Source organism: Jaculus jaculus, chromosome 7 (genome assembly GCF_020740685.1).
Source record: "Jaculus jaculus isolate mJacJac1 chromosome 7, mJacJac1.mat.Y.cur, whole genome shotgun sequence".
NCBI classification, from domain to species: Eukaryota; Metazoa; Chordata; class Mammalia; order Rodentia; family Dipodidae; genus Jaculus; species Jaculus jaculus.
Window position 1 is genome coordinate 123,790,441 of NC_059108.1, and position 254,811 is coordinate 124,045,251.

General features: G+C 44.0%; 3 protein-coding genes, 2 non-coding genes and 1 pseudogene across 10 annotated transcripts; 3 read left to right on the top strand and 3 right to left on the bottom strand.

Moving 5' to 3' along the window:
• Positions 1 to 6,720: 6,720 nt before the first annotated feature.
• LOC123462485 lies at positions 6,721 to 6,824 on the top strand. Its single transcript, XR_006638304.1, has one exon. It is a non-coding gene; the product is annotated as a U6 spliceosomal RNA (small nuclear RNA).
• Positions 6,825 to 35,542: 28,718 nt separating this feature from the next.
• On the bottom strand, positions 35,543 to 156,335 carry Dcaf5 (DDB1 and CUL4 associated factor 5). 4 transcript variants are annotated; one of them, XM_045154274.1, is made up of 10 exons: positions 156,276 to 156,335; positions 155,945 to 156,065; positions 125,638 to 125,781; positions 116,476 to 116,512; positions 114,961 to 115,100; positions 111,802 to 111,931; positions 90,601 to 90,814; positions 67,261 to 67,327; positions 49,879 to 50,006; positions 35,543 to 40,055 (listed from the first exon to the last, which is right to left on the bottom strand). In XM_045154274.1, exons 3-10 carry the CDS (start codon positions 125,747 to 125,749, stop codon positions 38,295 to 38,297), a joined length of 2,589 nt encoding a protein of 862 aa, XP_045010209.1. In that variant the 5' UTR covers positions 125,750 to 125,781; positions 155,945 to 156,065; positions 156,276 to 156,335; the 3' UTR covers positions 35,543 to 38,294. The 4 variants fall into 4 exon arrangements, with proteins under 4 accessions (XP_045010209.1, XP_004649338.1, XP_045010211.1 ...); XM_004649281.2 differs by lacking the exon at positions 156,276 to 156,335 and having other exon boundaries at positions 155,945 to 156,196; XM_045154276.1 differs by lacking the exons at positions 155,945 to 156,065; positions 156,276 to 156,335 and adding an exon at positions 156,124 to 156,191.
• Positions 156,336 to 166,506: 10,171 nt separating this feature from the next.
• Positions 166,507 to 166,613, bottom strand: LOC123462528. The gene has a single exon (XR_006638341.1). It is a non-coding gene; the product is annotated as a U6 spliceosomal RNA (small nuclear RNA).
• Positions 166,614 to 182,167: 15,554 nt separating this feature from the next.
• On the bottom strand, positions 182,168 to 182,755 carry LOC101600572 (protein tyrosine phosphatase type IVA 1). 2 transcript variants are annotated; one of them, XM_004649284.2, is made up of 2 exons: positions 182,633 to 182,755; positions 182,168 to 182,539 (listed from the first exon to the last, which is right to left on the bottom strand). In XM_004649284.2, exons 1-2 carry the CDS (start codon positions 182,735 to 182,737, stop codon positions 182,216 to 182,218), a joined length of 429 nt encoding a protein of 142 aa, XP_004649341.2. In that variant the 5' UTR covers positions 182,738 to 182,755; the 3' UTR covers positions 182,168 to 182,215. The 2 variants fall into 2 exon arrangements, with proteins under 2 accessions (XP_004649341.2, XP_004649340.2); XM_004649283.2 differs by having other exon boundaries at positions 182,168 to 182,329; positions 182,402 to 182,755.
• An 11,810-nt stretch (positions 182,756 to 194,565) lies between these two features.
• Exd2 (exonuclease 3'-5' domain containing 2) lies at positions 194,566 to 238,150 on the top strand. 2 transcript variants are annotated; one of them, XM_045155360.1, is made up of 9 exons: positions 194,566 to 194,690; positions 201,694 to 202,088; positions 214,299 to 214,555; positions 222,095 to 222,221; positions 231,326 to 231,657; positions 232,665 to 232,771; positions 233,912 to 234,047; positions 235,394 to 235,750; positions 237,708 to 238,150. In XM_045155360.1, exons 2-9 carry the CDS (start codon positions 201,741 to 201,743, stop codon positions 237,922 to 237,924), a joined length of 1,881 nt encoding a protein of 626 aa, XP_045011295.1. In that variant the 5' UTR covers positions 194,566 to 194,690; positions 201,694 to 201,740; the 3' UTR covers positions 237,925 to 238,150. The 2 variants fall into 2 exon arrangements, with proteins under 2 accessions (XP_045011295.1, XP_045011296.1); XM_045155361.1 differs by lacking the exon at positions 201,694 to 202,088 and having other exon boundaries at positions 194,644 to 194,690.
• Positions 222,710 to 223,074, top strand: LOC105944197 (annotated as a pseudogene).
• Positions 238,151 to 254,811: the final 16,661 nt, after the last annotated feature.

A 254,811-nucleotide genomic window follows, 5' to 3' on the forward strand; every position in this document is an offset into this window, starting at 1 on the left:
ATAAAGTAAATTTTAAAAAAGACTAAGGGGCTGAGGAAATAGCTTAACGATTAAGGCATTTATTTGCCTGAGAAGCCTAAGGACCCTAGTTTGATTCCCCAGGACCCACATACACCAGATGCACAAGGGGGTGCACACGTCTGGAGTTCATTTGCAGCAGCTAAAGGCCCTGGTGCGCCCATCCTCTCTCTCTATATGTCTACCTTTTCCTCTCTCAAATAAATAAATAAATAAAATATTTTAAAAATAGTGGAAGGACGATAAAACAGGACACCTGACATTCTGCTCTGGCCACCACAGGTGAGTGCACCCCATGGCAGGTAAGCACATGATGCATTGCATATATGTTCATACACCACACACACACCGTATTATATACATACACACAAGCAAAAAATATATAAGGGCTGGAAAGATGGCTTAACAGTTAAGGCACTTGCCTCCAAAGCCAAAGGACCCAGACTCAATTCCCTAGGACCCACATAAGCCAGCTACACAAGGTGGTACAGTGCATGTGTCTGGAGTTCATTTGCAGTGTCTGGAGACAATGGCATGTCCATTCTCTCTTTCTCTCTCTCTCTCTCTCTCTTTCTGCCTCTCTCAAATAAATAAATTAATTAATTTAAAAATGTATAAAACATAAATACTAAAAACTTTAGCACATTGTTGAGAGACATTAAAGACCTAAATAAATGGAAAGATTATACACCCTGCTCATGAACTGAAAAACTCAATCTTCTCTTGCTTTGGTGCCTAGCCCCTTCCGCCTACCCCATCTTACAGTGTTAACTTACTTAGGAGTTACAGGTTAGACAACTGGTATTTTTCATCTCTAAAATGGAAGTTGGCAGATGTGTCTTGACTTATGCATTTAAATGGCTAGATGCTAGGCAGGCCTCTGGGGGATGCCTCACAGTTCCGCCCTGTGTTATTGACCAAACTCAGAGCTGGGATCAATGAGGGCAGCAATGTGCTCCGCAGTCTGCATGGGTGAGCCACGGTCCTTGCTTATCTTCTTCCATTTATATAGGCAATACGGCTCATTAATAAAGTGCTTTCACACATTTTATTTTTGTTTATTTTTCAAGGTAGGGTCTCACTCTAACCCAGGCTGACCTAGAACTTACAGTGATCCTCCTGCCAATGGCTCCCAAGTGCTGAGATTAAAGGCCTGCCACCACCATGCCCTGGCATTTTTATCTTTATAACAGCCTTGGATGGAAGGCTGGGCTTATGCTGTTTCTCCCAGTTTACAGAAGAGAAACTTGAAGCTCCAACTGATTTATAGCCAGTATAAGAACTGATGGCTTCTGAGCTGGATGGGAAATGTTTTTTTGAGGTAAGGTCTCGTGCTAGCCCAGGCTGACCTGGAATTCACTATGTAGAATCAGGCTGGCCTCGAACTCACAGCGATCCTCCTACCTCAGCCTCCCTAGTGCTGGGATTAAAGGAGTGTGCCACCATGCCCTACTTAAAATGATTCTTTATATTGAATAGTTTTTTTTTTTGTATTTGATGCATTTGCATGGATTCATTCTTCAAAGAATCACGTTGAATGATTTTTGTAAATGAGAACAAGTAATTGTACCAAGGTCACAGAGCCACAAGCAGTGGAACTGGGATTCTAGTGTTAATCAGTGGATTCCAGAACCCACATCTTAACTGTAATGCTTTCCAGCCTCTGAGAAGATGATGCTTTCTAGCCTTAAAAAGCTATGACACACGTGTGGACACCTTCATTACCAATAATGTCGCTGGATAGAGGGCCTCTGAAGAGGATGAGATTTGGGCCTGTCAGGAGCTGCCTTTGCAAGGTTATGGTGATAAGACAGACAGAAGGAAAGCGACCATACCTCTGAGCCATGCAGAGGACAGCTTTCTTTCAGGTCAGAAAATAAAGCCAGTCCACAGAGCGAGCAGGGAGACATGAATGACAGCTGAAACCTATGAGTGGGCATTTCACTAGCCGACTTGCCAGGTCCTAACTCCTCTGGTCTTTCGAGGTAGGGTCTCACTCTAGCTCAGGCTGACCTAGAATTCACTATGTAGTCTCAGGGTAGCCTCGAACTCACAGCAATCCTCCTACCTCTGCCTCCCAAGTGCTGGGATTAGAGGTGTTTGCCGCCACGCCAGCCTCCTGATGCCTTTCTGTCATATAATTATCGACTGAACCCCACTATTCCAACTTGAGGCTGTGTGACTTCCTTCATGCTTCCTGCTCCTGGGCACAAAGCCAGGCCTGAGTGCAGGCACCAGGGACCCTACATGCTTCCTGTCTGGAACCTTTGCAACTGCCTACTAGCCACTCTCCCCATTTGATTTTTGTTTTATTTATTTATTTATTTGACAGAGAGAGAGAGAGAGAGGGAGGGAGGGAAAGAATGGGCATGCCAGGTCCTCCAGCCACTGCAAACAAACTCCAGATGCTTGTGCCCTCTTGTGCATCTGGCTGACATGGGTCCTGGGGAATCAAATCTGGGTCCTTTGGCTTTGCAGACAAACCCCTTAATTGCTAAGCCATCCCTCCAGCCCCCAATCTCCCCATTTGAGACCCTGCCTCTCTCCTCACTCATTCTTCATAGCTCACGTGATTCTTTAATACAAAATGCTCCAGTGGCTCTATCTCAGTAGAACAAACCCAACTCCAGAACAATCCATGTCCCGAGCCCTCAGATCTCATCCTCCACTACTCTTCTCTCTTAAGCGCGGCCATGCAAGCTTCCTTATTCCTTGAGAAACACCAGTTGCGTGTGCACGCCTCAGGGCCTGGCGTTGGCTGCTCCCCCTTGCCCCGGAGACCTGTGTGCAGCATCCTCCCACCTCTTTATGCCTTTGCTAAAGTGACACCTTCTCACAGAAGCCTTCTGTCACAGCCTTATCTGAGAACGGAATCTGAATCCTGTGCTAGGCCGGTCGGTCTGCTATGCAGCAGAAGCTTATTTCTCATAGTTCTAGACACCAGGAAGTCCAAGATTAAGGTGCTGATAAACTTCCACTTCCTTGTTTGTAAGTGGCAATCTCCTTGCTTCTCCTTAAACGGAAGGGACAGGGGCAGGCTCTTCAGCCTCTTGTGAGGGCACTTGCACAAAGGCTCTACCTCCAATTCCAATGGTGATACTTCCTTTTTTTGTTTTTTTTCGAGGTGAGGTCTCACTCTAGCTCAGGATGACCTGGCACACTCTAGTTCCAGGATGGCCTTGAATTTACAGCGATCCTCCCACCTCTGCCTCCAAAGTGCTGGGATTAAAGATGTGTGTGCCACCATGCCTGGGAATTTTTTTAATTGACCTTTAATACCATGTGACATATGATACATCTTGCTATGTGTTATGTTTATTCTGTTGTGATGGTTAATCCCTGGCTGTCAGCTTGACAGGATTTAGAAGCACTATGGAAACAAAGCTCTGATCATGTCTGTAAGGAAGTTTCTAGATTAGGTTAGTTGAGGTGGTTGGACCTGACCCACTCTAACTATGGGTGGCTCCATGAAAGAGTTGGGGTTCCTAGACACTATAAAAAGGAGAAAGCAGGCTGGAGAGATGGCTTAGAGGCTAAGGCACTTGCCTGCAAAGCCAAAGAACTTAGGTTTGATTCCCCAGGATCCACATAAACCAGTACAAGGTGGCACAATTATCTGGAGTTTGTTTGCAGTGGCTGGCAACCCTGGTGCCCATTCTCTGTCTCTCTCTTTCTCTTTCTTTCTCTCTCTCAAATAAATAAAGAATAATAAAATAAAAATAAACAAAAAATTAAATATATATATAAAGTGATGTGTTTGAGTGTCAAATTTAGAATGTAATGGTTAATACTAGCAGCTTGGCCAGGTGTGGTGGCACATGCCTTTAATCCCAGCACTCGGGGGGTAGAGTTAGGAGGACTGCCATAAATTCGAGTCCACCCCGCAACTACATAGTGAATTCCAGGCTAGCCTGAGCTAGAGTGAAACCCTAACTCGGAAAAATAATAAATAAATAAAACAGGGGCTGGAGAGATGGCTTAGCGGTTAAGGTGCTTACCTGCAAAGCCAAAGGACCTCGGTTCAATTCCCAGGACCCAGGTAAGCCAGATGCACAAGATGGTGCATGCATCTGGTGTTCGTCTGCAGTGGCTGGAAGCTCTGGTGCACCTATTCATTCTCCCCCTCTCTCAAATAAATAAATTTTTTAAAAATTACCAAGACAGGCATGATGGCACACATCTTTAATCCCAGCAATTGGGAGGCAGAGGTAGGAGGATCACCATGAGTTCAAGGCCACCCTGAGACTACATAGTGAATTCCAGACCAGCCTGAGCTAGAGTGAGACTCTACCTCACCTTGAAAAACTAAAACCAAACCAAAACAAAACAAAAAACCAGCTTAATTGGATTTAGAATCACCATAGCCAGGTGTGGTGGCACATGCCTTTAATCCCAGCATTTGGGAAGCAAAAGTAGAAGGATCATCATGAGTTTGAGGCCAGCCTGAGACTACATAGTGCATTCCAGTTCAACCTGGGTTAGAGAAGATCTTCCCTTGGAAAAAAAAAAAAGATACCACCTTGATACTTAAAACCTACAATAAGGGTAGTCATGAGCCCTAGGGGTGTAACATCTGCTGCTATCTGGGCTAAATGCATATACTATGCTCACCAAACTGCCCAGTGAGCACTTCTCTTAATGTTCATACCAATACATTAATGCAACTCTCACTTTTGGTAGAGAACCTTTTCTTTTCAGATGGCAGTGACCTTGGGATGACTCAGAAGTCACCATGGTGCTGAGAAGAAGGGTCAGAGGAGTGCTCAGCACTGAAATATCTCTTATCCCATCTTCCAAGGCTCAGGGTCCATTGTGAAAGAAGTGGTGGAAAGAAAATTTAAGAGCCAAAGGAAGGGTAGGACTCCTTACAACGTGCTCTTCCAGACACAAAATGGCCTGGATATCCATGACCTCACAGTGCCTGACACTACCTACACAAGACCATCATAATAGGAAGAAAAGATGATGACATCAAAATAAAAGAGAGACTGGTTGAGAGGGGGAGGGGATGTGATGGAGAGTGGAGTTTCAAAGGGAACAGTCGGGGGAGGGAGGGAATTACCATGGGATATTGTTTGCAGTTATTGAAGTTGTCAATACAAAGAAAAAGAGAAAAAGAATCACCCTAGCACCATGCAAATACACTTGTGGTTGTGGGTCTAAGGGGGCATTTACAGAACAGCTTACCTGAGGAAGGACAGTGAACCTGAGTGTAGTCAGCACTTTTCCATGGGGTGGGGCCTGGACTGAATGAAAAGGAAAACCCAAGCTGAGGGCTCAGATTCATCTCTCTCTGCTTCCTGACTGTGGATATAATGTGACCAGCTCCCTGGCATTCCTGTCACCATACCTTCCATACCCTTGAACTTTAAGCCAAACCAAACCCTTCCTTCCTTAAGTTTGCTTTTGTCAGGTAATTTGGTCAAAGCAACAAGAAAAGTAATACAGAGGTGGGGGGGGGGGGAATGACTAAAACGTGATGGGAACAAATGACCTTGTAGGACAGTAACAACATGTAACTGGAGAAGTGGGAGAGGCAGAAAAATACTCGAAAAACAATATCAAAACTTAGTTGAGGGCTGGAGAGATGGCTAAGCGGTTAAGGACCATGCCTGTGAAGCCTAAGGACCCCGGTTCGAGGCTCGGTTCTCCAGGTCCCACGTTAGCCAGATGCACAAGGGGGCGCACGCGTCTGGAGTTCGTTTGCAGAGGCTGGAAGCCCTGGCGCACCCATTCTCTCTCTCCCTCTATCTGTCTTTCTCTCTGTCTGTCACTCTCAAATAAATAAATAAATAAATAATTAAAAAAAAAAAAAACTTAGTTGAGGGCTGGAGAGATGGCTAAGCGGTTAAGGACCATGCCTGTGAAGCCTAAGGACCGGGGTTCAATTCCCCAGGTCCTATGTAAACCAGATAGATGCACATGGTGGCGCATGCATCTCGAGTTCCTTTGCAGTGGCTAGGGGCCCTGGCATGCCCATTTTCTCTCTCTCTCTCTCTGTCTCAAATAAATACATAGGGCATGAGGGCGATCTGGCTGTGACATCCGTCACCCCATTGATCGCCAGGGTTGATTCGGCTGATCTGGCTGGCTAGGCGGGTGTTCCCTTCCTCCCTCACAGAACCACGTACATCCCTCCAGAAGCTGCACTGGGTGGAGAGGATGACCTTCCCCGAATGGAGGAGGACCAGTGTTTGGTCAAGGGTATACAAGTAGCTGCGCTCCCCTGCTAGAACCTCCAAATAAGCTCTCAAATAAAATAAATAAATAAATAATTTTTTTGTTTATTTTTATTTATTTATTTGAGAGTAACAGAGAGAGAGAGAGAGAGAGAGAGAGAGAATGGGCACGCCAGGGCCTCCAGCCACTGCAAATGAACTCCACAGGTGTGCGTCCCCTTGTGCATCTGGCTAACGTGGGTCCTGGAGAATCAAGCCTTGAACTTGGGTCTTTAGGCTTCACAGGCAAGCGCTTAACTGCTAAGCCATCTCTCCAGCCCAATAAATATAAATATTTTTAAAAAAATAGTTGAGCCAGGAGTGTTGCACCTGCCTTTAATCCCAGCACTGGGGAGGCAGAGGCAGGACGATCGCCGTGAGTTTAAGGCCACCCTGAGACTACATAGTGAATTCCAGGTCAGCCTGGGCCAGAGTGAGACCCTAATTCAAAAAAAGAAAACAAACAAAGAAAAAAATTAGTTGAGTGCTGGCTTCAGCAGCACATGTACTAAAATTGGAACAGTACAGAGATTAACATGGCCCCTGCACAAGGATGACACACACATTTGTGAAGTGTTTCATATTTTAGAAAAAAAAAGAAAAAGAAAAAACTAGTTGAAGCCAGTTGTGGTGGCACACGTCTTTAATCCCAGCACTCAGGAGGCAGAGGTAGGAGGATTGCTGCGAGTTTGAGGCCAGCCTGGGACTGTATACATAGTGAATTCCAGGTTAGCCTGGACTAGTGTGAGACCCTACCTCAAAAACAAAAAAGAAAAAGAAAAAGAAAAACTAGTTGAAAGTTAGACATGGTAGGACAACATTTAATGCTAGCATTTGGGAGGCAGAGGTGGAAGGATCACTGTGAGTTTGAGGTCAACCTGAGACTACATAGTAAATTCCAGGTCAGCCTAGGCTAGAGTGAGACTTTACCTTGAAAAACCAAAAAAAAAAAAAAAAAACTCATGTTTTGAGTGCTTGGTTCCTAACTGGTGATAATTTGGGAGACAGAGCCTCGCCTAGAGGAGGTGTGTCAGGGTTGGGTCTAGGAGGTAGCCAACAGCTGCCCCTTGCCAGAACTTGGTTTACTCTCTTGCTGCTGTTTTTCACCTACTAGAGCAAAGGTGATGTCCACCCTCTGCTCAGGCCACACTTTCCCCTGCCATCATGGAGCTTCCCCTTGAGTCCATAAGCTAAAATAAACCCTTTCCACCTACAAGCTGCTCTTGCTAGGATGCTTTGTGCCAGCAACTTTAACTGCAGCAGAAAATTGATAGCGAGAAGTGGGGTTATTGCTGCTAGAAACCTGACTGTGTGGCTCTGGTCATTTGGGACTGATTTGTGGGAGGAATGTAGAAGGATTTGAAAATTTTTGGCCCAAGAGATGTCTTGCAGTATTTTAAGCACAGCTTGATGGATTCTGGTCAGAGTTGAGAGACCTCAATGTTGAAATAACTGTGCACTATGCAGACTTGGCTTATGAGGGGGAAGAAAGAGCTTTGTCCAGACTAGGGTAAAAGCAGCTAGTGTGAGAGGTTCAACATAAAACACTGGGGGAAACAAAGGAAAAGAGGACCTGGGGAGATGGCTCAGCAGTTAAAGGTGCTTACTAGAGATGCTTGGCAGCCCCAGTTTAATTTGCCAGTACCCACATAAAACCCAGTGCACAAAGTGGTACATGTATCTGGAGTTCATCCCTCCTTGCAAAGTAAATAAATAAATCAAAACTTATGACTGTGGGCTAGAGGGATGGCTTAGTGGTTAAAGCATTTGCCTGCTAATCCAAAGGACCCAGTTTGATTCCCCAGGACCCACATTAGCCAGATGCACAAGGGGTTGCATGCATCTGGAGTTCATTTGCAGTGGTTGGAAGTCCTGGCATGCCTATTCTCTCTGCCCCCCCTTTCTCTGTCAAATAAATTAAATAAATACAAATAAAATATATTTTAAAAAACTTATAACTGGCTGGGCATGGTGGTAGATGCTCATTTTTTCTTTTATAAAAGAGGGAGAGAAAGAGAGAGAGAGAGAATGAACAGGCCAGACTTAGTGGCACATGCTTTTAATCCCAGCACTCGGGAGGTAGAGGTAGAAGGATTTCTGGGAGTTCAAGGCCATCATGAGACTACATAGTGAATTCCAGATCAGCCTGGGCTAGTGTGAAACCCTAGCTTGAAAAACAAGAAAAAAAAAAAAAAAAAAGTAAAGCAAATTAGCCCAAATAAGTAAAAGGAAGGAAATAATAATGTAAAATTATTAAGAAAGGAGATGGACAAATGCTAGAAAATCAATGAAATCAGAAGTTGGATCTTTGAAAAAAATGATATAATCCATAAATATCTAGAATGACAAATCAAGAAAATACAAAGAAGGGGCTGGGGAAAACTCAAGCGGTAGAGCGCTTGCCTATGAATGAGACTCTGGGTTCAACCCCAGAACTGCATTAAAAAGAAAGATAGAAAGGAAGGAATGGAGGGAGGGAAGAAGAGAAATAAGAAGGAAGGAAGATATGCACATTAGTAATATAAGAAAATTAAAGATATCAATATAGATCCTATAGACTTTAAAAAGAGAATAAGGGAATCTTTCAAACACCAATAGATTTGTCAAGAAAGATGCCAAGCACAAATTCCTTAACCATACAAAACACTAAAGCTTACCTAAGGAACAATAAACAATTTGGAGAGTTCAATATCTATTAAAATAAATTGAATTTATGGTTTAAAAAGCTTTTTATAGAAGTGCAGGCTTATAGTTTCAAAACCACAACACACTATTCAAAGAAATTTTAAAAAGGGGCTGGAGGGGCTGGAGAGATAGCTTAGCAGTTAAGTGCTTGCCTGTGAAGCCAAAGGACCCCAGTTCAAGGCTTCATTTCCCAGGACCCATGTTAGCCAGATACACAAGGGGACGCATGCATCTGGGACTTGTTTGCAATGGCTGGAGGCCCTAGCGCACCCATTCTTTCTCTTTCTCTTTCTCTCTCTCTCTCTCTCTGCCTTTTTCTCTGTCTGTTGCTCTCAAAGAAATAAGTAAAAATAAACAAAAAGGGCTGGAGAGATGGCTTAGCGGTTAAGCGATTGCCTGTGAAGCCTAAGGATCCCGATTTGAGGCTCGACTCCCCAGGACCCACGTTAGCCAGATGCACAAGAGGGTGCACATGTCTGGGGCATTGTGACATATGCCTTTAATCCCAGCACTTGGGAGGCAGAGGTAGGAGGATCACCTTGAGTTGGAGGCCACCCTGAAATTACATAGTAAATTTCAGGTCAGCATGAGTTAGAGTGAAACCCTACCTCAAAAAACAAACAAACAAACAAACAAACAAAAATTTTAAATGAGCCAGGAGTGGTGGCACACACCTTTAACCCCAGCACTCGGGAGGCAGAGGTAAGAGGATCTCCATGAGTTCGAGGCCACCCTGAGACTACCTAGTGAATTCCAGGTCAGCCTGGAGAGATGGCTTAGCGGTTAAGCACTTGTCTGTGAAGCCTAAGGACCCTGGTTCAATGCTCAATTCTCCAGGACCCACGTAAGCCAGATGCAAAAGGTGGCGCATGCATCTGGAGTTCGTTTGCAGTGGCTGGAGGTCCTGGTGCGCCCATTCTCTCTCTTGCTCTCAAATAAATAAATAAAAATAAACAACAAAAAAACAAGAAAAAAAACCTGGAAATATATGTTCATATAAAAATAAGCAGTGCATAGTGGTGCATGCCATTAATCCCAGAATTTGGGAGGCAGAGGTAGGAGGACTGCAGAGAGTTCGAGGCCACCCTGAGACTACATAGTGAATTCCAGGTCAGCCTTAGCTACAGTGAACCTTACCTCAAAATAATAATAATAATAATTTATAGCCAAGTGTAGTGGCAGACACCTTTAATCCCAGCACTCGGTGACAGGAGGATTGCTGTGATTTTAAGGCGAGACTACATGATGAACTCCAGATCAGCCTTGGCTAGAATGAGACCCTAATCTCAACAAACAAACAAAATATATATGTCATCGCAGCATTATTTATAATGGTCAAAAGTAAAAACTGAGCCGGGCGTGGTGGCACACGCCTTTAATCCCAGCACTCGGGAGGCAGAGGTAGGAGGATCGCCATGAGTTCGAGGCCACCCTGAGACTCCATAGTGAATTCCAGGTCAGCCTGGGCTAAAGTGAGACCCTACCTCGAAAAATCAAAAAAAAAAAAAAAAAAAAAGTAAAAACTGCTCTAGTTTTCAACAAGCTGATGAATAAACATGTGGCATATGCATAAAATGAAATATTAGCAGTAAAAAGGATGAGTTATTGATACATGACTCACATGAATAAGCTGTGAAGACATTCTGTTAAGTGAAAGAAACCAGATACAAAAGGCCAAAATACTGTATTACTTCACTTATATGAAATGTCTAGACTAGGCTAACCCATATAGGCAGAAAGTAGGTTGATGGTTAATGGAGAACTGAAGAAATATGAGGTTTCTTTCTGGAATGATGGAAATGTTCTGGAAATAGATAATGGTGATGGTCACACAACACGTGCAGACAGCAAAAACTTTGAGATACAAATTTTAAAAAGGTGAATTTTGTGTTATGTGAAGTGTATCACAATAAGAAAATGTTTAAATTGAATTTTTATAACTCTTCCCACAAAGAAAACTCTAGGTTCAGATGGTTTCAGTGGTCAGTTCTACCCAAATTTAATAAAGAAATAGGAACAAGTCTACAAAAGTTTCTTCCAAAAAGTGAAAGAAAAAGTGGCACGTCTCAGTTCATTTTAAAGGCCAGCTTTACCCAGATGCCCTAATCAGACAAAATATTTGATTATAAGATTACAGGGAAAGAACTGAATTTATAATGAGCATAGACACAGAAATACTTAACAAAACGTTAGCAAATCAAATCTAACAACAGAAACAAAGGGAAATGAGGCTTGACCAAATGAAGTTTATCCCAGTATTCAAGGCTTGTTTATCATTAGGAAATCAATTAACATTTTTTAAAAAAACTATATGATCATCTCATTCGAATAATAAAAATATCTCAAAATTCCAACAAAATTCAAATGCTGTTTAGCAAGCTAATTATGAGAGGGAAAGTTCTCCTTCTCTCTCTCTCTCTCTCTCTTTTTGGTTTGGTTTTTTGAGGTAGAATCTCACTCTAATCCAGGCTAAACTGGAATTCACTATGTAGCCTCAGACTGGCCTGGTCTTGAACTCATGATCATCATCCTACCTCTGCCTCCTGAGTGCTGGGTAAGAACACTCCTGGAAGGATTCCCATGGTTCAAGTTCAGATGACATTGAGCATTTCTGTCCCACTGGTCTTTTATACTCACACCTAGTTTCCTCTCTGTTTCATCACAAAGGTAACTGGAAACAGTCTTTGAAAGTAGCCCAGCACTAGGGTGTGACCAGTGTAATTTAACCGTGCCGAATCCTGTGTGATTGTTCTTCCAGTGAGAATGGCTAGCGGGCATCCATGGACCCTGATGCCACAGGAGGTGAGGATGGAAAGGAACTCGAAGAAATCCTGCTCCATGAAGGAGTCAGGACAGCTGAACCCCAGGAAGAGCTCGTTAGGCTGAGGTTGCAGGTTCTCCACTGGACCTGAAGCCGACCTGCAGTACAGGATGTGGAGTCTTCAGCTAAATCACGAATTGTCACAAAAAGCATGAGGAGAGTATCTATCTCACACACCGGAGATCTTCGCCATGGCTGCAGTCTCAGCCCCGGGACCCACGGAAAGCCCAAATCCAAACTTTCCTGATAGAAAGTATCTGTCCTTTCCTCCAAACACCAAGAGAAGTGCAAAATTACATGACTTCACCACTTTTCTTTTTTTTATTTATTTGAGAGCGACAGACACAGAGAGAAAGACAGATAGAGGGAGAGAGAGAGAATGGGCACGCCAGGGCTTCCAGCCTCTGCAAACGAACTCCAGACGCGTGCGCCCCCTTGTGCATCTGGCTAACGTGGGACCTGGGGAACCGAGCCTCGAACCGGGGTCCTTAGGCTTCACAGGCAAGCACTTAACCACTAAGCCATCTCTCCAGCCCGACTTCACCACTTTTCAAAATTTTACTGGCCATCCTAGACAATGCAAAAGACATATAGAAATGAAAGGCAGGCGTGGTATGGTGGCTCATGCCTTTAATCCCAGCACTTGGGAGGCAGAGGGAGGAGGAGCACTGTGAGTTCAAGGCCACCCTGAGACTACATAGTGAATTCCAGGTCAGGCTGAGATACAGCGATACACTACTTTGAAAAAAAAAAGACTGGAGAAATGGTTTAGAGTCATTAAGGCCTTTGTGCATCTGGCTTTACATGGGTACTGGGGAATCAAACCCGGTCATAAGGCTTTTCAGGCAAGTGCCTAAACCACTGAGCCATCTCTCTAGCCCATAATTATTTTTTTTTTTTTGAAGTAGGGTCTCACTGTAGCTCAGGCTGACCTGAAATTCACTATGTAGTCTCAGGGTGGTCTTGAACTCACAGTGATCCTCCTCCCTCTGCCTCCCCAGTGCTGGGATTAAAGGCGTGTGGCACCATGCCAGGCTTGAAGAAGAATTTATACCCAGGTAATATAATGAATTGACATTCTAAAAGTAAGAAAAATTAAAAAATTAAGACAACTTGATTTCTTTAATAGATAAAGGTCTGAGTAAACACACCACCAAAGGAATACATAGAAAGCAAGCATTAGACAGAAAGAGAGAGAAAGAAAGAAGGAAGGAAGGAAGGAAGAAAAGAAAGAAAGAAGGAATTGAAAAGATCCACAGCACCCACCATTAGTGGTCAGGGAAAAGTAAATTGTAACCAAAGGAAATACCACTACCCACTCACTAGAATGGCTAAAATTAAATATCAACAGCACACATTTTGGCAAAGATGTGAAGCTAGCAGGCGTGTGAAATGGCACAACCACTTTGAGGGGCTGGAAGCATAGCTCAGTGGTAGAAGACATGCAAGGCCCTAAGTCCCCAGCATCAACAAAATAAAATAGGCAGGGCATGGTGGCACACGCCTTTAATCCCAGCACTCAGGAGGCAGAAGTAGGAGGATCACTGTGAGTTCAAGGCCACCCTGAGACTACACATAGTGAGTTTCAGGTCAGTCTGGGTAGGATAGAGTGAGACCCTACTTCAAAAAACCAAGATAAAACAAAATAAAATTGACCTCTCCAAAAGTAATATAGTATTGTTACGGACAATTTAGAAGGCAGAAGAAAGTAAAAAGCGTAACAACTTGAGGTCCCTTCCAAATGCTTTAGGCATTATTGTATCATTCTATAGAAAGTTTAAGATTGTATGTGTGGAGCTGGAGAGATGGCTTAGCAGTTAAGGCGTTTGCCTGCAAAGCCAAAGGACCCACGTAAGCCAGATGCACAAGGTGGCGCATCCATGTGGAGTTCGTTTGCAGTGGCTAGAGGCCCTGGCGTGCCTATTCTCTCTCTCCCTGCCTATTTCTCTCTCTCAAATAAGTAGATAAATAAAATATATTTTAAAAGATTGTATGTGTGGGGCTGGAGGGATGGCTTAGTGGTTAAGACATTTGCCTGCAAAGCCAAAGGACCCAGGTTCGATTCCCCAAGATCCACATAAGCCAGATGCACAAGGAGGTGCATGCATCTGGAATTCATTTGCAGTGGCTGGAGGTCCTGGTGCACCCATTCTCTCTCCCTCTCTCTGTCTCTGTCTCTCTCTCTCTCCCCCTCTTTCTCTATCAAATGAACAAATAAAATAAATTATTTTTTAAAAAGATTGTATGTGTGGATGTATATGGTGTGTTTGTATGTACTGATGCACACGTGTCATGGTGTGTATAATGGAAGTCAGAGAACAACGCTGGGATGTCAGTCTTTGCCACCAATGTTCAAAGTTTAAAAAATTATATACGTGTTTGTAAGGAGAGAGAGAGGGAGAGAGATACTGAATGAGTGTGCCAGAACCTCTTATCACTGCAAACAAACCCTAGGTATATGTGTCACTTTGTGAATCTGGCTTTGGGTGGGTTCTAGGGAATCAGACCTGGGCCAACCCAGGCCACAAGCTTTGCAAGCAAGTGCCTTTAAGTGCTGAGCCATCTCCCCAGCCCTAGAAAGTTTAATTATAACCATTTCCAGAAGGTTAAAATATGTATGCCTGGTAAAGTGCTAAGCATTTTCCACACATTCTGTCATTTACTGTCCCAGCAAATCTCTGCTAATACTGTTATTTATTATGTCAGCAGTACCTTAAAGCCATTGTAGTAAATATCTGTCTCTACAAATTCATCCAATGCACACATGATATCAATGGAAACTAACACTTAGGGACTGTGTATTATAGTATACATCAAACATCTCTCATATAAGATCTTATTATGGTGTGAGGCAAGAAATAGCTCTCTTCCATGATAGAAATCTCTCAGTTGGAGAGACAAGTTAAGAAAGAAGGACTAGAATCGTAGGTGATGGTTCAAATTCCAGGTCTGTTACTTGCTTTGTGGCTTGGGACATTTTACTCAAATACTGGTGTAACAGAACAATAGCGGGACCTTTACAGATTTGCTAAAAGAAGTTTTTCTTTTTTTACTTTATTTAATTTATGTTTTTTCAAGGCAGGGTCTTGTTCTAGCCCAGGCTGACTTGGAATTCACTATGTAGTCTCAGACTGGCCTCAAACTCATGGTGATCCTCCTGCCTCTGCCCACTGAGTGCTGGGACTAAAAGTGTGCACCACCACGCCCGGCTCTAAAATATTTTTTATTTTATTTATTTATTTGAGAAAGAGAGAGAGAGAGAGAGAGAGAGAGAGAGTCAGGACCTCTGGCCACTGCAAACGAACTCCAGACACATACACCACCTGGTACATCTGGCTTATGTGGGTACTAGGGAATTGAACCTGGGTCCTTGGACTTTGCAGGCAAGTGCCATAACCCCAAGCCATCTCTCCAGCTTGAGAAGTTTTGTTATTGTTGCTGTTGTTCTGAGATAGTGTCTCCTGTAGCCCAAGCTGGCCTCAAATTTACTATGTAGCTGAGGCTGATCTTGAACTCCAGATCTTCCTGCCTCCACCTCTCTAGTACTGGGATCACACCCCCACACCTAGCTTTTGCCAAGGGAAGTAAATGTGAGCATGGATATTCATGCCTTAGTGCTTTTGCTGGGTATATACTGAACCCTCAACGAATAAATAGTTGTAATTCAGCTGGAGAAGAGACTATATAAAGCCTTCTAGGGAATCCCAGAGGACTGACTTCAGGTCCCTGACTTGAAGAGAGTCAAAGATGTCATGAGGTTTGTAACCTGCCGAGTTTCACAGTGCCTCTGGGCAGGACGCTGGGATTTACTGTGGTAATGGCAATATGACTCCTTATGCTTTTCAGCACTTGACAGTTTATAAAGTGCTTTCACATACACTATCTTATGAGGAAGCCGGCATTTCAACTTCATCTTACAGGTGAAGAAGCTGGGGCAGTGGAGGGAGGTTTCTCAGCTAGTGAAGGTATTAGACATGTGACCTTGAGCCTTTCCTGGCAGAGGTGACAACGGTCCTACCTGTCATGCGCGCTCACTCCTGAGAGTCTGTGTGAAGTGACAGAAGTTCAGGAGGAAGGCTTGGCGGGCCAGGCTCAAGGCAAGGACAGCACGAACAGGCTCTGGTCTCATCAGGCTGCCTGCACAGTGGCCTTCTGAGATCACCCAACAGAGGGACCAGGAAAGTCAGAGCTGAGTTCCTACCTGTTACAAAGTTAGGGAGCAGCCTGACCAAATCTACGATACTAGGAATCAGAAACATGGTCCTATGCCAGGCTGGGGCAGAGGACTCAGGACCAGAAAGGATACAGGGAGTGCCATGGGGTGGCCAGTATTCCATGTCTTGATTGGGGTATGGTTAGATAGGTATGTGATATAAAAATCATTAGGGAGGGGCTGAAGAGATGGCCCAGTGGTTAAGGTGCTTGCCTGTTAAGCCTAAGGACCCAGGTTCAACTCTCCAGATCCCACATAAGCCAGACACTCAAAGGTGAGGCAAATGCAAGGTCGCACATGCCCACTAGGTGGTGGAAGTGTCTGGAGTTTGATTGCAGTGGCTGAGACACACCAATTCTCTCTGTCTCTCTCTCTCTAAAATAAAACAAATAAAATAATTTTAAAAATCATTAGAGGGGGCACTAAAGAAATGAGTTAGCAGTTAAGACACTTGCCTGTGAAGCCTAAGGACCCAGGTTCAACTTCCCAATACCCACATGAGCCAGGTATTGGAGCCAGGTTCACATTGCTGGTAGAAATCACCCAACCAAGAACAGCTTGTGGGAAAAAGAGGTTCATTTTGGCTTACAGGCTTGAGGGGGAAACTCCAAGATGGCAGGGGAAAACGATGGCATGAGCAGAGGGTGGACATCACCCTGGCCAACATAAGGTGGGCAATAGCAACAGGAGAGTGGCATGGGGAAACTGGCTATAACACCCATAAGCCCACCCCCAACAATACACTCCCTCCAGGAGGCGTTCATTCCCAAATATCCATCAGCTGGGTACCTACCATTCAGAACACCTAAGTTTATGGGGGACACCTGAATCAAACCACCACACCAGGTGCACAAGGTGGTGCATGCATCTGGAGTTCCTTTGTAGTGGCTGGAGGCCCTGGAGCACCTGTTCTTTCTCTCTATCTACGTTCCTGTCTCTCTCAAATAAATAAACAAACATTACAGGGCAGGAGAGATGGTTTAGCAGTTAAGGCACTTGCCTACGAAGCCCAAGGACCCAGATTCAGATTCCCCAGAACCCACATAAGCCAGATGCACAAGGTGGCGCATGCATATGGAGTTCGTTTGCACTGGCTAGAGGCCCTGGTGTGCCTGTTCTCTCTCTCTCTCTCTCTCCATACGTGTGTGTGTGTGTGTGTGTGTGTGTGTGTGTGTGTGTGTGTAAAATCTGCCTCTCTCTCAATATTTTTTTAAAATCATTAGACAAGAGCTGGAGAGATGGTTTTGTGGTTAAGGTGTATGCCTGCAAAGCCAAAGGACCCAGGTTCAATTCCCCAGGACCCACATAAGCCAGATGCACAAGGTGGCACTTGCATCTGGAGTTCATTTGCAGTGGCTGGAGGCCCTCGCGTGCCCATTCTCTCCCTCTCTCTCTCTCTCTCTCTCTTTCAGTCTCAAGTAAATAAATAAAAAATAGGTAATTAAAATGTTCAAAAAAATGTTCTAAATAAATAAATCATTAAAGGGCTGGAGAGATGGCTGAATGGTAAAGGAGCTTGCCTGTGAAGCCTAAGGACCCAGGTTTAATTCCTCAGGACCCACGTAAGCCACATGCACAACGAGGCACATGTGTCTGGAGTTCATTTGCAGTGGCTGGAGGCCTGGCACGCCTGTTCTCTCTCTCTCTCCCTCTCTTTCCCTTTCTCTCTGTCTCAAATAAAAATAAATAAAATTTAAAACATTTTTAAAATTATTAGAATTGGGATATTCCTCTGTGTTTTGCAAGCTTGATTTAAGGGATTTTTAAGGTCTGGAAACTTTAAGAAGCCTTCCTAGATGATATTAGCTTTCTCTAATACATTTTAACTGTCATCATGGGACCTGGATGGAGGGTTATGGCAGTTAGTTGTCTCCAGTGAGAGCTGAAGTCAGCATTTTCCTTCTTCCTCCTCATTGTCACAAGCCGGCAGTTTTCTGAGACTTTTCCCATTTGGGCTGTGCTATTCTCATTCTAGATGTAAATAGGATGCTGACTTTCATCAGCAGGTCTGTGGAGGGAATGGGTCTCTCTCTGGATCTATCTTTAACCTAAGTGCTCAGTAAATACCAGTTACAAAGCAACCATAAGGCAAACAAGTACTTACGAATAATAGATAACAAAACCTATTAAAAATGCAAGGGGGTGGGCTGGAGAGATGGCTTAGCGGTTAAAGCACTTGGCTGCAAAGCCTAAGGACTCATGTTCAGCTCTCCAGACCTCACATAAGCCAGACATACATAGGTGAGGCAAGCACAAGGTTGCACATGCCCACTAGGTGGCACAATGCAAGGAGGAGTTCATAAAAATTAAAGTGGGATGTGTTAGTCTATCTCTTTCATAATCAAGCAGAAGTAATCATTTTTTTTCAAGGTAGGGTCTCACTATAGTCCAGGATGACCTGGAATTCACTGTGGGTGGCCTTGAACTCACAGTGGTCCTCCTACCTCTGCCTCCCAAGTGCTGGGATTAAAGGTATGTGCCCCCATGCCTGGCCTTAAATTTTTTTTTTTTAATTTGAGAGAGAGAGAGAGGGAGAGAGGGAGGGAGAATTTGCACACCAGGGCCCCAGCCACTGAAATTAAACTTCAGATGCTTGTGCCACCTAGTGGGCATATGTGACCTTGTGCTTGCCTCACCTTTATATGTCTGGCTTATGTGGGATCTGGAGAGTGGAACGTGGGTCCTTAGTTTTCACAGGCAGGTGCCTTAATTGCTAAGCCATGTATCTCTCCAGCCCCACATATAATTTTTTATTTGTTGAATAGAAGAGGCTGTGATCATAAGCTATTTTCAAAATATCAATCTTGTTTGAGATTTGCTTAAAAAATAATAGGAGCATTTCTTTTTTATTTTTTGTTTTCATTTTATTTATTTATTTATTTGAGAGTGACAGAGAGAGAGAGAGAGAGGGAGAGAGGGCACACCAGGGCTTCCATCACTGCAAACGAACTCCAGACGTGTGTGCCCCCTTGTGCATCTGGCTAACGTGGGTCCTGGGGAATCGAGCCTTGAACCGGGGTCCTTAGGCTTCACAGGCAAGTGCTTAACCGCTAAGCCATCTCTCCAGCCCGGGATATTTTTTTTATAAACATGGAAGTTGTTAATAAAAAAAAATGAAAAGACAAAAAATATCTTGAAAAGCAAAAAAAGGGAGACTGATTAAGAAGGGGAGGGGACATGATGCTGAACGGAGTTTCAAAGGTGAAAGTGGGTGGAGGGAGGGCATTACCATGGGAGATTTTTTATAATAATGGAAGCTGTTAATAAAAAATTTTGAAAAGAAAAATATAATAATAAATTAAATTTTAAAAAATTAGAAAGCTGGGTGTGATGGTGCACACCTTTAATTCCAGCACTTGGGAGGCAGAGGTAGGAGGAGATCACCATGAGCTGGAGGCCACCCTGAGACTACAGAGTGAATTCCAGGTCAGCCTGGGATACAACAAAACCCTACCTTGAAAAACCAAGAAGTAAAAAAAAAAAAAATTAGATACAAAAAGGTTGCCCAAAATTCTAATTATAGTTCTCCCTAAGTATCCTCAGGGGGGTAGGGTCCATGATCTCCCATCATACCAAAATCTGAAGATGCACAGGTCCCTTATACAAAATGGTATAACATATGCATGTCCTCCTGTGTACTTTAAAGGTTTTAAAAAATATTTTATCTATTTATTTGAGAGAGAGAGAGAGGAAGAGGTAGATAAATATATAGAGAGAATGGGCCTCCTGCCACTGCAAACGAACTCCAGACACATGTGCCGCCTTGTACATTTGGCTTATGTGGGTACTCGGGAATTGAACCTGGGTCCTTAGGTTTCACAGACCAACATGTTAACTGCTAAGCCATCTCTCCAGCCTCTCCTGTGTACTTTAAATCATCTCGACACTACTTATGTGTTAGCCACATTTTGTCAGTGATAAAACAACCTAAGGAAGGAATAAATTACTTGGGCTCATGTTTTTGTAGGCTGTGTTGTTTTGGGGCCTGTGATAACATAGAACTTCATTGCAGAGAGCTGGGGAGATGGCTTAGAGGTTAAGGCGCTTTCCTGCAAAGCCCAGGGACCCACATTCAACTTCCCAGAGCCCACGTAAGCCAGATACACAAGGTGACGCATGTGCACAATGTCACACATGTACACAAGGTGGCGCACGCATCTGCAGTCTGACCGCAGTGATTAAGGCCCTGGTGTACCAATTCTCTCTCTCTCATTAAAAAATAAAAATGAAAAAAAAAAAAGCCGGGTGTGGTGGTGCACGCCTTTAATCCCAGAACTGGGAGGGGGGGTGCAGAGGTCAGAGGATCGCTGCTGTGAGTTCGAGGACACCCTGAAACTACAGGTCAGCCTGGACCAGAATGAGACCCTACCTTGAAAAGCCAAATAAATAAATAAAATAAAATGAAAAGAACTCCATGGCAGAAAGGAGAGATGTGACAACTCTTCACTCATGATAGTCTGGAAGCAGAAAATCATGCTTCATCATTCCATCAAGCCTCCTGCTCAGTCAGTCACCCTGGAAATGTCTTCACAGATGCACCAGAAGTGTGCTTTATTAATTTCCTAGGGCACCTCAAGCCAGGCAAGCTCTTGGAGAGGGACAGTCAGCATCCTTTCCATTCCAGTGGCCAGAGGCTAGGGCTGAGCCCTGACCTTGTTGTTGGAGGCAGCCAGACAGAAGAGGCCTATCTAGATTGGTGCTACTACAGGTTAAAACTGGGCACACCTTAACCGATTCGGTTGCCAGGCTAGCTCCCTGCTGGCATGGCTCAGAGCACTCATTCACATCCCTTGGCTGGATGTCCAGTACCTTTCCCCTCTGCTACTGCGGCAGAGCATGCGCACTACGTCATACTTGCCAGGCGTCCCAGCACGTTTGTGAATGATGTCATGTTGCAATGTCAAAAGGTTGGGCACCCTTGCCTAAATTCGTACATATATTTACTGTTTACTGAGAACATAAGCTCTCTGGGGACAGGGAAGGGAGCAAAGATATTATTGGCATGTGATGAACTGCAGGGAGAGCCCCGCCTCTCCCAACCCTGTGAGCACCTTTGGATTCATTGTTAAGAATATTTTATAGTTTATTTGAGAGATAGAGAGAGAAATAGGCAGGAAGGGAGAGAGAAAGAAAGAGAGAGAGAATGGGCACACCGGAGCCTCCAGCCACTGCAAAGGAACTTCAGATGCATGGGCCCCTTTGTGCATCTGGCTTATGTGGGTCCTGGGGAGTTGAACCTGGGCCCTTTGGCATTGCAGGCATGTGCCTTAACCACTAAGCCATCTTTCCAGCCCCACCTTTGGATTCTTGAAAATGGGGGCAGGCAAAGGCCTGATATGGTGGAAGTTCAGGCTCTGGGAAAACCCTTAAACTGGGGAAGATGCATGAATTTCACGTTAATGGAGACTTGGTTACACATCCTTGATTCTCCTACTGCCCTGAGGGGACATTACACTATCCCCATCTTCCAGAGAGGGAAGCCCCAGCTCAGGGTTTAGGTAACTCACTGGAGGTCACATGACTAGCAGAAGGCAAAGCTTCATCTCTCCAGGACCCTGTGTTCTGTGTTTTTCTTCCTGCTGTGATTACGTACCCTCCCAGATGCCCGGTGGACTTTTAGGACTCAGTGGAGATGGCTTTGCCAGGATGGGGGAAGAGCCTTTCAGGGGGTTGCCAGAGCGGCTCCCTTATACGGTGACAGTCCTTGGGTATGAGAGTCACTAGGGTCAAATAAAATTGCCCAAGAAACAAGGCTACTCTTGAGGACAGCACAAATGCTGGCTGTGAGGCCAGGCGTGGTGGCTCCCGTCACTTGAGAGGCAGAGGCAGGAGGATTGTGTGTTCCCCAGCACCCACGTGAAGCTGAGCGTGGTAGCGCCCATCTGTAATTCCGGCATGCCTTTGGCAGGATGGGATGGGAAGGCAGGAGACTCTCTGGAAGCTCTTGGGCCAGCTAGCCTGGTATATGCATCAGCAAACAAGAGACCCTGCTGCAAACAAGGTGGAAGGCAAGGATTGACAGGGGACATTGTCTTCGACCCTCCTGTGCGGCAGATGCACACTGTACTCATACACATGAAACAGAAGGAGAGAGAGAGAAACATTAAACCAAACACCCCTCTTTCCATCCCCACCCCCAAAACCTGGACTGGTTAGATTTCTACTACACAAGTTTTCACACACTCAAACAGAGGGAGAATTTCTAAGGGGACCTTAACCAAGAGCAACAGACCCAGGCCTACTTAGCCCAGAGCACAGCTATTGAGTCAGCAGCTGCTACGGGATCTTGCACTGCGTCTGACACCTAGTAGGTGCTCAATCACTGGTTGCTATTTTTATAATGAAGACTTAACTTGCTTATCCAGAAATTGAATTGGAAGCAGAATTTCCCTGTGGGCCGAGACCTGGAGGGCTCTTCAGGCCTGGAGGCTGTGGGAAGCAGAGGAAATCTGTCCCTGACGGGGGTTCTGTGGAAGCTCAGCAAGGCGTTCTATCCAATTAACAGGCCCAGTGGACCCGCAGGAGCAGATTTCTTCCTGATTCGAAATACTGCCATCCCTCTGCCTTGGCAATAAGATTATGTGGAGGGCAGGGCCAGGGAGGAAACTGTGCTAATCAAATTATCAACGCTGGCTTGTCCATCTTAGCCTAGGAATAAGGAAGGGAGGAGGTGAGGGCAGAGGGGAAGCCAGAGCCTCTCTCAGAAAATGACAGACCTGACAGTGTGGCCCGAACAAGCCCACCCCAGTCACCTGGGAATTAGTGGACTTGTCTCCATGGTTTTCTTCCCTTCTTTCCTTTCTTTCTTTTCTTTCTTTCTTTCTTTCTTTCTTTCTTTCTTTCTTTCTTTCTTTCTTTCTTTCTTTTTTTTTTTTTTTCTGAGGTAGGGTTTCACTCTGGCTCAGGCTGACCTAGAATTCACTATGTAGTCTCAGGCTGACCTCGAACTCATAGCGATCCTCCTACCTCTGCTTCTGAGTGCTGGGATTAAAGGCGTGCGCCACCACATCTGGCTTCTTTTCTTTTTTTCTTTATTCTTTTTTTTTTTTTTTTTTTTTTTTTTTGCGTGTGTGTATGTACATGCACACGTAAGTGCAGGTCGTGATGTGTGCAGGTGGCAGTTAATGTTTTCCTCTATTTTTTTTTTTTTTTAACTGAGGCTGAACCCCTCGCTTGCTGTTTCAGCTGTCTTGCTGGCTAGAGTGCCCTGAGGATCTACGGCTGCCTCTCTAGGGCTGGAATTTCAGGCAGGTCATCTCACCAACCCGGCTTTTATGTGGGTGCCGGGGATCTGAACCCTGGTCCTCGTGCTTGCCCGGCTTTACCCCTGAGCCATGTCCTGTCCCGCCCTGCCGTGCTGCTCTCCAGCGGCAGCTGCAGAGGCCCCACCACGTGGGCATCCCTTCTCTAGCTACAAAGGTCTCATTCTGGGTCAGTCTCCCCTAGTGAAAGGGTGTTGGTTAGCTGTCAAGGCCTTCTATGACTTTTTTTCTATGACTTTTTTTTTTTTTTGAGGTAGGGTCTCACTGTAGTCCAGGCTGACCTGGAGTTCACTACGTAGCCTCAGGGAGGCCTCGAACTCACAGCAGTCCTCCTACCTCGGTCTCCCAAGTGCTGGGATTAAAGGCGTGCGACACCATGCCTGGCTTGCCACTTTTTCGTTGTTATTGTTTGTCTGGTTTTGGTTTTGTTTTTCCAAGGTAGGATCTCACTCTAGCTTAGGCTAATGTGGAATTCACTGTGTAGTCTCAGGGTGGCCTCGAACTCTCGGTGATCCTTCTACCTCTGCCTCCCAAGTGCTGGAAGGCATGCGCCACTACGCCTGGCTCAGCTTGCCACTTTTGAAATATTTTCTTTATTTATTTGAGAGGCAGAGATTGAATGGGGAGTCCCAGGGCCTTCAGCCACTGCAGACGAACCACTGCTCTCTATGCCACTTCTTACATCCAGCTTATGTGGGTGGCTTGGGAATTGAACCCAGCCTACCAGGCTTTGAAAGCAAGTGCCTTTAACCACTGAGGCTTCTTCCCAGCCCTTGTTTATTTGTTTTGTTTTGAGAAAGTGAAAGCAAGAGCGAGAGCAAGCGAGAGAGAGAGAGAGAGAGAGAGAGAGAGAGAGAGAGGGAATCGTACCAGGGCACTGCAATCCAACTCCAGATGGGTGCGCCACCCAGTGGGCATGTGCGACCTTGCGCCTGCCTCACTTTTGCATGTCTGGCTTACGTGGGATCTGGACAGAGATCAAACATGGGTCCTTAGGTTTCGCAGGCAAGCATTTTAACTGCTAAGCCCTCTCTCCAGCCCTGTTTATTTGTTTTTGAGGCAGAGTCTCATTCTAGCCCAGGCTGTCCTGAAATTCACTTTGTAGCCTAGGCTGGCCAGAACTCATGGCAATTCTCTTACCTCAGCCTCCCAAGTGCTAGGAGTAAAAGCCGTATCTGGCTTTCTCTTGATAATTGTGTGCATTCTTCTGAGAGAAACTGAAGCCCACAGACTATAGTCACACAGCCAATACTGGTAACATCAAGAAGGAAACGTGCCTCCTAATCGCACCATGATAAACTTCTGGTCATGTGGCAGAGCATCAGAGGCCTTGATGTCCCTTCCAAGTTCCACTGTGATGAAAGCCTTGTGGATCTGGCTGTGAGATCTTAGGCAGCAGAGGAAGTAGTTTGATGGCTGCTGGCAGAGATAATCAATCAGTACCTTGCCATTCAACTTTGAGTTTGTGCCTGGAATCCTTGGGCAGTCTGAGTTTCCAAGCCCAAAGGACCAGAGGCAAGAGTGCTCTATTGGACAATGGTCTGCAGGCAGGGTCAAGGTGGGTGAGCCTTACCCAGTTCCTATTTGAAACCAGAAGCATGAAGAGGAAGTACCCAAGGTCAACTCACATAAGTATTACCCCCCTCCATTTTTGTTTTAATTTTTTTTTCAAGGTACGGTCTCACTCTAGTTCAGGCTGACCTGGAATTCACTATGGAGTCTCAGGGTGGCCTTGAACTCATAGTGATCCTCCTAGCTCTGCCTCCCAAGTGCTGGAATTAAAGGCGTGAGCCACCATGCTTTTCTTTCTTTCTTTCTTTCTTCCTTTTTTTTGGTTTGTTTTTCAAGGTAGGGTCTGTAACTCAGGCTGAGTTTGAAGCCACCCTGAAACATCATAGTGAATTCCAGGTCAGCCTGAGCTAGAGGTAAACCCTACCTGAAAAAAACAAAAAGAAAAAAAATAAGGGATCTGGGCATGGTAGCACATGTTAATTCCAGCACTTGGGAGGCAGAGGTAGGAGGATTGCAGTGAGTTCAGGAAGAAAGGAAGGAAGAAAGAAAGAAAAAAAGAAAGAAAAATGGTCTTGAACGCCCAATCTGCCAGCCTTCACCTCCCAAGTGCTGGGATTATAGGCATGTGCTGCCATGCCTGGCTCTATTTAGTGCTAGGGATCAAGCTATGGGCCTTGTACAAGTTTGGTAAGCACTACCAACTGAATTACATCTGCAACCCTAGGCTCGTCTTTTATTTCATATCTCAAATCACTTTGGCTAATCACTAATTTCCTTTAGACATTCTAGTCTTAGGAAGTAAATTTTTTTTTTTTTTTTTTTTTTTGAGGTAGAGTCTCACTTGAACTCAGGCTGACCTGGAATTCACTGTGTAGTCTCAAGGTAGCCTTGAACTCACAGTGCTCCTCTGACTTCTGCCTCCCAAGGGCTGGGATTAAAGGTGTGCATCACCACACCTGGCTATTATTTATTTGTTTGTTTGTTTAATTTTATTGACAACTTCCATGATTATAAACAATATCCCATGGTAATTCCCTCCCTCCCCCCACTTTCCCCTTTGAAACTTTACTCTCTATCATTCTCCCTCTCAATCAGTCTCTCTTTCATTTTGATTTCATGATCTTTCCCTCCTATTATGATGGTCTTGTGTAGGTAGTGTCAGGCACTGTGAGGTCATGGGTATCCAGGCCATTTTGTGTCTGGAGACATTGTAAGGAGTCCTATCCTTCCTTTGGCTCTTAAATTCTTTCCACCACCTCTTCTGCAATGGACCCTGAGCCATGGAAGGTGTGATAGAGATATTTCAGTGCTGAGCACTCCTCTGTCACTTCTTCTCAGCACTATGGTGCCTTCTGAGTCATCCCAAGGTCACTGCCAACTGAAAAGAGAAGGTTCTCTAGCCAAAAGTGAGAGTAGCATTAATATATGGGCATGAACATTAAGAGAAGTTCTTACTGGGCAGTTGAATATACATTTAGCCAGACACCAGCAGACGTTACACTCCTAGGGCTCATGACTACCCCTGTTGTAGGTTTTCAGTATCAGGGATATATTCTCACATGGAGTGGGCCTCCAGTCCAATTAGAGGGCAGTTGGTTTCCACCATGACAGATGTGCCATTATTGCACCCGTTGGCTCATTTGGCCTGGCTGGCCAAATTTAAGGCTTGCAGTGTCCACTGTTGGGTATCCTCACTGGTGATCTCTCTCTCTCTCTCCCATTGAACTGCATGCAGAATGGCTTCTTCCAGCTTTCTGTCAGCTGGTCTACATGGAGGAGGTTTTCAGTTCAGCTCCAGCAGGATTTTTCAGTGACCTTGCAGGTCAAGTATGTGGAGTCTTCAGCAATAGGGTCTTACCATCTATTCCTGGTGGGAAACCAAGGCCCTCGGTAATGGCCTGTAATGTTTTGGAGGCGTGCGCCACCACGCTCAGCAAGGAACCTCCCTGGCTAACAACTCACTGGAAGGTATCCCATCCCTGGCACTGAGAATTTTCTAATAATAATCTATGGCTTCTGAGTGTTCCATTGTCCAAAAAAGTAGGCTTCCATATGACTTATTTATATCCTCTTAGATTTTGATTAGCCCTCCCTCCACCTTTCCTTTACTCAATCTCTTCCCCTGACCTCACTTAGGCCTTTTCACCCCCATTAATCTGTTCTTCTATTTACATATGTACAATACCATCCTGTTAAGTCGCCCCTCTCTCCCTTTCTATTCCTCTCACTATCCCAGGAATTTCCCTGTGATCTTCGGGTACAAGGACCTGTAATGACTTTTTTTTTTTTTTTTTTTTTTTTTGAGACAGGGTCTCACTGTAGCCCACGTTGACCTGAAACACAACTCTATAGCCCCAGGCTGCCTTGAACTTACATAGATCCTCCTACCTTGGCCTCTTGAGTGCTGGGGCTAAAGGCATGTGCCACCACTCCTTGCCTGTAATGATTTTTTTTTTTTTTGGTTGTTGTTGTTGTTAGTTTCTTGTGTTTTTTTTTTTTTTTTTTTTCCAGGTAGGGTCTTGCTCTAGCCCAGGCTGACCTAGAATTCAGTATATAGTCTCAGGGTGGCCTCGAACTCCTGGCAATCCTCCTCCTTCTACCTCCTAAGTACTAGGATTAAAGACATGCACCACCATGCCCAACATAATGATCATTTTTATGCCAGTGGCAGTCGATTTATCAGGGAAGGGGAAGGAAAGAAGTGAAGTGAATCACTGAAATTTTTTTTTTTACCACTGACAGCTGGCAACTTCCCAAAAGCATGCAAATCCTCCTGGATAAAGGACCCCTGGAGGAAATGCTAAAATTCTGGGGTGGTCATCTGAGCAAAGCTGCCCCCCCACACCACGCGGGCTTCCTAAAGATCCCATTCAGAGCTATCCCTTCACTCCATGGTGGGGCCTCTCCAGGAGTCTTTTGCAAAAGATCCATTTGTATGTAATATGAATCCCTTTGTCCTCATTTTGTTTTCATGAGTTTGCTTTTCTCATAACAGGCCTTTCTTTCAAGTGAACGCTGTAGCCCCGCTCAATGGGCCGCAGAGCTCAATGGGCAGCGCGGTGCCATCACTGCCGCCGAGAGTCGGAGTCGGCTGGCTGGGAGGGAAGCGGTGGCTGTGGGGGGCTCCCTCCAGCTACTGCCACTGCATTCTCCTCATGCATGCTGGCTTTCAGTTCTAGCAGCTTCACTCGGAAGTATTCAGGACGAAAAGGGAACCCTGATTTTGTAACGCTGGACTTCATTTCCATGTAATTCTCGCAATAATGCTGAGAATGAATATACTAGGAGAAGGAGATGGCGTTTTTAGGGAAGTCCCTGAACTCTCTATTGCTATTTCTCCCCAACATTTTGCGTCGTCACAGCTCCATGGAGAGTGGAGCCAAAGGTCACAGAGAATACAAGACTTGCAGGGTGTGGTGACGCACGCCTTTAATCCCAGCACTCGGGAGGCAGAGGTAGGAGGATGGCCGTGAGTTCAAGGCCACCCTGAGATTCCATAGTGAATTCCAGGTCAGCCTGGGCTAGAGTGAGACCTTACCTAGAAAAATAAAATTAAAAAGAAGAAGACAAGACTTGAAAGGGGACAATAGCAGCTCTTTCTACCCAACGTCTTTTGCATGCTGGGCATTGTTCGGGGCACTTTACGCATTTTCACGAATGTACACAATCATGTTACAAAGGCAAGCTTCAGCCCAACTTTGTAGGAAGAAGTTCAAATTCAGAGTTAAGCAAGGTGGCTCATGTCACAAAGCAGCCTTTGGTTTCATTTACTTATTTCGGGGCTGTAATTGAAACCTCACCCTGGGCGCAGCACGTGTGAGGAAGGCCTTAGCCTCAGAGGCCACCACTAACTGGTGGCGGCTGGTCCACCTCTAAAAGGGAACAGAAGCTGTGGGTGGAGCCGCCACTCCTGCAGCTTTAGCTCACAAGTGCTTCCCCAGGTCCTGACTTGGCTGCGCCTTCCTGCCCGCCCCCTCGCTCCTCGGGCTGCTCTTGGGACAGATGTGTTTAATTTAAAACCTTTCTCCCTAAATAATTCCACTGCCTCTTTCCACCACCAGTGCAAAACCCTCCTCTCACATTTCTCTGACCTCTCCAAGTGGCACGCGTGTGGCCCTGATCACAACTCAGCTCTGTTCTGAGGTGGGACATGAGCTCTGACCCTTTTCCCTTGGCCTAACAGACTTGTGGGTTTTAATGGTTTACCATCTGCTTGAATTCTGTGTTTCAAAGTACTTCACACGCGCACACACACATGCGCGTGCACACATACACACATTCCAATCCTGCATGAAAAGTTCTGACCAACACTCTTCTTTGGCACACACAGAACTTTTCCATGGCTTGTACCTATCCTGGTTAAAATTCTAGATTAGGGCTGGGAAGATGGCACAGTGGATAAAGATACTTGCTTGCAAAGCCTATTGGCCTGGATTTGATTAACTAATACCCACATAAAGCCAGATGCACAAGGTGGAGCATGTGTTTGCAGTGGTAAGAGGCCCTGGCATGCCTATACTGTTTCTCTCTAAAATAAAATAATAATAAAAATAATAAAGCACTTAGGAGGCTGAGGCAGGACTGTCACAGTGTGAGACTATCTCAAAGAAACAACCCCACCCCACCCCACCATTACCAAATCAGATCCAAACACCACCACCATTATCTTGTCAGGGTAGGGAAGTTCACAACTCATTGAGCCCTGCTTCACCTTGTTATTTCCACCCTGGAACATCACGCAGCCTTACTCAGGAAGTCTGACAAGAGTTTCCATTGACTGGAATGTTTATGTTAAAGCTGGGTGTGCTGGCATTGTCTTCAATCCTAGCACTGGGGAGGCAGAGGTCAGCCTGGGCTACAGGGATACCCTACCTCTAAAAAACAAAACAAAACCAAGCAAAAAGTTTATGTCAATCTCAGCTCCTTCCTCACTTCCAACAGGCTGGAAACTGGTCTTCCTTCTAAAAGCCTGTTCTCCACTCTGATCCACTGGAGACCCAGACAACCTGGCTCCTTTCAAGCTAGCGTCCCCACAAGCCCCCTCCCTCTGGCCAGCCCCTCACATCCAAAAGCACAGACCTAAAGCTCCGATGCCATTTGCCTCTGTCTTCCAGCTTCCTCTGATCGCCCCGGCTTCACCACAGGTGTGCAGGTGTGCATTTCTTCCTCTTATCAGTGCATCTATTTTCTGTTTTCTTTAGCCTCCCACTCTATACTTTCTTCTCTCCTTTCTCCGTCCCCCCCATTCCCTTCTCTGCTTCTCCCTCGACCTGTGGCATGTGTGTCAGCAGAGGCTTCCGCTGGTGCCTTAAACATGAGTGTTGGCCGGGCGTGGTGGCGCACGCCTTTAATCCCAGCACTAGGGAGGCAGAGGTAGGAGGATCGCCGTGAGTTCGAGGCTACCCTGAGACTACATAGTGAATTCCAGGTCAGCCTGAGCCAGAGTGAGACCCTACCTCAAAAAACCAAAAAACAAACAAAAAAAAAAAACACAAAACATGAGTGTTGCTTGCAGCGCTGAGCAGACATTGCACATCTGAGGGTTAGCCGAAGGCAGGATCCCTCTCCCAACCTTCTTGAACACCTGAACTCTCCCTCCCACAACTCCTAAGCCCTGTCAGTAAACTCAGAGCCAATAATAAAGTATTTTTATAATTTTTTATTATTTTACTTTTATTTATTTATTAGAGAGAGAGAGAGAGAGAGAAAATGGGCACATGAGGGCCTCTAGCCTCTGCAAAACAACCAGACCCATGTGCCACCATTTGCATCTGCTTACGTGAGTTCTGGGGAATCAGACCTGGATTCTTAGGCTTTGCAGGCAAGAGCCTTAACTGCTAAGCCATCTCTCCAGCCCTAATAAAGTATTTTTTAAAAAAGTTAATATGGCCAGGCGTGGTGGTACATGCCTTTAATCCCAGCACTCAGGAGGCAGAGGTAGGAGGATTGCCGTGAGTTCAAGGTCCTGAGACTACATAGTTAATTCCAGGTCAGTCTGAGCTAGAGTGAGACCCTACCTCAAAAAACAAAAAACAAAATAAATAAAAAATAAAAATAAATAAATAATAAAATAAAATAATAATAATAATAATAATAAAATAATAATAAAAATAAATAAATAATATGCCGGGTGTGGTGACACACAGGCAATTGGGAGGCAGGGGTAGGAAGACTGCCATGGGTTCAAGATCACCCTGAGACTACAGAGTGAATCCTAGGTCAGCTTGGGCTAGAGCAAGACCCTACCTTGAAAAAACAATATACATATATACATTATGTATGTGTGTGTGTGTATGTATGTATGTGTGTGTGTGTGTGTGTATATATATATATATATATATATATATATATATATATGGTATTTATTTGCAAGGAGAGAGATAATCGGTACTCTAGGGCCTCTAGCCGCTGTAAACGAACTCCAGACATGTGCGTCACTTTGTGCATCGCTTTGCTTGGGTACTGGGAAATCAAACCTAGGCCATCAAGCTTTGCAAGCAAGTGCCTTAACTGCTAAGGCATCACTCCAAGTCATAAACTATTTCTTGATTTTTTTTTTTTTTTTTTTTTTTGAGGTAGGGTTTCCATCAAGCCCAAGCTGACCTGGAATTCACTATGGAGTCTCAGGGTGGCCTTGAACTCACAATCCTACCTCTGCCTCCCGAGTGCTGGGATTAAAGGTGTGTGCCACTATGCATAGCTCATTATTATTTTTTTTTCAAGTCTCCATTTTCTTTTATTTTGAAAGTAATTACCATTCTTTATGATGTGTTGTCCACATACACACATGTGCATACACACATAAACAGAGGACTTGAGAAATGAATAAAGAGGAAGAGCCTCCCAACTTACTTTTTTATAACAAGTTCAAAGTCAATTACATTATGTGCTTCTCAGTCGTTACACGATGTACAGACATGGTTCACTGAATGCTTTATATGCCCCCCATGACTACATGGTCTCCTATGAAATACTAGAGAAGGGCTGGAGAGATGGCTCGGCAGTTAAGGGCACTGCCTATGCAAGCATGAGAGCCTGAGACTGCCCAAGTTCAAATCTCCAGATCCCACATAAAACAGCTGGGCCTGGCCACATGTGCCTCTAACCCTAGTCCTGCAGGGACCCAAGAATCAACAGAGCCCCACAAGCTCCAGGAAACAGTAAGAACAGACTTCTGCTCAAAAACAAGACCAGGCGGAAGAGGAATGGAGCGGGACACCTGACATTCCACTCCAGTCACCACAGGCAAGTGACCCCTGCCCCCAGCTCATTAATTTAAACCACATGCTGGTCTCAAAAGCTTCTGAGCCCCTCTAACTGTTGACAGCAACAGTTTAAGTTAGGGCTGCAGAGGTAGCTTAGCGAGTAAAGTGCTTGTCTTGCAAGCATAAGGACCTTAGTTCAATTGCCAGTACCCATGTAAGGATGAATAATTTTTCTTTTTTTGGCTTTTCAAGGTAGGGTCTTACTCTAGCTCATGCTGACTTGGAATGCATTATGTAGCCTCAGGGTGGCCTTGAACTCATAGCAATCCTCCTACCTCTGCCTCCCAAATGTTGGGATTAAAGGTGTGAGCCACCACACCCAGCCTTTATTTTTAAATTTTTATTTATTTGAGAGAGAGAGAGAATGGGTGCACCAGGGCCTCCAGCCACTGCAAACAAGCTCCAGATGTGTGTGCCTCCTTGTGCATCTGGCTTACTTGGGTCCTGAGGAACCAAACCTGGGTCCTTTGGCTTTGTAGGCAAGCGCCTTGACGACTAAGCCATTTCCCTAGCTCCTCCCTTCTCTTTATAAAGGCACTTGCAATATATAATTTTTGAGGTAGTTTCTCACTGTAGCCCAGGCTGACCTGGAATTCACAATGTAGTCTCATACTGGACTCAACTCACAGTGGTCCTCCTATCTGGCTCCCGAGTGCTGGCATTAAAGGCGTGCGCCACCATGCTCAGCTGCAATGCATATTTGAGGCAATGTGAAGCTCCACTCACTCTTGCTATAATTTTCTACCCACTGTGGCGAGATGCAACATGCAGCCTCTTCTCTGCTGTCCTTTCTGTGCTGTGAAGCTGTCCCTAGAAACTGTCAGGCAGGCTGCAAAATATGCAGATGTTTATGGACACCTGTTTATGGTGGAACCTCCATCCAGCCCCATCAGAAGCTTCTCAACGTTCCAGCGGATGTCACAAACCTTGTCCAGCTCCCAGGAGACATGTTTGAGTGACACCATGATTTCAGAGCGGTGCTAACCCGGGATATGTTCCATACAGACACCCTTGAACTTATGAATGCATCACCCACCCAGGCAGTTGCTGAGATGAAGGGACCTCTGGAGACAGGGAAGGAAAAGGTACAGGCTAGCTCACCCTGAGCAGGGTGCAGATGAATCTGACAGAACCATCAAAGTCAAAGCAACTTTTAAGTTGAGTCTCCTGATGCCGGAACGACGAGTCTAACCAAAGATCCTCAGGAATGAGCGAGAAGATGAGCGTCCACAGCCTTCGTCCATGGCCAGTGTTCCAACTGACTGCTCAGACCTACATGTAGTCTTTTTTTTTGCTAAGGTTTTCTGGACTCCATGCTTTCAGTCCTTCAATTGTGATGCTTTTTATACCCAGCTTTACGTGGGTGGGTGGTTGGGCAACTGAACCTGGGCTAAGTGGCTCTGCAAGCAAGGGCTTTCGACCACAGAACCATCTCCCAAGCCTCCACCCCCCACCTTCAAAAAAAAAACTTGAGAGGCAGGTAGAGAGGGAAAATGGGTACGCTAGGGCCTCTGGCAAACAAACTCCAGTCACCTGCACCCCCTTGTCCATCTGGCTTGCATGGGTCCTGGGGAATACAACCTGGGATATTTGGCTTTACAGGAAAGTGCTTTGACTGCTGAGCCATCTCCCCACCCAACCCCCCTTTGATACGTTGCTTTTGTTTTCACTGGATTCCCTCTCATTCTGTCTTTAGCACGGCAGAAACAGAGAAATTAGGAATTCTGTCTTCCAGCCCTTCAACAACTCTTCCTTAGTTTACTTATCTGTTAAAAGGTAATTGAAAGTCAATTTTTTTTTGGTGGTGGTGGGGGGAGTGGAGACGCAGTCACTCTGTGTATCCCAGGCTGGCCTCCAACTCAGTGACTCTCCTGGTAGAGCCTCCAACACCCTGGGATTCAGGTGCGCATCATGAGGTCAGGCCAGAACTTGCAGCTCAGTTTTGTATCTACTTCATCTGAAGCGGGGTTTTCACTCTGCTGGTTTTTAAAAAAATTTTTTTTTGTTTTTCTATTTATTTATTTAAGAGCAACAGACAGAGAGAAAGAGGAGGAGGAGGAGAGAGAGAATGGGCGCGCCAGGGCTTCTGGACACTGCAAATGAACTCCAGACGCGTGCGCCCCCTTGTGCATCTGGCTAATGTGGGTCCTGGGGAATCGCGCCTTGAACCAGGGTCCTTAGGCTTACAGGTAAGCGCTTAACAGCTAAGCCATCTCTCCAGCCCCTACTCTGCTGGTTTTTGCTGGGCTCATCATGAACTTCTAGGGAATCCTCCTGCCTCCACCTCCTATATCGCTACCAGTATTAGTGATGTAGGGTTATAGAAACCCTCAACATCCAGCTTTTAATTTGGGGTCTGGTGATCCTTTATCCACTGTGCCATCTTTCCAGCCCCCATAATCCATCCAGAGATACAGTTTCTTATTCTAGGGGCAGGGTCTCACTCTAGCTCAGGATAACCTGGAACTCACTCTGCAGTCCTAGTCTGGCCTCAAAAAAGATCTTCCTACCTCTGCCGCCAAAGTGCTGGCATTAAAGAGGTGCACCAGTTCCCCCTAATCTCTATCGTCTAATTTTTGGTTTTTCAAGGTAGGGTCTCATTCTAGCCCAGGCTGACCTGGAATTCACTGTTACCTCCGGGTGGCCTTGAACTCATGGTGATTCTCTTACCTCTGCCTCCCTGGGTGCTGGGATTAAAGGTTTGCACCACCACGCCCACATTCCCCTAACCTATACTTTATAAACAGCAATATATCGGTTATCAGTGAGAAAGGGAAGGAGTGAATTATTTCCTTTGACTGACCTGGAATTCACTATGTAGTCTCAGAGTGGCCTCGAACTCATGGCAATCCTCTTACCTCTGCCTCCTGAGTGCTGGGATTAAAGGCGTGTGCCACCATGCCCGGCTTCCTCAACCCCCCTCCCTCTCTCTCTGTACGCACACACACACACAACACACACACACATTTATTTCTACAAAGCACACCATAAATAAAAACAAGGCTGGGTGTGGTGGTGCAAGACTTTAGTCCTAGCACTTGAGAGGCAGGGGTAGGAGGATCACTGTGAGTTAAGAGGGCAGCCTGAACTAGAGTGGGACCCTACTTTGAAAAGAAAACATCTCCCTCCATAAAAGATCCATACAAGAAGTTCTATTAGTTCAAATAAATAAAACATATCTATCTTGGATATAAAAAAGAATGTGGTATCAACACATCAGAAAACTTTTTTTTGGGGGGGAGAGGGATGATTGCCATTTCATTGTAATTCTAAATTTCAACTAATGCAACTACTGGCTCCAGTACCTGCTGTCCTGAGTCCCCTTAAACCCGGTAAAGGATGCTAAGTAAAACCCACCTCCCTACCCTTCCTGGTCGGATGTGACCCTTGTCCCAACGCCTAGAAGTGATAAACCATTGTCACAGATGTGGGATTTTTCTTCTAATCTTCAAGGTGGACTTAAATCGAGTTTCTAAGTGGGCAGGAATTAAGGGGTGTGTGTGTCCCAGCAACCAAGTCTTCCCTGGAAGAGAAGAGGAGGACAGGGAGAAGTGAGTAACAGGTTTATTTGCATATACACACGAGTAGAGTCGGCGTTGCTGGGTGAGGAGAGGCAGGTGTGAGGAGCTAAGGCTTCAGCAGAGGAAGGCACCTTGACAGACAACACAAGACTCTAGGATTCTAATCGAGCACAAACTTCACTGGCCCAAGCCAACTTACAAAACCAGGCGGGAAATAAGGTGGAAATGGGTATTTGGACCTGCCACTTAAAACTTTATGTATATACAGGATACGGGGGGGAAAAAACCCAAGAGGCACTTCCATATAGTTCTTAATCAGTGCCATCTGCTCCCCTAGGAAAAAAACAAAACAAAACAAAACAAAAAAAACACCTACCATGGAAGAATACAGAGAGTTGGAGGCCTCAATTTCAATTCTACACCCATTTAAGGGACCCTAGGAGGTTCTGGCCAGGCTTCCAGGACCATGACAAGATCTCTGGAAATGAGAGTGGAGTGGCTAAAAGAATACATTTATTTCACAGGGCCTAACTTCTGGTAAGCTGGAGGAAGGATCTCTCCCAAGGATGAGAGGCATCCTTCTAAAAATAAGCATTCTTGGCTTCTAAAGTTATGAACTAAATGAAACCTGACTTTAATGAATTTCTCTTTTGAGTATTCACGTGAAATAAAGGCTTTTAGCAAGAAACATCAAATTATATATTTAGAAATTATAATCACCAACAATTACTTCCTAAGGGAATATTCCTTCTTTTTCTCCAGGCAGGTATGTGGACTGTTTTTAGAAGTCAGACGAAGCTACTTGATTAGATTAAAATAAAACAGAAGGTAAGAACCAGGTATGCTGACTAACAAGGGGAAGAGAAACACACACTGAGTGGTCATTTTTTTTTTTTTTTGTATATAAAGGATTAAAAAATTCCAATTTAATACATTTGGAAAAGCAAATGTAAAATGACTTGGGCTTATAAAACCAGAATTTACAATTATCTGTGAATAATCAAAGATAAATCATAGAACCATTTTGATTACAAATCCAAAGTAATTCTAATGTTGGTTACAGAATCTGTCCCACTCCCCAGTCACAGTCGGGCTCTTGAGTCGGAAGCACCCCCACTCGACTCTCTCTCCTTGCTCTCCTGCTCAGACAGTGCTTTCAGACCTCAGTCACTTCAGATACGAGGCACCTCTTCCCTTCTGCAAAGCTCAGCAAGATGGTACCTCTTCTCAGCTCACACCAAACACTTTTCATAAGGACCCCTCCATTCTTCAGCTGCCGCAGGGGCTCTCTTCTCGGTTCCCTTCCAGGACAGGTCCTCCTCTAAAAAGGCATGCCGGCTCAGTTCGGCCACGCTAGCCCTGCACCGCTAAGCCCTTCCTATGCCACTTCCGGCTGGGTTCCTCGCTGGGCACCTCTGCACTCACAAGGCGTATTGTTCTATTGTTCTGTCTTCCTCATGTCTTGCCAGTGTTCTGGCTCTAATGATATCTACACCAACGAAACGTCTGGTCATCTCTAGGTCTTCATGACTTAATCTTTCATTAATTACTGTAGAACTGTAACCACTATACTGCTGAAAATCTTTTTTCCCCCCTCTCCTCATAATTGTTACCTACCTCAAGAGAATGGTGTCTCTTCTGGAAGCCAGGAAACAAACCACACACCCCCTTCCTCCAAATAAAGCTACATGACAAGGATTTGTCATTCTCAGATGACTACTCTGGGACATTCAGTCAGAACCCCACAGCCTCTGTTAACAGCAAGCCTGACAGATGACAGCAGCCTCACTATTTCTGACCAATGGATTTGTATTGGATTAAAATATAGTACCACTTCTTCATTAACACACTTGTAACATCCACTTTATTTTATTAGCTCGAGCAAAAAGCTCTCCTGAGCTGTCCTTTCTTCTTTCATTATGTCTAGATTTCGTCACATGGGGCCAAGGAAGCACCCCCCGGCCTTGGGTGCCTCTCAGGACCTAGCACCTAGCTGGCTCAAGTGTGTTATCCACGACTGGTCGTTTGTGTGGCCCCACAGAGCACACAGTGCAGCCCTGCTCGGCTTGCAGTGGATCTATATGTAATTATTAGGGATCTATATGCTCTTCAATCTGATCTTAAGTACTAACCTCTCAGCATTAAAAAAAATGCGCCACTTTTAGTAGATCCACATTAAATGCTCAAAGATGTGTTAGAGAAAACATGGAAGATTTCTTCAAAGGAACCATGCTTTCCTCCTTCAGTGCAGCCAATCTTTTCAATCTCCCCTCCATTCTCCTGGCAGAACTCTACCACTGTGGCAACACAAGCTGAATCTAACAGGCTCTCTTCATTAAGACCAGAACACTATGGATGTGAACAGGTGAGACAGCCAAAGCTCTGACCCACAGGTCTCTGCTGATGGACAACTAAAAGAAACGAGATAATGGGCCCATGGCCACGTGTGCCAGTGGACATGGGCACACACGAACAAGTCAGGCATCCCCTCAAGGGTTCACTTTCACAGACCCTTGTACATGGATCCCAAGCTCACATCTCCCTAGAGAGGAGCCATGTGGATCTTCCCCATTTTCACACAGCACAAGGCAGTGGCCAACTAGATATTCCAACCCACTGGGGAGTGGTGAAGAAAAAGGGAGCAGCAGCAGACACAGAATTTCAGGCCCTGGTTTCATGTGCCTTTAATACTTTTTTCCTTTCCTTTGTGTTCACTAAACAAGAAAAAATTACTTTGTAAAGCTACTTTTTGTAGCTTTTTGTTTTCCCTTTGTATTTATCATGTTTTTAATTTCTTCTCTGAAGAGGAATTTTCTGAATCTGTGTCTTCCAATTCAACTCGGTGCCTTTTGAGGCCACTATGGCCATGAACAGCCCTGCTGCTGTCCGTGGCCGAGGGGTCAGTGGGGTCCTCTCTAATCCCAGCATTGGGGGACTCACAGGCCATTTCAGACCCGCAACAATCTTTATGTAGAAGTGTCCCTGTCAGCGACGAGTTATCATGGTCAATGTCTGGATTTACTGGGGAAGAGTAGGTCACTGCCTCCAGCTCCCCAGAGTTCTGCCCATTGTTGTGGGGGTGAGGAGGCCGGGCGTGTAAGCGTCCGTTGTTGTGATTGACGCAGATGGTGTCAAGGCTCCTCTCCTCACTGTCATCAGACTGGGTCCTAGGACAGCTGCCAGACCCACCGCTGAGAGTGGAGCCAGATGCCTTGGGGGCAGGAGAACCTGGCTCCTCAGCCCGGCTGCTCAGGGCCTTGCTCAGGGCCTTTCCATTAAGCTTCCTGGTCTCAAAAGAGTGTTCTACAGAGCCGCCACTGTTCGTGTCCTGAGAGGTGCCTTCTGGCACCTCTGCCCAAGGGTGGTTGCTGTGCTCGTGGCCTGAGCCGCCGCTGGGATTCCTGCTGGAAGTGCCCTCTTTCCAAGCATCCCTGCTGCAGCCTGCAGGGGGCAGGGCCTGGCTCCTCTGGGCTGTGGCTGCCAGGCAGGCTTCCTTACTGGAAGAAGGAGCTGGGCTGTCCTTGTGACTGGTTCCTGCTCTGCCTTCATCCGCCTCCCCTGTCACCAGGGAGGTCTCTCCATCTTTGTTAGTTGAGTAGGAGATATAGGAATAGCGCAGCCATTTGTAAGCTTTGTAAATCTTCCGCTCAACGGATTCCATGTTGGAGTTCTGCGGGGCCCGGCTTGGCTGAGCATCCAGCGTGGACGCGCTCCGCTCAGGGGAGGAGGCGGGGGAGGAAGACAGGTCATCCACTTTGATCTGGGGGTAGTCGTAGTTGTCTTCTCCAACGTACGCGCTGCTGGGCTTGGCTGGGGCGCTGGGCCTCTCCTCTCGGGGCGCCTTCTGCCTCCGCCGCATGGCATTCCGCTGCCGGGTGGAGGCTCGGCGCTCGTTCAGCTCCTCCTCATCCTCCGAGCTGCTCGAGCTGCTGGAGCTGCTCGAGTCGTCGTCCGGGCTAGGCGACCGTGGCCGCGGGAAGAGGTCGGTGTCCAGCTCAACCTCACAGGCGTTCTCCTCCGAGTCGGACTCGTTGGACAGGGCCAGGAGCCGCTTGTCCTGGTAGCGCCGCAGGGCCGAGAGGCGCTGCTGCCGCGCGGCCGCGTCCTCGCACGGGGTCGGCGGGGCCGGCGCCGCCGCGTTGGTGGCGGTGACGCGCAGGGGCCCCAGCTGGAAGGCGCTGTCGGCGGACTCGTCCACCGTGGGCGGCGGGGAGCGGGGCAGCGAGGCGGACGACTCGGAGTCGGTGTAGCCCGAGCGCTCGCTGACGCCGGCGTGCAGCTGCAGGATGGTGCTCTCGCTCAGGTCGCTGTCCGAGTCCGAGCTCCAGCCCTCAATCTCCCGGCGGACCAGGGAGTCGAAGAAGGCCATCATGCGCGGGTCTTCCTGCACCGACTGGTTAGCGTAGTCGTGGGAAAGGCCGCTCCCGCTGTTCAGCACGAGGCTGATGTACTCTTCATGGGTGTAGAGGCAGCGGGAGTCATCCTCAATTCGCCCATCCAGGTCTCCCGTACACCCTGGCTGCTTGTATGGGCTCCAGATCTACACAGAAGATGAAAAACAAAAGCAACCAACATTGACTGGAAAGGGTTCTAGAGTGGTGGAGATAAGAGACTACAGAGGCCAAGCTTCCTAGACCTGTCATTTTAAACTTCATAGCCGACTTCAAAAATACGCTCTTCAGGGCCAGGTATGGTGTGACATGCCTTTAATCCCAGCACCTGGGCAGCAGAGGTATGAGGATCACTGTGACTTAGAGGCCAGCGGTCTAGAGGATGCATGTAGCCTTTTGGGAGAGAAGTTGTCAATGGTGTTAAACAGCAGTGGACCTGCAAGCCTTATGGCTGACCAGCCAGGCTTAATGTGCCAGCTGATGCAATGTCTGTTACAGAGGAGACCAACTGCTCTTTTAAAAAAATTGTTTTCGCATTTAAAAATTTTATTTTTACTTGAGAGAGAAAGAATGGACATGCTGGGCTGGAGAGATGGCTTAGCTGTTAAGTGCTCGCCTGTGAAGCCTAAGGACCCCGGTTGGAGGCTCGGTTCCCCAGGTCCCACGTTAGCCAGATGCACAAGGGGGCGCACACATCTGAAGTTCGTTTGCAGAGGCTGGAAGCCCTGGCGCGCCCATTCTCTCTCCCTCCCTCTATCTGTCTTTCTGTCTCTGTCGCTCTCAAATAAATAAATAAAATATTTTAAAAAAAAAAGGTGTGCGCCACCATGCCTGGCAGAAAGTTTAAAAAAAAAACAAAAAAAAGAATGGACATGCCAGGGCCTATAGCCACTGTAATGTGCATCACCTTGTGCATCTGGTTTACATAGGTCCTGGGGAATTGAACCTGGGCCCTTTGGCTTTGCAGGCAAGCACCTTAACCACTAAGCCATCTCTCCAGCTCCCTACTGCTTTTTGATCGGACTAGACCTCTGTTCCACAGGAGGGAATACATGCTTGGCATTGAAAACCTAGTCAAAAGCCTATAATTAGGGAGGTCATAAGCCCTTGGGGAGGCATGACTGCTGTTGTTCAGCCAAATGCTTATGTCTACCAAAGTGCCCTCTAAGCAATGTTTAAAAGATATTTTTATTTTTCTTTATTTGACAGAGAGTAAGAGGGAGAAAGAGAGAGAAAATGGGGGTTCCAGGGCCTCTGGTCACTGCAAACGAATTCCGAAACGCATATGCCACCTTATGCATCTGGCTAACGTGCGTCCTGGGGAATCAAACCAGGGTCCTTTGGCTTTGCAGGCAAACACCTTAACCACTAAGCCATCCCTCCATAAGCACTTTTTTTTTTTGGGGGGGGGTTCGAGTTAGGGTCTCACTCTACCAGGCTGACCTGGAATTCTCAAGGTGGCTTCAAACTCATAGTGATCCTCTTACCTCTGCATCCTGAGTGCTAGGATTAAAGGTGTGTGCCATCACACCTGGCCCCATAAGCACTTTTAATGTTTATACCCATACATTAATGCTACTCTAACTTCTGAGTAGAGAAGCTTCTCTTTTCACATGGCAGTGACCACTGGGGAGACTCAAAACTCAGCATAGTGCTGAAAAGTCCATGTTCAGCACTACATGAGATATCTCTATCACATCCTCCAAGGCTCAGGGTCCACTGGAGAAGAGGTGGAGGAAGGATAGTACTGCTTACAATAACAGCATTCTTCCAAAACACAAAATGGCCTGGATATCCATGACCTCACAGTGCCTAACACAACCTACACAAGACCATCACCATAGGAGGAAAAGATGATATCAAACTAGAAGAGAGACTGATTGGAAAGAAGGGACTCAATGGAGGGTGGATTTGGAAGGAGGCTCATGGGGGTATGGGTGGGAATTATCACGGTTAACTGTTTATACTTTGGACACTGTCAATACAAAGCTATAGGCAGTAGCAGTGAGCTGCTCGGGGGGGGGGGGGGGTATTTTCTTCAGTGGCATAACCACTGGTAAGTTGCATGAGTACTGGTTAAATGAACTCCTGACCATGTTCACGCAGGCAAACCTTATCAAACTCAGTGAGTCTCCTTCTCACACACACAAGAAAAAAGAAGACACTGGGGCTGGAAAGATGGTTCAGTGGTTAAGGAGCTTGAATGCAAAGCCTAATAACCCAGGTTTGATCCCACACAAAGCCAGAAGCACAAAGTGGCACATGCATCTGGGGTTTGTTTGCAGTGGCTAGAAGCAGCACACCCATTCTCTCTCTGCTTGCAAATAAATAAATAAAAATAAATTTATATAAAAAAGACATTAACTACATAGTGAATTCCAGGTCAGTCTGGGCTACAGTGAGACCCTATCTCAAAAAAAAAAAAAAAAAAGAAAAAGAAAAAAAAGGCACCAAATAAGAGGACTAGGTGGGAAGAAAGGGTTCAGTGGAAGAATGAGAGGGACAGGAGAAAGCAATGTGAGAGGATTATGATGAAAATACACTATATACATATACTAAAATAATCAATTAAGGGCTGGAGGAATGGTTTAGTGGTTAAGGCATTTGCCTGCAAAGCCAAAGGACCCGGGTTTGATTCCCCAGGACCCACATTGGCAAGATGCACAAGGGGACGCACATGTCTGGAGTTTGTTTGCAGTGGCTGGAGGCCTTGGTGTGCCCATTCTCTCTCCCCCTCCCTTTCTCTGTCAAATAAATAAATAAATAAGGATATATTTTTAAAAAAATAGTCAATTGAAAGAGTTAAATAAAATACAGGCTGGAGAGATGGCTGAGTGGTCAAGATACCTGACTACAAAGCCAAAGAAGCCAAGTTCGATTCCCCAGGACCGAGGTAAGACAGATGAACAAGATGGCATATGTGTCTGGAGCTCATTCACAGCAGTCAAAGGCCCTGGTGTGCCCATTCTCTCTCTCTTCTCTTTCTCTCGGCCTCTTTCTGTCTCTCAAATAAATAAATAAATAAATAATTAACACACACACACACACACACACACACACACACACACACACACACAAAACTGAGGTATCTAGAGCCAGGGTGGGGAAAAAGCAGAGTAATATAACTTGGGCACAAAATTAGCCTTGTGTCAAGAGATCTCAACCTTTCTTGGCTCAGAATAACCATGCATTGTCTTTCAGCCATCTCTCCCCTTTCCGTTCTGTTAGTAGCTTGGACATTATAATAACTTAGTAGAGAGGTGGAGGATGACTTGAAGATTGGCCGGTGTGGTAAAAAGCTGTTAATCGAAGCTGTGCACAAAAGCACCACTTTTTTTTTGCTTAAGTATTTTATTTATTTATTTATGAATGAGAAAAAGAGAGAAGCCATGGCATCTAGCCCCACAAAGAAATTACAGATGCACACATGCCATTCTATACATCTGGATTTACATGGATACTGGGGAATCAAATCTAGGGCCTCAGGCACAGCAGGCAAGCGCCTGAACTGCTGAGCCATCTCTTTAGCTCCAAATACTTTTTTTTTTTTTACAGGTGCAAACATCCTTTATTTGTTGCAACAGCAAATGGAGAAAGATGGGAACACATCAGCAATTGTTCCCGGGTTGGCGTCCCCAGACACTGCAGCCAAGCTTGGGCCAAATACCACTTTTCTAAAGTAAAAACAGACCTATCAGTCAGTCCTCTGTGACAGTTAATATACAGCTCATGGTCCTGCTCCTCCCAAATGGCAACATTCTATTTTTAACCAGTGGGAATTGCTCGTTGGAGCTTGATAGTCAGCTGCCTACACTGCAGCTCACTCTTGGACATGCAGACATTAGTTACCCAGGAAACTGGATTCTCTTCACCAGGGAGTTGATAACTTACTTCCAAGTCTTTTGTTAGCTACAGAAACAGGTAGGACACATTATCCCTGAAGAAATGACCTTAGGACTCATTCTACCCCAGGTATAGGAGTTTTATTTACTTATTTTTTTGCAGTAGAGACTCAGGCTGACTTTGAACTCAGTGATCCTCCTACCTCTGCCTCCCAAGTGCTGGTTTTAAAGGTGCGGGCCACCACACCCAGCTGAAGCTAAGATTCTAAACTTAGGTTTGATTCAAACATTCAGCTTTACAGATAAGTAAGTTACACAAAAATCAAGTTCAAGGTAACTAAACTGTCACCACCGAAAAGAACAGTTAGCTCCACCTAACTGCCATGCTGGTCCACAGAGCGGCACAGAAAAGCTCGGGAGCCATGACAACTCTATGAAATTCCAAGCAATTTTCTTGACAGGTTCGTGTCTATCTTTAGTTGGCATCTAACCCAGAGAACAGTAGCCCCTCATTCCCTATTCTCCATCAAGACAAAACATTTGTTTCCTCAAAGCTAACTGAGGACAAATTTTCCTCCTTCTGGGGGAATTCCCCAAGGCTTATTCCTGCCACGTTTTACTTGGCAATTCCTAGAATATACTATCTCTCTCTTTGGAGGACTTCCAGTTCAAAGGAGGCTGGAGAAACTTTTTAGGGTTGCAGCTTCTAAACAATTGCAACTTGGATTCATTCTTTTGTTTACTGTCTACCATTCCTCAGGTGTGCTTCCTTTTCTAGCTTCCTAGTCTCATCCAGGAATTTTTAAGGTAGTGATTCCACTTTGGAGTGCCCAGGAAACACCAAGAGAAGAAATCACACAGTTGACTCTGAGCCCTATGGAGATGCTCACTAGTATTTCTCGACAGGCACCAGGACTATGCACTTTTAACAAGCACTCAAGAAGTGAACAGAGCCGGGTGTGGTGATACATGCCCTAAATCTCCTAGCACTTGGGAGGCTGAGGTAAGAAAATAGCTATGAGTTCAAGGCCAGCCACCCTGAGCCTAACAGAGGTCAGCCTGGGCCACAGCAAGACCCTCCCTCAAAAAAAAAAAAAAAAAAAAAAAAGACAGTAGAGGTCACAGGGGTTTCAAAAATATTAGAATGCATAAAATAAATAGGAGAAAATAAAGGGTTTATCTGAAGAGACTCTCAAATTCTCTGTGAAGCTGGGCGTGGTGGCACATGCCTTTAATCCCAGCTCTCAGGAGGGAGAGGTAGGAGGATTGCCGTGAGTTCAAGTCCACCCTGAGACTACATAGTTAATTCCAGGCCAGCCTGGACCAGAGTGGGACCCTACCTGGAAAAAACAAAATTCTCTGTGAGAGTCTATGCTTGGGAAACATTTTGACATGGTCTCCAGTACAAGACTCAAGCAATAAATGACAATCCCGACAAGGAGTGTCTGAGGAAATGAAAGAGTCTTTGGAGGAAGGAGATGGTATCAGAAGACAAACTCTTTGGGATTTCTTTCTTTTTTTTGGTTTTACAAGGTAGCCCAGGCTGTCCTGGAATTCACTATGGAGTCTCAGGGTGGCCTCAAACTGATGACAATCCTACCTCTGCCTTGCATGCGCCACCATGCCTGGCTATTTTAGGTCTTATTCTTAATTCTGAGCAAGTATCTCATTTCCCCAGTTTAAAAATGGTAAAATGTTGTTGATGATGTTGTCTAATATGAAAATAAATCTATTTGTCCTGTATAGAAACTTACAATCTTCTAGCAGAAGTGCAAAGTAATAATAATGAGATGTTGGCCTAACCATTTTACAAGCCCATTGTAAGATTTCAATGTTCCCCCTGCTGTTTCATGTTCAGGAATGAAGATCGTTGTTTAGGTGCTGGAATGCATTACGTTGAAGCAGACTGTTCATTCCTGAAGCCTGGGCAATGGAACAAAACAGGATCAAGTCAAGTGTGGGCTCCTCCTACTCATCGCCTAGCTGCCTGGTAACCTTGGCTCCTTCACCTAAATATGAAATCAGAGGGACCTCAGCCCTAGCCCCATCCCAGAAAGCCAGTCTTGCCTCAAGGTACAGAGCCATACAAGGCAGTAATTCTAATCCTAGCACTTCACATAGTCCTGAGCAAATGACTTCACCCTAGGAAAGCCTTTATTTCCTACCCAGAGATAAGAGATTGATAAAAATAACATAAGCTATACTCAGGCACCAATAGGCATGTTGCTGTCTTTTATTTGGTGGACGAGTCCCACAGCTTTAGTTCTACTTGGCAGGGGCAGGGTCAGGGAGGGAAGAGTGAGAGTGTGTGTGCCCTCCAAGGCCTCCTTATCTCTGCAAATCAACCCCAGACACATGCAGCAGTTTGTGCATCTGGCTCTGCACGGGCGCTAGACTTACGGCTTTACAATCAAGTGCCTTTAACCACTGACCCCTCTCTCCAACTCCTGAAGCTTTACTTTGAATCTGCAGAGCGACTTCTGAATATCAGAAGTACTGACCAGTATTCTTATTATGCTGGCACATGCCTTTAATCCCAGCACTCGGGAGGCAGAGGTAGGACGATTGCCATGAGTTGGTGGCCAGCCTGAGACTACACAGTGAATTCCAGGTCAGCCTGGGCTAGAGTGAGGCCCTACCTTGAAAAAAAAAAAAAAAGAAAGAAAAGAAAAAGAAACTCCATTTCATCAAGTATGGTGAATATGGTGAAGCCAGGTATGGTGGTGCACACCTTTGCTCCCAGTACTCAGGAGGCAGAGGTAGGAGAATGAGTTCAAGGCTACCCTGAGATTACATAGTGAATTCCAGGTCAGCATGGGCTAGAGTGAGACTCTATCTCAAAATACAAAACAGAACAACAACAACAAAAAAGGAGGTAGGGTTCTTCCCCAGGCTGGAAAGGTGGCAGCAAAGAACGAGGGCAAGAGGGTGGACTGGGAAAACAAAGCTGGCCTCGCGCCGGGCGAGCTTGGAACCCCTGACCCGACACTACCCCAGCCACCAAAAGTAGCAAGCAGGAAAGTGACACTTACTTAAGTAGCAACTGCCTGGCAGAGGTAATTCCTAGCAATCAGGAGATAGACACAAGGGCATTAAGAATCAATGGCCTTTCAGGATGATGGCAGGTAAAGACAAAAACAGTAATCCTGGTAGAGGCAAGGCCAGCACTTTACTCAGAATCGTCCTCTCCTTCCCACCCCCTCCTACATTTCTCTTTTCCTTTTTTTTTTTTTCGGGGGAGGGGGTAGGGGAGGAGTCTGAGGTAGGGTCCCACTCGAGCCCAGGCTGATCTGGAATTCACTATGTGGTCTCAGGGTGGCCTTTGAACTCACGAACCCTCCTACCTCTGCCTCTTAAGCGCTGGAATTAAACGTGTGCACCACCAAGCATGGCCTTTTCTATTTTTTAATTTATTTATTTAGAAGAGAGAAAGAGAGGGAGGGAGAGGGAGAAGGGCACGTGGAGGCCTCTTGCCACTGGGAACAAACTTCGGACACATGTGCCATATTGTACATCTGGCTTTATCTGGATACTGGGGATTCAAATACCCAGGGCTGACAAATGTTCCAAGTATCTAACCATGCAAACCATCTCTCCAGACCATTTTTTTTTCTTTTATTTTCCTTTCCTCTCTCTCTCTCCTGGCTTTTGAACTCACTATCTTTCTGCCTTAGCCCCACCAAATGCTGGTATTACAGGTGTGCGCTGCCACCAACCCCATCCCTACAATGCTTTTGATTCTACCCTATGTTGAACCAGATGGCAAATGGGGACGACATCTGTGAGAGAACAAAGCTAAGAACTCCAGACCTTTGTGCTTTCCCTCTCACTATGCAGACTTAAGGTTTCAAATGGCTAAACGTGCCTCTTGGTTCCTATGGGAACCTGGGGGCAGTGAGCACCACAGTGCAGTCTGGATAACCTCACAGAGAAAATATTTTCTTCTCTTCCTTGAGAACTTGGCACGTTTCCAGCCTATGACCTTTAGGGTAAAGACTTTAGTTGGCTAAACAAGAGACTTAGCACAGAAGCATCCCAGAGTACACGCCAAACAGGAATTTCTCTCCTAAAGGAGATGCCCAAGCCGAAGGCTCTCTGAGCAAGAGAATGACGTCAGCAGGCCTAGAAAGGGCATGCTACTGTGCCAACCCATTAGTCACAGGCCAAAGGAGAGAGAAAGCAATGCAGAGACAGAGCCATTCAACCGCTGTCCAGGAGGACTGCTCCTCCAGACGATCCAGTCAGGCTGTCCGCGCCCTTCCCACCAGCACAGCCAATGTGGTGGGATGAAACACAGGGCTCTATCCTGGCTTGCTGCCAATTAGCTGTGTGATCACAGCTAGAAATTTATAATTTAAACTTCATTATCAGAAGAAAAAAAAGGTTTTGAAATGATCTAGAGGTCCCATTCTAGGCCTATGGAACAAATGTGGCCATTAAAGTAAGGCCTTTCCCTCAGGACCAGCAGAGGATAAAAAGGAAGTCAGACCAAGGACAAATGCATCAGAGTCATCATTTTCCCTAAACCCTCATTTCCTCAGATGTGGAAAAAGGGCACTTAGCAAGTAGAATCTGATGGGCAGTGGAGTACCCTTCTGTGGACACAGACCAGGCTGGTTCCCTGTCGTAGCTATCAAACTATTCTTTGAGCTGGACATGATGGTATTTACATCTTTAATTCCAGCACTCAGGAGGCAGAGGTAGGAGGATCACTGTGTGTTTGAGGCCAGCCGGGGTCTACCTGGGACTACAGAGTGTGCTCCAGGTCAGCCTGAGCTACAGCGAGATCCTACCTCGAGAAATACAATGAAAGTGGTTCTGGGGACAAAGCTCACGCAGTACACAGGCAAGCCAGTGACTGGGCTTTCAACCATAGGAGGTCTGGAGATGGCTCTGAGGTCATCAGTTCTAGGCTGTGATCTGCATGACTTCCTCCACACAAATAGACATATCTGACAAGCAGTTATATGTGTAAGAACATGCGAAAGGATATTTGTGGAATATACATAAAGAAATGTATTTGTGTACACATGCATTCACTAGTCTGGGGCACCTACCTTGAAAAACCAAAAAACAATACATGCCAGGCATGGTGGCACACTCTTTAAATTCTAGCATTCAGGAGGCAGAGGTGGGAGAATTGCTCTAAATTCAAGGCCACTTGAAACTACATAGTGAATTCCAGGTCATCTGAGCTAAAGTGAGACCCTACCTCAAACACACACACACACACACACACACGGGCTCAAATAAATATATGTGACCCCCCCCCCACCAAAAAAAAAAAGGCCTTTGCAACTCCCTTTGTAGTTGACCTGGTCAAACAAATATGTGTGTGTGTTTCCAATAGTCATTGAGAACTCTCTCCATTTCTTTTTTTTCCCCTCCAAGGCAGAGTCTTACTCTGGCCCAAGCTAACCTGGAATTCATTATGTAGTCTCAGGATGGTCTCAAACTCAGGGCAATCCTCCTACTTCTGTCTCCCATGTGTTGGGATTAAAGGTGTGTGCCACCACACCCGGCTTCCTTCTCCTTTTATTTTTTTTCTTTCTGTTTTTTTTTTTTTTTGTTTGTTTGTTTTGTTTTTTCAAGTAGGGTCTCACCCTAGCTCAGGCTGACCCAGAATTCACTATGTAGTCTCAGGGGGCCCTGAACTCATGGAAATCCTCCTACCTCTGCCTTCCAAGTGCTGGGATTAAAGGTGTGCACCACCACGCCCAACTCTTATCTCTCCATTTCTAAAACAGGGTGTCTCATTATGTCATCCAGCTGGCCTTATACTCACAATCCTCCTACCTCAACCTTCTCAGTGCAGAGATTACAGACAGGAATCATCATCCCTGGCATTCACTAAGAATTTTTTTCCCCCCAAGGTAGGATCTTGATCTAGCCCAGGTTGACCTGGAATTCACTATGTTGTCTCAGGTTCGCCTCAAATTTACTGCAATTCACCTACCTCTGCCTCCAAAGTGCTGGGGTTAAAGGTGTGTACCACAATGCCTGGCTTCACTGAGAATTTTGAGAGACAATTAGTGTGGTTACATATGAATCTCTACATATATTGTTTCAGTTTCTTCTAGTTGTGAACTGTAAATTTTTCTGAAAAGAACAGAAGGGAAAAGTGCCTCACCTTGATAATCTTTTCTACACCTGAAGAGCAGATCATGTAGGTATGGGGGTTAAATCGAACTTGGTTAACAATGGATCGATGCCCTTTCAGCACCATGAAGGCTCCATTGACTACCCTGCCAATGCCACCTGGGAAGACAAAAGGAAACAAATCAAATGATGAGATAAAATGTAAATAGTTTCCAGTAATGACAGATAAGCAATCTGAACAGAAGCTGAGTGTTTTTCCCCCACCAAGGTAGGGTCTCCCTTGGTAATCCTACCTCTCCCTCCCAAGTGCTGGGATTAAAGATATGTTTTTTATTTTTCTTTTTTTAAATTAACCATACCACCAGCAGAATGCATAGTCTCACAGATAAAGTTGCTAGGGAAAGAGAAATGAAGTGCCTCTCGGCATACGTGCTCTTACCAAAAGCCTTTACTTAGCTGGTAAGCCTACCAGCCTGTAACAATCCCATTGTCAATGCAATCAAAGCCACTTAAAACTTCAAGTTTTTGGTCTCTAAGTTAACACATGGTGACTTAAATGATGTCCTAGATGAGGGGCTCACAGGGAAAATAACAGAGTACCCTTCTGCCTCTCACAGCAGGGAGAATCAAAGAAAAACAAAATTGGATCACTTTCATTAGTATATAGGGTCCAAGTATTAAGAATTTGAACTAAGCCAGGCTTGGTGCCACTAGCCTTTAATCCCAGCACTCAGGAGGCAGAGGTAGGAGTACTGATGTGAGTTCGAGGTCACCTGGAGACTACATAGTGAATTCCAGGTCAGCCTGGGCTAGAACTAGACCTTATCTCAGAAAACCAAAAATAAAGAATGAAGTAGATGGGTGATGGGGAGACGGTTCAGTAGGTAAAGCTCTTGGCATACAACTCTCAGTACTCAAGTTCAAACCACCAGACCCCATGTAAAAAGCTGGAAGCTGTGACAGAAGCCAGGCGTGTTGGCGCACGCCTTTAATTCCAGCACTCAGGAGGCAGACGCAGGAGGATCATAGTGAGTTCAAGGCCATTTAAAGGAGGTAAAAAGATTCTATCCAGTTACACCTTATGCACAAGCTCTAGGGTATCACCAGAGACATCTCATAGTCTTCAAATATTTGAATTTAGCCGCAACTGTTTATGTACAATGATTTGTTGAGCTGAGTCACGATCTAATCACAAATAATGAGTACAACAAACAAACCAGCACATGCTCAGGGATAGGGCCTGTCTGCCAGAGCATCCTTTGTTTAGACAGTTATGTCATTTCTTGGGGTTACCTGCTCTGGCTGGCTTAGCCAAACACACTGACAACTGTTTGAAAGTTTTACTGAAAAGTCAAAGCTAAGCCAGGCATGGTGGCACACGCCTTTAATCCCAGCACTGGGAGGCAGAGGTAGGAGGGTAGCTGTAAGTTTGAGGCCACCCTGAGACTCCATAGTGAATTCCAGGTCAGCCTGGGCTAGAGTGAGACCCTACCTTTAAAAGAATGGGAGAGGTAGGGATTTCTGTCACTGCAAACAAACTCCAGCATGCACTACTTTGTGTATCTGGCTTTATCTGGATATTAGGGAATTGAACCTGGGGTATCAAGCTTTGCAAGCAAGCACCTCCAACTGCTGAGCCATCTCCTCAGCTCAACTTGAGTTAGTTCTTCCTTGACAATGATATTCATTGGCTTCACAATGTCCAAGAATGATCATTTCTTCGATTTAAAAGCAATACATTTAAGATTTCCTTCTTTCCTTCCTTCCTTCTTTTTTTTTTTAAATTATTTATTTATTTATTTGAGAGCAACAGACACAGAGAGAAAGACAGATAGAGGGAGAGAGAGAGAATGGGCGCGCCAGGGCTTCCAGCCTCTGCAAACGAACTCCAGACACGTGCGCCCCCTTGTGCATCTGGCTAACGTGGGACTTGGGGAACCGAGCCTCGAACCGGGGTCCTTAGGCTTCACAGGCAAGCGCTTAACCGCTAAGCCATCTCTCCAGCCCCCTTCCTTCTTTTTTGAGGTAGGGTCTCCCTCTAGCCCAAGCTGAGCTGGAATTCAGTATGTAATTTCAGGGTGGCCTTGAACTCAGGGACCCTCCTACCTCTGCCTCCCGAGTGCAAAGATTAAAGGCATGTGCCACCACACCTGGCCTACAGTTAAGATTTCTTGATGCCTTTCTTTGTCTAATAACAATCAATCAATCAGGTAGGTAAGTGGTCCTCAGAGGTACTTATGGGTATAGAACAAGACATGTAGGTATTTTGTACAAAAATCAATCTCCAATACAACTTCTATAAAAATCATTATTGATTTTCTTGTCAGTCTTTGGAGTTTTTTCCCTCTACTAGGAACTCAATCAATAGGTAGGACAAATGCCTTTGTGAGAGCTGGAAGGAAAAAATATTGATAACACTGAGACCAGATGTGTGCACCCCCTTGTGCATCTGGCTAACGTGGGTCCTGGAGAATCGAGCCTCGAACTAAGGTCCTTAGGCTTCACAGGCAAGCGCTTAACCGCTAAGCCATCTCTCCAGCCCACAAATAATTTTTTTATAAGCTTTTCTCTCTCTGCTTCCTGTCTGCTGGTGTGACCCAGGCTTCCAGCTACTGCCATGCTTTTCTACCATGGTGGACACTACCCTCTGAAACTAAGTCAAAATCAATTTTCTTTCTCTAAGTTGCTTCTGGTCTGGTATTTTGTCCGCACTAAAAAAGTGACTAACATGAACACTTAAAAAAAAAAAACCATAAGCTATTTAACCCTTGCCTTTTTTTAGAAAGAAATCTTGATAGTTTTGCCTTCTAAATGTAGCCACAATCTGATCTGAGGACCACCATTTAATTTTTAAGTTTTTAAGTTAACACCATTCATACATCTTATGAGACACATTGTATTTCAACGCATTTCTAGCCTTGACAACCCTAAATATTTGAGGAATGAATAAAAAGATGTGAGAGTATTAGTCTATGGAATACAAGCATGAGAATGCAAGGAGGAAAAAAAAAAAACCCAGCTGTGGGCTCTATTACCTTACATGTAGCACTAAGTGTATTTTCCAGTTATCCATTTTGGATATTTCTTTTATAGTATCTTTACTATAGTAAGAGTAGTTGAATTCCTTTCTCAAAGTCCTCTAAAATGTCTATTCCAGGGCTAGAGATAAAGCTCAGCAGTTAAGAGCATTTGCTTGCAAAGCTTGACAGCCCTGGTTCAATTCCTCAGTACCCACAGAAAGCCGGAAGCACTAAGTGGTGTATTCATCTGTAGTTAGTTTGCAGTGGTAGGAAGCCCTGACACACCCATATTATTTCTCTCACTATCTGCCTCTTGCTTTCTCTCAAATAAATAAATCACACACACACACACACACACGTCTATTCCATGAAAATTCTGCCAAACTCTCAAAGCTTTTCAAGGTCTCCTTAATTATCTATTTTATGGACTTCAGAATCCACTTTTTTTTTTTTAGGTAGGGTCTCACTCTATCTAGCTCAGGCTGACCTGGGATTCACTATGTAGTCTCTAGTAGTCTCTAGGTGGTCTCAAACTCTCAGCAATCCTCCTACCTCTGCCTCTCAAGTGGTGGGATTAAAGGCAGACACCACCACACCTGGCTTTTTTGTTTATTTTTTTGAAGTAGGGTCTCACTCTGGCCCAGGCTGACCTGGAATTAACTGTGTAGTCTCAGGGTGGCTTCAAACTCATGGAGATCCTCCTAGCTCTGCCTTTCAAGTGCTGGGATTCAAGGCGTGCGCCATCACGCCTGGCTCAGAACCCACTTTTATATTGTATGTGTGTGCACACATACAAACCCCTTTGCTCATCCTTCTTATAATGAGAATTCTTTGTTTGCTTTGTTTTTCGAGGTAGGGTCTCACTCTAGCCCAGGCTGACTTGGAATTCACTATGTAGTCTTAGGGTGGCCTCAAATTCACAGTGATCCTCCTACTTCTGCCTCCTGAGGACTGGAATTAAAGACACCCCCTTGTGCTACCATTCCTGGCTTCATAGTGAGAATTCTTTGAATCAAGAAAGTAACTATTGGCCAGTGGTGTGGACTAGTGGTAGATCATTTGCCTAGCATGCTCAAGGACTGGGTTTATATACAGTTTATATCCCAGTGCTACTAAAGAAAAAAAAAAAGTGTTTATCTTTTGATGGCCTGTCCAACTTTGCACACTGTCCTACCTAAGGATACTCAGTAAGTGAACAAATTCAAATGGCGCCCCTCACCATTTTCTCTGGAACAAAGCTTGAAGGGCAGGCCAGGACAATCACCTGCTATGGCGATGCTTTTTAAGTAGCTGCCTCATTAAGTAGTCTACCTCATTCTTGACTCCACTGATAGAATTACAAGAGAGACAAAAGAGAGTTCTCTGCCGGGCACACTTACCTAACAAATCTTTAACATCTCCACAAAGGCCCAAGTGAACAGTTGCAGGCTTCAAGTGTCAAACCACAGAGCAACGTAATCAGGGACACTGACAACACAGAGGGAGCAGAGGCCGCCTATGGGGGACCATGTAACCACTTCCGAGACGAGAGAAGCCAGATGGGGAAGGCCAGCACTGTCAGTGAAGCTCAAAGGCCTCCACAGGCAGCAATACTCAATTAAACAAAATTAAGTTCTTTCCTCATATGTACTTCATATGTGTTTGCAACTGTGTGTGACCAATCAAGACCAGTTTTCCAATTACATGGGAGGAAAAAACAGATGCCTAAGCCTAATGCACTAAGAGTGAATGCATGTCTAGGAAAAGGATGACAGTGTCTATGCACTTACTTTACGTAGGTCCACAAATACACACTCACAGCTGTTTCCAACCTACCTCCACAGCTTACTTACTGCCTGCATGTTTCTCTCTCTCATTCCGTGAACATTTTGTCAAATAAGGGGAAGTTTTAAAATTACTGATGAGGGTTGGCTTAGTAGTTAAGGCACTTGCTGCAAAGCCAAAGGACCCAGGTTCAAGTCCCCAAGACCCACAAAAGCCAGATGCAGAAGGTGGCGCATCCATCTAGGATACTTTTGCAATGGCTGGAGGCCCTGATAGGCACATTCTGTCTCTGTCTCTCTCTCTCAAAAAATTGAATAAAAATAAAAAAAATAAAATACTGGTGAATCAAGAGTAGTCTTCACACAGGGGCAAGTGAACCAGTCATTCAGAAGGGTACCAAAGGACAATGTCTCAATCTCTAAGGAGTTTTAAAGAAAATCATTAAAACAGAGAACTTTCTTAATGATGAAAATTTTTATTTATTTGCAAGAGGAGAGAAAGACAAGGAAAGAATAGGTATGCCAGAGACTCTCGTGGCTGCAAACAAACTCCAGATGCATGTGCCACTTCGTGTATCTGGCTTTATGTGGGCACTGCGTAATCAAACCCAGGTCATCAGGCTTTTCAAACAAGAGCCTTAACTGCTGAACTATCTCTCCAGCCCTAAATCCATATATTATGCTCACCAAACTGCCTTCTAAACAGTTATGTTTATGCCCATATATTAATTATATTAACGAATGATTCCCTTTGTTTTTCGAGATAGGGTTTCACTCCAGCCAGGCTGACCTGGAATTCACTGTGTAGTCTCTTAAACTCATGGTGGTCCTTCCACATCTGCCTCCCAAGTGCCCGTAACTTATTTTTGGTTAGAGAAGCTGCTTCTCTTTTCACATGGTGGTTACCACTAGAGTGACTAAAAAACACATCATAGCGCTGAGGAGGAGTGACAGTGGAGTGCTCTGCACTAAGTGAGACATCTCTATCACATCCTCCAAGGACCAGGGAGGAAGAGGTAGTGGAAAGAAACTAAGAGCCAAAGAAAGGGAAGAATGCTTACAATACTATCATCTAGACACAAAGTGGCTCAATATTCAGATCCCACACTACCTACTGATACTACCTACACAAGACTGCATAATAGGAGGGGAAAAATGATGACATGAAATAGAAGAGAGATGAGTTGGAGAGAAGAGATTCAGTGTAAGGAGGGTTGGGGAGGAAGGAGTAAAAAAGGGAGGTTGTGAGAGGGGATTCTGATCATGGTATATTGTCTACATGTATAGAAGTTGTCCCAGCACTCAGGAGGCAGAAATGGGAGGATTGCCACAAGTTTGAGGGCCCCCTGAGATACATAGTGAATTCCAGGTCAGTGTGGGCTGGGCTAGAGCAAAACCCTACCTGGGGGTTGTGAGGGTGGGGGAGATGTCTTCATCCCACTCTTTTTTTTAAAATTTTTTTGCTTATTTTTATTTATTTGACAGCAACAGACAGAGAGAAAGAGGGAGAGAGAGAGAGAGAGAATGGGCTCACTATGGCTTCTAGCCACTGCAAATGAACTCCAGACACATGCGACCCTTGTGCATCTGGCTAACGTGGGTCCTGGGGTATTGAACCTCGAACCAAGGTCCTTAGGCTTCACAGGCAAGCGCTTAACCACTAAGCCATCTCTCCAGCCCACTTCACCCCACTCTTAAGTCTTTTTAGCCAGAACTTGCTTACTTGTTTTGGTGTGTGTTTATGTATGTGTGTGCACTTGCGCACGTGGAGGCCACAGGTCAACATCAGGTATCCTTTCTTCTTTCTCTCTTTTTTTGAGGTAGGGTCTCACTCAAGCCCAGGCTGACCTGGAATTTACTCTGCAGTCCCAGGTTGGCCTCAAGCTCACAGTAATCCTACCTCTGCCTTCTGAGAGCTGGGATCAAAGGCATGTGCCACCATGCCTGGCTTTCATTTTCTTTTGCGATAAGAGTTCATTGCCAAATCTAGAGCTTATCAGTTCATCTAAGACTAGGTAGCCAGCATATTCTAAGGATACTGTCACAGCCAGCTTTTTCTACGGGTGCTGGAGAATCTAAGATTAGGTCATCATTCTTGCATAGCAAGCACTTTACCCACTGAGCCATCTCCCCAGTCCCACCTTATTCTTTTTTTTTTTTTTTAAGTATTTTTATTTTACTTATTAATTAGAGAGAGGGAGAGGGAGAGAATGGATGCACTGAGGCCACTAGCCACTGCAAACAAACTCTAGACCTTGTGCATCTGGCTTTTGTGGGACCGGGATTATCAAACCTGAGTCCTTAGACTTCACAGGCAAGCAACTTAACCACAGACAATTCTTTTAACCAAACTGGCTAGACTAGAGTTAGCAACTGAACTCCACGGACTCCCTGTCTGCACCTCCCCAGCACTGGGATTATAGGAGTCTATCACCATGCGTGCCTAACATTTTAAGTGGGTGCTGAGGATCAAAACTCAAGCCCTTGGGCTGGAGAGATGGCTTAGCGGTTAAGCGCTTGCCTGTGAAGGATCCCGGTTCGAGGCTCAGTTCCCCAGGACCCATGTTAGCCAGATGCACGCATCTGGAGTTCATTTGCAGTGGCTGGAGGCCCTGGTGCGCCCATTCTCTCTCTTTCTCCCCATCCTTCTCTTTCTCTGACGCTCTCAAATAAATAAGTTAAAAAATAAAATAAAATAAAATAGAAAGATAAAATTGTCTAGGCTGTTCTTAAACTCTTAAAAAAAAAACCCAAAAAACTCAAGCCCTCAAGCTTGCACACCCAGCACTTTATGCACTGAGCCATCTCCTTAGCCCCGGAACTATTTATAAGGCAAATCTAGGGCTGGAGAAGTGGTTCAGTGATTCAAGGTGCTTGCTTGCAAAGCTTGATGGCCTGGGTTCAATTCCCCAGTACCCACGTAAAGCCACATGCACAATATGATTGATGCATGTGTCTTACGAAGGCCCTGGCATGCCCATTCTTTCTCTGTCTCTCTCTTTTGGCTTATTTCTCTCTTTCTCTCTCAAATAAATAAGTAAAACATTAAAAAAAATACAACCAGGTGAGGTAGTGCATGTCTTTAATTCTAGCCCTCTGGGAGGCAGAGGTAAAAGAATCACTGTGAGTTCAAGGCCAGTCTGGGATTACAGTGTGAGTTCGAAGACAGCCTGGACTGGAGTGAGACCCTACCTTAAGAAAAATAAATAAAGAAATAAAATAAAATAAAATATAGGGATGAAGAGATGGCTCAGTGATTAAGGTGTTTGCCTACAAAACCTAATGACCTGAGTTCAGTTCGCCAGTACCCACATAAAGCCAGAAACACAAAGTGGCACGTGCATCTAGAGCCTGTCTGTAGTGGCTAGAGGCCTTGGCATGCTTATTTGCTCTCTGCTTGCAAATAAATAAATTTTTAAAAAATAATGGCTGGGTGTGGTTGCACATGCCTTTAATCCCAGCACTTGAGAGGCAGAGGTAAGAGAATCACTGTTAGTTCAAGGCTACCCTGACACTACATAGTGAATTCCAGGTCAGCTTGGGTTAGAATAAGACCTTACCTTGAAAAACAAAACAAAAGCCAGGCTTGGTGGTGCACACCTTTAATCCCAGCACTAGGGAGGCAGAGATAGGAGGATCACCATGAGTTCAAAGCCATCCTGAGACTACATAGTGAATTCCAGGTCAGCCTGGGCCAGAGTGAGACCCCACCTCAAAAAAAACAAAAAAATGAAACAAAACAAAAAAAATTTAAACTGTAAAACTGTATGATGTAAATAAATAACTGGCTTTATGTGGGCATTGGAGAACTGAACTGGGGTCCTTAGGCTTTTCAGACTGCTCCTTAACCACTAAACCATTTCTAATAAATCTAATGTGTAGCATTTAAAAAATAAAGTCCCCCCAACCTGCAATAAAACAAACCATAAAAGGAAGAAAGAAAATTGATTGATGATCTTTCTGAAAGGAGATGTGGGGGAAGAGAAGATGCCCTTTTTTGCCTTTGCTCCCACTCAAGGTTCCCTCAGCACCTAGTATTTACTGCGCAACACACAGCAGGTACCCAGTAAGTGCGGACTGCTTGCTTGTCATCTAGAATCGAGTACTGAGTATGTTATTAAGGTACACAGCAGGAAGCCAGCTTTCTTTATTAGCCTGCCTCAGTATCATATATACTCAAACAGGTATGAACAGAGAGGAAAAAAAGTACTTATCTTCAGTCTGCAATTAAACATTTCAGTCAAGAAGGCAGTAGGTTAGATTTGAAGTTTTCTTATAGGGTTTTTCTTCATGGAAGCATTCAAAGCAAGAAGTCAAGGACTACGGGTAGACCTTAGATGTGTTCTTTAGCTTGCTGAAAGTTGTGGAGTGTTTTTAGGGCTGGAGAGATGGCTTAGCAGTTAAGGCACTTGCCTGTGAAGCCTAAGGACCCAGGTTTGATTCCCCAAATCCCTATGAGCCAGATGCACATGATGGCACATGTGTCTGGAGTTCATTTGCAGTGGCTGGAGACCCTGGCATGTCCATTCTCTCTGTCTGTCTTCTACCCCTCTCTATAAATAAATTAAAAACAACTATTTGTTTTTTAAAAAAGAGGTAGGTATAGTGGCACACTGTGAGTTCGAGGCCATCCTGAGACTACATAGTGAATTCCAGGTCAGCCTGGGCTAGAGAGACCCTACCTCAAAAAATAAAATAAAATAAAATAAAATAAAAATAACCAACCTTGGGCTGGGGAGATGATTCAGGGATTAAAGGTGCCTGCTCACAAAGCCTGCTGGCCTGGATTTAATTCCCAGTACACAAGTAAAGTCAGACACATAAGGTGACAGATAAGTCTGGAATTAGTTTGCAGTGGCAAAAGGCCCTGATGCATCCATCTTCATCTCAGAATGCATCATCTTTCTCTCAGAAAAAAAAAAAAAATTAAAAAAAATATATATATAAAAGCTTAAGACTTTGAAAAAAAAACACTTTTCCCCAGTACCCATGCAATTAAAAAATTAATTAATTACAAAATTAAAAGTTAAAAAATTAAAAATAAAAGAATTACACACCTGGGGCTGGAGAGATGGCTTAGCAGTTAAGGCACTTGCCCACAAAGCCTAAGAACCCAGGTTCAATTATCCAGCACCTATATGTAAGACAGATGCACAAGGCAGCACATGCATCTGGAGTTCATTTGCAGTGGCTGGAGGCCCTGGTGTGCCCACTCCCTCTCTCTCAAATAAATTAAATAAAAAACATTGAGCTGGAGAGATGGCTTAGCGGCTAAGGCACTTGCCTGCAAAGCCAAAGGACCCAGGTTTGATTCCCCAAGACCCACGTAATCCAGAAGCACAAGGTGTGTGGAGTTCGTTTACAGTGCCTAGAGGCCGTGGTATGCCTATTCTCTCTCTCTCTCTCTCTCTCCCTCCTTCCCTCTCTCTCTCTCTCAATTAAAAAAAGAAAAGAAAAAAAAATATTTTAGGGCTGGAGAGATGGCTTAGTGGTTAAGGCATTTGCCTGCAAAGCCAAGGGATCCTGGTTCAATTCTCTAGGATCCATGTAAGACATATGCACAAGTGCATCTGGAGTTCCTCTACAGTAGTTGGAGGCCCTAGTGTGTCCATTTTCTCTCTTTCTCTCTCTAGTAATTAAATGAATAAAACATATTTAAAAAAGAATCTGTTAAAAATATTTTACAATTAATTAAAAAATTATACACCTGTATTTCAGGGCTGGGGAGATTGCTCAGCAGTTGAAGTAGTTGCTTGCCAAGCTTAATGGCCTGGGTTCAGTTCCCCAATACCTAAGTAAAGCTGGCACACACATCTGGCATTCATTTTCAATAGCAAGAGACCTTGGTCCCCCACCCATGGGCTCAAGTAAATAATAATAAAAAAAATACACAACTATAATACTGTAACAGAAAGTGCTAAATTCCAATTTTATTTCATCATCAGTACAAACTTTGAAACAAGGCCAGAAGAGTTAGGATTACTAAACTTTCATCAAGATGTCTCCCACTAAAGAAGTGGAAACCAGGCTGGAGGGATGGCTTAACGGCTAAGACATTTGCCTGCAAAGCCAAAGGACCCAGGCTCGATTCCCCTGAACCCACATTAGCCAGAGACACAAGGGGGGCGCATGCATCTGGAGTTCATTTGCAGGAGGCCCTGGCGCACCCATTCTCTCCCTCTCCCTCTTTCTCTGTCAAATAAATAAATATAAAGTGTTTTTTAAAAATATTTTTTAATTTATTTGTTTGAGAGTGACACAGAGAGAAAGAGGCAGGGGAGGGGGGCGCCAGGGCTTCCAGCCACTGCAAAGGAACTCCAGACACATGAGACCCCTTGTGCATCTGGCTAACCTGGGTCCTGGGGAATCGAGCCTTGAACTGGGGTCCTTAGGCTTCACAGGCAAGTGCTTAACCGCTAAGCCATCTCTCCAGCCCAAAGTGTTGTTTTTTTTTTTTTAAAAGAAGTGGAAATGATGAACTTTAGTATCATAAATTTTGTCATAAACAGTATTTTTATTAAAGTTTTATGAGCATATGAAGACTTTTTGGAAAGCACTTAATTATAATAGTAGAAGTAAAGAAAAAGAGTACGGAAGCATAGCAAGAAAATGGAAAGCCAGGTATGGTGGCACACACCTTTAATCCCAGTACTTGGGAGGCAGAGGTAGGAGGATCACCTTTGAGTTCAAGGCCACTCTGAGACTACATAGTGAATTCCAGGTCAGCCTGGACTAGAGTGAGACCCTACCTCTAAAAAAGGAAAAGAAAGGAAAAAGGAAAAGGGAAAAGGGAAAAGGGAAAAGGGAAAAAGGAAAGGAAAGGAAAGGGAAAGGAAAAGGGAAAGGGAAAGGAAAAGGAAAAGGAAAAGGAAAAGGAAAAGGAAAAGGAAAAGGAAAAGGAAAAGGAAAAGGAAAAGGAAAAGGAAAAGGAAAGGAAAGGAAAGGAAAGGAAAGGAAAGGAAAGGAAAGGAAAGGAAAGGAAAGGAAAGGAAAGGAAAGGAAGGATTGATTCACGAGTAAGAGAAAAGAAGGTAGGTAGGTTTATGCTGTCAGAATAGTGGCAAGAAGGCAGAATTCCAAAATGACTCAAGGCTTGCTAAAAATAATTGGAAAAGGTGCTTTCGTTACATGAAGAGCAAGATGCTGATTAAAGGAACAGACTTTCTGTGCCTGACGATGCAATGGTAGAGGGAGATATAGAGAGAGCAATGCCCTCAACTACCAGCTACTGAAAGCAGCAAGGGGGATAATCGTAAGGTCCTGGTCTTAGAAACAGAGAAACCCAAGCATTCAGGATCAGCTATAGCCTGGGTGGAAACAACTAGATACTGCCAACTCAAGTATGACTTCAGCAGATGTGAGGTCTATGGCACCCAGAACTTATGTGATACTGGGTGCACTTCTGAAATACCATGTGGCACAGTTTAGAATCAATGAGCCGCTGAGTTTTCTCCAGACCTGGCTGACCACATCTGTAGAATTCTTTCAGTGGTTAAGCAGATGTAGGGCAAATCCAGAGGGCAGAAGTCAGCCCAACAGAAAGCCCAACATTTCTTTGAGGACGTACAACATAACCAAGCACAGTATCTTTGAAGAACACCTAGACAGAGAAGATGGTCCTCTGCCAGCCAAGAGCTTCAGGAGAAACACAGCTTGCTGGCACCTGGACCATGAACTTCCAGTTTCCAGAACCATAAGAGAATAATTTTTTCCTTTTTAAATGATTTACTTATTCATTTAGAGAGGGAGAGACAGAAAAGAAGAGGAAGATAGAGAGAATGGACATGCCAGGGCTTCTTGTCACTGCAAACAAACTCCAGACACATGAGCCACTAGTGCATTTGGCTTTATGAGGATACTGAGGCATCAAACCTAGGTCCTTAGGCTTTGCCAGCAAGTGCCTTAATCACTAAGCTATCTTTCCAGCTCAAATATTTGCTTTTTAAGCTGCCTAGCTGTGGCTTTGTATTACTGTTGTCCTGACCGACTAGGGGGCTCATTCCCTAAGGCAGTACAGAAATAACCTGGGGAATAACCCAAAACATCTCATCTAAATGCTCTTGCTATTTCCTATTCCTTTTGTCTACAAACGCGGCAGAGTGACGAGCACAGTGTCATAAAGGAGTAGGGAGGGACGCCTTTCATTTCCTCTCTAAGGATTCATACTGATTTAATAAATAAAAGCTTTTCAAGTTCAGGTAAAAGACATAATTAAAAACAAGTATTATTCCTCAAATAATCAATCTAGAGCCTGCATAGGTAGGAGACTCGATCCATAATGACCTCCAGTCTAGAGCATGATTTTGTCCAGGCAGACTGCTGCTGTCCAGTCTGGATGTGCTTCAAAGGAAAGTCCTTCTATAACTTGTTTAACAACTTGACCACAGCTAACTGGAGCAAAAGTGCCATACACATCACACACACTTTTTTTTGAGTCCAAAATATTTGACTTAACATTTTGAACTTAGGAAAACAGCAGCTTCCACCTGGGAGGAGGTTTCTTGACTCACAAGTGGCTGGGAGTGAACAGAACCTATGCAGGGCTGGTCTGGGGGCAAAAGGCTTGGGTCCCACTAAAGGACACCAGTATACAACAGTTCTAAAAGGAAGAAGTTTGTTCATAATATTGCCTATTCAGCAATAGGCAAGGCCAAGAACATCCCTCCACTCTGAACACTAGACAGACACACCTTGTGTTAGGCACTTGGCATGGTCCTCTAATGGCCACATTCCAGCCTGGTGTCATGTAACACCTGGAGCAGATGACTGTATTGAGCTATTCTCAGTTAAAAAAAAAAAAGTAGACATTTTGCTAGCAGTAACATTCCCGAAGCAGTTAAGGACAGACACTATTATGAAAAAATGAAGTTTGAAAGCTCAAAGGCTTAAGTTCAAATTGATGGAAAGCTTAAGGCTTTCCTTATATCTGGAGAAAGTACAGAAGTAGTTCTTTTATGTATGGAGTCACCCAAAGCCCAGTAAACACATCTACATCTACCCATCCACAGAGAAGGGTTCGCTTTAGTTAACAATGCAAAGGAGATCAACAAAAGGGAAAGCCCTAATGATTGTATGTAAAACAATTAGCAGGATGTGGAGAAGGATGAGGGAAGCATGTAAAATCAAGACTTAAAAAGAAAACAGGAAAGCCAGGTGTGGTGGCGCATGCCTTTAATCCCAGCACTCGGGAGGCACAGGTAGGAGGATCACTGTGAGTTCAAGACTACCCTGAGAATACATAGTGAATTCCAGGTCAGCCTAAGCTAGAGACCCTACCTCACAGGGCAGGGGAAGGGAGAGGAGGGAAGGGAAGAGGGGACTGGAGAGATGGTTTAGTGGCTAAGGCACTCATCTGCAAAGCTGAAGAAACCAGGTTCAATTTCCAGTACCCATGTAAGCCAGATACACAAGGTGGCACAAGTGTCTGGAGTTCATAACCAGTGGCTAGAGGCCCTAGTGCATCCATTCTCTCCCTATCTGCCTTTCTCTCTCGCTCTCTCTCTCTCAAATAAATATTTTTAAAAAATGGTGGGCTGAAGAGATGGCTTAGTGGTTAAGGCACATGGTGGCGCATGCATTTGAGGTTCGTTTGCAGTGACTGGAGGCCCTGGTGCCCCCACTCTCTATGTGCTCCATTCTCTCTCCCCAAAAGATAAATAAATGGGGGGCATGGTGGAGCATGTCTTTAATCACAGCACTTAGGAGGCAGAGGTAGGAGGATTGCTGTGAATTTGAAGCCTACACAGTGAATTGTGGGTCAGCTTGGGCTCAATCAAGACCCTACTTCAACAATTAAAAACAGCTGGAGAGATAGCTTAGTGGTTAGAGGTGTTTGTTTATAAAGTCTGAAGGCCTGGTTTCAATTCCCCAGCATCCACTTAAAACCAGATGCACGAGGTGGCATGTGTCTGGAGGTCGTGGTACACCGATATTCTCTCACTGTCCTTGCAAATAAATAAAATTATTTTTAAAAAGCAAAAACAACGGAGCTGGGCATGGTGGCACACACCTTTAACCTCAGCACTCGGGAGGCAGAGGTAGGAGGATCGATCACTGGGAGTTTGAGGCCACCCTGAGACTACACAGTGAATTCCAGGTCAGCCTGGGCCAGAGTGAGACCCTACCTCCAAACAACAACAACAACAAAAACAAAAAGTACACAAAATGGCCTGGATATCCACGACCTCACAGTGCTGACACCACCTACACAGACCATCGTAATAGGAGGAAAAGATGCTGACATCAGAATAAAAGCGAGACTGATGGAGAGAGTGAGGGGATATGACCAAGAATGGAGTTTCAAAGGGGAAAGTGGGCAGGGGGTTGGCAGAGCATTATCATGGCATATTGTTTACAATTATGGAAGTTGTCAATAAAAAAAAAAAAAGCAAAAACAAGCCACGTGTGGTGGCACATGTCTTTAATCCCAACACTCAAAGCAGAAGTAGAATTGCTGTGAGTTTGAGGCCACCCTGAGACTACAGAGTGAATTTCAGGTCAGCCTGGACCAGAGGAAAGGAAACCCTACCTCGAAAGAAAAAAAAAAAAAAAAGGGCAAGAGCAATAATAACAAAAAAGCAAAAACAAAGCTAGCTGAGCACCAGGGTTAGAAGTTACTGCAGAGCAGCTGCACGGGAGCAGACAGACGAGACCCATGAGCAAGACAAAAGGATAGCCCAAGTGCCCACCACACGTGTGTCACTCTACACAGCTGCAGGGGCATGGGAGAGATTCCAGAGCAAGTAGGTAGGGTGGCCTCGAACTCATGGCGATCCTCCTACCTCTGCCTCCCGAGTGCTGGGATTGAAGGCGTACGCCACCGTGCCCAGGCATGAATGAAACTCTCACAGCTAGCCCGACAACCAGCCCAAAGGTGATGGTAACAAACAACAGTGATCAATCAAAAGCCATCAAAGCAAAAATCCAGGTTACAGGGAACTTAACACTAAATCAGACTGCCAACAGGCCTGCCACATGGTCAGGGAACATGCATAAGAGGGGGAGGAAAGACCGCAAGAGCCCCAGTGGGTAGGAATACCCTGAGGCATGGTGCCTCCCCCACCCCTCACTCCATAGCCTGACTGAGGCCTTCAGGACTACACAGTGAGTACCATAACCCTACTCAGGAGAGCCCCCAGGGTAACCGAGGCTGGGGATGGGGGACAAAAAAAAGTAACCTGTTAAGCTAGGTTGCGGGACGGCTCGGCGGCTAAGGGCTTATGAAGCTCGTTGGCCCAGGTCTGAAAGTTAGGACACAAAGTAGCACAATGCGCTTGAAGTTCGTATGCAGCAGCAAGAGGCTCAAAAATAAGATTTTCTCTGACCAAAGGAGATTTTATTTTATTTATTTATTTTTTTCTTCCCTCAAGACAGAGTCTCACTCTAGTCCAGGCTTATGTGAAACTCACTCTGTAGTCCAAGCTGGCCTTCACTCACAGTGGTCAACCTACCTCTGCCTCCTGTGTGCTGGGATTAAAGGCGTGTGTCACCATGCCTGGTAAAAATAATTTTTAGGGGCTGGAGAGATGGCTTAACTGTTAAGGTATTTGCCTGGAAAGCCAAAGGACTCAGGTTCAACTCCCCAGGACCCACGTAAGCCAGATGCACAAGGGGGCGCATGCATCTGGAGTTCATTTGTAGTGGCTGGAGGCCCTGAGTGCCCATTCTCTATCTGCCTCTTTCTCTCTCTCAAATAAATAAATGAAAACATTAAAAAAAAACCTAATCGCTCTTTCAAAAAAAAAATCTTCCAAGTTCGAGGCCACTCTGAGACTACATAGTGAATTACAGGTCAGCCTGAGGTAGACTGAAATCCTACTCAAAAAAAAAAAAAACAAAACAAAAACAAAAACAAAAAAACCTTAAAAAACATCTTCCAGATGTAGAATAGGAGAGTTGGGAAATAAAGGAGATCTATGGAGTCCAAAGAAAGATTCTTAGGAGGATGGGCGTGGTGGCGCACACCTTTCACCCCCCTACTGGGGAGGCAGAAGTAGGAGGACTGCCATGAGTTTGAGGCTAGCCTGAGATGACATAATAAATTCCAGGTCAGCCTAGGCTAGAATGAGACCATACCTAGAAAAACCGAGGGGCGGGGCGGGGGGGGGGAGATTCTTGGAACTAGATATGCTAGAGCATAATATACCCTAAGTATAAGCTCAGTGCTGAGGAGGCTGAGGCAGAAGGAATATAAGCTCTAGGCTAGTTTGCGCTATACAGAGAAGCCTTATTGGAGTGACCACCCACCCCAACACAGCAACGAAAACTGTTGCAGGAGGAAACTATCTCAGCATCATTTGTACCAGATATAAGTTAAACATGGATTGTAATTTTTATCTTAAAATCCCCTTTGGCCAGGTGTGGTAGCACACGCCTTTAATTCTAGAACTCAGGAGGCAGAGGTAGGAAGATCACAGTGAATTTGAGGCCAGGCTGAGACTACAAAGCAAATTCGAGGTCAGCCTGGGATAGAGAGAGACCCTACCTCAAAAAAACAAAAACAAAAAAAATCTCCTTTGGTCATTTTTCTGTTACATTGGTTACTAGTTAAAAGAGAAAATACACCTGTGTTATGACAGATGCGTCCTCTCAGCAGAGTGGGGTGAGGGTTCACAGCAGGCACAAACTCACCTGCTTCTGGATCTGCAGGGATTCGCCACATGTACAGGTTGAAGTCATCAGAGCCTGAAAGGATATACTGTTGGGACAAAAAAAATACATTTTATATATTATTTTATAGTTGGAGATAATTACCTAAAACAATGGGTATAACAGAATAATAAACAGATTTATGATGTATCATTCTGTACAGAAAAAAAACTTTAATAGCATATGTTTAAGCTGTCAAGCAGCAAGTATCTTTGTAAAAATCCTTGCAGATCAAAAAATTCAGTGGCTAACAATGAGCAACAACAAAAAACCCAACTAAATTAAAAATAAGGAAAGGATATGAATAAACATTTCTTCAAAGATGCTATGCAAATAGTCAGTAAATTCAGGAAGTTATGCTCAGGATCACTCATAATTATGGGCATGCAACTTAAAACCACAATGAGAAATACCATAGTATACCCTGTTACCAGGAAAAAAAGGCAGTACTGACAAGGATGTGGAAAAAGTAGAGCCCCTGTTTCTTAGCACTACAAGTGGAACTATAAAATGAGACAGGCTCTGAGGAAAATTATACATTAATTCCTCAAAAAGTTACCATATTAGCCAGGCATGGTGGTACACACCTTTAATCCTAGCACTCAGAAGGCAGAGGTAGGTAGATTGCTGTGCATTAGGGGCCACCTTGGGACTACACAGTGAATTCCAGGTCAGCCTGAGCTAGAGTGAGATGCTACCTTGGGGAAAAATGAAAGTTCCCATGTAAGCCAGTAATTCTTACCCTAAGTATCTATCTGAACACTGAAAACAAGAGGATCTGTGTACACGGAACTATTCACAGTAGCCAGAAGGTGAAAGCTACCCAAGCATCTACTGAAAAATGAATGGGTAAGCAAAATGTGGCAGTATGTACAATGAAATATCAACCTTTAAAAGGGAGGAAATTCTGAGGCTGGGAAATAGTTCTGTGGTTAAACGCTTGCTTGCAAATCCTGCAAGTCCAGGTTCAATTCCCAGCCACTCACATAAGGAAGATGCAAAAAGTATTCATTTGGTATTCATTTGGAGTGGTAAGAGGCCTTAATGAGCACATGTGTTGTGTGGGGACACACACATGAATGCACAGTTAAATAAATGAAATTTTACAGCCAGATGTGGTGGCGCATGCCTTTGATCCCAGCACTCAGGAGGCAGAGGTAGGAAGACTGCCATAAGTTCAAGGCCACCTTGAAACTATGTAGTGAACTCCAGGTCAGCCTGGGCTAGAGAGACACCCCACCTCAAAACACCAATAAATAAATGAATATTTGAAACAAATAAAAAGGGAGGGGATATGGAGATAGGGCTCAGTGGCTAAAGGGCTTACTTATGAAGTCTGAAGGTCTGGGCTTGATTTCCCAGTATCCAAATAAAGCCAGATGCACAAAGTGGCACATGAATCTAAAGTTCATGTGCAGGGGCAGGAGGCCTGAAGTGCCCATATTCTCTCCCTCAAATAAATAAAAAAGCTGGTGTGGTGGTGTACCCCTTTAATCCTAGCAAGGGATCATCCTGTCTCTGCTCCACTCAAAAGTTCAGGTTTACAGGATGTGGACCCATACTCAACTTTGTACAAACCCAGGCCCTCATGCTTGTGCACTGAGCGGGCTTACCCTCTGAGCCCATCTCCCCAGCTCGTCTCTTGTTAAGGTTTTGGGATTCGGGGACTGAATCCACGGCTTTACACACGTTAAAACCATACTATACCTCTGAAATGCACTTTTTTTTAGAGGGAGACTAAATCTTTTATTTTTATATTTTAATTTTTCTTTGGGGGGGTTCAAGGTAGGGTCTTACTGTAGCCCAAGCGGACTTGGAATCCACTATGTATTCTCAAGGTGGTCTCGAACTCATGGTGATCTTGCTATCTCTGCCTCCCAAGTGCTGGGATTAAAGGCATGTGCCACCATGCATGGCCTGGAGACTGAATCTTGATAGTACTTGTGATCCTCCCGTCTCACCTTCCTGAATGCTGAGATTACGGGCATGCAACACCACAGAGATTAACACAAGGCCAAACACCCTCCCTGACCTGAGAAGGAAGCCACTGCCAACCCAATCACAAGCCAGCGCCAGCAGCACAGGCAACAGCGTCAAAGCGCATGCTCTGACAAGGCACACCACTGCCAGATCTGCTAACTGAGACTCTCAAAAGCATCGTCTACCAGCCCTCATTGATTTGGGAAGTCATATACCTCCAAATACCGACACAACTACTTTACTCTAACTTGAGGTCAAGATTACTTCCTGCATTTTGGCTCTATCTGCTTATTTTTCCCTAGAAAAACAAAGACGGACAGTTTTGCAAAGAAAACTCACTTGAAAAAGACTTTGTGGTCACGTCTGGTAGCACATGCCTGTAACCCCAGCACTTAGGAGGTAGAGGTAAAAGGAATGTTATAAGTTTGAGGCCAGCCTAGTCTACCAGGCAAATTTCAAACTAGCTAGAGCTATGTAGCAAGACGTTCTCAAAAAAACAAAAGATTTGGTCAGATTCTAAAAACTGCTTTAAGTCCAGCATACACATAACCCTCATGCCTACCATAAATGTGACTAAATGCGCTGAGGATGAAGCTCAGTGGTAGTGTTTGTTCAGAATGTGAAAAAAAAGGCCTATACTTGATGTTTAGCAACATAAAAATGTTTACAAATTTAAAAAAGAAAGAAAGATCCACGCGTGGTAGCACACATCTTTAATCCTAGCACTTGGGAGGCAGCAGTAGGAGGATCACCTTGAGTTTTAGGTCCCCCTGATGCTACATAGTGAATTCAGCCTGGGCTAGAATGTGACCCTATCTCAAAAAACCACAAATCAAAAATAACAAAAAGAATAAAAAATTAAATAGAAAAGACATTATTAAATACTTTGTATGTAATCAATTAAAAAGCAATTTGGGGGCTGGAGAGATGGCTTAGCGGTTAAGCGCTTGCCTGTGAAGCCTAAGGACCCCGGTTCGAGGCTCGGTTCCCCAGGTCCCACGTTAGCCAGATGCACAAGGGGGCGCACGCGTCTGGAGTTCGTTTGCAGAGGCTGGAAGCCCTGGTGCGCCCATTCTCTCTCTCTCCCTCTACCTGTCTTTCTCTCTGTGTCTGTCGCTCTCAAATAAATAAATAAATAAATAATTTAAAAATGTATTTAAAAAAAAGCAATTTGGGTTGAAGATATGGCTAGGCTGTTAAAAGCAATTTACTGACTGGACTCAGTTTCCTCATATGCAAAATGACAGAATACAGTGAGCAGCTCTTTCTTAAGACTCTGAGAAGACCACTCTGAGAAGAAATGATAGGAGCCAGATAAGACCTGAAATTCCCTAAGCTACCAGCCCAAATAATTTTGACAAATACATATTATAGTTGGAGATAATTACCTAACACAATGGGTACTAGAGATGGAGAAATAAGGACATTTTACAACAAAAACAGGCTAAAAGAATATGTGAAGACAAAACCAGCTCTACAGAAAATACTTGGAAGAATCCTCCATGCTGAAGAAAAAGAAAAGCATACATATAAGGAACCTGGAAAAAAACAAACAATACTCAAAAACTAGTTAACCTAAGGGAGCAAAGGTAAAACCGGAAGAACTATAAAAAACGGCAAAAATAAATACACACCTTTCAATAATATCTCAATAGCAACAACCTCAATGCCCCAACCAAAAGACATAGGTTTGCAGACTGGGTTAAAAGCAGGATCCTAGCTGGGTGTGGTGGCACACGCCTTTAATCCCAGTACTCAGGAGGCAGAGGTCAGAGGATTGCCATGAGTTCAAGGCCACCCTGAGACTCCACAGTGAATTCCAGGTAAGCCTGGGCTAGAGTGAGACCCTACCTCGAAAAACCAAAAAAACAAAAAAAACCAAAAAAACAAAAAAAAAAGCAGGATCCTTCAACTTGTTACCTCCAAGAAACTCGCCTTTCTACAAAGGATGGACACTGTCTTAAGGTGAAAGGTTGAAAAACAGTGTTTCAAGCAAATGAGCCTAGAAAACAAGCAGGGGTTGCTATCCTAATATCTGACAAGGTAGACTTCAGTCCAACGTTAGTCAAGAAAGATAAGGAAGTTCACTTTATATTGATTAAGGGCACACTCCAACAGGAGGACATTACAATCCTAAACATACATGCACCTAACAAGGTGGCTGCAAACTTCATCAAACAAACGCTATTAGAAATAAGGTCACAGATAACACCAAACACAATTATAGTGGGTGTCACCAACACCCCTCTCTCATCAACTGACCGACAGGTCATCCCAGCAGAGACATCTGTATTAAATGAGGTCATAGAAGAAATGGACCTAACAGACATAAAGAGGACATTTTATCCAAATGCTGCAGAATATACAGTCTTTTCAGCAGCACATGGAACATTCTCTAACATAGACCATATATTAGGACACAAAGCAAATCTTAACAAATTCAGGAAAATTGAAATAATTCCTTGCATTCTATCTGGCAACAATGGAATCAAACTACAAATCAATAGTAACAAAAGATATAGAGCATACACAAAATCATGGAAACTAAAAGATACACTACTAGATGATGAATGAGTCAATGAAGAAATCAAGAAGTAAATCAAAAAATTCAGAGTCAAATGATAATGAGAACACAACATACCAAAACCTTTGGTACACAATGAAGGCAGTTCTAAGAGGTAAATTTATAGCTTTAAGTGCCTATATTAAGAAATTAGAAAGGTCTTAAGTAAATGACCTAATGCTTCACCTTAAAGCCTTGGAAAAAGAACAAGGCAAACTGAAAATCAGTAGCCGGGAAGAAATAATAGAGATTAGGGCAGGAATTAATGAAATAGAAACAAACAAACAAACAAAAATCCAAAGAATCAATGAAACAAAGAGGTGGTTCTTTGAAAGGAAAAACAAGATTGATAAACCCTTAGAAAATCTGACCAAAAGAAAGAGAGAAGATACAGAAATTAATAAAATTAGAGATGAAAAAGGCACCATCACAATAGATACCAGAGAAATTCAAAAAATCATAGGGACATATTATAAAAACATATACTCCACTAAGTATGAAAATGTGAAAGAAATGGATGATTTCCTCGATTTATATGACTTACCTAAATTAAATCAAGATGAGATTGACCACTTAAATAGACCTATAACGAGTATGGAGATCCAAGCAGTTATCAAAAATCTCCCAACTAAGTCCAGGCCCAGATAGACTCACTGGTGAATTTTACCAGACCTTCAGGGAAGAACTAACACCATTGCTTCTTTTTTTTTTAAATTTTTATTTATTTATTTGAGAGCGACAGACACAGAGAGAAAGACAGATAGAGGGAGAGAGAGAGAATGGGCGCGCCAGGGCTTCCAGCCTCTGCAAACGAACTCCAGACGCGTGCGCCCTCTTGTGCATCTGGCTAACGTGGGTCCTGGGGAACCGAGCCTCGAACCGGGGTCCTTAGCCTTCACAGGCAAGCGCTTAACCGCTAAGCCATCTCTCCAGCCCATGCTTCTTAAGCTTTAACATAAAATAAAAAAAGAAGGAATCCTACCAAACTCCTTCTACAAAGCTAGCATCACCCTGATACCAAAACCAGGCAAAGATAGAACAAAAACAGAAAATTACAGACCAATCCCCCTCATGAACATAGATGCAAAAATTCTCAACAAAATGTTGGCAAACAGAATACAAGAATATATCAGAAAGATCACTCACCCGGACCAAGTAGGCTTTATCCCAGAGATGCAGGGATGGTTGAACATACACAAATCGATAAATGTAACACATTATATAAATGGACTGAAGGACAAAAATCACATGATCATCTCATCAGATGCAGAAAAAACATTTGACAAAATCCAACTTCCCTTCATGATAGAAGTCCTACAGAGACTGGGAATACATATCTCAATATAATAAATGTAATAAAGGCTATTTATGACAAGCCTACAGCCAACATATTACTAAATAGGGAAAAACCAGAAGCTTTTCCACTAAAATCAGGAACAAGACAAGGGTGTCCACTGTCCCCACTTTTATCTACTACAGTACTCAAAGTCTTAGCCATAGCAATAAGGAAAGGGATGCACATAAAAGGGATACAAATTGGAAAGGAAGAGATCAAGTTATCATTATTTGCAGATGACATGATTCTGTACATAAAGGACCTTAAAGACTCTACCACCAAACTGTTAGAGCTGATAAACACCTATAACCATGTAGCAGGATACAAAATAAATACACAGAAATCAGTACCATTCCTATATGCTAACAACAAACACACAGAGGATGAAATCAAAGAATCACTCCCATTCACAATTGCATCAAAAAAACAAAAAGTACCTTGGAATAAAACTTTAAAACACTCAAGCGAGAAATTGCAGAAGACACTAGGAAATGGAAAAACAACCCTTGTTCTTGGATCGGAAGAAACAGTATTATGAAAATGGAAATCTTACCAAAAGCAATCTACACATTTAATGCAATCCCCATCAACATTCCAATGGCAATCTTCACGGAAGTAGAAAAACAATCCAAAAATTCATTTGGAATCACAAAAATTCTTGAATATCTAAAACAATACTAAGCAACAAAAATAAGACTGGTGCTATCACCATACCTGATTTTAACCTATACTACAGAGCCATAGTAACAAAAACAGCATGGTACTGGCACAAAAGCAGAGATTTAGGTCAATGGAACAGAATAGAGGACCCAGATGTAACTCCAGTTAGCTATAGCCACCTGATATTCGATAAAAATGCCAAAAATACTCACTGGAGAAAAGACAGCCTCTTCAGCAAATGGTGATGGCAAAACTGGATATGTAGAGGGATGAAAATAGATTCTTCTCTCTTTCTATGCACAAGAATTAAGTCCAAATGGGTTAAAGACCTTAACATCAGACCTGAAACTCTGAAACTGCTAGAGGAAAAAGCGGGGGAAACCCTTCAACATATTGGTCTTGGCAAAGACTTTCTGAATATAACTCCAACTGCTCAGGCAATAAAACCACAGATGAACCGCTGGGACCTCATGAAATTATAAAGATTTTGTACTGCAAAGGACACGGTGAATAAAGCAAAGAAGCAACCTACAGAATGAGAAAAAAAATCTTTGCCAGCTATACATCCAATAGAGGACTAATATCTAGGATACACAAAGAACTCAAACAAATAATAAGAAATCAAACAAGCCAATTGAAAAATGGGCTGTTGAACTAAATAGAGTTCTCAAAAGAAGAAATATGGATGGCGAGTAAGCATCTAAAAAAATGTTCAACATCCCTAGTCATCAGGAAAATGCAGATTAAAACTACATTGAGATTCCACCTCACTCCTGTCAGATTGGCTATCATCATGAAAACAAATGACCATAAATGCTTGTGAGGATGTAGAAAAAGAGGAACCCTTCTATACCGTTAGTGGGAATGCAATCTGGTCCAGCCATTGTGTAAATCAGTGTGGAGGTTCATAAGACAGCTAAAAATAGATCTACCACATGACCCAGCTATACCACTCCTAGGCATATATCCTAAGCATTCATCTCACTGCCTTAGAGATACTTGCTCAACCATGTTTATTGCTGCTCTATTCACAATAGCTGGGAAATGGAACCAGCCTAGAGGTCTCTCAACTGATGAGTGGATAATGAAGATGTGGCACATTTAGACAATGAAGTTCTACTTAGCGGTAAAGAAAAATGAAGTTATGAAATTTGCAGGAAAATGGATGGGTATGGAAAGGATTATTATACTAACTGTGGTAACCCAGATCCAGAAAGCAAAACGTCACATGTTCTCTCTCATATGTGGATCCTAGCTACAGATGATTGGGCTTCGGTGTGAGAAGGAAAAAACTCAGTAGCAGATGCCAGTAAGCTAAAAAAGAGATATAAAGGAAGAAAAAGGAAGGGGGGGGGGGTTACTTAATAGGATGGTATTGTATATATGTAAGTAGAAGAACAGATTAATGGGGGTGAAATGACCCAAATTGAGGTCAGGGGAAGAAATTGAGGAAAGGAAAGGTGGAGGGTGGGCTAATCAAAATCTAAGAGGATATAAATAAATCATATGGAAAACTTCTCTTTTGGACAATGGAATACTCAGGAGCCATAGATTGTTGCTAGAAAATTTTCAGTGCCAGGGATGGGATAACTTCCCATGAGTTGTTGGCCAGGGAGGTCCCTGATGCCTCTAAAACATTATAGGCCATTGCTGAAGCCCTTGGTTTCCCACCAGGAATAGATGGTAAGACCCTATTGCTGAAGACTCCACGTACTTGGGCTGCAAAGGCCACTGAGAAATCCTGCTGGAACTGAGCTGATAACCTCCTCCATGTAGACCAGCTGACAGAAAGCTGGAAGAAGCCATTCTACATACATTTCAATGGAAGAAAGAGAAAACACCAGTGAAGATACTCAACAGTGGACACTGCAAGCCTTATAATTGGCCAGCCAGGCCAAATGAGCCAACGGGTGCAATAGCGGCACGTGTGTCATGGTGGAAACCAACTGCCCTCTAACTGGACTGGAGGCCTGCTCCATGGGAAAGAATACATCCCTGGTTCTGAAAACTTAAAACAGGGGTAGTCATGAGCCCTAGAGGTGTAACATCTGCTGCTGTCTTGCTAAATGTATATACTATGCTTATCAAACTGCCCAGTAAGCACTTCGCTTAATGTTCATACCCTTATATTAATGCTACTCTCACTCTTGGTAGAGAATCTTCTCTTTTCAGATGGCAGTGACCTTGGTACAACTAAGTAGGTATCATGGTACTGGAAAGAAGTGACAGGAGTGCTCAGCACTGCAATCTCTCTATCACACCTCCAAGGCTCAGGGTCTATTGCGTAAGAGGTGGCTGAAAGAATGTAAGAGCCAAAGGAAGGGTAGGTCTCCTTATAACATGCTCCCCCCAGACACAAAATGGCCTGCATTTCCATGACCTCACCGTGCCTGACACTACCTATACAAGACCATCATAATAGCAGGAAAAGATCATGACATCAAAATAAAAGAGAAACTGATTGAGAGGGGAAAGGGATATGATGGAGAATGGATTTTCAAAGGGCAAAGTGGGGGGAGGCAGGGCATTACCATGGAATATATTTTATATATTATGGAAGTTGTTAATAAAAAAAAAAAAATTGAGGACTGGAATGATGGCTTAGAGTTTAGAGCATTTGCCTGTAAAGCCAAAGGACCCAGGTTCAATTTCCCAGGACCCACGTTAGCCAGAAACACAAGGGGGGTGCATGCATCTGGATTTGTCAGCAGCAACTGAAGGTCCTGGTGCACATTCTCTCTCTCTTTCCCTGTCGAATAAATAAATAAAAATAAAATATTTTTTAGAAATTTGAAAAAAAACACTATGATGGATACTAATATTAAATTTGAATGAGATACAAAATGCAGAAAATGTTAGGAATTTTATTTATGTTAAAATATTACCCCCAAATGTATTAAAAATAAGTATTCAAGACTAAGAATGCAATTATTATCCACATGCATAATTATATCTGAAAAAGCCATTAAATAATTCTAGCTATTTTTATGCAATATACTAATGGTTATCTCCAAAAATCCCTCCTCAGAAAAAAAATGTTTATTGTTTTCCTATTACTTCATTTATGAGGTTTGTAGGACTTCCTTATTCTTTATCTGTCAAATAAATAAATAAATAATAAAAAATATGTAGGTGAGGCAGGTGCTCTCGCACACCTCTTTAGTCTCAGCACTTAGGAGGCTGAGGTAGATGATTACTGTGCATTCAAAGCCAGTCTGGGCTACATAGTACATTCTAGGTCACCCTGTTCTACAGTGAGACCTTACCTCAAAATCTCTAGGCATGGGCTGGAGAGGTGGCTTAGCGGTTAAGCGCTTGCCTGTGAAGCCTAAGGACCCCGGTTCGAGGCTCGGTTCCCCAGGTCCCACGTTAGCCAGATGCACAAGGGGGCGCACTCGTCTGGAGTTCGTTTGCAGAGGCTGGAAGCCCTGGCGCGCCCATTCTCTCTCTCTCCCTCTATCTGTCTTTCTCTCTGTGTCTGTCGCTCTCAAAATAAATAAATAAATAAAATTAAAAAAAAATCTCTAGGCACCTCTATGAGAAATAAGAGGCTAAGTATTCACAGAAAAGTGAAGACATACAAACCATCTGAATATGGTAAAGGCTGGGAAAAGCAAGGGTCCTCTGGTAGTCATGGTTTCAATGGGAACAGCAGCCATGGCTCACTCACTCTTCGATACAGTACTCAGATCCCTTAGGCTTACTTCTTTGTATACTGTGCCTGAACTCCAATCGCCAGTAAGCATGTTTTTCTTTTGCCTGAGGGCTTTCTTTTTAAGAATATTTTTGTTTATTTGAGAGAAAGAGGGAGAGAGAGAGAATGAGAATATGGGCCAAAATCTCCAGCTGCTGCAAACTCCAGACACATGCGCCATCTTTTGTGTATCTGGCTTATATAGATCCTGGGGAATTGAACCAAGGTCCTTTGGCTTTGCAGGCAAGGCAAGCATCTTAACTGCTAGCTAAGCCATCCCTCCAGACCTGCCTGAGGGCTTTCTCCAAAGCCTGTGTGTCCACAGAGACTGCTCCGGTGAATAAACAGTACTCAGGAGCAGTTCTCATTCACTACTGATGAGAATGAGGACCAGCAGCTCTGCTTCCTGGACCTGAGACAGAAGTGTGTGTGTTTTATGCTCTTTTGCCTTCAAGGTTAAACTTGAACTTACCAACTCTCCCCTTCTCTATCCCCTACTTCTGCACCCCTCTGCATATTCCCAAAGAAATTAGTTGCACTAGGAAACTGAATTCATATTAGGAGAAACCAGCAGAGAGTGTGGATGTGTGGCAGGGGTAAGGAAGAAAGAACTGCCCACTAATTATATGTATATGTATGCTGTATAACTTATGATTCAACATCTCATCATTTCACTCTCTGTTTAGGAGGCTGTAAGCTTGACATGATTCCTGCTATCCTGCCTCCCCCTCCCCAAACGTTCACAAACTAAATGAACAAAAACTACCTATTAAAAGAGTGAGTTGTGGTGGTGCACACCTTGAATCCCAGCCCTCAGAGGCAAAGGTAGGAGGATCGCCATGAGTTCAAGGATACCATGAGACTACATAGTGAATTCCAGGTCAGCCTGGGCTAGAGCAAGAAACAAGAGTGAGCCAAGGCCAGGCTTACCAGAGGTCTTACTATTTTACAGTGAAGGATCAGGGCTTTCCTACTTGTTTAGTACTCACTTGGGCAGAGCCCTGGAAATGTAACAGGGGCTGCCCAGACAGAATGCTGACTCAGAAGACTGACTGCCTTAGAAGGAAGAAAATGCTCCCAGAGTTAAGGCCCATGAGATTCAATGACAGTTTCTCAAGCATGTAGAAAATGCTTAGAATGTACTTCCTGTCAGGGATGAGGCAAGTTCTGATATAGTGCTTCTCTTAAAACTTCTCTTATACCTACCAGAAGAGAACTGCTTGGGACAATTTCCAAGGAGGGGAGACTTGGCCCAATGACATCCAGTCAGACTGTTTAAGTATTCACACACTGGAATCATAAAATGCCCTAAGGAATTCATTTATAGCATTTAGTGGTTGTCTGCTGGACCCCGGCCAGCACTGAAAGTTGGCTGCCTGGTATACTGCTGACTGTGACAGACTCAAGTAAAAATGAGTTCATTCTTTTTCTTCATTAAGCAAATATTTACTGGATGTCTACTCTGCAATGGAAACTGTTCTAGGGACGGGAATATATAGAATTGCCTCTGCCCTCATGAAGTTAACATTGTATTGAGAGGGAGAAACAAAGAAAAAGAAAAAAAGGAATCATCAGGTATCAGGATGATAGTTTCTGTTTTATACAGAGTGGTCACAGAAGGCCTCGCTGATAAAATGCATTTTGAGGAGAACTCTGAAGGAAATGAAGAAGCAAATTACGTGATTATCTAAGAGAAGAGCATTCTAGAAGGGGAAGCAGAATTCTGGGTTATAAAACTATACAGTAACAAGCTGCGCATGGTTGTGTAAGCCTATAATCCAAGCCCTCAAAAGGCTTTGAGGAAGGAGGCTGAGGCGGAAGGATCTCTATGAGATCAAAGCTGGGCCTGGGCTAGAGTTAAGACCGCCTCCAAAACCCAAGAGCTCTTTTTCTTTTCTTTTTTAGTACTGGGGATTGAACCAAGAACTTTATGTATGCTGGGAAGACATTCTACCCCAGTCGTTATTTATTTATTTATTTTTTTAGTTTTAGTTTTGACACAAGGACTTGCTAAATTGTCCAGGCTGGCCTGGAACTCACTGTGCTCAGGCAGGCGCTGAATTTTCCATACTCCTGATTGCTTATGTAGTTGAAATTATAGGCCTATGTCATCAAGCCTAGGTGTTCTTTGGTTTCTTTCTTTGTTGTTGTCTTGATGCTATACAGAAACAAAGATTATTTCAAGTGGGCATGATGGAGAGATATTTAATATCATTAGTACAGGTAGAAGTTCCTTTCTTTTTTGGGAAGGGGGTTTTCAAGGTAGGTTTTGCTCTAGCTCAGGCTGACCTGGAATTCACTCTGTAGTCTCAGGGTGGCCTTGAACTCATGGCAATCCTTCTACCTCTGCCTCCCAAGTGCTGGGATTAAAGGCATGCGCCAGCACACCCAGCTTCCTTTCTTTTTTAAAAATATTTTTATTTTTCATTTGAGAGAGAGAGAGAGAGAGAGAGAGAGAGAGAGAGAGAGAGAGTGAGTGTGAGTTGGGCATGCCAGGGCCTCTAGCCACTGCAAACAAACTCCAGACACATGTGTCATCTTGTATATCTGGCTTATGTGGGTACTGGGGAAATTGAACCTGGATCCTTGGGCTTCACAGGCAAGTGCCTTAACCACTAAGCCCGAGGATCCTTTCTTAAAGCTGTGCTGCAATGGTCTTTGGCTTAGACTGAATGAAGCCTCAGACTGAAACCTGCATATAGTTAGTGCTCCAGTGGACCATGGCCATGAAGCTCTGGTGGGGCATCTTACTAGCAAAAGTTTTCTATAGGGAGAAAGGAAAAATAAACAAGAAAACACACTGGAGAGATGGCTTAGTGGTTAAGGTACTTGCCTGAAAAGCCTAAGGACCCAAGTTTGATTCCCCAGTACTCACATAAGCCAGATACACAAGGTGCACATGCATTTGAAGTTTGTTTGCAGTGACTAGGAGCCCTGGTTTGCCCATTCTCTTTATCTGCCTCCTTCTCTATCTCTCAAATAAATAGATAAAAATTTTAAAAAAAAGAAAAGAAAAGAAATCACACACACACACACACACACAAAGAAAGAATTCCAGGCTGGAGGAACAGCTTAGCAATTAAGGCATTTGACTGCAAAGTCAAAGGACCCAAGTTCGAATCTCCAGGACCCACGTAAGCCAGGTCCACAAGAGGCACATGCATCTGGAGTTCGTTTGCAGTAGCTAGAGGCCCTGGCACACCCATTCTTTCTCTGCCTGCTTCTCTTCTCTCTCTCTCTGCTTGCAAATAAGCTAAAAATAATTTTAAGCCAGGTGTGGTGGTATATGCCTTTAATCCCAGCACTTGGGAGGCAGAAGTAGAAGGATAACCATGGGTTTGAGAAACAAAAACAAAAACCAAAGAAAGAATAGCCATGCATGGTGGCACGTGTCTCTTTCTTTCTTTCTTTTGTTGTTGTTGTTCAAGGTAGGGTCTCACTCTAGCCCAGGCTGACCTGGAATTCATTATGTAGTCTCAGGGTGGCCTCGAACTCACAACGATCCTCCTACTTCTGCCTCCTGAGTGCTGGGATTAAAGGTGTGCACCACCACACCCGGCAAGTGGCACATGTCTTTAATTCATGCATGCTGTGGCCCAAGAGAACAACCTGTTTACTGACCTGAATGCTGTCTAGACATTTTTTTTAAATTTTATTTTTATTTATTTATTTGAGAGTGACAGACAAAGAGAGAAAGAGGTAGATAGAGAGCGAATGGGCACGCCAGGGCCTCCAGCCACTGCAAATGAAATCCAGACACATGCACCCCCTTGTGCATCTGACTTAAGTGGGTCCTGGGAAATAGAGCTTCGAAACACGGTCTTGATTCTTCACAGGCAAGTGCTTAACTGCTAAGCCATCTCTCCAGCTCCAGATATTTTAAAAAATCATTTTATTATTTATTTGCAAGTATAGAGACAGAAGGAGAGAATATGCATGAATGCCAGGACCTCTAGGCACTGCAAAGGAACTCCAGACACATGCGCCAATTTGTGCATCTGGCTTTATATAGGTAGTGGGGAATCAAGCCCGGGTCAATGGGCTTTACAGGCAAGTGCCTTAACTGCTAAGTAATCCCTCCAGTCTTGTCTAGACATTTTCAATAGAGGCAACCTAAGGCCAGAGCATGGCGAGAGTCTATCCACTATCAGAGAGATTAGCAATCACTCCTCCTTAACAGATTTCAAGGAGGAACTTACCCATAAGCAACCCTAAAAACAGCACTGGAAAAAAAATTACCACATTGTTACAGGTTCCTTGCTCTACTGATAATCTCTATCAACCTATTAACCTTTATAGTTGTAATATTCAACATTCCCTCCAAGAACTTCTGCCTGCTTCTTTATCTCTTAAGTAACATATTCTCTAGAAAGTCATCTTTCTATTTGCAGGGGTTTGCTAGCTAAATATGCAGAGACCTCATAGAGTCACTCAGGATACACAGACAAAAACTTAGGGACTTGAAGGTTCACACAAGGATCTAAAAGTAGCCTCCCACAGAAAACAGATTAAATAAACCTTTCTGGAAAAAAAATAATACATTAGCAACATCAAGCCAAACAACTATTTTGTCCCCCTCTAACTTCTTTATTTAAACCTTACTGTTAAACAAATGAATAAAGAACTATTTGGGATACAGATAGATTTCTGCCATCTATATTGTAAGTTTTATAGATTTTAGAAACAGATACCAACAAAATAGCCCCTATTTGAACTAAGAAGAAAAACATTCAAAAGGGATATTCCATCCACATGAAATGTTCCAAAAATGACATGGAATATGCCTCAACAGGCCTTTTGATAAGAGAAGAATTTCTTGATGTTCTCCTGACAGCTAAGTATATGTATGGATGGACAGCAAGATATGTACACACATGAATATGAGTGTAATAAACATGTTTGCCCAGCATTTGGAAATCCCAAACATCTGCTGAAGAAGGAAACATATCAATCAGTTACTATTCCTTGAACACTGATCAACTTATCATTCCCTCCAAAGGATCCTTCCACAGTAATTGATTAATTATTCTCCAGTAAATGGCATGTCTGTCTAATTAACTGTATTGACTAGGATAGAAAAACCAGATGGCTCTGCAGCCTGGATCAGTAATAGAAACTGCTATTTACATTTAAACTAAACATAGCTCTTTAGTTCCTCCTGACCTTTTGTCAGACGGGTTTGGAAAATATAATGGTCCAACTTTGTGACAGACTCTCTAGAAGACTATTTCTAGAAAATAGGTTTGTTAGTTCATATAAAATACACCGTTGATTCTGTCATTTATATTCAATGTCTGCCACAAATATTAGTCAAAGCAATCAGACCAAATTTTCTTTGGAAATGGGCTAAGCCATAGATTTATTTCATTTGTGGCAAGAGAAATAGAATTTCATTTGCTCCCAATGAAAGCACACATATCCCCATACCCAAAAGATTAACACTATTTTTGCATGTGAAGTTACATTATTCTCGCTTCTTTGGATCACTTGCCATTTCGGCTCCACTAAGCTTCTGGAATCTTTCAGTTTATTAAAATAAGCAACCTTTATGGGCTCAGAGTAGGAAAATTCTATTAATAAAGAAATATTCCAAAACAGCAGCCAGTAATATTTAAATAATCCATAGGGAAGAAATTAAAACTGTTCTAAATCAGCACCAGCTGCTATAACAAAGTAGCCTGCATTACCGAAAGATGACTATTTGGCAACATTCATTTTGGAAACCGGGGTTTAAGTTCAGGAGCCATCCATCAAAAACGGCTTCGGTGCCCAGTCTCTCCGCCAGGGGCCTCAGTTTGGGTATGTGGGGAGATGGCATCACTCCATTCACTTCAATCCATCTGTGAGCACTTACACTCTTTACTTAAGCAAAGGTTCTAGCATTCTTAGAAAGGAACATATTTTCTTTTTGCTCCAAAGCTTCAAGATACCAGAAAAAGAGGCAAAGCTAATGACTAGAGGGAGGGGGCATGAAGAGGAGAGATACAACCTGTCCCCTTCACCGATGTCTTTGGGGGTTTCCCAGTGGAGTCACTCTCTACGCTAGGAGCTATGCATGAAAGAACTATTATGTCATATAGTTCACACCAGATCATACCAATTCCACTTATTCCTAAGCCAGGACATCTTGTATTCCAGAGCATCTCTAGCAGACCTTTCATGCTTTCTACTTTCTAAGACCAAGTCAGTAAATGGGCTAAAGAATGACCTTAACCAAAGAAAAATTCTGTGTTTAGGATTAATACCTGAGTCTCCAGGTCCCAGGAGTCCCACAAATTCATATAATTCTATGCAACACTATGTGTATATGTGCACTTCTCTGACGACGTCCTTGTGGATTTTATATTTTCAAGAGGTCTGGGGCTCAGAAAGTTTTTTTTTTTTTTTATTTTTTTTTTTAATTTATTTGAGAGCAACAGACACAGAGAGAAAGACAGGTAGAGGGAGAGAGAGAGAATGGACGCGCCAGGGCTTCCAGCCTCTGCAAATGAACTCCAGACGCGTGCGCCCCCTTGTGCATCTGGCTAACGTGGGACCTGGGGAACCGAGCCTCGAACCGGGGTCCTTAGGCTTCACAGGCAAGCGCTTAACCGCTAAGCCATCTCTCCAGCCCTCAGAAAGTTTTAAACTGGCTGATGTTAATGATTTATCTTCAATCTACCCCCTCCCCCCCCCCGGCCAATCTCACAGTACTGGGGACTGAACCCAAGGTCTCACACAGGCAGGGCAAGCGTCTCCAGGCTGAGTTATAGCCATCTCCAGCCCTCTTTTTATTTCTTGTTTTGAAACATGGTCTCACTAAGTTACCCAGGCTGGGTTTGAACTTCAATACTTCTTCTCAGTCTCTCTAGTGGCTACAACTTTACCAGCCTGCATCACAAGGCCCGGCTATTCTTTTTTTTTTTTTTTTTTTTTTTTTATAAAACAAAGTCTTACTAGGTTTGATGGTGCACACCTTTAATCCCAGCACTCCAGATGCTGAGGTAGGAAGTCAGCTGAGTGAAAGGCCAGTATGAGATACAGAGTAAGTTCCAGATCAGCCTGGGCTAGAGGGAGTCCCTGCCTCAGAACAAGCAGCAACAATAATGACAACAAAAGTCTCCTAAAACATTCGTGACGGAATTCCCCTAGTACAACATCCTGTATTCAGCTCTTCCTCATCTCTCCAGGAAGACCTGTCACTACTTGGTCTCAAGAATACAAGTGGCAGTGTGCTTGTAAGACTCTGCAGAGGCACAATCACAGGGAAGAGACTGAGTTTAGCTCTGATTGTGCCCTGCTACTGATTAGATCAGCCATGTTAAATCACTGCAGGCCTCACTTCCACGTGGGCATGAGATCTGCACAACGATCCCCAAAAGCAGCTATGTGGGTTCAATCCTAACAGAAGAGGAAGACGAGACAAGGAGATGAAAAGAAATTAGCCAGCAGTCATAAATCAAAAGACAGAAAGCAAAAGTTGAGCTTTCCTGAGTACAAGAATGTACGGCATGCCAGGCCCCAAGAAGGTGTCATCAGGGCTGAATGTCGTTTACGCAGTTACAACTTCACAGGGCAGTTCTCCTGCCTGGAGAGTGCTTCCTGGTGCATTCCTGTCCCTCTGCTCTATACACAGAATCAACACAGAGAGGGAAAGTGGTGATGTAATGTCTCAGGCCTGGCCACATATCCAAGGCCTTTTTGTTGGATTCATGGGATATTAAGTCAGCTCTTTGGGGGATGGGGTCATATGCTTTCATTACCATGATTTTAGGGGCCTTGCCAGCTGTCAAGTTCAAAAGAAAGGACTATATAAGACAACTCAATAGTCAGCCACTCTGGTGCTCAACCCGTTCAAGAACACTAGGTTATAACTTCTCTTTCTCTACCCCTCTTTTGGCAAGAGCAAAAAATTACCGTAAGAGAAGATGTTTAAATCACCAGTATGTCCCTTTCCAGGCGCACAGGCCTCTCGCCTCAAAGACCAAATTCCCAAGAAGCCTCAGTTCTCTGCTGGACTTGCCATCTAGGACCAGAGCTATTTAAGGAATTGTGAAAGAAAGGAACAAAACCCAAGTGCTGTCTTACAAGTGTGTGCCAGAAAAGCTGGCAGGTGAATATTCTTTTAACACTGCTAAGAGATTTGTTTGCTGAGGGTAGACATGGGACTGTGAAGATTAAAAGACAGAATGTACCCAGTCAAGCTTCAGGAAGAAAATAAATCCAAGCCAAAATCTAAGGATGGTGTAAAAGGAAAGAGGAGAATCCTGCATTCAAGCAGCCTCCAGAAGAAGAAATCTTAGTTTACTTACAAGATTGTTCACTATAGTGCCAGACTAGAAGGTATGCTAGCTTTAAAAAAAAAAAAAAGAGTTCAGGCTTGGGAAGATGGTTCAGTGGTTAATGGCACTTGCACTTGCTTGCATAGGCTGCAGGGCCTGGTTTACTTTCCCAGTTTCCACGTAAAGAAAGCCAGATGCATGTGCCTGGAGTTTATAGTTTATCTACAGTGGCAAGAGGCCCTGGCATGCCTATGTTCCCCCATCACTCCCCCCCACACATGCAAAGAAAACTGTTAACAACACAAAGAGTTCAAGGAACGGCATGGTGGCCTGGGTCTATCTCTGTGGTCCCTGCTGCTCAGGACCTGAGGCTAGAGGAACACCTTAGACTATGAGTTCAGGGCCAGCCTGGGCAACATAGTGATTATCTTTAAAAAAAAAAATGTCCAATTTATTGTTAATTTATTTGGTTTTGTTTTTTTTCAAGGTAGGGTCTCACTAATCTAGCCCAGGCTGACCTGGAATTCTAGAATTCACTATGTAGTCTCAGGTGGCCTCGAATTCTAGGCAATCCTCCCACCTCTGCCTTCCGAGTGCTGGGAATAAAGATGTGCACCACTCCACCCAGCACATTCATGTCTTTAGTGGAGGTTGTTTCTATTGATAGCCAGCCAACAAAATGCCAATTCTGTCACCTAATTTGATGGTGAGCATCACCCATGGCTTAGAAGATCACAGATGCTAGTAGGGAAACTGCTACTGTTTGAATTCAGGCTGCAATCGCAGGGTAGCCTTGAATGCTCATAGCAGTCCTCCTTCCTCTGCCTCCAAAAAGCTAGATTAAAGGTGTGTACCCCCACACCAAGCTGCTCTCAATATTTTCCCCCCTTTTTAATATTTTATTTATGTGAGAGAGAAAGGAAGACGCAGACAAAGAGAGAATGGGCACACACCAGGGCCTCCAGCCACTGCAAAGAACTTTAGATGCATGTGCCACCTTGTGCATCTGGCTTTACATGGGTCCTAGGGAACTGAACCTGGGTCCTCTGACTTCACTGGCAAGCACCTTAACCACTAAGCCATCTCTCTAAACCTGCTATCATTTTTGACCAGACTTCACAAAGAAGAGGTAACTACTGGAGAGACTCAAAACTCATCAAAGTGCTGAGAAGAAGGGTCAGCTAAGCACTCAGTGCTGAATGGGACATCTCTATCATACCCTCCAAGGCTCAGGGGCCACTGTATAAAAGGTGACCGAAAGACTACAAGAGCCAGGTGGGGCAGTGTGCTTTGGAGTGTTGTATTCTGGACAAGTGATGACCATTGCATTCATGACCTCACAGTGGCTGCTGCTATCTGCATAATATTGGGCCTATCAAAATGTCAAAAATGTCATAGGACTGGGGAGATGGCTTATGTGGGTCATGGGGAATTGAATCTGGGTCCTTTAGCTTTGCAGGCAAGCACCTAGACAGCTAAGCCATCTCTCCAGCCCCTATATATTTTTTAAGGTTATGGATACAAACCAGGTGTGGTGGTGCATGCCTTTGATCCTAGCATGTGGGAAGCAGAGGTAGGAGGATATCCATGAGTTCAAAGCCACCCTAAGACTACATGGTGAATTCAGGTCAGCCTTGTCTAGAGCAAAGACCCTACCTCAAAACCAATCAAAAAATGTTATAGGGCCGGAGAGATGGCTTAGCGGTTAAGCGCTTGCCTGTGAAGCCTAAGGACCCCGGTTCGAGGCTCGGTTCCCCAGGTCCCACGTTAGCCAGATGCACAAGGGGGCGCACGCGTCTGGAGTTCGTTTGCAGAGGCTGGAAGCCCTGGCGCGCCCATTCTCTCTCTCTCCCTCTATCTGTCTTTCTTTCTGTGTCTATCGCTCTCAAATAAATTAATAAAAAATTTAAAAAAAATGTTATAGATGAAGGCAAAGATAGATAGATGACAGAGAGAAAGAAGACATTAAGATAGTGTAGAGGGCTGGTTGAAGGGGAAAAGGGGCTCAATGGAAGAGGTTTGGAGGAAGAAGGGATTAGAGAGTAATGGGAGGGAACTATGAACAAATGCATTATACATAAATGTAAACCCTATTAACAGTCATTAAAAATATACTGTACTTTCAGAGTCCTTTAGATAAAACCACTGAAGAGAACTCAATCTGCCACATGTGATGACCCGATTCAGCTTGAAGAAGCCAGATCAGTCATTGCCCCAATTCCCTAAGGGCAATTGGGTTTACTGCTTCAGAGGGGGATTGATGCAGTTTATAGGTAACAGTCCCCTAAAGTAAAACCGAGGAATGTCCTTGAGCCTACCCTTGCAGTTAGGTCAGAGAAGGATCTGGCTTCTCCTTCACTCTTGATGCAAAGAGGTCCCCTAGATCTGTTTTTTTCCTTAAACTCAAGAGGAACCTAGGTGTTTTTCTTTCTGAGAATTAAGACTCTAGAAGTATTAAGGCTGAACCTGGCATTGTGGCTCATTAGCTCAGCCCACATTCATAATCTGGAAAAGGTTCGCATCTGGCTCTCTAGGTGGGCTTTACCCTGCTCTTGCCTTCTCATGAGCAGGAGAGTTCTCTATACTCCTCTTTCCTTATCTAAGTGCTTAAATTCTATCTATGAAATATCCAATAAAATCTCTCTCAATCTTAAAAAGATACTATACAAGAGATAAAGTGTGTTTGTAGCTTAAGTAGGGAAGACTGTATGTAGTGCTTTGGATGAAAATTTCCAACAGGCAAAGTCACATGAATTGGTCTGGCACACAGTAACTGCTTAATAAGCATCTGCTTGTTTATTTTAAAAGGTGTAGATCAGGGCAAGAGAGATGGCTTAGCAGTGAAGGCACTTGCCTGTGAAGCCAAAGGACCTAGGGTCTACTCCCCAGTACTCACGCAAGCCAGATGCACATGGTGGCACATGTATCTGGAGTTCATTTGTACCCATTCTCTCTCTCTTTCATAAATTAAAAAAATTTAAAAGCTGGTGATTAGAAAGGGTTCCAGAAGGGCTAGGGAGATGGCTTAGTGGTTAAGGCCCGTGTTTGACTCTTCAAGTCCCATCTACATAAACCAGATATGCAAGGTGACGAGAGCGCAAGGCGAGGGCGCTCACATACGGAGTTTGATCGCAGGGGCTACAGGCCCTGGCACGACAACTCACTCTCTCTTGCTCTCTCTCTCATAAAAAAAAATACCAAGAGAAAGAAAGAGGGAGGGAGGGAGGGAAGGAGGAAGGAAGGAAGAAAAGAAGGGTCCCAGGAAGAGGCAAGAAAATGAACCCATTTCCCATCAGATATGCCAGGGAACTGAAAATAAGATAAAACCCCCTCCTGAATGAAGCCCACAGGTGGCAAATTGGTGACCATACATGAGGATAGACAAATATGATTTTTATCCATACAAGGTGGTATAAATTTATTATAATTAAAAATAAGATTTCACAAAAAAATCTGCCTTGCTTTGGGAAAAAAGCAGATCCCTGCAACACAGAGACTCCATGGCAACAACAGACTGAAGCTAAAAAGAGGTTACCCCACTTTGACAAAACGTGGGCTTTCCAGTTATCTAATTTCTACCCCTCAAAGTTGCGTACTCCCAGCCCAATTCACTCATTTTTGCAACCTGTCTTGCTTCTGATAACACTAAGGTATGACCGCTTATACTGTGAAAAACTTGTCTCCACTGAGAGCCAAAAACATCAGCATGCTACTACTGACTCAAGTACAAACTTACAGATATGGTCGCTTGTACACCTGACCTCTGAATCTTGATTTTCCTTTTCTTTTTTCTTTTTTTTTTTTTAACTTTTGTTTGTTTTTTAAGGTAGCATCTCACTCTAGCCCAGGTTGACATGGAATTCACTATGTAGTCTAAGGGTGGCCTTGAACTCACAGCAATCCTCCTACCTCGGCCTCCCAAGTGCTGGGATTAAAGGCATGCACCACCACACCCAGCCTCAATTTTCTCATCTGTGAAAGGAAGAGTCTGTTTAAAAAGATCTCCAGTAGCTCTAAGACTCGAATTCATCGACTGTGGGGAAAAGGAACATGGAGAAGACACAAAGTATGCTTAGTATATATCATATTTCCTGAATTTAATTTCTTTTTAAAAAACATTTTAATTTTGGGCTGCAGAGATGGCTAAATGATTAAGGCACTTATGTGGGTACTAGGGAATCGAACCTGGGTCCTTAGGTTTTGGAGTCAAGCACCTTAACCACTAAGCCATTTCTCCAACTCAATTTTTATGTTCTTAAGTTGCCTTCTTTAATCACCATCAGTATCTCCAATCCAGTAACATTGAGAAAAAGCTGGAAACTGACAACTAGGTCTCTACATTCCCAGTTAAGCCCAGTTACCACTCACAGTAAAAGCAAAAGAGTTAGCATCTGACTCTTTCTCTTTCTCTCTCTCTCTTCTTTGAAAACAGCTCTGAGATCTAAAAATCCATTCAAAATTGCAGCAGAGCTAGGCTGCTTAGAACTATACTGTAACCAGCCTTGGCTTATGGGGCATGTACCCAATGGCAGCTTGAATGAAGAAACTCTATGAAACCAAAATGTCTGATAATAAAATAAATTCCCAAACAATAAAATAAAGTAAGTAATTTAGGTCAGCACTCAGGAGGCACAAGTAGGAGGATCACTGTGAGTTACAGGCCACCCTAAGACTACATAGTGAATTCCTAGACTAGAACAAGACCCTACCTCAAAAAACAAAACAAGAATTTATTTCCTCTCAATACTCTTCTATTTGATGTGGTACTAAAGAGAAACAGAGACCAGCACAGAAGTATGTGAGGGTGTAGGAGGCAGAAGGCACTGACCTGGTCACGATCCCCTGCAAAACAGCAGCTTTTCATAGTGCATGAGTTGAAGTAACCCTGATTGTCAAACTGGAAAACTGGCAGGCGGGAATGGATGTCATAGAGCACAGGGGGCAGGCGCCGCCGCAGGGCCAGGAGCTGGGTCCCGTTGCTGTTGAATCGGACGCTCATGGCACTCTGCAGTGATAGGTTGCCGCCATAGCGCAGGAGAGAACTGGAAGGCAAAAAGCACCAGGATCAGGCAGGCTGGACAAGAGTCTCCAAATCAGACTGAATTATTTCTTCCCACATGTCCAGGCCATCCTGTGAGGCTGAACATATCAGAATGTCCACAAAAGGTTATTTCTATTTTGGTTTTTCAAAGTAGAGTTTCACTCTGGTCTGGAATTCATTATGTAGTCTCAGGGTGACCTTGAACTCACGGCAATCCTCCTACCTCTGCCTCCCGGGTGCTGGAATTAAATGTGTGCGTCACCACGCCCGGCCACAGAAGGGTATGCAGTAATCAGTAATCAGAGAAAGAAAACTAGGGCTGGAGAGATGGCTTAGCAGCTAAAGGCACTTGCCTGCAATGCCTGTGGACACGTGTTTGATTCCCCAGTACCCATGTAAAGCTGAATGCATGACGTGGTGCCAAGTGTCTGGACTTCATTTGCAGGAGGCCCTGGCACGTCTATACTTGCTCTTACTCTCTCTGCCTTTCTCTCAAGTAGTGCAAGAACACTAGATATTTTACTGTTTATTCTACATTATTTTTGACCTGTTGAAACAGAATTTTTATTTTTTTTTAATTATTTATTTATTTAAGAGCGACAGACAGCGAGAGAAAGAGGGAGGGAGGGAGGGAGAGAAGGAGAAAGGGAGAGAGAGAGGGAGAGAGAGAGAATGAATATGGGCGCTCCAGGGCCTCCAGCCACTGCAAACAAACTCCAGATGCGTGCGCCCCCTTGTGCATCTGGCTAACGTGGGTCCTGGGGAATCAAGCCTCGAACTGGGGTCTTTAGGCTTCACAGGCAAGTGCTTAATTGCTAAGTACTCGCCTTTAATCCCAGCACTCAGGAGGCAGAGGTAGGAGGACTGCCATGATTTCAAGGCCACTCTGAGACTACATAGTGAATTCCAGGTCAGCCTGAGTTAGAGTGAGGCCTACCTGGGGGAGAGGAGGAGTGATCCAGTTTTTTTGTTTGTTTGTTTTGTTTTAAAGTAGGGTCTCACTCTCACCCAAACTGACATGGAATTCATCATGTAATTTCAAGCAGGCCTTAACACTCATGGCGATCTACCTCTGCCTCTCAAGCATTGGGATTAAAGGCATGTGCTACTTTGCCAAGCTTGATCCTGTTTTTTTTTCTTCCCCCATGGTAGGGTCTTGCTATGGCCCAGGCTGATCTGGAATTAACTATGTATTCTCAGGCTGGCGTTGAACTCACAGTGACCCTCCTACCTCTGCCTCCCAAGTGCTGGGATTAAATGTGTTTGCCACCATGGCCAGCTTTTTGTTTGTTTGTTTGTTTGTTTTAGGAGCTCAGGGTGACCTGAAATTAACTGTGTTTCATTTTAATAGCTTGTCACCAAGTGAAAACTTTGGGGCGGGAGAGGGAGTGTGACAGGGGAGAAGAGGGAGACTATGATGGGGCAAAGTAAGAGGTCAATATAGAGATATTCTATGGGAAGAACATCTTTGGAAAACTTCAGTCCAGGGACAGCTGCCAATCTAGCATGGTCATAATAACAACCTGCACCAATACCAGTCCTCTCTGACCTTCACCCTCCCAAAACAGTTTTCTCACTAAGAAGAGGAGTGCTCTGCGGCTGAGCCCGTGTGCACATAAGGCTTGGGTCAAACAGCTTATAATTTTCTTATGAGTGGAATGAAATAGAGAGAGAGACACACGGAGGGAAGGGGAAAGAAGTCATCTCTAGAACTCTGCATCAAGGAGAAGCTGGTATTAGTACGGTCCCCAGGTAATAATCCCTGCAGAGAAAGGCTCCCACAATGGTCCTGAACCCCACACATGCACACACAGGGAGTGAATGGCAGGGCTGTTAGAGCCCAGGCATTTCCTTTACAGTCTGCCCTAGCCACCACAGGCATGTGGTGTTACCTAAACACTGAGCTCAGAAACAATGAGACCTTCAATCCAATACCAGTATGGAGCATTCAAATAAACCAGCATCTGGAGGACTGAGGTTGGATGAGGGGTAGAAATAAGCAAGACTCAACAAAAGAAACTTGGCCAGCCCTGCCAGCCATAGCAACAGGGTTTGCATCAGCCCAAGACCCTGACAGGAAACTGTAGCTTCTGGTGAACATCCTTTCCATCTGTTAACAAGAAACTTCTCTGCCCATTCTAGTCAGGCTGGGACGTCTGCCTAGTACTGTCTGTGGGCATGAAGCTCCTTGGCCCACCACTGCTGGTTCAGCCACGCTCTAGGGTGTACTTTTCTCTTGCCTGCATTTCTGGGCAGGAACTCTCTAAACACATGAACGGGGAGTGCACAGTAATCTTGCCTTGAGAATGTTTACTTAGGGCATTTAGTAGACAGCAGCCCATAGAGACTGGCCTTTTTGTTTTATTGGGGATGGGGGTGAGAGAGAGAACTGGAGTGTCAGGACCTCCAGACAAGCGCGCCCCTTGTGCACATGCGCGACACTGCAAGATAAACTCAGTTGACCGGCAGCTTCCTAGTTTAGATTTTATGAACCTTACTTAGACAATGGCTTATGATAATGTAGGTTTATACAAAAGAGATACCTCAGGCTGGAGAGATGGTTTAGCAGTTAAGGCACTCGACAGTGAGGCCAAAGACCCAGGTTTGAATCTCCAGGTCCCACAAAGCCAGAAGCAAAGTGATGCGAGCACGCAATGTCTCACACGCAACGTCTCACACGCAACGTCTCACACGCAACGTCTCACATGCACAAAAGGAGGAACACGTGGCTGGAGTTTGTTTGCAATGGCTGAGTTTGTTTGCAATGGATGAAGGCCCTGGCGTGCTTATTCTCTCTCTCTGTCAAATAAATTTTTACATTAAAAAAAATTTTTTTTGTTTATTTTTATTTATTTATTTGGGAGCAACAGAGAGAGAGAGAAAGAGGCAGTGTCTGTAGTTTGATTACAATGGCTGGAGGCCCTGGCAAACCAATTCTCTCTCTCGCATTTAAAAAAAAAAAAAGGAGCCGGGCGTGGTGGTGCACGCCTTTAATCCCAGCACTAGGGAGGCAGAGGTAGGAGGATCACCATGAGTTCAAGGCCACCCTGAGACTCCTTAGTGAATTCCAGGTCAGCCTGGGCTACACTGAGACCCTATCTAGAAAAAACAAAAAAAAAGGGGAGGGGGGAGAGCAGTATTTCGAGTTTGCCTCAAAAACAAAAAAGAAAAAGAAAGAAAGAAAAGAAAAGGCATGTACCATCATGCCATAGTGGACTAAAACTCATAGTGATCTTCCTACCTCAGTCTCCTGAGTGCTGAGATTACAGGCATGCACCATCATGGTCAGCCTTTTCCCTTGGCATCACAAATGTTTAAACAATGCCAGGTACATATTAGGCATTTAACACATAACTGTTGAATGAATGATCTAATAGATCATGAGCAAACTCTGAATTCTATGAACTCTGAATTAGATCATTACAAAACTAAATCCCAGGCTAAAAACATGGCTTAACAGTTAAAGCACTTACCAATAAAACCACAGGATCCAGGTTTAATTCCCCAGTACCATACTAGGTGGTACACATGTCTGGAGTTCGTTTGCAGTGGCTAGAGGCCATGGCACATCCTTTTACTCTATCTGTAGCTTTTACTTTCAAATAAATAAATTAATTAACAAATAAGTAAGTATTTTTTAAAATCCAGATTGGAAAGATAACTCTCAAATAAAAAATAAAAATATTTTTAAAATACAAACAAGAGCCTAGGGTAGTGGTGCATGCCTTTAAACCCAGCACTCAGGAGGCAAGAGGTTCGCTGTGAGTTCATGTCTTCAGGCCAGATTGAGACTACATAGTAAAGTTCCAGTTCAGTCTGGGCTACAGTGAGCCCCTACCTTAAAAAACAGAAACAAGCTGGCAGGGCTGGAGAGATGGCTTAGCACTTAAGTGCTTGCCTGTGAAGCCTAAGGACCTCTGTTCGAGGCTTGATTCCCCAGGTCCCACGTTAGCCAGATGCACAAGGGGGCACACGCGTCTGGAGCTCCTTTGCAGTGGCTGGAGGCCCTGGCATGCCCATTCTATTCTCTCTCTCTCTCTCCCTCTTTCTGTCTGTCGCTCTTAAAAAAAAAAAAAAAAAAAAAAAAACAAGCTGACAGAAAGCTGGAAGAAGCCATTCTACATGCAGTTCATTGGGAAAAAAAGATAACACCAGTGAAGATACTCAACAGTGGACACTGCAAGCCTTGTAATTGGCCAGCCAGACAAATGAGCCAATGGGTGCAATAGTGGCGTGTGTGTCATGGTGGAAACCAACTGCCCTCCAATTGGACTGGAGGCCTGCTCCATGGGAGGGAATACAAACCTGATACTGAAAACTTAAAACAGGGGTAGTCATGAGACCTAGGGGTGTAACATCTGCTGATGTCTGGATAAATGTATATACTATGCTTATCAAACTGCCCAGTAAGCACTTCTCTTAATGTTCATACCCTTATATTAATGCTACTCTCACTTTGGGTAGAGAATCTTCTCTTTTCATATGGGAGTGATCTTGGTACAACTCAGTAGGTATCATGGTACTAGAAAGAAGTGACAGGAGTGCTCAGCACTGCAATCTCTCTATCACACCTCCAAGGCTCAGGGTCTATTGCGTAAGAGGTGGCTGAAAGAATGTAAGAGCCAAAGGAAGGGTAGGACTCCTTACAACGTGCTCCCCCCAGACACAAAATGACTTGGATATCCATGACCTCACAGGGCCTGACACTACCTACACAAGACTATTATAAGAGGAGGAAAAGATCATGACATCAAAATAAAAGAGTCCGATTGAGATAGGGAGGGGATATGATGGAGAATGGAATTTCAAAGGGTAAAGTGGGGGGAGGGACAGTATTACTATGGGATATTTTAATCACGGAAGATGTTAATAAAAACTGAGAAAAGGAGCTTCCGGTGTCATGGCGGCGCGGTGGAGCTTAAGTGTCTTCAGGTCGCCGTGTGTTTCATCGAGCGTCTGTGGTTCTTATCTGTGAAAGGATTGGGTGTACTAGGAGCTGCATAGCCTAGCCACTTCTGAAGTGGAAGTCCAGGTGATGTTTGGAGACGGAAATAGTAAGCATCCAGGGAATTCAGATCATTGAGTTGCTTGGACCACCTTGAGGACTCTGATTCATTGAGTCAGCTGATACCAGAACATGAAAAGTAGTGTGGCACACATAAAAATGTCACGGAGAAGTGTTAAAAATCATTAGCACATGGGCTGGAGAGATGGCTTAGTGGTTAAGCGCTTGCCTGTGAAGCCTAAGGACCCCGGTTCGAGGCTCGGTTCCCCAGGTCCCACGTTAGCCAGATGCACAAGGGGGCGCACGCGTCTGGAGTTCGTTTGCAGAGGCTGGAAGCCCTGGCGCGCCCATTCTCTCTCTCTCCCTCTATCTTTCTTTCTCTATATGTCTGTTGCTCTCAAATAAATAAATAAAAAATGAACAAAAAAAAAAATCATTAGCACAGGGCTGGAGAGATGGCTTAGTGGTTAAGTGCTTGCCTGTGAAGCCTAAGGACCCTGGTTCAAGGCTCGATTCCCCAGGACCCACCTTAGCCAGATGCACAAGGGGGTTCATGTGTCTGGAGTTTGTTGCAGTGGCTGGAGGCCCTGGCTCGCCAATTCTCTCTCTCTCTCTCTCTCTCTCTCTCTCTCTCTCTCCCTCCCTCCCTCCCTCCCTCCCTCCCTCCCTCCCTCCCTCCCTCTTTCTCTGCCTCTTTCTCTGTCACTTTCAAATAAATAAATAAAAAATATTTTTAAAAATCAAAAAAAAAAAAAAAAAACTGAGAAAAAAAATCATATAGATTCCTGCCCTCCCTCAGTTCCAGTTCTGTAAAAACCAGCACTAAAAATCATATAGACTCACTCATTCCATCTCTGTCACTCAGATAAATAAAACATGAGTCCTCATTATTCATAGAAAAAAAAAGAAAAAAACAAAAACATAAACAAGGAGAGATGGCTTAGCTGTTAAGCGCTTGCCTGTGAAGCCTAAGGACCCTGGTTCAAGGCTTGATTCCCCAAGACACACATAAGCCAGATGCATAACGTGGCTCATACATCTGGAGTTCATTTGCAGCGGCTGGAGGCCCTGGCGTGCCCATTCTCTCTCTCTCTCTCTCTCTCTCTCTCTCTCTCTCTCTCTCTCTCTCTATATATATATATATATATATATATATATATATATATATATATGTATGTATCTGCTTCTTTCTGTCTGTCTCTCTCTCCCTGTGTGTTACTTGGAAATAAAGAAATCAAAGTGAACAAAAAATTTATTTAAAAAAAAAGAGAAGAAAAACAAAAACAACCACAACAAAAAGCCAGATGTGGTGGTAAGGCCTGTAACCCTAGCATTTAGGAGGCTGAGTGAGGCAAGAGGATGAAAGTTTGAGGCCAGCCTACGCTACACAGGGAGCTCAAGGCTACTAGGACTACATAGAGAGATTCTGGAGGCAGAGAGGAAGGGAGGGGGAGGGGAAGAACACAAAGGAAAGTGTGGTACATACTTCCAGGTCTCCTCCTAGACATTCCCTTAATGCCGTGGCCTGAAGTTATGGCTCTTTCTTTGTTTTCTGAGTTAGGGACTCAGTCTAGCCCAGGCTGACGTGGAACTCACTGTGTACCCCAAGCTGGCCTTGAACTCATGATGATTCTCCTGCCTCTGCTTCCAGAGTGCTGGCATTAAAGACATGCACCACCACTCCCCGAAGTTAAGGTTCTTAAGGAACATTAGTATTTGGTGTGAAGGAAGGAGGAGGAAAGCTCTGGCCTGAAGCCCAGGGATGAAATGTGCAAGTGAAATTGGTAGCAGATTCAAAACGGACCTCTCTGAATAAACAACAGGTAGTTTCCATTGTGCAAGGTAAGCAGAGCTGATACGTCACCCGAGGCAGGTTTAAAACAGGTAACTCACAGGTCCCACTTTAGACAACTCAATCTTGGGCTATGGACTTCATTAGGGAGTATGTTACACAGCTTCACAACTTCCCAGGTGACTCTGGGATACTTCATGTCTCATAAACACGAAGTCAAGATATGGGAGGCTTAGCATCCACTAGTAGACAAAATTAATTCTATAGCACCACCTTGTGGCCCAAAGAGCAGAAAGCAACCTTACCAGAGTAGCTAGCTGGTTTTCTGCCTGACAGAGGCTTTCAAAACCCAGCAAGAGCCCTTACACCACAAAAAAGAAAAATACAACAGCAATTGTCCTCTGTGTGCTTGTCTGTTTATGGGAGGACAGTGCAAGATGAGAAGGAGACTACAGAGACAAAGACTAAACTTGTAAACAGTTTTTGTTTAATTTGTTGAATTACTGACTTCTGTAATTATAGAAACAATAATAACCCTTCCTCGCAAGCAGTTTTTATTTTACCCAGTGAAATAGGTCATACATTCATTATCAAGTTAATCTACATAGCATCCCACATTATAGGTTCTGGGACTATGGATATGAACAAAGATAACCCAAACTAAAGCTCCTGGTAGGACAGTAGCAAAAATGATGTTTTAACAACATACGCTATGAGCCACGCACGGGCAAGTGAAAGTCAGTACAGACAGCACCCTATGGAAGGAATGAAATGGGTGTGAAATGGAGCAGGACTTTGTCTCTGCGCAAGAGGCACCAAGTGCTAATACAGAACAAGCTTGTATGTCAGAGGCAGGGAAAGGAAATACACAGGTCTCTGGAATTGTACCCAGGATAATTAGAAGAGTGATTGGGAGTGATTGGGAGGTAGAGGTAGGAGGATCGCTGTGAGTTTGAGGCCAGCCTGAGACTACATAGTCCAGCTCACCCTGGACTAGAGCTAGACCCTACATCACACACACATAAATAAATATAAAAACAAAGATGTTAAGAATACAGTGCTAGGAAGAAAACAAGGTGTTTAGTAAGTAAGGGTTCGAGTGACTGGAACTTATGAGTTTTAAGTATGACAAAAATGAGTGGGAGTAAAGAAAAGACGAGCTACTAAGGCAGCGTGGTGGCTCATGTCTGGAACCCAGCACTTAAGATGACTTAGGCAGAACCTCCAGGAGTGTGAGGCTGGCCTGGACTACACATTAAGTTCCAGGCCAACTGTCAAAACTGAAAACCAACCAATTAGCCATCCCCCAGGCTCACCTGTGCCCAAAGGTGAAGCCCATCACATGAGAGACTCTCTCTTGGCTGGCTCCTGAACTCCCAGTTCTGGTAAGCTTCAGGAGAGCCCCCTCTTCCTCCCACAAGGGCTCTCTGCCTCACTTCTGCCCTCCACCTGGCAGAAGCACTCTGCACTTTCTTCTTTTCCCTTTTCAACCTAAGAAAGTCTCTAAGCCTTAAAATATACAGTTTATGAACAAGATGTGGTGGTATATGTCTATAGTCCAGCACTTCGGAGGCTGAGGCTAGAAGATCACAATTTTGAGAATAGCCTGGGCTGCAAAAACAAGAACATATGAACAAAAAAACAGAAGCCCCCAAGTTCAATCATCAGTACCACAAAAGGTAATGATACACAGTGAAGTACACTGATTCTGTGTGTTATTTATAGCATAATAAATTACTGCACATATTAAGCATCCACTCCTGAAATCATTACTCAGATCAAGCTATGACTCCAAGCTCAGCCAATACCTTCCCAGGAATAACCACTATTCTGGCACCTATAATCTTCCCGTTCTTGGCTATTATGAAATCATATATATGCAAATATACAAATGCAGCTGCTCAGTCCAGACTCTTTTGTATCTGTCTTCTCTCATTCAACATTGTGACTGTCAGGCTCATCCATATCAACGTATGTATCTATCATCAGTTCTTTTCTTGTTTGTATATTTTGTTGCGTAGCTATTTTACACTTTACCTGCCATCCTTCATAGATATTTAGGTTTTGTCTGACTGTTGTTCACTGTCAATAAAGCAGGCGGGACTATTTTTCAGTAGGATTATGTACTTACCTGTGTTAGGTATAATTAAGAATGAGGTTGCAGTCGTATGTTTAGCCTTGGCAGGTAATGACAAATAGTTTTCCCTGACATGTAGTTGTGTAGACTTAGACTAGCACCTCTGAAGTATTAGGACTACAGGATGCACCACCGTGCTCAACAACTGATTACTATCTATTTATATATCTTGTTTGGTAAGGCATTTCTGCTGATTTTTAAAAATAGAATGTTGTCATCTACTTTCCTTATAGTTCTTGATAAACATAAACTTTTATTCAATATATAATGTGAATTATATTGCATGTCCTTGGTTTATCTTTTCACTGATGCAATATTGTCTTTGATGACAAAAGTTCTTCATTTTTCTAAGTGTATGTGTATGTAAAGACCAGAAGGTTATGTTAGACTAGCTGTCCAGTGAGCCCCAAAACTGGAATTACAGTACACACCACCACATCAGCCTCTTTTACGTGGGTATTGGGGATCAAACTCAGGACGCTCATGCTTGCAAGGCAAGCATTTTACTGACTTAGCTATTTTGTTATCTCCAAAATTCTTTTTTTTTTTTTTTTTTTTTTTTTGGTTTTTTCAAGGTAGGGTCTCACTCTAGCCCAGGCTGACCTGGAATTCACTATGTAGTCTCAGGGTGGCCTTGAACTCTCGGCGATCCTCCTACCTCTGCCTCCCGAGTGCTGGGATTAAAGGTGTGCGCCACCACGCCCGGCTCCAAAATTCTTAATTGTAGAGAAACCCAATTTATCAATACTTTTCTTTCATGTATAGAGCTCTTAGGACTCTTATTAAGAAATTTTGTGGCCGGGAGTGGTGGAGCACATCTTTAATCCCAGCACTAGGGAGCCAGAGGTAGAAAGATTGCCGAGAGTTCAAGGCCACCCTGAGACTACATAGTGAATTCCAGGTCAGCCTGGGCTAGAGTGAGACCCTACCTCAAAAAAAATAAAAATAAAAATAAATTATGTGGCCGAAGGGATGGCACATTTGTTAAAGGCACTTGCTTGCAAAGCTTGACAGCCTGGGTTTGATACCTCAGCACCCACATAAAGCCAGGTGCAATGTGGCGCATGCGCCTGGAGTTCTTTTGCAGTGGTGTGATGCCCTAGCACACCCATTCTCTCTCCTTTCGCCTCCCCCGCTCTGCCTTCAAATAAGTAATAATTTTTTGAAAACTAAACAAGAGGTGGAGGGAGGGCTAATCAAAATTAAGAGGATATAAATAAATCATATGGAATCCTTCTTTTTTGGACAATGGAACACTCAGGACCTGTAGATTGTGTCTAGAAAATTTTCAGTGCCAGGGATGGGATACCTTCCAGTGAGTTGTTGGCCAGGGAGGTACCTGATGCCCCAAAACATCACAGGCCATTGCCGAGGCCCTTGGTTTCCCACCAGGAATAGATGGTAAGAGCCTATTGCTGAAGACTCCACATACTTGGGCTGCAAGGTCACTGAGAAATCCTGCTGGATCTGAGCTGATAACCTACTCCATGTAGACCAGCTGACAGAAAGCTGGAAGAAGCCATTCTACATGAAGTTCAATGGGAGAAAGATACACCACCAGTGAAGATACTCAACAGTGGACACTGCAAACCTTATAATTGGCCAGCCAGCCCAAATGAGCCAATGGGTGCAATAGTGGCACATCTGTCATGATGGAAACCAACTGCCCTCCAATTAGACTGGAGGCCCACTCCAAGGGAGGGAATACATCCCTGATACTGAAAACTTAAAACAGGGGAAGTCATGAGCCCTAGGGGTGTAACATCTGCTGATGTCTGGATAAGTGTATATACTATGCTTATCAAACTGCCCAGTAAGCACTTCTCTTAATGTTCATACCCTTATATTAATGCTACTCTCACTTTGGGTAGAGAATCTTCTCTTTTCAGATGGCAGTGACCTTGGGATGACTCAGAGGGTATCATGGTGCTGGAAAGAAGTGACTAGAGTACCAAGTAACATCTTGATCACATCTTCCAAGGCTCAGGCTCTAATGCGGAAAAGGTGGTGGAAAGAATGTAAGAGCCAAAGGAAGGGTAGGACTCCTTACAACGTGCTCCCCCCAGACACAAAATGGCCTGGATATCCATGACCTCACAGTGCCTGACACTACCTACGCAAGCCCATCATAAGAGGAGGAAAAGATCACGACATCAAACTAAAAAAGACTGATTGAGATGGGGAGGGTATATAATAGAAAATGGAGTTTCAAAGGGGAAAGTGGGGGGGTATTACTTACCATGGGATATTTTTTATAATCATGGAACTTGTTAATAAAAATTTGAAAAAATAAAAATATATATTTAAAAAAAAACCTAAACAAAAGCCAGGTGTGGTGACACACAACTTAATCCTAGAACTTGGGAGGTAGAGGTAGGAGGATCTCTCTGAGTTTAAAGCCACTCTGAGACTACATAGTGAATTCCAGGTCAGCTTGGACCAAAATGAAACTACCTCAAAAAACTTTTTTAATTTCTAAGTCACCCAAAATATGCTTCCTGTCAAAAGCAGCTAATGAGGGCTGGAGAGATAGGTCAGCAGTTAGTTAAAGACACTTTGCTTGTAATGCCTGATGGCCCAGTTCAATTCCCCAGTACACACACATAAAGCCAGATGCACAAAGTGACAAATGCATCTGGAGTTTGCATGCAGTGGCAAGAGACTCTGGCATACCCATTCTCTCTCTTTCCACACCATCTTTCTCTCTTAAATAAGTAAATAAGGTGGTATAAGTGTGTGATGACATACATATAAATAAATAAATATGAAGTTCAAAATAAACTATGTCTACTTTGACGTCCTGTATACTGAAAGGTACGGGGCCAATGTCCCGAGAGCATCATTCTTTTAGGTTTAAACAAACATTAAAGACTTTGATACTGAACACTAGGCTAACTTTCCATGATAACATAAGCATTCACCAAATGTACCATGGCAGAAACTGCCTGGCTTGTTCTAAAGGCAAGGAGATTGTGGTGGTTTGATTCAGGTGTCCCCCATAAACTTAGGTGTTCTGAATGCTAGGTTCCCAGCTGATGGAGATTTGGGAATTAATGCCTCCTGGAGGGAGTGTATTGTTGGGGGCGGGCTTATGGGCTTTATAGCCAGTTTCCCCATGCCAGTGTTTGGCACACCCTCCTGTTGCTGTGGTCCATCTTCTGTTGGCCAGGGGGTGATGTCCACCCTCTGCTCATGCCATCGTTTTCCCCTGCCATCGTGGAGCTTCCCCTCGAGCCTGTAAGCCAAATAAACCTCTTTTTCCCAGAAGCTGCTCTTGGTTGGGTGATTTCTACCAGCAATGCGAACCGGACTGCAACCTAGATACATTCACTTTGTTGTCTACAGAAGCAGAGTTGGTATGGGCATCACAGGGCAGACCTTTAACCTCAAAATCCTCAGGGCCAGACCAGGTCCTAAGACTACTATCCTCTGGTAGCAGAAATTGCACTCACTCACTGCCCATTTTCTGTTAAGGCATTTACTCAATACCTAAAAGTACCACCTTATACATAGATACGTCTATAGGCTTGTCCTTGTATTATTAGGTGGGAAAGAACCTTTCTCTCTATTATCCCTGTCAAAGCAAGGCACTGTTACCTGTCACAAAATTAACAGTTACTCACAAAATCTAAAACAATTAAAGAGAAAAGGTGGTAGGTGAGAGACAGCTAAAACAGGGAATGAAAAGAGTGAGACAAGCAGTCCAACAGCAGGAGAAACTGCCTTTCTGCCTCACGAGACAGTGGAGGACCTTAGTTCAGAAAACTGCCCAGAGGACACAGCAGAAGTCCAAACAGTGCAATGTTGACGGTGACAAAGGATGGTTGTGAGAAGACATCAGAAATAGTCTAACTGAAATAAAGATCACTGTTTTCAAACATGCAAAGTATTCTTTTATTCTATTTGAGAGACAGAGAGAGAAAGAGAAAGAGACAGAGAATAGACATGCCGGGGCCTCCAGCCACTGCAAATTAACTCCAGGTGCTTGCACCCCTTGTACATCTGGCTTACGTGGGTACTGGGGACTAGAACCTGGGTTCTTAGGCTTTGCAGGCAAGCATTGCTAAGCCATCTCTCCAGCCCATGCAAATAATTCTTGTGTATGTGAAGTTCTCAGTCAACTACACTCAAGTTTCCCCTGCCCTGTATCCTACTCATCAGCACTAAAACCCCCAAAACTAACCTTTCTAATCCAGGTAAGTAATCTAAATGAGGGGTTACAACTATATGAAGCTGTCAAGAAGTAGGTGTACCCAAAAAACATCAATGAGGTTTAAAGGAAAATTTACAACTTAGCTTTGGCTGACCATTACCAAGAGAAAAAGGTGGCTTAGCAGTTAAAGCACTTGCCTGCAAAGCCCAAGGACCCAGGTTCTATTCCCCAGTACCGATGTCCAGATGCATAGGGTGGTGCATGTGTATGAAGTTTGTTTGCAGTGGTTAGAGACCTTGGAACACCCATTCTCTCTCTCTCTCATAAATAAATAAATTACTCACCAGGTATGGTGGTACACTCCTTTAATCCCAGCACTGGAGAGGCAGAGGTAGAAGGATCACCATGAGTTCAAGGCCAGCCTGAGAATACAAAGTGAAGTACAGGTCAGCCTAGGCTAGAACAAAACTCTAAATGAAAGAAAAATAGAAAGTCATATAATTATCATTACCATGGTAATGAAAAGTTATTTCAGGACTGCACGGCTCCTAAGGTGTGCTCCTGCTGCTTAGGTGTGCATCCAGGCTTATAGTTTCTGACCAACACAGGAAGCGGTCAAGTCCTTGGCTACCCCTTACCATATTGGGGCAAGGAGAATGTCAGATTCGCTGGAATCTGAAGTCCTTGCTATTGCTGACAGTTTATTCAGTCAGCTAGCCCTCTCAACAGTTTATTTCAGGACAGCAGTAGAACAAAAGTGGTGGTGTGTACACCTAAAGCGACCAATAAGGTACAGCAGTACAGCTTAGGGACAGAGTAAGTAGTCAAGAGAAGATATTCAAGGACCTAATAAGTCAATGTTATGCCAAGAAAGGAAAGTATCCAGTGGGAAGCCCCCCTCATTGCTCTAGGAGATATGAGCTCACCCACATGCCCATGTTATTAAAGGCTCTAAGTCACTTACAGCCTGGTAAAGAGCCACAACAGTCTCTAAATCTAGACTTCTCAGGCACCAACGACCCTTACACTTTTGGGATTAAAAGTATCTGTGAGAACCTTCTTTCTTGAGGCAAGAGATATAGCTGGATGGTTAAAGTCGCTTGCTTGCAAAGCCTACGGTCCCAAGTTCAAGTCCCCAGACATCACGTAAATCCAAAGGCAAAATGTGACAGAAGCATCTGGTGATTGTTTGCAAGGGCAGACCCTGATGCCCCCTTCACACATACGTAAATTAATTTAAAAAACTTTTTAGGTTTTTTCTTAAGAAGAAAAAGCCACATATGCTCTCTCAGACACGTGATATCGCACAATATGAGAGGTTTACAAGTTCCTTAAAATCTATTCTTATGGGCTGTAGAGATGGCTTAGCTGTTAAGCGCTTGCCTGTGAAGCCTAAGGAACCTGGTTTGAGGCTCAGTTCCCCAGGACCCACATTAGCCAGATGCACAAGGGGGCACATGCATCTAGAGTGGCTGGAGGCCCTGGCGTGCCCATTCTCTCTCTCTCTGCCTTTTTCTCTTCTGTCGCTCTCAAATAAATAAGTAAATAAAAGTAAAAAATATTTTCCAAAAAAAAAAAAAAATCTCTTCTTATACTTTAGGATTCCTGAAACAGATCTATCCTACTCCGTGCTTATCCCACCCAAAGACTCAAAACTATTCTATGATCTGGTTTGGGGCTTCTAGGCAGCTGTGCCCAGGAGACAAATTACCGTCTGCCATTCTACATAATTAATCCCATGCGGAAAAGACAAAGAACCCTCTCTCCCTCAGACCAACTTGTACTGAGGGAATTTAAACAGAAAAGATGCGTAATTTACCCCCAAGTCCTGTGTGTGTGAAACTAGGAAGGGTTCGAAGACTATCTCATACCCTTTCACTACCTAACACCACAGAAGCTTATAGAACATTGAAATAAATAGACAAAAACATCCTGACTTTCATGGAACTGTGCTCCTCCATTTCTTCCAGAACAGAATTAATCAAGATCGTTAATTAGTCTTTTTAGATGACTTTTCTCCCACACGATCTTCAAAGCTATAGGTTACCAAAGAAACCACAAAACCTCAGCCATAATTGAAGAGATCAAAACAAGAAAATATTTCCCCTGAGATTAGCAACAGCTAAGTGTTGGTGAAGGTCCAGAAAAACAGCCTCAAATGCAGTTGGTAGATTATATACATACATACATACAGATATATATATATATATATATATATATATATATATATATATATATATATACACATACATATACATATACATACATACATACACACACACACATACATATATATGTATTATTTTTATTAGACAGGAGAGATGGCTTAGCAGTTAAGGCATTGTCTACCAAACCAAAAGACCCAGGTTCAATTCCCTAGGACCCTTGTAAGCCACCTTCTCTTTCTGCCTCTATCTCCCACAGTATATCTCATATAAATAAAATATATGTATTTGCAAGGAGATGAGAGAGAAAGAATGGGAGCATCAGGGCCTCTAGCCACTGAAAACAAACTCGAGATGCATGTGCCACTTTCTGCAACTGGCTTTATGTGGGTACTGGAGAAATGAACTAGGGTCCTTAGGCTTTGTAGGCAAATGCCTTAACCTCTAAGCCATCTCTCATCCCCACTTTTTTTTCCCTTCCTCCCTTCCTTTCTTTTGTTTTTATTTTTCAAGGTAGGGTCTCACTCTAGCCCAGGCTGACCTGGAATTCACTATGTAGATGCAGGGTGGCCTGGAATCCATGGCAATCCTTCCTCTGCCTCCCAAATGCTGGGATTAAAGGTATGTATCACCCCGCCTTATTTAAATAAATAAAAAAGTAGGACACTGCAAGCCTTAAGTTTGGCCAGCAAGACCAAAGGAGCCAACAGGTGCAATAGTGGCATGTCCGTTATGGGAGAAACCAACCACTCTGTAATTGGATTGGAGGCCCGCTCCATGGGAGGGACTACCTGCCTGATACTGAAAAACTAGGGTGGACTAAGTCATGAGGCTTAGGGGTGTGATGCCTGCTGGTGTCTGGCTCAACACATATATTAAGCTCACCAAACAGTCCAGTAAACACTCTTCTTAAAGTTCATACAAATATATTAATGCTACTCTCACTTTTGGTTAGAGAAACTTCACTTTCCAGATGCCTTTGGGAGGACTTAAAGGCACCACAGTGCTGAGAAGACGTGACAGAGGAGCGCTCAGCACTGAAGCACCGCTGTCACACCTCCCAAGGCTCAGGGTCCACTGGAGAGGAGGGGGTGGGAGGAATGTAAGAAGGACAGAACCTTATATTGTACTCTTCCAAGTACAAAATGGCCTGGATGTCCATGATCTTGCAGTGTCTGGCACGACCACCTACCCAAGACCAGTATGATAGGAGGAAAAGTTAATGACATCAAAATAAAAGAGAGAATGATTGAGAGGGAGAGGGGATATGATGAAGAGTTGTGAAGGGGAAGTTGTGAAGAAGAGGGGTGAGAAATTATCATGGCTTACTGTCTATAATTTTAGAAGTTACCAATAATAAAAAAAAAAAATTAGGGCTGGAGAGATGGCTTAGTGACTAAGACACTTGTTTGTGAAGCCTAAGGACCCAGGTTCAATTCCCCAGTACCCATGTAAGCCAGATACACAAGGTGATGCATGTGTCTGGAGTTTGTTTACAGCAAGAGGCTCTGACGCACCCATATTCTTCCCCCCAACCACACACTTAAATAAATAAACTTTTTAAAAAAAATTCTGGCTGGGTGTGGTGGCACATGCCTTTAATCCCAGGACTTGGGAGGCAGAGGTAGGAGGATCACTGTGAGCTTGAGGCCACCCTGAGACAACATAGTGAAATCCAGGTCAGCCTGAGCTAGAGTGAAACCCTATCTCAAAACAAAACAAAACAACAACAAAAATTTTAAGTTTAAAAAGACAGACACATCTAGTATTTGCTGTAGTTACTTTGTGAGAGAATAACTAAAAACCAGCAAGAAAAAACTGATGTATACACATTCAAAACAAGTAACAGATAATGTGGAGACAAAAAAAAAAAATCTTATTTTTTCTCCCTATACTTTTCTACATAAAAGCTCTTAAAAATAAAATGGTAAGGATGGCGATGGTGACACACACCTTTAATCCCAGCACTTGGGAGGCAGAGGAAGGGGAATCATCTTGAGACCAAAGCCAGCCTGAGACTACACAGTGAAATCCAGATCAGCCTGGGCTAGAGTAAAAATCTAACTTAAAAAAACAAAAAATAGAGCTGGAGAGATGGCTTGGCAGTTAAGTGCTTGCCTATGAAGCCTAAGGATGCCAGTTTGAGGCTTGATTCCCCAGGACCCAAGTTAGCCAGATGCACAAGGGAGCACACATGTCTGGAGTTCATCTGCAATGGCTGGAGGCCCTGACGTACCCCTTCTCTCTATATATATGCCTCTTTCTGTCTGTCGCTCTCAAATAAATAAAAATGAACAAAAAAATTGTTTTTAATAATAATAAGGCCGGCCATGGTGGTGCACACCTTATTCCGGCACCAGGAAGCAAAGGTAGGAGGACTTGGGAGGACTGCCATGAGCTCGAGGCTGCTCTGAGACTAATTCCCGGTCATCCTGGACTAGAGCAAGACCCTACCTAGAAAATGAAAAAGTAAAAAAATATAAATAAAATAAGCAAATGAATATAAAACGATAATCATCACTTAGGAGTCTGGACGTCCCACCTGTCCCCATTACTGCCTGCCACCCCTTCCTTATAGGGATTGCTGCTAAAGCCCTTCCCATCCCTCCCTTGCTATTTAGCAACATGAAGATGCGTATCTTAGAAACGTCAAAAGAAAGAATCCATGCTGAGTGAGGAGCCACGTGCAAGGGAGAGAGGAACCATACTCCAAGCAGGAGACTCGTGGGGGAGCCTAGGGAATACTGGGAGAACGCAAACACTAACATGCCTTTCTTCACTTAAGACTGCTGAGATCATGACTTACTCATGCTTTCCACCAGAGATAAATAGCTCAGTGCCCCAACTCCAGTTGGCAGCTAGTCTTTGCAATTATAAGTAGAGGAGATAGCAGATTGAGAGAAGGCTGACATAGTGAGTCCAAATTCTGCCTTATTATATAATATGGATGAGACAGAACTGTTGTTCCCGAAAGGCCAGAAATTGTAGAGAACAGTATGCTGAACCTAGGAGACTGTCTTCCGTGCAGACAGTACAGGGGCACAACAGGGGGCTTTGCCACTAAATGCACTGGGTAAAGAAAAAAGGCGTTGTGTGCCCAACAGCAGGCAGAAGAAACCTCCAGTGCCTGTGGAGCGGCAGGGAGCCCTCCTCAACACGAGAGCCCCTGTGGGCTATGCTATCCACTATGATAGTTCCAATTCCCTCTGACTGCCTCGTGGAGATAATCAGCTCAGAAAAAAACCAAGGAAGACAATACTCTGTACTTAACTGCCTCTTTCATCTGAGGAACAAGAAATAAATTATAACTTTGCCCACTTTCCATGACATTCTCCTGCACTAGTGCTTTATAACGCGGGGCATTGCCTCCACAAAGGAGTGCAAAAGCTAGCTGCCAGCTTTAGACAGGTGCCAGAAAAGACATCCTGCCATCATAGGATGTAAGGAACATGAACGAGTCTCTTTCTTGTCCCCATCCCCACCTTTACTATCCCTAAAATCCCCTCATTAGTGTTTCATACAACAGGTTAGTTGTCCTGGTGTACTTGTTTAATAATGAAACCAGGAAGAAAACACAGTAGGCCCCCAATACCATCGTGACTGGCTACTATCTTCCTTTAAAATATTTTATTTATTGATTTATTAGAGAGACAGAGGGCGGAAGGGAAAGAGGGAGAGAATGGGCACACCAGGCCCTCCAGTACTGTAAACAAATGCCACTCTGTGCATCTGACTTATGTAGGTATTGAGGAATCAAACCTGGGTCCTTTGGCTTCACAGGCAAGCACCCTAATTGCTAGGCCATCTTTCCAGCCCGCTATTAACTTTTTGTTGTTGTAGTCAATGGTCCTTTGGAGGAACTAAAAGCAAACAAACTTCCTTTTCAAAAAGTACACTTGAGAGCCAGGCATGGTGGTGGACACCTTTAATTCCAGCACTCGAGGCAGAGGTAGGAGATTGACATGAGTTCAAGGCCACCTTGAGACTACATAGTGAATTCCAGGTCAGCCTGGGCTAGGGTTCAAAAAACAGGTACACTTGAGGGCTGGAGAGATGACTTAGTGGTTAAGGTACTTGCCTGTGAAGCCTAAGGACCCTGGTTTGATTTCCTAGTACCCATGCAAGCAGATGCACAAGGTGGCACATGCACATAGTCTGTTTGCAGTAGCTAAAGGCCCTGGCTCGTCCATTCTCTCTCTCTCTCTCAAATAAATAAAATTTTTTTTTAAAAAAAGCACGCTTGAACCAGTCATGGGGGAACACTCCTTTAATCATAGCACGCAGTAGGCAGAGGTAGGAGGATCACTGTGAGTTCATGGCCACCCTGAGACTACATAGTGAATTCCAAGTCAGCCTGGGCTACAGTGATATCCAGCCTTGAAAAACCAAAGAAGGAAAAAAAAAGTACACTTGAGACACCCTTCAACTTGATGTTAAGAAACCCCAGCTCAGAAGCTGGAGAACAGGCTCAGCTGTTGAAGACCATTGCTACAAAGCCTGAAAGCCCAGGTTTGATTCCCTAGTACCCAGGACCCAGTAAACCAGGTGCACAAAGGGCTCCATGAATACGAAATGAGTTTGCAATAGTGGGAGGCCCTGCTGCACCATTCTCTCTTCCCCCATTTCTCTCTTTCAAGAAATGAAAAAACATCAAGACGCTCAAGCTCAACAGCAGAGTTTGACACACACACACACAGCCAAGAGCTCCTGTGCATATAGGGAACCCTGGGCCTCCACATAAGACTTAAGTGAGGCTCTATTTCATGCAACTGTCTACAACTGACCCTGTCCTAGAAACCAGATGACACCTCAGCCATCTGTGGATTTCTCACTCTGTCGGCTGTTTGGAAATAGGTTCTCTTGGCTTCAGAGGAGTAGCGCACATCAACAGATGACCAATTGAGATCAGCTGCCAAGTAGGTTCTCAAAACACTTGAGAAAAGAGGGAAGGGAAAGCTGGAGAGATGGCTTGGCACTTAAGGCAGTTGCCTACAAAGCCTAAAGACCCAGGTTCAATTCCCTTGTACCCATGTAAGCCAGATATACAAGGTGGCATATGTGTCTGGAGTTTGTTTGCAGGGGCCTTCTCTCTCAAATAAATACTTTAAAAAAATTTTTTTCTATCACACCTTCCAAGGCTCAGGGTCCATCAGAGCCCACCAAGAAAGAGGTAGCAGAAAGAATGTAAGAGCCAAAAGAGTGCTGGAGAGATGGCTGAGCAGTTGGGGGCTTGTCAGTAAAACCTAAGAACCCAGGTTTGATTCTCCAGGTCCCATGTAAGCCAGATGCATAAGGTGGCACATATATCTGCAGTTCGTGTGCAGTGGCTAGAGGCCCTAGTGCACCCATTCTCTTTCTCTCTCCCTCCCTCCCTGTCTCAAATAAAAATAATTTTTAAAAAAAGAGCCAAAGGAAGGCAGGACTGCTTATAATCCAATCTTCTAAACACAAATTGGCCTCAATATCCATGACCTTGTAGTGCCTAGTACTACTTACATGAGCCTCATAATAGGTAGAAACCAATTTAGAGAGAGAGGGGATATGATGGAGAGTGGATTTGTGAAGGGGAAAGGAGGGAAGGGAAGGAGAAAGGGAAGGGAGGGGAGAGAAGGAGAAAGGGAGAAGAAGGAATGATCATGGTTTATTGTCTGTAATTATGGAAGTTGTCAATAAAAGTAAGTTAAAAAGAAATGAGGGAAGAGAATGTTTGAAGACCTTACTCGTCAAGAGGCTCACCTCTGAGGTTTTCGAATGTCCCAGAGTCCCACTCCTTCCTTTGAGTTGGCTGTGGCCAATAACCTGGGCTCCACAGGATTAAACATGACACTGTGGAAGGCAGATGGATAGTTTGCCAGGCAGAAGGGCTCTGTGAGAAGAGAAATTACAGGCAAGTCATTTCAGGGTCACACAGCTGAGGAGGAGAATGAGTACAAGGAGTAACTCTTAATAACCCCCTCCCCCACAAAGGGCCCACCCTCCAATGCAGTACATACTCCATGAGGTCATCCTACCTTCCTATCCCTTTAAGCCCTCCTTACTTTCCCACATGACAACAAAAATAAATGTAACCAAACATTAATCATGAAACGCAGAAATTTAGGGCTGGAGGGATGGCTTATCCATTAAGGTGTTTGACTGCACAGCCAGAGGACCCAGATTCGATTCTCCAGGACCCACATTAGCCAGGGGTACACTTGTCTGGAGTTTGTTTGCAGTGGCTAAAGGCCCTGGCATGCCCATTCTCTCCCTCTTTCTCTGTCAAATAAATAAAAATAAAATGTTTTTAAAAACCAAAAGTAAGTAAATAAATAAATAATTTTTTAAAAAACAAAGCAAGCCGGGCATGGTGGCGCATGTCTTTAATCCCAGCACTCGGGAAGCTGAGGTAGAAGGATCAGCATGAGTTTGAGGCCACCCTGAGGCTACATAGTGAATTCCAGGCCAGCTTGAGCAAGAGTGAGACCCTACCTCAGGGGGGGGAAAAAAAAAAAAAAAAAAAGGCAAAACACTGAAAAGAAATTAGAAAATGCAAAACAATAGTGCAGTTTTCACTTTCAGATTCACAATGCTCCCAAATGGCTCAGTGTAGAATGTTATGATTTAGCTTCAGGTGACAAAATTTAAAAAAAAAAAAATGATGGTGCACCTCTATGATCCCAGTACCTAAGAGATTGAATAACAAGGATCCTGAGTTTAAGGCTAGCCTAAGTTATACAGCAAGACCTGATTGTTTTTATTAAATTCTAATACTTGAACATCCCTTGCATCTAGCTAGTTTCTACTTCACTTAGAACTCCTTTATCACTTTACATTAAGGAAAGGAAAACATCATGTTATCTGGAAAGACATTCTCCTCTGGGACCTGCTGCAGTCAAAGACAGAAAGCACCTCTCTCCCCATCTATGACTTCTACATACAGTCCTGCACAGGCCTCTGGGCAGGTGATGTTCTTTCTCAGTCAGTTCAGCCATCAAGCAGTGCACATAGAAAAATATCACCTGCAAACATCAGAAACTTGGCCACAGCTGCTGTTCGTTATGACCTGCCTTGCCTGACTCTAAGGACCAACTTCTCTGATAGTCTGACCTTGAAGAGCCCAACCTGGTCAATGCTTGAAGTACAGGGAGATAACAATCCAGATACAGCTAGACAAAGTACATGGGAGAGTAACTGTGTTCACAGGTATGAGCATTACCAAACCAGCCAAGGGTGCAGGTGGGCACGGCAGTAGCACTGGAAGAAGGGGCTTTACAAGGCAGTAACAGGGCTGAAGGGATGGCTTGGAGGTTAAAGTGCTTGCCTGCAAAGTCGAAGGACCCAGGTTCAATTCCCCAGGACCCAAGTAAGCCAGCTGTACAAGGTGGCACATGCATCTGGAGTTCATTTACAGTGGCTAGAAGCCCTGACTCTCTCTCAAATAAATAAAAATGTTTAAAAGTACAATTATTTAATAAAAAAAAAAAAAGTAAGCTAGGCGTGGTGGCACACACCTTTAATCCCAGCACTCAAGAGGCAGAGGTAGGTGGATTGCTGTGAGTTCAAGGCCAACCTGAGACTACACAGTGAATCTCAGGTCAGCCTGGACGAGAAAGCACACCCTACCTCAAAAAAACAAAAGATATTAACAGGGAAAAATCCTTCTGCAGGAAAAGAGTTGAGAAGATGCATTTCCCAAAGAACTTCAGAAAAAAGTCCATAAAACATTTAACCCAAACCAGGTGCAGTGGCACATGCCTTCAATCCCAGCACTTGGGAGACAGAAGTAGGAGGATCATCATGAGTTTGAGGCCACCTTGAGACTACAAACTGAATTCCAGGTCAGCCTAGACCAGAGTGAGGCCCTACCTCAAAAGACCAAAAACATTTGACCCAGATTATATGAACACTTTTGAAAAAACTATGTTTTTTTGGGAGAGAAAAAGGCAGAGAGAGAGAGAAAGAGAGACAGACAGACAGACAATATGGGCCTGCCAGGGGCCCCATAATGAACATAATGAACTCCAGACGCATGGACCACCTTGTGCATCTGGCTTATGTGGGTTCTGCGGAATCAAACCTGGGTCCTTAGGCTTCCTTGGCAAGTGCCTTAACTGCTAAGCCATCTCTCCAGCTCTATTTTTCTTTATATGTTTTATTTCTTTATTTTAGATAACAGAGAAAAAGAGACAGAGAGGAGAGAGAGAGAGAAAGAGAGGATAAGAACACTCTTGAAGGAGGCATTTTCTGAAAAATTTTTTTTCTAAAAAAAGTAAACTAAAGGGCTGGAGAGACAGCGGTTAAGTGCTTGCCTGTGAAGCCTAAGGACCCCGGTTCGAGGCTTGGTTCCCCAGGTCCCACGTTAGCCAGATGCACAAGGGGGCACATGCGTCTGGAGTTCGTTTGCAGTGGCTGGAGGCCCTGGCGCACCCATTCTCTCTCTCTCTCTCTCTCTATGTGCCTATTTCTCTCTCTCTCTGTCGCTCTCAAATAAATAAAAATAAAAATTAAAAAAAAAAAAAAGGAAAGTAAAAACTAGCCTGGAACTGTGGCGGTAAGGCAGTTCACCATGCTCCATTCTTGGTGCAACCCAGAATTCATGTCAGCACCATGCAGAGGGGCTCTCGGTGGCTACCTTTCTTCAGTGAGGTATCACTTTTGCTCCCAGAGGTCACCACGTGCAAAGTGCACAGGATTGTAGAGTGTCACAGGGGGCTGTTGTATGCTTGGTAAAAGTGTTCCACTTCCAACTGTTAGGGCAGGATGGGACCTCCAAAGACGTACATCTAAACTTCATGTGAAAGTCTTACATTTTCTTTCTCTGGACATCGTTCACACCCATGTTACTTCAGTTAATATGCAATGAACTTGACATAAAACTTCAACACAATCCAGTAGGTTTTTATACAATGACCTTACCTCCATGAGGAGACTCTCGGATGTCCCAAATGAGAACTCGACCATCATCTGATGAGCTAGCAAAAATGTTGTCATTCACTGGGCTCACTGACAAGCCATACACTGCGTCTTCATGAGCAAACACATCCAAGGTCTCACTGCTAAGAAACAGAGCAAGAGAGACAAACATGGTACAGAGTCCTAGATCTCGTATACCTTAGGTAGGGTTCAATTTCTTTAATTCTCAGGAGAAAGCTGGCCTAACTAAGTCAATAAGATATTAAATTCTCTAAAAGATCAGGATTCAACTTGCAAAATGCAGAAAGGTATATTTTATGTATATATTATGGATATAATATATATTATTGAAGGTACTTTTAAAAATTCCATAGCAATTTTCATACTGCACACATTTAAAGGTAACTCAGTAGCTGAGTTTATTATTTCATTTATTACAAGTGTATTTGACTGTACCAAGATTTCAGGATGGTACTTGATTTCCAAAAAGAAAAACAAGGAAACCTTTACACAGCCAGGCCTGCTGGTGGTGAGTGGGAGAGCATCTCCCAGCAGACTGGCATGTGCTGAAAAAGCACAGCCCGCAGCCAAACAGAATGAAACACCAGAACCGCAAACGCTTGACTTTAGGTTACCTAGTGTCTCTGTGCTTCCATCCCCTCATCTGGTAAGGGGATCACAATAGTGTCACTCACAAAATAAATGTGACAGTTAAAGGAATCAATATATTTAAAGTCCTTTAGTATCTAGCACATGGCAGTAACAAATCATTTATCATCAAAATTTATCCCTCCTGGCATGGTGGCACATGCCTTTAATCCCAGCACAAGAGAGACAGGAGCAGAAGGACTGCTGTGAGTTCAAGGCCAGCCTGAGACTACCTAGTGAATTCCAGGTCAGCCTGGGCTAGAGCGAGACCCTACCTCAAAAAACTAAACAAAACAAACAAAAAAAGGGCGGGGGGAGTAGCTTAGCATTGAAGGCACTTGTTTGCAAATCCATCTGGCCTAGACTCAGTTTTCTAGCCAGCCATGTAAAGCTGGACACAGAACATGGAGGAAGTGTTCAGCGTTCTTTGCAGGGCCAACATGCCCTGATTACTTGCTTGCACATGCACAATTAAATTAATTAAAAACATTTTTTTTTTTTTTTTTTGGTTTTTTGAGGCAGGGTGTCACTCTAGCTCAGGCTGACCTGGAATTCAATATGTAATCTTAGGGTGGCCTCGAATTCACGGCGACCCTCCTATCTCTGCCTCCTGAGTACTGGAATTAAAGGCATGTACCACCATGCCTGGCTTAAATTAATTTTTTTAAACCTGTAATTGTATGTATGTCAACTTTGCAAATATTTTCTTTTTTTTTAATTAAAATTTATTTCAAAATTATTCTGGGAATCTTCCCCCCCCCCCGAAAGGGGTCATTGTTCCATGTTATTTTCTTCAAAAAACAAATAATCACTTTAGTCTAAAGAGATATTTGACTCTTCATATGAAAATTCACATACCATTCTACTTACCTTTCAACATCATGGAGGATAACTTGCTCATCATTTCCTGCCAAAAAAACAAAAAGGCAGATGGTTGATAATTTCTGAAAGATTGTCCTTGATCACATTATAATGTAAACTTTGCAAGGTTAGAGAGATTGCTCAATAGTTAAAGGCGTCTGCTTACAAAACCTGACAATCTGGGTTCAAGTCCCCAATACACACATAAAACCAGATGCAAAAAATGGTATATATGTCTGGAGTGACAAAAGGCCCTGGTATGCCAGTTTTCCCTCTCTCAAATAAATAATTAAAAATATAAGCACTCAAGAGGCAGATCACAGTGAGTTTAAAGCCAACCTGAGATTACATAGGAATTCCAGGTCAGCCTGGAGTAAGACCCTACCTCAACATCTGCATCCCGAAAAAACTTATACATAGTTTTCAAGGGCTGGAGAGATGGCTCAGTGGTTAAAGTGCTTGCCTTCAAAGCCTAACAACCTGGGTTTGATTCCCCAGCACTCATGTAAAGCCAGATGCATAAAATGACTCGTGCATTTGGAGTTCATATTGGGCAGCTGGAGGCCTTGGAAAACCTATTCTCTGTCTCTCTCCTCCCTCTGTCTGCTTGCAAATAAATAAATAAAAACATATTTTAAAAATATATAAAGTTTTCAGAAAGAAAAATAGTCAAAGTTAATACAAATTAGGAATATTAACTAAACAAAAAAATTTAAGGGATGGAGAAATGGCTAAGTGGTTAAGGCGCTTGTCTGCAAAGCCTAAGGACCTGGGTTCAATTCCCTAGTACCCACATAGATCTAGATTTTTAGTGGGAGTTCATTTGCAGTGGCTAGCAGCCCTGACATGCCCATATTCTCATTCTCTCTACCTGACTCTATCTCTCAAATAAATAAATAAAATATTTTTAAGAATTAAAAAAAAAGGGGGGGGCTGGAGAGATAGCTTAGCAGTTAATGATTTGCCTGCAAAGCCAAAGGATCTCCGTTCGATTATCCAGGACCCACATAATCCAGATGCACAAGGAGGCACATGCATCTGGAGTTTGTTAGCAGTGCTGAAGGCCCTGACATGCCCATTCTCTCTCTCTCTCTATCAAAATAAAAACAGCTAGCTAGGCATGGTAGCTCACACCTTTGATCCCAGCACATGGAAGGCAGAGGTAGGAGGATTGCCATGAGTTCAAGACTACCTTGAGACTACATACAGTTCCAGGTCAGCGTGGACTAGCGTAAGACCCTACCTCAAAAAAAAAAAAAGAAGGGGGGCTGGAGAGATGGTTTAGCAGTTAAGGTACATGCCAGCAAAGCCTAAGGACCCAGGTTCGATTTTCCAGATCCCACGTAAGCCAAATGCTCATGGTAGCACATGCATCTAGAGTTCATTTTCAGTGGCTAGAGGCCCCGGCACGCCCCTTCTCACTCTATCTCTTCCCAACCCCTCTAAGACTGTCTCTAATATATAAATTAAATCTTTTTAAAAACTGCCAACAATAAAAATAAAAAAACTTGGGCTGGAGAGATGGCTTAGCGGTTAAGTGCTTGCCTGTGAAGGACCCTGGTTCAAGGCTTGGTTCCCCAGGACCCACGTTAGCCAGATGCACAAGGGGGCGCACGTGTCTGGAGTTCGTTTGCAGTGGCTGGAAGCCCTGGCGCGCCATTTCTCAATCATTCTGTCTCTTTCTCTCTCTCTGTCACTCTCAAATAAATTAATAAAAAAAAAATGAACAAAAAAAATTAAAAAAAAAATAAAGACAGGACAGCCTTGTGGAGAGATTTTAAAAAAATAGTAAGATCATGGGCTAGAGAGATGGCTTAGCGGTTAAGATCTTGCCTGTGAAGCCTAAGTACCCCAGTTCAAGGCTAGATTCCCCAGGACCCACATTAGCCAGATGCACAAGGGAGCAGACGTGTCTGGAGTTCATTTGCAGTGGATAGAGGCCCTGGTGCACCCATTCTCTCTCCCTCTCTGCCTCTTTCTCTCTGTTGGTCGCTCTCAAAGAAATAAATAAAAATAATAAGATCAGGCTAGAGAAATGGCTTAGCAGTTCAGGCACTTGCTAGAGAAACCTAAGGACTTAAATTCAATTCTCCAGGTACCACATAAGCCAGATGCACATGATTGTACATGCATTTGGAGTTCATTTGCAGTGGCTAAAAGGCCCTAGTACAACCATCCTCTCTCTCTTACTCTTTTTTTCTCTCTCCCATAATAATAATAAAGCCAGGTGTGGTGGTGCACGCCTTTAATCCCAGCACTTGGGAAGCAGAAGTAGGAGGATTGCTGTGAGTTTCAGGGCCAGACTGAGACGACACAGTAAATTCCAAGTCTATCTGGGCTAGAGCAAGACCCTACCTTGAAAAATCAAAAACTAAAATAAAATAATAGTAATAACAAAAAAGTATAACCAGGATTGAAGAGTAGGCTAAGCACTTAAAGGTGCTTGACTGCAAAGCCTGACAGCCTGGATTCAGTTCCCTAGTACCCACATGAGGTCACAGGCACAGAGTCTCACACACATGAGGAGTTTGTCTACAGCGGTAAGAGGCCCTGGCTTGCCCCATTTCAGTTCCCTAGTACCCACATGAGGTCACAGGCACAGAGTGTCACACACATAAGGAGTTTGTCTACAGCGGTAAGAGGCCCTGGCTTGCCCCATTTCAATTCCCTAGTACCCACATGAGGTCACAGGCACAGAGTGTCACACACATGAGGAGTTTGTCTACAGTGGTAAGAGGCCCTGGCTTGCCCATTTTCTTTCTTTATCTCTCTGCTTGCTAATAAATAAATAGGTAGAAGAAATATATATATATACATGCACACTGTTTGTTTTGTTTTTTGAATTTTCCAGGTCATCCTCCTATCTCTGCCTCCCACGTGCTGGGATTAAAGGTGTGCACCATCACGCACGGCTATGAAAAGTATTTTTTAAAAGGCACAGCCAAGTAATAGTTCTTAAAATGTATTATCTGGAGGGTTACACAAAGAAAAAAATCCACCAACTTTTCGGCCATTAAAGAAAGAATAAATAACCAAGTAATTCATTCATTCAAGCTAACCTCTAAGCAAAACATTCATTAACTATATGACCCAGAATAAAATCTCTAACAATTGTAGGCTTCAGCTGTTTACCGTAAAATAGGAATAATAACTGCATTACTTCAGAAGGCCATCATGAAAGTATGTTGAACCTATGAATGTATTCAGAATAAAGCTGCATACCTGACAGGCCCCCAAGAAATGTTGCTATTCCTATATTCATCACTTTTTATAGCATTAAAAACTTGATGACTGTGTGGCTCTAAGTAGCAGGAAAGCTTTTCTCCACATGTTTTTCTTTTGCATCTTACTCCAAAGTATCTAAAAATATGTGATATGCCTCCAAGTGGCTTTAAAAGCCAAAAAATAAAAACCTGCACATAAAAGGACAGAAATTAAGAAATAAAAATATCTCACTCTTTCCTTAAATGCCTAACCAACAGTCACTTAAACAGAAAGCAAAAATAGCAGTTAAGACACATGCTCCAAGCCATCTTACATTTCAAAGTCCTAGCTATAAATTCTTCTGATGCTTCATACTAATGACATGAATAAACTATTACCTTCTTGGTGTTAGAAAGTAAGGTACTGGAGATGTGGGAAGAAAAAGATTTCTGTATATACCAAAAGCAATCTACACATTTAATGCAATCCCCATCAAAATTCCAATGGGGTCGGGCGTGGTGGCACACGCCTTTAATCCCAGCACTCAGGAGGCAGAGGTAGGAGGATCACTGTGAGTTTGAGGCCACCCTGAGACTACATAGTGAATTTCGGGTCAGCCTGGACCAGAGTGAAACACTACCTCGAAAAACAAAACAAAACAAAACAAAATTCCAATTGGATTCTTCACGGAAATAGAAAAAAAAAAATCCAAAAATTAATTTGGAAGCACAAAAAAACCTCATATATCTAAAACAATTTTGAGCAACAAAAATAAGCCTGAGGATATCACCGTACCTGATTATAACTATACTACAGAGCCGTAGTAACAAAAATAGCATGCTACTGACACAAAAACAGACATGTAGATCAATGGAACAGAATAGAGGACCCAGATGTAAGTCCGGGTAGCTATAGCCACCTATCTTCGACAAAAATGCCAAAAATACTTATTGGAGAAAAGACAGCCTCTTTAGCAAATGGTGCTGGGAAAACTGGATATGTATCTGTGGAAGGATAAAAATAGATTCTTCTCTCTCTCCATGCACAAGAATTAAGTCCAAATGGGTCAAGGACCTTAATATCAGACCTGAAATTCTGAAACTGCTACAGGGAAAAGCCTTCAGTCTTGGCAAAAACTTTCTGAATATAACCCCAACTGCTCAGGCAATAAAACCAAAGATTAACCTCTGGGACCTCATGAAATTACAAAGCTTTTGTACAGCAAAGGACACTGTGAATAGAGCAAAGAGGCAACCTACAAAATGGGAGAAAATCATTGCTTGTTATACATATGATAGAGGATTAATATCTAGGATATACAAAGAACTCAAAAAATTACATAAGAAATCAAACAACCCAATTAAAAATGGGCTATGGAACTAAATAGAGAGTTCTCAAAAAAAGAAACACAGATGGCATATAAACATCTAAAAAATGTTCGAAGCCAGGCATGGTGGCACACGCCATTATCCCAGCACTTGGGAGGCAAAGGTAGGAGGATCGCCGTGAGTTCGAGGCCACCCTGAGACTACATAGTGAATTCCAGGTTAGCCTGAGTTAGAGTGAGACCCTACCTCGAAAAACCAAAAAAAAGTTTGACATCCCTAGTGATGAGGGAAATGCAGATTAAAACTACTTTGAGATTCCATCTCCCTCCTGTCAGATTGGCTACCATCATGAAAACAAATGACTGGCGAAGATGTGGAAAAAGAAGAACACTTCTACACTGTTGGTGGGAATGCAACCTGGTCAAGCCATTGTGGAAATCAATGTGGTGGTTCCTGAGAAAGCAAAAAATAGATCTACCATATGACCCAGCCATATATCCATATATCCATATATCCTAGGCATATATCCTAAGAACTCATGTCACTACCTTAGAGATACTTGCTCAACCATGTTTATTGCCACTCTATTCACAATAGCTAGGAAATGGAACCAGCCTAGATGTCCCTCAACTGATGAGTGGATAATGAAGATGTGGCACATTTACGCAATGGAGTTCTACTCAGTGGTAAAGAAAAACAATGTGACTCAGAAGGTATCATAGTGCTGGAAAGAAGTAACTGGAGTACCGAGTAACATCTCGATCACACCTTCCAAGGCTCAGGGTCTAATACGGAAGAGGTGGCAGAAAGAATGTAAGAGCCAAAGGAAGGGTAGGACTCCTTACAACATGCTCCCTCCAGACATAAATTGGCCTGGATATCCATGACCTCATAGTGCCTGACACTACCTACACAAGACCATCATAAGGAGGAAAAAGACCATGACATCAAAATAAAAGAGACTGATTGAGATGGGGAGGGGATATGATGGAGAATGGAATTTCAAAGGGGAAAGTGTGGGGAGGGAGGGAGGGTATTACCATGGAATACTTTTTATAATCATGGAAAATGTTAATAAAAATTGAGGAAAAAAAAAAAAAAGAAATGAATTGCAAAGGTGAGACGCCTTAACATTCAAGGCATTGGACTATAAGGCACGGGATCCAGGATAGATTCGCAACAAACGAAATAACCAGAGGAGAAGGCGGCGGGCGTATTCGTCTAGAGTTAATTTGCAGTAGTTTGAAACCCTGGCAAGCCCAACTAAGTTCTTTCTCTGGATTTCTCTCTCTCTCCCTCCCTCCAACTCTCCACGTTCCTCTTCCTCTTTCTAACATAAAGAAAATAGATATTTAAAATAAAAAAAAGAAAAACAATGTTATAAAGTTTTCAGGAAAATGGATGGATCTGGAAAGGATTATACTAAGTGAGGTAACCCAGGCCCAGAAAGCCAAATGTCACATGTTCTCTCTCATATGTGCATCCTAGCTACAAATGACTAGACTTCTGCTTGAGTAGGAAGAAAATTCAGTAGTAGCACAGGCCAGTAAGCTAGAAAGGAGATATAAAGGGAATAGAAATGGAGGAAGGGGGACTTAATAGGATGGTATTATATATGTAAGTAGAAGAACAGATTAATGGGGGTGAAAAGGCATAAGTGAGGTCAGGGGAAGAGACTGAGTAAAGGCAAGGTGGAGGGAGGGCTAATCAAGATCTAAGAGGATATAAATAAGTCATATGGAAACTTAATTTTCTGGACAATGAACACTTAAGAGCTACAGATTGTTACTAGAAAATTTTCAGTGCCAGGAATGGGATACCTTCCAGTGAGTTGTTGGCCAGGGAGGTCCCTGATGCCCCCAAAACATTACAGGCCATTGCCAAGGCCCTTTGTTTGCCACCAGGAATAGATGGTAAGACCCTATTGCTGAAGACTCCACATACTTGGGCTGTAAGGCCACTGAGAAATCCTGCTGGAGCTGAGCTGAAAACCTCCTCCAGCTAGACCAGCTGTCAGGATGCTGGAAAAAGCCATGCTGCATGCAGTTCAATGGGAGGAAGAGAAATCACCAGTGAAGATACCCAACAGTGGACACTGCAAGCCTTATGTTTGGCCAACCAGGCCAAATGAGCAAATGGGTGCAATTGTGGCACATCTATTATGGGGAATACCTACCACCCTCTACTTTGACTGGAGGCCTGCTCCATAGGAGGGAATACATCCCTGATACTGAAAACCTACAACAGGGATAGTCATGAATCACTACATAGTGAATTCCAGGTTATCCTGGGCTAGAGTGAGACCCTACCTTGAAAGACTAAATAAAGAAAAGGAAAAACTCTGTGAGTTCAAGTCCAGCCTGGGACTATAAAGTGAGTTCCATGTCAGCCTGGGCTAGAGTGAGACCCTACCTAATGGAGGGAAGAAAGAGAGAGAGGGGGGGACAGGAAAGACAGGAAGGGAAGGAGAGAGGGAGGGAGGGAGAGAAGGAGAGAAGGAAGGAAGGAAGGAGGGAGAAAGGGAAGAAAGAAGGAGGGAGGGAGGGAGGGAGGGAAGGAAGGAAGGAAGGAAGGAAGGAAGGAAGGAAGGAAGGAAGGAAGGAAGGAAGGAAGGAAGGAAAGATAGTAGGGAAGGAGGGAGAAAAATGTCTTCAGTTTCTCTCACTTTTTTTTTCCATTCACTCCTGGGGACTGACCCCATAGCAGGTTGCATGATAGGGCAGTGCTTTACTACTGACCTACGTTCCCAGCCCAATCTGTTATATTTCTATTGCTTTTGGATCATGGGTAAATATCTAGTGGGAATTTTGAGAGGTCAGGGCTGGAAATCTGGTAGTCAGAAATCAAGCTGTTGATGGAAGCCATCTCCAAGAGGTTTGCTTGCATACCAGCCATCCAACTGTATTCTCACACAGCCTTTTCAAACAAAAATTTGGGATATGACATCAAATAGTCACAACATGCATCTTTAAAAATGAAATGGGGGGGGGCCGGAGAGATGGCTTAGTGATTAGGTACTTTTCTGCAAAGTCTAAGGACCCAGGTTCAATTCCCCAGGACCCACGTAAGACAGATGCACAAGATGGTGCATGTGTCTGGAGTTCTTTTGCAGTGGTGGAAGACCCTGGTGCACCCATTCTCTTTCTCTCTATCTGCCTCTTTCTCTGTCTCAACTAAGTAAATAATTTCTTTAATTTAATGGGGGGGGGGCTAGAAAGATGGCTCAATAGTTAAGAGCACGTGCTTGCAAAGCTTGTAAGTCCAGGTTCAATTCCCTAGTACCCATGTAAGGGCAGACATACAAAGTGGTGCATGAATCTGAGTTTTTATAGTGGCAAGAGGCTCTGGTGTGCCAATATTCTAATAAATAAAAATATCTTTAAAAATAAAAAATGTGGATGTGGCACATTTATACAATGGAGTTCTACTCAGCAGTAAAGAAAAATGAAGTTATGAAATTTGCAGAAAAATGGATGGACCTGGAAAGGATTATACTAAGTGAGGTAACCCAGGCCCAGAAAGCCAAGTGCCACATGTTGTCTCTCATATGTGGATCCTAGCTACAGATGATTGGGCTTCTGTGTGAGAATGAAAATGCTTAGTAGCAGAGGCCAGTAAGGTAAAAAGGAGACATAAAGGGTAGAGAAAGGAAGGGAGGAGGGTACTTAATAGGTTGATATTGTATATATGTAAGTACAATGATTGAGATGGGGAGGTAATATGATGGAGAATGGAATTTCAAATGGGAAAGTGTGGGGGTGGGGAGGGAGGGAATTACCATGGGATGTTTTTTTATAATCATGGAAAATGTTAATAAAAATTTAAGAATTAAAAAAAAAATGTGAGGAGGATCGCCGTGAGTTCAAGGCCACCCTGAGACTACAGAGTTAATTCCAGGTCAGCCTGGACTATTGTGAGACCCTACCTCGAAAAACCAAAATAAAATAAAATAAAATAAAATAAATAAAAAAATATGGGCCTGGAGAGATGGCTTAGCAGTTAAGGCACTTGCCTGCAAAGCCAAAGGACCTCAGTTCGATTCCCCAGAATCCACATAAAGCCAGATGCACATGATGGTGCATGCATCTGGAGTCTGGTTGCAGTAGCTAGAGGCCCTGGCATGCCCATTCCTCTCTTTCTCTGTCTCTCTCTTCTCTCTCTCTCTGTCTCTCTCTCTCTGCCTCTTTCTCCTCTCAAATAAAAAAAGAAATAAAATATGTCTAAAATGAAAAATAATTTAAAAAATTAAAAATGTGGGCCAGGCATGGTGGTACACACCTTTGATCCCAACACTCGGGAGGCAGTAGCGCACGCCTTTAATCCCAGCACTTGGGAGGCAAAGGTAGGAGTTTGAGGCCACCCTGAGAATACAGAGTGAATTCCAGGTCAGCCTAGGCTAGAGTGAAACTCTACCTTGAAAAACCAACAACAACAACAAAAAAAAGTTTTCTATGAGGCAGGGCCAGAAAGGAATGGAAGAGAGGGGATAAAGAAAATAAACCCTATTTTATATGTAGAAACTGCTATAATACATAAAAGACAAGCTACCGGAAGGCAGCACCCCACAGATGAAAAAGATAGCGGAAGAAAATCAAGGAGTTATTTTATATTTTAGCACTCTTTTTTCTTCCCTTCTTACCTCCAGAGAACACTTTGGTATTCCCACTGTTGAAAGCCAGGCAAAAAATGTTGGAATGGTGCTCTCCCTTCAGCTGTATGGGCTTCACCCTGGAGTGGATGGCCTGTTCCATGTGCCACAGCAGAACCCGGCGGTCGTCTCCTCCTTCAGAGGGGGGCAAGGAGCACAGGTTAAGGGTTGACACTTGGTCTCACTAGCCTCAAATTCCATGCTTTCCCAACTCCCTACGACTGTGATGGTGCACACAAACTCAGGGCTTTCCCCCTCTAACAGGGGGTCAACACATGAACTCTTTATATCACTCTCCCATGACTTTGTTTCTTGGGGGGAGGGTGCTTTGTTTTGGCAGTGTCTTGAGAGGTGGAACTCAGGGCCTAGACGATGCTATGCAAGTGCTCTATAGTCCACTGGCACTATGCACATTTGAACCATTGTCCAACTGTTACCTCTATCCTTCTCCAGAGCTTTTTCCACATGCCAAACCAAAACTAACAAATAGTAACTTCTTCCAGCCCTTAATAACGATTATTCTGGTTTCTGCCTCTATGACCACTTGATCTGCCACAGATTACTGGACACATTCCGTATTTGTCCTTTGGGGTCTGGCTTATTTACCAGCATAATGCTCACTGCATCATTGCACAAAAGAGAAAATCAACGGCAAACATAAACATCTAATTCAGGCATGGATGAATTCCACTGAAATGCTAATAAAATCTTAGCACGATAAAAGAAAACAATCTAGCTGGGCAGGTATAGTGGCACACGACTTTAGTCCCAGCCCTTGGGAGGCAGAAGTAGGAGGATTACTGTGAGTTGGAGGCCAGCCTGGAATTACAGGTGCAGGTTAGCCTGGGCTGTGAGAGACCCTACCTCAAAAAACAAAACAAAGCAAAAAAAGTAGTGAATGTTTTTTTTTAAATTTGTTTATTTTGCATTTTTAAAAATATTTTATTTATTTATTTGAGAGAGAGAAAGGGAGAAGGGAGAGAGAGGTAATGGGCGCACCAGGGCCTCCATCCACTGCAAACGAACTCCAGATGCATACGCCCCCTTGTGCATCTGGCTTACCTGGGTCCTAGAGAATCGAACTGGGATCCTTTGGCTTTGTAGGCAAATGCCTTAACTGCCAAGCCATCTCTCCAGCCCCCCCTTTTTGAGATAAGGTCCAGCCCCCCCCCCTTTTTTTTGAAATAAGGTCTAACTCTAGCCCATGCTCACCTGGAATTCACTCAAGCCTCAGGGTGGCCTTGAGCTCAAGGCAATCCTTCTACCTCTGTCTCCTCATTGCTGGGATTAAAGACATGCACCACCACACATAGCTTTATTTCGTATTTGAGATAGAGTGGGAAAGATCAATTGACAGAAAGCTGGAAAAAGCTTCTCTCCTATAGGGGATGAAGCCCTATAGGACAGAAGTCATCAGTGGTAGTAAACAACAGTGGACAAGGTAAGCCTTATCATTGGCCAGCCAGGTGCTGCAGGGATGCCTTAGTGGTTAAGGTGTTTGTCTGCAAAGCCAAAGGAACCAGGTTCTATTCCCAAAATTAGCTAGATGCACAAGGGGGTGCATGCATCTGGAGTTCGTATGCAGTAGCTGGAAGGGCTGGAGTGCCCATTCTCTCTCCCCCCCTCTCTCTTTCTTTCTGTCAAATAAATAAATAAAAACTAAATATTTTTTTAAAAAGATTGGCCAGTCAGGCCAAATGTGCCAACTGATACAATAATGGCATGTCTATTATATATTGGTATTTCTATTATTTTCTTTTTAAAAATTTTATTTACTTATTTATTTATGAGTGTGTACCAAGCCAGGTGTGGTGGCACACACCTTTAATCACAGCACTTGAGAGGCAGGAAGAGGATCACTGTGAGTTCCACAACAGCCTGAGAATACACAGTGAATTCCAGGTCAGCCTGGGCTACAGTGAAACCCTACTTCAAAAAAATAAATAAATAAACAAACACAGGCACCACCGGGTTAGAGAGATGGCACAGCAGTTAAGGCACTTGCCTGCAAAGCCTAAGGACACATGTTTGACTCCCCAGACGCAGTGACACAAGCATGCAACATCGCATATGCACACAAGGTGGCGCAGACATCTAGAGTTCGGTTCTAGTGGCTGGAGGTACTGGCATGCCAATTCTCTTTGTCTGTCTGTCTCTCTCTCTCTCTCATATAAAGAAAATTAGAGCCAGGCATGCGTGGCATACTCCTTTAATCCCTACACTTGGAAGGCAGACGTAGGAGGATTGCTGGGAGTTCAAGGCCACCCTGTGACTACATAGTGAATTCCAGGTCAGCCTGGGCTAGAGCAAAACCCTACCTCAAAATAAATAAATAAAAATAATAAGCCAGGTATAATGGTGCATGCCTTTAATGCCAGGCATAGGGAGGCAGAGGCAGAAGGATCACTGTGAGTTCAAGGCCACCCTGAGACTACATAGTGAATTCCAGGTCAGCCTGGGCTAGAACAAAACCCTACCTCAAAATAAATAAATAAAAATAATAAGCCAGGTATAATGGTGCATACCTTTAATGCCAGCCATAGGGAGGCAGAGGCAGAAGGATCACTGTGAGTTCAAGGCCACCCTGAGACTCCATAGTGAATTCCAGGTCAGCCTGGGTTAGAGTGAGACCCTACCTAGAGTGAGTTATTCTTCTTTATGTGTTACTCACATTCTTATTTACCTAGCCTGGGATCCAATATGATTTTATGCCCATTCACTTCGCCCAAACAAAAAGTTACCTTGAGTTTGTGCCCAGTGGTTGGTATTTCATTGCCTGAAGGAAATTAGCTTAACATATTAAGTTTGAGAACTTATTATTATTATTATTATTATTATTATTATTATTATTATTATTTTGGTTGTGGTTTTTTGAGGTAGGGTTTCAGTCTAGCTCAGGCTCACCTGGAATTTACTATGTACTCTAAGGCTGCCCTCAAACTCATCTACCTCTGCCTCCTGACTGCTGGCATCATGCCCGGCTAAATTTGGGAACTCTTACATGCACTTTCTCCTCAGAAACATTAAGGGCACTCACCTCTATTTACCAAAGCCTGTCCCGTTTGGGTTTCAACCTGTCTCAGAAAAAGGCATGACATGTACTCAAAGTCCCAGACTTTGGAGACGGCTCAACTTCGCATGATAGTACAGCTCACCAGCTGTGTGCCTGTAGGCAGATTACTTAACCTCTCTAAACTGTGCTCCTCCCACCTGAGAAATAGAAAATTATGGGGCTGGAGAGATGGCTTAGTGGTGAAGGCACTTGCCTGTCAAGCCTATGGTCCCTGGTTTGATTCCCCAGGACCCACGTAAAGCCAGATGCCACAACGTGGCGCATGCATGAGTTCGTTTGCAGTGGATGCAGGCCCTGGAATGCCATTTTTCCCTCTCTCTCTCTCTCTGCTTGTTTCCCTCTCTCTCAAATAAATATTTCTTTTAAAAAAAAAAAAGAAAAGAACTGTATCTTGTATCTCACAGCATTATTGTTTGGACTAATGAGCTAGAACTGTGTAGTTGACTTGGTCCATTGCCTGTACATGTTAAAAGCAAGATAATGCTAGCTAATTATTATGAAAATTATTGTGCTGTTTGAACCCAAATAACAGTAACTAACACCAGCTAAAGTTATTCTGGGCTGGGGAGAGTATCCTTGGGGTTTTTTATGTGGTTGTTTTTTATTTGTTTGTTTTTGGCTGTTTTTGTTTCTTGAGACAGGGTCTTATACTATAGAACAGGTTGGCCTAGAACTCACTAGGAACCAGCTCATGAGGAGCCTCTTGCCTCAACAATGCTGGGATTACGGGCATAAAAGCTTGGTGTAGTGGGTCGTCTTCTCCTAACAGCTTCATTAAGTAGGTACTACTGTCTCCCTTACTGTGGAGATTCTATGAAACCTGAAGACGCACAGTCATGGAATTGGAGCTAGAGTCTGACTGAATCCAGGCAAACTGGCTCCAGAGACTGTTCCTTACTACTACCCGGCCAGGAAATGACTTATTGAAGCCAGCCAGATTAAATGGCAGACTCAGAATATTTTGCTGCTGTTGTTTGAGACAGGATCTTATGTAGCCCAGGCTAACCTTGAACTTGCTATGTAGCCAAGGATGAACACCTGATCCTTCAGTGTTTCCCAGAGTATGGTTTACAGGTGTGTGGGGCAAGGAGAACTTTTTTTTTTTTTTCTTTCTTTTGCAAGGTCGAGTCTCACTGTACTGCTCAGGCTGACCGGGAATTCACTATGTAGCCTCAGGGTGGCCTCAAACTCTCAGCAATCCTCCTACCTCTGCCTCCTAAGTGCTGGGATTAAAAATGTACACCACCAATCCAAGCTATAAATTTTTTATTAAATATTTGTATTTATTTATTCCAAGGAGAAACCGCAAGAAAGAGAATGGGTGGGTGTGCCAGGGCCTCTTGCTGCTGCCAGCAAACTACAGACACATGCACCACATGTACATCTGGATTTACATAGGTACTAGGGGAGTGAACCCAGGCCATCAGGTTTTGCAATCAAGTACCTCAACTGCTGAGGCACCTCTCCAGCCCCCACAATAACTTTTTAAATGACATGCTGCTGCTACTCATCTCCAGCCAGATGTTGTCATGGGATAATGCTGCTCAAGATATCTCCCAATTCTTCCAGAGAAACAACATCCTAATTTTTGTGGGATGAATGGAGGCTCAGTGGAGGTCCACTTGACCCATAAGTATGTTAGGTGGTGTGGTGGTTTGATTCAGGTGTCCCCATAAACGTAGGTGTTCTGAACGCTAGCTCCCCAGCTGATGGATATTTGGGAATTAATGCCTCCTGGAGGGAGTGTATTGTTGGGGGTGGGCTTATGGGCTTTATAGCCAGTTTCCCCATGCCAGTGTTTGGCACACACTCCTGTTGCTGTGGTCCATCTTATGTTGGCCAGAGGGTGATGTCCACCTTCTGCTCATGCCATCGTTTTTCCCTACCATAGTGGAGCTTCCCCTCGAGCCTGTAAGCCAAAATAAACCTCTTTTTCCCAGAAGCTGCTCTTGGTTGAGTGATTTCTACCAGCAATGCGAACCGGACTGCAACATGTGGGTTGATTTACTAAAGGGACAAAATTGGTGTTCAACGGCACTTCCTAAATCAGATAACAAGTACAAACAGAACTAGACAGAAGAGAGGTGACCAGAAGCAGAACCAGGCCTGGTGGCACACTCCTGTAATCCTACTTACTCAAGAGGCTGAGGAAGGAAGATCCCAAAGTCAAGTCCTGCCTGGACTACAGGTGAAGCCAGAGCAGAGTAACATTCACATTCTGCTAGCCCTGTCTTTACCCAGCACCTTTCTTTTGAAAGATGGATGGATCCATTTATCTACCGATTGTCTCAATTGTTCCATATCTCCAACTAGGTAAGAGGCCAGAAAAATAGGGTCATTCTAAAATAGGAGGCTGGACTTAGTAGATAAAGCACTTTCTAAGTACCTGAGTTGAGATTCCCAGAACAGATCCCACTTAAAAGCTGGGAGCTGGGGGAAATTTCTATGTAATCCCAGTATGCCCAAAGCAAGAAAGGAGACAGAGGCAGGAAAAGTCTCCTAGAAGCTCCCAGACAGTGGTGAAAAATAAGGAGAGAGATCATGCCTCATAGGAGATAGAAAGCAAGGGCCCACAGACCCAAAGTTCTCTTCTGACCGTCCTACACGCTGTGGTATATGCATGCCAACACTCATACCCACAACACACACATACCCATCCACCTACCCACAAAAAATAGTAAGATAAAATCAACAGGAAGCCTAGTTTTATCAGACAAGGTGCCACATAGCTTTAATCCCAGCACTCCAGAGGATCATTGGGACTTTGAGGCCAGACTGAGCTAAAGTGAACTCCAGGTCAGCCTGGAATAGAGTAAAACCTTGCTTCAAAATAAATAAAGTTGGGCGTGGTGGCTTTCACTCCAGAGGAAGAGGTAGGAGGATCACCATGAGCTGGAGGCCATCCAGAGACTACACAGTGAATTACAGGTAAATAATATAGGTAAATAAAATAAATAAATAAATAAGGGATGGCAGGATGACTTAGGGGTTAAGGCATTTGCCTGCAAAGTCAAAGGACCCAGGTTTGATTCCCCAGGACCCACATAAGCTAGATGCACAAAGTTATGTATGCATCTGGAGTTTGTTTCAGTGGCTGAAGGCCCTGACACACCCATTCTCTCTATCTGCCTCCTTCTCTCCCTCTTCTCTCTCAAATAAAATAAATTTTAAATAAGAGCTGGACATGGTGGTGCACACCTTTAATCCCAGCACTCGGGAAGCAGAGGTAGGAGGATTGCTGTGAGTTCAAGGCCACCCTGAGACTCCACAGTGAATTCCAGGTTGGCCTGGCCTAGAGTGAAACCCTACCTCAAAAGACCAAAAAAAAAAAAGGAAAATAAAAAAGGTGGAGTGCCGGGCATGGTGGCGCGTGCCCTTAATCCCAACACTCGGTAGGCAGATGTAAGAGGATTGCCATGAGTTCGAGGCCACCCTGGGACTGCATAGTGATGCCCAGGTCAGCCTGAGCTACAGTGAGACCCTACCTCAAAAAAGTAAAAAAAAAAAAAAAAAAAGGGTGGAGTTCAACATCTGAAGTTCTGAAGTTTAGAAAATACTTTACTAGATAGTTTACTACCTCCTTAAGAGAGAACCCCTAATCCAAGGCTGAGATACACTCCCAAATGTAATCAGGATAACAAAGGAAGACTCTCAAAGGTACTGGGAGAATGCAGCTATTGTAACAAGGACTGTGGCAGTGTAACCAGCTGCACAGTAATCAGACCAAAGGAAGATATAAAATGGCCAAGAGTTAAGATTAAAATGTTCAGTAATCAAGGCCAGTTATATGAGAACTTAAGTAACAAATTCATCAAATAACATCATTTTTCACATACTGTTTTGGTAAATATAATGCCCAGCTATAATCATGATGGAGTCACAAAATAAGTTAGGTCACCTTTTTTTTTTTTTTTTTTTGAGTAAGGCAAGGAGGTTGAGAAAAAGGTGAGAAAGTCTCAAAAGTGTCAGGGCTAGCATGCTTAGGATTTCAGCTGGTGTTCAAAAACAGAGAATGAAAGTGAGGGGTGGGGCACCCCAAGTGAAGAAGGTTATCTGAGGCAGGATCTCTCGCTCAAGCCCAGAGCACACTGATTTGTCTAGTCTCTAGGCAGATTGGCCCAGGAATTCCCTGCACTGGGAATACAGGCAGCCACCAGGCCCCATACACACCTGGTCTCACACTGGCCAAGCAAGTGTTTTATCCACTGAGCCATCTCCCCAGCCTGGGAATATTATTTTTACTTGAAACAGACAAGCCATGTTTATTAAGTCTTGGAAATTTGTCAATATTTACTCAAAATGAACAAGATAAGTCTATCACCTCAATAAAAAGAACTAGCAGCATCTATAGTAATATAATATCCAACTTTCAGATTTTGGAGTTGCTAAGATTTCAGATTTTTGCGTTAGGGACAGTCAATGTGTGTACAAAATGAAAAGCTTTGCTGATTTGAGTAATGCTTTCAATAGGGAGATGCTGTGATTCCAAAACACAGGATATCAAACATATACAACCACAAGCAAGAATGGTAAAATCAGGACTCTAACAGGATCACCTTCAATTTTTCTAATCAAAACATTTCACAACAGGGCTGGAGAGATGGCTTGGCGGTTAAGCGCTTGCCTGTGAAGCCTAAGGACCCCGGTTCGAGGCTCGGTTCCCCAGGTCCCACGTTAGCCAGATGCACAAGGGGGCGCACGCGTCTGGAGTTCATTTGCAGAGGCTGGAAGCCCTGGCGTGCCCATTCCCTCTCTCTCTCCCTCTATCTGTCTTTTTCTGTGTCTGTTGCTCTCAAATAAATAAATAAAAACTTAAAAAAATATTAAAAAAAAAACATTTCACAACATAAAAATACTCTAAGCCGGGTGCTGTGGCACATGCCTTTAATCCCAGCACTGGGGAGGCAGAGGTAGGAGGATCACCATGAGTTCAAGGCCACCCTGAGAGTACATAGTCAGCCTCGGCTAGAGTGAGACCCTACCTCCAAAATCCAAAAAACTCTCTAGAGCCAATTGGCCACCTGCCTGAGAAAGTACAATTCCTGAAAACCCTGCTCAAGACGAATCTGAATGTCTGCAAGGGTTAGCGTTTACTCCATACACACTCTGGCGCTGGACTCCAATGAAGAATGCCTACTTTTTGTGCAGAGCTCCAGGCAGGATGGCACATACCCACAACCCCAGCCCCTCAGGAGGCCCATGCAGGAGAATCACTTGAGCCTGGGAGATCCAGGCCAGCCTGGACACTACTGAGACCTCCCTTCAAGTCAAAGAAAAAACAAAACACCTCTGTGTCAAACCATTCTATAAAATGCTTTTCTTAAAATCAACTTCAATGGCAACAAGACTTAAAGAAAAGAAATCCCTATAAATTCACAGTAGAACACGAACAAGAAGCTGTATATAAATAGAAAGAGAGAACTTTTTAGCCTCGGAATGTAGCGTTTTCTTAATGGTTTTAGCTTCTTGCTCTGTAGTAGTCCTAGCTGGGCAGGAACCTGTGTTATCCCTCTTGCCTGTGCCTCCCTGGACTCTAATTTCTAACAAAAACACAGGACAACCAATGGCTAACCAACTACTCTGCCTCCGAAGACGGGTGAATTGCTAGGGCTCTGACGAAACAAAATGAGGCTCCAAGTTGAGGGAGAGACCTGGCCAAGGAAGTGAATGAACAAGAGAAGGGTACTCTCACCTAAGCCCAGGACTCACTGATGTGACTAATCTACCTAGCCAGCACAGGAAGTTCTATGATCTCCACATGCACACACCCTGCATGGGCATTTGTGCACATACCACAGAATACTCCCCCTCTCTCCCTCCTCCCCTCCCTCCCTTCCCTCACTCCGTCTCCCCCTCCCCCGGAAAAATGATCACTTTTGCCACCAGGGGCATTGAAAGGCAAATATAGAGTTAAAGAGAATCAGGTTTGGGCCTGGAGAGATGGCTTAGCAGTTAAGGCCTTTGCCTACAAAGCCAAAGGAGCCCAGTTCGACTCTCCAGGACCCATGTAAGCCAGATGCACAAGGGGGTGTGCACATCTGGAGTTCTGGAGTTAATTTGCAATGCCTGGAGGCCCTGGCATACCCATTATCTCCTCTCCCTCCTCTCAAATAAATAAATAAAATTAGAAAATATAAAAAGGAGACTCAGGTTTTGATTTTACTTTAATATGAAATAACTCAGATTATAAACAAAGTGACCATAAAAATGTAATCAGGGCCGGGGGTGGTAGTGCACGCCTTTAATCCCAGCACTGGGGAGGCAGAGGCAGGAGGATCACCAAGAGTTCAAGGCCACCCTGAGACTACATAGTTAATTCCAGGCCAGCCTGGACCACAGTGAGACCCTACCTCGAAAAACCAAAAAAAAAAAAAAAAGTAATCAGGGAGGCCGTGCGAAGTGGCACACACATTTAATCCCAGCACTGGGAGGCAGAGGTAGGAGGATCACCACAAATTCAAGGCCACCCAGAGACTACATAGTGAATTCCAATCTCAAACCCCCCCCCAAAAAAAAAATGTAATCAGAAGACTGGAGAGATGACTCAGCCATTAAGGTGCATGCCTATAAAACCTAACATTTAGTTCAATTCACCAGGACCCAAATAAAGCCAGATGCACAGGATGGCACATGCATCCAGAATTCGTCTGCATCAGCTAGAGGCCCTGATGTGCCCATTCTCACTCTCTCTCTGTGCTTGAAAACAACTAAAAATATATTTTTTATTACTTTTTATTGTTTTTGGTTTTTCGAGGCAGGGTCTCACTCTAGCCAAGACTTACCTGGAATTCACTATGTAGTCTCAGGGTGGCCTTGAACTCACTGTGATCCTACCTCTGACTCCTGAGTGCTGGGATTAAAGGGCAAGCGTCACCACTCCCAGCTCAGATATGTGATTTTTTTGCTGGGTTCAATTCCCCAGGACCCACATAAGCCAGATGCAAATAAGTAAATAAATAAAAAATTTAAAAATACACATAAAAATGTAATCAGACTAAGATCTTTTAAGGATGAAAAGCCAGAACTGGGATTATATTCATTCAGTGATTAAGGGCACTTACTTGCAAAGCCTGCCAGCCCAAGTTCAACTGCCCAGCATGCATGTAAAGCCAGATTAAAAAGTAGTAAAGCCATTTGCCTTTCTTTGGCAGTAGCAAAATACCCTGGAACACCCCACACACACACACACACACACATACACACGTACAAATAAATAATTTTGTTTGTTTGCTTCTTTTCAAGGTAGGGTTTCACTCTGCGGTCCCAAGGCTGGCCTTCAAACTCTTGCTACCGCCTCCCTGGAACTGAATTAAAGGGTGCGCCACAGTGCCCAGCATAGGGCCTTCAGCTATCTTATCACCTGACACAGGAATGTCACCTCATCTTATGAAGGAGGAGCCCAGGAAGGGCAGAGGAAAAGGTTGAAATCAGCCTTTCTTTCTTTCTTTTTCTTTTTCTTTTTTGGTTTTTCAAGGTAGGGTCTCACACTAGCTCAGCTCAGGCTGTCCTAGAATTCACTAATTTAGTCTCAGGGTGGCCTTGAACCATGCCAGGTGGAATCAGCTTTTCTGCCGCACCATCTGTGCTACTTAGATCCTCAGATACCGTTCCCTTACTGCCTCCTACATACGACACTCGTCATCTTACTTTCATTTTTATTTTGTTTACTCTTAAATATTTTGTGGCAATGAGGAACAAAAACTCAGGGCCTCTGTTGGGCACACACCTTTAATCCTACCACTTGGGAGGCAGAGGTAAGAAGACCGACGTGAGTTTGAGGCCACCCTGAGTCTAAATTCCAGGTCAGGCTGAGCTACAGTGAGATCATACCTCAAAAGAAAGGGGGGGGGGAGGCCTGGAGAGAGATGGCTTAGCAGTTAAGGCACTTGCCTGCAAAGCCAAAGAACCCAGGTTTAACTCCCCAGGATCCACATAAACTGGATGTACAAGGAGACACACACATCTGGAGTTCGTTTGCAATGACTGGAGGCCCTGCCGCACCCATTCTCTCTACCTATTTCTAAATCTCTCTCTCTCTCAAATAAATAAATAAAAATAAAATCTTAAAAAAAACAAAACAAAACAAAACAGGGATCAGAGTGTGGTAGTGCACACCTTTAATCCCAGCACTTGGGAGGCAGAGGTAGGAGGATCACCTTGAGATCAAGGCCATCATGAGACTACATTAAGTGAATGCCAGGTCAGCTTGGACTAGAGTGAAACCCTACCTTGAAAAAACAAAATACAAAACAAACAAAAGAAAAAAAAAAAAAAAACAGGGCCTCAATACAGGCTAGGCAAGTATGCTACCACTAAGCTACAATTTCCACTGTTAAGTTTCATTAATAAGAAAAAAATTATTGGGCTGGAGGACAGCCTATCGGTTAAGGCGTCTGCCTGCAAAGCCAAAGGATCCAGGTTCAATTCCCCAGGACCCATGTAAGGCAGATGCAAAAGGTGGTGCATGCGTCTGGAGTTCATTTGCAGTGGCTAGAGACCCTGGCGTGCCCATTCTCTCTTCTCTCTCTCTCCTTCCCTCCCTCCATCTTTCTGTCAAATAAATAAAATATTAAACATATATTTATTTACTTATTTATTTAAGAGAGGAGGCAAAGACAGAAAAGAGAATGGGAGCTCCAAGTCCTCCTAGCCACTTCAAACAAACTCCAGACACATGCACCTCCTTGTATATCTGGCTTTACATGGGTCCTTTGGCTTTGCAGGCAAGTGTCAACCACTAAGCCATCTCTCCAGCACCAACTTCATTTTTAAATTGGCCCTAGTAGAAAAACAGTACTAGGGCACAAAGACCTGAATTCCAACACTCTGTACCTGAGAGAGGCTTGGCAAAATGTCCAGCACTACCAGGACTAGTGAAAATGTGTACATGAAGGCATGGGAAATTTGGATAATCAATTAAGCTGCCAAGTCTTTCCCTTTAGAGGGATGAGTCCCAAATCAGAGTCCACAGGGCAACCTCCTTGCCCACCTAATCAATGACTGACCCTAGAAATCCACTCTTTCACAAGAGTAGATACCAGTTACAGAAACAAATTCTACCGCAAGAACAGTATGCTTGAAGTTCATTCCAACTAATCTTCTGAAGCCATTACTATGCTGCCTATGAAAATGCTTCCAAAGGGCTTGACACCAGGCTCCGAAGAGACAAGCCCATTCTGAAGCACAGCACTCATCTAAACTCTAGACAGACATAGATAGTTTGTCCCATTACACAATAATATGAGGAAATATATCTATTTCTAGTGGCTGAAATTAAGCCAAATGTTTTCAACCAACCAGCATATTTTTAGCAGATATCAAATTCAAACTGCATGCTCAGAAATGCTTATTCTCGCCAGACGTGGAGGCACACGCCTTTAATCCCAGCATTCAAGATGCAGAGGTAGAAGGCTCGCCAAGAGCTCAACCCGGAGACTACTTAGTGAACTCCAGGTTAGCCGGGGCTAGAGCAAGACCCTACCTCAAAAAGAAAGATAAGAAAAGGAGAAACACTTATTCTCAGTACCTTTAGTGACTAAATGGATAAGGGGAACAAATTTGATAACCAGAGTTCATTATTTGTAATTACAGTGAGTTTAACCCACTAACAGTTAGTGGCACAGTTTGTGTAAGCAAGTGTGGAACACACAAAGTGTAAGGAAGGAGAATGCAGATAAATGCACAGATTAAAATTCAATTAAGGGCTGGTAAAATGGCTTAGTGGTTAAGGCATTTGCCTACAAAGCCTAAGGACCCTGATTTGATTCCCCAGGACCCACATAAGCCAGATACACAAGGCAGTGCATGCATCTGGAGTTCATTTGCAGTGGCTAAAGGCCCTGGCACACCCATTCTATCTCCACCCCCCTCCAAATAAATAAATAAAATATTGAGGAAAAAAAAAGGAAAAGAAAATTCAATTAAAACACGGCATGTGGTGACTCATGCCTTTAATCTTTTTTAAGGTAGGATGATCCCATGAATTCAAAGCCAGACTGGCCTGAACTCCAGGTTAGCCTATGCGAGAGTGAGGCACTGCCTCAAACAAAGAAAAATTTTAAGTGAGAAACTTTAAAAAAAAAAATTATTCTTTGGGAAAGAGGGAGGGAGAAAATGGACATGCCATGGCCTCTGCCCACTATAAAGGAACTCCAGATGCATGTGCCACCTTGTGTATCTGGCTTACTTGAGTACTGGGAAATCAAACTTGGGTCTTTAGGCTTTGCAAGCGAGCACGTTAACAGTTAGCAATTTCTCCAGCCCAGGAGCTGTCTTGAATAAAAACAGCTCTATATGAGTGGAGAGAACTGAAGAACTCTCTGAGCTGAAGAACATCAGCACTGGGTCAATGAGGGAGAAACCCTGTTTCAAGGAAATACAAGGTTCAGAAATAAAACAGACAGATGACATCTCCTCTAGGCTCTGCATGCACATGTATGGGATGTGTGCATCCATAAACACATGCATGCACCACAAACACAACACACCTCCCCAAACATATACACAAAAATGTGTATGGCACTATAAAAACTTCAAAGCAGTCAGCAATGTGTCTCAGATCATATGTACACCCAGCCTGGAAATCCAGCTTCATCTCAATTTATGAGAGTTTTCCTAAGTTACTTAACTTTCTCTAAATTTTCATTTTGATCTTTGTACTATAAGGATAGCAAGGCTGGAGAGATGGCTCAGCACTTAAAGCACTTGCCTGCAAAGCCTAATGACCTGGGTTCAATTCCCCAGTACCCATGTAAAGCCAGATACACAAATGGGTATATGCATCTAGAGTTTGTTTGCAGGGGACTAGGAACCTGTATACCCATTCTCTCTCTCTCTCTCTCTCTCTCCTCTCTCTGCTTGCAAATAAATAAAAATTTAGGGCCAGGTGTGCTGGCACACGCCTGTAATCCCAGCACTTGGGAAGCAGAGGTAGGAAGATTGCAGAGAGCTCAAGGCCACCCTGAAACTACATAGGTCAGCCTAGACCAGAGCAAGACATTACTTTAGGGGAAAAAAAAATTAATTAAGGATAGCAGTATTATCACTGTCTTAAAAAATATTTGAACTTTAAAACACTCAAGTGAGAAATTGCAGAAGACACTAGGAAATGGAAAGACATCCCTTGTTCTTAGATTTGAAGAATTAATATTGTGAAATGGCTATCTTACCAAAAGCAATCTACACATTTAATGTAATCCCCATCAAAATTCCAATGGAAATAGAAAAAAAATCCAAAAATTCATTTGGAAGCACAAGAAAACTCAAATATCTAAAACAATTTTGAGCAACAAAAATAAGGCTGGTGGTATCACCATACCTGATTTTAACCTGTATTACAGAACCATAGTAACAAAAACAGCATGGTACTGGCACAGAAACAGACATGTAGATCAATGGAACAGAACAAAGGACCCATATATAAGTCTGGGTAGCAATAGCCACCTGATCTTCAACAAAAATACTCATTGGAGAAAAGACAGCCTCTTCAGCTAGGAAAACTGGGTATGTTTCTGTAGAAGGATGAAAATACATCCTTATCTCTCTCCATGCACAAGAATTAAATCCAAATGGATCAAAGACCTTAACATCAGACCTGAAATACTGAAACTGCTGGAGGAAAAAGTAGGGAAAAGCCTCCAACATATTGGTTTTGGCAAAGACTTTCTGAATATAACCCTGATTGCTCAGGAAATAAAACCACAGGGGGCTGGAAAGATGGCTTAGTAGATAAGGCGTTTGCCTGCAAAGCCCAAGTACCCAGGATCCACGTAAGCCAGATGCACAAGGGGATGCATGTATCTGGAGTCCCTGGTGTGCCCATTCTCTCTCTCTGTTTCCCTCTCTCCCTCTTACTCTTTCTCAAATAAATAAATTAATTAAATTTAAAAAAAGAGAACAGATAAACCACTGGGACCTCATGAAATTACAAAGATTTTGTAAGGCAAAGGACACTGTGAATACAGCAAAGAGGCAACCTACATAATGGGAGAAAATCTTTGCCAAGTATACATTTCACAGAGGATTAATATCTAGAATAAACACAAAAAACCTAAATAATAAGAAATCAAAAGCTGGGCGTTGGCACACGCTTTTAATCCCAGCACTTGGGAGGCAGAAGTAGGAGGATCACGGTGAGTTTGAGGCCACCCTGACACTACATAGTGAATTCCAGGTCAGCCTGGGCCAGAGTAAGACCCTACCTAAAAAAAAAAAAAGAAAAAGAAAAAGAAAAAGAAAAAGAAAAAGAAAAGAAAGGAAGGAAGGAAGGAAGGAAGAAAAAGAAATAAAACAACCCAATTTAAAAATAAGCTATGGGGGCTGGAGAGATGGCTTAGCGGTTAAGCGCTTGCCTGTGAAGCCTAAGGACCTGGGTTCGAGGCTCAACTACCCAGGACCCACGTTAGCCAGATGCACAATGGGACGCAACGCATCTGGAGTTCATTTACAGTGGCTGGAGGCCCTGGCACACCCATTCTCTCTCTCTGTCTGTTTGCCTCTTTCTCTCTCTGTCTGTTGCTCTCAAACAAATAAACAAACAATAAAATTTTTTTTAAAACAATGAGCTATGGGGCCAGGCATGGTGGTACACACCTTTAATCCCAGTACTCAGGAGGCAGAGGTAGGAGAATCGTCGTGAGGTGGGGGCCACCCTGCGACTACATAGTGAATTCCATGTCAGCCTGGGCTAGAGCAAAACCCTACCTTGAAAAGCCAAAAAAAAAAGGGGGGGGGGAGTTATGGAACTAACTAGAGAGTTCTCAAAAGAAGAAATGCAGATGGCATATAAACATCTAAAAAAAATGTTCTACATCCCTAGCAATCAGGAAAATTAAAACTACATTGAGATTCCATCTCACTCCTGTCAGATTGACTATCATCATGAAAAGAAATGACCATAAATGCTGGCAAGGATGTGGAAAAGAGGAACCTTTCTACACTGTTGGTGGGATTTCAATCTAGCCCAGCTATTGTGGAAATCAGTGCAGAGGTTCCTGAGATAGCAAAACATAGATAGATCTACCATATAGTAAGACCTGATTGCTGAAGTCTCCACATACTTGGGCTGCAAGGTCACTGAGAAATCCTGCTAGAGCTGAGCTGTAAACCTCCTCCATGCAGAAAGCTGAAAAAAGCTATGTTGCATGCAGTTCAATGGGAGAGAGAAAGAAATCACCGGTGGAGATCCTCAACAGTGGACACTGCAAGCCTTAAATTTGGTCAGCTGGGCCAAATGAGACAACGGGTACAATAGTGGCACGTCTGTTATGGGGGAAATCAACCGCTTTCTAATTGGACTGGAAGCTTGCCTTGGGAGGGAATACATCCCTGAGACTGAAAACCTACAACAGGGGTAGTCATGAATCCTAGGGGTGTAACATCTGCTGCTGTCTGGCTACATGGATATATTATGCTCACCAAACTGCACAGTGAGCACTTCTCTTAGTGTTCATACTCATATATAAAATGCTACTCTCACTTTTGGTTTCTTTTCAGATGGCAGTGACCTTGGGATGACTCAGAAGGCACCATGATGCTCAGAAGTGACAGAGTGCTCAGCACTGAAATATTTCAATCACACCTTCCAAGGCTCAGGGTCCATTGAGGAAGAGGTGGCAGAAAGAATGTAAGAGCCAAGGGAAGGGTAGGACTCCTTACAATGTGCTCCTCCACACACAAAATGGCCAGGGCATCCATGACCTCACAGTGTCTGATACTACCATCAAAATAGGAAGATAAGATCATGACATAAAAGAGAGTCTGATTGAGAGGGGAAGGGGATAAGATGGAGAGTAGAATTTCAAAAGGGAAAGTGGGCGGAGGGAGGGAGTTAAGGGTTTTATGAAGTTGTCAATAAAAAATACAAATTTAAAAAAAGAGCTGGGTCACACCTTTAATCCCAGCAATTGGGAGCAGAGGTAAGTGGATTCCAGTGAATTTGAGGCCACCCTGAGTCTACCAAGTGAATTCCAGGTCAACCTGGGCTAGAGTGAGCCCCTACCTCGAGAAACCCCCAATAAAAAAGATCTGAGTAGGAAGTGTGATTCCCAGTAGAAGCTGCCTCTATGTGAGCAAGGGAATAGGATATCATACCTATGAGCCTTGCATTTATAAATTGAAGGCTAGGTGGGCGTGGTAGCACACACCTTTAATCCCAGCACTAGGAAGGAAGAGGTAGGAGGACTGCCATGAGTTCAAGGCCATCCTGAGACTACATAGTGAATTACAGGCCAGCCTGGACTATAGTGAGACCCTACCTCGAAAAAAAAAAAAAATAAGTTGAAGGCCAGAAGATCACTGAGTCCAAGGTTACCTTCAGCTATAAAGTGAGTTTGAGCACAGTCCTATCTACCAGAGAACCTGTTGGTGGAGACAGACTGAGATGAGGATGTGATCATGAATGTAAAATGTAAGTATGTCTGGCACATGAAATTCTCTCAACTAATATTTTAAGATACAGAGTTTCATATAGTACTTTAAATTGAAAAGAGGAATCCTTATTAAGCTACACAATCTTCATCTAAACTAGTATTTTGTTTTTAAAAAATATTTTTACTTATTTGAGAGAGTATGGGCATGCCAGAGCTTCCTACAACTGCAAACAAACTCCAGACACATATGCCACTTAGTGTATCTGGTTTTAAGCAAGTACTGGGGAACTGAACCCAGGCCGTTAAGACTTTCAAGCAAGTGCCTTAACCAGTAAGAAGCCATCTCTTCTCCAGCCCCAGTAATTTTTTTTTTTCAAGGTAGCATCTTATCTCTAGCCCAGGCTGACCTAGAATTCACTATGTACTCTCTGGATGGCCTTGAAATCACAGTGATCCACCCACCTCTGCCTGGGATTAAAGGCATGAGCCACCACACCCAACTAGTATTTTCTTTTAACATCTTTGGGGGGGGGTTAAGGAGACTGAACTCATAGCCTCATGCATGATATATAAACAGTATATCACTGAACTATACCTCCTTTAATTATAACAGTGCTTAATTCTACCCTTGAGAATGTAATCAAGACTATAGTAAATAAGTATAGTCAGACTACAAGAAAAACAATTACTTTCATCTTTATCCAAACTACAAAAAAAAAAGAAAAGAAAAAGAGAAAGACTACCAGGTACATATGCTTGTAGTCCCACCTACTCAGAAGGCTGAGGCAAGATGATTACTTGAATCAGGAGTTTGAGATCAGCCTGAGTTGTGTCCTGTGTGGTGGCACATGGGAAGTGCAGGTTGGAGGCCCAACAGTTTAACCATTATCTTTTTGGAGAGATGGCTAGCAGTTAAGGCGCTTGCCTGCAAAGCCTAAAGACCCATGTTCTACTCTCCAGGTCCCACATTACCCAGATGCACAAAGTTGAGGCAAGCGCAAGGTCACAATGCCCAGTAGGTGGCACATGAGTCTGCAATTGGATATCAGTGGTTGAGGCCCTGGCACACCAATTCGCTCTCTCATAAAAAATAAATAATAATAAGGGCTGGAGGAATGGCTTAGCAGTTAAAGAAGGCATTTGCCTGCAAAGCCTAAGGACCCAGGTTCAATTCCCCAGGACCCACGTTAGCCAGATGCACAAGGGAGCACAGGCATCTGGAGTTTGTTTGCAGTGGCTGGAGGCCCTGGCACACCAATTCTTTCTCTCTCTTTTCCTCTTTCTCTGTCAAATAAATAAATAAATATAGAATATTTAAAAATAATAATAACAACAACAAAGTCAGGTGTGGTGGTGCACGCCTTTAATCCCAGCATTTGGGAGTCGGAAGTAGGAGGATCACTGGGAGTTCAAGGCCACCCTGAGACTACATTGCGAATTCCAGGTCAGCCTGAGCTAGAGTGAAACCCTACCTCAAATCCCCCCACACCCAAAATTATATTTATATATATATATAAAAAATACACACATGTGCGCGCGCCTAAGGACCCAAGTTCGATTCCCCAGTACCCATGTAAAGCCAGATGCATAAGGTGGCACATATGTCTGGAGGTCATTTGCAGTGGCTAGAGGCCCTAGCATGCCAATTCTGTGTGTGTGTGTGTGTGTGTGTGTGTGTGTGTCTGCCTCTTTCTCAAATGAATTATTTTTTTTTTTTTAAAGAGGGTTGGAAGCCAAGCTGGGCTTCATAATACCCTGTCTGAAGAAAGACAACCACTTTTTGGAATTCAGAAAGCAACATCTATGTATGTCGAATTTTATGAGTTAATAGTTTTCCCAATCTACAATGATTCCAAACTGTACTTAACAGCCAAATCCATTAACAATAATAAACTAGGTCAAAGACTTAGTTCAGTGATAAAGTGCATACTTGGCCTGTAAAAGGCCTTAGGTTCAATCTCCAACATCAGAAATAATGATGATGATTAGGAAATTAGCTGGACCTGTGCTGATACTTCATTTAATGTGCCCAGGATTCATAACTGAGGACTACTGCTCACTTCAGGAATTCTTTTTCACTTTAGTTCAGACTGATACTCCTACCTCTGCCTCCGAAATGCTGGGATTAAAGGCATGTGCCACCACACCTGGATCTCTTCAGGAACTCTTTATCAATCAAAAAATAGATTAGGGGAGCTGGGCATGGCATAAACCTTTAATCCCAGCACTTGGGAGGCAGAGTTAGCAGGAGCACTGAGAGTTCGAGGCCGCCCTGAGACTACATAGTGAATTCCAGGTCAGCCTGGGTTAGAGGGAGACCCTATCTCAAAAAGCCAAAAATAAATAAATAAAAATAAAACCCAAAGCTATCACAGCAGGCTTCTGTAATCCCAGCATGCTGACGCTGATGGCAAAATGGGAGGTAGAGACAGCAGAATTTCTGGGAAGCTTGTGCAGAGGCCAGCAAAAAAAAATAAAAAATAAAACAAGCCGGGCCTGGTGGCGCATGCCTTTAATCCCAGCACTCGGGAGGCAGAGGTAGGAGGATTGCCATGAGTTCAAGGCCACCCTGAGATGACAGAAGTTAATTCCAGGTCGGCCTGGACCAGAGTGAGACCCTACCTTGAAAAACAAAAACAAAACAAACAAAAATAAAACAAGAGCACAGTGAGAAACAGAAAAACTCAGAAAGAAACCAGGTATATTACTGCATTCCCTTGAACTTGGAGGATGAGGCAGGAGAATCCTGAATTTACTTTTATTTATTTTTTTCCGAGACAGTCTTACTCTAGTCCTGGCTGATCTGGAACTCACTCCGTAGTCCCAGGCTGGCCTCCAACTCGTGATTCTCCTATCTCAGCCACTGGGATTAATGCACCACCACACCCAGAAGGAAGGATCCTTCAAGTTATACTGTGCAAGACTCTGTCTCAAAAAGAGAGATAGTAGGGCCTGGTGCTACATGTTTTTTTTTTTTGTTGTTGTTGTTTTTTTTTAATTTTTATTAACATTTTCCATGATTATAAAATATATTCCATGGTAATTCCCTACTTCCCCACCCCCACACTTTCCCGTTTGAAATTCCATTCTCCATCATATTACCTCCCCATTACAATCATTGTAATTACATATATACAATATCAACCTATTAAGTATCCTCCTCCCTTCCTTTCTCCACCCTTTATGTCTCCTTTTCAATTTACTGGCCTCTGCTACTAAGTATTTTCATTCTCACGCAGAAGCCCAGTCATCTGTAGCTAGGATCCACATATGAGAGAGAACATGCGGCGCTTGGCTTTCTGGGCCTGGGTTACCTCACTTAGTATAATACTTTCCAGGTCCATCCATTTTTCTGCAAATTTCATAACTTCATTTTTCTTTACCGCTGAGTAGAACTCCATTGTATAAATGTACCACATCTTCATTATCCACTCATCTGTTGAGGGACATCTAGGCTGGTTCCATTTCCCAGCTATTATAAATTGAGCATGGTGCTACATGTTTTTAATCCCAACACTCAAGAGGCTGAGGTAGGAAGATCACTGTGAGTTCGAGGCCAGCCTGAGACTACATAGTCAATTCCAGGCCAGCCTGGGCTAGAACAAGACCCTACCTTGAAATAATTTTTAAAAAGGTAAATTAACAAAATAAATAAATAAATAAATAAACAAAATAAATAAATCCCAGCACTTGGGAAGCAGAGGCAGAAGGGTCATCTTCCCCTTTATAGGGAAGTCAAGGCCAACCTGGATTCCATGACACTGTTTCAAACACTCAAAGCACATATTCGCATGCACGCGCGTGCACGCACACACAAAAATAAACCTAGAAGAAAATTCAATAGCCCAGTCACTTTAACAAAATGTCTTATGCTATGACATAACTTTTCAAAGGCAGAAATCTGCCCATCACTGGTCATATTTCTCCTAAACAATCACTGAACCAAGAAATCCATTCTAAGTAAACACAGAAGCAATTTTACTCAAACTTTAGCTAAAGCCAAACAATTTAAGAATACATAATGAGCCTTTAAATTAATTTACGTACAAAACTTAAAGATTCCATAAAACATGATGAATTGAGGGGCTGGACAATAGGAAATGACCATTAATTAACAGATCAAATTAGGCAAATAGTTGTAATCATTAATATTACTTGGTCCTTAAAAATACTTTGATAAACCGGGCATGGTGGTGCACGCCTTTAATCCCAGCACTCGGTAGGCAGAGGTAGGAGGATTGCTGAGAGTTCAAGGCCACCCTGAGATGACAGAGTGAATTCCAGGTCAGCCTGCACTAGTGTGAGACCCTACCTCGAAAAATAAAAAATAAAATAAAATAAAACTTTAATGACAATACTATGGCTTATTTATATATAAAGCACTGTTCACCTCGTGGAAATCTTTCTTAATTTGTCACACTTTGTATCAATCTCCTAAAGGCTTTTTGTGAGACTCAAATGAAGTAATAGCTGTTGCAAGAGTGGGAACTAAACCCAGCATGGTGGTGCACGCCTTTAATCCTAGCACTCGGGAGGCAGACGTAGGAGCGAGTTCAAGACCACCCTGAGTATACACAGTGAATTCCAGGTCAGCGTGGGATAAAGTGAGACCCTACCTCAAAAAAAAAAGAGTAGGACCTAGAACGACAGCAGGGGCTAAGCCTGTGCTGTCCCATTCACTCTTCACCACAATCTTATAATGTCGTCCTTGCTACATGAAGAAACACAGATCATCAGTGTCATGTCAAAGCTAACCAAGTTGGCAAGCAATTAAGCTGGTATTCAATTGGTTAGTACTCTGGCTCTAGTTTATATATTTTTGTTCTTTTTTGGTTTTTCAAGGTAGGGTCTCATTCTAGCCCAGACTGACCTGGAACTCACTATGTAGTCTCAGGGTGGCCTTGAACTCATGGTGATCCTACCTCTGCCTTCCAAGTGCTGGGATTAAAGGTATGTGCCATCATGCTCAACTAGTTTATGTATTTTTAAATATTTTTATTTATGTATTTGAAAGAGAGAAGGAGAAAGAGCACACCGGGGCCTGGGCCTCCTGCCCCTGTGAATGAACTCCAGATGCATGGGCCACTTTATGCATCTGGCTTTGCATGGGTACTGAAGGATCAAACCTGGGGCCATCTGGCTTTGTAGGCAAGTACATTTAACCTATCAGCCATTTCTCCAGCCCTAGTTTGTTTGTTTATTATTTTTGCTATTTTTTATTTGTTACTTTTGCTATTTTTGAGGTAGGATCTCATTCCAGGCCAGGCTGATTTGGAACTCACTCTAGTTTCAGCCTGCCTCAAACTCACAGCGATCTTCCTACCTCTGCCTCAAGAGCTGGGATTAAAGAAGTGTGACACCATGCGTGACTCCTAGTTTATACTTCTAATCTCTGCATATAACTATGGATTCTCATCATGATCAGTAAGGTCAGAGGCTCATATGAAGTAGAAATAGACTAAATAGTATCTCCCTATGTAAGTACATTATGACCAAGCAACCAAATGCCTCTCCCCATTCACAAATCCTACTTAATTACACTGAAATACTATAGCTGCTGAAACAGCACAGCTTTTAAAGGCATCTCAAAGCACTTTTCTTACATTTAGTCATGAGCATCAAAACGAGATCATAATCTCTCAGGTGTTTCAAAACATCACACTCCTGGGCTATTAATCTACCAGCCCCACAGGTTCCAATACCACAGCAACACTCATTCCCAAAGAACTGAATCTTGCCAAGCACGGTGGCACACACCTTTAATTTGAGCACTCGGGAGGCAGAGGTAGAAGGATCGCCTTGAGTTATAAACCACTCTGAGACTACATAGTTAATTCCAGGTCAGCCACAGTGAGACCCTATCTCAAAAAAAAAAAAAAAAAAAAAAAAACTAAAAAAGAACTAATTTTTTTTAAAATTTACTCCTAAGATTGTTAGCAGAAACTCTTTACATAATATAAGCAGGCAGTCTTATAACCCAAGTCAAATATACTGACTAGCCTTCCAGACAATTCCTAAAAAGATGTTCATCTTCCAAAAGTAATACATACATATATGTATACTTCACAGTAAGTCAGACATGGTGTCACACAAATTTAATCTCAGCACTCAGGGGGCTGGGGTAGGAGGATTTCTGTGAGTTTGAGGGCAAGCCTGGACTGAGTAAGTTCCAGGTCAGCCTGGGCTAGCATGAGACCCTATCTCAAAAAACCAAAACTAGGCTGGAGAGATGGTTTAGCAGTTAAGTGCTTGCCTTTGAACCCTAAGGATCCTGGTTCGAGGCTTGATTCCCCACGACCCATATAAGCCAGATGCACAAGGTGATGCATGCATTTGGAGTTTGTTTGCAGTGGCTGGAGGCCCTGGTGTGCCCATTCTCTCTCTCTGCCTCTTTCTCTATCTCTCTCAAATAACAAATAAAAACAAAACATTTTTAAAATCTAAAAACAAAACAAACAAATAAAAAGAACTCTAAAAACAAACCAAAATGAAAAACTCAAAGCATGAACAAGGGAAACCTACAGAGGTAGTGACAGCAAGGTAAGATACATGAGTGGTGATGTCACCCACTACTGAAGCACTTGGTTAGTAGGCATGAGGCCCAGGCTGCAATCCTTACCACCCAACAGATCAAGTACATACAAGATGAGACCAGAGCTAAAAGGAAAAGCCAGGTTATCCTCTACATGCCCAGTTCCCTAATCCCCTTAAAACAGTTAAACTGAGCTGGGCGTGGTGGCGCACGCCTTTAATCCCAGCACTTGGGAGGCAGAGGTAGGAGGATCACTGTGAGTTTGAGGCTACCCTAAGACTGCATAGTGAATTCCAGGTCAGCCTGAGCTACAGTGAGATCCTACCTCGAAAACAAAAAAAAAAAAACTACAAAAAAAAAAAAAAAGTTAAATTGCTGGGTATGGTGGCCCATGACATTAATCCCAGCACTCCAGAGGCAGAGGTAGAAGGATCACAGTGGGTTGGAGGCCACTGTGAGACTACGGACTGAATTCTAGGTCAGCCTGACGTACAGTGAGACCCTACCTAGAAAAACCGAAAAAGAAAATAAAATCATAAAATTGCTCACCCGTCAATTGAAAAATTAATGTTCAAAAATAGAAAAATTAACGTTCAAAAAGAAAAATTAATGTTCATATATATTTTCAGAAGAGATTAACCATCAGGCATAAATTGGATTCCCCTAAAGCCAAGTAGTTTATAAAGTTCTCTCTCCCTCCCTCTTTTTTTTTCATGTTTCACCCTGGCCCAGGCTGACCTAGAATTGACTGTAGTCTGAGTGGCCTCAAACTCGCTGTAATCCTCCTACCTCTACCTCCAGAGTGCTGGGATTAAAGGTGCGCCCCACCACGGCCCGCTCATCCCTCTCTTTCTGATAGGGTCTTCATGTAGCCTAAAGTGGCCTTGAACTTTCTTATGTAACCTCCTGCTTTCCCCTCCCAAATGCTGGGATTACAGACTTACACTGCCACACCTGGTGTATGTGGCACAGGGGATCGAGCCAAGGCTTCGTGTACACTAAGCTGGCACTCTACCAAGTGAGCCCAAACATTTTCATTATCACTGACCATTCTTCACTATCCTCTGTGAGGTAATTAAGGCAATCTACTAGACTCATTTTATGAATGAAGAATGAAGTAATTTCCTTACATTCACACAATTTGTACCTGTTAGAGCTTCCTACTAAAATCATGTGACATTACCCCAGGTACCACATCACACTGCCTCTTCATTTCATAGCAAAGTCAAAAAACTATCCAGGCATAGTAGTGCATGCCTCTAATTCCAGCACTCTGGAGGCTGAAGAAGGAGGATCTAGTTTAAGGCTACCTAGTGAAACTCTGTCTTAAAAAAACGTTAAGAGCTGGGAATATAATTCAGTGGTAGAACGCTTGTTTAGTATGCACATGTTCAATATCCAGGCCCCTCCAAAAAAAAAAAAAGTCACAAAACTATTCTGCCTGCTCAAAGTGCACAGGACTATTACCAATACAATGCCGTGACAGCAAAGAGCCAGCTGTGAGTGACACCACAGAAGCACAAAAGGCTAGGAGAGGTTGAGAGGCCGGGCAGTACAGTCAGCACACAGCACACACTTCGCCTGATACAGCTCCCACATCCCTTCAAGGAAGCACTGGTATTCTCTTCTCGGCCTTCTGGCGAAGCTGAAGTGAATAAAACACTGGTACTGCTCTTGCACACATCCAGAAAATAGCTCAGAGGGGCCTAGCGTGATTTAGGCTAGCAATTTAAGTTACCTACACCAAGGACTCCAGCTACGTATTTACCACACCACACACCACACTGCCTTGCACAGCATCAGAGTGGTGTTGTTTTCTTGTGAACAAGAACAACAGAAGCAAGAAAAGCACTTTTTAGATTTAAATACCTTACTGTTTCTGTTTGTTTGTTGTTTTTCCAGGTATGGTCTCAATCTAGCCCAGGCTAACCTGGAATTCACTATGCACTCTCAGGGTGGCCTCAAACTCATGGCAATCACCCAACGCCTCACAAGTGCTGGGATTAAAGGCCTGCACCGCCACACTTGGTTTACTTTACTTTTTTGATGGTACCAAAAAAGCCTTGCATATTAGGCCAAGTGCTCTACAATGAGGTACAACCCCTAGCCACAATTTTGTTTGTTTGAGGGTGGGGGGATGGAGAAAGTCTTACTAAATGGCCTACACTAGTCTTGAGCTTTCAGTTTCCTTGCCTTAGCCCCCCAAGTGGGATTAGAAGTGTAAGCAGTGTGCCACCATCCACCAAGTGTCAAACAACTATCTTCCACTTGTTGCTGGCTGTTATAGCAGAGCACCTTTCTTCTGTTTTTGTTGTTTGTTTGTTTTGTTTTTTGTTTTTCAAGGTAGGGTCTCACTCTAGCTTAGGCTAGAGAGACAGGGTCTCAATTCTAGCCCAGATTGACCTGGAATTCACTATGTAGTCTAAGGGTAGCCTCGAACTCATGGTGATCCACCTACCTCTGCCTCCCAAATATGCGCCACCAAATCCAACTCTCTTTACTTTTTACTCTTATTATCTGCAAGCCTCATTGTGCCCTAGAAAAGACACTAACAGGACACAGAAGTGATGTATCCTTAACTGGTATACTTTATATGACTACTAAAATCATAAAAGTGCTTTTGCTCTGGGTTTAAATTAATTTTATCAAACCTTAAGTGTTAGTTACATGAAATGTGAATCCTCCCAAACAAGTAGTAAGCTTAATGAACTAGAACAATCTACCACCTTAATCACCACTCTCTAAGGGCTTTCACCAATGCAGACAAGACACAAGAACAAAATACACAAATGATAGCTAATTACCGTCAGGAGTCTGGTAACTCCCAATATTGTTAAGTGAATATTTTTCTGAGTTACTGAGGATAGATGTCTTAGCCTCAAAATATTATATGCTCTCCCTCAGGTGATATTTGTTAATAATAATAATAGATAAGAAAAGAGTAAAGTCAGGGGTAGTGGCACATGTCACTACACCCAGGACTCAGGAGGATAAGGAATTCAAGAACAAACTGGGCTACTAAAAAAAATAAGATCTAAAATGACATTTCAAATAGCTTTGGGTTTGTGGTTTTTTTTTTTTTTTCGAGGTAGGGTCTCACTGTAGCTCAGGCTGACCTGGAATTCACTATGTAGTCCCAGGGTGGCCTCGAACTCAGGGTGATTCTCCTACCTCTGCCTCCCCAGTGTTGGGATTAAAGGCGTGCACCACCACGCCCAGCTTACAAGGTGTACTATGATTTTCCCAAAGGTGCTTCCTTATCAGAAACAAGCAAAAGGAACTTTCTGTTAATACAAGCTGTACTCAGAAAGGAAGGTGAATAGCTAAAAGGGCTCTATGTTCAGGGAACAAATAAGAAGCTAGATCTGAATCAAACTAGAGACCCAGTGGAAATGCCTGCTGGAAGGAACAAGAACAGGCCAGGAGTAGATAAAGAAAACAGGAAGAACTAGGAGCTGGGGGAGGGAGGGAGAAGAGCAAGGGACTAGGAAGCTGGAACCCAGGAAGTCCTTACTGATAGAGATGGGTAACACAAGCTTAAAAACAAAAACAACCAGAACCTGTCCCTTGTCAAAAACCCTTCTCTTCTACAGGATGAAAGCCTGACATGGTGGCTCACACCTAGAAGAGCGCTCAAGAGATTGAGGCAGACTGACTGCCAAGAGCTGGAGGCCACTAGAATAGCCAGGGCAACAGTTGGGCAGCTGTATATCAAGTTCTAGGCCAGCATTGGCTGAGACACCGTCTCAATCAAAGCTGAATAAAATGGGTCTGCTAAGAGTATAAAAAAGAGTTCATTTAAAAAATAAAGGAGAAAAGATCAAGACATCAAAAGTAAAAGAGACTGATTGAGATGGGGAGGGTGTGATGGAAAGTGGAATTTCAAAGGGGTAAGTGGGGGGAGGGAGGATATTACCATGGGGTATTTTTAATAACCATGGAAGTTGTTAATAAAAAAATTTAAAAATTTAAAATATGTGTGTGTGTGTGTGTGTGTGTGTGTGTGTGTGTAAAGGAAAGCCACCGGGCGTGGTAGTGGTCGACTTAATCCCAGCAGTTGGGAGGCAGACGCAGGAGGATCAAGTTGTTCTGAGACCACCAACAAGCTACATAGTGAATTCCAGGTCACCCTGAGCTAAGAGTGAGACCGTATATATGAACAGCAGACACTGTCTCATATCCTGCTCAAGGATCAAAAAAATAAGACAGAAGGTATTAACTTTAAATGGTTTAACTTTGTATGATGTATACAATATTAACTCGTCTACTTTTTCTTACGTGCATTAAATGGGCAATGGCAGTTATGATTTAATTAATTTGATTAGTTCAGCTGTAAGAGGAATGTCATATTCCCTTATTCATTAGATGAAGTTGACTTGGGTCTGGGAACATTTCTGTTGTAATACATCAGTGTCAGAAGACAGGAAGGAGTGTTAGGAACACAAGCAGCAGTAGGAGAAAAACGGCTTCTTCCTTAAAGCGGTCTTTCTCCATTACTGCTCTTAAAATGTATTATATCAAATTAGGTTCCGTGGTGTGGAGGGTCTGCAATCTGGTGGAACATCAGGTTTCTTCTTTGGGATGGTATAGAGAAAAAAAAAAAAAAAACTATCTTGTCCTAGAGACCATGATCTAGGGTGGGCAGGTGGGTCACTTCTGGGGAAATCCAAGATTTACAGTGATATCACACCAATCTTTTATCCCGGTTACCCTAACACTAGCCGGTGTCACTTCCGCCTGTTACTAGGGAAGACAGATGCTTTTTGCCCTGATCCCAGAAGTTTCTGGCGAGCTGCCCACCGACGCAAAGAAAACCATTCGGGGCACCCACCTGGGTGAAGTTAAGCGCCGCCGCCGCATCAGCTGGGCTCCCTTCCCCATCCCCATGCCCGTGCAGGAGCAGGGACCGAGGAAGGCAAGAGGCGAGCGGGAAACGCCCGACCCCCCCGTCCGCGGAGCGGGTTTGGGGGAGCCGCCCCGTCCCCCCTCCCCACCGCCACCGCCGCCCCGCGTCGTCGCCCGTGCCCACCGTAGCCCGCGCCCGAGGCCGCGACCCCGGGCGGCGGCGGCTGCGAGCACCTGTAAGCGCGGCGGCCGCGCCTCCCGGGAGGTGGTGGTGGTGGGGGGGTAGGCAACAGCAGCTGCCTTCGCCCGTTCAAACCGGGCCTTCCCGGGAGCAATAGGCTATCGATTCAGCTGCCTGTCGCTAGGAGCCCCGGGAGAGCAAGGCCTAGACTGCCGGGCCGGAGCCCCGGCCTCGATTTCGCCGCTCGGCTTAGACCGGAAGGGGACCCTGGAGGCCAGCGAGGCCCAGCGGGACCGTTGCTCACCTGCAACGGGAGCCGCGGATCAGGAAAGGGCGGGGGAGGGAGGTGGGGGGGTCCGGGCGCCCGGCTCCAGTCAACAAGTCTCCCGGGAGAGGGGAGGGGAAGGGAGGGGGAGGCCACCCAACGACCCCCACCCCCCACCCCGCTCCACCTTGGCCTCTCGAGCTGCACCTTCAAGTTCAGGCTGGCACCCCCTCGGGCCCCCGAGCCCTCCCCGCTCTCGGAACCGGGAGGAGAACGAGACGCGGAAGAGGCCAGCACCGCACGCCCGGGGGAGGTGGCGGCGGCGCCCTCCAGGGAGCCCCGGCCGAGGAGGCGACGGCCAACGGCGGCCCGTGCCCCGCTCGCTGCAGCGCCGAGCCCGCCGGCCCGAAGCTCCGGTCGCGACCCCTGGCCCCGGGGCGTCCGGCCCTGTCACCCGGCAGCCTCCGGCCCCCAAGGCCCTTTCTCCACGACACCCGGAGCGGGGATGGGGGGGGGTGCTGGGGTGGGGGGCTCAAGCGTCCCTCGGCCTGGGGCGGGCCTCGGCCTCCTCTCTTTCCAAATCCGTCCCCCAAGCCCCCCCAAACCCACACACACACACCACCCCAGCACCTTTAAACTGCGCCAAGGAAGAGTTTGCCATCAAACTTTGTCAAGCGGTAGCCTCAACCCTCTCCCCTCCCCATACTTTCCCGGCAGTCATCTGGGGAAAGAGATCACTTTGCACTTGGGATAAAGCGAATTAAGGACCTGTCAACCATTTTAGGTCTTTTTTTTTTTTTTTTCCCCCATAGAAGACATCCTCTCCTTTCCCTTCCTCCCTCCTCCCTCCTTCCAATTGCAATGGTTTTAATTTGACACCAAATCTTCCCACCGCTGGAGAGGGGTGGCGGGGGGTGGGGACGGAGGGCAGGAGGATGAGGAGGAGGAGGAGGAGGGTGGCGAGGAAGAGCTCAGGGGGAAAGAGCTGGAAGGCGACCGGGGCTTGGGGAAGGAAACGGGGGGTTTGATTTACCTGAGACCAGCCACTGGCCTCCATTGTTGGAGAATTCAATGGCATTGACACAGCCGAAGTGGCCGAGGAGGTCCTTCTTGTAGAGGTTTCTGCAGCCCCGCAGGCGTTTCCTCTGAAAGTCCTGAGTGAGCAGGGGGTCCCCATGCAAGCCCCGCTGGGACAAGAAGCCCACCACTGACCTCATGCTGCCCCCCAGGCCAGCTCTCCTCTCCATGCTGGAACCGCCGCCGCCGCTCGCGCCGCCGCCCCTCCCTTAGCCTCACGCCCGGCCGCCGCTCCCCCGCCCCTCCCGACCCTCCCCCAAGCGCCGCGATCCCGATGGTTCTTTAACCAGCCATGGCAGACAGAGCGAGGTGTGCAGACGGTCGCTGGCGTTCGCGGCTTCCTGACGGCGCCCCCTCCCTCCCTCCCCCCTCCCCGCGCCTCCCCCTCCCCCTCCCCCCGCGGCTCCTCCCCTCCGCCGGCTCCGCCTCCTCCAGCAGCTGATCCTCAGCTGCGGGCTCGGCTTCCGCGATGCGGGGGCCCTTCCGCCGGCCGCCGGGGCTCCGAGAAGTCGGGCGGCGGCCGCTTCTCCCCCCCCACCCCCCGCCAGCCCACCGCCGTCGGGAGAACGCGGGCGGCGGCGGCGGCGGCGGCGCTGGCCCGGCCCGAAGCACCTTCCCGCGCCGAGGTGCGCGCCGGCGCGCAGCGCTGCGAAGTTGAAGCCGCGTAACAATCCGCCCGGCCGCTGGGCCCCCGGGCGCACTCCCTGCAGGGGGCCCAGCGCCTGGCAGAGTAGAGGGGGAGGGGGGAAGGGAAGGTGGACAGAGGTGGCATGGGCTTGGGGGTGGGGGAATGCCTGTGAGCTTGGCTCCTGGCTCCTTTCGCGGAGGGGGGGCGCCGCGGGGGAGGAGGGGATAAAGTAATTAAGGAAGAAAGAAAGTAAATCTTGACTCGGTAGTTGGAGACTCTTGCTTGCAAAGCGTGACGACCCAGGTTCGATTCCCCAGGGCCCACGTAAAGCCAGATGCACAAAGTGGCACATGCATCTGCAGTTCTCGTTTGCAGTAGCAAGGAGCCCTGGGGCGCCCGCGCGCCCACACACACACCCACACACACTCACACACTCAATCTTCCCTCTCTCTCAACTTGCAAATAATTTTTTTTTTTTTTTGAAAGAATGGCTCAGCAAGGCCAGCAGCCCTGGTTCAATCCCTGGTCACCCACATAAAGTTGGGCAAGCATTCCGTAACAGTAGCTAGATCCTGGTGCACGTACGCACACTCTAAATTGTTCAGTCATAAACAACCGTGGTATATGAGGAAAAAGGGATTCAGAAGAGGCTCTGGATGTAGCTCTGTGGTTTAGCAGGCTCTTAACATGCCCAAAGGCTCAAAGACCTGGGTTCAATCTAGAGTATGAATCCAGTGCTAGGCTAATACGGACATCCATACCCCCAGCACTGCCAAAAGTCAAGAAAATTGCCAGTCCTGCATCTATCACCCACAAGAAGCAAAATAGCAGGTAGCAGCATCTTCTAAAGGTGTTTGTATTTTCAGTCTTTTTCTTTTTCAAGGTAGGGTCTCCCTCTAGGCCAGGCTGACCTGGAACATATTCTCTAGTCCCGGACAACTCTGGAACTCACTGTGATCCTCCTACCTTTCCCTCCCAAATACTGGGATTAAAGGCAAAGGCTTGTACCACCACACCTGGTCTGTTTTCAAATTTATTTATTTGCTCTGTGTGTGTGTGTGCGCGCACGGGCACATGCACACACCAGGATCTACCAACTGTGCAACTGTTACCAAATGCCTGTCCAACTTTATATGGATGGCCAAGGAATTGACCTGGGGCTACAGGCCTTGAAGCAAATGCTTTTAACTGCTGGGCCGTCTCCAGCCCCTCTAAAGGTCTTGAGCTTGGAGCTCTGTGGTTGCACAGCTGTTGACCAGAAACCCCAGTACAGAACATAAGCAGTATTCAGTATAATTCAGTGGAATGGGAGTCACCAAATTGACCCCACTAAGGAAATCGGGTAAGTACATTTGGAATTTTACCAGATACAGTTTCTAAAATCCCATTTTCAGTGTAGTACTTTTCCTAGAAGCTCTCCTCTGTCAATGGTAGTTACTTCCTGTAATAGGCAGGTGTTAGTTTTGGCAGGAATTACAATCCTCTACACCAGAGATGGCCCAGAAACAGTTGAATACAACCATCACTGAAAGAAGAGGCAAAGAAATACTTGAAGAAAAATGGGCTGGACATAGAAGAGGTTCACCTGGCAAGAAAACTTGTATCTACTACTTTTGTTGTTTGGTTTTACAAGGCAGGGTCTCGCTGTAGCCCAGGCTGCCCTGGAATTTACTAGGTAGTCTCAGGATGGCCTCAAACTATGGCGATCCTCCCACCTCAGCCTCCCAAGTGCTGGGATTAAAAGCGTGTGCCACCACTCATGGTTTACTTTTTGCAAGTATTTAATTTGAAAGCCCATAGTATGACAAACATTATTAAAGTTATTAGTCATAAAATCCAGAAGTGACCTTTTTTAAATACTTTTGTTTGTTTATTTTTCATGGTAGGTTCTCACTCTAGCCCAGGCTGATCTTTGTAGTCTCAGGGTGGCCTCAAATTTACAGTGATCTTCCTACCTAGGCCTCACTAGTGCTGAGATTAAAGGTATTCACCATGCCTGGCCCTAAATTTTTTTTTTTTTTTTTTTTTTTTTGGTTTTTCGAGGTAGGGTCTCACTCTGGTCCAGGCTGACCTGGAATTCACTATGTAGTCTCAGGTGGCCTCGAACTATAGCAATCTCCCAACCTCTGCCTCCCAAATGCTGGGATTAAAGGCGTGCGCCACCACGCCCAGCCCTAAATATTTTATTTATCTATTTGTGTGTGTATGAGAGAGAATGAGTGTGTCAGGGCCTTCAGCCACTGCAAATAAACTCCAGATACATGCACCACCTTGGGTACCTGACTTAACGTGGTACTGGGAAAACAAACCTGGGTCTTTAATGGCTAAGCTATCCTTCTAACCTTTGAAAAGATTTTTTTTTTTTTTTTAACTTTTCAAGGTAGGGTCTCATGGTGATCCTCCTACCTCAGCTTCCTGAGTAGGGTTGTTTGTTTGGTTTGTTGGTTTTCCGAGGTAGGGTCTCACTCTGACCCAAACTGACCTGTGTTAGCCTCACAGTAGCCTTGAACTCACAGCAATCTGACCTCTGCCTCCCGAATGTTGGGATTAAAGGTGTTGCATCACCACTTCTAGCTGGCAAAAAGGTTTTAATAGCTTTTTTTTTTAATTTTTTGTTTATTTTTATTTATTTATTTATTTATTTATTTATTTATTTGAGGGTGACAGACAGAAAGAGGCAGAGAGAGAGAATGGGCGCACCAGTGCTTCCAGCCACTGCAAACAAACTCCAGACGCGTGCGCCCCCTTGTGCATCTGGCTAACGTGGGTCCTGGGGAATCGAGCCTCTAACCGGGGTCCTTAGGATTCACAGGCACATGCTTAACTGCTAAACCATCTCTCCAGCCCTTAATAGCTCTTTAGTTTCATGATTTTTATTTTATTTATGTTTATGTGTGTGTGCCCACATGCATGTCAAAGTATCTTATTGCTACAAGCCAATGACTAGCTGGCGTTTCCTAGGTGACTGGGGAATTTAACTGGGGTTGGCAGGCTTTGCCAGCATAGGCCTTTAACCACTGAATCATCTCCCAAAACCCTCTGTTGAAAGTTTTGTCCCCTTGGTGTGGTGGCACATCCAAGGATTTAGGAGATGGAGGCAGGAGGATCAAAAGTCCAAGGTCACAGGGCATGGTGGCACATGCCTTTATTACCAACACTTGGGAAACAGAGGTAGGAGGAATGCTGTGAGTTCAAGGCCACCCTGAGACTACATAGTGAATTCCAGGTTAGCCTGAGCTAGAGAGTGGGACCCTAACTCGGGGGGAAAAAAATGTTCAAGGTCATCCTCAATTACACAGCAATTAGAAGTCAATCTGGGCACATGCAATCTTGTCTCAAAAAAAGCACACCCTGACCTTTTATTCATTCGTTCATTGCACATTAATTATTTTCCATTTCATTGTTCCTTTGTTTGACATACTCAACACATTCGAAAACAGGGAGCCCTCTACTTCCTTTGAATTAATAGGCCATCATTGATTCCTGCCTTACTGGCCTGTAACGGGAGAGGGACACAGGAATGATGTGTTCAGAGTGGCCTTTACTGTGGCAATCTGTAAAACACACCCTCCTATCCCTTCCCCTTAAGTACATACCTCTTCTCCACAACTTTAAATATGACTCTCTCTTCCCCAAACCCTGGAAAAACTGTCCCATTTACCTCAGCCTAAAAATAGCCCCAGATTTGGTCACATGCTATCCAATTCTAGGGCTTTGCTGGAAACTTCCTTAACTGTTCAGTGACCAACCAAAGGAAAAATATAGGACCACCCAGTCCGTTCATAAGCCACTATTATTCTCTTTTTGGCAATGCTAAGGATTGAATTTAGGGCCTTGTACATGCAAGTATTCCACCACCAAACTATATAACCAGCCTTTCTGAACTATTACTGTTTCTTAAATATTTTAATTTTTATTTATTTAAGAGGTAGTGAGGGAGAGAGAGAATGGGTGCACCAGAGCCTTTAGCTACTGCAAAGGAACTCGAGACGCATGTGCCATCTTGTGCATCTGGCTTTATGTGAGTACTGGGTAAATGAACCTGGGTCCTTGAACTTTGCAGGCGAGCGTCTTAACTGCTGAGCCATGTCTCCAGCCTCACTCTATTTCCATAATTAGGATTACTAGATAAAAAAAAAAAAGAAGGGAATAGAGAGACGGCTTAACGTTTAAGGCACTTGCCTACAAAGCCTAAGGACCCAGGTTCAATTCCCTGGTATCCATGTAGAGCCAGATGCACAAATTGGCACATGCGGCTGGTGTTCCTTTGCAGCAGCTGAAGGCCCTGGCACATCCATTCTCTCTGTGTCTGTCTCTCTTCTCTCTATCTCTGTCTATTTGAAAATAAATAAAGATATTTTAAATAACAGCTGGGCATGGTGGCGCACGCCTTTAATCCCAGCACTTGGGAGGCAGAGGTTGGAGGATCACCATGAGTTCGAGGCCACCCTCCTGAGACTACATAGTAAATTCCAGGACAGCCTGAGCTAGAGTGAAATCCTACCTTGAAAAAAAAAATGGGAGGGGGCTGGAGAGATAGCAGTTAAGGTGCTTGCCTACAAAGCCTAAGGACCCAGGTTTGATTCCCGAGTACCCATATACGCTAGATGCACAAGGTGGCACATGTTTCTGGAGTTCATTTGCATTGGCTAGAGGCCCTGGCATACCCATTCTCTGTCATTCTGCCTCTTTGTTTCCCTCTCTCTCTAATAAATAAATTCACAATTGCATCAAAAAAAAATAAAATACCTTGGAATAAACCTAACCAAGGAAGTAAAGAATCTATACAATGAGAACTTTAAAACACTCAAGCGAGAAATTGCAGAAGACACTAGAAAGTGGAGAAACATCCCTTGTTCCTGGCTTGGAAGAATCAATATCGTGAAAATGGCAATCTTACCAAAAGCAATCTACACATTTAATGCAATCCCTATCAAAATTCCAAAGGCTTTCTTCATGGAAATAGAAAAAACAATCCAAAAATTCATTTGGAATCACAAAAAACCTCGAATATCTAAAATAATACTGAGCAACAAAAAAGAGGCTGGTGGTATCACCATACCTGATTTTAACCTATACTACAGAGCCATAGTAACAAAAACAGCATGGTACTGGCACAAAAACAGACATGTAGATCAGTGGAACAGAATAGAGGACCCAGATGTAAGCCCAAGTAGCTATAGCCACCTGATATTCAATAAAAATGCCAAAAATACTCATTGGAGAAGAGACAGCCTCTTCAGCAAATGGTGTTTTGAAAACTGGATATATATCTGCAGAAGGATGAAAATAGATTCTTCTCTCTCGCCATGCACAAGAATTAAGTCCAAATGGATTAAAGACCTTAACATCAGACCGGAAACTTTGAAACTGCTAGAGGAAAATGTAGGGGAAACCCTTCAACATATTGGTCTTGGCAAAGACTTTCTGAATACAACCCCAGTTGCTCAGGCAATAAAACCACAGATTAACCACTGGGACCTAATGAAATTACAAAGATTTTGCACCGCAAAGGACACAGTGAAAAAAGCAAAGAGGCAACCTGCAGAATGGGAAAAAATCTTCGCCAGCTATATATCTGATAGAGGATTAATATCTAGGATATACAAAGAACTCAAAAAGTTAAATAATAAGGAATCAAACAAGCCGATCAAAAAATGGGCTATGGAGCTAAATAGAGAGTTCTCAAAGGAAGAAATACGAATGGCATATAAGCATCTAAAAAAATGTTCTACGTCACTAGTCACCAGGGAAATGCAGATTAAAACTACACTGAGATTCCATCTCACTCCTGTCAGATTGGCCACCATCATGAAAACAAATGATCATAAATGTTGGCGGGGATGTGGAAAAAAAGGAACCCTTCTACACTGCTGGTGGGAATGCAATCTGGTCCAGCCATTGTGGAAAACAGTGTGGAGGTTCCTAAAACAGCTAGAGATTGATCTACCATATGACCCAGCTATAGCACTCCTAGGCATATATCCAAAGGACTCATCTCATTTCCTTAGAAGTACATGCTCAACCATGTTTATTGCTGCTCAATTTATAATAGCTGGGAAATGGAACCAGCCTAGATGTCCCTCAACAGATGAGTGGATAATGAAGATGTGGCACATTTATACAATGGAGTTCTACCCAGCGGTAAAGAAAAATGAAGTTATGAAATTTGCAGAAAAATGGATGGACCTGGAAAGTATTATACTAAGTCAGGTAACCCAGGCCCAGAAAGCCAAGCGCCACATGTTCTCTCTCATATGTGGATCCTAGCTACAGATGACTGGCCTTCTGCGTGAGAATGAAAATACTTAGTAGCAGAGGCCAGTAAGTTGAAAAGGAGACATAAAGGGTGGAGAAAGGAAGGGAGGAGGATACTTAATAGGTTGATATTGTATATATGTAATTACAATGATTGTAATGGGGAGGTAATATGATGGAGAATGGAATTTCAAATGGGAAAGTGTGGGGTTGGGGAGGGAGGGAATTACCATGGGATATATTTTATAATCATGGAAAATCTTAATAAAAATTTTAAAAAAAAGGGCTGGAGAAATTAAAAATTGGGTAGCAGTCGGGCATGGTGGTGCACGCCTTTAGTTCCAGCACTCTGGAGGCAGAGGTATGAGGATCACTGTTAGTTCGAAGCCACTCTGAGACAACATACTGAATTCCAAACCAGGCTACTAATCTTTTTTTTTTTTTTTTTGTAAGATAGGGTCTTGCTCTAGCCCAGGCTGATCTGAAATTCACTGTGTAGTCTTAGGCTGGCCTCAAACTCAAGGTGATCCTCCTACCTCTGTCTCCCAAATGCTGGGATTAAAGGTGAGTGCTACCACGCCCAGCCAAATCTGATTTATTTAAATGCAAATCCTACATCAAGATTGGTGTCTCCTGCTTTATAATACTTAGACTTGGGAGGTGAAGGCTGGAGAATCAGGAGCTCAGGTCATCCTGAGCAAAAAGTGAGCTGAAGGTCAGTCAGCCTGGAATACTCAAAGACTTTATATCCAAAGAAAGAAGGCCGGCCAGGCATAGTGGCGTAGGCCTTTAATCCCAGCACTCAGGAGGCAGAGGTAGGAGGATCACTGTGAGTTCGAGGCCAGCCTGAGACTCCATAGTGAATTACAGGTCAGCCTGGGCTAGAGTGAGACCCTACCTCGAAAAAACAAAAAAATAAAAAATAAAAGAAGGCCAGCCATGGTGGTGCGCAGCTTTAATCCCAGCACTCAGCGAGGCAGAGGTAGGAGGATCTCCTGGCACTACATAGTAAATTCCAGGTTAGCCTGAGCTAGAGTGAGACCCTACCTTGGGAGAAAGAAAAAAAATGAAATGAAGGAGGAAGGGAGAAAAGAAGAAAGGAAAGAAAAAGAGGCCTGGTGTGGTGGCACACAGCTTTAATCTCCCAGAGGTAGAAGGATTGCCATGAGTTCGAGGCCACTCTGAGACTATATAGTGATTCTATCAGACTGGGCTAGAGCAAGACCCTGCCTTGAAAAAATAAAAAAGAAAAAGAAAGAAAAAAAAAGAAGAACGCACAACATTTTGTTTATTCATCCATGAGTTGATACAGATTTGGGATATTTAAACTTTTGGCCTACTATGAAAAAAGTTGCTGAGGGCTGGAGAGATGGCTTAGCAGTTAAGCACTTGCCTGTGAAGCCTAAGGACCCTGGTTCAAGGCTCGATTCCCCAGGGCCCACGTTAGCCAGATGCACAAGTGGGTGCACGCGTCTGGAGTTCTTTGCACTGGCTGGAGACCCTGGCGCGCCCATTCTCTCTCTCTCTCTCTCTCTCACTGTTGCTGTCAAATAAATAAATAAAAGTAAACAAAAAAAAAAGTTGCTGAGCTGGGCATGATGGCGCACCCGTTTAATCGCAGCACCTGAGGCAGAGGTAAGAGGTTCACAGTGAGTTTGAGGCCACCCTGAAACTACATAATGAACTCCAGGTCAGCCTTTGACTACAGTGAAACCCTGCCTCAAAAAAACAAAATAACAACAAAAAATGCTGGGCTGGTGAGATGGCTTAGCAGTTAAGTGCTTGCCTGTGAAGTTTAAGTACCCCGGTGTGAGGTTTGATTCCCCAGGACCAACTTTAGCCAGATGAACAAGGGGGTATAGACATCTGCAGCTTGTTTGCAGTGGCTGGAAGCCCTGGCGCCCCATTCTCTCTCTCTAGCTCCCTTTTTCTCTGTCTGTTGCTCTCAAATAAATAAAAATAAACAAAAATAAAATTTTTTTAATGTTGCTGGGCATGGTGGCACATGTCTTCAATCCCAGCACTGGGGAGGCAGAGGTAGGAGAATCACTATGAGTTTGAGGCCACCCTGAGACTACATAGTGAATTCCAGGTCAGCCTGGACTAGAGTGAGACCCTACCTCAAAAACAAAAACAAAAATAGTGTGTGCCAAAACGCCTGGCTCTGTTCTAATTTAATATCTTTTTCCTTTCCTGAGCAGATCTTGTGTAGCTAACACCAGCCACTGTCAGTCTATGAATACAATATCCACCTTGTATCTGGAAGACAGTATTGTAAAGTAGTCCTCCTCTACTTTGGCTTTTACTTGTTTTGTTTTGAGACAGGTCTCATGTAGCCCAGGGTGGCCTGGAACTATCTATGTAGTAGAGGATGGTCTTGAACTCCTGATTCTCCTGCTTCCATTCTGGAGTGTTAGAATTACAGGAATGAGTCACCACACCCTGCTTTGTCAAATATATTAATTCATTATGAATTAAAAGATCTGCTTGAAGATAATCATGATGAGGGCTGGAGAGATGGCTTAGCATTTAAATGCTTGCCTGTGATGCCTAAGGATCCTGGTTCAAGGCTCAATTCCCCAGGACCCAAGTAAGCCAGATCACAAGGGGGCACATGCATCTGGAGTTCGTTTGCAGTGGCCGGAGGCCCTGGTGCGCCCATTCTCTGTCTGTCTTTCTCTCTCTCTCTCTCTCTCTGTCACTCTCAAATAAATAAATAAAAATTAATATTTTTTTAAATTTTTAATAATCATGATGAAATGAAAGTAGGAAGAAGTTCTCAATGGCCAGGATTATTTATTTGACATTTATTCAGCGATATTTACCTATACTTTTACATGCCAACCTTCTGGGTTTTGTATATTTGAAGTTTCCTTGACAAAACTCATCATAAGCCAGGTGTTTTTATTTATTTTGAATTTTGGGATTACACATGCGTAACCCCTAGGGAATGGCACAAGTTACTGTTCCAAAGAATGTGTTTATTGCCAGGCGTGGTGGTGCATGCCTTTAATCCCAGCACTTGGGAGGCAGACTACAGAGTGAAATTCCAGGTCAGCCTGGGCTACAGCGAAACACCTCAAAAAAAACCAAAAACAAATCAAAAAACAAAAGAGCCTTCAAATTGGGGGTGGAGAGATGGCTTAGCAGTAGAGGCACTTGCCTGTGAAGCCTAAGGACCCATGTTCAGTTCCCAGGTAAGCCAGATGCACAAGGTGGTACATGCATCTGCAGTTCATTTGCAGCGGCTGGAGGCCCTGGCATTATTCATTGTCTCTCTCAAATAAATAATTTTAAATTTACTTTTGAATATTTATTTTATTTATGAGAGAAAAAGAGAGAGAATTGGCACACCAGGGCCCCTAGCCACTGCAATGAAACTCCACACGTGTGCCATCTTTTTTTAGGTTTTCTTTTTTTTTCTAAATAGATCTCACTCTATCCCAGGCTGACGTGACATTCACTATGTAGTCTCAGGGTGGTCTCAAGCTCTCAGTGATCCTGCTACCTCTGCCTCCCAAGTGCTGGGATTAAAGGTGTGCACCACCACACATCACTCAGAAAACTTACTTTTTCTTCTGTATTCAGTGATCTTATGTCAGAGAGATGGATCATTATTACCTATCCACCCACCAAATATGGAATGCTTCATGAATTTACATGTAATCCTTACACAGGGGTCATACTAATCTTCTCTGTGTCATTGTAGTTTTTGTGTACGTGCTACCGAAGCAAGGACTCTTTTTGTAGTTTTTAAAAAATATTTTTCTTTTTTAGTTATTAATTTGAGAGAGCGAGAGTGGGCACACCAGGGTCAGTAGTCACTGCAAATGAACTCTACTCATGCACCGCCATGTGCACCTGGCTGTATGTGGGTACTGGGGAATCAAACCTGGGTCCTTAGGATACGCAGACAAACTCCTTAACTGATAAACCTTCTCTCCAGCCCTAGTTTTTGGTTTTTTGAGAGTCTCATGTAGCCAGGCTGGCCTTCAATTCACTACGTAGCTACAGATGAACTTGGTGATGAATTAAAGAGTCGGGGGCAACACTGCAAGCCTTAAATTTGACCAGCCAGGCAAATGAGCCAACAGGTGCAATAGTGGCATGTCTGTTATGGGGGAAACCAACTGACATCTATTGGCCTAGAGGCCTGCTCCAAGGGATGGAATATATCCCTGATACTGAAAACTTACAACAGGGGTAGTCATGAGCCCTAGGGGTATAACGTCTGCTGGTGTCTAGCTAAATGTATATACTGTGCTCACCAAACTTCCCAGAAAGCACTACTCTTAATGTTAATACCCATATATTTATGATACTCTCACTTTTAGTTAGAGAAGCTTCTCTTTTCAGATGGCAGTGACCTGGGGATGACTCTGAAGGCACCATGATGCTGAGAAGTGACAGAAGAGTGCTCAGCACTGAAATATTTCTTATCGCATCTTCCAAGGCTCAGGGTCTATTGTGGAAGAGGTGGCAGAAAGAATGTAAGAGCCAAAGGAAGGGTAAGACTCCTTACAACATGCTCCTCCAGACACAAAATGTCCTTGATAGCCATGTCCTCACAGTGCCTGATACTACCTACAGAAGACCATCATAAGAGGAAGAAAAGATCATGACATCAAAATAAAAGAGAGACTGAATGAGAGGGGGAGGAGATATTACGGAGAGTGGAGTTTCAAAGGGGAAAGTGGGAGAGGGAGGGAATTACCATGGGATATTGTTTACAATTATGGAAATTGTCAATAAAAAAATTTTAAAAAGATTCAAAAAAGAGAATGGGGGTAAGGAATCATGTTCTGTGGTCTCTGGGTGTTTCCAATTCTTGTCTCATTCAAAGAATTGGAAAGTAAAGGAGTAAGAAAGGTTTAGAGAGTAAATCAAATATATGGAAGGGAAATGGCAGAAATATATTGCAAGAGAGCAGAGGGTTCCTTGAGCTAGAGTGGGCAAGAGCAACAGGTTACTGGTTGGGGCTTCTTTTTATGGGGTCTCAAGAAGAAAGAGCTGGTTATTAAGGGATGTGGTTAGGATACTTCTCTTTTTTTGTTTTATTTTTCCAGGGAGAGTTTCACTCTAGCCCAGGCTGACCTGGAATTTGGCCTTGAACTCACAGCAATCCTACCACTGCCTCCTAAGTGCTGGGATTAAAGGTGTGCACCACCATGCCCAGCTTTAGTTCTCTATTTTGATTGACAGACTTGTATATCTGTGCGTACTCCTTTCCATGACACATCTGATGTTATTATTGTTATTATTATTATTTAGTTTTTTTAGGTAGGGTCTCACTCTAGCCCACGCTAACCTGGAACTCACGGTAATCCTCCTACCTCTGCCTCCTAAATGCTGGGATTAAAGGTGTGTGCCACATCACTTGCTGATACTTTTATACCTATTAGGTTTCAGTTTCCCTGTGAGATTAAAATTCTAAGAGAAATGTCTACTGGCTCTCAGGATACTTACCCTAATTAAAAATACACAATTTAACATTAAGTCTACTTCTGTAATAATTAAAGAAAGTTAAATATTTGGGTCTTCCCCACTTCTCTGACAAAAGACTCATATGCTTCATTTTTCTACTTTACATTAGACCTGACAAAAACATAAGAAGGAAATTTGGGCAGCAACCTGTGGTCTATTTTATGCTTAATGTAACCTCCATTGATAAGAAAATGTTTATATTGTAGAGTTCTATTAGCAATTTTAACACAGATTGAAACAGAACTTGTACAGGCTCTCATTCAAGAAGCAAGTCTGGAAGAGTTGAATTGTGCTTCATCTCAACTCCCTTACCTCTCTACTAGTTTTTGGTTTATATTAGGTAAGTTTGCGTAATTTTGCAGGGCCCTGTGACTTAATAATCTACATGAAGTATATTATTAGAGGGAAACTAATCTTACTGCTAAGCAGTGGGTTGTATTACATATAGTTAATATTTGTGTTTTGGAACTTAAAGATTATTTAAAGTAATAGTGTCATTGAATGGTTTAATAATGTTTGGTGACTTGCTTATTTTAAGTGATCACCGTTAAGTCAGAAAAATTTATTTTTAAATGTTTTTTAAAGTGCCTTTTGACAATTTTTAAATAATGGATTTAAACAGCTGCTGTGCCACCACACCCGGCTTTTTTGTTTTTTGTTTTGTTTTGTTTTTTTGAAATAGGGTCTCACTCTGGCCCAGGCTGACCTGACATTCACTATGTAGTCTCAGGGTGGCCTTGAACTCAGAGATCCTCCTACCTCTGCCTCCTGCTTGCTGGGATTAAATGTATGTGCCACCACACCCAGCTATGATTTTATTTACTTATTTATTTATCTTATTTATTATTATTTTGTTTTGTTTTGTTTTTTCAAGGTAGTCTCACTCTAGCCCAGGCCAGCCCGGAATTCACTGTGGAGTCTCAGGGTGGCCTTGAACTCATCTTCCTACCTCAGCCTCCTGCAGGCTGGGGTTAAAGGTATGCGCCACTATGCCTGACAACACATCTAATTTTAATCACATGCAAGCTCAATCATGCATAGACATAAGATGATAAATAAGGGAGTCTCCCTAAAAGTTCACTCAGAGGATACAGTTTGTCTTAGTGCATACACTCAAACCAGCCCAGACCAGATAACCTAGCACCCTGACTCCTGATTTCCAATATATCTTGGAAGTATTTGAATAAAAACTAACCAGAGGAGGGGTGTTACTAAGGGTTACTAGGGGAGGACAGGCTTCGTACATTGGTTGAAATGGGGGGTATGCACAGCTCAAGGCAAGTGTGGGTCTCAGGTTGCTGACACGTTACTAGGTGCGTTGTTAGGAAGGGAGTATTTACTGTCCAAAGCCAAGTGGTGTCCTGGGTTGCTAATTTTTCCCTATTTCCCTGTCTCAACTAAATTTCAGACTTACAATCATTCCCTGAGATAGGTCTCCTGGAAAAGACCAAGTTTTGAGGGGGAAAATCATGAATTCAGTTATATGTACGTTGAGTTTAATGTCTCTGGGAGCTCCAGTAATAGTTGACAGGTGGTTCAGTTTAGATTCATGGTTGAGGCTAGTATTACTGATATGATATGGATAAAAATTCTGTGATGGGGCTGGTGCAATGGCTTAGCGGTTAAGGTGTTTGCCTACGAAGCCTAAGGATCCTGGTTTGATTTCCCAGGACCCACGTAGCCAGATATACAAGGAGGCACATGCATCTGGAATTCATTTGCAGTGGCTGGCATACCCATTCTCTCTTTCTCTCTATCTGCCTCTCTTTCTCTCTCTCAAATAAATAAATAATTTTTTAAAAAAATTCTGATCAAAATCTAAGAGGATATAAATAAATCATATGGAAACCTACTTTTTTAGACAATGGAACACTCAGGAGCCATAGATTGTTGCTAGAAATTTTTCAGTGCCAGGGATGGGATAATTTCCAGTAAGTTGTTGGCCAGGGAGGTTCCCTGATGCCCCCAAAACATAATAGGCCATTGCCGAAGCCCTTGGCTTCCCATCCACAGTGATCCTCCTACCTCTGCCTCCCCCTCCTGAGTGCTAGGATTAAAGGCATATGCTACCATGCCTGGCTTTAATTTTTTTTAAATACTTTTTTCTTTTTTTGGTATCTGGCTATAGAATGAGACAATATCTAACTAAGTGGCCCAGATTGACCTTAAACATTCTCGTTCATATTATTCTCTTTCCCTCCTCTCTGAGGTAGGTCTTACTCTAGCCCAGGCTGACCTGGAACTCACCTTGTAGTCCAAGTTGGCCTAGAATTTATGTTGATCCTCCTACTACCTCAGCCTCCTGACTGCTGGTATTACAAATGTAAGCCATCAAAACTGGCAGGGCTACAAACTTTTTTGTGTGTTCTTGTTTTTGGAGGTAGGGTCTCACTCTAGGCCAGGCTGACCTGCGATTCACTATGGAGTTTCAGGGTGGCCACAAACTCACATTAATCCTTCTACCTCTGCCTCAAAAACCAAAATATATATATATATATATATATATATATATATATATATGTACATATTTGGTTTATATATATATAATATACAATATATATATTTGGTATATATATATATATATATATATATATATATATATATATGTACATATTTGGTTTTATATGTCATACACACAGTTTGTTTGAGTTGCAGTTTTTTTTTTTTTTGAGACAAAGTCTCATGCTACAGCTCAGGCTGGCCTGGAACTTACTATGTGATAAATAAGAGGGAGAATGAGTGAGGTGGTTTGATGAGAGGTGCTGAAACAAATAACCCTTTTATTTATTTTTATTTTATTTATATTTTTTTTGAGGTATGGTATTGCGCTAGCCCAGGCTAACTGGAAATCACTATGTAGTCTCAGGGTGGCCTTGAACTCACATCAATCCTCCTACCTCTGCCTCCCGAGTGCTGGGATTAAACAGTGCTATGATTAAACGTGTGTGCCACCACACCCAGCTAAATAACCCTTTTAGAATTAAAAAAATTTATGGGCTGGAGCTGGGCGTGGTGACACATACCTTTAATCCCAGCACTTGGGAGGCAGAGCTAGGCAGATCACCATAAGTTCAAGGCCACCCTAAGACTACATAGTGAATTCCAGGTCAGCCTGAGCTAGAGTGAGATCCTACCTTAAAAAACAAACAAACAAACAAACAAACAAAAAAAAAAAATATATATATATATATATATATATATGGGCTGGAGAGATGGCTCAGTGGTTCAGGCACTTGCCTGCAAAGCCTTATGACCGGATTTAACTCCCCAGTACCCACATAAAGCCAGACGTACAAAATGGCACATGTATTTGGAGTTCATTTGCAGTGGTTGGAGGCCCTGGCACGCCCATTCTTTCTGCCTGTTATCTCTTCTCTCTCTATCTCTGTCTGCTTCCAAATAATCAAATAAAAACATTTATTTATTATTATTTTATTTATTTATTTTTATTTATTTATTTGAGAGCGACAGACACAGAGAGAAAGACAGGTAGAGAAAGAGAGAGAGAATGGGCGCGCCAGGGCTTCCAGCCTCTGCAAACGAACTCCAGATGCGTGCGCCCCCTTGTGCATCTGGCTAACGTGGGACCTGGGGAACCAAGCCTCGAACTGGGGTCCTTGGGCTTCACAGGCAAGCGCTTAACCGCTAAACCATCTCTCCAGCCCTATTATTATTATTATTTTGTTTGTTTGTTTTTCGAGGTAGGGTTTCACTTTAGTCCAGGCTGACCTGGAATTCGCTATGTAGTCTCAGTATGGCCTTGAACTCACAGTAATCCTCCTATCTCTGCCTCCCGAGTGCTAGGATTAAAGGTGTGCACCACCACGCACAGCAATAAAAATACTTAGGAAAAAAAACCGCTGGACAATTGTAGTACCATATCACAGGCGGCATGGTGAGGTCTGAAGACAGGGAGAGAGCAGCTCTGGAAATCCAAAGAACAAAGTGAGGTGCTCTTTTTAGTGAGTTTCCAGAGGAAAGAGGTGTGTCTGGGTATAGACTATGTGAGAGGAGTCACCAGGCAATGGAGGAGAGTACTGGGGATAAACAACTGCCTCTGGTCCTTCAAGGTCTCTAAGGGGGATAGTATGTTCTGCTCGCTGCAGTGTTGGGGTTGGAGGGAGGCAGGAAAGCATGGATGAGAGACTAATGTTATAATTCAAGGTTGCCTCAGCTCAGGCAGCAGGGCCTCTTAAAATGTCCCTCATGTGTATTCTAACACTGAAATCTAGGCTGGCTTCAAAGTCAAACCATCCTCGACATCCTAAGTTGATTACAGATGTGAGCCACAATACCTTGCATATATATATATATAGGATATAAACTTTCAACAGGGGCTGGAAAGGTGGCTCAGTGGTTAAGGCACTTGCCTATGAAGCCTGAGGACCCAGGTTTGATTCCCCAGGACCAGCGTAAAGCCAGATGCACAAAGTGGCGCATGCATCTGGAATTCATATGCAGTGGCTGGAGGACCTGGAGTGCCAATTCTCTCTCTCTCTCTCTCTCTCTCTCTCTCTCTCTCTCTCTCTCACACACACACACACACATACACAAATAAATAACAATTTAAAAAATGATAAACTCAACAGAAAAAGGCCTACATCCCTATAGAATCATTTCTTCTTGAACATATTCATGGCAGCCAGTTGTCTAGAAGGGCCCAGAAGAGGCTCAGCCCTCTATGGGATCTAATCTTCGGTCACTCTAGGTTTTCACTGAGTTTTGTCCAAACCATTGGCTAGAACCTGGCTCTATTTTTCACCCCCCTCCCTTCTCTCTGTCTATTCAAGAACCAGACTAGAGACGGACTTGGCGGCCCACACCTTTAATCCCAACACTTGGGAGGCAGAGGTAGAGGGATTGTTGTGAGTACAAGGCCAGCCTGAGACTTGCAAAATAGTGAATTCCAGTTCAGCCTGAGCTAGAGTGAGATCCTACCTCGAAAACCCAAAGGCGGGGGGGGGGGGTGAGAAAGAAAGAAAGAAACTAGGATTTTCTAGTACTGGTATGGATTCTGTATAATGGCCTTCATTCCTTTTCCCTCATCCTTGGTGAGTTCTCCAGCCCTCTTAGGTCAATCTCAGCTTTCCTGAAAACCACATGGGCATATCTTCATCTTACACCTTTTTTTTTGTTTGTTGTTTTTCAAAATAGGGTCTTGCTCTATCCCAGGGTGACCTGGAATTCACTATGTAGTCTTAGGCTGGCCTTGAACTCACAGCATTCCTCTTACCTCTGCCTCCCAAGTGCTGGGACTAAAGGCTTGCACCACCCTGCTTCATTCATCTCGTAATGGCAGTGATGGTAAAAGTTATTTCCCACTCCCTGCCGATGTCAGTGTTGAGTACTTGCAAAACCTGCTGAGGGCCTAGGAAGATGGCCCAGTGGATACAACTGTTTCTTTGCAAGCCTGCTGGGCTGAGTTCAATTCCCCAGCACCCACATCTATCTGGACGCAAAGTGGGGCTCACATCTGTCATCCCAATGCACCTACATCAATGGGAGGCAGAGCTGGGAGAATCTGGAAGCTCATAGACCAGCTAGACTGGCACAGGTGCAATAGAAAAACACCAAAGAAGACTGTCACAAGGTAGGAGGAAAGGACAAACACCCTGAGCTTGTCCTCAGGTATACACACAAGCAGTATGGCATGTCCATGCTCATACACCTATACACACTGCTTATATATTGTTTGAAAGGGTCTTACTATGTAACCTTGGCTGGCTACATAGTGACTATATATATATATATATATATATATATATATATATATATATATATATAAAATTTTTTTTCAAAAACATCTGAACAGGCTGGAGAGGTGGCTTAGTGATTAAGGCTCTTGCCTGCAAAGCCAAAGGACCCAGGTTCAAATTCCCAAGACCCACATAAGCCACATGCACAAGGTGGCGCACGTGTCCGGAGTTCGTTTGCAGTGGCTGGATGCCCTGGTGCACCCATTATCTCTTTCTCCATACCTCTTTCCCCCTCTCTCAAAAAATAAAAAAATTAAAAAAATCATACCATAGCTGGATATGGTAGCTCATGTGTGTAATTTCATTACTCCAGAGGCACAGGCAGGAGGATTGTTGAAAGTCCTAGGCCATTGTGGTTTATATTGTTCCAAGCCAGCCAGAACCACATACTCTGTCTAAAAAAAAAAAAAAAAAAAAAAAAAAAAATCAGACCATAATGGAAACACTTCTTAAGATCATTTTCAAAATGTTCTTTTGGAATAGCTTTCAACAAGCAGTTGTTTTCTCACTTGTCAAAATTTCAACCCTACATTGGAACAAGATTTAAAAATATTGTTTCTTCTTAGTATCTGTAAAGTAGCATTCAACTGACAGCTACCTTATTATCATTGGAAAACTCAACAGACTTCTAATGCTTGACTTTTTTTTTTTTTTTGTAAAAGTGCAGGTTATTTATAGATTCTGACAACTGCTTTAATACTTTGACAAGAAACATCTAGCAAATCTCAGAGTGAAGCCACCTATCAAGTCAACATTTCCTCATAGCTGACTGCATGGTAAAAAAAACCTGTTGTGTAAGAGGGCCTGTTTCTACAAAAATTGACCATTAATAGCACCCCTTCAGCCCAAAGAGTATAATATGGGACACACCATCACCATCCCGCCTGTAGTGTGGAACTACTATGTATTTCTCTCTCTCTCTGTTTTTTTAATTTTAGTATGTATTTCTCAATAAATCAGAATGACTCATATTCGGTTGGCATCCAGGCAAAATAAGGATGCTAGCATCTATCTGTACATTAAATATTGGCAAAGCTAAATCACATTCTCTTCTTTTAGATTTAAAAAAGTATAGTCCTGGGGCTGAGGAGATGGCTCAGTTGGTAAAGTGCTTGCCACGCATGAGGCAAGCATGAGGACCTGAGTTTGGTTCCCAGAAACCATGCCAAATTCTGGGCACAGTGGTAAGAGTTTGTAATCCCAGTGCTGAGAAGACAGACACGGGGGAATCTCCTAACAGTTTAGCAAAATCAGTCTATAAATTCAGCAAGACACCTTGTCTCAAAGAATTAGGTGGGAGGGCTGGGGCATGACTCAGTGACAGAGTGCTTACCCGGCGTTTACACAGCCCGGCGTTTAACGTCCAGCATTGCCTGACACAAACAAACAAAAACAAGGCCTGGAGAGATGGCTTACCAGTTAAAGGCACCCCAGTACCCACATAAGGTTAGATGCAGAGTGGCGCTTATATCTGGAATCCGGTAACACTGGCAGGAAGTCCTGGTGTATGCATTTCTCTCTCCTCTCTTTCTCTCTCCCTCACTCTCTTTCTGTCTTAATCTCAGCACTCTGGAGGCAGATGTAGGAGGATCACTGTGAATTTGAGGCCAGCCTGAACTACAGCGAGACATCAAAACAAAGGGGGGGGGGCTCGAGAGATGGTTTAGCCGTTAAAGCACTTGCCTGCAAAGCCAAAGGACCCAGGTTCTACTCCCTATGACCCACGTAAGCCAGATGCACAAGGAGGCCCATACATATGGAGTTCATTTGCAGCAGCTGGAGGCCCTGACATGCCCATTCTCTCTCCCTTCCTCCCTCTCTTTCTCAAATAAATAAATAAAATATTTTTTAAAAAATTATAGGGCTGGAGAGAAGGCTTAGCAGAGCTAGGAATATGGTTTAGCATTTAAAGCACTTGCTCACAAAGCCTGTGATCCAGGTTCAGTTCTAAAGTAACCCACGTAAACCAGAAACAAAAAGTGGCATATGTGTTTAGTGTTCGTTTGCAACAGCAGGAGAGCATGTGCACACATGCATGCACACATGTGCATGTGCATGCATATAAAACTGGAGGAGAGCCGGGCGTGGTGGCACACGCTTTTAATCCCAGCATTTGAGAGCAAGAGGCAGGAGGATCGCTGTGAGTTTGAGGCCACCCTGAGACCACATAGTGAATTCCAGGTCAGCCTGGGCTAGAGTGAGACCCTACCTCAAAAAAATTTTGTTAGTTGTAATTAATGTCCTACTTTTTCTAACCCTTCATAAACTGAGCACACGCCTCACGCTCTCGCAGCTAGCCTTGGCCTTCTGCTCATTTCAGCACAAGGGTCATGTAGCCCACCAGTTGAGAACTCCCCAACATCAGGCCTCCTCACTGCAAAACTCTTGGCAAACATCACCTTTTCCAAGGAGCATCCTATTTTACCTTTTCATGAGCCATTAGTCACTCCCACTTTCTCCCGTGTAATAAAACACTCCAATGGTATTGGCCTTTCTCCTAAAATAGGTATGCACATTTAACTGCTGAACCAACTCCCCAGTCCAATCGATATGTTCAAATACTTCCAATATAAAAAAAAAAAGTTTGGGGCTGGAGAGATGGCTTAGCAGTTAAGCGCTTGCCTGTGAAGCCTAAGGACCCCAGTTGGAGACTCGGTTCCCCAGGACCATGTTAGCCAGTTGCACAGGGGGGCGCACACATCTGGAGTTCGTTTGCAGTGGCTGGAGGCCCCGGCGCGCCCATTTTCTCTCTCTATCTGCCTCTCTCTCTCTGTCTGTCACTCTCAAATTAATTAATTAATTAAAAAAAAAACAGTTTGTAGGGCTGAGGAGATGGCTCAGAAGTTAAAAGCACTTGCTTGCAAAGCCCGCCAGTCCAGGGTTCAATTCCTCAGTACCCACATAAAGCCAGTTGCAGAGTGGTCCATATATCTTGAATCTGTTTGCAAGGGTTTGCCTTAGGCACACACACGCACACACACACACACTCCCCTTTCTTTCTCTCTCAAATATACATACATATATATATATATATATATATATATATATATATATATAGTTTTTAAAAGAAAAAAGTCTATAATAAGTCAAAAAAAAATTTTTTGGTTTTTCAAGGTAGGGTCTCACTCTAGCTCAGGCTGTCCTGGAATTCATTATGTATTCTCAGGGTGGCCTCCTACCCCTGCCTCCCAAATGCTTGGATGAAAGGCGTGTGCCACCACACCCAGCTCAAATTTCAAATTTACTTTAAAAATATTTTATTTACCTTATTTTGGACTGGAGAGATGGCTTAGCGGTTAAGCACTTGCCTGTGAAGCCTAAGGACCCAGTTCAAGGCTCGATTCCCCAGGACCCACGTTAGCCAGATGCACAAGGGGGTGCACGCATCTGGAGTTTACTTGCAGTGGCTAGAAGCCTCTCTCTCTCTCTCTCTCTCTCTCTCTCTCTCTCTCTCTCTCTCTCTGCCTCTTTCTGTCTCTGTCGCTCTCAAACAAATAAAAATGAACAAAAAAATTTTTTTAAATATTTTATTTACCTTATTTCATTTATTTATTTATTTGTGTGTGTGTTTTTTCAAAGTAGGGTCTTGCTCTAGTCCAGGCTGACCTGGAATTCACTATGTAGTCTCAGGGTGTCCTCAAATTCACCATGATCCTCCTACCTCTGCCTCCTGAGTGCTGGGATTAAAGGCATGCGCCACCAAGCCTGGTTTACCTAATTTTATTTCATTTATTTTGTTATGACTTGTTTTTCAATGTAGGATTTCTAGCTTAGGCTGACCTGGAATTTACTACGTAGTCTCAGGGTGGTCTCTAACTCATGGCAATCCTCCTGCCTCTGCTTCCAGGGTACTGGGATTGAAGATGTGCACTACCATACCTGGCTTTTTATTTTATTTATTTTAGAGAGAGAAGGAGGCAGATAGTGCGAGGAAAGTGTGAGAGAAAGCTAGAGAGGACACCAGACTTCATCTCTACAGATGATTTATTGAGAGGAACAGCGAGGGGCAGCCGCCTTCCCCTGGGACGAAGGCTGAAGCACTGAGCCAGGATAGGGTGCAAGTTTATAAGCAGGATCCTAAGAAAAACAGACTGTACCAGGTGCAGTAGGTAAGGAACTTGTAGCTGTTTGTGTCCTTGTTCAGAATAGGTTTCTTCAGCCAGGATTGTCTTAAGGGAGGGTACCCCTGATGGCTTCTGTGCCTTCAAGGCCATCTGAGCTAAAGGGGGTACATTAATCAGGGAAGATGTCTGGCATGTCTGGGGCTGAATGCCTCTGTGGTTTCTTTTGGCCTTCTAGTCTTAGGGATAGTTATTAACTCTTTAGTTCCCTCTGGTTTTCAGGGAAAGCTATCAACTCTTCAGATAGATAAAGAGAATGGGTGCACCAGGGCCTCTAGCCACTGCAAACAAACTCTGGACACATGCACCACCTTGTGCACCTAGCTTGAGTACTGGGTTATCAAACCTAGGTTCTTAGGCTTCGAAGGCAAGTGCCTTAACTGCTAAGCCATCTCTCCAGCCTTTACTTTTTATTTTATTTATTTATTTTTATTTTTTAGTTGTTGTTTTTCAAGTCAGTGTCTAGCTCAAGCCCAAGCTGACCTGCAGTAAACTATTTAGTCTCAGGGTGGCCTTTACTTTTTTACTTAATCCCTCTTGCTAAGATAAAGCTATGAGTAGTAGTGTGATTAGCAATTTTTTTTAGTAATTTGTCATTTTAAGTTTCTGCAGAGCACGGTGTTCCATAGTCAATATTTATCTCTCAAGTGTCTATACTGCTATGTATGCAGAAAATACAGTGGTGAGCAAGATGGAGAATAACCCCCCCAGCCATTTATTTATTTATTTATTTATTTATTTATTTATTTATTTATTGTTTTTTCCAATTTTCGAGGTAGGATCTCGCTCTAGTCCAGGCCGACCTAGAATTCACTATGTTATCTCAGGGTGGCCTCAAATTCACAGCTATCCACCTACCTCTGCCTCTCTAGTGCTGGGATTAAAGGCTTGCGCTACTACACCCAGCTGGCAAATATTATAGGGAATAAATTACTTCTTCCTAGTTAAACTGTGGAACATAATGAGATCTTGAAATCTACCCAGTTCTGGAGATGATTTTGTTTCCTATGGTACCTGTTGTATAGCAATTTGCTCCAAACTGAAACTTTCTCCCTCCAGAGGGAGGTTTAGGAAGTAAACAAGTCAAGGGAAAGCTGAAATTTTTCAAGGTCACAAGACTCCCCCCCTAAGGGTATAGAAGCAATAAACAGCTGCTGGGTACACACTTTCCAACCAGCAGCCTGTGTGCGCTACAGATTGATCATCTGTTACTGTCCCCTATGCTGGGTGGGCGCTTTGGCGACACAGCTGCCTTTGGTTTTGGCCAGGTGTTCTTTGTTTTGTCGACTGTACCCTGTTTGTGATGAATAGATGTGTGTTTGTCTCCTGGGGAAAAGTTACACGTGATAGTACATTTGTCAATGTTTTTATGTATTTATTTATTTTGGTTTTTGGAGGTAGAGTCTCACTGTAGCCCAGGCTGACCTGGCATTCACTATATAGTCTCAGGGTGCCCTTGAACTCACAACAATCCTCCTACTTCAGCCTCTGAGTACTGGGATTAAAGGTGTGCGCCACCACACCCAGCTTTGGAAACTTTGTTTTTCCATTTTCTTCTTCTTCTTCTTACTATTATTATTTTTAGAAATCAACTCATAATTCTTTTTTTTTTTTTTTTTTTTGGTTTTCTGAGGTAGGGTCTCACTGTATCCCAGGCTGACCTGGAATTCACTATATAGTCTCAGGGTGGCCTCGAACTCACAGCAATCCTCCTACCTCTGCCTCCCAAGTGCTGGGATTAAAGGCCAACTCTTTAAAGTGTTATCAGACATGAGGAATCTTAAGGGGGTGGGGAGTGTCACAGGTATTCCTGTAATTACCATATTTACAAGATACAAAATATTTGGATAAAAAGCAATCTAGTATATTTTACAGACAAAAGTGTATAATGTGTTCAGCACCATATATACAATCAACACAGCAAGTACAAGTCAATTTTTTCAAACATTCTATTTTTGTTAGCCACAGATGCTGGTTTTTTTTTTTTTTATGATCTGTGTGGTAATAGTACATGACTAAGTAATGACCTCCTCAAGACCAGGCTGAAATTTGTTAAAGCAGAAAAAAGGCTCAAGTCAAATAACTTGCCCCAATCATAAACAAGGCCTTCAGGTCTGTACTTCTTGTCCTGGCTATACAGGATAGAATATAGACAGTGCTAAGGGATGTGGAGGAAAGTGAATTCTTTAGACACAGGGTAAAATATTACCTAAACAAGGATGTCTGTCCCTCTAAAATAAACAAAAACAATGTGCCAAATACTCATGTTCAAATTAATTGCAAGCCAGGGGTGGTGGTGCGCACCTTTAGTCCCAGCATTCCAGAGGCTAAGGTAGGAAGATGGTTGTGAGTCTGAGGCCAGCAAGGAGCTACACAGTTCTAGGTCAGTGTGGGCTAGAGACCCTGCCTCATTAAAAACTCAAGCAAAACAACCAAAAAGCTTTTTATTTCAAAATATATAAAGGTATATAATTAAAACTGTGAAATTGCACAAGAGTACTAATTAGGGGAATTAAGCTTTAAAAATCAAGGCCTTCCTCTGTTATAAAGTGTTTTTCCTCAGCACACATTAAATTGGTTCCAAGTCATCTCTAGATGTAAGTCCACAATGAGATCCCACCACACCTCTCCTCAATGCCTGCTAAGCAGGAGCGCTGCCTTTGCTACTTGCTACACACTACATCAAATTATCTCTAAAATGACACTTTACACATATCAAATGGCATTAACTGAAGTACAATCTCAGTAATGACAAATGCATTTCATTATTTATTTAGGTGTTTAAGCTCTTGCACTAAGTTTTTACAAGCTGGTGAACACTGACAAATTATTTCTCCCACAGAACTAGAACCACACATTCCTAGACAGTATAAATATATGGTTGAACTCACATTAAAACACGTCACCATTTTATCAATTACATAATAAAACAAATTATCAAGTATCCAATTATTAAGTTACATAGCTCAAAAGGCATATGAAATATTAGATGTCTGCTCAGTTCGTTAGCAGACCCCACTTTTTTGCAAGTTTGGAAAGAGGAAATCATAATTCAAACAAAAAAATAAGCTGGTAAAGAACTTTTGTTAAGTATGGAAAAAACTAAGTATTTCAGAAATTTTGATTAAGAATTGTTTACAACAAAGCATCTCTACCTTTATAAACATTTACTAAATTAAAGAGCACACTCTCTGCTATACAAGACAAAGGCAACATCTGACTGAGATATTGAACAGCCTCTCTCCCATTCTTTCTTCAGGCCTTCCCTGTTCATGTGCACCTGAGTGCAAACATTAAATTAACTATAAGGCTTTTTGTTTGTCTGGAGACACTAAAGACATGTGCTTCTTCAACAATGCAGATTTTCAAAATGGAGGTTTTTCCATAACAGCATAAAAGAGAGAATGACATTAAATAATCACCAAAAGAATTGGTTAAAAAAAATCAACACTTGAGCAAATCTGATGTGTCCTGGTATGAATGTGGGAAATGTAAACATAAAGTGAGCAGAAAACTACATAGATAGACCCTGCATTTGAAATGATTGAAGGAATGAACCACCCCGGGTCTAGTGTCCTTAGCTCCTGAGCATTGGTTCTGTGTGATACTAAAAATGTACAATGTTGTGCTAAACGCTTTGGCAACTAATTGTCCTACACGCCTTATGTACTGACAAGATTCTGCCGCAGGGAACATTTAAAGACAACCATGGCCACATGATTTTACGAAAGGTCAGTTGGTACAAATAATAATCACATTTTAAATGCTGACCAGCCAGAATCTTTTGCTAAGTGTCCAAATAAGTTGATCATAACCCAAACTCAGAGGTTGCAATTCTGTCAAGCTTATAGCCTGGGAAAACACTCCTATGGACTTCATTAGCATTATTCACCAAGCCAAAATGTTGGCTAATTACGTATGACAAAGCAGGTCTTGTCTGAAGTTCCACATCCAAGGCAATAGCATCAGGCACCCCAGTTTTATTGGATACAACAGTTGTTTCTATGACCATTGGAGTCTTTGAAGCACAGCTGCATTTTAGGACGATACTTCTCCAAATACAAAAGGTGCTTGCTGTTGAACGTAGCATGCCACTTTTGTCTTATGAATTGTACTGCATCTTCATATTTCATACCACCTTCAATTAATGCTAGGGCAACAAGCACTGGAGCTCTCCCAAGTCCTGCAACGCAATGCACAGCAATACAACAACCAGGTTCTTCACGAAACTTGATTTTTACAAGACTTAACCAGTCATCAACAATCTGGTTGGAAGGTGGTGCACCATCATCAAAAGGCCAATCAAGAACACGAATGCCTTCTTTCTCCACAAGAGCAGTGTCGTAAGTTGCTTCACATACCCTTACTATTGTGGTCACTCCATATTTCTTAAGTTCCTCTATAAATTTATTTAAGGTTGCATTGGTTGGATTATGAGTAATAAGGAATCTCATGTTCTTGTACGTGACTTCCACAGGAGCAGGGCGGTTCATTCGAGCCATGTTAATTTAGTTTAAAAAACAAAAACAAAAACAAAAAAACACTCACTAGGGTTATGAAAGAATTAAAAAAACTGAATACAGAAATGGAGCAAAAAAAAACCCTAAAGTCTACTTCAATATACTCCACTTGAACTTCTCAGTGCTTTTGAGTATGGAGCTAAGAGAAATGGGAAATGAAAGGAACCTCCTAACAAGAAGCAGCAACTCTTCAATCCAGGAATACTGAGGCGATACAAAGAAGTGCACTGAGGTTGACTCCATCCAGGACTGAGCTCTTGCTAAAGCTGTGGATCTCACGTCAACACTGCTGTGTCCAGGCTAACCACTCTTATGGGGGCTTCTCGGTGGAGTAGTAATGGGTCTCTACAGTTTACTTGTCTGCATAGAGGTCGTGCTGTGCCTGGCAGTAATCTCCACTGCCCTGCAGAAACTCCATAAATGTGTGACCAAGAACACCACAGAACGGAGCAATATGTCTACTCATTGAAGATTGTGGCTTAATCATACAGCCGGTCCCGAGGCGGCGGGGGCGGCAGGGCAGGTGGCGGACGGTGGTCCTGGCAAGGCAGTAGCGGTGCAGGCGGCGGGGGCACCAGACTACCCCTTTGTTTTTTAAGTTATTGACAACTTCCATATTTATAGAAAATAAACCATGATAATTCCCCCACCCTTTCCCCTTCACAACTCCACTCTCCACCATATCCCTTCCCCCACTCAGTCTCTCTTCTATTTTGATGTCATCATCTTTTCCTCCTTTTATACTGGTATTGTGTGGGTAGTGCCAGGCACTGTGAGGTCGTGGACATCAGGCCATTTTCTGTCTGGGAGAGAGCACTGTAAGGAGTCCTACCCTTCCTTTGGCTCTAATGTTCTTTCTGCTACCTCTTCCGCAATGGAACCTGAGACTTGGAAAGTGTGATAGAGATGTTTCAGTGCCGAGCACTCCTCTGTCACTTCTCAGCACTATATTGTCTTTATTTTTATTTTCTTAGAGACAGAGAGAGGGAGTGAGGGAGGAAGGAAGAGAGAATGGGCATGCCAGGGACTCTAGCCGTTGCAAATAAACTCCAGATGCATGCACCACCATGTGCATCTGGCTTACGTAGGACCTGGAGAATCAAACCTGGCTCCTTAGGCTTTGCAGGCAAGCGCCTTAACCACTAAGCCATCTTTCCAGCCCTATGGTGTCTTTTGAATCATCTCAGAGGTCACTGCCATCTGAAAAGCAAAGCTTCTCTAGCCAGACATGGTGGTGCATGCCTTTAATCCTAGCACTCGGGAGACAGAGGCAGGAGGATCACCAAAAGTGAGAGTAGCATTAATATATTGGTATGAGCATTAAGAAAAGTACTTACCGGGAAATTTGGTGAGCATAATATATGCATTTAGCCAGACACCAGCAGGCGTTATACTGATAGGACTCATGACTTCCCCCATCATAGGTTTTCAGTATCAGGCATGTATTCCCTCTTCCAGTCCAATAAAAGAGTGGTTGGTTTCTCCTATAACAGACTTGCCACTATTGCCACCTGTTGGCTTATTTGGCCTGGCTGGCCCAACTTAAAGCTTGCAGTTTCCCTTGTTGTTTATCTTCACTGATGGCTTCTCTCTCTACCATGGAGCTGCATGCAGCATAGCTTTTTCCAGCTTTCTGTCAGCTGGACTGTATGGAGGAGGTTTTTAGCTCAGCTCCATCAAGATTTCTCAGTGACCTTAAGCCCAAGCATGTGGAGTCTTCAATTTAGAAACTGTTTCCCCCCTCCCCCTCAGGTAGGGTCTCACTGTAGCCCAGGCTGACCTGAAATTCACGACATAATCTTAAAATGGCCTCAAACACACAGCTATCTTCCTACCTCTGCCTCCCAGGTGCTGGAATTAAAGATGTGTACTGCCACATCCGGCTCTAGAAACATTTTTGGTTGTCACAACTTGAGTGGAAAGGTGCTGCTGGATCTAGGGGTAGAAGTAAGGAGTACTACCAAAGATCCTACAGTTCACAGAACATCCTTCACAACCAAGAGCTATGCGGTTAAACACACTGAATGATGGTGACATGGTAAGAGAGAGAAAGAAGAGCTGCTTCCATGTGCATTGGAAGTTTATGGAGAGATTTGGGCACTGTAAACTATTATTTTATTATTATCTAAAATTTTTTTTCCAGCACTTGGGAGGCAGAGGTAGGTGGTTTGCAGTGAGTTCGAGGCCATCCTGAGACTACAAAGTGAATTCCAGGTCAGCCTGGAGTAGAGTGAGACCCTACCTCAAAAACCAAAATAAATAAATAAATAATAATAATTTTTTTTTGTTTATTTGTTTGAGAGAGAGACAGACAAACAGAGACAGAGAAAATGGCCATGCCAAGACCTCCAGACGCTGCAAATGAACTCTAGATGCATATGCCACCTTGTGTATCTGGCTTACATGGGGAATTAAACTTGGGTCCTTTGACTTTGCAGGCAAGTGCCTTAACCTCAAAGCCATCCCTCCATCCCTATTTTTTATTATTTTTATTTACAAGGGGCGGGGGGAAGAGAAGGTGGGAGGGAGGGAGAAAGACAGAAAGAGGGAAAGAGAGAAAAACAAAGAAAGAAAAAGAGAGAATGGGTGCACCAGTGCCTTTTGCTACTATAAAGCCACTCCAGATACATGCACCACTTTGTGCATCTGGCTTTATGTGGGTACTGAGGAGTCGAACCTGGGTAGTCAGGCTTGCAAGCAAGTGCCTTAACCATTAGGACATCTTTGCAGCCCATTGTTTTTCATTTTCATTTATTTATTTTAGAGGGAGAGGGCATCCAGCCACTATAAATGAACTCCGGACATATGCGCCCCTCCTGTGCATCTGGCTTACATGGGTCCTGGGGAATCGAGGCTGACCTGGAATTCACTATGTTGTCGCAGGGTGGCCTCAAATTGACAGCAATCCTCCTACCTCTGCCTCCTAAGTGCTGGGATTAAAGGCGTGTGCCACCATGCCTGACCCTTCTGTAAATTCTCAACTGTCAACCCAGTATCCTTATCACAAGCTTCCATATGCTCTCCTGTCCATCAATGCCCTTTCACTAGAGAGATCTGACAAAGCTATGACATCAAGTTACACTGTAACTATGAGACCTTGGCGATTAAATTTTGTTTGATTTTCAAAAAGATTAGTCTTCAGGGATTAGAAAGGAGGCTTTTTTTTTTTTTTTTTTTTTTAGGGCTGCCATGGAAGTTTTTGTTTTCTGTGGCTAGAAGTGAATGTTTAATGACCTGATCTTCAAGTTCTTCAGGATGTTTTCAGTGAAGTCACCTCCAACCTACAGTTGTTATTAATTGCTACTAAACAATCAAATGTTGCTCCAAAGTACCTGCTTTTTAATTCAATGCTATTAACTAAAGGTCGGAAGTTATTTGTCATACCAGTGAATCTCATTTCACATTGATATGTTGTTAGACATCGTATTTGAGTTTAAGGATATGAGTAAATCAACTCAAAATCCCAACTTGAAATGTGGGGTTGGAGTATAGCTCAGTAGTAGACTGCAAGGATCGGGGTTCAATCCCAGCACGCATACGTTTGTTGAAGATATTATAGGAAATAGCAAACTACAAAGAGAAAGCAGAAAAAAGTGGTAGTAAAAAATAAAAGGGGGCTGGAGAGACGGTTCAGTGGTTAAAGTGCTGACTGCAAAGCCAAAGGACCCAGGTTCGATTCCCCAGGACTCACATAAGCCAGGTGCACAAGGGGGAGCATGCATGTGGAGTTTGATGGCCCTGGTACGCCCATTCTGTCTCTCTCTCTCTGTTTCTCTTTACCTACCTACTTCTCTCTCTTTCAAATAAATAAATAAATAAAACTGAAAACAAAAAAACTTAAATAAAAAAGGTTCAAAAGTCAGGCGTGATGGCGCTCGCCTTTAATCCCAGCACTCGGGAGGCAGAGGTAGGAGGACTGCTATGAGTTTGAGGCCAGCCGGGAGTTACAATGCGAGTTCCACATCAGCCTGGGCTAAGATGAGACCATACGTGGGGGTATGTTTGCTGGACATAGTGATGCACACCTTTATTCCCAGCACTACCTGGGAGGCCAAGGTAGGAGGATCACTGTGAGTTCACTTATGGTGGTGCCCCATAGCTTAGAGTGGGATCTGACAGGTGCAAGTATCTCAGAGGAATGTGATGAGGCTTATTCGAATGTGCAGAGAAGTCCAGAGCCTGGAACCAACTGCTGCTGCTGGCCTGAAGAGCTGTTGCCTGGGTGACACCGATAGAAACAGGAAGCAACAGGAAGGAGCAAGTCCCTTCTTCCTTCATTCTGCCTTCAGATCTTCCACTGTTGGCAGACTCTTACAGAGAACCCAGCCGCCAAAGGAAAACTGCGCCCTGCAGAGATCCAGTTCCAGCCCCACGGAGCAGACCGCAGGAGAATGCCTGTGAAGTAGAGCAGTAGTTCCTTCATAGCCAATACAGCTGGGCCATCATTGCTTAGACCGCCTACAACAGTTGAGGAAGAGCTGGGCGTGGTGGTGCATGACAATAATCTCAGTGTTTGCAAGGCCCAGACAGAGAATTGCAAATTCAGAGCCTTCCTGGGTTACAGATAGTGAGACTCTGTAAAGAAAAGTAAACAAAAGGACCATGAAGAAATATAGTGGGTTAGAGCATTTCACAGAGTTCTACTTTTTTAAAAAATTTAAATTTTATTTATTTATGTGACAGAGGCAGAGAGAGAGAAAGAGAGAGAAAGAGTGGGCACGGACTGGAGAGATGGTTAGTGGTTAAGGCGAGTGCCCGTGAAGCCTAAGGACCCAGGCTCAATTCTCCAGGTCCCATGTAAGCCAGATGCACATGATGGCACATGCATCTGGAGTTTGTTTGCAGTGGCTAGAGGCCCTCGCCTGCCCATTCTCTCTCCCTCTGTGTCTCTAATAAATAAATAAAATAAAATAAAAAGAAAGAGTGGGTGCACCAGGGTATCAAGCCACTGCAAATGAACTCCAGATGCATGTGCCACCTTGTGCATCTGGCTTATGTGAGTCCTGAGGAATCAAACCTGGGACCTTTGGCTTTGCAGGCAAGCACCTTGGTTACATTAAGCCATCTCTCCAGCCCATAATTTAAAATTTAAAAAACAACAACAACTTTATTTCATTTTTAGCCATTTATTGAGAGAGAGAAAGGGCAGGCCAGGAGATCCAGCCACTGCAAACAAACTTCAGACACACGTGCCACCATGTACATTTGGCTAGGGTGTTGAACTTGGGTACTTAGGCTTCACAGGCAAGCATCTTTACCACTAAGCCATCTGTCTCTCCAGCCCTAATTTTTTTTTTTTTTTTTTTTTCGAGGTAGGGTCTCACTCTAGCTCAGGCTGACCTGGAATTCACTATGTAGTCTCAGGGTGGCCTCAAATTCATGGTGATCCTTTTACCTCTGCCTCCCGAGTGCTGGAATTAAAGGCATGCACCACCATTTAGGCTCAGCCCTAAATTTTTAATTTAAAATTTTGTTTTTAAATTTATCTATTTGAGAGAGACAGACACAGAGAGAAAGGCACAGAGACAGAGAGAGAGAGAGAGAGAGAGAGAGAGAGAGAGAGAGAGAGAGAGAATGGGTGCACCGGGGCCTCCAGTCACCGCGAACGAACTCCAGACGTGTGTGCCCCTTGCGCATCTGGCTAACGTGGGTCCTGGGGAACTGAGCCTCGAACCGGGGTCTTTAGGCTTCACAGGCAAGCACTTAACCGCTAAGCCATCTCTCCAGCCCTTTTTTTTTTTTTTTTTTTTGAATAGGGTCTTGCTGTAGCTCAGGCTGGCCTCAAACTCATAGCGATCCTCATACCTCTGCCTCCCAAGTGCTGGAATTAAGACTGCCTTGTTTTATTTTCTTATATTTCCCTTTTCTTATCTTAATAAAGAAACCAAATGAGAAGCTGGGCATGGTGGTGCTGTGTGTTCCAGGCTACCCTGAGGTTACAAAGTGAATTCCAGGTCAGCCTGAGCTAGAATGAGACCCTACCTCGAAAAACAAGCAAACAAAAACAAAAAACAAAAACCCAAAAGATGTAACATCTATTTCCTTTGAAACCAGAGATAAACTGGAAAATGCCAAACATAGTTACTAACAAATGTCTGTAACCATTAAGGCAATTGACCAGAAAGATATGAGAACTGTGGTCTTTGCGGAGTCAGGCTAAGGAATTCTAAGCTTCCTGCCTGTGCCTCTTCAGCAATTTCCCACCAGCATGTGCCACCACAGCCAGCAAGCTGTAGTATGCTATCCAGTACTGTGGTCTTGTGGGACTTCGGTGCCACATAAAGCCTTCACCCGCTGTGCCTTTGTTGCACACAGCTGGAAATGTGCTTGGCATTCCAGTCCCTCCCCAGCAGGAAACTGAATAATATACAATTATTCAACCTTCTTTTAATATCTCAGTGGAACCTTCAACTGTAGTGGCACTTACTTTTGGGAGTTCAAATGCAAACCCCAAACCCAACGTTGTGTCTACTTTACTTAAAGAATTGAAATAAGGGCTGGGGAAATGGCTTAGCAGTTAAGGCACTTGCCTACAAAGCCTAAGGACCCAGGTTCGATGCCCCAGCACCCACACAAAGCCAGATGCACAGAGTGGCACCTGCACCTGGAGTTCATTAGCAGTGTCTAGAGGCCCTGGCGCGCCCATTCTCTATCTGCCTCTTTCTCTCGCACAAATAAATAAAAAATTAAAAAAATATATTTGAAATAAAACAAGACTGATGATTATTTTTGTGAATTATTATATTTATTCGGAAGTTAGGAGGGGTGAGGGAGATTCCGCGGACCAAAGAAGGGAGAATAGCTAGGCAGGTCAGTCCAAGAACCAAAAGGTGGGCAGTGGATACATCCACGTGGTCTAAGAGCAGCAGTGGGTGGGAAAGCCAAAACCTTACTGGCGGCGGAAACCTCGGATGCTGACAGACGAACAGCCCAGGAGCCGAAGAGAGGAAAAAGCCCACCAAAAAGCCTTGTGAGTAGCCAGGCTTTTTGTTTTGGGTCCCCAGCTAAATCCAGAAGAAGTCTGTACACCTGGGCTCAGCATGAGGCAGGGAAGGGGCTGGGCCCAAACTATAAGCGCCTGAGCAATTCCAGCTCAGCAGGAGTGGCTGCAGATAGCAGTGTGAACATGTGCAGTAATTTCCTTCTCATTTCTACATTTTTTTTTATTTTTTTTTTTTACTTACTGAATTTTTCAGTTCCAGTATTTCAGATTGGTATTTCTTCAGTATTTCTATTTCCTTACATCTTGTATCAATCTTATTTCATTAAATTGATATATATATATATATATTTTTTTTTTTTTTTTCCCAAGGTAGGGTTTCACGCTAGCCCAGGCTGGCCTGGAATTCACTACAGAGTCTCAGGGTGACCTTGAACTCACAGCAATCCTCCTACCTCTACTTCCTCTTCCGAATGCTGGGATTACAGGCATGTGCCACCACGCCTGGCTAAATTGATTTTCTATTTCATCTTGGGATTCCTTCAGGAGTTTGTTTTCTTCTTTCTTTTCTTTTAATTTTTTTTTTTTTATTGACATCTTCCACACCTACAGACAATAAACCAAGATAATTTCCTCCCCTCTCTCACTTTCCCTTTCACAATCCACTCTCCATCATATCCCCTCCCTCTCTCCATTTATTTTGATGTCATCATTTTTTCCTCCTATTATGAGGGTCTTGTGAAGGTCGTGCTAGACTTTGTGAAGCCATGTATGTATATATCAAGGCCAATTTTTGTCTGAATGATTGCACTGTAAGCACTCCTATCATTCCTTTGGCTCTCACATTCTTTCTGCCACCTCTTCGGCAAAGGACTCTGAGCCCTTGAAGGTGTGATAGAGATGTTTTAGTGCTGAACAATCTTCCATCACATCTTCTCAGCACTAGGATGTCATCCAAGTGGTCACCGACATCTGAAAAGAGAAGCTTCTCTAGCCAAAAGTGAGAGTAGCATTCATATATATGGGTATGAACATTAAGTAAAGTGTTTATAGGGCAGTTTGTTTGGCATAATATATGCATTTAGCCAGACGAGAGCAGGCGTTACACTTCCAAGGTTTTCCCACCATAGGCTTATGGTTAGGATTTCAGTACTAAAGCCACACAGGCAGGATTCTCGCAGCAATGACACCACTTCTCAGTACCAACTTTACTGTTGCAGTCTGGTTCACATTTCTGGCAGAAAATACCTGACCAAGAGCAGCTTGTGGGAAAAGGTTTATTTTGGCTTACAGACTCAAGGGGAAGCTCTATGATGGCAGGGGAAGACAATGATATGAGCAGAGGGTAGACATCACCTCCTCACCAACATTAGGTGGCCAACAGCTACAGGAGAGTGCGCCAAATGCTGGCAAGAGAAAGCTGGTTATAACACCCATAAATCCACCCCCAACAATACACTGCCTCCAGGAGGTGTTAATTTCAAAATCACCATCTGCTGAGGACCTAGCGAGCAGAACACCTAAGTTTATGGGGGACACATTCTGCCCTTGGCCCCTATAAACTGATAACTATACATGATATAAAATTGCTCAGGCAATAAAACCACAGATTAACCACTGGAACTTCATGATATTACAAAGATTTTGTACAGCAAAGGACACTGTGAATAAAGCAAAGAGGCAACCTACAGAATGGGAAAAACTCTTTGTCAGCTATACATCTGATAGAGGATTAATATCTAGGATATACAAAGGACTAAAAGAATTAAATAATAAGAAATCAAACAAGCCAATTAAAAAATGGGCTGTGGAACTAAATAGAGAGTTCTTAAAAGAAGAAATATGGACTGCATATAAGCATCTTAAAAATGTTCTACATTCCTAGTCATCAGGGAAATGCAGATTAAAACTACATTGAAATTCCATCTCACTCCTGTCAGATTGGCCACCATCATGAAAACAAATGACCATAAATGCTGGCGAAAATGTGGAAAAAGAGTAATCCTTCTACACTGTTGGTGGGAATGCAATCTGGTCTAGCCATTGTGGAAATCTGTGTGGAGGTTCCTAAGACAGTTAAAAATAGATCTATCATATGACCCAGCAATAGCACTCCTAGGTATATATCCTAAGGACTCATCTCATTACCTTAGAGATACTTGCTCAACCATGTTTATTGCTGCTCAATTCACAATAGCTGGGAAATGGAAACAGCCTAGAAGTCTCTCAACTGATGAGTGGATAATGAAGATATGGTGCATTTATACAATGGAGTTCTACTCAGCGGTAAAGAAAAATGAAGTTATGAAATTTTCAGGAAAATGGATAGATCTGGAAAGGATTATACTAAGTGAGGTAACCCAGGCCCAGAAAGCCAAGCGTCGCATGTTCTCTCTCATATGTGGATCCCAGCTACAGACGATCGGACTTCAGTGCGAGTAGGAAGAAAACTCATTAGCAAAAGTAAGTAAGCTAGAAAAGAGATATAAAGGGAAGAGAAAGGAAGGGAGGGGGGTACTTAATAGGATGCTATTGTATATATGTAAGTAGAAGAATAGATTAATGGGGGTGAAAAGGCCCAAGTGAGGTCAGGGGAAGAGATTGAGTAGAGGAAAGGTGGAGGGAGGGCTAATCAAAATCTAAGAGGATGCAAATAAATCATATGGAATCCTACTTTTTTGGACAATGGAACATTCAGGAGCCATAGATTGTTGCTAGAAAATTTTCAGTGCCAGAGATGGGATACCTCCCAAAAACATGATAGGCCATTGCTGAGGCCCTTGGTTTCTCACCAGGAATTTATGGTAAGACCCTATTGCTAAAGACTCCACATACTTGGGCTGCAAGTCCACTGAGAAATCCTGCTGGATCTGAGCTGATAACCTCCTCCATGTAGACCAGCCGACAGAAAGTTGGAAGAAGCCATTCTGCATGCAGTTCAATGGGAGAAAGAGAAATCAACAGTGAAGATACTCAACAGTGGACAATGCAAGTCTTATATTTGGCCAGCCAGGCCAAATGAGCCAATGGGTGCAAAGTGACACATCTATCATGGTGGAAACCAACTGCCCTCTAATTGGACTGGAGGCCTGCTCCATGGGAGGGAATACATCCCTGATACTGAAAACCTACAGCAGGGGTAGTCATGAGCCCTGGGGGTGTAATGTCTGCTGTTGTCGGGATAAATGTATATTCTATGCTTATCATACTGCCCAGTAAGCATTTCTCTTAATGTTCATACCCTTGTGTTAATGCTACTCTCACTTTTGGTAGAGAATCTCCTCTTTTTAGATGCCAGTGACCTTGGGACGACTCAGAAGGTATCATGGTGCTGAAAAGAAGTGACCGCAGTGCTTAGTATTGCAATATCTCTATCACACCTTCCAAGGCTTAGGGTCTAATGTGGAAGAGGTGGAATTTAAGAATTTAAGAGCCAAAGGAAGGGTAGGACTCCTTACAACGTGCTCCCTCTAGACACAAAATGGCCTGGTTATCCATGACCTCACAGTGCCTGACACTACCTACTCAAGACCATCATAATAGGAGGAAAAGATCATGGCATCAAAATAAAAGAGAGACTGATTTGAGATGGGGAGGGGATATGATGCAGAATGGAGTTTCAAAGGGGAAAGTGGCAGGGCATTATCGTGGGATTTTTTTTATAATCATGGAAGTTGTTAATAAAAAATTTTGAAAAGAAAAAAATGGAGTGAATTAATCCTTTATAGTTGCTGAAAGTTTCCACCTTATAGCTACTATCTAATAAATCTTATTTCTCTGTATTGGAGGCAATATAATACATAATCCATTATATATCTAGATTATGTAATAGGTCATACACAATATTTGTAATATATTGCATGCAGATATACAGAGAGAGAAGGCAAGGTTAACAAGCTTTGTATTTACATGTGAGGCTGCCAACACGTGTTATAATGTCCACTGATTTGTAGCTGCAGTGCATACAGTCAAATGGCAGCTATTAATTATACTATATATATGCATATACATATATATGCAAATATGTATATTTTTTCAGTGCACATCTTGTTTTTCCTGATTTGAACATCCCATGATAAGGGACAGCTTGTAGTACACATTAGCTGCCTCACGTGTGGTAGTTGCTCATAAAGACTAAATGATGGACTGGGCATGTCGCCAGCTGGTTGAGCGCTTGCTACGCACAAAGCCCTTGGTTCAGTCCCCAGCAGCACATAAGCCAGGTGTGGTAGCGTAAAGCTGTGATCCCAGCACAATGGAGGTGTGTGCAGAAGGCCCAGAGGTTAGCAAGAGTTAAGAGACTAGCATGGGCTGCGTATGAGTCTTTCTGAAAAAACAAACAAAAGTCTAAGTTATTCATGGTCATAGGATGTGTAATTCTAATGAAGAATATATTAAGCACAGTCTCATTTACTGTTAGCACTGAGCAGTTAAGAAAATTAATGTATAGAGAAACACTACCCCGGGGTAATAAAGAATAAAAATTAGATGTTTCACATTGCATATGTGAGGGCTCTGTGGACTTCTTTCAAAACCAAAAACCGGAAACACCATTCCAGAAACAAAAGTACCACTTGTCCACAGAAACATTCCGTCTTTCCTTCCTTCTTTTTTTTTTTTTTTTTAAATCCAAGGTAGGATGTAGTTCTAGCCCAGGCTGACCTGGAATTCACTGTGTAGTCTTAGGGTGGCCTTGAACTCCCAGCTCTCCTTCTACCTTTTTGCTGGGATTAAAGGCGTGCATCACCACGCCCGGTTTACATCCTCCCCCCCCCCTTTTTTTTTTAATCGGGGCCTTTTTTCAACCGAGGAGAAAGTGGGGTTTAACAGCTGCCGCAGGCATTTCCGTACAAGATGGCGCTGCCCATCGGCACACTTTGCGCTGGGGTTACGCTGCCTGGCCGGCCGCTGGGCCGGAAGTGGTTGCGGCGTTTACGCCTCCGTACGCGCGGGCGGCCCGGGAGGCTCCAGCTTGACGGCCGAGAGGCTCCGCAGGTAGGTGCCGATCGCGTCGGCGAGGTCTTCCCTTGGGGCTGGGCGCGGGCGGGGCGGGGCGGAGGGGAGGTCAGGTGAGCGCCGGGGAGGGTCGTGATGCCGTGGAGGGGGGTGGGGGTGGGGGGTCCCACCGTGCATGGGCGGCTGTTCGGGGCCACTCGTCCCCCGGCGAGCGGGTCCTGCCCCTCTGCCGCCCGCCGGCCCCTGGCAGCCCGCGGGACTCCCGAGCTAACCTAGCGATTGGCCCCACGCCTTCCCCCGGCCGCCCCTTTCCGTGCCCGAGCCGTGTCTCTCTGAGCATCCGTCAAAGCCTCCGAGGCTCCTGGACCCAATCAGCTCAGGAGCAGGCCCCGCCCCGGCCGCACCCGGCAACGGCCGCCGCTCCCGCGCCGCCGCCGCGCGCTCCCCGGGCCCCGTTGCTGGCTTTACCTGCGCCGACCCGATCCCCTTCGCTGCGGCGGCGGGGGGGACCCTGCCGGGAGCCCCTGCTAACTCTCGCTTTCCACATCCTCGGGGTAGACCAGAGCAAGAGCCGTAGATACTGTTTATTACAACATTGACATCTCAGAGTGTAAACAAACCCAAACATCTATAAGCGTTTGTTACACTGTTGCACCCCGATTCCCTGATATACACCTTCTCTCGTTATTCTTTTGGGTTTTCGAGGTAGGGTCTCCCTGTAACCCAGGCTGACCTGGAATTCGCTCTGTAGTCTCCCGGTGGCCCTGAACTCACGGGTGACCCTCCTTCCTCTGCCTCCCAAGTGCTGGGATTAAAGGTGTGTGCCACCACACCTGGCTTTTCCTGGTTTTATTCTTTTTAAAATGCAGTTTTAGGAGCCTGTGTAGTAACCCACGCCTTAAATCCCAGCACTCTGGGCTAGAGTGAGACTCAATGTACAGAAGAAACCGAAAGAAAAAAAAGTTTTGAAACATTTAATTTTTTTGATTTATTTTGGCTTGTGTGTGGTGTGTTTGCGTAGTGCAGGCACAAGTGTGTGCAGATGCACATGCCCTGTGCGCACACACGGGGGACCAAAGGAGAATGACTGCCCAGTGTCCCCTTTTCACTGCTCCTATTGCCTGTTTTCTTGGATGGAGTCTCTCGCTTAACCCAGAGCTACTGTTCTTTTGGTTTTTTTTTTTTTTTTTTTTTTTTTTTTTTTTTGCTGCCCACCCCGTCAACCAGTGAGTAATGTGGTGATTCTGTGACCTCTCCTCCTCAGGGGTTATAGTTGTACATGCCCACGCCCAGCTGTCATGTGGGTGCTGGGGGATTGAACTTGGGTAGCCGTCAGAACTTCATGATTGCACTGAAAGCTCTCTTACCTCTGAGTCATCTCCTCAGCCATGTATATATATGTGCATATATATGTGCATAGATGTGTGTGTGTGTGTGTGTGTGTGTGTGTGTGTATAGTATTCTATGTATAGTATTTAGATTTCCTGAAAGCTGGGCAGTTTCTGTAAGGATGACCAATTTCGCTTTGCCCTGTCTGATCATCTTCAGAGTCAGCTTGGACCCCAGCGCCTACTTTACACTTTGCATAATGAGTTGGAGCCAGGAGCTGATGGGCTCCAGGGTTTTTTTTTTTTTTTTGTCTTCTTTGCAGCCACCATCTTCTTCCCTTAGGTGCAGGATGAGCCCTGACCAAGAGCAGCCACCAAGATGGCCAGGGCGTGAGAAAGGAAGGCACTCCCACTCTCCAGTCCCCACATAAAGCCAGATGTACAAAGTGGCACATGAATCTGGAATTCGTTTGCAGTGGAAGAGGCTCTGGTCTGTCCATACTCATTCTCTTTCTGTCTGCCTCTTTCTCAAATAAATTAAAAAAAATTTTTTTAAATGAGTTTTAAGCCAGGCGTGGTGGTGCACACCTTTAATCTCAGCACTTGGGAGACAGAGGTAGGAGGATCGTTGAATCTGAAGCCACCCTGAGACGACATAGTGAATTCCAATTCCAGGTCAGCCTGGGCTAGAGTGAGACCTTACCTCCACCCCCTCTCCCCCAAAAAAGATAAATAAATAAGTGAGTTTTGAAATTATTTGTTGACATATAGAGGCCTGCTCTTCCTATAGTTTTATAAGTTCTATAGTATGTTAATATTCTGTTGTAGTGGAATTCCATAGGTTGTTTCCCATTGTTGGGTACACAATGCAAAGAAAAAAATATATATATTGTTTTTTTGAGGTAGGGTTTTGCTCTAGCCCAGGCTGACGTGGAATGCACTATGTAGTCTCAGGGTAGCCTTGAACTCACAGCGATCCTCCTACCTCTGCCTCCAGAGTTCTGGGATTAAAGGCATGTGCCACTATGCTGGGCTACTCTCTCTCTCTCTTTTGATAGGTCTCACTGTTGCACAGGCTGACATGGAATTCACTTTGTAGCCCAGGCTGGCAGCCAACTCATGGTGGTCCTCCTGCCTCAGCCAAGTGAGTGCTGGGAGTAAATGTGTGCACCACCACATCTGGCTTACTTATTTATTTACTTTTTGTTTTAGCCCAGGCTGGCCTAGAACTCCTGGTCCTTCTACCTCTGCCTCTTCAGCAATATCCTATTGGCATGTGCCACCACAGCCAGCTATATATTTTGAGACAGGTTCTTGTTGTATGCTCAGGCTTCCTTCAAATTCATCCTCCTGTTCCTACCTCCCCACAGGTAGGACTACAGATGTGTGCCAACACAGCAGGAATATGTGTTTGTTTTGTTTTTGAGATAGGGTTTCATGTAGCCCAGGATAGCCTCAAACTTGCTATGCTATGTACCTAAGGAGAACCTTGAACCTAAAAAATTTTTATTTTTTATTTTAAGGATTAGAGAGACTTTATTAGATGAAGAAAGTGCAGAAAGCTCCAGTTGGGCTGTGACCAGGGAAGGCTTAGCAGAACCGGGAAGTTCAGGAGCAGCCAAGAGATTGTTTGGATTTTTTATTGTTTATTATTTTTATTATTTGGGAAAGAGTGTGTGATGCAAATGAACTGCAGATGCACATGCCACCTTGTGCATCTGACTTACATGGGACCTGGGGAATTGAACCTCGATCCTTTGGCTTTGCAGTTAAGTACCTTAACTGCTAAGCCATCCCTACAGCCCTGAACTTTAAAATATACATATATTTGAAAGAGAGGGAGGGAGAATGGGGGCACCAGGGCCTTCAACCACTGCAAATGAACTCCAGACACATGTGTCACCTTAGGCATACATGGGTTAGAAAGATATACATGGTATACCTTAGGTATATATGGGTACTGGGGAATCAAACCTGGGTCCTTGGGCTTCACAGGTAAGCGCCTTAACATCTGGAAAGACTCTTTGCTTAGTAAGGCCATGCTCACTGGTTCTGGGTTAGGACCTCAACCTACCTTTTTGGAGAACACTATTAAACCCATACTTGTAGATTGGCTGTATCTTGTATGTGGCCGTTCATCAGTGAATGGCCTTCTGGGTTGTTTCCATTTGGGGATTATTATAAATAGTGTTGCTATGGACTTCATGTAGGCTTGTTTTCATTTCCTTCAGCTCTGGAGCTGGGAGTGGAATTAACTGGGCATATGGAGACTTTATGTTTAACTGTTTGAGGATCTGCCAGACTGTTTCCCAAAGCAGCTGAATCATTTGGCATTCTGACAGTGTATGAAGGTTTTTGATTTCTCCACATTATTGCCAATACTTACTATATTTTTGAGAGCTGTGCTAATAATGGTTTTGAAGTGTTATGTCACTGTGGTTTTAATTTGTATTTTCCTTGATAGTTAATGATGTTTCATATACTGTTTGGCCATTTTTTCAGTCTTCTTCCAAATGTCTATTCATATTCTTAATCTGGTTTTAAATTGGTTTGTCTTTTTCAGTATTTAGTTGTAAGAGTTTATTTTAATTTAATTCTTTATTTTTGTTTTTTTGAGGTAGGGTCTTGCTGTAGCCCAGGCTGATCTGGAATTCACTGTGGAGTCTCAGGGTGGCCTTGCACTCACGGCAATCTTCCTACCTCTGCCTCCTGAGTGCTGGGATTAAAGGTGTGTGCCACCACGCCTGGATTTATGTTGTATTTTTTACATGTGTATGTGGTGTGCGTATGCATGTTCATGTGTGTGTGTACACGTGTGCTGGTGTGCATGTTCATCTGTGCCAACCTTGGGTGTTACCATCAGGAGCATTGTCCACCTTCTTTGAGTCAGGGTCTCTCATTAACCTGGATCTCACTAATAAGACTCTCATGAGACCCAGGCTGGCCTGGAACTCCTCCACCTGTGCCTCCTGAGTGCTGAGATTACAGGCATTGACCACTTTGCCAGCTTGTGCCTTCATTTGGAAGCAGAGAGTCTCACCACATTACTCGGGCAGGCCTTGATCTACCTGCCTCAGCTTCCTGAGAGAAAGTTTCTTTCTTTCTTTCTTTTCTTTTTCCCTTTCTTTCTTTCTTTTTTTTTGAGATAGGGTTTCTTTCTAACCCAGGTTGACCTGAAATTCACTATGTAGTCTCAGGTGGCCTCACACTCACGGTGATCCTCCTACTTTTGCCTTCCGAGTGCTGGGAGTAAAGGCATGTGCTACCATGCCCGGCTTCAGAATTTCATCTTTCTTAAAAAAATATTTTATTTTTATTTATTTATTTGAGAGAGAGAGAGAGAGAATGAGAATGAGGGCCTCCAGCCATTACTTTACTTAATTATTTATTTGAGGGGGGTGGCAAAGTGTCAGATAGTGAGAGAATGGGTGTATCAGGGCTTCCTAGCCCCTGCAAACAAACTCCAGATGCATGTGCCGCCTTGTGCTTCTGGCTTATGTGGCTTCTGGGGAATCAAACATAAGTCCTTTGGCTTTACAGGCAAGCACCTTAACTATTAAGCCATCTCTCCACCCCAATTTTCATCTTTTTCATGTTATTTTCACTTCACCATTTGGGTTGTTCAGAGTGGGGAAAAGAAATATTTCTTACCCTTTTGCTAATCAGCTGTAGAGTGGGAAAGGAAAGTTATATCTTTTCAGATTTTTTATTTTTTTGGTGTTTTGAGGTAGGGTCTTGATCTAGCCAAGGCTGACCTGGAATTTACTATGTAGTTTCAAGGTGACCTTGAGTTTACAGGGATCCTCCTACCTCTGCCTCCCAAGTTCTGGGATTAAAAGCATGCGCCACCACGCCTGGCTCAGCCCTATTAAAAATAAATATTTTATTTATTTTGAGAGAGGGAGGGAGAGAGAGAGAATGGCATGCCAGGGCTCTAGCCACTGCCTGTATACCTCCTTGTGCTTACCTGGTTACTGGGGAATTGAACCAGGGTCCTTAGGCTTCACAGGCAATTGCCTTGGCTGCTAAGCCATTTCTCCAGCTCCAATTATTATTATTATTATTATTATTATTATTATTTTATTTTATTTTTTTTTTTGAGGTAGAGTCTCACTCTAACCCGTGCTGACCTGTATGTAATTCACTGTGTAGTCTCAGGCTGACCTCGAACTCATGCCAATCCTACCTCTGCCTCCCAAGTGCTGGGCTTAAAGGTATGCACTACCACACCCAGCCTTTGATTATTATTATTTTTTTAATTATTTGTTTATTTGAGAAAGAGAGAGAAAGTGAGGCAGGCAGATAGAAAATGGGTACACCAGGGCCTTTAGCCACTGCAAATAAACTCCATGTACATTTGACACCTTGTGCATCTGGCTTATGTGGGTGCTAGGAAATCAAACTTGGATCCTTAGGCTTCACAGGTTAGTGCTTTAGCCACGAAGCAATCTCTCCAGTTCCTTTTCAGATTATTTAACCAACAGTCTTATGCAGTTATTTAGTCTCATCAAACTTTATTCCTCTTTAATTAAAGTCCTGGAGAAAGCACATACAAAGTACCCAGCACAGTGCCTAGAGTAAAATTGATTTTTTTTAAAAATGTATTTTTCAATATTTTATTTATTTGTTTATTTATTGACTTTCAAGTTAGGGTCTCCCCCTATCTCAGGCTGACCTGGCATTCACTATGTAGTCTCAGGGTGGCCTCGAATTCACAGTGATCCACCTACTTCGGCCTCCCGAGTGCTGGGATTAAAGGCATGCACCACCGTGCCTGGCCTGTTTTATTTTTATTTGAGAGAGATTGAGAGAGACAGATAGAGAGATACTTAGATAGGCAGTCCGATAGATAGAATGAGCATGCCAGAATCTTCAGCCCAAAGTTGACATTTTTAAAAAACAGTATACCTGGACATGGTGCTGGGTGCCTTTAATCCCAGCACTCGGGAGGCCGAGGTAGGCAGATCACTGTGAGTTTAAGGCCAGCCTGGGACTACACAGTGAATGCCAGGTTAGCCTCGGCTAGAGGCTCCACCTTGAAAACAAACAAATGAAAGAAAGAAAGAAAGAAAAAAAGGAAGGAAGAAAGAAAGAAAGAAAAAATAGACATAAATAGAGATGTTGGGCTAGAGAGATGGCTCAGTTGTTAAAGGTGCTTGCTTGCAAAGCTTAATGGTCCGGATAGTCACAGAAAGACAGATGCAAAAGTAGCACATGTATCTGGAGTTCATTTGCTAGAGGCCTTGTCATGTTTATTCTCATTCTCATTCTCTCTCTCTCTCTCACACACGCTCTCTCTCTTATTCTTTCTCTCTACTTGCAAATAAATAAAAAAAAATACATATATTTTAAAAAGAAGATTAGAGAGATGGCTTAGCGGTTAAGGTGCTTTCCTGCAAAGCCAAAAGGACCCAGGTTTGAGTCCCCAGTACACACATAAGCCAGATGTAATATGTGGCACATGTATCTAGAGTTCATTAAAAGTGGCTAGAGGCTTTGGTGCATCCATTTTCTCTATTTACCACTCTTCCTATCTCTGTCAAAGAAAGAAAGAAGGAAATTAAGAGTCTTAATATTACTGCTTTCTGTTGAAATTTGTACCAGTGGATTTAGTTCTGGGCATACAGATTGTAATTGGAAGTTTTTAGGGGAAAACTTGTTTACATGTAAGTTTATATTCTATGTATAAATACATTTTTGCCATTTGTTTACAGATTGTGGGATTGATGAATTGCTTTCCTAAGCAGAAAAAAATTGGAATATGTCTAGACAGAGCATTGTGGCTTTGACAGTGACCACCCTTCTCAGTGTGGCTGTCGGGGGTGTTGTCCTGTGGAAGGGCATCCAGCACCGATGGAGTAAGACCAGTCGTGGAACGCAGGAGCAGCGGCAGCCACAGCCGCGGGGGTCAGGCAGAAGCAAGGGCCCCCCACCAGAAGAAGACCAGCTGCCCTCCAGTGCTCCGAGAGCCCCCACAGCTTCATGGGAGGAGAGGATACTCCAGGCAAAGGTGGTGACAGTGTCTCAGGAGGCAGAGTGGGAGCAAATTGAGCCCTTGCTTAGGAGTGAGTTAGAAGATTTTCCAGTTCTTGGAATCGACTGTGAGTGGGTAAGTTAAAAAAGAACAGTTGAAAAACGCAGGATGCTGTGGAGGCGGGTCAGCTGGTAAGGCGCCTGCTGTGCTAGCGTGAGGACCTGAGTTTTCCCCGAGCCTAGTGAAGTCCAGTGTGCCGACATGTGCCTGTGATCCCGGTGCTGGGGACGTGGAGCCGGCAAAGTCTTTTGAGTCCTGCTTTCCAGCTAGTCTTGCCGAATTGGTGAGTTCAGATTCAGTGAGAGACCCTGTCTTAAAAAACAAAGGGAGAAGTCAGACCTGATGGCGCAAGCCTTTGATCCCAGCACATGGGAGTCAGAAGTAGGATTGCTATGAATTCGAGGCCAGCCTGATTGTACTTACATAGTGAATTCCAGGTCAGCCTGGGCTACAGCAAGATACTACCTTGCAAAAAATAAAGAAAGAAAGAAAGAAAGAAAGAAAGAAGGGAGGGAGGGAGGGAGGGAGGGAGGGAGGGAGGGAGGGAGGGAGGGAGGGAGGGAGGGAAGGGAGGCAGGGAGGGAGGGAAGGAAGGAAGGAAGGAAGGAAGGAAGGAAGGAAGGAAGGAAGGAAGGAAGGAAGGAAGGAAGGGCGGGCTAGAGAAGTGGCTTAGCAGTCAGGTCATTTGCCAGCAAAGCCAAAGGACCCAGGTGCAATTCCCCAGGACCCATGTAAAGCCAGATGCACAAAGTGATGCATGCATCTGGAGTTCATTTGCATTGGCTGGAGGTCCTGGTATGCTCTTTCTCTATCTTCCTGTTTCTTTTGTTTTTTCTTTTTTTGAGGTAAGGTCTTGCTCTATTCCAGGCTGACCTGGAATTTACTATGTAGTCTCAGGGTGGCCTTGAACTCAGAGTGATCCTCTTACCTCTGCCTCTCAAGTGCTGGGATAAAAAGCATGCACCAGCACACCTGGCCTGTCCCCCACAGCATTTCTTTCTCAAGTAAATAAGCAAATAAATATTTAAAAAATAAATAAAGTGAGCTGGGCATGGTGGCACATGCCTTTAATCCCAACATACAGGAGGCAGAGGTAGGAAGAGTGCCATGAATATGAGACTACCCTGAGACACATAGTGAATTCCAGGTCTCTCTGGCATAGAGTGAGTCTCTACCTTGAGAAACTAAAGAAAATAAAATAAAGTGGAGGGGCTGGAGAGTTTGGTCAGTGGTTAAAGGTGCTCACATGCAGGGTCTTAACAGTCTGGGTTTGATTGCAACCAGTACCCATGTAAAGCCAGATACACAAAGTGGCATATGCATCTAGAGTTCATTTGCAAAGGCAGGAGACCCTGGCATGCCCATATACTCTTACGTTCATTCACTCTCTCTCTCTCTCCCCCTATCTTTCTCAAATAAATAAGATATTAAAAAAACACAAATGGTGGCTGGGCATGGTGCCCATGCCTTTAATCCTAGCACTTGGGAGGCAGAGGTCTGAGACTATGTAGTGAATTCCAGGTCAGCCTGGACTAGTGAGATCCTACCTCAAAAAATCAAAATAAATAAGGGCTGGAGAAATGGCTTAGTCATTAAGGTGTCTGCCTGCAAGATCGAAGGACCCATGTTTGATTCCCCAGTACCCACATAAAGCCAGGTGCACTAAGTGGTGCATGCATCTGGAGTTCGTCTGTAGCAGGGCTGGAGGCCCTGTTGTGCCCATTCTCTTTCTTGCTATATTTACTTGCAAGTAAATAAATTTAAAAACTAAAATAAAGGTGGCCGTGGTGTCGCACACCTTTAATCCCCGCACTTGGGAGGCAGAGGTAGGAGGATTGCTGTGAGTTCGAGGCCACCCTGAGACTACATAGTGAATTCCAAGTTAGTTGGGCTAGAGTGAGACCCTACCTTGAAAAACAAAAAACAACAGCAACTACAAAAAAACTTTTAGTGTCAACCTCTGGCCTCCATATACATGTGTATACATGTGCACCCATATACCTATATATGTATACTCACAACAAAAGAAAAAGGAAAAAAGCAACAATTATAAAAGAATGTGCTCAGTTTTCCTTCTTTGGTAATTTAATACACACACACATTTATTTAATAGAGGGAAAGAGGCAGAGAAAGAGGGAGAGAATGGGTACACCAAGGCCTCCAGCCACTGCAAATGAACTTCAGATGAGAGAGAGAGAGAAAATGGGCACACCAGGGCCTGTAGCCATTGCAGACGAACTCCAGATACATGCACCATGTGCATTTGGGTTACATGAGTTCTGGGGAGTTGAACCTGGGTCCTTAGGCTTCATAGGCAAGTGCTCAACTGCTTAGTCTTCTCTCCAGCCCTTAATATTTTTATCTTTTTTTAAGCCGAGAGAGAAAGAGAGAATGGGCACACTAGGGTCTCTAGCTGCTGTAAATGAATTCCAAATGCAAGTGCCACTGTATACATGTGGCTTTATGTAGGTACTGGGGAATTGAACCTTTGCAGGCAAGTGCCTTAACTGCTGAGCCACTTTCCCAGAAGGGCATGATTTGACATACTATAAGTGCTCATTTTAAATTTTTTTTTGGTTTCTATGTGTAGTGAATGCAGTGTGAGTGTGGGTGAATGTAGGTGTGTGAAGATGTGAGTGTCCCTGTGCACATGAATGTTGAAGCCAAAGGAAGATACTGGATGTCCTTATCTATCACTCTTCCAACTTGTTTCCCTGAGATAGTCTCACGTGGAACCAGGAGCTCCCTGTTTTCTAAGACTGGCTGGCCAAGGAGCCTGAGCAGTGCTCCTGCTCTGCCTGACTCAGCACTGGAGTTACAGGCATGTGCTTATGCCCAGCTTCTCACATGGTGCTGGTGATGGAACTTAGGTCCTCATGCTTATACAGCAAGCAGTCTTAACTGCTGAGCTCTTTCTCTCGCCTTGCAAATGCTCACTAAATACTAGGAACTTGCCTAGCCAGGTATGGTGGCATATGCCTGTCATCTCTGCATTCTGGGAGGTTGGGGCAGGAGGATTGCTATATGTTCTGTGCTGTTCTGAGCTACCTGAGTTCTAGGCTATCCTGGGTTAGAATGAGACCCTGTCTCAAAAAACAAATAAAAATATTACCTATGTTAATATTTAGTTTTTTGTGTTGTTTTTTTTTTACTTGTGCGTGTGGTGTATGCACATGTATGTGTCTATATGATGCTGATACAGGATTTTGGGGATCAGGGGGTTCCCCCCAGTTATGCGAATCCCAACCTTTGAGTTCTTGTCTGTTTTAACACAGACTTGGAAAGACTCTGAGAAAGGTAAATTATGAATTGTTGAGGTTACTTAGGACAAATTATGAATTATGAGATTTATCTAGGTAAAATTGGTATCCAGAGGAAAGCTAGAAAGACTCAGACTAGCTCTTTCCACCATCATGGAGCCTATGGAGGGCTGCTGGGAACAGAACTTCTAAAAGGCAAATATCTGGAAGACTCTGGTTCAAGGCTGTTTTTACTGGCTGTAAGTGGTATCTTCTGAATCAAAGGGAGCACATGGCTGTTCTTGAAACTGAAGATGTTTATGCCTGAGATGAAACTGGGCAAGAGATGTGCTTATGTGGACAAAGCAAAAAAAATAAATAAATAAAATAAAATCCACAGTGACTCCTGGTGGCAAATCTAATAAAAGCAGAGTAGCTGGGTGTGGTGGCACACGCCTTTCATCCCAGCATTTGGGAGGCAGAGGTAGTGAATTCCAGGTCAGCCCGGGCCAGAGTAAGACCTTACCTCACAAAAACAAAACAAAATAAAACAAACAAACAACAACAACAACAAAAAACCCAGAGGAGCCTAGGGAAAGGTAACTTGGGCCCACAGAAGCCGTGGCATGATGCATTCAAGCCAAATTCCAAAGCAAGCTTCCTGCCAAGGTCATTCATTGCACACAGAATCCGTGTGATGCTGTACCCGTCAAGGATTTAAACGTAAGAAAAGTAAATAAAGGTAGGGTGTGCTCTTGTTAAAAACAAACAAACAAAAAAGCTCAGGTCAGAAGGGAATTCCCCTCCTTGTCCTGCTGGAAGGGGAGATGAGGGAATGAAAAGTTAGGGAAATCTCTATCACAGAGAAATCTGGGTGTGTGTGCGGGGGGAGCCCATAGAAAGGGCGCACACACGTAAAAGGCAAAACATAAGAACTCAGGTCAAAGGATTTAGTGAAAACATGTGCGTGCGCAGAGTACTGGAATGAAAAGTGTGTGTCACCACACCCAGCTTTTTATTCATTTATTTATTTACCTGACACAGAAGAAAGCCAACAGTGAGAGAGAGCAAGTGTGAGTATGGTTGTATGTGTATGAGTGTGCAGGGTCTCCTTCCACTCTGGCTCCATGTGGGTACTGAGGAATCACACTCAGGCTGTCAGGTGTTGTAAGGAAGTGCGTTTAACCACTGAGCCATCTCTTCAGCCACCTCTTACATATTTTTTTTTTTTTTTTTTTTTGGTTTTTCGAGGTAGGGTCTCACTCTGGTCCAGGCTGACCTGGAATTAACTCTGTAGTCTCAGGGTGGCCTTGAACTCACAGCGATCTTCCTACCTCTGCCTCCCAAGTGCTGGGATTAAAGGCGTGCGCCACCACGCCCGGCTTTTACGTATTTTTTTTTTTTTGTGGCAAGCCCAACACACTGGCCTTTTATTTATTTATTTATTTATTTATTTATTTATTTATTTATTTACTTATTTTGAGAGAGAGAGAGAAAGAGAGAGAATTGGCACATGAGGTCCTCCAGCCATTGAGATCGAACTCCAGACCTGTGCGCCACCTTGTGTGCACGTGTGACCTTGTACACTTGTGTCACCTTTTGCATGTAGCTTACATGGGATCTGGAAAGTCAAACATGGGTCCTTAGGCTTCACAAGCAAGCAACTTAACCACTAAGCCATCTCTCCACCCCCCCTCTTATATTTAGATGTCATTTTTTTGCCCTCATATTATGAAGGTCTGGTGCAGGTAATAGTAGTTGCTGTGAAGTCATAAATGCAACCACCACTCTGTATCTCTTAACAAAGTTCCTGAACATTTCTCCCCATCCTTTGACTCTTACATTCTTTTTTAAAAAATTATTTTATTTATGAGAGAGAGAAAGAGAGAATGGGTGTGACAGGGCCTCCAGCAACTGCAAACAAAGTCTCTTATGTGGGTCCTGGGGAATCAAACCTGGGTCCTTTGGCTTTCCAGTAAAGTGCGTTAACCAGTAAGCCATCCCTCTAGCCCTGGCTTTTAAATTCTTTCTGCCACCTCGTCTATCATGGTTCCTTAGTTTTGGAGGGTATGATAGAGATGTCTCATTTAGTACTGAACACTTTTTTTTTTGTTTCATTTTTTGAGATAGGGTCTCACTCTAGCCCAGGCTGACTGGGAATTCACTATGTAGTCTCAGGGTGGCCTCGAACTTACGGGGATCCTCCTACCTCTGCCTCCCAAGTGCTGGATTAAAGGCGTGCGCCACTGTGCCCTACTTCAACTGTCACTTCTTTTTAGGCATTGATGAGGTTTGAGTCTCCCTAGTAGTCACTGTCATCTAAAAGAAAAGCTCTTCTAATCAAACACGAGACAGCATTAATATATGGGCAGAAATACAAATATTTAGGGGGTAATTAGGTGAGCATACCTAAATATACCTACTTAGCAAGTAGCAGTAGTTCCTTCCCAGCCATAGGCTTTTACTAGGTTTTCAGTATAGGGCATGAAGTTCCTCCCCCAGAGCAGGTCTCAGATCTAATCAGAGAGGAGTTGGTTTTCCCTGTAACAGATATACTACTATTGCACCAGCAGGATGCAAGGTTCACTGCTGGTTAAGGCAGTTCTACATGGCATTCTCCAACATGATGACAGTCATCAGGGAAAAGGCTTCCAGCTTAGTTCTAACTTGATTTCTCAGTGTCCTAAAACCAAAATATGTGCTATCTTTAGCACTAGGTTCTTACTATCTACTTCTGGTGGGTAACTAAGAGCCTTGGTAATAGCCAACAGCTCACTGGGAGGTATCCCACCCCTGGCACTGGGATTTTTCTGTAATCATCTATGGCATTTGGGCACAGCATTCTCTAACCTTGCAGGGTACTTCTGCCCAAATACATTATCATTCTCCCTCTCTCTCACTCTAGCCCAGGCTGACCTGGAATTTTGTAGTCCTATAATCCAAGCTGGCACTGATCTCACAGTAATTCTCTTACCTTAGCCTTTAGCCCCCTGAGCACTAAACTCTCTCTTTTTCTTTTCTTTCTTTTTTGTTTTTTTGAGGTAGGGTCTCGCTCTAGCCCAGGCTGACCTGAATTTACTATGTAGCCTTGAACTCATGGCAAACCTCCTACCTCTGCCTCCCAAGTGCTGGGATTAAAGGTGTGCACCACCATGCCTGGCTGTAAACTCTCTTTTAACAAATTATATTTTGGGTTGGCGAGATGGCTTTGTGGTCAAGGTGCTTACTTGCAAAGTCAAGGGACCCAGGTTCAGTTCCCCATTATCCGTGTAAAGGCAGATGCACAAGGTAGTGCATGCAAATGGAGTTTGTTTGCAGTGACTAGAGGTTCTGGTGTGCCTGTTCTTTCTCTATCCAACTCTCTTTCTCTCTCTCAAATAAATAAAATCTTTTAAAAATTACATTTAAAATTATTATTGTATTTTAAAATTATCAAAAAAGTAGGTTTCCATATGTCTTATTCATAACATTTTTAGTTGTTATTAACATTCCTCCCACTCCCTCCTCTCCTTCACCTCCCTCTTCTGACCTTATTTTTTTCTATTTTAAAGTCTCATGTAGCCCATGCTGGCTTGAAAGAGCTATATCACTGAGGATGATCTTAAACTTATGATCCTCTGGCCTCCATTTCCTAAGTGCTGGGATAATAGGCATGTGCCACCATGCTCAGCTTGGATTTCTCTCTTTCTTCTTTCTCCCTCCCTTCCTTCCTAGCTCAGGCTGACCTAAAATTCACTATGTAGTCTCAGGCTGGCCTCAAACTCACAGTAATCTTCTTACCTGTGCCTCTGAAATGATGGGCTTAAAGATGTGCACCACCATGCCCAGTTTTCTTTGTCTTTTTAAATATTTTTATTTATTTGCAGTCCAGGGGGAATAAAGCTGACTTTGAAGAGCAGTACATTCCTTCAGCGTTCAGGCCCCCTTCTTCCAAAAGTCAGCATTCTTCCTGCTGTCCCAGTGCAGATCAGCTGGTCTAATCTCAGTGGTTGTCATCTCTCAAACATTGGCAGCTGAATGGGTAACAGTTTTGGCTTGACCTTTGATTCCTTCTTGTGCCACATCCTTCTGCTCATACCAGTCCATTTCTATGCATTGCAGTCCTACACAAGCTGTTAGGACACAGGCAGAATGTAACAAGCCTCTTATACAAACTGCTTCCATCCCAGTCTTTCCTCCCCTCATAAGCCAAAGCTAACAGTCCACAGTTCTTACTGAACTTAGTTCTTTCAACTCTAACAAGAATGGTCCGTGAAACTACTTATAGCACTGCAAGGCATCTCATAGGTTAAGGTTTCCAATTCTTCCACGTTGCTCCTGCAAAAGCCAAACAGCTGGGTTTCTAGCAACAACGACTCCACTTGATAGTACCAAATATCTGTAGCAGCCTCTTTCTTGTTGCTGAGATAAAACACCTGACCAGAAGCAGCTAATGGGAGGAAGGGATTTATTTTGGCTTACAGTCTAGGGGGGAAGCTTCATGATGGCAGGCGAAGGATGGCATGAACAAAGGCTGGCCATCACCTTTGCCATAGCAGATGGAATACCACAGCATGAGAGAGAGTCCATATATGATGATGATGATGATGAAGATGATGATGATGATGATGATGATTTTGGTTTTTCGAGGTAGGGTTTCACTCTAGCTCAGGCTGACCTGGAATTCACTGTGTAGTCTCAGGGTGGCCTCGAACTCATGGTGATCCTCTTACCTCTGCCTCTGGAGTGCTGGGATTAAAGGTGTGCGCCACCATATCCGGCTTCATATATGATTATTTTTATCTCTTAAAATATAAAGATCACTGGGTGTGGTAGCACAGGCCTTTAATTCTAGCATTCAGGAGGCTGAGTTAAGAGGATCATTATGAGTTTGAGGTCAGCCTGGGCTAGAGCAATAGCCTGCCTCAACAAAAAACAAAGCAAAACAAAAAAATATAAAGATCTTGGGGCTGAGGAGATGGGTCAACTGTTAAAGGTACTTGCTTGCAACCAATTGCTCTGTAACTGGATTTGAGGCCTATGGCTTGAGAGGTCATAAGCCCTGGGGAAACTATAGCTGTTGTTTGGTAAATGGATATATTGTGCCCACCAAATTATCTTCTATTTATGTTTAGGCCCATATGTTAATGCTACTCTTAAGTTTGGTTAAAGGAGTTTTTGTTTTCAGATGGCACTAACATCTGAAGAAACGTAAAAGTCATCAGTGTGGAGTGCTCAGCACAAAGTGAGACATCTCCGTTATACCCTCCAAAGCTCAGGGAACATTGTGGAAGAGGTGTGTGGTGGTTTGATTCAGGTGTCCTCCATAAACTTAGGTGTTCTGAATGCTAGATGGAGATTTGGGAATTAACGCTTCCTGGAGGCAGTGTATTGTTGGGGGTGAGCTTATGGGTGTGATAGCCAGTTTCCCATGCCAGTGTTTGGCACACTCTTCTGTTGCTATTATCCACTTTATGTTGGCCAGGGGGTGATGTCCATCTCATGTCATCATTTCCCCTGCCATTGTAGAACTTCCTTTCAAGCCTGTAAGCCAAAATAAACCTCTTTTTCCCAGAAGCTGCTCTTGGTTGGGTGATTTCTTCCAGCAATGTGAAGCTGACTGCAACAAGGTGGCAGAAAGAATGTAAGAGCCAGGGCTGGAGAGATGGTTTAATGGTTAAGGCCCTTGCCTGCGAAGCCTAAGGACCCAGGTTTGATTCTCCAGATCCCACATAAGCCAGATGCAAGGTGCCACATGCATCTGAAGTTTGTTTGCACTGGCTAGAGGCCCTGGTGCACCCATTCTCTTTCTTTCTCCTGTTTCAAGTAAAAATAAATAAACAAACAAATAAATAATTTAAAAAAAAAAAAGAATGTGAGAACCAAAGGAAGAGGAGAGTATTTTGCAGTGCTGTCTTTCAGATACAAAATGGCCTTGATATTCATGATCTCACATGGCTGATGCTACCTACACAAAACCTGCATAATAGTAGCACACAAAAAAGAGGAAATCAAAATAAAAGAGTTACTAGGGGAAGAAGAAAGGGTCCAGTAGAGGGGGGATACAGAAGGTGGACAAAGGAGGGTGATGAGAGGGGATTATGATCAGATCAGGGCATATTTTATGTATGCATGGAGGTTGTCAATAAAAGTGTATTTTTTTATGGCCTCCTTCCCCCCACTTCCCCTTTGAAACTCCATGCTACATCATATCCCCTCCCCTTCTCAATCAGTCTCTTTTATTTTGATGTCGTGATCTTTTCCTCCTCTTATGATGGTCTTGTGTAGGTAGTGTCAGGCACTGTGAGGTTATGGATATCCAGGCCATTTTGTGTCTAGAGGGAGCACATTGTAAGGAGTCCTACCCTTCCTTTGGCTCTTACATTCTTTCTGCTACCTCTTCCGCAATAGACCCTGAGCCTTGGAAGGTGTGATAGAGCTATTGCAGTGCTGAGTACTCCTGTCAATTCTTTCCAGCACCATGATGCCTTCTGAGTCATCCCAAGGTCACTGCCATCTGAAAAAAAGAAGATTCTCTACTGAAAGTGAGAGTAGCATTAATATAAGGGTATGAACATTAAGAGAAGTGCTTACTTGGTAGTTTGGTGAGCACAGTATATACATTTAGGTAGACAACAGCAGATATTACATCTCTAGGGCTCATGACTACCTGTTTTAACTTTTCAGAATCAGGGATGTATTCCCTCCCATGGAGCAGGCCTCCAGTCCAATTAGAGGGCACTTGGTTTCCACCATGATAGACGTGCCACTAATGCACCCATTGGCTCATTTGGCCTGGCTGACCAAATTTAAGGCTTGCAGTGTCCACTGTTGAGTATCTTCATTGGTGATTTCTCTTTCTCCCATTGAACTGCATGTAGAATGGCTTCTTCCAGCTTTCTGTCAAGTGGTCTACATGGAGGAGGTTATCAGCTCAGATCCAGCAGGATTTCTCAGTGGCCTTGCAGCCCAAGTATGTGGCGTCTTCAGCAATAGGGTCTTACCATCTTTTCCTAGTGGGAAACCAAGGGCCTCGGCAATGGCCTATAATGTTTTGGGAGCATCAGGGACCTCCCTGGCCAACAACTCACTGGAAGGAATCCCATCCCTGGCACTGAAAATTTTCTAGACACAATCTATAGCTCCTGAGTGTTCCATTGCCCAAAAGGTAGGTTTCCATATGATTTATTTGTAGCCTCTTAGATTTTGACTAGCCCTCCCTCCACCTTTCCTTTACTCAGTCTCTTCCCCTGACCTCACTTGGGCCTTTTCACCCCCATTAATCTATTCTTCTACTTACATATATACAGTACCATCCTGTTAAGTACCGCCCTTTCTTCCTTTCTCTTCTCTTTATATCTCTTTTCTAGCTTTCTGGCCTTTGCTACTGAGTTTTCTTCCTACTCATGCAGATTTTTATTTATTTATTTATTTTTAATGGTGCTTGCTTGCAAGTCTGTAAGTTCATTTTTCCAGGACAGACATAAGGGCTGGAGAGATTGTTCAGCAGTTAAGGCACTTGCCTGCAAAGCCTAACAACCTTGGTTCAGTTCCTCTGAACCCACATGAAACCAGATTCACAGAGTGGCACGTGCATCTGGAATTTGTTTGCAGCAGCTGGAGGCCCTGGTGTGCCCATTTTCTGTCTTGTCTCTCTTCTCTCTCTACTTGCAAATAAATAAAATATATTTTTTTACCATGACCTCGCAGTGCCTGACACTACCTACACAAGACCATCATAATAGGAGGAAAAGATCATGACATCAAAAGCAAAGAGAGACTGTTTGAGAGGGGGAGGGGATGTGATGGAGAATGGAGTTGCAAAGGGGAAAGTGGCGGGGAGGGAGGGCATTACCATGGGATATTGTTACAATCACGGAAGTTGTTAATAAAAAAATTCAATTAAAAGATATATTATATTTTAAAAAGGCTGACACAAAGTGGCGTGTGGGTCAATGATTCCCAAGGCCTCTATGGCTGTAGGAGGCAGAGCCAGGAGAATCCTGAAGTTTGTGAGCCAGCTGGACAGGTACACATGTAGCAGCAAAACAATGAGAGAGTCTGTCTAACAGAGAAGGTGGGGGCTGGAGAGATGGCTTGGCAGTTAAGGCACTTACCAGCAAAGCCAAAAGACCTAGGTTCAATTCCCAGTACCCACATAAGCCAGATACACAAGGTAGCACATGCATCTGGAATTTGTTTGTAGTGACTAGAGGCCCTGTCATGCCCATTCTCTCCTTTTGTCTCTTTCTGCCTCTTTTTCTGTCTCTGATAAATAAGTTTAAAACACACATACACAGTTGAAAAAGATATAAATGTGCTAACTGAGGCTCAGCACCCATGTTTTATTTTTCTTCTGTGAATGCCATTTATGTCTAGAAAACGCCAAGGGAGAGCTTTACCCCACCAGGATCTGTCATTGGCAGGCTTCGTCTGTTTACAGACCTGCATTTCCTACCTCTTTTGTGGGGGTTTTTTTTTGGATTTTTTTTTTTTTTTTAGGTAGACTCTTATTCTAGTCCAGGCTGACCTGGAATTTTACAATATATTCTCAGGCTGTCCTTGAACTCACAGAGATCCTCTTACCTCTTGACCTTCCAAGTGCTGGGATTACAGATGCCTAGCCATACCTGCTTTTTAAAACCTCTGCTGTTAGGCAGTGCTGATAAGGAAATGAGTGGAGCTGCCAGTGTGTGTGGTGGAGTGTGGACACAGTGTTACTTAGCATTCTACACCTTAGCTACTTTTTCACATCCAGCTTGTTTCCTGTGACTGCCGCTGGGGTCCAAGAGCTCCTCTGTGTCAGCGTAGATTTCAGCCCTGGATTTGGGAGCTCAGGAGGCTCTGTCAGGCTGCTTCATGGAAGTGCTGTATGTCTGTTAGCACAGGTCCTCTTCAGATTTAACCCCGAATCTGCTCTGCTGCTCCCAGAGGGAGCCAAGGATGTGCCTTTTACACCTTTTCTTTCTTTCTTTTTTTTTTTTTTTATTTCTTTTGCCAGTTTTTTCTTGTGCTTGTTGGTGTGCAGAGAAAACCCTGAACTGTGCTCTGTTTTGCTTAATTGCAGGTAAATTTGGAAGGCAAGGCCAGTCCTCTGTCACTTCTACAAATGGCCTCCCAGAGTGGCCTCTGTGCCCTGATTCGCTTGCCCAAGCTGATCTGTGGAGGCAACACCCTACCAAGAACATTGCTGGACATTTTGGCAGATGGCACCATTTTAAAAGTAGGTGTGGGATGCTCAGAAGATGCCAGGAAGCTTCTGCAAGATTACGGCCTCATTGTTAGGGGGTGTCTGGACCTTCGGTACCTCGCCATGCAGCAGGGGTATGGTTTGTATGCATGTTGGAATTCCTGGAGAGGTGGGGCCAAACACTTGAGCAAGATCTGTAGATTACTGGGAGTCAGTCAGGAAGCATTTACAGTTTGTTAGAAACCGAGACTTTGTAAATGGATCTTGAATTTGTGAGGAGACCTTCCAATTTATAAGAAAAGTTTAGTTACTTAGAATTTGTCTTTTTAAAAATTATTATTTTAAAGTATTTTAATTTTCTTTCTTTATTTGAGGTGGGGGAGTGAATATGGGTGTGCCAGGGCCTCCAGCTGCTGCAAATGAACCACAGATGCATGTGCCCCCTTGTTCATCTGGCTTACATGGGTCCTAGGGAATTGAACCTGCATCCTTTGGCTTTGCAGGCAAGCGCCTTAACCACTAAGCCATTTCTCCAGCCCCTATTATTATTATATATAGGGTCTCTCTCTAGCCCAGGCTGATGTGGAATTTACTATGTATTTTCAGGGTGGCCTCAAACTCACAGCGATCCTCCTACCTCTGCCTCCCGAGTACTGGGATTAAAGGCATGTGTCACCACACCCAGCTCCTATTATTATTATTTTTAAAATATTTTATTTTCATGTTTATTTGAGATAGAGAAAGAGAGAGAGAGAAAATGGGGAGAGAATGGGCACACCTGTAGCCACTGCAAACAAACTCCAGAAGCATGTGCTACCTTGTGTATCTGGCTTTACGTGGTGTTGCAGTCAGGTTCACGTTGCTGGCAGAAAACACTATGAGCAGCTTGTGGGAAACAAAGGTTTATCTTGGCTTACAGACTTGAGGGGAAGCTCCCTAATGGCAGGGGAAAACGATGACATGAGCAGAGGGTGGACATCACCTTCTGGCCAACATGAAGTAGACAACAGAAACAGGAGAGTGTGCCAAACACTGGCAAGAGGAAGTTGGCTATAACACCTATAAGCCTGTCCCCAGCAATACATCGCCTCCAGGAGGCCTTAATACCCAACTTGTCATCACCTGGGAACCTATCATTCCCAATACCTAAGTTTATGGGGGACACCTGAATCAAACCACCGCACATAGGTACTGGGGAATCAAACCTAGGTCCTTTGACTTTGCTGGCAAATGCCTTAACTGCTAAGCCATCTCTCCAGCCCTGTTTTTTTTTTTTTTTTTTTTTTTTTGCATGTGTATGTGTGCATGTTTATATATGTGTGAGCACATGCATGGGTATACATGCATGTGTGAGTCTGCATATAGAGGCCAGAGGTCCATGTTCAGGTGATTCCCTCAATCTCTCTCCATTTTATTTACTTACTTATTTTTTAAATTTTATTTTATTTTATTTTTTCTCAATTTTTTAAACATTTTTCATGACTATAAAAAATATCCCACGGTAATACCCTCCCTCCCCCCTTTTCCCCTTTGAAATTCCTTTTTTTTTTTTTTAAATTTTTATTAACATTTTCGATGATTATAAAATATATCCCATGGTAATTCCCTCCCTCCCCACCCCCACACTTTCCCCTTTGAAATTCCATTCTTCATCATATCCCCTCCCCATCTCAATAAGTCTCTCTTTTATTTTGATGTCATGATCTTTCCCTCTTACGATAATCTTGTGGAGGTAGTGTCAGGCACTATGAGGTCATGGATATTGAGGCCATTTTTTGTCTGGAGGGAGCATGTTGTAAGGAGTCCTACCCTTCCTTTGGCTCTTACATTCTTTCTGCCACTTTTTCCGCAATAGACCCTGAGCCTTGGAAGGTGTGATCAAGATGTTACTTGGTACTCTAGTCACTTCTTTCCAGCACCATAATACCTTCTGAGTCATCCCAAGGTCACTGCCATCTGAAAAGAGAAGATTCTCTACCCAGAATGAGAGTAGCATTAATATAAGGGTATGACTATTAAGAGAAGTACTTACTGGGCAATTTGATAAGCATAGTATATACACTTATCCAGACATCAGCAGATGTTACACCCCTAGGGCTCATGACTTCCTGTTTTAAGTTCTTAGTATCAGGGATGTATTCTCTCCCTTGGAGTGGGCCTCCAGTCCAATTGGAGGGCAGTTGGTTTCCACCATGGCAGACGTGCCACAATTGCACCCGTTGGCTCATTTGGGCTGGCTGGCCAATTAAAAGGTTTGCAATGTCCACTGTTGAGGATCTTCACTGGTGGTGTATCTTTCTCCCATTGAACTGCATGTAGAATGGCTTCTTCCAGCTGTCAGCTGGACTACATAGAGGAGGTTATCAGCTCAGATCCAGCAGGATTTCTCAGTGGCCTTTGCAGCCCAAGTATGTGGAGTCTTCAGCAATAGGGTCTTACCATCTATTCCTGGTGGGAAACCAAGGGCCTCAGCAATGGCCTATAATGTTTTGGGTGCATCAGCGACCTCCCTGGCCAACAACTCACTGGAAGGTATCCCATCCCTGGCACTGAAAATTTTCTAGCAATGATCTACGGCTCCTGAGTGTTCCATTGTCCAAAACCGAAGGATTCCATTTGATTTATTTATATCCTCTTAATTTTGATTAGCCCTCCCTCCACCTTTTCTTTACTCAGTCTCCTCCCCTGACCTCACTTTGGGCCTTTTCACCCCCATTAATCTATTCTTCTACTTACATATATACAATACCAACCTATTAAGTACCCTCTTCCCTTCCTTTCTCTTCCCTTTGTATCTCTTTTTTAGCTTACTGGTCTCTGCTACTGATTTTTTTCCTTCTCACATAGAAGCCCAATCATCTGTAGCTAGGATCCCCATATGAGAGAGAACATGCGGCACTTGGTTATTTATTTTTAATTAATTTAGTTTTGGTTTTTTTGAAGTAGGGTGTCACTGTAGCCCAGGCTGACTTGGAATTCACTTGGTAAGTCTTAGTATGGCCTTGAACTCATGGCCATCCTCCTACCTCTGCCTCCCAAGTGCTGGGATTCAAAGTGTGTGTCTCCACACCTGGCTGTTTTTTGGAGGTAGGGTCTAGCTCTAGCCCCAGCTGACCTGGAAATCACTATGTAATATCTCAGAGTGGCCTCGAATTCACAGCAATCCTCCTACCTCTACCTCTTGAGTGCTGAGATTAAAGGTGTATGCTACCATGCCGGGCTTGAATTTGTCTTTTTTGATGAAACAGTATTAATAAGACATCATTTATAAGATAGATGCTATAAACTAATGGCCCCATTAGCTAAGTCAGATACTTTCTGGTTGTGTTTTATTTTATTTATTTGAGAGAGAAAGAGGTAGGAGAGAGAGAAGGAGGGAGGAAGGGAGAGAATGAGTTCACCAGGGCCTCCAGCTACTGCAAACAAACTCCAAGCACATGTACCACTTTGCACATCTGGCTTTTTGTGGGTATTGGGGAATTGAACATGGGTCCTTAAGCTTTACAAGCAAACATCTTAACTGCTGAGCCATCTGTCAAGCTTGAATTTTTTTTTTTGACCTGAATTTTTTTGAAAATTCTGTTTTAAATCCAGAAAAATTGAATGTTGGAATCTATTTCTGGATTCTCTTGAGAAATTAGATTATCTAACTACACTGAGTCCAGCATTGCAGGTGGCAACAGTGGCCCCGGTTTAGGCTGTCCCTTCAGATGAGCATGTTCTAATTTTCCCAGTCTTCACCATTCCCATGGTAACCCTGACTTCTAATAGCCATTTGAGTGTGCAAACCCTGCCTGGTGCAGAAATGGTGAAAGACCTCACCCTTATCTGGGAGGAAGAAAAGCCCCTTCCCTTTAGAATTCTCTTCTGTGGAAATGGTTGTACCTTGTCCTTTTAGGGGTCATATACCTCTTCCTGTCCACACACAAGCCTTATTTACACTGACATGGGCTGAAACAGCCTCTTGCCCTGCCTCAAGTGACACTGATGCTAAAAGGTGGGCGGACTTGATAAGCTTAGAGGCCTGATCAAAATCTGTGCTTGCCAGGATTTTTTTTTTTTTTTAGCATAAAGGTGAAATTTTATTTTAGTTTGTTACTTTGGTTTATATACATAAAGTTCCGAGTGAAGTATAAATTTTTTCCTAGCAATACATTAAAATATTGCAGTAAAAATGAAAACTTGGCAACGAGTATTTTAAGTATAAGAGCAAAGCTGCATTTCATCAGGCCCTCCTGCACTCTGCTGTTCATCGAGACCACCAGTTGAGTGGGGACAGGCTGCATGGTAAGAGTCAGTGCTGTGAGTTACCGGCTGTGGCAGTTCTTGCCTCACAGGACTGGTGTAAAATTAAGTGATTAGCTGGGCGTGTGGCACATGCCTTTAATCCCAGCACTCAGGAGGTAGAGTTAGGAGGATCACTATGAGTTTGAGACCAGTCTGAGACTACATAGTGAATTCCAGGTCAGCCTTGGCTAAAGTGAGACCCTACCTCGAAAACACAACAACAACAAAAAGATTAAACTAAGTAATTTATAGCTGGCTGGAGAGATGGCTTAGCGGATAAGGTGCTTGCCTGAAAAGCCTAAGGACCTGAGTTTGATCCCCAGTACCCCCATGCACAGGGTGGCACAAGCATCTGTACCGACTGGAGGCTCTGGTGTGCCCATTCTCTCTCTCTCTCTCTTTCTCTCTCAAACAAATAAATGAATTAATAAATAAAATAAACTATGTGCTTTAATAACTAAAGTTAAAATTTGGGGCTGGAGAGATGAAACAGTGCCTCCGCCTTTATGTGGATTCAGGGGAATTTCCATGCAGGCACCCTAACTGCCCCCTCCACTTTTTTTCTTTTCTTCTTTGAGACAGGGTATCATTCTGTAGCCTAGACTGAGCTAGAACTCACTACATAGCCTCAAACTTTCAGCATTCTCCTTAATCAGCCTCTCACAACCCTGAAGTGCTGGGATTACAGGTGTGAACCACTACATCCAACTTCACTGCTTTGTTCTTAATTTTTCATTTATCTCTTTAATCTTTGGAAAAAACTTTATTATATTTTTTTTGCTACACTGCTGCAGTTTTAATTAGAATATTTTGAAAAGCAGGAATATATTAATATTGCTTTTTATACTCTAACCTTCCTAATGAAAGTAGCCTTATCTTTTTTCAGATTGAAGAAATAAAGCACAAGCATTATTGGAGGACGTTTAGGGTGATTACATTTCTCTCCTACTATAAATAGCGCTGTAGTTAATATCTTTTTATATATCTCCTAACAGTGGAATTGCTAGATCAGAGAATTTTTCTATTCAAGTTTTTAATAGATATTCATTATTAAAGAATGTAAGATCTAGAGAAAGGGGAGAGAAGTATTGTGGGTCTCTGTCTTTTGGAAACATGCAGCTGGTGCACTTGTGAACTCACAGTAGTTGTGATTGCCTAGGAAAAACCTGCTCAAATTCATCTTTTTATTTATTTATTTGAGAAAGAGAGGGAGAGAGAGAGAGAGAGAGTGCGCGCGCGCGCGCGCCAGCATACCAGGGCCCCCAGCCACTGCTAACAAACTCCAGACACATGCACCACCTTGTATATCTGGCTTACATGGGTCCTGAGGAGTTGAACCTGGGTCTTTTGGCTTTGCAGGCAAACGCCTTAACTGCTAAACCATCTCTCCAGCCCTCAGTCCATCTTTTTAATTGACACTTAATATATGTATTAAAATGTTCATTTTTGGAGCTAGAGAGATAGCTCAGCAGTTAAGGCACTTGCCTACAAAGCCTCAGGACTCTAGTTTGATTCCCTAGTACGTGTAAAGCCAGATGCACAAGATGGTACTTGCATTTAGAGTTCATTTGTAGTGGCTAAAGACCTCAGCATGTCCATTCTTTCTCTCTCTCTCTCTTTCATGAAACAAATAAATAAGGTAGTTTTTTGTTTTTTTTTAACTTTTATTTATTTGAGAGCGTCAGACACAGAGAGAAAGACAGATAGAGGGAGAGAGAGAGAATGGGCACGCCAGGGCTTCCAGCCTCTGCAAACGAACTCCAGATGCGTGTGCCCCCTTGTGCATCTGGCTAACGTGGGACCTGGGGAACTGAGCCTCGAACCGGGGTCCTTAAGCTTCACAGGCAAGCGCTTAACCGCTAAGCCATCTCTCCAGCCCCTTGTTTTGTTTTTTGAGGTAGGGTTTCACTTTAGCCCAGGCTGACCTGGAATTCACAATATAGTCTCAGGGTGTCCTTAAACTCTGGGCAATCCACCTACCTCTGCCTCCCGAGTGCTGAGATTAAAGGCGTGCACCGCCATGCCTGCCTTAAAATAGTTTAAAGTTTTTTCATTTCGCAGGGCTGGAGAGATGGCTCAGTTGGTGAAGAGCTTGTCTCACAAGCATGAGGACCTGAGTCTGGCCCTCCAGCACGCATGTAAACACCACGTGTGGTGGTGTGTGCCTCTCATCTCAGTACTGGGCAGGCAGAGATGGGAGGATGACAAAGGCTCGCTCAGTAGGTGACTTCCAGGTTCAGTGAGGGACCCTGCCTTAGGAAATAAGGTAGATAGGGATTAAGGAAGACACCTGTCATTGACCTCCGGCCTCCACATACATGTGTGTACATATTCATATGCGCCCGCATGCTATGAACATGCATACAGCTAGCCCCATATACACTCCCACCAAAAATAGTACATTTCATGAAATAGAAAAGTAGAAGAGGGACTAGTTGGGATGAGAAAGGGGTTCAGCAGAAGTGGGAGGGGACAGGAGAGTACCGTGAGTGGTGAATACCGTCAAGGTACGTTTATATTGCAGGCCAGCCTGGGCCCAGTGAGACTCCTTCCTCAGAAATAAAAAACATTTACAGGGCTGGAGGGATGGCTTAGTGGTCAAGGCATTTGCCTGCAAAGCCAAAGGATGCAGGTTTGATTCCCCAGGACCCATGTTAACCAGCTGCACAAGGTGGTATATGCATCTAGAGTTCATTTGCTGTGGCTGGAGGCCCTGGCATGCCCATTCTTTCTGTCTGTTCCCCCCCTCTCTGAGTCTCTCAACAAATAATAATAAAAATATTAAAAACAACATTTATATACATTTGTGAAATTATCAACAAATGAAATTTTGGCCAGGCATGATAGTGCACATCTTTAATCCCAGCACTTAGGAGGCAGAGGTAGGAGGATTGCTGTGAGTTTGAGGCCATCCTGAGACTATATAATGAATTCCAGGTCAGCCTAGGCTAGAGCCAGACCCTACCTCAAACCCCCTTTCAAAAAAATAACTTTAAAAAATTATCATTTTCTTTGCAGTGTAATTATTTGCTATCCTGTTTATGGGCCATTTATACATATTTTTTTAAAATATTTTTTGGTTCATTTTTATTTATTTGAGAGACAGGGAGAGAGAGAGAGAGAGAGAGAGAGAGAAAGAGAAAGAAAGAATGGGCGCGCCAGGGCTTCCAGCCACTGCAAATGAACTCCAGACACGTGCGCCCCCTTGTGCACCTGGCTAACGTGGGTTCTGGGGAATCAAGCCTCGAACCGGGGTCCTTAGGCTTCACAGGCAAGCGCTTAACCGCTAAGCCATCTCTCCAGCCCTATACATATTTTTTAAAATACATTTTCCTACTCATGTCCTTTGCCCATTTTTGATACATGGTTTTATTTATTTCTTGTAGAAACAATTTGCTCTGCAATGGGCTTAGCCTGAAATCACTTGCTGAGACTGTTTTGAACTTTCCACTTAACAAGTCCCTTCTACTTCGCTGCAGCAACTGGGAGGCTGAGAATCTTACAGAAGACCAGGTACTTATTATCACATAAAGGTTCTGATCTGCAAATAAGATACAAATAGTGGGTAGAGATGCCTTAAAATAGACCTGCTGTCTGGCTATGCTCAAGCTAATATATATATGCCACCTCAATAAAAAATTAAAAGTCTTTTATATTTTATATTTTGAGTTTTTCCTATATGCCAAGAATTTCAGAAAATGTACTTTTTCCTGATTTATATATTAGAGACAGAAAGAGGGACAAAGAGAGAGAGACAGAGAGTGAGAATGGGTATGCCAGGGCCTCTAGCCACTGCAAATGAACTCCAGATGCATGCATTACTGGTTTATGTGGGACCTGGAGAATCGAACCTGGGTTCTTAGGCATCGCAGGCAAGCGCCTTAACCGCTAAGCCATCTCTCCAGACTGAAAATGTGTTTTCTCATGAACACAAATTTTAAAAAGTGTTATAAAAACTCGCTATAAGCCTCTTCTGGGGCCAGTGTTTAGAGGCACTCAGAATGGTCCAGCGTTTGATATACCATCGTAGGCTTTCCTACAACACAGCTTCTAACAAAACCAGGCTGTCCCGAACCCCTGGTAATAGAATTGTTTACCCGTACACCAAGAAGGTTGGGAAAGCACCAGAGTCAGCATGTGGCGTGTGCCCAGGCCGACTTTGCGGGGTTTGTGATGTGTGAGACCTAAAGTCCTTATGAGATTGTCCAAATCAAAAAAAAAAAAAAAAAAAAAAGTCAGCCTGGCCTATGGTGGTTCCTTGTGTGCTAAATGTGTCCGTGACAGGATCGAGCGAGCTGTTATGAGGAGCAGAAAATCGTCGTGGAAGGTGTTGAAGGCCCAAGCACAGAGTCAGAAACCTAAATAAATAGGAAGCTTTTTTAAAAATAATAAAAACTAAGGCTTGTTCTGTGGCTTTATGCTAAAAAAAAACCTCATTATAAGAAACAGTAAGTAAAAAAACAAAAAGAAACAGTCAGTAGTTCTCTGCTTTATCTGCTCTATTCCTAATTCCATAGTATGTTTTGACTTTTTTGCTTTGTTTTTCCAAGGTAGGGTTTCACTGTAGCCCAGGCTGACCTGGAATTCACTGTATAATCTCAGGGTGTCCTCAAACTCATGGTGATCCTTCTACCTCTGCCTTCCAAGTGTGTACCACCACACCTGGCTTTAAAAAAAAAAATTATTTATCTGATATATATATATAGAGAGAGAATGGGCACGCCAGGGCCTCCAGCTGTTGCAAATGAACTCCAGATGCATGTGCCACCTTGTGCATCTGGTTAACACGGGACCTGGGGAATCGAACCGGGATCCTTAGGCTTTGCAGGCAAATGCCTTAACCACTAAGCCATTTCCCCAGCCCTTTGCTTTTTTTGAGGTAGGGTCTCACTTTAGCCCAGGCTGACTTGGAATTCACTATGTAGTCTCAGGTTGGCCTTGAACTCAAGACCATCCTCCTACCTCGGCCTCCCAGGTGCTAGGATTAAAGTAGTGTGCCACCATGCCCGGTCTGTTTTGACTTCTTTTTTTTTTTTTTTTTATAAGTATATTTATTTATTTATTTATTTGAGAGCGACAGACAGAGAGAAAGACAGACAGAGGGAGAGAGAGAGAATGGGCGCGCCAGGGCTTCCAGTCTCTGCAAACGAACTCCAGATGCGTGTGCCCCCTTGTGCATCTGGCTAACGTGGGACCTGGGGAACTAAGCCTCGAACCGGGGTCCTTAGGCTTCACAGGCAAGCGCTTAACCGCTAAGCCATCTCTCCAGCCCTGTTTGGACTTCTTAACGTGGAAGATATGACTTTAGTGCTCTTCTGATGCCTCTGTCCTATCTTCTCAATAGAACTAAATCTTTTCTTTAACTTAAGTTTTTTTTTTATTTTTTTTGGTTTTCGAGGTACAGTCTCACTCTAGCCCAGGCTAACCTGGAATTCACTATGGAGTCTCAGGGTGGCCTCGAACTCACAGCAGTCTTCTTACCTCTGCCTCCTCGGTGCTGGGATTAAAGGCGTGCACCACCACGCCAGGCTCCTTTGTTTGTTTTTTTGAGGTAGGGTTTCACTCTAGTCTAGGCTGACCTGGAATTCACTGTGTAGACTCAGGGTAGCCTCAAACTCACAGTGATCCTCATACTTCTGCCTCCCAATTGCTGGGATTAAAAGTATGTCCAATTTAAATTTTCCTTTTTAAAAAATGTTTATTTACTTGAGAGAGAGGGAGGAAGAAAGAGAGAGAGAGAGAGAGAGAGAGAGAGAGAGAGCGCGCGAATGGGCATGCCAGGGCCTCCAGTTACTGCAAATAAATTCCAGATGCATGTGCCACCTTGTGCATCTGGCTTACATGGGTACTAGGGAATCAAACCTTAGTACTTAGGCCTTGCAGGTAAGCACCTTAACCACTAAGCCATCTCTCCAGTCCTAAATCTTCCATTTTTATCAGTAATAAGAATTTGTTTCCCTAGAACATTTATATGTTTGCTTAGTGTTTGGTATACTGTTGATTGTTTGAACCATGGTCCTTGAACTGTGGCTTTTTGGCTATCTCAGACGCATAGGGCATGAAATCTCATTTTCTTGTGGAGCCCTCTGTCATCCTGCTCCTCCTCCTGAGGACTGATTGCTCTCCTGGCCAGGTACCCAACATCAATTCCTAGAATTTGCTTTTCAGATCAGTGGGGATTTTTTTTTTTACCTCTCTATAATAGATTCTTTGGTGTCCAAAATTTTATGTCTTCCCCTTTCTTATCTTATAGGTATACATCCTTAACAACTTACTGAAAAGGGGATAGAGGAAGTATTTTATGACACCCTGCATCTCTGAAAAGGCACAAGCACTTTCCCTTTCTCCTAACCAAAGCTTTGGCTGTGTGTTAGCATTTTAGGGTGGAAATCATTTTCCTTCAGAACTCTGAAGACAATGCTCCTTGTCTTCCGGTGTCCAGTGTTGGCTTTAAGTATATGATTTTTTAAATTTAAATTTAATTTTAATTTTATTAATTTATTTTTAAATGTTTTTATTTATTTGCTTATTTGGCAGAGAAAAAGGGAGAGGGAGAGAGAGAGAGACAAAGAGAGAGAGAAAGAGAGAGAGAATGGGAGCGCCAGGGCCTCCAGCCACTGCAAATGAACTTCAGACTCATGTGCCCCCTTGTGTATCTGGCTAATGTGGGTCCTGGGGAATCGAACCTGGGTCCTTGGGCCTTGCAGGCAAACGCCTTAACTGCTAAGCCATCCCTCCACCCCTAAATTTTATTTTTATTAATTTATTTATTAGAGAGAAGGAGAGAGAGACACACACAGAGGGACAGAGAATGAGAGTGGGCATGCCAGGGCCTCTAGCCACTGCAAATGAATTCCAGATGCATGCACCACCATGTGCATGTGGCTTATGTGGGACCTGGAGAATGGAACCTTGGTCCTTAGGCTTCATAGGCATGTGCCTTAACTGCTGAGCCATCTCTGCAGCCCTTGTTTTTTTTTGGTTGTTGTTGTTTGTTTTTGTTTTTTGAGGTAGAGTCTCACTCTAGCCCAGGCTGACCTGGAATTCACTATGTAGTCTCAGGGTGGCCTTGAACTCACAGCGATCCTTCTGCCTCTGCCTCCCAAGTGCTGTGATTAAAGGTGTGCACCACCACGTCTGGCTAAATTTTATTTTTTATTCTTTTGGTTTTTCAAGGTAGGGTCTCACTCTAGCCCAGGCTGACCTGGAATTCACTATGTAGTCTCAGGGTCGCCTTGAATTCATAGTAATCCACATACTACTGCCTCTTGAGTGCTACAGTTAAGGGTATGTGCTACCATGCCCAACTGTAACTTTTTATTTCAGGGTGATCTTCTGTCTCTCCTTGTGAAAAATTTGTGATGATAAACATGACTGTGGGAGGTTTTCTCTTCACTGTGTTAGAATTCAGTGTACCCTTTCTGTCTGAAGTAGCCTCCAGTTGAGGGAATTATCCTCAGGTCATTTTAAAATTTTCCTTCCTCCTTTTGCTTTTACTTTTTAGATATTGGACTCCCAGAATTGCTCCTCTAATTTTATGTATTTATTTATTTTCACATTTTATTTGTTTATTTATTCCTATAGAAAAAATTCAAATCTGATTTCTTGTTACAGGTGTGTCACCATCACACTCAAAAGTGTCCTAGGGCAGTAGTCAAAGGTAATCAATCCTTGCAGTGACAGGACTTTGAGCAGCGCTTTTGTTGTTCATTCTGCCTCCTATTATGATGGTCGTGTGTAGGTAGTGTCAGGCACTGTGAGGTCATGGATATCCAGGCCATTTTGTGTCTGGAGGAGCACGTTGTAAGGAGTCCTACCCTTCCTTTGGTACTTACCTTCTTTTTAAAAAAATTTTTTTGTTTTGTTTTTATTTTTATTTATTTGAGAGCGACAGAGAGAGAAAGAGTGAGAGAGAGAGAGAGAGAGAGAGGGCATGCCAGGGCTTCCAGCCACTGCAAACGAACTCCAGATGTGTGCGCCCCCTTGTGCATCTGGCTAACGTGGGTCCTGAGGAAATCGAGCCTTGAACCGGGGTCCTTAGGCTTCACAGGCAAGCGCTTAACCGCTAAGCCATCTCTCCAGCCCAGCACCTACATTCTTTCTGCCAACTCTTCTGCAATGGACCCTGAGCCTTGGAAGGTGTGATAGAGATATTTCAGTGCTGAGCACTCCTTTGTCACTTGTTCCCAGCACCATGATGCTTTCTGAGTCATCCCAAGGTCACTGCCATCTGAAAAGAGAAGCTTCTCTAACAAAAGATGAGAGTAGCATTAATATATAGGTATGAACATTAAGAGAAGTGCTTACTGGGCAGTTTGATAAGCATAGTGTATACATTTAGCCAGACACCAGCAGACGTTACACCTCTAGTGCTCATGACTACCCCTGTTTTAAGTTTTCAGTATCAGGGATGTGTTCCCTCCCATGGAGCCTCCAGTCCAATTAGAGGGCAGTTGGTTTCCACCATGACACACGTGCCACTATTGCATGCGTTGGCTCATTTGGCCTGGCTGGCCAAATATAAGACTTGCATTGTCCACTGTTGAGTATCTTCACTGGTGATTTATCTTTCTCCCATTGAACTGCATGTAGAATGGCTTCTTCCAACTTTCTGTCAGCTGGTCTACATGGAGGACATTATTAGCTCAGTTCCAGCCAGGATTTCTCAGTGGCCTTGCAGCCCAAGTATGTGGAGTCTTCAGCATAGGGTCTTACCAACTATTCCTGGTGGGAAACCAAGACCCTCGGCAATGGCTTGTAATGTTTTGGGGGCATCAGGGACCTCCATGGCCAACAGCTCACTGGAAGGTATCCCATCCCTGGCACTAAAAAATTTCTAGTAACAACCTACGCCTAATTTTCTTTTTTTAATATTTATTTTTATTTATTTATTTGAGAGAGAGAGAGAGAGCAAAAGGTAGAGAGAGAGAGAATGGGAATCCAGGGCCTTTAGTTGATGCAGATTAACTCCAGATGCATGTGCCACCTTGTGCATCTAGCTTATGTGGGTCCTGGAGAATCAAACCTGGGTCCTTTGGGTTTTCAGGCAAGTGCCTTAACAACTAAGCCATCTCTCCAGCCCCATTTTAAATACTTTTCATGATTTATTTATTGAGGTAGGGTTTCACTCCAGCTCAGGCTGACGTGATATTCACTATGTAGACTCAGGCTGGCATTGAACTCTTGTTGATCCTCTTACCTTTGCCTCGTGAGTGCCGGGATTAAAGGCATGTGCCACCACACCCGGCTGTTTATTTTATTTTGAGACAGAGAGAAAGAGGCAGACTCACAGAGACAATGGGTGTGCCAGGGCCTCTAGCCACTGTAAATGAACTCCAGATGCTTGTGCCACATTGTGCATCTGGCTTACGTGGGTACTGGGGAATTGAATCTGGGTTCCTAGGCTTCACAGATGAACACCTTAACTGCTAAGCCATCTCTCCAGCTCAGATCCTCTAAATTTCTTAGGGAAATACGGTCTCAAATATTTTTCGTCATCCTTTCTTTCTCTCCTTTTGAGACAGGATCTCACTCTAGCTCAGGCTGTTCTGGAACTCACTGTGTAGCCTGTGTTCAGCCTCAAATTGATGGCATTTTCTTACCTCAGCCTCCCAAGTGCTAGGACTAAAGATGTGTGTTGCTCTGCCTGGCTTTCGCCCCTTTTTGTTCAGCTTTATGTGAGTGGCTAGGGAATTGAATCTGGACCAGCAGACCCTACCTTGAAAAACAACAACAACAAAAAAAATCCTAAAATTGCTGTTGGAGATGTAACACAGTTGGTAGAATGCTTGCCTAGGTTGCCTATTGTGCATGAGGCCCTGGTTTCATCCCTCTTATTAATGTATAAAAACGGATGAGGTGGCACACACCTGTGATCCTCACACGGGGTAGGCAGAGGCACGAGGGTCAGACGTTCAAAATTATCTTCAGCTGCATGGAAATTTCAGTATCACAGTTAACTGGGCTGCAGCAGATAATGTTGAGAGAGGGAGGGAGCTAAAATTGATTCTGGTGGGAGCTGCTCAGCTGTTAGGATACTAAAAATCATTGAACTAGACACTTGAGTGATTTGTATGGCATGTGAATTATATCTCCATAAAGATGTTGCATAAAAGGTAGTTGACTGGAGGCAACATCGAACATTACGTGTGATTCTTACCGGGATTTTTGTTTGGAGGCTCTAGGAATTGAATCCTGCACCTTGGGCACTCTACCACTGGCCTGTCTCTTCAGCTCTGTGTGGGATTGTTGATTGGGTACTTTATCAGGAATCCTCATCTGTAAAAGACATTAGGGCAAATGGAGACATTAGAACACAACTGTGTGTTCCTGAATGTTCCTGTGTTGTGTCCGTGTTAGCATTCTTGAGTAATATGACTATGCAGGAGTGTATCCCTCTTCTTAGGGAGAATAGATGCATCACAGATGAACTTAACTTTGTCGTGCGTACAGCTAAAATAAAGTATGATGTGTATATTATAGAGAGCACTTACTGACAGTTGTGAATTTTTTTTAAAGAATAGGGGGCATTTCAGTAGAGTCCAGGATATCAGCTTTGGACAGCAGCTGAGGTCAGCTTCACACAACTAACTCTTCATGGGGGCAGGGTCATGCCACCTTGTGGTGCCACAGCCCCACTGCTAGGCCTCTTCCCCAGCCAGTGGTTGGGTCCTGCTTTGCTGAAGGCTTTGGATTCTTGGCGTACTTACTGTTGCTATGCGTGTGTCCAGCACCTGCATCTGCCTCTTAGAGGGCAGCCGCCTAATGGCTTTGCCATTCACCTTCCACAGCAGCACACCACATGTACTCGGACCCCTCGGCCAGGCTCATTTTCCATGTTGTTGATGAGGGTCCCTACAGGCAGAGTGCCAAGAGAGCGTGCATCTCTCCCTGTGCAGCTACGGCCTCTCTGCCTGTATGGTTAAAGTTAAGGATTATATTTCCTGCCTTTATATTTTCTGAGGTAGTGCCTGGAGCAACCAGAGCTATGTCTGCTGACCTACAAGGATGGTAGTAGACTACAGCAACCTTCTTTGTTTTGTTCTTTGTTTTTTTTGAGGTAGGGTCTCACTCTAGCCCAGGCCAACCTGGAATTCACTATGTAGTTTCAGGGTGGCCTTGAACTTATGGCAATCCTCCTACCTCTGCCTCCCAAGTGCTGGGATTAAAGGCATGCACCATCACACCCAGCATACCTTTACCCATTTTTAAAATAGTTGTTTTTATTGTTTATTTTATTTTTATATTTTTGGGTTTTTTGAGGTAGGGCCTTGCTCTAGCCTGGCCTCAGGGTAACCTTGAATTTACAATGATACTCCTACTTCTGCCTCCTGAGTGCTGAGATTAAAGGTGTATACTACCACAACTGCCTTATTATATTTGTTTAATAATTTTTTGGTTTCCTGACATAGGGTCTCCCTCTAGCTCAGTCTGAGTTGGAATTCACTATGTAGTCTCAGGGCGACCTCAAACTCATAACAATCCTACTTCTGCCTTCCAAGTGCTGGGATTAAAGGTGTGTGCCACCATGCTGGGCTAGTTTTTTTTTTTTTTTAATGTATTTGAGAGAGAAGGGGGAGATAGAGAAACCGTGTTTGTGTGTGTGTGTGTGTGTGTGTGTGTGTGTGTGCACGCGCATGTGCGTGCGCGCATGCGCACTCTCCCAGGTCTCCTTTGTGCATTAAGCTTTATGTGGTTCCTGGTGAGTCTGACCTGGGCTGGTCAGGTATTGCAAGCAAGTGCCTGTAAATACTGAGCCATCTCTTCAGCCCTGGTTGTGAATTTTTTTTAATTGATTTTTATTTATTTATATATAGAGAGACAGACAGAGAAAGAATCAGAGAGAGAGAATAGGTGCACCAGGGCTTCTCGCCACTGAAAATGAACCCTAGATACATGCGCTTCCTTGTGCATCTGGCTTACGTGGGTCCTGGGGAATCAGACCTCAAACTGGGGTCCTTAGGCTTTATAGGCAAGTACTTAACTGCTAAGCCATCTCTCCAACCTGTGAATTTCAATTGCTAGATCATTTTAACTTCTTTGTTCTTGAAAACTTTCAAAATAAAGTTAGGGCAAAAGTTAGTTGTTAATGCAATTACATTTGATCTTAGCCAAAATGTTTTAAATTAGGATTCTAAAAGTTGTGTGCATTGTGATTAACCTTTTTTGTTTGGTTTGGGCAAATAAACTCCAGACACATGTGCCACTTTGTGCATCTAGTTTTACATGGGCCCTGGGGAAATCAAATTTGGGCCTTCAGGCTTTTGTAAGCAAGCACCTTAACCACTGAGAAATCTCTCCATTGCCCAAGTTTTGTTTTTTGGGTTTTTTTTTTTTTTTTGAGGTAGGGTTTCACACTGTAGCCCAGGCTAGCCTTACACTTAAAGCAATTATCCTACCTCTGCCTTCTGATGGCTGGGAATATTGGCATCAGCCGTTAATCTGGCAAAATACTTTTGTGTAGGGAAGAGGGAAATGGTGCTGGGTTTTGAATCCAGAGTTGTACCTACTAAGCACATGCCACTCAACTACGTTCTCAGCCTCTGTGGTTCACTTTGAGGTTGATCTCTCTGGTCTGCCTTCCAGATCCTGCTGATTTCTTCCTCTTTTCTCTTCAGGTAACTTACGCTGCCAGGGATGCCCAGATTTCAGTGGCTCTCTTTCTCCACCTTCTTGGCTACCCTTTCTCTAGAAGTCCCCCTGAGGAAAAAGATGGTGACTGTGTCAGCTGGAGAAAAACCCTGGAGAAATGTCAGAATATGGTCGACATCCCATTCCGAAGCAAAGGAATTAGCAGATTGAGTGACGAGCTCAGTGGGGAAGCGATAGAACCTCAGCAGAAGTCAAGAAATAAGAAGTCCAAGACTGATGGGATGATGCCAGGCAGCAACCAAGGGAGAGACCCCAGGAAAAATAAAAGGAAGCCCCTGGGGGTGGGCTATTCTGCCAGGTAACCCAGATGTTCCCCAGCTAGTGAAGAGTCGGGCCCAGAGGCTCTCCAGGGGTTAATGGCACCTTTTCTTGCCTTTAGGGTCATTGGGACTCTACTGCTCTTTCTCTGATTGTCTTCTTTTTTCCCCTTTCTTTTACTTTTCTACTTGTCAGTTGGCATAGAAATGAGGAGAGCTGCCAGCATGGTGGTGCATGCTTTAATCCCAGCACAAGAGAGGCAGAGACAGGGGATCCCCAGGGCAAGCTGGCTAGCTGAACAACTGGATCCCCGAGCTGTGGGTTCACATGAGGGACCCTGCCTTGGTAGAAGAAAGTGGCGGGGGGCGGGGGGGAGATATCCAATGTCAGTCTCTGCCCCCCCCCCAAGCACACACACATGCATGTGAACGTCCCTCATACTCATTCCACAAAGAATGTTCTCTTAGAGATATACAGCTCCAGGCCAACGCCAGTCAACGAGATTTTCCTGTGTGTCTTAGACATCTGGTGAGGAGGGTGACTAATAAGAACTTTGGAGCAGAGTACCATGAGGAATAAGATGATTAAATTGAAGGAAAGATTGCATGTATGCTAGAAATCAATCACATGGCCCTTATTACTTTAATTTAAACTTTACACTTTTAATTTACTCTGTTTAATCTGGTGATTTGGCAGTTTATTGGTATTCTGTTTGCATTCACAGCATAGCTCTGTAAACACCACCCACCTCATTCCCTAATGTCCCAGTGTGTAAGTAGAGGTATTAATGAGTTCATTTCATTTTTTAAAATAAATCTAGAAAAACTCAGAGAGTTTATTTTTAATTCTGCTTCCTAGCTCAATGCAGATCAAGAATTGAACATGTTTCTCTTTTTCTTTTTCTTTTTCTTTTTTTCCATATGTGGTCTATTTGACTGTAGTGTTGAGAAACATTTGGATCACTCAGGATGAGATCATGAGAAGGCCTTGGGTAGCCTGACCAACAGTTAGCTTCCGGAGTGAGATTTCTTTCTCTCTTCCTTGCAGAAAATCACCTCTCTACGATAACTGCTTTCTCCAAGCGCCTGATGGACAGCCCCTCTGCACTTGTGACCGGAGGAAAGCTCAGTGGTACCTGGACAAAGGCATTGGAGGTATGAGCCTCATCTGCTGTAGTTTATCTGGAATTAGGTGAGGTTAGGTCCTGGTGGGAATGAGGTAGGGAAGAGGATGGATTAAGGAAGGCAGAAAGATCTTGAGATGTATGTGATCAAGTAGTTAATATCCCAATATTCTCTGCCAGCACACAGCAGAGAATAGTTAAGAGAGTGCTTCTTAGAAGGGCAAGAACAGCCCAACACTGATGTATTTTATTTTTAACTTAAACTTTAAAAATTTTATTTATTTATTTATTTATTGGAGAGAAAGAGGCAGATATATATTGGGAGAATAGATGTGCCAGGGCCTCCAGTCACTGCAGGCAAATTCTAGATACCTGAGCCACCTTGTGTATCTGGCTTACCTGAGTATTGGGGAATCAAACCTTAGAGTCCTTAGGCTTTGCTTTTTTTATTGTTGTTGTTTGTTTGTTTTGTTTTTGTTTTTTGAGGTAGGGTCTCATTCTAGCTCAGGCTGACCTGGAATCCACTGTGTAGTCTCAGGATGGCCTTGAACTCTCAGTGATCCTCCTACCTCTGCCTCCTGAGTGCTGGGATTAAAGGCGTGTGCCACCACGTCCAGCTTTAGGCTTTGCTTTTTTATTGACAGCTTCCATTATTATAGACAATAAACCATAATAATTTCCTCCCCACCCCCACTTTCCCTCTAACAAATCCACCCTCCATATATCCCCTCTCAATTAGTCTCTCTTTTATTTTTTTTTAATTAACTTATTGTTTTGATTTTTTGAGGTAGGGTCTTATTCTGGTCCAGGCTGACCTGGAATCCACTATATAGTCTCAGGGTGGCCTTGAACTGAGGTGATGCTCCTACCTCTGCCTCCCAAGTGCTGGAATTAAAGGCATGCACCACCATGCCCGGCTCCTCTCTTTTATTTTGATGTCATTATCTTTTCCTCCTATTATGAGGGTCTTGTATAGATAGTGCCAGGCACTGCGAGGTCATGGATATTCAGGCCATTTTGTGTCTGGAAGAGTGCATTGTAAGCAGTCCTACCCTTTCTTTGGCTTACATTCTTTCTGCTACCTCTTTCACAATGGACCTTGAGCCTTGGAAGGTGCGATAGAGATGTCTCAGTGCTGAACACTCCACTGACATATTTTCTTTTTTCTCAGAGCTGGTGAGTGAAGACCCTTTTGTGGTCAGGCTACAGTTTGAACCTGCAGGAAGACCCGAATCCCCAGGAGACTATTATTTAATGGTCAAGGAGAATATGTGTGTGGTATGTGGCAAGACAGATTCCTACATTCGGTGAGTTATGGTATTGGGCTGTCCTGGTTGTCTGCCTCATGTGGAAATTGTTTAGTTACATGCAGAGCCCTCAGAGGCCTTTGGTGAATTTGCTAACTCTGCCTACCCATCTCTAGCAGCCTCTATCCCTCCTGAGTGAACCTCACTTTCTGGAATGCAACGCTGTTCTCAGAAACAGTCTTTCTTCATGAAAGTGACTTTTGTTTTTGGGGTGTGTGTGTGTGTTTCTGTGTGCATATATGTGCATCCTGTACTTGTGTGCAGAGGCTCGAGGAGGCTGTTAGGTGTCCTCTGTCACACTTCTGTATCATTTCCTTTAGATAGTCTCTCATTGAACCCAGAGCTGCTGGTTTTCAGTCAAACTGGCTGACCAGTCAGCTTGAATGATTCTCCATTTCCTCCCCAGGACCAGGGGAGTCATGTGTGACCACACCCAGCTTTTGACATCCATGCCTTTCCCTTTCCCAGCTTGTGTTAAAGTAGGGTATTTCTTTATTTTATTCTTTTTTTTTTTTTCATTTTTTTTCCTGAGGTAGGGTCTTGCTCTAGTGCAGGCTAACCTGGAATTCACTCACTAGGTAGTCTTAGAATGGCCTCAGACTCATGGCAATCCTTCTACCTCTGCCTCCTGAGTGCTTGCATCACAGGCGTGCTCCACCATGCCTCACCTTACCAAGTGACTTTCCTCCCTGCTTCCTCTGCAAAGTGGAACACATAGTTGTTGCTGCCATGAGTTTTTCCTGATGGCTCAATTTTTTTTTTTTTTTTTTTTTTTTTTTTTTAGTTTTTCGAGGTAGAGTCTCAGTGTAGTCCAGGCTGACCTGGAATGCACTATGGAGTCTCAGGGTGGCCTCGAACTCATGGCGATCCTCCTACCTCTGCCTCCTGAGTGCTGGGATTAAAGGCATGTGCCACTATGATGATATATACCTTGGTGCACCAGGAAGTAATATCTGAGTAAGGGGTTGCTTAGAGGAAGGAAATTGGCTTGCTCAGGTCACCCAGTTTCTTTCTGAGAGAGTTGCCCAAGTGTCAGAAATCATTAGAATATAATTGTATTTCTGCAGTTTTTCTTCCTGAGAAGGCAGCTTTCTCAAAGGTTATTATCAGCCTCTCCTACTGAAGTCTAACAGCAGGGAGTCTATACTTAACTTCCTAGAGAGAAACACAGGCAGGTGGGTAGGAGCCTAAGGTCCGAAATTGAAACAGGCAGCACAGCCTTGTTACGGTGCCCAAAGTGTCTCAGTGTGCTCAGGACAGGTTGGACTTCAGCAGCTTATCCGCTGGATGCCTGGGTGCTCTGGAACAGATGCTAATGAGCGCCGCGCTTGGTGGGTGCGTTCCAGGAAGAATGTGATTCCACATGAGTACCGGAAGCACTTCCCCATTGAGATGAAGGACCACAACTCCCATGATGTGCTGCTGCTGTGCACCTCCTGCCACGCCATCTCCAACTACTACGACAACCATTTGAAGCAGCAGCTGGCTGAGGAGTTCCAGGCCCCCATTGGCTCAGAGGAGGGCTTACGCCTGCTGGAAGATTCAGGTCGTAGGCAGGTGCGTTCCGGGGCCAGAGCCTTGCTTAACATGGAGAGCTTGCCTGCCCATCGGAAAGAGGAGCTGCTGCAAGCACTCCGAAAATTTTATGGCACAGATACTGTCACAAATGAGATGCTTCAAGCAGCTGCCAGTCTGGAAACCAGGTACTTTTGTGATTTTTTTGCTTGTTTTGTTTTGTTTTTTTTTTTGAGGTAGTATATCACTGTAGCCCAGGATGACCCGGAATTCACTATGTAGTCTCAGGGTAGCCTTGAACCCACAGCGATCCTCCTACCTCTGCCTCCCAAGTGCTGGATTGAAGGCGTGCGCCACCACGCCCAGCTGAGACCAGGTGCTTACTGCTCTGATTAGAAAAGGGACGGGGGAGTAGAATAACCCCATTAGAGGAACCCCCACTACTTTGTGCAAATGCTTACTAGGGAACAGGCATTAGCTGCTTTCACATAATGCCTCATGCTTTCAAGCCCAGTAAACATCCTGTTTATTTAAGATTCCACAGGATGAAAGCACAGTCTCACAATTTCCTTTGCATAGGAGATTATTTGCCTTTTGCAAGATGTGTGTAGCCATATACGTTAAGTCTAGTCATTTCATGATATATTGAGAGTTCAAATGCTATGGAGTAGGGTCTTAGCACTTTTCTTATTTTATTGACAGCTTCTATAAGTGTAGGAAATAAACCATGATAATTCACCCCCTCCCAAATCTACCCTCTACTGAATCTCTTCTTTTCAATTATTCTCTCTTCTTATTTTGATATCATCATCTTTTCCTCCTATTATAAGGGTCATGTGTAGGTATTGTCAGGCACTGTGAGGTCATAGATATTCAAATCATTTTGTGTCTGGAAGAGTGCATTGTAAGCAGTCCTACCCTTCCTTTGGCTCTTACATTCATTTTGCCACCTCTTCCACAATGGACCCTGAGACTTGGAGCATGTTAGCACTTTTGGGTTTTTTGTTTTGTTTGTTTGTTTTGAGGTAGGGTCTCACTCCAGCCCAGGCTGACCAGGAATTCACTATGTCATCTCAGGTTGGCCTTGAACTCATGGCGATCCTCCTACCTGTGCCTTCCAAGTGCTGGGATTAAAGGCTTGTGCCACCACGCCCGGCTACATTTTTTGTTTTTGTTTTGCGAGATAGGGTCTTTCTCTAGACCTGGAATTCACTGTGTAGTCTCAGGCGGCCTCAAACTTACAACAGTCCTCTTACCTGTGCCTCCTGTGTGCTGGGATTAAAGATGTGCGCCACTGTGCCCAGCCAATATGTTCTAAAATTTTTTAAAAATTTTATTTGAGTGAGAGAGAGACAGATAAAGGCAGAGAAAGAGAGAGAGAAAGGAAGAAAGGGTGTACCAGGGCCTCCTGCCACTGCAAATGGACTCCAGACGTGTGCACCAACTTTGTCCTCTGGCTTTATGTAGGTACTGAGGAATCAAACCCAGGCTATCAGGCTTTGCAAGCAGATTCCTGTGTCATCTCCTCAGCTCACTGATAATGTTTTTGTTATCAATTAAAATAACACAAATAGGGTTGGAGAGATGGCTTAGAGGTGAAGGCAAAGCCAAAGGACCCAGGTTTGATTCATCAGTACCCATGTAAAGCCAGATGCATAAGGTGGTGTGTGCATTTGGAGTTTGTTTACAGTGGCTAGAGGCCCTGGCATGCCCATTCCTTCTCTCTGCCTCTCTATCTCAAATAAATAAATACAAACTTTAAAAAAAAATTTTTATTTATTTATTTGAGAGAGAGAGGCAGAGAGAGAGGAGGGAGGTGGGGAGGAAGGATAGGCATGCCAGGGCCTCTAGCCATTGCGAATGAATTCCAGACACGTGCCACCTTGTGCATATGGCTGGCGTGGATACTGGGAAATTGAACCTGGGTCCTAGACTTTGCAGGCAAGTGCCTTAACCACTAAGCCATCTCTCCAGCCCAATAAAAACTTCTTAAAAACACAAATACTTATAGCAGTAAATAGTCCTTTATTCAGAAAGAGGTTAGTTTGAAAACATTAAGGCCCCTTAGGCCTCTAACCACTCTGATACACATTTGAAGTTATCTGCGAGGTTGCTGGGCTTGCTTCCCTCTTCTTGTCTTGACAGGATTTACAACGAAAACTACGTTCCTCATGGGCTGAAGGTGGTGCAGCGTCACACCGAGGGCGGGCTGCGAGCCCTCATGCAGCTGGAGAGCCGCTGGCGCCAGCACTTCCTGGACTCCATGCAGCCCAGGCACCTGCCCCAGCAGTGGTCAGTGGACCACAACCATCAGAAGCTGCTCCAAAAGTATGGGGATGACCTTCCCATTAAGCTGACGTGATCACTGCCTTTGTGCCCAGGTCTGGACTGGTTGGAAGCTGGAGCCAAGGTCAAAAAGTTACCTCCTCTTGTTTTAATACGTCATTAATGAACAAAGCCCATGACACAGAATGCTAATCTATGCTAATCCCAGGGTGCTTCTGATGGAGCAAGTTTGTTGTTTTAAGGGGAACTTGTGGTTTTGAAATTTTAATTGAGCAAAATCAGTATTTTTTCTCCTCCTCTATGTTTTTTTTTAAAATATATATATATATTTTATTTGAGAGAGAGAAAGAAAGGAGAGAGAATGGGCACACCAGGGACTCTAGCCACTGCCAACAAATTCCAGACACATGTGCCACCTTGTACATCTGGCTTAGTTGGGACCTGGAGAATCAAACCTGGGTCCTTAGGCTTCACAGACATGCACCTTAACTGCTAAGCCATCTCTCTAGCCCCTCTGTAGTTTTTGTGGCTGAAAGAAGCCTTGGCTTTCCCTGCTAAGAGGGAAACTGAAGACTTCTCTTTGAGGTGACTTATCAAGGCTCTGAGATGTTTATAATACCCCCCCTTTTTCATTTTTTATTTTTGGGGGGAGAGAGAGAATGGGTGCACCAGTGCTTTCAGCTGCTGTGAACAAACTCCAGACGTGTGTACCCCTTATGCACAATTGTGTACTTGTGTCACTCTGAGTTTGGCTTATGTGGAACCTGGAGATTAGAACATGAGTTCTTAGGCTTCGCAGGTAAGCTCCGTAACCACTGAGCCATCCCTCCAGCCCTGTAATATTTGTTCTCTGTCCACTGTGTTGGCTTATCTCTCTCAGTGGCTGACCAGAATGCCAGTCCCATCAGTTTAGGAGAAAGAAAACATTCTTTTAGAGATTGAAGAAGTAACCAGGAGTTCAGATTCATTTTCATGGTTCATCTTCATGATCCTAATTTCTCTTGTTCTTCCATAACTCAATTGGTTGGGTCCATCCCAACTGGATTGCTCTGGTTTATTTCATGTACTTGAATATATTCTTCCTTTACACACATAGGACCAAGCAGCAGCTGGCTGCCATGTACTTATACTCTAAGACAGGAGGAGTCTTTTTCTGAAACAAAGCTTTCAGCCCAATGGTGCAGACAGCAGCATACATACCCTCTTCCAGGAGAGCTTTGATAATTGCTCAGCTTTTCCTTGTGTTGTTTGTTGTCTGGTTATTGTACTTCTCCTGCCCAGCATTATAAGGTTTTTAGCTTAATCCATTTCTGAGAGGAAGATGACCTTTTCTCAGAAGCAGTGTCTTCTTTCTTACATGTTCATATTCCATCAGATCACAATCCTGACCGGGCCAGCATTTAATTCACTCCCAGAGACATTTGGCTAGGTTACAGTGTGAGGACTTCGCCTCCCCTGGAACAAAAGACACTGAGGTGAACTAATACATCTTTGAAAATGTTAGGCTACTACTTTATAAAATCAATTTATTAGTGATTCGTGTTTTTTCTAAACTATTAAGAAATTTTTCTTATTTTATAAGATCTTAAAGAGCTTGAAAATAATTTTTGGCTAGAATTCAACAAAAACTCTATTTTGGAATTGTGCCCAAGTTGGCTATAATTAATTGATCTGATGTTGATAAATAAATGTATTTCAAAGCACAAGGCTCATTGATTATAAATGTGAAACTTTTTGTAATAACTTTACAAACTCAGTAAGTATTCTTGGGGCGGGGCTGTGTATACTGCTCCATGGCAGTACTGTGATGCATGTGCATGGCTGATGCACACACGGTGCACCACAGACTGTTAGGCTGGGTTTGCAGTTCACAAGCCCACGTGCTTTCTGCGTTCGGCTCCTTCCTTCCCACTTGTCCTCAAAAAGGCATTTCTGGGATTGAGATTAGGGATCCTAGAAAATAAAAAGTACCAGCTTCTTTGGGAATTTTATGCCGTATTCAGTAGATTATCACAGGGCCTGTACCTCTTGACTTCGGGGAGCCCTGGAGATGAATGGGAAGACAGCCCAGTTCTTGGTCATGGTGGCTGTCAGGCTTGCCACAAGATGGCACTCATGGATATGTTCTTATATCCATTCTTGAGCAGCAACTTGTGCAAGTGGTTATTGAATATAATTCATGACCTATGGATCAAAATATGTATAGCTGATTTTTTAGTCACTACCATACCTTTACAATAAAACCTTTCTTGTTTGTTTGCTTGTTTTGAGGTAAGGCCTCACTTTAGCACAGCTTGACTTAGAATCACTGTAGTCCCAGGCTGGCCTTGAACTCACAACGATCCTCCTACCTCTGCCTCCCGAGTGCTGGGATTAAAGGCATGTACCACTGCACCCGGAAAGAAAACCTTTTCCTCTGAAATAAGAGTAGGGTCTTCCTGTCCCTCTGATAAACATATGAACGTGTGAGAAATACCCACGAGGTCAGTTAAAGTATATTGGTTGTGGTGGGAAGAGGAATAGGTTACTCAGTGGAGCTTCCTGCAGGGCCCAGTGATTAAGACATTTTACATCTTTTATTTTTAAATAAGCTGTTTAAAAAGCACCAACAGCCGGGTGTAGTGATGCACGCCCTTAATTACAAATAAAATTGCTGAGCTGAGCATGGTGGTGCACACCTTTAATCTCAGCATTTGGAAGGCAGAGGTAGGAGGATTGCCATGAGTTCAAGGTCATCCTGAGACTACACAGTGAATTCCAGGTCAGCCTGAACTAGAGTAAGACCCTGCCTTGAAAAATCAGTAATAATGATGATGATAAAACAAAAAATAAGTAAATAAAATAAGGTAAAATAAAATTGCAAGGCTGGGGAGATGGCCTAGTGGTTAAGGTGCTTGCCTATAAAGCCTAAGAACCCAGGTTCCACTCCCCAGTACCCATGTGAAGCCAGATGCACAAGGTGGCACATGCATCTGGAGTTTGTTTTCAGTGGCTAGAGGCCCACTTGATCATCTGGCTTATGTGACTTCTGGGGATCTTAACTCAGATATTCAGACTTACATGCTAAGTGCTTTTTTCACTGAGTCATCTCCCCAGCCCAGAATTTATTTATTTATTTATTTTTTTTTTTTGAGGTAGGGTCTCACTTTAGCCTAGGCTGACCTGGAATTCACTGTGTAGTCTCAGGGTGGCCTCAAACTCACAGCAATCTTCCTACCTCTGCCTGCCAAGTGCTGGGATTAAAGGTGTGCACCACCATGCATGGCTCGGAAAAGGTTTTCTGGTCCATGCTTATGCTTATAATATGTTGGCTTTTTGCTGTGTAACCAGATTTGTACCAATATGTTCAAGCTGCAGCTCTTCACAATCATCTAGATGTACATACAAGTCCACGTTTCTTTTTTCTTTCTCTCTTGTCTTGGGACAGGATCTTACTCTGTAGCCCAGGTTGTGCTCCTCACGTGAGCCAGCATGCCCAGCCCCAAGCCCAGGTTTCTACCAAAGTGGAATCCTTTTGTTATCCCCCCAAAAGTGACCATCGAGCCAAGAGAAAGCAAAAGCAGATTTCTGTACCCTCTGCCAGATGATTCCTGACATCGAAAGCTCTGGCATCTGTGTGATATCTCAGAGAACCATGGAAAGCTGTAGTCAGCTGGTTAGTTTCTCTTAACTCAGGGTAACAGCGCTTGACCCTGGAAGTTGGGTTCGCCTCAGCTAGAGCGTAGTTGGCGTCTCTTCCAAGTTCTTGGATATACTGAACAGGACAAAAGTTGGCTCAGAAAAAGAACAGATGAGCTGGGGTCAGGTTTTCTTTTTAAAAGTGTTGTACAAGTGCAGAGCGTTTGGCTGCAAACCATTATCAGAGCTTGACCTTGGCCAAGATTTTGCCTCATCCTCTCGGCATTTCAGCACAGCGTTGCGTTTCAGCCATGGAATGCTTAACCAAAAGCACATGCTGCAGTGGTGTTTCCAAAGAGTGAGTTTTTGCAAAAGCCCGTATAGTCTTTTCTCAAAACAGCAGCTTTCTCCAAGCCACCAATCCAGCAGATTTCAAACTGGTGATTGATTGTTGGCTTATTTGTATGGGGCTGGGGGTTTTGTGTTAACCATATTTCATTGAAGAGCAGTGTAGTTGTGCCAGTTTGATGAATGTTTGCAGCCATGTATCTATCAAGGGCTGGATGTTAAGCCTCATGTGAGTCTATGTCCATAATCTCAGCACTTGAGAGGCTGAGGCAGAATGATTGCTCCAAAGTTCAAGGCCAGCCTGGTCTACATAATGAGTTCCAGGCCAGCCAAGTCTACATAGCAAAACTGTCTCAACCCACCCCCCCACCCCCGCAAATTAATATTAGAAAAACACTGGCAACATAGCACAGGAGTAGGATACTTTCTCCTAACATGCTGGAAGCCCTGGGTTCAATCATTCACCAGTTTCAATTTTTTTTTCTTTAGGAATATTTTTTCTTTTCTTCCTTCCTTCCCCCTCCCCCTTTTTTTTTCTGTTGTTTTGAGGTAGGGTCTTACTCTAGCTCAGGCTGACCTGGAATTCACTGTGTTGTCTCAGCATAGTCTTGAACTCACAGCGATCCTCCTACCTCTGCCTCCTGAGTACTGGGATTAAAGGTGCACACCACCATGGCCGGCTGGGATTGTGTTTTTATATTATATGAAACACTTATCCTCATGTACTTCTGGAGACTAGAAGGGTATATCCATCTAGCAGAGCAAATTACTCCAAAGCAATAAATTCAGGTCAAGATGTGATAAGGATTTGCTGGTTTGAGCCCGGGCAGTTTGCCTACATCTAGCTGGCCTGGTTACAGTAAAGCTTCATGATGTTTCATTTTAGTAACTTGCTTTTTTTTGAAGTAGGGTCTTGCTCTAGACCAGGAGGCTGACCTGGACTATGTAGTCTTAGGCTGGCCTTGAACTCATGGCAGTCTTCCTACCTCTGCCTTCCAAGTGCTAAGATTAAAGATGTGCACCACTATGCGCAGCTTTATAAACAATTTTACTTTATTTTTACTTATTTATTTGAGAGAGGGAAAGACATAGAGCAAGAGAGAGAGAGAGAAAAAGATAGAGAGAATGGACATGTCAGGGCTTCCAGCCACTGCCATCGAACTCCAAATGCATGGACCACTTTGTGCATCTGGCTTATGTGGGTCCTGGGGAATAGAACCAAGGTCCTTTAGCTTTGCAGGCAAGTGTCTTAACCACTAATCCATCTCTCCAGCCCCATGCCCAGCTTTAATAACTTAATGTTTTTTCAAGGTAGGGTCTTGCAGTGCCTCAGACTGACCTATAATTCACTCTGTAATGCCAGGCTGGTCTTGAATTCACAGTGATCCTCCTATCTCTGCCTCTCGAGTGTTGGGATTTAAAGGCATATGCCACCACACCTGGCTTTAATAACTTAATTTTTTATTGAGAACTTTAACATATGAACAGTTCATGTTCTTGTTATCCTTCTTTATCCCCTCTCCCCTGCCTCCATTCCACTGAGGATACTCCTCTTTCTGGGTAGTCCTTTCTCTGGTTTTTATTTTATTTTTTTGAGGTAGGGTCTCGCTCTAGCCCAAGCTGACTTGGAATTCACTATATAGTCAGGGTGGCCTAAACTCACAGTGATTCTCCTACCTCTGCCTACTGATTGCTGGGATTAAAGGTGTGCGCCACCATGTCTGGCTGAGTTTTTTTGTTTTGTTTTGGTTGTGGTTATCTTTTTACGAGTGGGGGGGAGAGAAAGAGAGAGAGGAGAATAGGTATGCCAGGGCCTCTAAGCCACTGCAGTTGAACTCCAGACGCGTGCACCATTTTGTGCACGTGTGTGATCTTGCAAGCTTGTGTCACTTTGTACATCTGGATCTGGAGAGGAGAACATGGGTCCTTAGGCTTTGCAGGCAAGCACTTTACTTTCCAGCCCCCTTTTTGTGTTTTCTTGTCCCATTCCTTTTTCCTCCTCTAGCCTCCGTGTCAAAATGTTGATGGGCTCAGATCAGTGCAAGAATTGTAGGGTCACCTTCTGGAGATACCACCGTGAGGTCATAAATACGCCAGTTGTGATGACAGCACTCTGAGGTAACGCTTTCCACCCTGTGGTGTGTGCAGGCTTTCTGCCTCTCTTCCACCAGTGTTCCCTGAGCCTTGGGGGGGTTGTGATAAGATATATTGTTTAGAGATAAGTTGTCAATAGTCTCCTATTTTCTGCTTCATTAAATGGTATTTAGACCAAGACCCCAAGCCCTCAGGAGGGGGAGAGCACAAAGGTTGCAGAGATGGCTTTCCTAGGCCACTTCTAGCTCCTAGCATTTTTTCTTTTTTTCACTTCCTCTGCGACAAGTGACCAGGAATCAGATTGAAGTTTCCCAAAGACACACACACACCCAGTCCAGGGCAAGGAAGGGCGTTCTTGTTTTCCCTCTCAAGGCCATTTTTCCACTGATGCCCTTGTTCTCTCTGCTCTGTGTGCTCACCCAGGCTCTCAGTGATCATGCAGACTCTCTCCTCCGTCAGCAGCTCCTCTGAGCGCTCACCTAAAGCTGCTGTCACCACCGAGAAGCCTGTGCTTTCTGCAAGCTTGAAGACAGAAGGAGGGATGTTTCTGCGGCATTGAGGTGGAGTTTAATGTGCTAGCAGTTTAGTGGCCTGGTGGCTTGTGGGGAGCAAGGGGAGACCAGGATGGAAGGAAGGGCTCACTCAGTCTTCCCGCTCGGCCCGCGATCTGTGCAGGGTCTTGATGCTGGACGGGTTCCCTCAGGTTTGGCTCCAGCCTCTCTTCTGGGCAGGGAAACAGAATGAGGCAAAGTGCCTGGTGTGTTTTAAATAGATTCTGCTTGCTGTAGCCAGTAAGCTCAACAGCTTGGAAGGTGAGTGACCCTTCCCGAGAGATTTATGCTGCACCAGTGCTCTTGCCTCCAGCGTCTTGAATGCTGGCCACCCCAGAGCCTCCTGCCTGCGTCCTCTCTGACCTAACTCCACCGATGCTAACCATCCTGTCTGGATGGTTTCTCTCTGGCCTTTCTTTCTTTTCTTTTTTTGTTTTTTCGAGGTAGGGTTTTCACTGTAGCCCGCTGACCTGGAATTCACTATGTAGTCTCAGGGTGGCCTTGAACTCACAGCAGTCCTCCTACTCTGCCTCCAGAGTGCTGGGATTAAAAGGCGTGCGCCACACCTGGCTTCTCTGGGCCTTTCTGCCTTTACTACTTGTCATGCTTTTATTGGTTTTCACAGTCTGCCTTATCTTTCCCTGAAGCTGTTTCCCTCCATGCTCTATCTCTTTAACTCTTGTGGTCTGTCAGTTCTACCATGCACACATCTCCATCTGCTCCTGTTTGTCTGACTGTCACGGGTCCTTGATTGTCCTCTTGTCCCCACATTCCCCAGTTTGCTAGGGGAGAGGTCACCCAGCAGTCTGAGTTCCCAGTCAGTGCACCAGCACCTCACCTCGTACCCCAGATTGAGCCTGGACAGCATGCCTGGTCAAATTCAAAAGGTTCCTTCTAGCCTTGGGACGTCAGAGCAACAATCTCTCCTCTTCCCACCCCACTGCAGTGGCCGCTTACATTACAAGGCTTAGGAGTAATTTTCAGAGTGTTTCAACTGTGATCCCTGCATTCTGATGAAGAAGTAATACCACAGGGAAAGTTAGTATTTTTTAATTTACTAGTGGCATTTGATTGTGCTAATCTGGAAAGAAGTAGGGCGTGAGCATGTGAATCAAGGTAGAATTACCCACCTTGAGCACTTTCAGTAGAGGGCCAGTGACAGTCCTAGGCTGGGAAACGGACTTCAGTGAAGGCAGCTGTTTCTTGGCAGCGTGCCAGTACATTGAGTCACGCAAAGGAGGGGAATCGAGATCTCAGAGGAGGATGGAGAAAGGTGAGGGGCATAAAAGTGATGGTCAGTAGCCGAAGAGGGAAGGAGGAGTGTAGGTTCACGGTCACTAGGAAAGCTGATACAGAGTTGTCACTGGAGGAAAATCTAGGAAGCAAGACCTGGCCCAAGATGTGGCAGCCTGACTGCCAAGGAGGGGGAAGTGGTATAGGGTGATGCCAGGAGGAAGAGATCTTTGGTGGCCCTATTCATTCATCTCTAGCTTCTTCCCCCTCTTTTTATTGCACATATATGTGTGCTGTGCATGCATGTGCATGTGTATAAGGTACAGGCTTGTGGAGGTATGTGCGCGCATGTACATGGAGGCCAGTGGTTAACGTTCGCAATCTTCTTTTTACTGCTTTCCACCTTTTTTGTTTTTTCGAGGTAGGGTCTCACTCTAGCCCAGGCTGACCTGGAATTCACTATGTAGTCTCAGGCTGGCCTCAAACTCACAGAAGATCTCTTACCTCTGCCTCCCAAGTGGGATTTAAAGCACGTGCCACCACACCTGGCTTTGTACAAGTGTTAAAGTTTTTAAAAAACAATGTATTTGTGTGTGTGTACATGGGCTTTCAGGTGCCATGACATGCACGTGGAGTCAGAGGACAACCTCCGAGTGCTTGTCCTCTCTTTCCATTTTGTGTGAAACGAGGTCTCTCTTGTTGTTTTGCCACTGGGAAGGGCAGCCTAGCTGCCTCACGAGCTTCAGGATTCTCCCCACTCCATCTTCCATTCCTGTAGATGCTTTGAGATGCTAGGTGTGTGCGCATCACTTCTGTGTCTGGCTTTATGTGGGTGGGTGCTAGAATCCAAACTGATCAGAAGGCTTGTGGAGCAATTGTATTCGAACTGTCTTCCCAGCCCTTCCATCTTATTTATTTATTTATTTTGGTTTTTCGAGGTAGGGTCTCACTCTAGCCCAGACTGACCTGGAATGTACTACGGAGTCTCAGGGTGGTCTTGAATTCACAGCGATCCTCCTACCTCTGCTTCCCGAGTGCTGGGATTAAAGGCGTGTGCCACTATGCCTGGCTGTAAGTTTTTATTTTGTTTGTTTGTTTGTTTGTTTGTTTGTTTGTTTTGATCTTCCATCTTATTTTTGAGACAGGGCTCAATGACTTAACTATAGTTAGCCAACAAGCCCCAGGACTCCTTTCTCTGCCTCTCCAGTGCTGGGATTATGGACACATCTTGCCATACTCGGCTTTTGTTTGAGTGTTGATGAACCAGACTCAGGTCCTCATTCTTGCATGGCAAGCATTTTACTGGTTGATGTATCTCCTAGCCCTGTTTTATTCTTTTTTCCTGTATGCCTTTGTCATCATATTAACAACAGAAAACAAGCTCCCAAAGAGCAATCTTTTAGAGAGGGACTAGTAAGAGCTGGAGAATATAAGACTGGATATACTTCCTCTGCTGGACTCTGGCTTGTCAGACCAGCTGCTGGCTGGAGCTAGGAGAGCGGTCCCTTGCTGCAGCACCCTCAGTGGAGTCTCTGTGCAGCTTGACAGCCCAGCAAAGTGCCTGGGGACAGCAGCAGTGTGCACCCACAAAACCTCTGCAAGCCAACCCAGTTGGAGAGTGTGTGTGTGGAAGGGAAGGTGTCTCAGGCCAGGGCTGGAGAGAAAGTAGCTTTCAGGATTCTCGCTCCACTCCTGGACTCCTCCCCTACCAGGAACTGAGCAAGAGCAATGAGCATTTTCATTCTTCCTTAGAAAGTTGTTTTAGTTGAAGAAATAATAAATGGCGAAGCTTTTATTTTTTAATTTTTTAAATTTATTTATTTGAGAGCGACAGACTCAGAGAGAAAGACAGATAGAGGGAGAGAGAGAATGGGCGCGCCAGGGCTTCCAGCCTCTGCAAACGAACTCCAGATGCGGGCACCCCCTTGTGCATCTGGCTAAAGTGGGACCTGGGGAACCGAGCCTCAAACCGGGGTCCTTAGGCTTCACAGGCAAGCGCTTAACCGCTAAGCCATCTCTTCAGCCCAGGCGAAGCTTTTTTCAAAAGAATGTACAGTAAAAGCGTCTGTCCCAGTCATGTTCCTCTTGGGTGCCTCTCCTCAAGTCATCCCTGGCATGCCAGCTCCTTTTCCAGCTTAAGTGCGTGTGTGCGTTATGCTAGCATTCATGTGTGTGAGTGCAGGCGTGCACATACCACAGCGCATGTGCGGAGGTCAGAGGACAGCTTCAGGTGGGAGACAAAGTCTCTTCATGTGCTCCGCTGCGTGTGGCAGGGTAGTTGGCCTGAGAGCCTCTAGGATCCTCCTCTCTCTACCTCCCATTTTGCCATATGAGCTGAGATTGCAGGTGCTCGCTGCTGCATCTAGTCGGTGTGTGTGTGTGTGGGGGGGGGTTCTGGCATCCAAACCAGCTCACCACACCTGCACAGCAAGGTCTTTGTCCTCTGAGCCATATCCCCTCCTATACCAGCGTCTTCTTGTACAACTGCTTCCAGTTTCTCATTTCTAAGTCTAGAGTATTTTACTGTATTAGTATTATTATTTTAGTTTTTTTAAGGTAGGGTCTTGCGCTAGCCCAGGCTGACCTAGAATTCACTATGTAGTCTCAGGGTAGCCTTGAACTCACAGTGATCCTCCTACCTCTGCCTCCTGAGTGCTGGGATTAAAGGTGTGCACCGCCATGCCTGGCTAGAGTATTTTAGTTTGGATATCTATGTGTATATAAGATACTAAGGGAAATCAAATGACAGTGAGGAAAATTGTTTTTCTAGTTTATTGCTAATAATATAGTAATTACTATTGTTACTTGGCTTTTGAGGTGGGGTCTCATGCCCTAGCCAAGGCTGACCTAGAATTCACTATTTACTCTCAGGGTGGCTTCTAACTCATGACAACACCCCTTCCTCTGCCTCCTGAGTGCTTGGATTAAAGGCATGCGCCACCATGCCTGGCCTTTTTTTTTTTTTTTTTTTAGGTAGGGTCTCACTCTAGTACAGGCTGACCTGAAATTCACTATGTAGTATCAGGGTAGTCTTGAACTCATGGCAATCCACCTGCCTCTACCTCCTGAGTGCTGGGATTAAGGGCATGCACCACCACACCCGGCTCACTTAAAAAAAATTTTTTTTTGTTGATTTTTTATTTATTTGAGAGCGACAGAGAGAGAGAAAGAGGCAGAGAGCAAGAAAGAGAATGGGCACGCTAGGGCTTCCAGCCACTGCAAACGAACTCCAGACGCATGCGCCCCCTTGTGCATCTGGCTAACATGGGTCCTGGGGAATAGAGCCTTGAACCAGGGTCCTTAGCTTCACAGGCAAGTGCTTAACTGCTAAGCTATCTCTCCAGGCCCCCCCCCTTTTTTTTGAGGTAGGGTCTCACTCTAGCCCAGGCTGACCTGGAATTCACTATGGAGTCTCAGGGTGGCCTCGAACTCACAACAATCCTCCTACCTTTGCCTCCCGACTGCTGGGATTAAAGGCGTGCGCCACCACGCCCGGCTTCTCCCCCTTTTTTTTGAGACAGGGTCTTGCTGTGTAGCCCTGGCTGGCCTCAAATTCACAGTAGTCCTGCCTTGGTCAGGAATTGGAATTACAGGTGTGCACCAACACCCTCAGCCAAAGTCCCATTTTAAATGCAAGAGGCCCAGACAAATGCCTCCTGCAAGGTCACCAGGCTAGGTGATAACAGGTTTCCCACCTTCCAGTTCCCTCAGCTCCCTACAGTTTTTAGTAGCCATTGTAAAGATGTGATCCAGAGATAGGAGGAAAGACATACGCTTCGATACCGATTGAGAACTTTCCTCCAGTGGACAGTTACATGTCCACTAGAAGTCAGTAATACCAGGAGATAAGTCAGCTGTTTCAGGGAACACTTCAAGACAAATTCCAATTGAAAAACAGACTGCACGTGTGTCTGCATGCGTGCATGCGCGCACACGTGCACCAGCACTGGAAGAGGACAGGGACAGTGGCCCCGGTCTGTAGAGACTGTAGTCTGCCCCTCCTGCCGGATCTGGCGCCAGGCAGAAGCATGGTGTCAGCCTCTTCTGAGGACTTGCAGCACCAGCCCTACTGTCGCTGTGGGAAGCAGCGGCAGGTGTTGCTGAGCAGGAGGGAGAAATGCCAGTGTAGACTAGGAGGACCACCTGTGCATGGACATGCGGCGGGGATGCCAAGGGAAAGGAGAGGGGATGGACGGAGGGCCGTGACTACCACCTCAGAGCTCTGCTTCACGAATGCTGAGAGGCAGCCCAGCTGTTACTGCCACCTACCAGGAGGAAACTCGCGAGATTTATATGCTGATAACACGGCAGAATGATTTTTAAAGATGCTTGCTGCACTGTTATCTGTGCCAAACACTGAGCAATTTCAGTGTCCAAGCCACACTGACAAGCCTTTTGATGGCTTCTGAGGTGGCTTCAGTAAGAGGGGACATGCAAAATTGTAAACACTGGCTGTAAAACCCTCGATTGCTTCGAAATGGTAAATTTCCAGACAGTACAGGTCGGGTGTTACACGCCTCCTGCGTGAACAGCTTTTTCTTTCTGTTCAGTCATTATGATTGGTCAGGAAATAGAAATTACACTTCAGAATATATTGATGGTTCCTATCGGCATAGCTGAGAGCTTTAATATACCGATCCCAGAACATTCTCTTAATTTCCAATGTCAATTACAGGTGCCACTAGACAGAATGAATGCAGGACCAAGAACATGGGTGTCTTCATCTTGAAGTCTCTGGTCTTACTGCTTGTTCTCTTTGGTGTGAGCCAAAGTTTGCATGCTCTAACCCTAGGGGCCTATCCTCATGTACCAGGTGGTGAGGTCCACGATAAAGAACTGAGTGCCTCTAAGAGCCTGCGTGCCGGGTTGAATCAGGACATCTGGCAGAATAATGATAAAATGACAGCTATGTCTTCATCGTCACCCGGGGGGGGGGGGGGGGAGTCCAGATCTCATTTCTGATGCGCACGACCCCTCCCCATGCATAGGTACTGGTACACAATACCCCCCAGCGCTGGATTTGCTCCTGTCACGCTTTTGACGTTCCATCCACACTGACTGACCCATCCAGTCTTCTGAAGCTTCAGATGGCCACGGAGAACTCAAGCGCAACTGAATGTACTTCCCAGTATTCCTCCTCCTCCTGGATTCCCCATTTCAGTTCATGGTTCCCTTATACCCAAGTACTTCTAGGCCAGACAAGAAATTCGCATGTTATTCTCAAATCCTTTCTCTCACCCCAACCCATCACCAAATCCTTTGTTTCTATCCTGTTTCTTTTCTGCTGCAGTCACTGTCCTAAATGTGGCATTGTTTACTGGAAAGACTGCAGTGTTACCACCTACTCACTAAGCTTTATAACCAATCATGCCACACAGCTTAAAAAGTTTGGCTTGCCAGAGCAAGTATACATTTACAAGACTGGTCCATGCCCACATCATTACCATCACTGTTCTTTCCCCTATCCTCACCATGCCCTGTGCTCTCAGACACAGGGAGCCCGTTATAAAGTTCAGCTCCCAAATACCTCCCACCTTGTGAGGATGCCCCTCTGTACTTAAAAAGAGGGAGAGAGAGGCAGAGAGAGAGAGAAGGGATGGGCATGCCAGGGCCTCCAGTCACTGCAAACGAACTCCAGATGTATGCGCCACCTTGTGCATCTGGCTTAAGTGGGTCCTGAGGAATCAAGCCTCGAACTGGGGTCCTTAGGCTTCACAGGCAAGCGCTTAACCAGTAAGCCCCCTCTTTTTAAGGTAGGGTTTTATTCTAGTTCAGGCTGATCTGGAATTCACTATATAGTCTCAGGGTGACCTTGAACTCATAGCAATCCTCCTACCTCTGCCTCTGGAGTGCTGGGATTGAAGGCATGTGCCACCATGCCCAGCCCCTCTGTACTTCTGTACTGCCCTTTTGTACCCTCTTGCAATTATCTTTCTGTGCTGTCAATTCCTGGACCACTCAAAGGCAAGAACCAGATGTTGTTCATTTATGAATTCCCCAGTACTCACAAGTACCTGACTCGGTAGGTGCTCCACAAAGAACGGAAGGGACTAAAAACACCACCCTAACAGGCAAACAGGCACCAACTTCACGATCTCGGAAATGTTTGTGGCATTTTCTTGGGACAGAAAGTAGTGACGTGAGCAGCCGCTGCCTACCACCTTAGCCATTCATGCATTCATTCACTCACTTGTTCATTTACTCAGCCCAAATATTTTGTTTATGCCGTCAAAGTGCTCAGCACTGTTCTGGAAACCCAGATACATGAGAGAAAGCTGCCAGTCTCTACCTGGGTGAAGGGCTGGCCTAGCATTTTGGTGGACCATCTGGTCTTGAGAGTTCAGTGGTTAAGAGCACTTCCTTTGTAAATACGAGGGCCTGAGGAGGCCTGAGATACCGCATGAGCTCCATCCCCAGGACCCATATAAACGGGTGTGGGCACGTTTGTCTATAACCCCATTTCCATAAGGGGACAGAGACCAAGCATGGTGGGAGATCTTGATAAACAGCAAGCTCTGGGGTCAGTAAGATGTAGCAGGACACCCAATGGTCCACTCTGGCCACCACAGGCAAGCACACCGTGCTGCAGGTGAGTGCATGGAATACCACATGGGTACCATACATGTGCCTATATTATACACACCACATCACATGCACAGGCCAAAAAAAGTGAATTATCTGCTGTTAAGTGCATTTGACACGTTATTCTAACTAGCTCAAAGCCTCTGCACTCCCATTATTCCAAAATGCAACAGCTGGGTCTTTTCACAATCAGAAATAACTTTTGTAGTCCCCACCGTTGTCTACCAGAACCTGAGTCATTCCCTCTCTGACTTTGGGTGGGATTACAAAAGTTGTATCACCCCTCCTCCTGGGAAAGCAGCATCTGGCCTCTAGCCAGGAGAAGCCGTCAACAGACTCCCTCCCCACCCCTGGCCCACCCTGACCCTGTACTGTGTGCTGCTGCTGCTGTAATTGCTGTCCTAGGTGCTGGGGCAAGTGGTGGTGAGCGCCTGAGTGCTGGCTGCATAGCTCATGGTAGTGGAGTACTTCGTATGCACAGGGTGCTGGATTTGATCCCCAGCATTGGGGTACACACACACACACACACACACACACACGGGTGAGGGTAAGCCTGTCCTCATGGAGTTCATACTCCAGTGGCAGAAACTAATAAAACCAATGTTACAGATAAACAGGAGAAAGGATTGATAGTGAGACTCTGGAAGATCTTTCAAGAAACCAGGTCCTGAGCAGCTGGTTGTGGTGGCACAATCCCAGCACGAGGGAGGCAGAGTTAGGAGGATTGCCCAGAGTTCAAGGCCACCCTGAGACTACATAGTGAATTCTAGGTCAGCCTGGGCTACAGTGAGACCATATCTCGGAAAAAGAAAGAAAGAAAGAAAAAAAAAAAAGCCAGGTCCTCCGTTCCATTGACATCCATATGCTGTCCAGAAGCCTAGCTTTAAATACCCTTTCCTTAGGAAGCATTGGCATATTAGATTGACAGTGGGGAAGAAATGCCGTCCTGGATAGCTTGTGACTCTTGTCAACGCCAGTAGCATTATCTGTGAGATGGACATGGAGGCTTCTCAGTGGTTAATCGTGTATCAGCACCACGCATGTAACCTGCTCACGTACCTTCTGTTTGCCTTCTGGGCCTTTCCAGCTTGCATAGATACAGGTGTGATGAGGAGGAAGGGTTCAAACCATTTTCCCTCTCCTGCCTTCTTGGCCTTTGCTGCTGTGGCATACACAGCGGGAGGCTCCAGAGCAGGCCTGGATCTCAAAGACGTTTGTACTGAGAGGCCAAGGCCTGCTGATGCGTGTCCACTACCTTGTCTCCCAACCTGCTTGCAGAGGCTGTACAAGAGGCAGGTACCCAACTGGGGGCAGGACACTTGTTGAGGGAAGCTTTTCCCCTGAGGAGACAGGAACACATGCCTTCCCCCCTTAGATAGGGCACAGACAATAGACCAAAGGACGATTATACCACAGTTAGTTTTGGTGAACCAGTGGGTTAATTGGCGTTCCCTACAGAGCACAGGTGAGGAGTTCCTTACAGGAGCACATGTGACTCAAGGTCAGCCACATCAGCTGCAAAGTCCCACCCATCCTGGATGACAACCTCATGGAAGTTGCATCACGGAGTCCCACTTCTAGTTAACCTTTTACCTTCTATATCATCTGGCTTCCCCCCCAGAATCACTCGCAGCTTGGGAACAATTGCTGTAACTTCAAGTGAGGGTCCTGTGACCTCCCTTCCTCCACCCACTAGGGAGTTGTTAGTAGCTCCATTACTATTACTATTACTATTACTATTACTATTACTATTACTATTACTATTACTATTACTATAAACCTTGACCCACTGTATTGTTTCATTCTGAAGTTTCCATAGCTATGTGGCCTAAGCCTTTTTTTTTTTTTTTTTTTACCTCAAGATGGCTTCCTGTTACGCCCAGAGGCAAAAACACCATACAACAACGCTCCATTCTCACTGGGCCTTAGTTGTGGCTGGAGAGGCCTGCTGAGGTCTGTTCTTGACATCAGTGGCGGCAGTCCCCTGCATATATGCCTTGGGCAGGTCCTTCAGGCCTCTCCTCTGCCCCATAGCTGGCTGTATGGCTGTAGGTGTGGCTCTCTAGAGCCCTGGGGTGGATAGCAGCCACTGGTTCTCACAAACCTTATTTTACTCTATTTTCCCCAACAATGCTGCAAGCTAAGTGTTATCAACACCCTCATTGCACAGTTGAGGAACCAGACTAAATGGGGCCAAGCCCCTCTCCTAGCCAGTGTCACAGTCAGCGCTTGAATTCAGCTATCTGCGCAGGGACCTGTTTTCTCTGCCACCCATTCCTCCTAGTCGCCCCTCCCCCGCACCAAATGCACAGGGCCAGAGAGCTACTGGGGACCCAAGGCGAGTGCCACTTTGCCCTGCTCACCCCAGAACTACTGGTTTGGGCAGCATTAGAAGCCAAGGTGAACTGTGCCTAAGGAAACACGTCAAATGATGGAAGATGTCCAAGGAAGTGTACGCTGGAAATGACTGCAGGCGGGACACCAGAGACCATCCATCTCTCCATATTCCTCCCATTACCCTAGAGAAACAAGCTCAG

Excerpts from the sequence above, each read along its gene's own strand:
- Dcaf5 (XM_004649281.2), bottom strand. The coding sequence starts at position 156,158 with ATGGAGAGGAGAGCTGGCCTGGGGGGCAGCATGAGGTCAGTGGTGGGC. Across the intron at positions 111,932-114,960 it reads CCGAGAGTCTCCTCATGGAG|AGCCCTTCTGCCTGGCAAAC; the intron begins GTAAGGTCATTG and ends CTCTTCTCACAG. Across the intron at positions 67,328-90,600 it reads TTGCAGGGGATCGTGACCAG|TATATCCTTTCAGGCTCTGA; the intron begins GTCAGTGCCTTC and ends TTGTCCCAACAG.
- LOC101600572 (XM_004649283.2), bottom strand. The coding sequence starts at position 182,737 with ATGGCTCGAATGAACCGCCCTGCTCCTGTGGAAGTCACGTACAAGAAC. Across the intron at positions 182,330-182,401 it reads CAGGACTTGGGAGAGCTCCA|TGGCATGCTACGTTCAACAG; the intron begins GTGCTTGTTGCC and ends ATAAGACAAAAG.
- Exd2 (XM_045155360.1), top strand. The coding sequence starts at position 201,741 with ATGTCTAGACAGAGCATTGTGGCTTTGACAGTGACCACCCTTCTCAGT. Across the intron at positions 232,772-233,911 it reads CCTGGACAAAGGCATTGGAG|AGCTGGTGAGTGAAGACCCT; the intron begins GTATGAGCCTCA and ends CTTTTTTCTCAG. Across the intron at positions 235,751-237,707 it reads GCTGCCAGTCTGGAAACCAG|GATTTACAACGAAAACTACG; the intron begins GTACTTTTGTGA and ends TTGTCTTGACAG.